Here is a 248,654-nt window from a genome sequence, read left to right as displayed (position 1 = left end):
CCCGCGTCACTTGGTGTAATAGCTGCTTAATTATACATACACCTGCATCCAGCATGGACTCTCGCTCTCAGACAGCATCAAGTATTGCAGAACTGTGCGACCAGTGCCAAACACCAGTTAAATAATTAAATCGTAATGCGGCACTTTACCCCCCCCCTGTGTAGGGCATCCTATCACAGACTTTGCAGTGCACAGATGAGCCATACCATAAGCTTTTGTAATTACTGATGCCATTCCATTCTAAGTTGAGTCCTAATTGATATGTCTTCTGCTCGCTGTATTTCTGAACTGCATCGACGCGCCAGGGTAGGCAGCCTGTTTATTCATTAGGAAGTGGTTAGCCTCATTGAGGCGTGAGGCACATTTCACCTCATGGCTCAGTGTTGCCGCAGGCTTCTAGGTAATGGACATTCGTTTCCATGAATATTGGCTGCTGTCACTTTGAGTGATGGGTACCATTTAAACTCCAACTTACTTTTAGTACATGGAGTATTCTTACGGCCCCATTGCATTAATTATCACATATTCAAGACTTTAGCCCTCCTCTGGGAGTCCCATATTACCGGTCCAGGTGACCTCTGTGTTCTGTATATATCTACAGGGCAAAATGTCATCTTATTGCCGAAGTCCTATGGCTGTACATGGGAGAGTGATAGACGTTTCTCTCCTAGTATGTCTGTCTGCATTTCCTCGCTGTACTCGCATGAGTATACTATAAGAAATATGGAAGTGCCCACCCTTATTGTGAATTTGACAAGGTACAAACTGTAATGAGGTAATGAAACATCACCTATTACAGGGCAGTCTGTGACTGGACGTGTGAGCTGAACTGCCCCTGAGATATGTCAGAGTGCAGTGAGCAATAGGACTGTTGCAGAGAACAGAACTGTTTGGGAATTATTGCCACTTGTATGACTATGATCAGCCTCTTCTGTGGACCTTGCAATACGCTACTTACACCCATACGCAGCCTGGCCAACAGGGCGTAAAGTAACATTTAGGGGTGATTGCCGAGTTACTGCTTGTAGGGTTACATTTTGGTCTCTGTCTCTCCGCAACGTGTGTGTGTGTATGTACATATATATATTATATTTGCTGTAATGCCCTTCATTATAATTTATTTCCAATCACCGGTCCCTGTAATTCATGCCCCCCCCCCCCCATTGCCGTTAATTTATCTGTAACCGCCCTAATATGACATTTAATAATTCCCCTGTAACTCATTACATTGTGTACTAATAAGATATTTGCAATATGTGAATTTATGCTAATGCTGTGGGGCGCTGTGACGATGGGGGGCAGATTGGGGTCTGGATCTCAATTTTCATTTATTAAAGCCCTCAGTGAATGCAGTGAGGGATATCTGGGTCTCTAGCTCTGTGGTGACTAATATCCCAGGAATTACAGAGGCCCAGCACACGGCCCACTGCTGGTGAGGGAGAGAACACTGGGAAACCAAACAGGCCTCTAGCAGTTCTAACTCAGCTGATGGGCACAGTTGTGTCTTGTGTTCCATAACTTACTTTCATTACACCTGATCCACCCACTCTCCAATCATAGGGCCTGATTCAGAGCCGGACGCAATTAGCGCTCGCTCGTCCAGAAAATAGGGCTGGCTATTCAAATGAACCGTTCGCTCTTTGCGGTCTGTTCACGCCTCTAGGTCTGAACGAGCGAACAAAACTTGTAGTCGTTTTTTGGATAAATACGCCCCCTGGCCGCTCGCATCCTACGTCATGTCCGCTATTTATTAGAGTAATCGAGTACATCGACCAGCGTATGAACTGCTCGCTATTCTTGTGGTTGGCTTTTCCTACCACAATCTTGCGAGCAGTTCTGGCTATAAAATAACCCAGGGACGTGGTCAATGGCGCTGCTGTTCTAATTATGCACACCCATAAAACGCCCGTTTTGACCTTTAAGCACGCCTGCGTTCGGATCTCCACTCCCCGTTTTCAAGCACCTTCTCCTGTTACCACCCACATACGCCTCCTTCTGTCACTCAAATTATCAGGCATTCGCTATTTTGCAAGCACATGAATTTCGACCGCACCGACTGGTTCGCGCATGCGTATTACGATCCGTATGCACGCGCAGTTGGGCAAACATCGCTCGGAGCGAACGAGCGGCCGCTTACGAGCGGCTCTGAATCAGGCCCATAGTCTCCATTTTCATTTATTAACACCCTCAGTGAGGGATATCTGGGACATGTCCTGGTAACCGGACCAGTCCTGTTTTGGAGGTGTGCTCCTCCCTGTGTGTTTGGTAATGGTCTGAGACAGGACTGAGAGGTCTATGTACTAAGCCGTGGATGAAGATAACGTACCAACCAATCGGCTCCTGTCATTTTTCAAACACTGCTTGTAACATGAGTCAGGAGCTGATTGGTTGGTACTTTATTTCTCTCCAAGATTTAGTACCCAGACCCCTAAGTTTTGTTTCTGCACCAACTATTGGATGAGCGATGCCCTTTTAGCAGATAGAGGGGTTGTTACTGTCAAAAAATTTAATTGGTTGAATTTTGGGGGAGGTGTACCAAGCCTTGGCGGGAGATAATATGGAGAAGTTCAACATGGCAATCAATCGGCTTCTAACATTTTTCTTGCAAAAGCCTGTAACATGACATCGACAAGCTGGTTGGTTGCTACGGGCAACCTCTCCACCCCATCTCTTTCCAAGACTCGATAAACAAAAAGTTTGTGTATAAGGGGAGCAGAGCTGAAAGTTGCAAATCTTACCCCTGTACAAATACACATAAACTGCGCAAGGTTTGTACGTATATACACTAGACGTTGTGGGTATCAGCCGATCTTGGCAGCGGCGGGGGTGCCGACATATGTAGGTACATCCACACTTGCCGATGCCGGCCACGACAAACGACGGCAGGGGGGAGGGGGCCATGCTGCATTCGTTAACGATATCCCCAGTCGGCTGTACAAGCAGCCAAGGATATCGTTAACGACCCACGGGAGCGCGCGTCGTTCGCCGGTGAGGGCATACACACTGGATGATATGAACGATATATCGTTGAACGTTATCGTTCATGGATATCATCTAGTGTGTACGCGGCTTTAGGGTGGAATCAAAGATGTTATTTCATTTCTGGGTTTGCTGTGGGTTAATCGGACCCAGGTGGGTGAGAGAAAAGAGGTCTGAGGTTCTGTTGGTCAAAGTTTGTGTAATTTTCCCCTCTGACAACAGAACAGGAGCCCTCTCTGGGGACCCAAAGATTAATTGATGAAATAATGAGTATTTGGGGTTTTCACGTGTACCCTTTAATCGGAAACCAGGGGAAGAGCTAGTAAATTTGTGGGTGTGAGAGCACCAGCTGCGGGCAGGCTGCTATTTTTTGTCTGGGGGTGAGGAGTGATGGTTTTCAGTCTGCTAATTCGCTGCCCTTTATACGCCTGGCCCCTTCCTCTCGTGGGATTGTGGCTGTGAAACAGATGTTGTATGTAGCCCAGTTCTTCTCTCTCTGTATGATTAGTGTGTTCCCTCCTGTCCACGCTGTACATATTGGTATGTAAAGTAAGGATTAGGCTGTAAAACAGGAATTACGACCTTTCCCGTGTAGGCTTGCTGGGCACATGCCTAAGGCACCACTGCTCAGGGGGGCAGCATGCAAAGGGTTTTGTATTTATATTCTAGACACTTGAAAAATAAACTGAGTCTACTTTTATAGGTTGGGCATACTCCTTAGGCTTGTCACCCATCTGCTACCGATTTCTGACCATCCCCCTTATTTATTTTTCAGTTCAAGGTTACGCTAATGTACTGGTTCACTGTGAGTTATGTTGTACCATAGACATTGCAGCCATGTCCTTGAATGATAAAATGCTGCCTACGTACACTGCCTTGCAAAAGTATGCAGACCCCTGACCACTTCTCTAATTTTACCTGAGCAGAAACCCTATACTGAAATTTTGTCCTGTTATACTTTTAATTCAACGCGCTGAGGACCTCATTCAGAGCCGCTCGCAAAATGCCAGCACTCGCTCTGAATGAGGGCGGCCGCATCTTAAAAATGATCAAGCCTCCTGGCCGCTCGCTAGGTTACCACCCACAGCCTTAACGAGCGACCAGGATGATGGTCGCGATAGTCAAGACCATCGGGGCTTGCGACGAGACCCTTGTGGTAGGGTCTTGGCTGCCGCAAGCCCCAGAGAGCTTTTGGCTCTAATGGAGCCGGAAGCTCTCCCACTGACATCGCTGGTGATGTCAGTGGGGCCGCCCACAAACGGCAAGCGTTCGCTTGGGAACGCCTCTGTTTGTGAAACCACCCCCACCCGCCACAACTACAAAACGGGGCGAGCTGTCGATCAACATAGACAGCCACCCCTTTTGTAGGGAGCCCCGGAGCGAGAGAATTTCTCTCTCGCTCCAGGGCTTGCCCACGCGCAGTGTGGCCGCTGCGCGTGCGCACAGCTAGACATCGATCCGCTTGCGAGCGGGTCTGAATGAGGTCCTGAAAGTTCAAATCACTAATCTTTTTAATGTGGCGTTTTATAGTACAAAAATAATCTGAAATCTGCTACAAGTATTTATTACGTGTTACGGGATCTGAGGTTACAGACCAGTCGGTTATTACAATATCTATCACATATTCTGGATAAAGCGCCACAGTCCAGGGACCATTATTCAGGGTGATAATCAGATGGACATCTGTGAAACTGAATTCTAAAGATGTTCCCAAAAGGGCTAGATATCAAGATTTAGGGAAGATGTACTAAGCTCTGGAAAGCGATATATTGGAAAGAGAGAAACTACCAGCCACTCAGCTCCTAACTGTCATGTTACCAGCTGTGTTTGAAAAATGACAGTAGCTGATTGGTTGGTACTTTATCACTCTCCAATCTATCACTTCTCAGAGCTTGGTACATCTGCCCCATAGTGTTCGAGTTGCATACATTTGGAAAAGGGGACAAAACCGTATCCAAGTGTCTGTATATGCCAGTGGGCGCTGTCAGGAGGTGGTAGCTACAAACAGCCCAAAATACTACCTACAAAATGGTGCCCCCCTCCAAAGCTCTGCCCAAACAAGATGGAGGCTTGTGGGACAAGTTTTGTGGTCCGATGAGACCAAGGTAGAATTTATGGCCAAAGTCCAAAACAAAAGTGGTACAAATCTCACACCGTGACGAGTGGCGCCCGGAACTGTGCCCAGGATAGCAGCAGCACTGTGCCCACAGTGACGAGGGCGGGGGTAATTGTCATCACAAGAGACGAGTCACTTTTTTAAAATCAAAGGGACAATGGATGGTGCAAAATACAGGGAGATACAGCGAGAGACCTTGAGCCAGTCTCCTAAATAACTGAATCTTGGGTGCCAGTCCATCTTTTTGCCGGGCAATGATGCCAAGGCCACACTAACTTTGCGGTGTATCAACTAGATAAATGTCATACAAAGGGACAGCCAGAGTCCTGCTCTCGGTCCAATTGAAAATCGGGGCACAAAAATCTGCCTGGAAGAATGTGCCAACATTACCCGTAGACAGTGCAAACACCCCTGGACATACGTACCCCATATACCGAGGTTATTCCTTCAAGAGGGGCCTCTACAAAATTACCAGTTTGTAGAGCTACCACACATATTATGGTGCCCATACATCTGTGACTGATCGCTGCGATGCAATCGGAAATTTCCGATCGCCCACCATCGATGTTCTGCGATCCGATCGCAGACATTTAATATGTTTAAGTGTCCCCGTTTTGACAATTGCAATCATTTCTTGATCGTCAATTCGCCGATATCCATGTTGGATTTCTGCGATACCGAGTTACGGGATCACGGCAATCCATCGCAGATCTATGGGCCCCATTAGATAGACATATTTATTGTGTCCCAAATCAATGTCACATTAACATACATTGTGTTGGAGCTTTGTAACAGACCTACACATAGGGCCGTATTCAATTAGCTGCGATAAGCCGTTTCCAGCGAAAAGTTCTCACCGGTGACGTCATTTCGCCAGGTGAAAACTTATCCCCGTATTCAATTCCAAAGACTCTTTCACCGGTGCGGAAAGTCAATGCATTCGAATAGGTGAAAAAGAATCGCCTATGAAAGCTGTCGGGGGGAAAAAAAGTGCAGAATTGGGGTTTTGGGGTGCACACTTCTGAAACCCCCCCCCCAAAGGTAATCTGCGTAAAAAAAAAATGCTTTAGAACATCTCAAAAAAATACTTTCATTTAGGGGGCGAAAAAACCCAACGTTGGGGGACAAAGTTAAAAACTAGCGAAATAGACTCCAGGGGGGTCCCCAAGTATGCCCCAGGTGTTTTTTGATTGCAGGTGCTTGCGGCAGGTGGACCTTTTACGTTTTAAAAAACTTTACTTTAGCAACTTTAAATTATGCTGTCCCCCATTTTCATGTACCCCAAATTTTTCAAGGACTACTTGTTTTCACTATAAAATAATGCAAAATGCTTTTCTTCACCACTTATGCAAAGACGCTAAATAGCAGCTATTGAGATCATTTAAGTACTCCAAATACCTTCAGTAGGGCTATTCGGGGGTATCTATAGTGATCCCCAATGTTCATCTTTTGGGGGGTGTCAGGCTGATTTTTTTCCCCAAAACTGACACCAATTTTCGCCTGTTTGAGTTTTGCCGGGCCCCGTTTTCGCGTCCTTTGGAATTGAATTGGGCAAAAAGCGGTCGCGCACTCCAAAACTTTTTGCCAAAAACACGCGATGTAGGTGGAAAGTCTGGGAGGTGAAACTTAGCGGACTTTTGGTTGAGCATGTTAGGGGATGATTGATGAGCCTGCACTGAACTACTGCTCGTTCAGTGCAGGCTCATCACAGGCTGTCAAACAATTGCATGATTACAATGTGGTAATCGTGCAGTCGTTTGGAGGTCTTCTTCTAGTGGATGTGCCTTTACAGCACATGGGGCTCTATTAAAGCAGCCTGTCTATATGCCACACTGTGCAGCGCTGACCCTGTGTCTAAATATACCCTTTATGTAGGTGGAAAATCCCTGTCTAAATCAGGAGCCTGTCTCTCTGGGTGCGGCCAGTTTTCCTTTTCCTCGAGCCCTCGTGCTGTGAGCTGTTTAAGTGGCACAAATGTCCTTTCCAATCTCACTGCTGTCTGATATATTTTTTATTTAAAGAGAAATAAAAAAAATAAAAACTTATGTGGTAGAAAAGGGTGCCCTCTGCTGACTGTCTTGCGTTTATTTGGGAGCCAGAATCTTTTTATCCTGAAGTTGCTTACTAAACGTTGCCATATTGCTGTGTTACTGGACCTTATTCCAAGCCTCTAGTGGTGACTGCCGTGCCAGATAATGCACTGACTGAAATGGATCACATGCAGATATCTGCCCACGTTCCTACCGTGTGCGTGATGCACTGCTGGCGCCTTACTGGCATATGTGAATTTGCCGCCATGGCCTAGCGTAGCGATTCTTTCAGACCGATTACTAACATCTTGGATTGGCGAGGATAGTTGTAGTCAAACTGCATGTGGTATCCAGTTGTAAGGTATTCCGGGTGCCTTTCACATGCCATCACTGCCCATTATATTTACTACTCATTTTATATTTTTTAAAATTTTTTACTATTCTTCACCACCAACATATTCTGCGGCGCTGAACTATTATAATCCGTCATGAGAAAAACTACTGTCACAATGACCCAAGATCTGAGATGCCGGCTTGTGTATGCCATTACTGACTCTGTGCCCACCACCATGCCATCAGTTTGTACACCCCCCCCCCCCCCACATGCCACCACGTGCCATCATTCACATTTCCCTTACATGCCATCAGCCCTTAGCATAATTCTGTCACTGCTGTACTCCCCAATCTGCTTTCACTACCACTCTGCTCATTGCCCTCCAAATGCCATCACTTAGGACGCACTCACTGGTACGATGCTGGTGATGTGCAGTAAGCATGCGCCCAGGTCTAGCCATGCCCACCCCCAGTCCCCTTGCAGCCGGATCTTGTACGAGAGCCCTGACCCGGCATCTTTCTAGAGGGTGGATGGATCATGTTGTTGGTTATGAATTGAGTCTCTTTGTGGGTGATTTTCTCCAGCTCTTGAATAGGACACAGTCGTAGTTTTCGGTGTAGGTTTGGTCAGCTAATCAGATGGTAATGGCAGGAAGATCCCTTTATCTCACGTTGGTGACGTTATTTATCACAAGCACACGAGGAAGTGAAGCAAATTGCAACTTCCCAGTCACCAGTTTATCTGCAGTAATATTGTGGCCAGCAGCTGCAGCCATGGCCGGTGGGGCCTCTAGGACTAACGGTGACGTTTGCTCTCTCTTTCAGCTGGGAAGGATCGTGGGGTACCCCTTCCTCCTCATCTTTGCGGTGTTCAGGCGGATCTTCGGGAAGTCTGCTCCGGCCATCACCTTGGAGAGCGCAGATATAAAATACCCCCTGAGGCTCATAGACAAAGAGGTGAGTCCCTGACGGCACGACTCGGTGGATGCTGAGCATTTTCCCTGCTGGTACAGTATCGGAGCAGATTATCGGGAGCTATTCTAATCGACACGCGGCAGGTGCAGGAACAATTGCATCTTTCAGGCAGCGTTTTGCTTGAGTTGTTTGCTGCTGGCCCATAATCTGCTCGTGTGACACCTCCTAAATACCCCCAACACACTCGGAATCCTTTCTTAGAACTCTGATGAATAGGAACATAGGACAAATTCATAGAAGTAGCAGATGTGTTGAGAGATCACTGAGGCATGAGGTACATGTGTAAGAGGCACTAAAGATTGTAAAGCATACATACCACCTGCATTCAACCTTTCGGACCCAAACCAATATTGAAGTGATCTGTATCTACGCAGCAGTGACCATGAATACATTATATCTTCCCCCAGGTCATCAGTCGTGACACACGAAGGTTCCGCTTCGCACTGCCGTCTCCGGAGCACATTCTGGGCCTCCCCATAGGTAAGTCGCCACTCTTGTACCGCGCTGTAGATCTATCGGTCTATTTATGTCATTGGGGATGCTTACAGCATGCGGCTTATATCTTCCAGAGCAGTGATTCCCAACCACGGTCCTCAAGGCACACTAACAGTCCTGGTTTTAGTGATATCCATGCTTAAGCACAGATGGTTAAATCAAAATACCTGAGGTACTAATTAAGTCACCTGTGCCCAGCTATGGCTAGCCTTAAAACCTGGACTGCTAGTGTGCCTTGAGGACCGTGGTTGGGAACCCCTGCTCCAGAGTTTGACTCTTAGACAAACCATCACTGATTAGATCCATGTAGCTATTACACGGGGTGACCATACGTGCGCTAATCTGGTTTTATGAGAACGCAGTCTGTTGAGTTAATAGCGAACCAGCGTCCTATGAACGTCACTCGCGGAGTATAAATATCGCAACCTCTTTTCCGTCACTTAAAGTTAAATTTCGACATTCCCGCAAAATAAACCTGCTTGCGCTGCGACTCCCAACGGTTGCACAAAGATCAGACCTATTGGCATCGTATAAAGCAGGAGAGCGTAATGCGGTTTATACGCAGTGGTGAAAATCCTCGCCAGGCGCGTTGTGGATATGAGCCGATTGTTTGGGTACACGGGGGAGATTTCTGTCACCTCAGGCTTTTCTTTCCTGATCCCTAGGACAACACATCTACCTGTCGGCCAGGATAGATGGCAATTTGGTGGTCAGACCCTACACTCCGGTCTCCAGTGACGATGATAAAGGATTTGTGGATCTAGTGGTGAAGGTGAGATCATAACCAGATTGGTGGGTGGTGGTGGTGGTGGGTTACCGCCTGTCCTGGTCTCTGGCACCTCTGCGGGCAGAGGAGGCCGTCGGCCAAGTCTCTCCAAAAGGAATATATACGTTATAACCCCAGGACCTGTATTACTCAAACCCCGGCTGTGATAAGACAATTGTACTCAACACGATGTCACCTTGACATGGCCATGAGCTGATTGCTGGTAATGACCAGGAACTGGGTGCTGTGTTGGGTGGGATTTCACCCTCTTGTTGCAATCTTTGTAATCTTGTAATCTTTTTGTTGGTGAGTGATTCTAATACTAATTTTTTTTTTTCCAGATATACTTTAAAGGCGTCCATCCCAAATTCCCAGATGGGGGTAAAATGTCCCAGTATTTAGAAGGGCTGAAGCTAGACGAGACCATTGATTTCAGGGGGCCCAGTGGATTACTGACCTACGAAGGAAAAGGTTAAAAAACAATTACCTCCAATATGGAAAAGTGTCTTTAATGTGCAGTATTTAGTGTAGTACTTCTCACAGGCCGGTTCTTGTGCTTAACACAAGTCTATCAGAGAGAAGTCTAGTCCCCCTAAAGAAGCCTCTGAGCATTAACTATACTCCTGGATCAGCTGTGAGGTGCTCGGGAACACGATCAATGGATTGGAGGACACAAAGGCCCTCATTCAGAGGCGGTCGCAAGAAGCGAGCGGTCGCTCTGAATGAGAGCGGTCGCTTGACTTTTCAAGTGCGGCCTCCTGGTCGCTAGCTAAGCTGTGGGTTAACACCCACAGCTTTAGCGACCGAACAGGTTGATGGTCGCGATGGTCAGGCGGCCATCGGGGCTTGTGACGAGATCCTAAGGTTGGGTCTCGGCAACCGCAAGCCCCAGGGAGCTTCCTGCTATGATCAAGCAGGAAGCTCCCCACTGACATCACTGCTGATGTCAGTGCGGCCGCCCACAAAACGGCAAGCGTTCCTTAAGGAACGCCTCAATTTGTGAAACCACCCCCCCGCCACGCCTACAAAACGGGTCGAGCTGTCGATCAACATAGACAGCCACCCCTTTCGTAGTGAGCTCCGGAGCGAGAGAATTTCTCTCTCGCTCCGGGGCTTACTCACACGCAGTGCGGGCGCTGCGCGTGCGCAGGGCCTAAACATCGACCCGCTTGCGAGCGGGTCTGAATGAGGTCCAAAGATACTGGGATTTCTTAGTAATGGTCGCTGAAATCATCGGCCAAAGGTGTGAGCTGGGCTTCCAGGAGCCCAAGTCACAGCTATGAGATCATCCTGACCCCTCCCTGCTTCAGTGTAATCTGTAACGGACACTCAGGTTCAGTGATTCCCAAATTATTGGCTTGCTAATAGTTTATGCTTTTTACAATCGTCTTAGAGGCAGATTGGTCTGTGAATATATACGTATAGTTTGTATGTATGACTTTTACTTTATTTTATGAAATTTTATTTAGAAGGTGTACCCAGAGTGCCGCCTTACAAATCTTGGGAGTATTCGATCTACCGGTAATTTTTTACTTTTTTTTTTTTTTTTTATAAAGGAGTTTTCAAAATTCGCCCAGACAAGAAGTCTCCAGCAGTTGACAAGAAGGTGAAGCAGTTGGGATTGATTGCTGGCGGGACAGGTAAGGGGACAAGGGACCCAGATTTGTCATTAACCCTTCCTTCTCTTATTGCCTAATAATGGTTGTTACACTTCCAAGTTTGTACACTAGACTATTCTATAGCTAATACCCTTCTGCCGTCTCTCACTCGCTCCCCTGCCCAGGAATTACCCCGATGCTCCAGCTCATCCGCGCCATCATGAAGGACAAAGACGACAAGACTGTCTGCTACCTGCTATTTGCTAACCAGGTCGGTGACTGACGCCAAATCTAGTCTCATTCGCCCTACTAACCGGTTACTGTGGCTGTACTGCTTGGTGTTACTGTGTTACTAGAGCGACAGGCAGGGCTGGGGTATATATGCATGGTATAGAAGTTATTTTGTAGGGCCAGTGTGTCCTATGAGGGTACCACTCTTACTATTGGTTTGTTATGCATCCTTACTCAGAGCCAGATAGGCAGCCAGGGCAGTTGCCCCGTGCCCCCCCTCACATGGCTACATCACCAGCGTGGGGGGACTGGGGCGTATGTGAACTGGGGGCACTACAGTGTGTAACACAATTGTGATGCTGGGAGTATTTACACCGTATACTTTTTAATACATCTCCATCTGTTTATATTGACCATTTTATTGGTAGAGGCACCCACACACCTTAATCCGGCCCCGTCCTTGCTGCACTCTGGGACAGTATTATCTGGCGTCTTTAATGAGGACGGGTCCTGTTGTTTTCTGAGCTTCATCATTGTACATCCACTTTTCTGTACGTCAGGGATGGGGAACCTCAGGCTCGGGGGGCCGTATAAGTCCCCCGGAATCATTTGGTAAGGCCCTCGGAGCTTTATTGTGCTAGCCTCATCTGGCTAGCAGGGTGCCAAGAATGTCACCCTGCAGCCAGAATCTATGCAGCATTGCCACCTGGAGCGTCCTTAGGGAGCTTCAGACGGTCACACTGCTGACCTTACAGCTCCCCGGAGCATCTTCAGGATGCTCCAGGCATTGCTGTAACTGCCGGCGATTGTGGCCCTGCCCCTGTGTGACATCACACGGAGGGGTTGTGGCCTGCACCGGCCCAGCAAATAATATTTTATAAATCAAAATGGCCCTCAGCAGAAAAAGGTTCCCCACCCCTGCTGTACGTAGACTGTGTGTGCTGTACCAGGTATGGACAGCAGGGGGAGCTAAAGGCCCACACATGGAAATCATTGGAAGCCCTGGTTAATGGGAAGCCACGCCCACTGTCATAGCATGTTCTATCATGTATGTGTACAAGGCACTTGAATGGACGGATCAGTATAGTGATGTGAAATGGATTTCTCACACGTCCGTCGTCTTTCTCCCTGTTCCTCACTAGACCGAGGAGGACATCCTGCTACGAAACGAGCTGGAGGAGGTGGAGGCCAATAATTCCAGGTTCAAGCTGTGGTACACACTGGACCGTGCTCCTGAGAGTAAGACGTTCCTTTTCTATACAGTCCTTTTATACGTGGGATAATGACCCCGTGTGTAGATCATAAGGTTTTTGGAGTATCCATATTGCTCTGGGCCTCTGTATGGTGCATGGCCCTTGTATCATGTTAGCTTCTCCAGACCAGGGGTAGGCAACGTGTGGAACTACACATCCCAGCATGCCCTGCCAGGCTATGCTAAAACGAAGGGATGACATGCTGGTATGTGTTGTTCCACAGCAGTTGGAGTAACGCACTCTGCTGACCCTTGCTCTAGACCAGGGGTAACCGACCCGGTCCTCGAGAGCTACTAACAGGTCATGTTTTCCAGGTCACCCAGCAGGTGCACGGGGTGTATTTATTGCTCACTGACTTCTTTGAAAAGATCCACAGGTGGAGATAATTATTTCACTTGTGATGTGAGGAGACCTGGAAAACATGCACTGTTGGTAGCTCTCGAGGACCAAGGTTGGCTACCCCTGCTGTAGGCAATGGACACAATAGGGAGAGACAAACCCCCTGCATTAGTGTATTTAGTTATTGCTTACAGTCACTTCTGGATTTACACCAGCAATACTAATGTACTACACCTATATATAATATGGGAGATTAAACTAGAGAAGGACCTTAAATATTAGTTTCATATGAGTAGTATGGACCCAACATACGCCGGGTCACCCCCGCCCCGCTATACTGGGCCGAGTTCTCGTCTCCTGGTAGGTCCCATCTTCGCTGCGGTGGGGGCTACTTCGCACGATGGAGACAGGACAAGGCCACCTTTATGGTATAGATAACGTAATGTTGCTATACCCAGTGGCGTCCCTCCCCACGGTGACACCTGGTGCGGGGAGGGATGCCTTGTGCTCGGCCTTGGGTAAGGGGCGTGGCCCGAACCTGGTGGCCGGTCAGTGTAGAATAGATTATGGAGATCGGTGTGGGGTGCGGGCTCCCTCACTGTGACAGGAGCTGAGTGCTGCACTTAATGATACAGTGCAGCCCCCGGCTCCTGTCACTGAGGGGAAGACTGCACCTTTGTGTCACACCTCGGTGGGTGACACCCAGGTGTGGCCCGCACCCCCTTGTGACACCACTGACATACCCGTCCACCCCCTATCTATGGTAGTGAATAAAATAGTGTTTTAGTAAACGCACCATAATTATTACGCATTGGTGTCTGGTTATGGCAGCGCTTCATATATTTAAAAGATCAATATAGGGGGGAGAAGGGGGAACAACTATAAATGACTATTTACTTGATAAACCAGAGACTGTAAAAATGAAAAAAGGCTAATTTATATCCTAAATAAAGCCTTATTAATAGTATGATGCCAGGTTAGTCAAAAACTTTTAGTATAAGGAATAATATTATATATAGTGTATGGTCCAATTTCATGCACTATATGACCTTGTATAACATAGGCCCTGATTCAGAGCCGGTCGCTCTGACAGAACGCTCGCTCTGAATCAGGGCCGGTGTTTTTTTATTTGTTTGGGGTTTTTTTTAGAACGGCCTCCTGGCCGCTCGCGTAGCTGTGGGTGACCACACACAGCTATAGCGAGCGGCCAGGAAGATGGTCGCGATAGTCAAGACCATCGGGCTTGCGACGAGACCCTTGTGGTAGGGTCTCTTTGCCGCAAGCCCCAGAGAGATTTCGGCTATAACAGAGCCGAAATCTCTCCCACTGACATCACTTGTGATGTCAGTGGGGCCGGCCCCAGACGGTAGGCGTTCTCATGGGAACGCCTCTGTTTGGGCAGCCACTGCCCCGGCCCGCCCACCAAAGGGGGCGTGCTGTCACTCAACATTGATAGCACGCCCCCTTTGGTACGAGACCCGGAGCGACGGATTGCCTGTCACTATCCGGGTGTCGCGCATGTGCACGACTGAGCCGGCTTTGTCGTGCGCATGCGCTCTGGGCCACCATCGACCCGGTTGCGAGCGCTCAGCGCTTGTGACCAGGTCTGAATCAGGCCCATAGTGCAAAGAGCAGCCATGTGCTGTAACCATAACAACCAAATATCTGCCTGTAACAGACAAATGAAAGCTGACATCTGATTGGTTGTTTTACGGCCTCAGCCTATGACGGGCTTGCAGAGTCAATATGAGCTTTTATGACCCAAAAGTTTAGTTCCTGTGACCGTTATATATGATGGTGCCTGACCTTTAATAACTCTCATATCCGCTTCCAGATTGGGATTACAGCCAGGGCTTCGTCAATGAGGATATGATAAAGTCCTTCATGCCGCCCCCCGGGGACGACGTCCTGATTCTGATGTGCGGCCCTCCACCCATGGTCCAGTATGCGATTAACCCCAGTCTGGACAAGCTGGGCTACCCCCAGGACAGGAGATTTGCCTACTAGACCCCCGCGGGCCCCGAGAGCTGCACTGGGCAATGCCGGGGGGGGCACGGCCATCTTTGCGCTAGGAGCAGAGGAGAGTGTTTCCTGAGGAGCCCTCTTCCAGACATCGCCCTGTAAGCACGCTCGTGTATTCTGCGTGCTGGCCGATTTTGTCTCCTTTTATAACGTTATCTTTCTTTTCAGTTAATAAAACACCGTAGTGACGGGTGTACGGACAATCGCTGCAACACTGACTTTAGATACTGTTAGCTGCTGCTGTCCCTATGGGTTATATGATGTTCTGGGATGGGAAGTAGTACTGTGCTACAGGGGGCAGAACCCAGAGGTGGTGACTGACCTCAAGGTTCGGGAAGTGGTATTCAGCTATGGGAGGTCCATTACATTGCTCTCCTACTCTAAGCCCTATTGGAATTCGGTGTTTGGGGGTGGTATTAATGCCAATTTCCATCTTTAGTTGGACTGCACGACCCTCGTTAAGACTCCGGTAGGGCACAGTGTCCGGCTTCTGGCTCCCCAGCTTACGGTAAGCTACCGCTGGGATCTGGGGAGCCACAAGTTGCCGAGGCCTGGATTAGGATGTCGCCTCGTGCATTGAATATCGCCAGTGGGGCTTCTAAATGTCACAATATCTTTAACACTAGTGATTGGTTACGTTATTTCTAGCTTAATCTGCGTTTGGACACTTATCTCTCTCTCTTATATGAATTTTGAGTATTCCTGGGATTCCCGTCACTGCTCTCGTCACACGATGTTGCGTTAAGTGTTTTATATCTCCCGCCCCCCCAACCTTCTAAAGAGAAAACACACAGAGAACGATGCCTCCATTTGCACTATACCTGCTCTGTCGCTCTTGTCCAGTCTGCGGCTGCCTTGTAACCGGCCGACCTCAGGCCTATGTACTAATGTATTATTGTTTCTTCATAAATAAAAGCACTTTTCAGACTGCGTCGGTGTCCTGCGATCTCTGTGAGTTGAGTATTATAAGATTTAGTCATGTCCTCTGCTGGCTATTTGTGCGATGGATGGATGTGTAAGAAAATACAGAATGACGTCCATTATTTTATTAGCACCCTGGGCAGTGCCCAAGAACATTCCTGGAGGATTTCTGATAATGGGACACATTTTAGACACTACAACAAAAACAAAAAAAACCCTATAAAATACTTCATCCTGGGCCAACAGTCGGATGCAGCTGACCTAGGGGATATTGCTGGGATTAGGTGTGTAAAATGGACGCCCTATACACAGGAATCCATCTTACTTTAGACAGAATACCCAGCACAATTAATATAAACAGCAAATCTGGAAATGGGACCCTCATAGCTGTAACTAAGAACCACTGGCGCACTCTGTATATATACAGGGCAATAAATGCCTGTAGTTATGGTACGCCGGTGTCTAAAAGGGTTGGCTATGGGGGGCCGGCAGTCAGGACACAGACAGCAACATCCCGATGCTTAGAATCCTAGCAGGGGCTCCGTAAGTATACAAACCCCCCCCCCCCCTTCCCTTTCGTGCCTAAACCTGACCCCTCCACCATAGTTTCTAACCCCACCCCCGCAGCCTAACCCTAACCTCCGGTGGTGGCTAAACCTAACACCCTCCACGCCGGGATTTCGACCGTCGCCTTCTAACTCCATCCCATCTAAAATAGGTCAACAGTTTTATTTTTTAAAGCAAGAGCCTAAGTAAATGGTACCTCCATCTTGTATCAGGTATGTCATTTTTTTTTTTTTTTTAATATAATGCTACAACTTAAATTGGATCTAGAATTCTCATTGTTTGTTTTATATTCTTATTCAAGTTGGCTTATACAGTCAGGTGCATAAATATTGGGACATTGACAGAATTTTCATATTTTGGCCTCTATTCACCACAATGGCTTTGAAATGAAACAAACAAGATGTGCTTTAACTGCAGACTTTCAGATTTAATTTGAGGGTAATTACATCCAAATCAGGTGAACGATGTAGGAATTACAACGGTTTCTATATGTGCCTCCCACTTTTTAAGGGGCCCAAAGTAATGGGACTATCAACTCAAAAGCTATTTCATGGACAGGTGTGGGCTATTCTCTCGTTATTTCATTATCAATTAAGCAGGTAAAAGGTCTGGAGTTGATTCTAGATGTGACATTTGCATTTGGAATCAGTTGCTGTCGACTCTCAATATGAGATCCAAAGAGCTGTCACTATCAGTGAAGCAAGCCATCATTAGGCTGAAAAATCAAAACAAACCCATCAGAGAGATAGCAAAAACATTAGGTGTGGCCAAATCAACTGTTTTTAACATTCTTAAAAAGAAAGAACGCATCGGAGAGCTCAGCAACACCAAAAGACCCGGAAGACCAATGAAAAAAACTGTGGTGGATGACAAGAATTATTTCCCTGATGAAGGAAAAACCCCTTCACAACAGTTGGCCAAATAAAGAACACTCTCCAGGAGGTAGGTGTATATGTGTCAAAGTCAACAATCAAGAGAAGACTTCACAAGAGTGAATATAGAGGGTTCACCACAAGATGTAAACCATTGGTGAACCTCAAAAACAGTAAGACCAGATTAGAGTTTGCCAAACAACATCTAAAAAAGCCATTACAGTTCTGGAACAACATCCTATGGACAGATGAGACAAAGATCAACTTGTACCAGAGTGATGGGAAGAGAAGACTATGGAGAAGGAAAGGAACTACTCATGATCCAAAACATCCCACCTCATCAGTGAAGCATGGTGGTGGTAGTGTCATGGCGTGGGCATGTATGGCTGCCAATGGAACTGGTTCCCTTGTATTTACTGATGATGTGACTGCTGACAAAAGCAGCAGAATGAATTCTGAAGTGTTTCGGGCAATATTATATGCTCATATTCAGTCAAATGCTTCAGAACTCATTGGATGGCGCTTCACAGTGCAGATGGACAATGACCTGAAGCATACTGCAAAAGCAACCAGAGTTTTTTTTTTTTTTAAGGCTAATAAGTGGAATGTTATGCAATGGCCAAGTCAATCCCCCGACCTGAATCCGATTTGAGCATGCATTTCACTTGATGAAGACAAAACAGAAGGGAAAATGCCCCAAGAACAAGCAGGAACTGAAGACATTAGCAGTAGAGGCCTGGCAGAGCATCACCAGGGATAAAACCCAGCGTCTGGTGATGTCTATGCATTCCAGACTTCAGGCTGTAATTGCCTGCAAAGGATTTGCAACAAAGTATTAAAAAGTGAAAGTTAGATTTAGGATTGTTTAGTTTGTCCCATTACTTTTGACCCCTTAAAAAGTGGGAGGCACATATACAAACCGTTGTAATTCCTACACCGTTCACCTGATTTGGATGTAATTACCCTCAAATTAAATCTGAAAGTCTGCAGTTAAAGCCCATCTTTGTTTCATTTCAAAGCCATTGTGGTGGTGAATAGAGGCCAAAATATGAAAATTCTGTCAATGTCCCAATATTTATGCACCTGCCTGTATTTGCGGGGGGGATTTAATTTGAATCATCACTGTGCATTGCGATTTTATTTATAGGCTATATGCCTCTTAATGTGACTGCTCATACTTGTTCTGCTTCAGCTACATACGTAACAGGCACTGATTGTCCAATCACACCACATCATGCGGCCGTTTCCCATCATGCACAAGAAGCCGCCAATCACTCAGAAGAATAAAATCAAATTCTCCCACAGGAGCTTTAATGGCGGAATAGGAGAAGTTTGCAATAATTCGGGAAGATTTTTTGAGTCCGGCGTGAGAGCGACATTTTGTGTGAACACACTGCAGCATTTGCGCAAGACTTATACGATAGCACGGAGTTGGGATATTACCCTATATGCACATAATATAATAATGATGTGTGATACAGAACAGAGCATCGTGGCCTGAGACTCTTATTAATGAGTGAGAAAGTTGCTTTTGCAGCGTTGTGAATGTGTTTTTTATAGGTACTATAGTATTTTCCACTCGTTATTGAAAGAGAATCTGCAGCAGAATTAGAGCCGCAGGATAACTTATGTAGAAAAATAAGCCTTCCTGTACATATTAACAATAGCAATCTTTCCTGGTCTCACATGGCACAATTTAGTCATTAATCTGAATAAAATTGTACAACTGGCAGAACAATAGTCATGTGACGTGACACCGATTACATCACCTCTGCTTCCCCCCCCCCCCCTGCTGAGCCTGGCTGCTTGCCTGAGATAGCAGGTCACATAACCTCAAAATCCATTTGCTCCTACAAGGGGAGATGGACCAAGCCTCTGAGAGAAAGATAGTGTGTAGAAGTTGTCCAAAGCAACCAATCGGCTTCTGACTGTCAATCCAAATAATGTGCTAGATAAATGACAGCAGCTGATTGGAGAAGTTTCCCAAAGCAACCACTTTCTCTCTAAGACTTGATACATCTCCCTCGCAGTAACCAGATTAGGCTGTGGCAATTGCACATATACCTTTAATATATCAGATGTTGCGTCTTTAATAAAGTGGTGCATGTAAGATGTACTGTAATCCAACCTATCTGCTTTTATTAGTCTGACCAGTAGTGCAGACTACGCTGTGCTAGGTGATCAGCGTTCATGAGCCTGATCAGTAGTGCAGACTGCGCGGTGCTAGGTGATTGGTTGCAGCACACAAGCTCTCTACACTCCATCTTAATTCGATAAAATGAACAAGGCGAAACGTGTGCATTTTACCATATGCTGAAATAAAGAGGCGGACCTGAACCAATTTGTTTCCTGATAATCCTGGCTGTACGGTAACACATTTCCAGTATAGTAATCTGATGGACATACCCTGACCATGGTATTATGACCACAACCCACAGGATACAGCATGCAATGAGACTGGGGGGCATATTTAATTAGGTGCGAAAAGTCAGTCTCTGCGGAAAAGTATTGCGGCTGACGTAATTTCGCCATGCGAAAACTTTCCCCCGTATTCAATACCGGAGACTTTTCGCCGGTGCGGAAAGTCTATGCATTGGAATCGGCGAAAAAGATTTGCCTATGAGTAGGTGTCAAAAAGTGCAGAATTGTTTTTTTTTGGTGCAAACATCCAGAAACCACCCAGCACCCTTGGGACAGTCCCCCAAAGGTAAACTCAAAAAAAGTTGGGGGACAAATTTAAAAACTAGTGAAATAGACTCCAGGGCGTCCCCAAGTATGCCCCCAGGTGTTTAAGTTTGCAGGTGCTTGCGGTAGGTGGATTTTTTTTTTTTTTACGATATTTAAAACTTCACTTTAGCAGCTTTAAAATATGCTAGCACCCATTTTCATGTACCCCAATTTTGCTGGGGCTACTTATTTTTACCAAAAAAACCCTCCTAAATGCTATTCTTCACCACTTGTGCAAAGACGCTAATTAGAAGCTATTGAGAGCATTTAAGTAGCCCAAATACCCTGAGCAGGGCTATTCGGGGGTATCTATAGTGATCGCCAATGTCAGTGCATCTTTTGGGGGGTATCAGACTGATTTCCCCAAATCTGACCACTTTTCGCCAGGGCCCGTTTTCGCCGATTTCTGATTGAATACGGGGGGGACAAGCGCAATACTTTTTCGCAAGGAAAACCAGCGATGCCGGCGAAAAGTACGGGACTTTCCTCCGCTAATTGAATATGCCCCTGAGTATTTATCTTCGTGATTGTAGATGCAAACATAATGGTTTTCAGGTTGCACACTACAAACATGTTACACACTGCTGCAGAACTCCTTGAGAGAAAATTCCCCTCCAACCACTTATCATGCATTAGGAATTCACAGTCCAGAATAAAAGCAATCATCTATGCAGCATTATATTAAATATATAAGTTATACAGAGCCTCCTTATGGGGCCCATGTATTAGTAATCACGTTTGGGTGTGTTATTAGCGCCCATGATTGCATTGCAGTAGTGCTGGGATGTAACAAAGGGCACCCGCAGGGACTGAGAAAGGAATCCGTGCTTGGAGTGAAGGGACCACATCAGCGGTCTCTTCACTCCAGTGCTGGTCATCCTGCGCATGCGGGGCGGCCATTGCCGGAGAGGCCTGCTCTGGAACCCTCTCCCGCCTAGTTTTGCAAAGAGTAGCCCAAGGTTCAGGGGCGTTTGTAGAGAGGAGCGGGCCCATGTGCAGTCTCCGACACGGGGCCCCTCCTCTCTGTCCGGCGGCCGGCGCTGGAGTTATAGACTCTGGGCACTAGAGTGAGCCCAGAGTCTATAGAATATGCACAGGTCACCGGGAAAATGGCCACGGCGGCCATTTTCCCTGTACTGTGCATGCACAAATGATGGGAAAATGGCCGTGGTGGCCATTTTTCCAGTAGTCTTTTCAGCGCCGGATCCCTGCATCGATGTGGGACTCCGGAGAGGTAAGCAATACTATAGGTGCGGGGCCCCCCCTGGACCCAGGAGCCCGTGTGCCCCGCCCACCCTGCACCCATTATAGATACGCCCCTGCCAAGGTTACAGCAGCACAACGCCTTCTTCAGGTGGTGTTAGATGTGGGGGCTGACAGCTTCGCATCTCCCATAGAAACCGAAGGGTGTTGTGGCTGCTGTCGGAAGTGGAGGGACAGCAGAAAATATCAGAGATACATCTGGGGAACACTAAATATTTGCGGATGTTTTGGGGAATATTCCACAAATATTAAATGATAAATAGGCCCCTATATCTTGTAGGACAATAAACACAATCTAAAGTATTTCCTAATTCAGTCACTAGGTGGCGCTGTAGTTACTCGATTCAAAAGTATTTAACATTACAGGGCTGTAAGGGAGAGGTCTGAAACCTTCCTATGCTGGGTACACACTGACAATGTACTGTATGTACAGCCGACAAATGCTATATTCTCTAGCGCATCTGCAGGTGTAAACGCACAATATATCTGAGAACGCCGTTCACAGATCTATCGCGACAGCCATGCAGCATAGCAGATTCGGTATATCGTGGGCATCTGCCGCTGTGAACACACGACCGACCCATATACCGGCTGCAGGAAGCAGTGACAATGGCGTCAACACCGCACATCGCTCGGCGGATTGGTAAGGGTGTATGCACAGCCGAATACTTATCAAAGTGGTTGGTTAGCCAATCTGTCGCTGCAGTGAGTTCCCCCACATAATGCTGTCTTTCTCAAACCCAGTCCTCATGGAACTTTTAACAGTGCATGTTTTCCAGATCATCTAGCTGGAACACAGGTGTATTAATATATATAGAACAGGGGTTCTCAAACTTGGTCCTCAGAACCCCACACAGGTCACATTTTCCAGGTCACCCAGCAGGTGCACAGATGTATTTATTACTCACTGACACATTGTAAAAGATCCACAGGTGGAGCTAATTATTTCACTTTTGTGAGGAGACATGGAAAACATGCACTATTTGGGGTCCTGAGGACAGAGTTAGAGAACCCGTGACATATTATTTATAATAATAGATATAAAGCTGGTACGAATTATGCCTGAGGATACCTTGAAAACAAGCACTGTTAGGTTACCATGAGGAACAAGCTTGAGAAACACTGTTCTAAAAAGTGGATTAGTATCCCATAGCCACCAATCAGCTTCTACCTATCATTTTATAGAATGTACTTGGTAAATGCTACATCAAAGCCGATTGGTTGCTTTGATCACTCTTTAAAAGATTTAATACATCTCCCCCCTCTTACAGTACATTTAAAAGTGAAACCCACTGAAAACTAAATAAGGATCCTCCAGTTGTCAATGATTTTGATATAAAATTGTGTTTAATTAGTCTGCCTTATGGTGTAAATAAATCAATTACTGATGCTGATTGTCTTTGTAAATGCATTTGCTGCAGGCTGGCCCATCCTCATGTATTACAGTGGACCTTTGCAGACACCCATCTGCTGTTATACACTGGCACACAGGTATAAACCGATATATATCATTAGTCCCTGGTGTAATTCTGAAGCTGCATACACACAACAATTTTGTTACCAACAATTTTATGAACGATTTTCTGTCAGATTTTTTTTAAAGTGTAATGAACGATTTTTTTGAACTACAAAAAATTTTTGCATATTCCCTTACTGAAAATCATTCAGTTGACAAGTCTGACTGAACTACAAACGTGAACAGGCATGAACGATAATCGTTCATTGTTTGACTCAGAAAGTGAATGATTTTGTTAAACAATAATCGTTCAAAAAATCGTGTGTGTATGCAGCTTTACACTGTGTCCCTCATGAACAACCAGTTCACAAAATGGCTGCCTCCAGCACCTGTAGACAACAGATGCACTTTAAGGGGCATATGTATCAAAGCTTGATGTGAGATATATATATAAACCAATCAGCTTCTAACTCCCATTTTGCAGGCTGTGTTTAAGAAATGATAGTTTGGAGCTGATTGGTTGTTGATCTATATTTCACAATTTTACCTCACATCAAGCTTTGCTACATATGCCCCTAAATCCTTTGTTTTGTGCGACCACATTACAAAAAGTTGATGTACACTTTTCCGATGTTGCGCTGGCCGTTCCTCTTGTACATACAGGTGTCCAGCAGCTCCTTGGTGGGGAGAAAGTTGTCTGTGTTGAGAATGAATTGTTGCAAAGCTTTTTCCCTGGGCAGAGAACTCTTCTTATTCTCCCTGCTGACGCTGTCCAGCAGGATTCCTCGAACGTCCTTCGGTTTCCCCGGCAAGCCGAACACCATAAATAAGCCCAGGCAGTCTGTCCCCATGAGGCGGCAAAACTCCTCCAGCTTCTCATACAGGCTCTTGTTTTGGTAAAAGACGTCGGTTAGTTGTATCTCCTTGCAGGGGCCATTGCCGGACGCGCACGGGTCGCTCCTCCCGTCACCGTCAAAGTCTGACATCTGTAAGGCCTGCACGGCTATCTGAAGCCTCACCGACTTGTCGGGAGCGAACAGTGTCCAAATCCAGTCCACGCCAAACAAGGCGGCCTGCTGCTTGGTCATTGTGCTGGTTGCGATTCTCTCTTCGATGCCCTTCTCAACGCAGAAGTTTATGAAGTTCACAAGGAAAATCTCCGTCAAGGTGTCGGTGCACGGACGCAGGGTGCCATGAGGGTCCTCAAATCCCAGGTAGTCCTTCAGTTTCTGGGAGGCGTGCACCACCCCCTGGCTGAATATCTCGCACACAATATCCGATTTGTCCGGCTGGGTGATTATCACCGGAGCTGAAGGGGTTTGGCCCATTGCGCAAAGCGATCAGATCCGAAGAGTTATCGCCACGAGGCCCCCATTGAGACGGGTCCTAAACTCCTGGTCCCTACGAAGCAGCTGTGAGGTAGCACTGAGCTGGGGAGTGTTACCAGGACGTGTTCAGGGCTAGGTCTGTGGGTGTGGCCCGTTATTGTATCTGCGATTGCTAGAACTAGCTGGACAGGTTTTCCCATGGAGAAGCTAAATTATGATCATACATAGCGGGGCAAAGTCTGCATGCGGAGGGTGATTCAGGAGACATGGTCCCCCCCAGCAGCACACGAAGGTCTGACCCCCTGAGATTTACACAAATAAATTATAATAAACCGTATAAATACAAAACATGTTCAAACTAGAGATGAGCGGTTCGGATTCTGTGGAATCCGAACCGCTCCGAACATTGGGGATCCGAGTCCACCCGAACCCTGTTCGGGTGTTCACCGCCTGACTCGGATCCCCGTTCGGGGCCGAACGGCGGCCGCCTGATGTCGGATTCTCACTAGAGAATCCGACATCAGGTCTCCTCGCGTGTAGGGCAGAGCGCAGTGATAGCGCTCTGCCCTACACAGACACAGACACACAGCCGCCAGCGGCAGCTGTGTGTTTGTTACAGCAGCCAATGAGAGTCACACAGACTCTCATTGGCTGCTGCACGGAGGGAGCCGGCTGGAGCTCACACATGAGCTCCGTCTTCCGGCTCCCTCCTCAGCGTGTGACAGAGCGGACGGCGCGGGAGCGAGGATACAGGTTTATTTTTTTTATTTTTTTACTTGTCAAAGGTCCGGGGGCGCTACTTGGGGGGGGGGTCTGCACTACTGGGGGGGTCTGCTACTGGGGGGGGGCTATACTACTGGGGGGGCCATACTACAGAGGGGCCTGCTACTGGGGGGGCTATACTACTGGGGGGGGGTCTGCACTACTGGGGGGGGGTCTGCTACTGGGGGAGGCAATACTACTGGGGGGGCCATACTACAGAGGGGCCTGCTACTGGGGGGGCTATACTACTGGGGGGGGGTCTGCTACTGGGGGGGCCATACTACTGGGGGGGATCTGCACTATTGGGGGGCCATACTACAGAGGGGCCTGCTACTGGGGGGGGCTATACTACTGGGGGGGGTCTGCTACTGGGGGGGCCATACTACTGAGGGGCCTGCTACTGGGGGGGCCTACTACAGGGGGGGCCATACTACAGGGGGGGCCCATACTACAGGGGGGGCTACTACTGGAGCAGCCTACTACTGGGGGGGCCTGCTACTGGGGCAGCCTACTACTGGGGGAGCCATACTACTGGGGGGGCATACTACTGGGTGGCATGCTAATGGGGGGCATACTACTGGGGGGGCCTGCTAATGGGGGACATACTACTCGGGGGGCCTGCTAATGGGGGGCATACTACTGGGGAGCATTCAACTGGGGGCACTGCATAGTGGACCGTACTACTAAGGGGACTGCATAGGGGGCACCACTGCTGGGGGACATTGTGTAAGGGACACCGCTACTGTGGGCATTGTGTAAAAGGGTCACTACTGTGGGCATTGTGTAAAAGGGGCACTACTGTGTGTCGTAACATAAATAAGAGACACTACTTTATGGTGTAATGTGAATCAGGCCCTATGTGCGGTGTAATGCTAATAAGATTGTGCACTGTGACTCCTAGGGCCGTAGCCCACTTTGTAAACAAGTACTGTGACTCTGCTGGCCGTACCCCACTGGGTGGGTGCACTACTTTTCATTTCTGCCACTGCTGTGTGGCAATGTGTCATAGATGTGCTTTATACTGTGGTGTCTGTGTCGTTGTGCCGCTGCTTTGTCGCTTAGTAACCAGTCAGCTCACTGCAACCTTTGGCCAATAATGTTGAAAACAATATTATAAGCTGTGATATGGTCTAAATTGACTGGAAATTAATGTTATTGAGGTTAATAATACTCTAGGAAGAAAAAAAAGACCAATTTATGTGATTTTAGCTTTTTTTGTCAATTTTTGTAAAAAAATCCAAATCCAAATCCAAATCCAAATCCAAAGCCAGTCACCGCAGTTTGGCAAATCCAAATCCAAATCCAAAGCCGGACGACGAATTAGAACCAAATCCAAATCCGGCAAAAATGGTCCGGCGCACATCCCTAGTTCAATCACAATAGTTTCCCTTTGCTGGGTGTAATAACGCACAGCAACTGCAACACTTGACATTTACACAGTGACAATAAACCAACAGCAGAGATGTCACATTGTCACCCTGAATAAAATAAAGTTTTGAGATTTTATTTATTTATATGGCGACACCAATTTCCGCAGCCCTGCACAGAGAATAATATGAGATATGGTAAGAACTTACCTTTGTTATCTCTATTTCTACGAAGTCCATAGGGTTCCACAGGATACCTTGGGGGTATAGGTGTGACGTCAGTCATCGGGCACCAAAGAGTTAAGCTTTCAGCCTCCCAGGATGCACTAGGTCCCCCTCCTTTACCCCGCCCCCGAGCCAAGGCACCTCAGTTAGTTACCAAGCCATAGGCCGGAGGAGGAGAAGGAAGAGAGAGAAAAAAGATCTGGACACACACAAGAATCACATTCTCACCAGAGGGAGACGGAAAAAAAACGGTGACCAGAGCAAAGCCCATCTGCAGCACAGGTGCGACAGGGCGGGAGTCCTGTGGAACCCTATGGACTTCGTAGAAATAGAGATAACAAGGGTAAGTTCTTACCATATCTCATATTTTCTACTTCAGGGTCCATAGGGTATCCACAGGATACCTTGGGGATGTCCCAAAGCAGTATCCTTTAAGGGTGGGGACGCTCCTGTGCAGAAAGGAGAATCCGCCGCCTGAAGGAAGCATCCTAAGAGGCGAAGGTGTCAAACCTGTAATACCTCACGAAGGTATGGACAGAGGACCACGTAGCAGCCTTGCAGATCTGGACTGCAGAGGCACCACGTCGAGCTGCCCACGAAGGACCCACAGACCTAGTGGAATGAGCCTTCAGAGAAGAAGGAACCGGTAGGCCTTCATGAAGATAAGCTTCAGAAATAGCCATACGGATCCAGGCTGCCAAAGTTTGCTTTGAGGCAGGCCAACCCTTTTTACGGAAGCCATAGAGGACAAACAAAGCGTCCGACTTCCTAAACGAAGAAGTGCGGTCAACATAAGTCCTTAGGGCCCGCACAACATCCAAAGAGGCCTCACCCACGGAAAGACCCGGTGAGTTAAAGGCCGGAACAACGATTTCCTCGTTAACATGAAACTGGGAAACAACTTTGGGAAGAAACTCGGGCCGAGTGCGGAGCACTGCCCTGTTCCCATGAAAAACCAAGAAAGGGGGTCTACAAGAAAGAGCCCCTAAATCAGAAACACGTCTGGCCGAAGCAATAGCCAGAAGGAAAACAGTCTTAGCTGTCAGCCATTTAAGATCCACTGAGCCCAGTGGTTCAAACAGCGGTCCTTGGAGAGCCCTCAGGACCACAGCCAAATCCCAAGGCGCCACAGGTGGAACAAAGGGCGGCTGAATGCGGAGAACACCTTGCATAAAGGTGCGCACATCCGGGATTGTAGCAATCCTACGGTGAAACCAGACAGGGACGAAACCTGTACCTTCAAAGAAGCAAGGCGAAGCCCATGATCTAGTCCCGCCTGTAGGAAGGCGAGAATCTGAGACAGACGAAACTCCCGCGGTGCATAACCTCTCGGTCGACACCACTGAAAGAACGTATGCCACACGCGATGGTATATCCTCGCGGAAGACGGTTTCCGAGCTCGCAACATGGTACGCACCACAGAGCTGGAAAACCCCCGGGACCTCAGCATGGCCGTCTCAACAGCCACGCCGTCAAAGACAGCCGAGTCAGGTCCGGGTGAAGGCAAGAACCCTGAGACAGAAGGTCCGGTCGTAGCGGCGACCGCAAAGGACTGTCCACGGACAGACCCCGAAGGTCTGAGAACCAGTGCCGTCTGGGCCACGCGGTAGCTATCAACAGGAGCGTCCCTCCTTCCTGTTTGAATTTCCGGATTACCCGTGGAAGAAGGGAGACCGGAGGGAACAGGTATGCGAACCGGAACGTCCACCGGACGGACAGAGCATCCACCAGAGACGCCCCTTCGTCTCTTGTGCGAGACCCGTACACCGGCAACTTGTTGTTGTGCCGGGTACGCCATGAGGTCGATCTCTGGAAGACCCAATCTGTCCACCAGCAGTTGAAAAACGTCCGGGTGCAGGGACCATTCCCCCGGATGAACGTCCTGGCGACTTAGAAAGTCCGCCTCCCAATTTAGCACTCCCGGGATGAAGACCACTGATATGGCCGGAAGATTGCGCTCCTCCCATACCAGGATCCAAGAGACCTCCACGAGAGCTGCCCGACTTCGGGTTCCTCCTTGCCTGTTTATGTAGGCCACGGTGGTAGCGTTGTCCGACTGGACCTGTACCGGGCGACCCTGGAGAACCCGATCTGCCTGCTGGAGAGCATTGAAGACCACACGGAGTTCCAAGATATTGATTGGAAGCTCCGCTTCTGTCGGGGTCCATCTGCCCTGGAACAAGTGTGGACCCGAAACTGCTCCCCAGCCCCGAAGACTGGCGTCCGTTGTTTAACAGGACCCAATTTTGAACCCAGAACGGACGTCCCCCGCTGAGATGGATCGTCTGTAACCACCAGGCAAGGGACAGGCGAACCTCCGCGGTGAGCACAATTGTCTGGGACTTCAGAGACTGCGGCAGCCCGTTCCACTTGGACAGAATCAGGTGCTGCAGAGGTCTGGAGTGAAACTGGGCATATTCCACCATGTCGAACACGACACCATGGAGCCCAGTAACCTCATCGCCGAGTGTAGAGACACCCGGCGACTGAGCAGACAACTGCGCACCCTCGACTGTAAAGCAGAGATCTTTTCCTCCGTCACGAAGATCCTCTGCTGTTCCGAGTCCAATAAGGCTCCGAGGTGCAGAATCCTCCGAGACGGGATTAGAGTGGACTTCTGCCAGTTGATTATCCAGCCGTGCCGTTGCAGTAGCGCAATGGTCAGGCAAAAGGGGCGTAGAAGGAGCTCTGGAGATCCTGCCACCAATAAAAGGTCGTCCAAGTACGGCAACATGTGGACTCTGCCGCAGAGAAGCCACCATGACCACCATCACCTTGGTGAACACACGTGGTGCTGTCGCCAGGCCAAAAGGTAACGCCCGAAACTGGAAGTGGTCGCTGCGGATTGCAAACCTGAGGAACTGTTGATGGCGCAAAAGAATAGGGACATGCAGGTAAGCGTCCTGTATGTCCAATGACACCATGTAGTCCCCAGGTTCCAGCGCCAGAATGATGGACCGTAGGGTCTCCATCCGAAAGACCTGTTGAGAGCTTTGAGGTTGAGAATCGGACGATACGACCCATTGGGTTTCTGTACCAAAAAAAGATTTGAATAGAAACCCTGGCCCCTCTGGGAGAATGGAACAGGCACTATAACTCCAGCCTGGAGCATAGTGTGCAATACCTTCCGCAGCTCCGTAGCCTTGTTCCGGTCTGATGGTAGACCCGTGGTGAAGAATCGAGCCGGGGGTCTGTGCCGGAAGGAGAGGGCGTACCCGTGGGAAACCACCTCGAGAACCCAAGTGTCTGTCGTAGTGACCGACCAACACTGGGCGAACTGCAGCAGGCGGCCTCCCACTTTGGGATCCCTCAAAGGGAGGCCCGGACCGTCAGGCCGCAGACTTGTCATCTGGCTTGGGGACCAGACGTCTGGTACTCCATGCCTGCTTCCGGGGCTTGGCCGATTTCTTAGGGCCAGCCTGTCGAGGAAAAGACTGTGGTTTGGGCCTGCCCTGGGCCCTAGATGACCGAAAGGACAATGGTCCAGAACCAGAAGGAGCAGCGGCCGACGGGAGACAAGCCGATTTGGCTGCCGCTAGCGTGGCCACAATCTTATCCAGATCCGGACCGAAGAGAACTTCTCCGGTAAATGGCAACGCCTCCAGACCCCTTTTGGAATCTGCGTCCGCCTTCCAGGATCGCAGCCACAAGGTGCGACGAGCAGCCACCGCTGCTGAAGAAATTCTAGACACCAGAGTACTAATGTCTAAGGCCGCCTCGTTGATATAAGTGGCCCGAATCACGGAGATTACCAATCAACTCCGCCTGTTGGGCCGGACAGTCGGAATCAAAAGATTCCTCTAATGAATCCGCCCAGCGCTCCATCGCTCTGGCAACCCAGCAAATGGCCATAGCCGGTCGTGCTGCCCCCCCCGCAAGGGAATAAGCGCACTTCAGGCAGATCTCCACCTTGCGGTCCGTAGCATTCTTAAGGGAGGAAATGGATGGCATTGGCAATGTGGCACTACGGACAAGACGGGTCACGTGAGAATCCACCTGTGGAGGGGATTCCCACTTTGCAAAATAATTATCCGCGAACGGATAAGCCACCGCCAGGCGCCTCTGCGGCTGGTATCTTTTGCCAGGCTGTTTCCACGCCTCCTCTAAATGGTCCACTAACTGACCTGAAAGAGGAAAGACTGTGGCATCGGCCTTCGCATCTTTAAAAAAGGCGTACTTAGATTTAGCCGCTGGGGGAACTTCGTCCTCAATCGCCAAGGCTGTGCGGACCGCCCGAATAAGTCCAGGAATATATACCTTGGACTTAGCGTCAGCGTCCTTAGTATGGAGAGGGTACTGATCGTAAGGATCCAGAATCTCCCCATCATCAGACGTCCCCTCGTCATCCTCATAAGGAGCCGACAGAGACGCCACCGGCCGTTTATGTGGCCGGATCACAGACTCCCCTTGCAACACATCCGACAAGTGCTGTACAGAACTTGTCAGGGAGTTAACCCACGCCAGCTCCTGAGAAACCGGGAGCGGGGAAATAGGGAGACTGTGGGGTACCACCAATTGTCGTGGGAAACCCTGCATGGGTGACGACACCACTGACTGCTGGGACAAACCCGTCGGTGTAAACGCGGGTTGCGGAGCTAACTTGCCCACCAAGGTTGTAAGCGCCTGAGCGAAACAAGCCCAGGGCGGCTCCTGTACCGGTGCTGTAACCGTAAGAGGCCGCGCCATGGACAAATACTCCCGGCAGAGGCCCTCCGCGCTACCCTCCTCCTCCGCTAACGTTACTTTACACGTAGTACACTGTAGCCGGAGAGGAAAATCACTTTCAGACATGATGGCACCAAGTATGTGACCCCTCTCACCAATTATATATCAAATAGGCGAGAGACCACCCTGCAGCACCGCACCGCAAGGGCTTAGCAGAAAGAACAGGGATAGTAATAAAGCTGACAGAAGAAAGTTTAGAAGAAAAGTTACAGGCAGCAGCGCTAGCACAGTCACATACAATGCAAAGAAATATCAATTCCTGCACTAACAGCGCTGATCAATCAACTACGCAGACACAGGGCCTGGTAGGACACAGCGCAGCATACACAGACCTGACCCAAATCGGAGGAGAGGTATGCGGGGGGACCCAGACCACGATGCTTCCGTCCAGGCTTCCAGCAGCGTTCAGAGGAAGATGGCCGCCGAGGAGCAGAGAGGAGGCTGGCCTGGGGGAGGAGCGCTGCCACAGGACCAGTCGGCAGCGTGCAGAGAGGGCTGTGTGCAGCGGGGGAGGTGCCGGCTGTGAGACAGGGAAGGCGCGCTCCCCTGACATGCATTTAACCCCTGGGACGCCGCAGCGCTACCGCTCTGCTGCGGTCCGCTGTCCCAGGGGGTAGTGGAAGCGCAGGTTGGTCGCCTGGCTCCACATTGCAGCCAGTCCCCAGGGAGCCCCCTGCCTGGGGACTCAGGACCATGTGATCAGCGGGGACCCACCGCGGGACCCCGCTGCTTACCTTTGTCCCCCTTGAATCCGGCCATGGTCCGGAACATCTGGGGTCAGCGCTAGCTGTGACCCCAGATGCTCACCAGCATCCCCGGATCAGTACCGGCGTTCTGGTACCGGCGGGGGTGTAGGGAAGACAGCATGGACGTCAGGACTGACTGTCCATGCTGTACATCCAGATGTGCAGCCACAGCTGCATAGAAGAAAGCTTCAGGGGCTCTTCTAGCCCCCACTCCGACAGATGCACCCGACTCCGGCCGGGCACCAAACTAAACTGAGGTGCCTTGGCTCGGGGGCGGAGTATAGGAGGGGGACCTAGTGCATCCTGGGAGGCTGAAAGCTTAACTCTTTGGTGCCCGATGACTGACGTCACACCTATACCCCCAAGGTATCCTGTGGATATCCTATGGACCCTGAAGTAGAAATATGGCTTTCATATCAGTCCCTGCCCCAAATGGAACTTGCAGCCTAAATTCCCTAAGGTACAAGCACACATGCATACACACACACGTACACACATAAAGTACATACTAGTGACAATTTGGTCAGGATCCAATTAACCTACCAGTATGTTTTGCCGTGTGGGAGGAAATGGAACGCCCGGAGGAAACTGATACACACGGGGAGAACATACAAACTCCACATATATTTTTAACCATATAACAAAGCTTTGCCTTAAAAAGAGATTTTGCTAGTTGCTAAGTAATTGTGCCATGGTTTTTTATGGGGGTGCAGTCATTATGTCGAAAGGTATGACGTAAACATGTGAAATGTAGACATTCTGCACGAGCCAGAGGGTTAGGCTGCGCCAGGGGAGGGTTAGGCGCTAAAGGGAAGGGAGGATTAGGCTGCGAAGGAAAGCCTTAAGCACTAGGGGGAAAGTTAAGCTGCGGCAGGAGAGGGTTAGGCACCAGAGGGAGGGTTAGATTGCGGCAGGAGAGGGTTAGGCACTAGGAGGACAGTTATGCTGCGGTTGGGAGGGTTAAGCATTAGAAGGAAAGTTAAGTTGTGGCAGGGGAAGGTTAGGCACTAGGGGGAGGGTACGGCTGTGGCAGGGGAGGGTTAGGCACTAAGAGGAAAGTTAAGCTGTGGCAGGAAAAGGGTTGGGCACTAGAGGGAGGGTTAGATTGCGGCAGGAGAGGGTTAGGCACTAAGAGGAAAGTTGGGCTGCGGCAGGAGATGGTTAGGCACCAGAGAGAGGGTTAGATTGCGGCAGCAGAGGGTTAGGCACTAGAGGGAGGGTTATATTGCGGAAGGAGAGGGTTAGGAACCAGAGGGAGGGTTAGATTGCGGCAGGAGAGGGTTAGGCACCAGAGGGAGAGTTATATTGCGGCAGGAGAGGGTTAGGCACCAGAGGGAGGGTTATATTGCGGCAGGAGAGGGTTAGGAACCAGAGGGAGGGTCAGATTGCGGCAGGAGAGGGTTAGGCACCAGAGGGAGGGTTAGATTGCGGCAGGAGAGGGTTAGGCACTAGAGGGAGGGTTAGATTGCGGCAGGAGAGGTTAGGCACTAGAGGGAGGGTTAGATTGCGGCAGGAGAGGGTTAGGCACTAGAGGGAGGGTTAGATTGCGGCAGGAGAGGGTTAGGCACTAGATGGTGGGTTATATTGCGGCAGGAGAGGGTTAGGCACTAGAGGGAGGGTTAGATTGCGGCAGGAGAGGGTTAGGCACCAGAGAGAGGGTTAGATTGCGGCAGGAGAGGGTTAGGCACTAGAGGGTGGGTTACATTGCGGCAGGAGAGGGTTAGGCACTAGAGAGAGGGTTATATTGCGGCAGGAGAGGGTTAGGCACTAGAGAGAGGGTTAGATTGCGGCAGGAGAGGGTTAGGCACTAGAGGGAGGGTTAGATTGCGGCACTAGAAGGAAAGTTAAGCTGTGGCAGGGGAAGGTTAGGCACTAGGAGGAAAGTTGGGCTGCGGCAGGAGATGGTTAGGCACCAGAGAGAGGGTTAGATTGCAGCAGCAGAGGGTTAGGCACTAGGGGGAGGGTTAGATTGCGGCAGGAGAGGGTTAGGCACTAGAGGGAGGGTTATATTGCGGAAGGAGAGGGTTAGGCACTAGAGGGAGGGTTAGATCGTGGCAAGAGAGGGTTAGGCACCAGAGAGAGGGTTAGATTGCGGCAGGAGAGGGTTAGGCACCAGAGAGAGGGTTAGATTGCGGCAGGAGAGGGTTAGGCACTAGAGGGTGGGTTAGATTGCGGCAGGAGAGGGTTAGGCACTAGAGAGAGGGTTAGATTGCGGCAGGAGAGGGTTAGGCACTAGAGAGAGGGTTAGATTGCGGCAGGAGAGGGTTAGGCACTAGAGGGAGGGTTAGATTGCGGCACTAGAAGGAAAGTTAAGCTGTGGCAGGGGAAGGTTAGGCACTAGGAGGAAAGTTGGGCTGCGGCAGGAGATGGTTAGGCACCAGAGAGAGGGTTAGATTGCGGCAGCAGAGGGTTAGGCACTAGAGGGAGGGTTATATTGCGGTAGGAGAGGGTTAGGCACTAGAGGGAGGGTTATATTGCGGCAGGAGAGGGTTAGGCACTAGAGGGAGGGTTATATTGCGGCAGGAGAGGGTTAGGCACTAGAGGGAGGGTTATATTGCGGCAGGAGAGGGTTAGGCACTAGAGGGAGGGTTAGATTGCGGAAAGGAGAGGGTTAGGCACTAGAGGGAGGGTTAGATTGCGGCAGGAGAGGGTTAGGCACCAGAGGGAGGGTTAGATTGCGGCAGGAGACGGTTAGGCACTAGAGTAAGTATTAGGCACTAGAAGAAAAGTTAAACTGTGGCAGGAGAGGGTTAGGCACTAGAGGGAGGGTTAGATTGCGGCAGGAGAGGGTTAGGCACTAGAGGGAGGGTTAGATTGCGGCAGGAGAGGGTTAGGCACTAGAGGGAGGGTTAGATTGCGGCAGGAGAGGGTTAGGTACTAGAGGGAGGGTTAGATCGCGGCAGCAGAGGGTTAGGCACTAGGGGGTGGGTTATATTGCGGCAGGAGAGGGTTGGGCACTAGAGGGAGGGTTAGATTGCGGCAGGAGAAGGTTAGGCACTATAGGGAGGGTTAGATTGCGGCAGGAGAAGGTTAGGCACCAGAGGGAGGGTTAGATTGCGGCAGGAGAGGGTTAGGCACCAGAGGGAGGTTTAGATTGCGGCAGGAGAGGGTTAGGCACTAGAGTAAGTATTAGGCACTAGGAGAAAAGTTAAACTGTGGCAGGGAAGGGTTGGGCACTAGGTGGAGGGATCATAGTAAAAATATGGGAATTATGTTATCGTGCCCCATTCTCCATAGCTGATATAAACTAAAATTAACCAAATTGGTTGTCTACAGTAGAAAAGCGACCTAAGTAACCAAATAATATTTGGCTACTTAATATAATAATAATATTACAATATATTGCGGCACTAACAGGATCATTGATGGGAAAAATACTAAGAGCATTAATATGGCGTCCTTTACCTCAGAGAGGTTACTAATTTGCAGGCAGGAAGATCTCTGGAGGTGAAACATCCGGATAGGACTGTTAGACACATCATCTCCCAGACAAGGGCGCAGGCAAATTCATTCAAAACAGTTAAGCAAATAAAGCTATCACCAGAAATAGAGCTGGGACCTGCGCTCAGTGCAGAGGGACGAATCGGCTGCGTTACACTCGCCTGCGCTCCCAGTGTGTCCAGGGCTCCGAACCTGACCTCTCCACAGGGAAGTGTGCGATCTGGGGGCCAATGACACAATTCACGGTAATGTGTGTTGTGGAGGCGCAGACTGCTGCGCAAGACCACAAATTGCAGCAATGTAAAGCAGGGGGGGGCACGATGATGCATATCACAGTACCACGCCCTCCCACTCCGGCAATTCCTGAGTATAGAGAATTACCAGTTACCTATACAGTGCACACACATATTACGCAGCACTTTAAAGAGATTATTTCAGTCATTCACATCAGTCCCTAATCCAGAGGAGGGAGGAAACCAACGCAAACATGTGGAGAACATACCAACTCCACACAGATAGGGCATTGGTGGCAATCAAACCCAAGACCTCAGTTTTGTGAGGTAGCAATGCTTACCACTACGACACCTGTGCTGCTCGTATATTTCTAACACAGTGTTTTTTAAGTGGCAATCATTTAAAATACTAAACCAGCTTGGTTGAGCCTTTAAAATGATTGGTGCTTTAAAAATACAGGGAGGCTCGCATGAATCCCTGCAGCGGCTGAAGATCGCAAGCTATCACATTTAAGCCCATATAGTCCAGGACTCAATTTCCCTTATTCCATGTTATTGGCTCTCCCCTCGTATACAGGGTCTTCCTCGACCCGAGATCAGGATCGCCTGGACGGGTCCCAGCTGTGGCCGGCCTGATACACCTGCAGGCTGTGAGAGACTTCAGGCAATAGACATTTTTGTAGTGAGGGGAAAGAGACCTGACAATGTTTCGTCCTGGCTTCTTACAGGAGTGTTGGACTCCATCGGACAACACACAAATAAAACAATGACTGATGGGAGAGAGTAAATCATCCAACTGCGCAGTACGGCGTGAACCACCCTGATTTCAGAATATTTTCCAAAGCCTTATTCCGATAACACAAATGCAAATCCAGGAACACCCGTTAGTTAAACATGAGCTTTTATTAGATCAATTACATAGATTGACACGTTAACATCTGTTGTATATTCTAGTGCACAAGTCACTTTTATAGTGTTATGTTAACTTCTGAATTTCCTTAAAGAAAGTCGTAACTTTTAAACGACAGGCCCGGAACACCCAGAAATCAGTGCTATCTGCTTATACAAAGTATACGTGACACAGCGTTGGATTTGCTCAATCGGCATACGTCCTATTGGTCACAAATACACGCTTTTATATAAAAAGTCCCGTAATACCCGCCAGCTGGACTAACCGCAGTGTTAAATGTAATAGTGCCAGTCCCCTCATAAACACATCAGTATCATAAATAAAGGTACAAAACAGGCATAAATATAAGCAAGGCGAAACGCGCAGAAAGGAAACAGTGATATGGGGGAAAGGGAATCAGCCGTTTTGGACATCTGCTCCCCCCCCCCCCCATTTATTTTAAAGTCTTTTTTTTTTTTTTTTTTATTATTTTTTTTTTAGCAACACTGAAAGTAAAAAGAACCGCCCATAGGCACAGCCTGCCCCTCTCCAGAATCCAGCTGGCACAAACTGGAAAAAAAACACTGTACAAAACTATAGCTGTTTTTTCTCAATAAAGATTTTTGTTTCTTTTAAATAGAAAACTTTATAAAAAAAAAAAAAAAAAAAAATGTAAATTGCACAAATGAAGAATAGATTTGGGCATAAAAGCAAAACGTCCGATGGCTGCACGGTTTGGACATTGAAAGTCAAATGACGTCGCAGAGCTTGAAAACTGGAAACGTTTAAGTGTGGCTCATTTTTGCTAAGCAGTGATTATTATCGAGATTCCTTATAGCACTACGGGGGGTTAGGCTGCGATCCAGTGATTTATGTAAAAAACCTTCTGCAAGTTTTGCTTAGAACATGACGTTATCTGAGGGTGGAGTTCAACTTTAACCTCATCCTCCATTCGATAGATGGGATTTTCACATTAGAGCAACAAAAAATTTAACATAGAACTTTAACTATGTAACAACTTCATGTAGCATATTTTTTTTTCTTTTTTAGAAAATACATTTTGATATTGGTGTTCCAACAATACATGGGCTTATACAGGTCCGCTGCCGTTACTAGTAATATCTAGGAAAACATTTAGTCGCTGACTACATTTGGTCGCTGACTACAATCTCTTCCGCTGCAGCAGCAGCATCCATTGGGGGCATGAAAGAGAACAATATAACCATTTATTTCTGGCAAATAACGAAATGACTACATTCAGTGATCAATGTTTTTGAACTACAGATATAAATATGATGTCGGCATCCTGGAGCGGATTATGTATGCAACACTTTAAGGGCTGACGCTGTGAAACGCGTGGTGCATTTGCAGTTGATGAAACTGTAAGGACTGCGCCTTAGTTGAATGGTTGCAGAGTTCCAGGCAGGCTGTTGTATTATGTACAGTTAGTTCACAGTTCCCAAATCTGAATGTCTCACTTTATGGATATTGGCCCTAGGCAACGCTCTTAACAGTGTGACATAAAACAGAATAAAATACTTAAATAGTTTATGTAATAAAAGTGTACCCCCTTTTTTCTACACCCAGTGGAGGCAGCCATCTTGCAGCCTGAAACAATGATCCTAAGAATAAGAGCTATCAAGTCAACAGGAACCAGTGACCTCACAGAGGCACGAGGCAAGGTGTCTCATGGCTCAGTGAAGTCATTGGTTCCTTGTGTATTGACAGGCTGCATACCTAGAAATCTTACTCCTGGCCACAAAAACATGGCTGCCACCACTGTGAGGAGACAATGGTTGCACTTCAAAACGTCCTCACTACGATTTATTGAGGTTCATTTATATTTCCACAGTTACAAGGCACATTCCCCGCCTTCCACCTCAACCATAGAACACTGAGCGTAAAAACGGTGACACAAAAAAATAATATCTATACATATATATATTTTTTTCTTTATAACACAGAAAAAAAAATAAAAAATTGAAGACTATGGCTTATTCGTCACACGTTGGAGTCTTCATCTGTAATACTGGTGCTCGGGGATCTCGCGGAATAATCTTTGAACATGTCGTCTTCTTTAAGCATGTGCTGTGGACAGAGGGGGGTTGTGGGGGAGACAACAATGAATTTAAAACAGAAAAACCAGCATGAAACCAAAATCACAATATAAGATCGGCAGCAGCGTCTAAAGCACTTTCACTGTTTAAACGGTTTTAAAATTCCCCCGTAAATAATGAGATACGAACATCTCTGCAAAGAACCCTCCCTCCCCATAAGCTCCGCCCTTCTGCCTCTATATCTTGACCCCGCCCATTGTGGGAGGTGCCAAAGAGATGAAAGTGATTTTAGGCAGGGTGGAGGTACAGACACGAATGGGCTCGGCTCTAGTGTCCGCCTGATCATGTGACACATATATAGGCACTAGAATAATGGATTCTTACCGGGGTACCAAAAAGAAACAAAAAACAACCCTCTGAAAACAAAGACCTGGGCAGGTCAACCCTGTCATTTATTAACGGTTACCCAGGCGGGTACACATTCACAGCGCTATCTACCAGTCATCGGGGAAGTAATTTTCAGTCCAGATTTCCTGTTAGGAGACAGACGCTTACCGTCAGGTTGTTGATGCCTTCAGAAAACGCCCCAATTTGCCTTACGGTTCCTTCCGAATCTTCCATCTAATTAGAGGAAGAAAATATAGAAAAGCAGAAAAAATATTCAGTGCCAATGGGAACCCGTTTTAATCAGTTATCCCACATTGTTAGTTGAAAACAATCTGTTCTAACATTGCCCATTGTCTTATGGCTGAAATACTGCACGTGCAAATGCTGTCTTTAACATTTCAACTTGTCTGAAAGAGATACAGGACCTTAATGAAGTCAAATAATTACTTAGGATTACATATCCCTAAAATCAGGGGTGGGGAACCTTTTCTCTGCAGAGGACCATTTTGGAAAAAATAACATTATTTGCGGGGCCTGGTGGCGACCACGCCCCCTCCAGGTAACGTCACTCGGGGCGGGGCCACAACCGCTGGTGATAACAGCAAAGATGCTCCGGGGAGCTGTAAGGGCAGCGGGTGTGACCATCTGAAGCGTCCTAAGGACCCTCCGGGCGGCACTGCTGCGTAGATTCTGGCTGCAGGGTGACATTCTAGGCACCCTGCTAGCCAGATGAGGCTAGCAGAAAAAAGCTCTGAGGACCAGACCAAATGATTCCGCGGCCTTATACGGCCCCCGGGCCTGAGGTTCCCCATCTCTGCCTTAAATGATGACTAAGGGGCATATTAAATTAGCCGCGAAAATTTTTCGCATGGCGGATTTTTCGCCATCTTCACTGGTTTTCCAAGCGCGCGTCACCGGTTATCCCCGTATTCAATTAGAAAGCGGCGAAAACGGCACCCGCCGAATTCGGAACCAGTGAAAAGTCCCGTCAAAAATAGGGAAAACAGTCTGTACCCCCTGAAAAGCTGCACTAACATAGGGGATGGCTATAGGGGTGTTCTAGTACCCCTAACAAAGCTAATCTGGGCTTTTCTTTTATCCTAAAGCTTGCTATTAGCATCTTTGCGTAAGTGGGGAGAATGGCATTCAGCAATATTTTTTCATCAAAATAACTAGTCCCAGCAAATTTGGGGTACATGAAAATGGGGGCTAGCATATTTGGAAGTTGCTTATGTGAAGTTTTAAAAAACTTAAAAAATCCACCTTCTGCAAGCACCTGCGATCTTAAAAAACACCTGGGGCATACTTGGGGAACCCGCTGGAGTCTATTTCGCTAGTTTATAAGTTTGCCCCCCAGCTGAAAGTACTTTTTTGGGGCTTAAGTTTTTTTTTTACTTTTTTTGACACAGTTTACCTTTGAGGGGCTGTCCCAAGGGTGCAAGGTGGTTCCCCCAAGTTTGCACCCCAAAACCCCAATTCTGCACTTTTTTTCGACAGCTTTCATAGGCGAATCCTTTTCGGCTATTCCAATGCATTGACTTTCCGCACCGGCGAAAAGTCTTTGGAATTGAATACGGGGATAAGTTTTGGCCAAGAAAATGACGTCACCGGTGAAACCTTTTCGCCGAAAAACGGCTTTTTGCACCTGATTGAATATGCCCGTAAATCTCAAAAAACGTGCAGGTCGGGGAAAGTTATTACTCTCCGTTAACAGCGATTTTCTGCAAAAGGTGCAGGGGCGTATTTTATGTGCGCAAAGTGTGTGGTGCTCACAGGCCCCTGGTTCCTGGGGGGCCCCCCCACACACACACCCTGCACCCAATTAAATATACTCACCTCTCCGTTGGGCCGGCGCTGGCTGTAGAAATCACCGGGAAAATGGCCACCATTTTCACGGTGATTGCCGCATGCGCAGTAGAAATGTCTCGGGAACGCGCATCACAATTTTGAACTGAAATACTTAATTTCATCCATATGGATGCAGAAAGACTAGTAATAGATAATTTGTGATCTCTTAATAGAAATCTGCGAGCACCACACGTCAGTACGCCGACTCACCTGTTCCAGTCTGTCTAAATCTTCATCGTCCAGCATCCGCAGGTCCAGGCCGGCTCGGAAGGGTTTGATTATACTGTTGGCAGACTGTCCGAGTTCCATGGGGCAGGCGTACTCCTCATTCTCCTCCTGTTTTTTCTTACGCAAAGTCCCAAAGTTGCTGAAAGTCAATTTCTTTGGCTTAAAAAAAAACAAAACATCAAATTAACATAACTACAGGAAAAAATGGTGATGCACCTTCTGGTGACTAAGTCATCTCCTTGTACATGCCACCCTGCGATATTCACTGAATAGGTTATTTTTCTGGCTTTGCTTCTGTGTTTCTCAGCCAAGTCTTGATGTAATCAGGCAGAGAGGATAACGGGCATTGCCCTCGGATACGTCACAGAGCTGTTCTCAGGTCATGACTGTATCCGACGCTGAGGGGACGGAAAGGCTGGCTCGCAAACCAGGGCAATGTAAATACACAATGCTGCCTGATGATGTGCAGGCAAGGCTGCAAAGCATGCAAGCAGCCATGAATGGGAATTTGCTGGCATGTATGAGCCAATAAATGAAAGTGATCTGATGGTGGAAATGACCTTTAATACAGCAAAGGAAGAAATCAGACCCCTAATTCCGTGAACTTGAATGCCGGGACTGTAAAATGTTTAATATGCTGCAGACTAAGCATCGGAGCGCCTCACTGCACATTCGGGGACCCCCTCACCTTAACCTTGGCTGTCGCCGTCAGGAGCATGTACTCCGGAGAGGACAGCGCTTCCTGTTTCTGGAGCTGCGCTTGCTGACCGACCAGGAGGTTGAAATGAGTCGCCAAGTGCCGCCGTAGGAGGGTCTTGTTCGGGGGAATATTCAGAAGCTGCGCCATCGTCTCCACGTTAAACCGAGGCTCAAGGACCTGTAGGAAAATTATGTTAAAGTTAATAAATTCCAGGTAATATTTATGTCTTTACGGGTTACTGTAAACTGAACAGGACTTGGACACGCCTAAAGGAGCGCACTGCACAAAGTAGTCACTTATTATGTGTACTAACTAAACAGAGCCAATACTGTATTTCCTGCTCCACCAGCAGCGAGACGGCTCATCGCCCCCAGGGGTATAGTGTTTATGTAGATACACAAATACATGTTTATGTTAATCCCAATGTCAGCACTGTGACGGGGGCTCCGATTCGCTTGGTGTACAGCAACCGGTTTCGTGTCAGCTGCGCACTGGCGAAATAAAATGGACAATTTCATGATGTTTAAATCAAAATAACTGAGGTATGAATTAAGTCACCTGTGCTCAAGTATGGCTATCCTTAAAACCTGGGCTGTTTGGATGCCTTGAGGACTGTGGTTGGGAAACATTGATATACCGGTAGACGCACACTTAAGTTTTAACCGGCACCAAATAAAACAAGTGAAGGACATGGCGTTTTCATTGGGTAATTTGGACGTCTTAGAGCCAACTGGAATCCAATTACCACCCACGGAGACAAATCAACCACACTGTGAACGCCCGGACTTCACTGGAAATGTGTCATTCAACTGGCCGATGGGAAAACTGCTGGTTAGTGCGCTGTCTGATTGTGCCCAATAAGGCTCCCATGGGATAAGGTTATCTGGTGCTGCCCAATGACGCTCCCTACGCTTGTGGCCATACTGCTCAATGACGCTCCCTACGCTTGTGGCCATACTGCCCAATGACGCTCCCTACGCTTGTGGCCATACTGCTCAATGACGCTCCCTACGCTTGTGGCCATACTGCCCAATGACGCTCCCTACGCTTGTGGCCATACTGCTCAATGACGCTCCCTACGCTTGTGGCCATACTGCTCAATGACGCTCCCTACGCTTGTGGCCATACTGCCCAATGACGCTCCCTACGCTTGTGGCCATACTGCCCAATGACGCTCCCTACGCTTGTGGCCATACTGCCCAATGACGCTCCCTACGCTTGTGGCCATACTGCCCAATGACGCTCCCTACGCTTGTGGCCATACTGCCCAATGACGCTCCCTACGCTTGTGGCCATACTGCTCAATGACGCTCCCTACGCTTGTGGCCATACTGCCCAATGACGCTCCCTACGCTTGTGGCCATACTGCTCAATGACGCTCCCTACGCTTGTGGCCATACTGCTCAATGACGCTCCCTACGCTTGTGGCCATACTGCTCAATGACGCTCCCTACGCTTGTGGCCATACTGCCCAATGACGCTCCCTACGCTTGTGGCCATACTGCCCAATGACGCTCCCTACGCTTGTGGCCATACTGCCCAATGACGCTCCCTACGCTTGTGGCCATACTGCCCAATGACGCTCCCTACGCTTGTGGCCATACTGCCCAATGACGCTCCCTACGCTTGTGGCCATACCGGGACTGATGTATTGGGGTATTTTTATTTTACCAGAAAACACAAGAACATTTTTAAAGACGAAACCCACATAAAACACACACCTTAGCGGTACTTACCATAAGACCCCCGTGTACACCGCTGCCCCTCAAGTTAGGAGCGTATTCCGCTAGGTCCACAGAGCGCAGCCATTCCATCACGCGGTGATTGGTCCACTGAGCGACCTCAGACGGGGTGATGTTACTCTACAGAGAAGACCAGTGCCCATTAATGCCGACGCCCGGCAAAACCGGATACTACAACACTCCTACGTGCCGCATCTGTGTACAGTGTGTCAGTATACACACGTGCGACACGACAATACAGGATATAATGACAGATCATTAAATAGACATATAAACAAGTCCCTAGATTTCTAAAGTAACATAAGGGGCCAAATTCATGAAAATGGCGTTAGAGTGCAACTAGCGTTACTTATGTTGTTTCTTAACCTGCAGCAGATTGTGGGGTTTTCTGTTCACAGAGAGACTGCGGGCGGTATCCAATTAATCCCCGAACATAGGGCCTGATTCAGAGCCGCTCGTAAGCGGCCGCTCGTTCGCTCCGAGCGATGTTTGCCCAACTGCGCATGAATACGTATTGTTATACGCATGCGCGAACCAGTCAGTGCAGTCGAAATTCTTGTGCTCGCAAAATAGCGAATGCTTGCTATTTTGAGTGACAAGAGGAGGCGTATGTGGGTGGTAACGGGGGAAGGTGCTTGAAAACGGGGAGTGGAGATCCGAACGCAGGCGTGCTTAAAGGTCAAAACGGGCGTTTTATGGGTGTGCATAATTAATACAGCAGCGTCATTGACCACGTCACTGGGTTATTTTATAGCCAGAACTGCTCGCAAAATTGTGGTAGCAAAAACCAACCACAAGAATAGCGAGCAGTTCATACCCTGGTCGATGTACTCGATTAATCTAATAAATAGCGGACATGATGTAGGATGCGAGCGGCCAGGGGGCGTATTTTTTCAAAAAACGACCGCAAGTTTTGTTCACTCGTTCAGACCTAGAGGCGTGAACAGACCGCAAAGAGCGAACGGTTCATTTGAATATCCACCCCTATTTTCTGGACGAGCGAGCACTAATTGCGTCCGGCTCTGAATCAGGCCCATAGTTCGGACGCTAATGGATAGCAGCTATCGGCAAAAAAAATGCAGATTATCCCAGTTTTTCACGGATGTTTTTTTTTTCCACCCTATCCTATTATTTTGGTCGAAATAATAGGATAATTCTCCCGAAAACACATAGCACCCGCGATAAGCTCACGGACCTATGTGTTTTCGCTATTTAGGTGGTGAAAAAACGGCACTTATCGTATATTACTTTTCGGGACACATCAGGTCCCGAAAAATATCCACGATAAGTGCCGGAGTCGGATGGCACTTTGGGGCTAATAGAATAGCCACGCCGCGAACAATTAGCAGCGATACTTCAGCGCTGCTGATTGGATACCCCTGTGTTGTAAAACTACACTATGTGTCTTTATAATGAGAACCCCTCTCCTCACACCAGGATCAGCCCCCATATGAGGCGGGCAGGCAGCGCATTTCTAGGCAAAACCGATATTCGCAACAGTACATCCCGCTACCTGTTCACAGGGAACCTTCGCCGTCTGAATAACGGTCATGAAGTGCGTCCGTGATGTCAATGGCTCCTAGTGAGGCCAGACAGTGGCAGCCATTACTGACATTGGAGCCAATCAATCCCCTAGGATCTAGTGACATCACTGAGGCATGAGGCACATCCCCGTGAGCTGCTCGACTCCAATCTCATGAGTATTACTGCCACTGCCTGTGTGTGTCTGCCCTAGGCTAACATTCGGGTACTATGCCGCAATGGCGAGGTTAGGAGGAGGGGGGAGGAATTGGTCACCTCTTCGGAGGGTCTCCTGCGGAGACAGTTGGACTCGAAGCTGTTGATCCGCAGGACTTGAATGGCTCGTTTTATACTGAGATGATGGAGGACGCTGGCGACCTTCAGAGACAGCAAATCGTCCTGGGAATAGGGAGAGACACAAATACATCATATAACTATCATCTCTGGTGTCCATGTGACTTGTGCACTGGAGGTCGCTTCATTCACCTCAATACAGAACTAATGTACAACGCAGGAAAGGGTCCCCGGTGGGTGTGAATAACGCCGCTTATGCAAGCACCGGGACGGTTATGTCACATGGCGGCTGTAAGAACAGATCAGTAGCCAATGTGGGCGCCCAGAAGGCAGAGCAAGCGTGCCCTAAGGACTGTACGGATTTACCTTCTGCCATCAGCTGTCATAAGGTCTAGTTTTGGGACAGTTACATGTAACCCCCTCCCCCCCCCCTGTGCGCAGTGGATGGGCAGGGACTAAAAAAAAATGGGTCAAAGAGGGCACAACACTATACAGCAGGTATCCTCTCTCCCTGCTGGGATTACCATCTAGACAGCGGAGCCTCTCCCGGGGTGGGCACCAGATCAGCACAGAGCCTGTATGTCACAGAGCCGTCCACGCTGACTACTGGTATTGTAAGGCGGGGGAGTGAATATAAATCAGGAGTCAGATTTACCATCGGTATCCAACATTTTTTTGTCTTTTTATTCTCATCTGTACTAAATTTTATGTTTAGTTACTTTTTGATCATTACGCTTAAGTAGGGAGCAGGCCGTGTTTTATTCCCCCACGCACTCACATGGCGCCTGTATCAGATATGACGTTTTGCTGCAGTCAATGTAATCCACGTCCCACTAATCTAATGGGCTCCTCGCGGGCGTCAGGGAGAACCTGTCACAGGGGAACCCACTCTTTTTTTTATTTTTACTAACAAACTTACATTAGCAAATTGGGAGACTCTGATTTAGTGACCACTACTAGTTTTCCTACTGATGGGTGAACACTGTACTTAATTTTTACTGAGATTAAATGTACTGATCCCCCCCAATAGGGAGAGAACAAGCGTCACACCACACCTATCCGTGTACATGGAAAGCACTGTACATAAGGGCACGGGCCATATTTGTCTTTGGACGTTTTGCTTGGTCCTATTTGAGCTGGAAATGCAGAAACTGCCTCTGGGTCTATTTAAACTGACTGTAACAATAGACCGATCAACACTACAGCAGTCCCATCGGCGGGAAAGGCAATCCGTTACACAAGGCTCCGGAATTCCATCACGCCGATGTATAGATAAATGAGGTGATCTACCCAATACACGTCATGAGGAGACCACTGACAAATAAGCGCACGTAAGGCAAATGACGCTGCGCAGTCAGGTGACTTACCACCGTCATGTAGTGAAGCATTCGCCCGTCGACCTTTGCTTCGTCAAACTGTGTCTTGTACTGAGGAAGGCCAATGTCATCCAGCCACCCTACAGGAGCAACACATAACAAGTCATACAGCAGCCAGACGCCACCCACCGCCCGACAGGCGCCACCCACCGCCCGACAGGCGCCACCCACCGCCAGACAGGCGCCACCCACCGCCAGACAGGCGCCACCCACCGCCAGACAGGCGCCACCCACCGCCAGACAGGCGCCACACACCGCCAGACAGGCGCCACACACCGCCAGACAGGTGTGATGGCCAAAGAGAAGATGGATGTACTAAGATGAGATGATTAAAATATTTGATGGCAATGGGGGAGGTCAACTTCTAACTTCTATGTGAATTCAGTGTTGGCCATTATATAAAATCCTGGGCATTAATGAGCTAAATAACAGAGGTATAATCGCTGTATGGTAACTAGGGCCGACCCCCCGGCTATCGCCCAATCCCTCTGCAGATACAGGACATAAAAGCTGCATTCTCTTGTATCTATCCCTGGTTGGTTCACGGCAGTTACAGAACAGAGGACACGTGTTACATATTTGGGGTCCTGTCCACTTATAGAACGGGAAACATGATATTAGGCCAGATGTAACTGGGGCCCCCTGGTAATGCTCCAGAGACTGCTGGGCTGATAAGGAGTCGCATGGATCTCACTTCATGGAGGCAAACAGCGAGTTATTGCATATAGCGAACGTGCAGAAGCGCATTTACGCATCTTTGAATATGTCCGTCCTATTCTGAGCTGGAGGCACCTTGGCCGGATCCTTCTTTCTGTGAAATAGGGCGCTTCGGGGTGAGAACTGGGCGGTGACCATGTGATCGCACGTGTGGGAGTGTTATGGGCGTGTATCTAATGTTTCGGAAGGGAAACCGGTGTCTGACGGACCTCTTGCGCCCAGCGTGGGCACGTGTCGATACGGATGGTGGCGGTCGCCATAAATCAATGAGCATCACGGGTTTCCGCTGGCAGACACATGGACATCCACCATTAGCCCATAAAGGGTCAGCATTAGCCCATAAGGGGTCAGCAGTGGGTTGTAAATCAGGTGACCGCGGCTGCCCGTTACTACAGACTGCGACTAAGAATCAGCCCCTGGTCGTCTTCTTCTGACCCCCGCCCGATCTCTCTTATCTAGTTCACTGTGTAAACCTCCGCTCCCTACATCTTCTTTATCTGTTACGGTCTATGATAGTCCATAAGATGATCGTCACAAGGCTTGTTACAGGACATGGTATCATCGGAATGAATGCACCATCACATAAGAAACCATAGAGTCCTACACTATATCATATATCACAGATGCGTAGGGCAGCTTCTGTTTCCAATAAGCAGCGATCCCTGGTCATGTCACTGCCCCTGTCACATACAGCCCTGTCCTCACTGACACATCACTCTTTCCTGATATACTCTGTGCTGCTGGGGACCCTGCTCCTCCCACTATATAACTCTCAATCTGTGATTTTCTGCTGCCTCCATTCCCCTCCTCACATCATGTCACTGCCCCTGTCACATGCAGCCCTGTCCTCACTAACACATACCTCATCTCCTGATATACTCTGTGCTGCTGGGGACCCTGCTCCTTCCATTATATAACTCTCAGCCTGTGGCCTCCTGATAAGACAGGTCACTGCCTCCCACATGATCATCACACTAATCTCCTGCTGCTGTGAACATCCCAGTAATATGATTGGCTACAGACTGTCCTATACCAGCTATAAGAGGACGTGTAGGATATAGAGTGATGATATAAATGTGCTAGAAAACTACTAACAAGCATCCTATAGTTGGGTAACAGAAAGTAACTTACGTGTAACCCACTTGTAGTCTAACTTCCCATAATTACTTTCATCTTCAGACCCCAACGACTGCAGCGCTAGCTGGAGCTTCTTACGGTGTAGCGGATGTTTAATGCCCAGCTCCTACAGAGATAAAGCCGAATTATAACCTCCAGATGGCTGATACCTTCACACACACGAAGGGCGTAAGAAACCAGAGCCGGCGGCGTTCTCCACGCGTTTCTCCATCACTATTTGTAGGTCAGCTCAAGCGATCGGTACAGGTCACTAAGCAATATTTTAAAAAAAGTTTTAAAAGTTGTTGCCTTTGCCCCTGTCGGAAGCGCCCACCTTCTCCAGGTCGTGCTGGGACGCGTGCAGTAAGGTCTGCCCGGAGACGATCCACTGCTTGCAGCTATTCACGTAGCTCCCCAGACCCTGGTCCCGAAGCCAGTTACACACCTGCTCCTTCGTCCACTTGGCAAAGGGAGTGTCCAGATCACTGGGGAGGATGACAGGAACATTACAGCTCACAGGAGAACAAGTGATGAAAAATAAACGTAACCCCCTCTGCCCTGATTTTTGGTGGCCAAATGCCGCAGTAAAAAGCTCCTAAATACATATGGTAAGGTGCTATTAGTTACCTGCGTCTGGCTCCCATAGAGAACAGAGGGGAGGGGTCGGGTTGGGAAGTTGGGAATTATAGGGTATGGGAGGTGCCAATGTCTTTGGTTCATCCAGTGACCCTGTAGTAGGAGGAGTCTTACCCACCCATCTGTGTCCCAATACTGCAGGAGGAGGCACTGGAGTATTACCTGTCTATACACACTGCCTTTCCTCATTATGCAGGAGCCCCGTGATCCCTAATTATCTGCTTATTGCTGCAGCCGTTCCTGCACCTGTTCTGCCCTCATCCATCCTGCTCTCTGGTTGCCTATGCGGGTGATGGGATATAGAAGAATAACGTCCTTAGTGTACAGATGTCCCAACGTAAGACATGACAGTACCTAGGAACCACCAGCTGTGTAATATGTCTTGTAAAACAGTTTGTTTTCTAACACTTCTAAATATATTGCAAAAGTTTAGCAAACAAAGACATTTACCATTGTATGAAGCTTATTACACCCTGCTAGCCGCAATGCTGACAGTTGTGATGTTGACATTGCTGAAATGTTGACATTAAACATGTCAGTCAGCATCTGCAGAATGTCGGCATAACAAATGTCCACTTTCTTCAGGGATTTGAGGTTAGGTTAGGCACTAGGGGGACGGTCAGGCTGCGGCAGGAGAGGGTTAGGCACTAGGGGGAGGGTTAGGCACTAGGGGGAGGGTTAGGCTGCGGCAGCAGAGGGTTAGGCACTAGGGGGAGGGTTAGGCACTAGGGGGAGGGTTAGGCACTAGGGGGAGGGTTAGGCTGCGGCAGCAGAGGGTTAGGCACTAGGGGGAGGGTCAGGCTGCGGCAGCAGAGGGTTAGGCACTAGGGGAAGTATTAGGCTGCGGCAGCAGAGGGTTAGGCACTAGGGGGAGGGTTAGGCTGTGGCAGCAGAGGGTTAGGCACTAGGGGGAGGGTTAGGCTGTGGCAGCAGAGGGTTAGGCACTAGGGGGAGGGTCAGGCTGCGGCAGCAGAGGGTTAGGCACTAGGGGGAGGGTTAGGCTGTGGCAGCAGAGGGTTAGGCACTAGGGGGAGGGTTAGGCTGTTTGGGGTTAGCTCTATTCACCACCTGAAGCAAAGCAGGATCCACTGGAAGACATCAGGACATCACTGCCTGAGCCAGAAAACGCCTCCGGACCCCACATTTTGTAAAAATGTAATCAGTGTTGACATTCCCAGCACTCAGACTATGATGCATGAAGACAAAATACACCACATCCTCCATAAGCACCACCGTATGTGAGAAGTACTTAGTGTGTACAAATAACTGAAAATGTCTCTCATATACAGTCAGGTCCATAAATATTGGGACATTGATAGAATTTTCAGATTTTGGCCTCTATTCACCACCACAATGGTTTTGAAATGAAACAAACAAGATGTGCTTTAACTGCAGACTTTCAGATTTAATTTGAGGGTAATTACATCCAAATCAGGTGAACGGTGTAGGAATTACAACGGTTTCTATATGTGCCTCCCACTTTTTAAGTGGCCAAAAGTAATGGGACTATCAACTCAAAAGCTATTTCATGGACAGGTGTGGGCTATTCCCTTGTTATTTCATTATCAATTAAGCAGGTAAAAGGTCTGGAGTTGATTCTAGGTGTGACATTTGCATTTGGAATCAGTTGCTGTCGACTCTCAATATGAGATCCAAAGAGCTGTCACTATCAGTGAAGCAAGCCATCATTAGGCTGAAAAATCAAAACAAACCCATCAGAGAGATAGCAAAAACATTAGGTGTGGCCAAATCAACTGTTTGGAACATTCTAAAAAAGAAAGAACGCACCAGAGAGCTCAGCAACACCAAAAGACCCGGAAGACCATGGAAAACAACTGTGGTGGATGACAGAAGAATTATTTCCCTGGTGAAGAAAAACCCCTTCACAACAGTTGGCCAAATCAAGAACACTCTCCAGGAGGTAGATGTATATGTGTCAAAGTCAACAATCAAGAGAAGACTTCACAAGAGTGAATATAGAGGGTTCACCACAAGATGTAAACCATTGGTGAGCCACAAAAACAGGAAGACCAGATTAGAGTTTGCTAAACAACATCTAAAAAATCCATTACAGTTCTGGAACAACATCCTATGGACAGATGAGACAAAGATCAACTTGTACCAGAGTGATGGGAGGAGGAGGAAAGGAACTGCTCATGATCCAAAACATACCACCTCATCAGTGAAGCATGGTGGTGGTAGTGTCATGGCGTGGGCATGTATGGCTGCCAATGGAACTGGTTCCCTTGTATTTATTGATGATGTAACTGCTGACAAAAGCAGCAGAATGAATTCTGAAGTGTTTCGGGCAATATTATATGCTCATACTCAGTCAAATGCTTCAGAACTCATTGGATTGCGTTTCACAGTGCAGATGGACAATGACCCGAAGCATACTGCAAAAGCAACCAAAGAGTTTTTTAAGGCTAAAAAGTGGAATGTTATGCAATGGCCAAGTCAATCCCCTGACCTGAATCCGACTGAGCATGCATTTCACTTGATGAAGACAAAACTGAAGGGAAAATGCCCCAAGAACAAGCAGGAACTGAAGACATTTGCAGTAGAGGCCTGGCAGAGCATCACCAGGGATAAAACCCAGCGTCTGGTGATGTCTATGCATTCCAGACTTCAGGCTGTAATTGCCTGCAAAGGATTTGCAACAAAGTATTAAAAAGTGAAAGTTAGATTTAGGATTGTTTAGTTTGTCCCATTACTTTTGGCCCCTTAAAAAGTGGGAGGCACATATAGAAACCGTTGTAATTCCTACACCGTTCACCTGATTTGGATGTAATTACCCTCAAATTAAATGTGAAATCTGCAGGTAAAGGACATCTTGTTTGTTTCATTTCAAAGCCATTGTGGTGGTGAAAAAAGGCCAAAATATTAAAATTCTGTCAATGTCCCAAAATTTATGGACCTGACTGTATATATATATATAATTTTTGTTTATAAATATTAGCCTCTCTTTATTTTAAAGGCAACGTTTAGATTTAGCAATCTGGAAAAAGGGGCAAAAAACCCAAAAAGTGTATAATATGGTCGGTAGTATACGGCGCTTCTTTTATTACACGCCTGTTGAGGGTGTTTGCATGGCTGTGGCTATGGTGGATTACTAGGAAGGATTATGGCCAGGCGTTGCCGAGTGCTGGGGCTCATACAAACCTTTGCGTCTGACCGAGATCTCGGGACCAGCCCAGCCTCGGCCCAGCGGTGGATCGGGTCCCTCCCCTCTGAAACTCCTCCTCCGGCAGCTCCTCATCCTGGTTTAAAGTAGTAGACTGACTCCTCCTCAGCCTGCAGGGGGAAACACGACATCACATATCACCTCCTGATACACAAGACCAGAACGCACTTCACAGGCTAGAGATATAAATCCAATGTCGGGGGAAACATCCGCTGCCGATGGGACGTGGACCAGCCCAATGCATAATTCAGAGTCACAGTACGTTATCTGAACACTGCACTGGCATACGGTGTTGGGTGATAGCGTTACACCACAGCAGTTTTATACAGTGGTTTGAATTATGTGGTGAGAGGACGACCACGTATGAGGTAACTATGCATTTGGGCAGCTTGTGTGCCCACTTCCATTGCAATCAATGGATGGGATTATTGTAATCCAATCCGATCTATGCAGATTGTCCAGGTTTGTGGCTGCATTATTGCTCATAGACCTGCTGGAATTGAGTTCCCCAATCCAGATCAGATTTCAGAATTGAATGTGGAATTACAAATTAAATCAAATGGAAATAAGACGCTCTGGAAACTCTGCGCCCATACAGATCCGCCAGATGTGGCAATACATGTACATACGTTATTCGGTAAGGCACCATTATCAGATGAGGTCATAGTCCAACCACACTTACCGGCAGATGCTAATGAGTCCGTGCACGCTGCATTATATGGCCGATTAGGGCTAGAACATCACAGTGTGGCGGCAAAGTCACATTATAGTAACGCCACGCCGCGCTCACTCACCTCCCAAACAGCTTCTTAATCCCCCTCGGCTTTTTCTTAGAGTCGGGAGAGGATGGCGACCCATGTGCGCTGCCCCCGCCCTGCGAGCGTGGTGAGGAGATGGCCAGGTCCAGGTGGTCTGCGGAACCCTTTTCCGTCTCTGCTGCAAGATTTTACCAATAAATGTAATACAATGACATTACAGCGTTTATACCTTCATATACATCCGACTACTCGTTCCAATAGTGACTTACTGATGAGTATTATTACTAATAGCGAATTACTGATGAGTATTATTACTATAGGGAATTACTGATGAGTATTATTACCAATAGCGAATTACTGATGAGTATTATTACTATAGGGAATTACTGATGAGTATTATTACCAATAGCGAATTACTGATGAGTATTATTACTAATAGGGAATTACTGATGAGTATTATTACCAATAGTGAATTACTGATGAGTATTATTACTAATAGGGAATTACTGATGAGTATTATTACCAATAGTGACTTACTGATGAGTATTATTACTAATAGCGAATTACTGATGAGTATTATTACTATAGGGAATTACTGATGAGTATTATTACCAATAGGGAATTACTGATGAGTATTATTACTAATAGGGAATTACTGATGAGTATTATTACTATAGGGAATTACTGATGAGTATTATTACCAATAGCGAATTACTGATGAGTATTATTACTAATAGTTAATTACTGATGAGTATTACTAATAGCGAATTACTAATGAGTATTATTACCAATAGCGAATTACTGATGAGTATTATTACTAATAGCGAATTACTGATGAGTATTATTACCAATAGTGAATTACTGATGAGTATTATTACCAATAGTGAATTACTGATGAGTATTATTACTAATAGCGAATTACTGATGAGTATTATTACTAATAACGTAATGCTATTCCTGTAACACGGCTGTTTGCCAGGTACCACACCCATAACAGGACGTCTACAAAGGAATTTATGGCAAATATAGCTGGCTCGTCAATCAGGTCACCCGGTCCCAGCCGACGCTGCGCGGAGATAGATGACGTCACTGTAACTAGGCCACATATTATAGACAACATGACACCAGGCAGAAATAGCGGTATACCATCCTCTGTGCCAGTGTGCCACTATGCTGGGACCCCAAGTGCCAGTGTGCCATTATTCTGGGACCCCAAGTTCCATTATTCTGGGACCCCGTGCCAGTGTGTCATCATTCTGGGACCCCAAAAGAAGTTGTTAGCAATGAATAGTAATCTGACACGAGAACAGCATCTGGAATTATCTGGCAGCGCGGTGTCATTCCACGTTGTCCAACATTTGGGCTTTACGAGACCATTTGTCAAGGCACAAAAGTACCATTATACAACCAGACTATCGCCCCTTTATACAACCAGACTATCTCCCTTTAATACAACCAAACTATCGCCCCTTTATACAGCCAGACTATCGCCCCTTTATACAGCCAGACTATCGCCCCTTTATACAGCCAGACTATCGCCCCTTTATACAGCCAGACTATCGCCCCTTTATACAGCCAGACTATCGCCCCTTTATACAGCCAGACTATCGCCCCTTTATACAGCCAGACTATCGCCCCTTCATACAACCAGACTATCGCCCCTTTATACATCCAGACTATCGCCCCTTTATACATCCAGACTATCGCCCCTTTATACAACCAAACTATCGCCCCTCTGGGTGACCAAACTTGCATTGTTAGGACAGTAATGATTGCGGTTTGATTACAAATGTTCTTACTACGTCATTATCATATTTTTATTTTGAGATAGAGCGTAACAGGGTTTAGCAACCAGAATACTTCGGAAAGCAGAGATAATAACCATTTATATACATGTAATATTGGTCATTTCTAGAACGGATGATTAATGGTTGTTAGTGATGTGGACTATTGCTGCACTTATACTAATGAAATACACAGTTAATTCATCAGTATACACGTTATTGTGAATGAAGGTTGTTACTGGAGTGATTTCAGTGGAACATATTCAGATTTATGAGTTTCTTCGCTTGTTTACAAGAATATACTGTCATTTGTTTGCTGTCATCTGATCTCCTGTCTCGTTTTAATACTTTTATCCCTATTTTTAGTGTTTCCAGCGATTTAAACAATGTCACAGCCGTCTTGGCACGGTTCATATGCTGCGACGTACAAGTATCCTCTGTACACAGACCCTTTACGTCACTTTTATCACTGTCTGGGAATAGAAAGGGGCGATATTTGGCTGACACTACTGTGCCTGGGTAACGGCGACTATAGCGCCCAGAGATGGAGAACTGCACAGGACTAACAAATGCCGCAAAATGTTGCCTGATGGCGTGACTACAGATCAGACACACGGGACACACAGGCTGCGGTTCGCCGTATTATACCGTAATAGGAGTCGTTCTAAAAAGCAAAACACTAACGGGCTGATGCAAGGCTTCTAAATATGCAACTTATACTAAATACATTGCTGGTTTCTTTCCAGCCTATTTCTGTGCTTTTCAGTCAACTCTTTATAGCATCAGGCCCAGCTATTTGCTTTCATTGTCCAAACAGAAAGCTGCTGTATGGATACAACTGTCACATCAACTCTTAAAATGTATATTAGTATTATCCTTAGAATTTAAGATAGATGCCATAAGAGAAGATATGTAATCTTTTAATAATAATAATTATAATAATAATAATAATAATAAAGACAATAATTACATATAATGTAGCACAATGTTGCTTTTTTACACTATAGTGGCTGTTTGAAATGTGTTGTTTACATAAAGAAACATTGTTTACTTAAAGAGAGAAACATTGTTTACTTAAAGAGAGAAACATTGTTTACTTAAAGAGAGAAACATTGTTTACTTAAAGAGAGAAACATTGTTTTACATTTTAAGCAGAGTTTTCATTAGCTGCTTTTGAATTGTGATAAACTTATATATAACGGTGTGTAAAAAAAGCAACATTGTGCTACATTATATGTAACTATTGTCTTTTTTATTATTATTAAAAGATTACATTTTTTATTACATATCTTCTCTTATGGCATCTATCTGAAATACTAAGGATAATACTAATTTATCTTTTAAGCGTTGATGTGATATTTATTCTTTATTTTTATTTCATTTTATTTTAATTGGGCATTTTTTTTTTTATAAGCGCTGTAATCTCTTCTCTTTCTTTGTATGTTACTGGTTAGCATTCATAATTACTGCAGCTAATAAAATCAGAAATATATATTAAAAAGTTTATTAGATTTTATTAAATTTGTCATCTGTTTTGAAGCGCCAAGGTTATATATTTTTATTTATGGATACAACTGTGTCCAACACAGAGCTAAAAAACAAAACAAAAAAAAACTGTGTGGTATTCTATATGACCAATATATAGTGGACACAACAGTAGAAAATGAATCTAGTACAAATCAAGTAAAAAATGTTGGTGGAAATTCCCCTTTGTGACTTATTTGACCTTTTCCTAACTCTACTCAGTTGACTACGGCTTACACCCATCCGTTACTGCCCAGATGGAGTTTAAAAAGTAGCATATATTTCAGTGACTTAGGGTCTCTCCATATGAATAATATTTTACTTGTTGAAACGCCCACAGAAATTTACACAGTATATAATATTTTCCCACCCACCTTATACTATATACCTGGCCCGTGACATATGGCATGTCTGTAAAGGGACACAAACGAGAAATAACGGGATTTTCACCCTCCCTCACCCCCCCCCCCCAAAAAAAATCTTAAAATGTAAAAAATAAAAATTATATCATTGCAGTCATACACACAAAAGGAGCAAAATTGTGAATTTCTCTTTGAACAGCTTTTAAAAGGAAATTCTGTCTTTTTACAAATGATTGTAAATGTGTTAGTTCTGTCGGTTAACACAAGATGGCGCTAAAGCTCTATAGCTACAAAATTAGAAGCACTGGGAATTAATGCTGGCACTGTATTAGATGAAGACTATATAACACACTTTAGTAATGGAGGAAGGGAATACGGATGAGTTATTGTCAATTTTACTGATGAGTCGATTTTGTACATTTTATTTTTTTTAGCTATGCCGCAAAACTGGACTGTTAAAACGGATGATGGTGAGAGCACAGCACGGGAGCCATTAGTTTCAACATGCAGAATTTACAGTACCTAAAGTGGGGGCGCTCGCACTTCGGCTGCGATCTTCAGATTTCCATAAAGTGCACAAAACCAAATGCAGCCCAGGGGGGAAAAGAATTTGTAGAAGAGAAATTAAATATACTGGAAGAAAACAGCAGGGGGAGCAAGAGACACAAGATGAACCCCAAAATATCGCAGTTGGAGGAGACTCAGAAAAGAGGACAGATCATGAAATACACTTTGTAAATCAAAACTACGATGGGTGTAAAATGTACATTTATAGCACTATTACATACCTATACAAAATATAATGCTTTGTCTACAGTAGAACACCTGTTTAGTTTCTAGAGTACAAAACCATAGGGATCGTGCAATCTGTAGTAGAGATTCAGGTATAACAAAACAATTTATCATTGACGTGTTATTTCTCAGTTCTAAATGAGACTATGGATTTGCACGCCTTATAAAATCATCTGGCATTTTCCTTTTCTGCTAAATAATCTAATTTCACTGCAGATAATTACATGATTGACCCATATCTGTCTGGCGGACGGCTACCAAGTCCACTTTGTACAGCAGGGCAACTCAAAACATTCACAAATATCTGCGCAGAAGTGGGACTGAAGACACAGTGTTTGCAATGGGGCTGTAAAGGTCGGGGGAAGCAGATTTTCTCTATGCAGATCAACGTTTTCCGTGTTTAAGATCACAGAAGGAAGGTGTAGGGGCCACAACGGCTGTTGTAAAGGACAGAAATCACTCAGTGGGACTGCAAATGTACTTCTATTGTGAAACACCTTCAGTATTGTGGGCCTGATTCAAAGGCGTTCGCTGTTTGCGAGCGCTCGCTCTGAATCAGGGCGTTTTTTTTTTGTTTGTTTCGGCCTCCAGGCCGCTCGCAAAGCTGTGGGTGACCACCCACAGCTAGTGCAAGCGGCCTGGCGACGGTCGCGATTATCGCGACCATCGGGCTTGCTTCGAGACCCTGCAGGAGGCTCTCGGCTCCCGCAAGCCCGAGTGGACTTCCTGCTCCAATAGAGCAAGAAGTCCACTACTGACATCACGAGTGAATAATAATAATAATGTCAGTAGGGCCGCCCACAAACGTCAGGCGTTCCTAAGGGAACACCTGCGTTTGTGCAGCCACCCCCCCTCTCCGCCTACAAAATGGGGCGAGCTGACAATCAACATCGACAGCCACCCCGTCTTGTAGTGAGCGACGGAGCTGCCGTCGCTCGCTGGGGCTCGCGCATGCCGGAGGTGGCGACGCGCAGTGGGTGAGCATCGACCCGCTTGCGAGCGAGTCTGAACCAGGCCCTGTGTCTGCAAACTTTCATGTATATATTGGAGAAAGGTATGAAATTCCCTTTCATGTCGGATTATCTCAAATTTTCAGCTTATTGGCCTTTTAAAAGCTGAAAGAGGTTTCTGTAGACTCATTCGGTCTATAATTAGAGGACAGTCTGAGAACACAAACATCCTGTCACATGATCGTCCATTCACATAGGACCTGGGATTCACAAAGCTGGTCTGACACCCAGGATGAAGCTGTCTTACTGACACACAGGATGAAGCCGTCTTACTGACACGCAGGATGAAGCTGTCTTACTGACACGTTCCCCAGCTGCAGGTCATGGGGCATCGTATAGGAAATATTTTGTAACAACTGGATGGATTTTAAAAAGCAACAAGGTAATCGGAGGTTCACATACCTAGATTTGGGGTGCTTGAGGTCTTCTTATTTGTATTCTTGATTTTGAAAAACCCTCGTCCAAATGATGACCTGGTTTTACGGGTCCCAAAACATTCCTCTTCCCCCGCCGCCGCTCCGTGCGCCGGGGGTCTTGGAGGAAGAGTTTCAAACTTGCCAGAGTCTGGGGGAGATGGTTTCTAATTGGCAGTAAATAAATTCTTATTAGATGAAATCCCAGAAGTCGTACAGGAATAGTACTAGGAAGCATGGGCAAGTATCAGATCGATCAACATAAAGAGAGGGCGTGACATCTAAAGAGGGGGGCGAGGACGTGACATCTAAAGAGGGGGGCGAGGGTGTGACATCTAAAGAGGGGGGCGAGGGCGTGACATCTAAAGAGGGGGGCGAGGGCGTGACATCTAAAGAGGGGGGCGAGGGCGTGACATCTAAAGAGGGGGGCGAGGGCGTGACTTCTAAAGAGGGGGCGAGGGCGTGACTTCTAAAGAGGGGGCGAGGGCGTGACTTCTAAAGAGGGGGCGAGGGCGTGACTTCTAAAGAGGGGGCGAGGGCGTGACTTCTAAAGAGGGGGCGAGGGCGTGACTTCTAAAGAGGGGGCGAGGGCGTGACTTCTAAAGAGGGGGCGAGGGCGTGACTTCTAAAGAGGGGGCGAGGGCGTGACTTCTAAAGAGGGGGCGAGGGCGTGACTTCTAAAGAGGGGGCGAGGGCGCGACATCTAAAGAAGGAGTGCCTGAGAGGAGCGAGCAAGGGAGGAGGGAACGCGCGAGGTGGGGAGCGCGAGATAAGGCAGGAACGCCTGAGCTAAAGCGGGAAACGCCTGAGCTAAAGCGGGAAACGCCTGAGCTAAAGCGGGAAACGCCTGAGAGAACGCCTGAGCTAAAGCGGGAAACGCCTGAGCTAAAGCGGGAAACGCCTGAGCTAAAGCGGGAAACGCCTGAGCTAAAGCGGGAAACGCCTGAGCTAAAGCGGGAAACGCCTGAGCTAAAGCGGGAAACGCCTGAGCTAAAGCGGGAAACGCCTGAGCTAAAGCGGGAAACGCCTGAGAGAACGCCTGAGCTAAAGCGGGAAACGCCTGAGCTAAAGCGGGAAACGCCTGAGCTAAAGCGGGAAACGCCTGAGCTAAAGCGGGAAACGCCTGAGCTAAAGCGGGAAACACGCCTGAGCTAAAGCGGGAAACACGCCTGAGCTAAAGCGAAAAACGCCTGAGCTAAAGAGAAAAACGCCTGAGCTAAAGCGGGAAACGCCTGAGCTAAAGCGGGAAACGCCTGAGCTAAAGCGGGAAACGCCTGAGCTAAAGCGGGAAACGCCTGAGCTAAAGCGGGAAACGCCTGAGCTAAAGCGGGAAACGCCTGAGCTAAAGCGGGAAACGCCTGAGCTAAAGAGAAAAACGCCTGAGCTAAAGAGAAAAACGCCTGAGCTAAAGAGGGAAACGCCTGAGCTAAAGAGGGAAACGCCTGAGCTAAAGCGGGAAACGCCTGAGCTAAAGCGGGAAACGCCTGAGCTAAAGCGGGAAACGCCTGAGCTAAAGCGGGAAACGCCTGAGCTAAAGAGGGAACGCCTGAGCTAAAGAGGGAACACCTGAGCTAAAGAGGGGAACGCCTGAGCTAAAGAGGGGAACGCCTGAGCTAAAGAGGGGAAAACGCCTGAGCTAAAGAGGGGAAAACGCCTGAGCTAAAGAGGGGAAACGCCTGAGCTAAAGAGGGGAAACGCCTGAGCTAAAGAGGGGAAACGCCTGAGCTAAAGAGGGGAAACGCCTGAGCTAAAGAGGGGAAACGCCTGAGCTAAAGAGGGAAACGCCTGAGCGGGAGTGTGAGAGTGGAGTGCGTGACATAAGGAGCGAGCAGGAAGCGTGCGTGAAAGTGAGTGAATGGAATAAGACAGAGGGAAAGCGAGACTGGTACATCTGCAAGCTGGCACATAATGATAGAGGACAGGGACACGCTGAGGGTATTTTTATCTTTCAGAGACGCTCGGGAAGCTGTAATTACCAGGAACACATCATTACTGCCTCATACACAGCGCACGTGAGAAGAGGATCCTACGTACTACAGAGCAATCTCCCCGGCACCACTCACCCGCTCTGGAGACTTCTTCAGGTTGTCTAAACTGCTGGATTTCTTCACGAGAGACCTAAAAACAGCAAAAAAGACTGGCGTCACGTCCTCAGCCGCAAACGCAGGGAGAACCCATATACATGTTCATTTCCCAAGCATATTGCTCTGTGTCTGCAGACACATTCTAGGCATGGACAGGTTACATGGACGCCAGCAGCTATGGTGAAGTATACACACCCCCGACTGCACATGCTTTTCCCATAGGGATCAATCAATCAGTTACCACCCAAACTCCAGAACACAGAATGGGAGGACTGACACCGCCTGTTGGCACTTACGGTCTTATAATTAACTGTATTGGTCCAAAATGCTGCCTACTATATCCTTCAGAGGGACCAATCAATGCACAAGAGGATGGCGAGTCTCTAGCCTGCATCATTCTGATTGGATACCCACCTGCACACAAAGGGCGCTGCCAGTGACGTCACCATCCCATCGGAAGCAGACCCTTAGTGGTATGTCATTGTGTTTATGCTTTATAATATAAGTAAGTGAACTCTTCAATTTGGGGATTTATTACCTTGTAATTTACATAAGTGTAGTTTCCAAAGTTAACTAACATTATTCATATTTATACCTATTAAGTAACTGTGCAATATAAATTTTAGTTGCACATACTAGTACACATAAATACATGCGCGCACAGTACATACGCATATTATAAATAACGTGCGACCACTCACAAAGGTTGTTCTTCCGATTTGGCCTCTGTAGATAAGCTGCTCGCCTTCCCCTCACTGTAGAACGAGAGCACAGCAGATTATTGCGCTATGTTACATGTGGGTAGAGGCCAGATTGCTACAGCCTCAAGACGAAGCCTCAAGTACGCACGAGACAAGATGTCCAATTTAAGTAGAACAATGAACTTGGGGCCTGATTCAGCTTGGAACGCAGTTGCTAAGACGCACGCAATCGGCCGATTGTTGCGCACTGCACATGCGTATACATCACAGTGCGCGAACTAGCCTCTGCGATTGGGACGGTGATCGCAGTGACTACGCAGACCCATCGCAGAGTGATTGGCAGGAAGTGCCGTTTGTGGGTGTTAACGGGGCGGGGGGGAGGAGGACGAATGCAAGCGCGCTGGTGCGTTTCAATGGCGTTGCAGGGGCGTGCGATGCCCTACGCAGCCTGAGGACTTGTAGCATGCGCTGGGGTTAGCAATTCCTGAGTAAGATCAGGGCTTGTGCAGGTGTGTGAGAGGCTGCGATGGTGTTCGATTGTACCGATGGTTTTGCAGTCTTGCTAAACATTATGCATGTGTGTAAGGTAAAGTGGGCGTCCTTATGTAGTGCTGCGGGATCTAGTTAATAGACCAGTGGACGCAATGTCGCTGGTCTAAATCTCGACTGGAACTGCCCGACAAGGGACTTAAGATAGGCGTCGAAATGCCGACGCCTATCTCAATCCCGACGCTGTAGGACCGACCCCAGCCATCCCGATTGTCCGTTGACATGTAAGTGTAACACTTAGCCCGGGATGGGGGGGGGTTAGGTATCCCCCCCGGGGAAAGTTAGGGTTAGGCTAGGGGAAGGGGGGGGGTTAGGGTTAGGCAGCCCCCCGGGAGGGTTAGGTTTAGGGTACGAGGAGGGGGGGGGGGTTAGGTTTAGGCACCCCTGGGGGAAGGTTAGGGTTAGGCACTAGGAAGGAATTTTAGCGACCCCTAAAGAAGGGTTGGGGGGGAGGGAACTTACCAACCCCTGTCGGGATCTCTCACTGTCGGGATATGAACCGGTGGCTGTTGAGCCGCCAGTATTTCAGTCCCATTCCAGTGTGGTGGCATTGCGATCGCAATGAGTTATCATACTATCGCAGTTGAACTGCGTTCGTAATCGCTGTTGCATTCGCAGTTGCGTTCCTTTGCTGAATCAGGCCCTTAGTTACAACAAAAGAAAACATCTAAAACAAATCTGCTCTATACAAATCTAATATTCTCGTGACATAAGAGGTTACTGAGCTGTAGGGGGGCTTTAATTACGAAGCAGTTTCCCGGTGGGTTGCAGGTGAAAACGTAAAACGGCCCTCGCAGTCAGCATACAACCCTGGCGTGCTTTACGGCGACTGCGGGTGCCGTTTTACATTTCCCTCTGCAAACCGCTGGGTAGCAGCAGCTTAGAAAAGCAGCTGCTCCATAAATAAACCCCATAATATGCAAATTAAAAAATACTTTTATATGTATAGAATTGCCCTTGGCGCTGAAAAAGAGAGAAACTAAAACAGAGCTAGGATTACCTAGCAGCTGCTAATAGATGGTTGCCACCATCAGAAACGGAAACGCACACACAGCAGAGCACAAGGTAAATGAAGGATTCAAAAGGAGAAGCCCCGGAGGTCACTGCAGCAGAGTGGGGTCCGGACATAGGGGGGAGATCTAAAACTTTCTACAGAGGACAACTGGATGTGATCCCAAGGCAACCAATCACATTCTAGCTGTCATTTATCTAGCACATTCCATAAAGGGTCAGCTAGAATCTGATTGGTTGCTATTGTCAACACCCCCACGTGTGCTAAGCGGGCAGATGGGTGCGATGAGGCACGTAACGTGCACTAAGGATGCAAGGAGGGCAGCTTTGTTCATTTAAGGGAAAATACAAGTTATAAAACTGGACTGTATTCACTTTATCTTTCTATAACACCGTGACAAATACTCAGAACATCATTTGTCTGCAACTGAGCAGCATGAATCCAAGCATGATATGTAAGATTACATATCAGCTATAGGTATATTATAATATTATAACAATAATATAAAAAAAATAATATAACAATAATAGTAACAATAATAAAACATAATAAAACAATAATAAAAATAATATTATAACAATAATAAAATATAATAATAATAAAATAAGAATATTATAACAATAATAATAAAATATAATATATAATAAAATAATAATATTATAACAATAATAATAAAATATAATAATAATATTATGGGCTAATCTGTGGACCAGAAAAAAATATAAAAGCTAAAAATACATTTTCGTGTATGCAAATGTGCCTGGCAGAGAGGAGGTAAACTGTGCATTGACCCTAGCGGCACAGGTCATTATGAGAGGCGCGAGGTTCCGGCAAAACAATCCTCCATTTCCGATATTGCCTCATCATTCCATAGAACGCCATTCCACACTGTATTTGCAAATGACAAATCTCAGAATATATAGTCTAAGAATAGAGCTGGGATGAGCCATGTGTCCTGTGGGGGTGGTGGTAGCGTGTTATTCGCGGGGAGATCTCTCTCAGCTGTAGCTTCTATTTTCCCGCTACACGCATAAATTAGAGTACTCCCTCCATTCTGCTCTTTTATTGTTTTCAGAAAATGACCATTATGCCCTGTTCCCTAGTTACTAAATATATCTGCAAACAATGGATGCTTTCTGCGTAGAATAGCTTACCTCTGTATGTATTACTGAACATGTCTAGGAAAATAAAACCATAAAATAAACTCCGGAATAATGTGTTATATTTCATTTCCTGGCAATTACCAAAACGGATCCATATTTACCTGGCACCTGGCGAAGAGGGTTCCTCTCGCGTGGAAGTTTTCGCCGTTTCTGTTTGTTTCTGGATCATCTGAGCCGATGAAAATGAGGGGATGGTAACCTGGAGGACACTTGTATGCACTTCCACTGTAGACTGAAGAGCAAATGTAAATAATTAACAATATTATTATTTTTTTTTTTAAATCCATGATGCGAGAGAAGTGTACTTTGCAAATTAGTGGAGCAACAAATAATTTTGCTGGATTATCAGAATTGAAGTTTCTTTGAAGGTATGGAAACGTTTACATATAGGATATGTTCATAGCAGCTATTCTATACGAGGCAATCTGTACTCTAGGGTTCGTGACCCGGAACGGTTACGCATTTGTTGAGAGTTAATTTGCAATTGTAATCGACACTAAGAAATCCCTCTAGTGAATGCTCCTTGCTGGGCGTCAAGAGATTTTACAAAAATTAATCTGATATATTTTAGAAAACTTTCTCAGCAGCCCAAGTTCTTTGGATCATAGCAACGTGATCTTTGATTTACATTCAGAGTAATATTCACGGGGAATTATTGCTCTACAAAGGTTTATTCAAATATAAATCACACAGCCGTGGTCTTACCTCTGTAGGAGAAACCTCTTCTGGGCTGGGGGAGAGCGAGAACGGTGGGGGGGAGGGAGATTTATCAGCATCGCTTAATACGTTGGCGTCGAACAGCAGAGAATTGGACCCTGATATGACAGAGTCGTCACTTTCCACATCTTTGCCTGAAGAGAAAGATCATTCGGGAGTATAATCAGCTTCATTTGATTAAAGAAGAATGTAAATACCTATGTTTTGGTTACAGTGACATTACAGCTGAAATTAGAAGGTGCAAAAATTTTTGTCTCGATTAGTTGGGAAACTCTTTGAGATCATTATCTATATGAATACAAAGCGGTTGTAGAGATTGATTCAGTGGTAATCCCAAAGTAACATAACAGATGCGTTTCGTTGTCAAATAACCCACAACTTCATCTGATGAATTTGTGGGGTATCACAACAAAATGCGTCAGATTTGAACTGATCCTGTTAACATTCATCTTAATGAGTTAATAAATTAAATAAGTCAATTAAGTGTTAGTAAAACACAAACATAAGTGGAGAAATCCAGTCATATAGAAAGCATAAGTCTTAAGAAACCACAGAGCTGCTTGGTTCTGTATACATATATTATATATAGCGGGGGAGGGTAATAAACATGCACTGGTCATTATTTCTGCTGTATAAACCAAGATACATTTCACTATACAAACTCCCAGAGGCGAGAGCCTGCTGATTACTGCAACTACAATATAATCTTCTACAAATCAAAACAGGGTCACAGGAATACAGAAGACTTCTCCCCAGAAATGGGCGTGATCATGCTTACGTTACTAAAAGACTGTGTAAAAAGTGACACGGTCCAAACCATCTCTGGTTTTTTTTTTAGTACCGGAAGGAAGACAAAATAAATGTGTACCTTTCTTACCGTGCGCCATTACGACCATATCCTGGACCTTCTTATACCTGTTCAGAGACTGTCTGAGCTCCTCGATCTTCCTGTCCTGTAAGTACAAGAGAGTTCGTGTCTTACTTTGAAAACAAAGGGTTTGATGTATCAAGCCGTGAAAAGAGTGAAGTGGACCAGTGGAAAGGTTACCCATAGCAGCCAATCAGCATTGAGGTGACATTTATATAGCACACTCTGTAAACTGATAGGCAGTAACCGATTGGTTGCGATGAGCCACTTCTTCACAAGCCCAATTCGCAACTGTTTTCACGGACTGATCCATAAACCCGTGAGCTCTCATTCCGCGGCTACGACAGCGAAGTTCCCCCATAGCTGAGAGTTCTACGGCTGCGCTACTCCTGTATACACATAACATAGGAGTTATGGCCGTCATCACAAATCTAAAGAAGTAGAGTTCACGAAAAATATGAATTGGGGGATAATAAACATATACAGACGGGAGGGAGAAAAGTTTGTTATGTCTCTGGCAACCAATCAGACTGCAGCGGTCATTATCTAGCGCATCTGATTCGCTGCCCCCATTCCCCTCCTATTATAGCTGCACATTGGCACTATGCAACTGTCACAGATTGCAAGCTCTTTGGCCCAGCTATCTCTTATCCTGATGCATTGGGCAAATGGATAGGGGCTGCATCCCGCAGACTGTAAGGGCAAGGCGCAGTTTATAGTAAAGCAAGAAAAACGCTGGTTATGAATGTGTACGATGAAAGTCCAGACGGGCTGGGTGAGACGTGGAATGCTATCAGATGTCCCATTCAGCTTGAATACATCCCACACCCCCACAAATATGCAGCTTGTGTCTATCACAGACCCCCCCCCCCCCCCCATCACTAGCAGGGAGGATACTGCAGAGACCGAACAAAGAGACTTTGTGGTTGGGAATGAATGCGAGAGGAATGTAACGGCAATAATTAATTCCCGAGCATCTCATATGATCCCCTGGGTGGACGAGTCGTGTTGTCACGATCAGAGACTGGTAACGCTACTACAAATAGCCTTCTGGGAAAACGTTTTATTCTATAAGACCATCTGCTGAAGGGTGCTGCAGGGAGCCACTGGAAGCCTATTATGGGAATGTACAGGGGGCAAAGACAATCCATGCGCCCGTTTAGGTATGACATTTGCCCCTAAAGACAATATCTGACAGCGCCTACATTCAGGACCATGCGGTCAGATCCTAGTTTACACGAGAAAACGATCGGCAGGATCATCTTACAGTGTTCCCCTGGGTAGCTGTACAGTAATTACTAACTACAGATGATCAATCATCCTCAGCACTATGATACACTCAATCTATATATTAGTGACGTGTCCTGACGCTCGAGGGATTTCTATACTGTATGGACATTATAAGATAACGCTCTAGATGGTAAGCTCCTGTGAGCAAGGCCTTTTCCATTCTGTTTTTTTTTTCTACATTATTATGTGAACTGTGTAATGTAATTATGTATTTATGTGAAGATGTAGAATTGCCGGTATCAGTTTGTACATGTACTACTGAACACTTGTGGCGCCTTTTAAATAAAAGGATAATTAGAAGAGGATTAATGAGTGTGTCATTAGATTGTGGTCTTAGCAGCAAATTAAATTAACCCAGTGAATCATTTGCCTACAAAAATCTTTAAATGAATGGCTTTGTAACTTTAAACAACATATCTTTACCATTCTGTGTCCTTCACTGAAGCCTTTATATTATCATCATTTATAGCTTTGCTCTTTGGATACAGCTGTATGCAAGGCACAGGTCAGAAAATAAATGTTGTACCCTAGGGTAATGACAAGTCTTTGAGAGAACATATGATGATGGTATAATGCAGTGATGGGCAACAGGTGAACCCCCCCCTCCCCAAGCCTTCACCTGGGGCCCCCAGTTCGTTCCTGCTTTACCGTCAGATTTGTTTGCTGTAGTTGCAACACCGGTTCAATTTGCATAGCAAAAATCTGGCGCTGTGTACCTAATAGTAAGTCCTCCAATCAGGGGTTATTACTAGGTTTGCAGCAAAGACCAAAAGCAAACTCTGTGTACGTTTGCAGAATACAATGACTATATACAAAAAAAAAATAAAAAATCTTGTCTGCGCTACCACTAGATAATATGCAATAATAGCCAGGAAAATAAATCCAACAGTAGGGGCAGACGGCGCTGTGTTAATTGAAATACCAAATTATGGAGAAATTAAAAATAGATGTGTCAACCTTAAATATATTTAATAGACCCACTGAAAGTCTTCCCATAGTACATATAAAATAGCACAATAGACATAACATACACAAATTCACAGACCGATTTGTACAGTGTAGCAAAAAGAAAAAAAATATATAATTTTATATATATATAAAATCTATATATATATATAAAATCTATATATATATATATATATATATATATATATATAAAATCTATATATATATATATATATATATATATATATATATATAATCTATATCTATATCCCCCAATCGGCAGCACTCACAAACCGTGTGTGTCTCCATTTATTTTCTAAGCGCCGCCGATTGGGACTTTATACATTGCCGCATGGGTCTTCTGTTTTGGCAGGGAAGGCACCGCACTGTAACTATGTTTGTTTAAAGACTTTTTTTTGCTATCCTTTTGGAGTGCCGCTTTCACGATACTATATATATTATATATATATATTTGAGGCTTTCAAGTTCAATCACTTTACTAACAGCCGCAGAGTGAGTGTGGTCGGCTCACTTCATGTCCCTGAAATCCCGCAGTACTTGTATTAATGACCGTTATCCGGTTAATGTACTAAGCCCGCTTCTTAATGATGCCAAACTTCCTGATGTATGCATACAAATGACGGCGTTTTAACGGACCAATAATCGTATAATACAGCTGTATTGTTACTTATAGGTCCTCATTCGATCCGGTGTAATTATATCCAGTTAGTTATACGCACGGACATTGGTTTTACATACGGCAGCAGGCAGTATTATAAGATATGTGTCCGTCCGATACTCCGATATGTACTTACGGAGAGCTGTCCGTACGGTATGGGGGCCCCGTTAATGAAAATGCCGTGGATCACCAGCAGGGATGTCAGACGCCTGGCTGGACGCACGAGGCCGGCGAACCTTATTAGCAGGAAACGTTGTAGATGAAACAGAGAGATCTATGCAACAATATTGCGAAGTTTCAAACCGGTGTAAGCGTCCCGACTAATGCGTTTCGTCACAGACCGTGTGACTTTTTCTAAGGTAATATATTTAAGGTTGACACATCTATTTTTAATTTCTCCGTAAGTTGGTATTTTAATTAGGACAGCACCGTCTGCCCTTACTGTTGGATTTATTTTACTAGCTATTATTGCGTTCAATACTCCTACGAGAGGTATATTATCTAGCGGTAGCGCAGACAAAGTTTTTTTTTGTAACACCGGTATGAAATGCCGCCTGCCGCGTCATTACACCGAGGTGTCTCTCTAGTTCATTAAATTGTTTAAACTTATTACTGAGATTAAGGGTGACGCGTGGCCCTTTGATGGTTAGAGGGCCCCTAGAGAGTATCAGGTTGTCGATCACCGATATAAAGAGAATTGATGAAAACATAAATCTAGATTAAGCAATGCAGATAAAGTTGCATGCAAACACAAAGTTGCCCAAAGGTGGAGGACTTAGATACTAATAAACACTAACGCCACGCTGTTATACACGTGGATTACGCTATACACGGTACAGAGTGAGAATAAATACAGGACACGCCCAAAGCGCCTACCTTCTCTTCATTGGCAACCATTAGTGACTCAACGGCTTTCTTCATCTTCTGCACCTCCGTATCTGCGGATAGACGGATACAACATATACTTATATATCTCAGAGCGCCAGAAAACCAATAACGGGACCATATGTTTATTCTCACAGTCTACAACACCCTATATTGTGCTAGAAGAGAATTATCCACCTTAAAAATCAGAGAAGAGACTTCCTAGTTCTACAATTCAGTAGTTAAACGTGATTGGTTAAAGTTGAAAGGAACTGTACCAAAAACTTCTGAAACAAAGGGGTTCCTACACAGATAAGTGTCACTTTACCGAAGTTCTGAGTGTTCGTGTGGCACCTGTCCCATCTACCCCCCTTATCATGTATCTGTCCATCACATGTAACTGGGCAGCACAGGAGCTGCATGCATAATTATAGTGGAGCATTGCTCACTTGTCCCAGCTGCTGAAAAACCTGGACCCCATCCAAGGTCTCCATCCTCACACAGACCAATTATTTCTCCGACACGGAAACCTTCTACTGGAAAATAAACTCTAGTCAGCAACTAAGAAGTCTAGTGAGTAAATAGGCTGCACTCCCAGTGATGTCACTGGTTCCTAGTGAATGGGTTGGCTGAACCCTCAGTGATGTCACTGGTTCCTAGTGAATGGGTTGGCTGAACCCTCAGTGATGTCACTGGTTCCTAGTGAATGAATAGTCTGCACTCCCAGTGAGGTTACTGGTTTCTAGTGAATGGATAGGCTGCACTCTGTGATGTCTGTTTTGCCTAGTCCATTAATAAGCTGCATGCTCAGTGATGTCACTGGCTCCAAGTGAATGGATAGGCCGCACTCTCAGTGATGTCACTGGGTCCTAGTGAGTGGATAGGCTGCATTATCAGTGATGTCACTGGATCCTAGTGAATTGATAGGCTGCATTCTCAGTGAGGTCACTGGGTCCTAGTGAATGGATAGGCTGCACTCTCAGTGATGTCACTGGGTCTTAGTGAATTGATAGGCTGCATTCTCAGTGAGGTCACTGGGTCCTAGTGAATGGATAGGCTGCACTCTCAGTGATGTCACTGGGTCTTAGTGAGTGGATAGGCTGCATTCTCAGTGATGTTACTGGTTCCTAGTGAGTGTATAGGCTGCAGTCTCAGTGATGTCACTGGGTCCTAGTGAATGGATAGGCTGCATTCTCAGTGATGTCACTGGGTCCTAGTGACTGGATAGGCTGCATTCTCAGTGATGTTACTGGTTCCTAGTGACTGGATAGGCTGCAGTCTCAGTGATGTCACTGGTTCCTAGTGACTGGATAGGCTGCAGTCTCAGTGATGTCACTGGGTCCTAGTGAATGGATAGGCTGCATTCTCAGTGATGTCACTGGGTCCTAGTGAATGGATAGGCTGCATTCTCAGTGATGTCACTGGGTCCTAGTGAGTGTATAGGCTGCATTCTCAGTGATGTCACTGGTTCCTAGTAACTGGATAGGCTGCATTCTCAGTGATGTCACTGGTTCCTAGTGACTGGATAGGCTGCATTCTCAGAGATGTCACTGGTTCCCAGTGAAACAACAAGCTGTGCATTATCCTAATGTTATTACGGCAAACAAAATGACAGCCTGTGTGTAGTAAATAAGTAGTCTTTAAATTCCAAAGTAACTTTTATTTAGTAAACCAACAAACAAACTTAATACGTTTTAGATGAATTAGAAGAGTCGGGTGATTCACAGAAAATGTTGTACAAATATTTCACACAGACACGTGCGGTGGATATGTGATAATGACTGACCCACAATAACGCAGAATAATTCAGTACCCTGCAGTATTTACACAATGTAGTGGAGCACCGCGACAAGTTTATTAATTCGCTTTATGATCAAGGTGCATCAAACGAACACAAAACAAAAAGATTAGGCCAAAACACCTGGATTTTGTAAGTGTGCGGACAGTGAGTATTAACCGGTTACTGACGCCAAGCCAGAATTTTTTTAGATCTAATATCCAATTTAAAAGAGATGAAGCTGAATTATAAAACCCCCAGCCCCCTTCACCAGACTGGCGTGCTGCTGGCTAACCCTGCTAAATATTCCTTGCTTACACTTTTTATTAATAAAATGACTGACATTATTAAGCAAACCTAAAATATGTCAGACCGCAAACCTAAAACATTAATAACCACAGAGTATAGAGGGGAAAAGCGGGTCTAGGAACTGATCATTTAATCAAATTCAAAACCAATGGTGCAGTGAATGGTAAATTTAGCATGGTCAGTGACATTTTTATCAATGATCTAAATATTTTATTTTTTTACTGACAGGCAAAAAAAAACCAAAACAACATTTTGGGGCAGATTTACTAAGCTCTGGAAAATGATAAATTGGAGAGTGATAAACTACCAGCCAATAACCTGTTATTTTTCATACGCAGCCTGTAACATGACAGTTAGGAGCTGAGTGGCTGGTAGTTTATCACTCTCCAGAGCTTAGTACATCTCCATTTAAAAAAAAAAAAAAAATGTGAAAAAAAATGACAGACCCCCGTCAGCAACAAAACCAGTATGAATTCCTGGGTAGCTGCATTTCACAGGCAAAGCCTATAGTTATGATTTAGGGCCATATTCAATTTGTTGGCGAAAAGTCAGAGATCGGACTTTTCGCCATCATCACAGGTTTTTCGGAGGTAAAGTATCGGGCGCGTGCCAGCTTTATACCCGTATTCAATTAGGATCGTGCGAAAACGGGAGCCGACGGAAAGGTAAGTATCGAAAAAAATCAGGGAATTTTCGGGAAATGTTCCTTGGACCCCCCTACAGACATGGGGGATCACTATGGGTACCCCCCGTTTTTGCCTGAAAGTAATCGGGGGTTTTAAAAAGCCGCAGCAGGTGCATAAATGCGCCTGTGAAAAAGGGGTGCAGAACAGCACTTTTTTTTTTTTTGCAAAAAAAAAAAAAACTACTTCCATCAAAGTTGGGGTACATGAAAATGGGTGTAAGCATATTTTTAAGTCCCTTAATTGATTTTTTAAAAAACTTCTTAAAAAATGCACCTGCCGCTACCTCCCGCAATGAAGAAAACACCTGCCGCATACTTGGGAACCCCTCTGGAATCTATTTCGCTACTTAAGATTTTGTCCCCCATATTTTATTTTATTTTAATCTCAAAGTTCAAGTAAATTTTTTGGGGTGTCCCGATTATTTAAAAAAAAAACTTTTTGACACACATTAATTTTAGTGGACATTCCCAGGGGTGCAGGCTATTATTTTTAAGCCTGCACCCCTAAACCCCAATTCTGCACTTTTTTTCGCCACCTATTGTGTGTAAAAAAAAAACATGGATAACTTTTCTCCAAAGACCTTTTGCACCGCCAAAAAAGTCTTTGAAATTGAATACGGGGATAATTAAAACAAGCGAAAATAACAGTTTTTCGCCTCAAATTTAATACGGGCCTTAGTCTCTGACATCATGCTGCCCCTGAACAGCAGTCACAACAGTGACACCTTCAGGCTAAAAGAAAGCACTGCACCTTTCCACATTTTGTTTAGAACTTGTGAACAAAGAGCTTATTTGCAGACTGGCCTATAAATAACGGTGGTCAAGCAATGCAAGCCAAGTCAGGGCAGACAGAAGCACACAAGCTGGGTAACACAGGGGCACGCTGGTGGGAAAAGTGAGCGAATATCTTACTTTTCTCCTTCAGAATCTTTCTAATAGAGTCACCTATGCAGGGAAAATGCAAATTTTTTACTATCAGAACAATGAAAGACATTTAGTTGCTCATAATAAACACAGATTTCCAATTTAACTTTCAGATACATTTGTTAAATATAAAATTAAGTGCAGCTCTCCCGTCTGCTCGGGCCAATGGCCGCCTCCCCTGTGACTAGGCAACGGGTACATCTTAAGTCCGGGTGCAACGTTGGATTACGGTGCTTCGCAACAACTTGCAGATGAACCCCATATTTTGTCCATCATACTCAATGCCACCCACATAAATTTCATCGGAGAACTGCCCTGAGATAGCGAGGTGCGTAGTGATAGCACTACTGCCCCTACCATGAAAAGTCTCATTACGCTTCTGCTCTTGACTAACAGAAGTCTGGGGGGCCCCATTACCGAGCTGCAGGCCCCCACAGTCTCCATGTCCCATGCAAATGAAGGATGTACTGATAACAATATATTTATAGTCACAAAGACAAGCTGTCCAAAGAATAGTTGTATATACGTAGTTATTATTTTAGGACATTTGTTTTGGTATTATTAGTCCTTTTGGAACGGTGATAACTTTGCCAAAGAAAATGTTGACTGTCCTACGCACACCGTAGGCCGCAATTCGCTGAGGACACAGAGACTCCAGCGTCGGGCACAAGTCAAAACAGCCCATTGTTCTCCGGAACATTTACATCCTTTTCTGCGATGCTTGGCCGGGATGACTAAAGGAACGTGTCCAGTACAAACAGGGGAACGTTTACTCCGAAAACTCCACAGGTATTTGTGACAGGCCAGAGCAGGTCATGTACACGGACAGACTACAGATTACTGGTGTCTGATTATTTAACTCCCGCTTCTTAAATGTGGTCATTCATCTTGTTACATTGCATCTAGCCTCCTTTTCTGTCAATATATACGCCTACTGGCATCTTAAGTTTGAACCTTTGCCATATGGCTCCGTCCCTGTGAAGTAATAATATTTCGATGGCACACAGTGTTTCGCAGTGAACAAAAACAGTGTCCCCTGCAGCGATGTGACTAGCTGTGCTTGGGCCACAACAAAATGGCAGCCTCTCTGGTGGAGGAACTGGGTGCACGTTATAGTGAGCGGTTTTTGTTGTTGTTGTGTTTTATTTTAGAGCACATTTAAAAGGTCTTTGACTCTTCAGATCTCCATCTGGGCGTAGCCTTAAAATGCGGTCGCAGGTCTCGCGCCTCGCAAGTATTAGCTGCACCAGCATCATAATTATAAAGGCATGTGACCAGCGCAATAATCACCAAATCTTTACCTCTATCAACCGTTCCTTTACTCTCCGTCCCCAATGGGGAGTCCACGTTCTCTTGCAACCTTCTGAGGTCAGTCTCTTTCAGCTCCAGTTCCTCTTTTAACATGTCCAGCTCGTCCTGCGTGTGAACAGAAGGACAATTACACACCCGTCAGGAGTGGGATCAAACCCTATGACTGTTCTCTGTCCCAGGGATGTGATGGGTGTTGGGGAAGATCACAGTATGTGCTAAATATTATCTCTTGGCTATTATTGGGATACAGTACAGAAGAGGGGTGAGATGGGGGGGGACGAGGGAGAGTCTGCCATGTTACTTTACAGCCACAAGGTGAGACACTTAAGAATTTGTGTTTGCCGAGGTCAGTTTTATTCTGACTTGAAACATTTTTTTAAATGTTCTTGGGTTTTAATTATTAGAATTTATTAAATGGGCGCCACAAAGCTCCCAGCACCGTACAAAGAAGAGATACAAACTGGCTGAGGTACATAAGAGGGGGGAAGGGGAGGAATAAAATGAGTGGAAGGAGGGACCTGCACGTCAGAGCTTACATTTTAAAGGGGAGAGGAGAGGTAGAAGAGATGGCACTGGGGAGGCACAAAGGGAGGGGGGGGGGTAGGGATCTAGCAGTGGTCTGGGCAGGTGTGAGTGACTAGGTGAATACTGAGGGGAGCAGTTCAAGTAATGGAGGCCGGGGGGGGAAAAACTGATGGAGAGAGTGAATTCCAGCGCGGTAGAAGTCTCAAAGGAATGGGGGGGAGAGAGAGACAGGGAGAGAGAGAGACGGAGAGAGAGAGACGGGGAGAGAGAGAGGGAGAGAGAGAGAGACGGCGAGAGAGAGAGACGGAGAGAGAGAGAGACGGAGAGAGAGAGAGGGAGAGAGAGAGAGACGGGGAGAGAGAGACAGAGACTGCGAGAGAGACCAGAGGGGAGATTTACAATCATAACAGGTATTAAAAAGTTTGACCAATGCAATGTTACGAATATATTCATCTACACGTCCACATGAATACACAAGGTCGGGTCACATAACATGCGTACATGCATCACTAGACACATTAATGCAGAATTACACAATCAAGGAAAACAGACTCTTGTTAAATAAAAGACAATTAACAGATGCAGCAACATTGTAACATGTTCAACTTGCAGATTTATCCACTCAGAAAACTATCCTTCCCCCCCATCGTATGCAAAGTCCCTCAGCCCACGCGTCTTTTCTCTCTCTGTTCCCCCACGTTCCCAGCCCACATTAACCCCAAAGTACAAGTTCCTCAGACTACACTCACATTTACCCAATTTCCTATGCTCTAGGGCTAACAACAGTCCCAGCGCCCCCATGTCAGTCCACAGCCATATCCCAATTAGCACCCTACTGCCTCAGCTCGTCCCCTCCTTAGACCCACAGTGGCTCTTGTAACCCTATTTCATTCCCACGTAGACACAATGGCCCCCACGTTACACTATAATCCCACATTCATCTCTCAAATATACTCTAGGATCCCAAAATAGCCCAAATTGTTATCTGACAATCCACAATAAACTCCCAAATAAAACTGGATGTACCCCACTATTAGCCCACCCCCTCCACAGCAATCCCACCGAGAATGGTTTTACTCTTAAAAGAAAAAAAACAAAGCATCATAAATATAAAATAACTGAGTCATCAAAAGAAAGAGGTGCTAGCCTATAAATTTTATATATATATATATATATATATATATATATATATACATACATACACACAGATTGATTTATACACACGCAAACACAACATACAGTATATACATACATGTACACACACACACACACACACACAAACACTCATGCATAGTAACAAGAGGGTATATTTACCAGCGTGTTTTGCCTTATATATCATTGGCATACTGGGCTTAAACACGTTGAGGAGCGGCAGATTACAAAAGTTGCTGCGTGGTAAATTCACGGGCAAGGTGTAAATCTGAACTAACCCGCAGCAGTCAGCTCGAGGCCACCTGCTGCAAGTTAGAACGCAATAATGCTGTGCAAACCTCCAACTACTCTCGGTTAACATATGCAATAATAATGATATTTAGTAACGGCTTATTATAAATCCCAAATATAGCACATGTCAACAAGTTGTTACAAATAAAAAGAATTCAAAAACAAAAACAAGCAAACAAACTAAAATGAACACAAGCGAGCATGCCTTCCATAACCGGACCATGACGTCACACAGCGATGGTGCTAGGAAGAGGTCATCTCTTCACTACAAGGGTTAAAAGCAGAGATCTCATAACCCCCTACAATTTGCTAAGTAATAGCCTTGAGTATATCTTAATTTTAAAACCAGTGAAAACATAATTATCCTGTAGGCTGTTTGGTTAAAAAAAAAAAAAAAAATTTTTTTTATCAATTGTGCATTTGAGTCAAACTTATTTAGAAGTTAACTACTGCACGCTGTCACATTTATCCACAAGCCTTCCACCAAAATCCAACTTTCCGAGTCACTGTTATGATGACACAGGAGATCTGACCTGCGCTGAGGATTTAGATTTATTTTTTATCCTTTAAATATATATCACATTTTAAAAAAATTTAATATTTTTTTGAAAACATTTTATTAGTGTCTCAAATAAATACAAAAAATAAATAAATAAAAAAAATAAATAAAATATTTAAAGTATTTATGTTACATATTCTCCTTTGCGCTCAGTATATACAGCTCAGACCCACCTACTTCCTGGGTAAGCCGCTCCGGCCAGCTAAAGCAGAGATTGTAAAATTAATATCAGTCACTATAAAAGTATTTCCCACGGCGGCATGAAGGAGCGAGCGCCTCATATATGCAGTTTATTTTCCACTTTAAATCCGTTTCCCCCAAATGTTCCTGTTTATGCTGATTGGTCTCACCTAGCACAACCTCTGGCTGTCAGAACACAAAGGATGATGAAGGCGGACAGGGAGGGGGGGTGGCACGGTCTGCCAGGGGCGGCACCTCGCCACCAGCAGAGAACAACAAGCAAACATGCCCAGATGTACAAACCGCAAGGCCGTAAAAATCATCGGACAGAGATCAGGCTTCAGGCAATGCCGGCTGTACTGCACCTTTAGAGTTTGGCATTTATATTCCTTCCGCTGCTTCTCATACTGCATCTGACCCACTTTGATTTTCATGCTAGAAAGCTTGGCCATTAAAGACTGGTGACAGAGAGAGCAATGAGAGAAAGCACGGCACAGGATGAGACCGCCAAGTAGACTCACACACATCTGTTTCTACAGAGAGAAGTTTGGTAGCTCCTCCAGATAATTTTATAAGACTACAGAGGATACACATGGTGGCTGGACAGGCTGCCTGTCAGTGATGTCACTGGTTCCTAGTGAGTAGATAGGTTGCATTCTCAGTGATATCACTGGATCATAGTGAATGGAAAGGGTGCACTCTCAGTGATGTCACTGGTTCCTAGCTAATGGATAGGCTGCACTCTCAGTGATGTCACTGGATCCTACTGAGTGGATAGGCTGCATTGTCAGTGATGTCACTGGATCATAGTGAATGGAAAGGGTGCACTCTCAGTGATGTCACTGGTTCCTAGCTAATGGATAGGCTGCACTCTCAGTGATGTCACTGGATCCTACTGAGTGGATAGGCTGCATTGTCAGTGATGTCACTGGATCCTACTGAGGGGATAGGCTGCTTTCTTAGTTATGTCACTGGTTCCTAGTGAATGGATAGGATGCATTCTCAGTGATGTCACTGGTTCCTAGTGAATAGATAGGTGGCATTCTCAGTGATGTCACTGGTTCCTAGTGACTGGATAGGCTGCACTCTGTGATGTCACTTGTTCCTAGTAAATGGATAGGCTGCACTATCAGTGATGTCACGGTTCCTAGTGAATGAATAAGGTGCATTCTCAGTGATGTCACTGGATCCTACTGAGGGGATAGGCTGCTTTCTTAGTGATGTCACTGATTCCTAAGTAAATGGATAGGCTGCACTCTCAGTGATGTCACCGATTCCTAGTGAATTGATAGGCTGCAACATCATGAATATTAATTTAACTCGCAACTGGCTACGCTCTATGGCATATTCGCAGCATGACAGAGAGAATTGTATTCATTTACCTTGGTGGATTTGAGTTTCTTCTCATACTGCGTGCGGTCATTCTCCATTTCCAACACTCGGAGTCGCAGTTCATTCATCTCCTGCACCAAACCCTGCGGAGACAGGAAATACAAAAAAACTTCAGTACCTAGGATAGGCCCCATGGTACCAGGTCACCTATTACATACAGATCTGGGAATAAACAATCATCTCATTACACTCCCATTGCTCGGCCCCTCCCCCCGCTTTCCCACAGTAGCTTAGAGTAAAGCCGCATCTCACTAAAGCCAAAGACTAAAACACCCGACTTGCAGTGACATCACCGGCCACGCCGCGCAAATTCAATCTATACAAAGTATTTCTGTTACCTAGGAGACTGTAAGTGATACACTCATATAGAGGATTCTGTGCAGCAAGGAGTTTGAGAGGAGTTAGAGATACCTAGCGCTATCCTATATAGCCCATCTTAGGGCCCCTTATATACACAATACATATCTGCACCCAGTATCTTTCCTGTAATCCATATCACCCAGTTGCTAGGAAGATAAAATATACATTGGTCAGCAAACAAACCAATAAAACATGTTGACGTTTGTATGTTTTGGAGCACGCTAACACTGTACGTCCTCGTCGTGGTAATGAAATCGTGTTATATTAAGCAGACAGAGGGGAGAAAGTGATAACATAATGAAGGGCCAGCCATGCACTTTGTATGGATCATCCTCAGCTACCCCTGGGCACAGAGTGTCACTGAGACACATAACCCTGGCCGGGCAGCGGGCTGTGCGCCACGGAGGGATCCCGGAGCCGTGGACTCGTCCCCAATAAATATGTACAGTAAAAGCTTTGAATGATTAACCGTACAGCACATATTCCTCCTGTACTAACGCCTAACGTGGTAGGCGTGCCACCCGGGGAGGAAACATGTCTGGGCGGAGCCATCCGTCTCATTCCGGCACTGTACGTAACACTTAGGACTAGATCTATTTTGGTGAAGTCCGCTGGCAGAGTTCACCTTTCAGTAGACTGCCATTCTTCTGGTCTCCGTATCATAATCCCCTTCTCTCCTCCCAGAGCCTCCGGCTATTTTATTCATGTGCGTTAATGCTCTCACAATGATTTCTATATAATGTTGTTATATACTATAACGGAACGTGGCCTTGGTGGGCACTGTAACACCGGGAGAGCAGGTTATGAAACCATTTGGACTAAGGCCAGATCACAAAGGAATGAGCAGAAACAGGAGGTGGCAGATATTTACGTTCCCCCTCCCCCCCGGTTAGTCACAACTAAGAGCAGAAAAATGGACAATTATTAATGTGTATTTATGTTAAATACAGGACAGAGGTACATGAACATGCTGTGAGTTTAAGGCTCGCTATAGTCTCCTGGCCCATGCCACGGCCGGAGAGACCCATGCCACGGCCGGAGCGAGCATCACGTCACCTCTTGATCGCCGTACTGTAACCTCTTGTCTTGAAACAGCGCCAGTTCCACCTCCAGTTTCTCCATCTGATGCCTTAACTCTGCTATAACCGTATGGAGAGACTGGAGCAGAGAAGAAACAGAGAAGGGAGGAAGAGAGAGGGAAAGATTGAAAGAGTCAGGACAGAGAGACAGAAGAGGCGCACGGCGTATCCGGAAAACCTGCTCTCTCTCCTTTACAGCCTCACTTCTCACCCCGGTAGCATACTAACACAAGAGAATAAAAGCTGAACCATATAAATGCTGACTGTACGTACAAGGCAAAGAGGGGGGCATTCAATTACTGGCAATCTGCCAATGGGCGTTCACCGCCATTTCCGGCTCCGCACAAGTAATGCCCGTCACGGTAGCCCCTACATCGCAAGTGTTCCTGACCACTTCTATGAGGTATGAGGATAAACTTGCGATGGAGATAGATGCGATTTGCGACCATTCCACCGAACTGAATTATCTACAAAGTATTTATTTTTTAAATAATGATGCTGAAAGTGGCACTTTTACCAAAATAAATAAAATGCGTTCAATTGGGTTCCAAAAAAATACCGTAAGACGCTACTCACAAAAACATTTGTTAAATAGGACACTTTAGACCACGCCCATTTTTCAGGCGCACTTGTCTAAACTCTCACATTGGAAATACAGTCTTGTTTGTTTAGGGAAAAAGCTTAACTGTACCAGCTGCTCATGTCCTGTAATGTCTATCGGCTGCTTACGTGGAGGAAGCCATACTATGGGCGGAGCCTATCAACGCACTGCGAACATGTGACATCACTCTGTGCCGTGTGTCCCAGCGAAGTCCCAAGTTCCCAATGAATAAATAGGTAGAGGCCTCATAACTATTACTTCGGCCTGTAATATGCCCAGCTCCACAATATGGGGGGAGATGGGTACACTGGCAGCAGGTGTGACGTATTACTCAATGATCAGCCCCTCGGTGTTCAAACCAATAAAGAATATCTCCTATGTTCCTCCTACCTCTGTGTCTTTGTATCGGTCTTCAAAGTCGCCCTGATCCTTCTCTACCGCCGTCAGCTTCAGTTTCAGAGTGGAGATCTCCGCCATTAGGTCTAGTTTCTGCGTTTCCAGAGACGTTCTACTTAATAACTCCTAGGATACGACAAGAAAAAAAAAAAAAAAAGAGGCAAAACAGAGTGAAATTTAGCAGCAGATAGTTTCGTCAGTCACCTCGGGGCACATGAACAGGCCAAGTATCTCTCTGTCCTCGACCACACGAGACCTTTATGCAGAACTCTAAGAGGACGCGCAGTCTCTCCGATACATTTCAATAGACGTAGATACATGAATATTTTTTATCTCTATCATGCTCTGCAGCGAGGAATAGACACAACACAAAAATAAGAAATAAAAATATCTTGCGTTGATTGGTGGATTTTTAAAATGGGGCAGGACTAGTGGATACCGCAGCAGCTCAAGTGACTGCAGTCTCAGGTTTTTCTCCCGTTTCCGCTGGACTTAGGGCTCTGTGCTGAAGATGTGATGGAGCTGGTGGAGTGGTCGCCACTATTGCATTCAGGATTCCCCCCCCCCCCTCGGGCTGCTCCTAACCTCAGGAATGCCCTCAGGAAGTTCAGGGAAAGTTTCCCCCCCCTAACCCTCCTTTAAGGTGCCTAACCCTAACCTCCCCCCCCCGTGCCTAACCCTAATCCCCCGTCCCCGCTGCCTAAACATAACCCCCCCTTCCCCGCCGCCTAAACCGAAGTCCCTCGGGGGGGGGGGGGGGGGGTGCCTAAACCTAACCTCTCGGGGGGGTGCCTAACCCTTACCTCCCCCCCGTACCTAACCCTAATCCCCCTCTAAGTGTCTAAACATAACCCCCCCTTCCCCGCACCCTAAACCTAAGACCCCCAGGGGGTGCCTAACCCTAACCTCCCATACGGGGGGTGCCTAACGCTAGCTCCCCTTCCCCTAGCCTAACCCTAACCCCCCCCGGGGGGGTGCCTAACGCTAGCTCCCCTTCCCCTAGCCTAACCCTAACCCCCCCCCCCCCGGGGGGTGCCTAACGCTAACGCCCCTTCCCCTAGCCTAAGCCTAACTCTAACCTCCCGGGGGGTGCCTATCCCTAAGTCCCCCCCTCGAGCCCTAAAGCTAAAACCTGCGGCTGACCGCGCCCGGCATCCCTTCGATCGGGATGCCGTGCGCCGGTCTCCCGGCGTCTGTAAAATGACAGACGTCTAGATGTAAACGCCTGTCTTTTAACCCTCGCCGGGATTTAGTAGTCTGGGAGCCAGCGGTCGGCATTGCGTCCGCCCGGCTTCCCGTATGTATACGCCTCTAGTAACTGTACGGCCAGCCACACACAAAGGAAACAGTAGTCGGAGCTGATCTAAATATTATACACTGTTTTATACATAGACAATTCTAGAAGAGTCATCTGAAATTACTGTATATTTATATATATATATATATATATATATATATATATATATATATATATATAGCGCTGATCATATTACACAATGCTGTACATAGATTATTTGTCATTCACATCAGTCTAAATTCCCTACAATCCACACAGATATAGAGTCCTGGTTAGAGCGGAACCACTGACCATGGAGCTGTGAGGGGACAATGCTGACCACTGTGCCCCCCACAGGAATGTGGTACCAGCAGGTTGTCTCTGGTAGTTACATTTTCCCAGCGGTGAAAACCAGACTTCTGAATTGTTTAGAACACAAACACCTGGGTATAAACCAGGCTTGGACAAGTTCTAGCAGTAAAGAGCTACCAAGGCATGCTGGGACTTGTAGTTTAACAACAACTGGAAAGCCACAGTAACAAGGGCATGGGAGACATAAGCCAGTACACAGCTAGTCTCTCAGCGTAATAATATAATAAGAACGCTCTCTCACCTGCTGTAACATTTCCTCGGTTGCATTTAGCTTCTCTCGGTGTTCCTCCAGGCAGAATTCAAGGTCCCGGATCTTCTCGCCCTGCGCTTCCACCTGGTCAGTCAGGACGCTCACCTGCACAGTAAAGCAACGTTCCCGAATTAACCGCCACCTATAGATCACGCACGTAAGAATCTTCTAGACAGGAACAGTCCCTTCGGGGGAAAAGATATTTGCGTAACCGTCCGTGTTGAACTGCGCGCACAATACCGGCCAAGTGGCGAGATAGAATCCAATCTGCAGGCAGACTGTTTCCTATTAATCGGGGCTCAACAGTGCAAGGATAGGGTGTTCGGCTTTAGTACGTGAATTGCTATACAGGCACTTTTCACTGACAGACATGAAAGAAGGGGAGAGCTTTAAACACCTGCAGAGTGAGATACAACTAAACACCTCCGAGTCAGGAGAAGTCACTTTCAGGTAAGGCCTCTCCCAATGGATATTCAGACCATGCAACAGGGCTTGCTGTGTATTGCAGTGATCCCTGGATGCATGGCTTGCATCGGGTGTCATAGAACACAGGGCCTGATTCAGAGCCGCTCGTAAGCGGCCGCTCGTTCGTTCAGAGCGATGTTTGCACAACTGCGCATGCGTACGGATCATAATACGCATGCGCGAACCAGTCAGTGCGGCCGAAAATCGTTTGTTCGCTAAACAGCGAATGCCTGCTATTTTGAGTGACAGGAGGAGGCGTATGTGGGTGGTAACAGCGGAAGGTGCTTGAAAACGGGGAGTGGAATTCAGAACGCAGGAGTGCTTAAAGGTCAAAACGGGCGTTTTATGGGTGTGCATAATTAATACAGCAGCGTCATTGACCACGTCACTGGGTTATTTTATAGTCAGAACTGCTCGCAAGATTGCGGTAGGAAAAACCAACCACAAGAATAGCGAGCAGTTCATACGCTGGTCGATGTACTCGATTAATCTAATAGCGGACATGACGTAAGATGCGAGCGGCAAGGGGGCGTATTCTTCCAAAAACTACCGCATGTTTTGTTCGCTCGTTCAGACCTAGAGGTGTGAACATACCGCAAAGAGCGAATGGTTCATTTGAATAGCCACCCCTTTTTTCTGCACGAGCGAGCGCAAATAGCGTCCGGCTCTGAATCAGGCCCACAGTACGAATTAGGCAGAGGAGCCACTCTTAAAATATAGCTTGTGCTATACACAACTCTCTCCACACACACACACACCTACCTGTAGTACTAACGACTCCTTGTCATTCTCCAGACGAGACAGCCTCTCCTGGTAGATGTCACCTGTCCCAGAGATGTGACCATTAACCTGCAAGACAGGAAGGGCAGCGAGTGTTTGGAACCGGAGTCTGCTCTGCAGTGACGTTACATGTGATATTGTCCCTGTTGGGGAATACTACGGGGCTCCCATACAGGAGGTATGCTCCCGATACACACTGCTACACCTCTACCAGAGCAACGCAACACAATATGACGGACATAAGTGCTTGTATTCAGCTACTGATGCAAAACCTGGTTACCTGCATTTAGCTGAGGCGTTCCATACATTTAATCAAGGGGGTCAAAAACGTTTTACACTTAAGAAACGTGAGGGAAAAAAAAAAATCTGAAAAGAATTATAGCAATAATTAAAATGATTAATAAGGGAAGGGCTCAAACTATATGATTCACAGATTTCGTCCAATCGGCTTACACCGACACATTCACCAACGCAGGATAGTGTAAATTAGAAACTTGCGGGGTGAGTCTCCCACACCCCTGAGTGTCCTGGAGACGTGACCCCCCCCCCCCTCCCCTTCTCTCCATGATTTTACTAGTAGGGAGGACGAGAGACTATTTAAAATATTTTTAACCCTTTAGTATTTCCTTTAACCATTACTGTTCTAATTTTGCAACGTGCAGGAGAATTTGAGTCGGCCCTGTCCAGGTCACCCTACTCCCCAGTTAAATAAACACCCATTAAGCAACGTCTTCGACCTAAGCAAACATCGCAAAGGTAGAGTAAATGGAAAGAGAGAGAGATTACACAGACACACGAGGATGTCATCTGCTGCACGGTGCAGACAATTCCCATAGGCAGATGGTCAATTAGTGACAGGCGCATCACCGGCGGAGCCATCCACTAACTAGACGGGTGTAATGTTTAACCACGTGCAACAGCTGTGAATCGCAAACATAGGCTCATTACATAGCGCTGCTACCTAGCACACAGAGAGCGTGAGAAGGATTATAACAAGCTATCCACACAGCATTAATACTCATAACACGGACACGGTGGAGGAAAAAAAAAAAGGGGTGGGGGGTCAAATTCCCCGGCATCTGGCGCGATGGGCTGTTGCAGGAAAGCAGATCACATCCACCGGCATCGCAAGTTTTTCCTTGCACCCCATAGAGGTGCAAGGAAAAACGCGTGAGTCGGCACTACCGTAACTTGTCAATATGCGCGCGGGATAAAATTGCGCCACTCTGCGCACAATCTAATTCCTCCTCCCCCAAAGAGCCTCGTTCTCAACCGCCTGTAGTTCGGTTGCAATGTGGCCTGCTTTCCGCGCAAACATCCGTCAGCATTCGGAGCCGGGCGCATCTATGTGTTCGTGACGCCCTCGGTTGCGAGAGAAGCCGCCATCGCTATTATCAGCATTTGCACCAACCCCATAGAAAATCAGACAAATGTCTGCATACGCGTACCTCGGAATAGCCCACCCTCAGTCTACACCCCCCAAGGGGCGCTTCTTGTAAGTGCAAACGCCTCGTTGCCATCCACTAGCGCCCAGACAGTCGTATTTCAGGAGCTGCTGACTCAGTTTCACTCAGAATTGCTCCAAGTTCTGTACGCAGGCTGCGACGCACGCTCAGTTTGCCAAGAGATCCGTCAGCATTCCGATTTGCCTGCAACGCAGAATCGGCCCAAACTGACCAATCCCCAAACTCCATTAGCGATCAATTGGTCAACTGATTCCAAACTGATGGAGGCAGCCACTGATTAGGGGGTCTAGCAGTCACCCATGGGTGTGGGGGGCATCTGAAAGCAAGGAGGGGGGCAGAATGTCACAAAAACCAAATCCATTTATTACCCTACAGGAAGCAAACTGAAGACGCACCACAGCTGTAGACTAAACGAGGCGTCACCAGGACACACAGCCAGTAAAACTGGTGGCGATGGCCTTTATTGGGGACAGATTAAAGACACGACACTAATCCTCCGCTTTAGAGGTCATGTTTCTGTTGATGACAGTGAAGATCACACATCTAGAAAAACACTAACACTGGGTAAGCGCTGAAGGAGCCAGTGCCGCGTTGGAACCTGAAACAGGCGCAGTAAGGTGAACGGACAGCCGAAGCCACCATTACCCTGCGGCAGTGGGGTGATTTGTATAATGAGTAATACAGGGGATGTTATGCTAAGTGTACCCCGCATTCTCAACACAAAAACGCACTGATCTAATACTTTCACCTCTGTCAAGAAAATAAATAACACTGGAATATACATTTTACCTATATAAGCTATTTGCACTCAGCAGTACAACCCTTTTAAAAACGTGTTAGCTGGAATTTAAAAGAGAATAAAATGTACCACACACACATACAATGGAAAAGAATCCGAGCTGGGACTAGGGAGCAGGAAGAGGCAGCAGCCTTGGGGACCAGCAGCTTTGGGGCAGAGATCGAATAATGGACACGGTGAGGGAGGGGTGGAGAGGGAACAGGGAACGGGGGTAGTGGTTTGGTGAACAGACATATTTATAAAAACTCGTTCAGGAGAAAGAAAAAAAGTGCTGAAAGCCAAGAGCAATATCCATTTTATGGCAAAGATGTTAAAATATGAGCAAAACCCTTACTGAGTGCAACGCTCTAATGTCCTTCCATCAATTTCTTAAATAGCCCATGTGTACTGTCGGCAAGGTTTCCCTAATGCAAAATGACCAAACAACAGATAGAATGGATAAATATCTCTAGTGTTGGTGTCTGGTTACAATTAATGCTAACAGTTTAATAACTAGGAAATTTTAGGTGAATTTCCGAGATTCTGTAGAAATGTTTATTGAAGCTGCGATAAAATCCAGAGCCCCCAACCAAAGCAGGCAGACCGTGCGGAGCCCGACCCCCAGCTTGCACAGATTTCTATTGTGAGTTCAGGACGCCAGCAGATAGATCGCAGGGCTGGCTGTGCCTTGTAATATAAACACCCTGTGCGGAGACAGAAGCTGCTGCATAGCAGGAGCAGCCTGACTTCAAGACGGGGATCATCCTGCCGTTCATTAGGGACTCTCATCATCCCTCACATCTGTCTGCCACCGTGAGCTTACGGACTCAAAAACCCACACTCACTATATTATATATAGCACCACGCTGTTGTATACGCTAAGGGGTGAATCCAATTGTGGGCGGGAAATTGTAAGCATCGTAAATACATGACAAAAAAATAAACCAACCAACCACTGGTTTTTTTTTTGCTAAAATCACTAAGACCAGAAACCAGTCATAATTCACTGTATATAATAGTTTTGCAAAGATGACGTTACCACAATTTTCCCGCAGTTACTGAGCCCGGCTGGGACTTGCAGATGAACCCATCCAGGTGACGAGCAGGAGAAGAAACCAAAATATCTCAGTATTCAGGAATTCCTCTGGCCACAGACAGGTGGGAAGCAGAGGGACCACCTCACAGGTTAGTAATAACATAGACACGTCTTGTCCAGACATTCATTCCTTAATAAGGTAGTTGCCATAGTAATATAAATCCTGGCGAGGAGCACAGACTGATCCCTGCTGTGTACAGGTGAGGTGCACAGACTGATCCCTGCTGTGTACAGGTGAGGTAGGTCAACCCAGAAGACAGGTAAGGAATGGAGGCATTGTAGAACGGTGCAGTGTATAGGTGAGGAGCACTGGTGAGGTTGATCGGTACAGAGCACAGTTGAGTAGCACAGGTGAAGTAGATCAGTGCAGCGTACAGGAGAGGAGCACAGTTGAGGTAAATCACAGCAGCGTACAGGTGAGGAGCACTGGTGAGTAGCACAGGTGAGGTAGATCGCAGCAGCATACAGGAGAGGAGCACAGTTGAGGTAGATCAGAGCAGTGCACAGGTGAGGAGCCCAGGTGAGGTAGATCACAGCAGCGTACAGGTGAGGAGCACAGGTGAAGTAAATTGGAGCAGAGCACAGGTGAGGTAGATCAGAGCAGTGCACAGGTGAGGAGCCCAGGTGAGGTAGATCACAGCAGCGTACAGGTGAGGAGCACAGGTGTAGTAAATTGGAGCAGAGCACAGGTGAGGTAGATCAGAGCAGTGCACAGGTGAAGTGACAGAAGAAAGTAAACTTATCATACCCTCCAATTCTGACTCTACCTCTTCCCCCTAACACCATCAATCAGGCCTGTCTTTGTGACTCACCTCCACAAAACACAAGCAGAGATCATAAAACACTCAGACGGCCCCTTCTCTGAAAGTGACACATAAACATCTCGAGTGCTTGTAGTTCCTTTTGTCTGAGTACAGCTTACTGCCCTATATACACACACACAGTATACTGCGACTCAGCATAGGCAGGTCCAATATATTCAGCAGTGGTAATTTACGTCTAATGTTCAGACAACTTGCCCCTAACAGAAATTACAACCCATTCATCACTGCATGATGGGACATTCAGCCTTAAAGGGACGGTCCACCTGTAGACTTTGCAGCTTGCCCCACACACCCACCTATATTGTAGAGGGATCTCCCTGTGATACCTAAATATCGGTCCTAGAGACCCCAAGGTCTCCCCATTACTCCAACCTGGAGGCCCTCTTGCCACAAAATTCCGCTGACGTCCCTGCGTCAGAGCGGGGTGCCCAGTATATCGATAATAAAGGGTTGCCCAGTCTGGTATCCCATCTCGTCCAGGACTTAATATGAAGCTGGACTTCTGTGTATGTATGGAGATTGCTGCATGTTAGAGTGGACTAAGTTATGTTCCTAAATGTCGCCTGGTGGGTTGTACAGGGAACTCTACAATCCCCTCTAAAAGTGCGATGTTCTCCATGGCACCCGGGGACACCCACAGAAGCAGTGCAGAAAATTCCTCCGCTAGTGGACGCCATAACAGGCCAGAAGTGCTGGCCATCTTCTTCTCTGCATGAGGCCTGTTGATACAGGAACTTGGGGAAGGTTCAAAATCCATCTTTTGTTAAGCAGGTACCCAACTCTAGAAGGAAATAGTATTCTAATGTCAGCCCCTGTTGAGGCCACACCACCGTGGGAACCGGGCTGAGCTTAAAAGAGGGTGCCCAGTCACCTAGTTCCCGTTCTACCTTCTACTCCGCTCAGGCTACTCTTGTTAGACTGGTCCAGGATCGTGCCCGCCGGAGAGGATACAGTGGCTATAGCCCATTTAGGTTAGGGTTGAGCAGTACGTTCCCTGCTCTTTTACAAACTGTATAATATTCCTGTGTAAGCTACAAAGAAGAATATATCTATTTTTGATATAAAATAAAAGGTATGGCGGCATCTTCCCAGTTATCAGCCCATGTGATTCAGAACTCATGGAAAGTACTATGTGTCCTCAAGGTGGGCATAAGGCATGTCCGGGTGACTAGCCAGCGCTGAGTGGGCAAAGAGGCCAATATCTAGTGTTCAAACTAGCACCCTGCATCTGTCACACCCCATGCAGTTCCTTTTTCCTGCCAGGGGTGTCCCTCTCTGCTCTGGTGCTTCTAGCACACACTGGTCTGTATCTCAGCAGTTTCTTGCATCAGCTGAGTGTGCTAGAAGCACCAGAGTAGAGAGCGGCACCACAGGCAGGAAAGAGGGTTGTGACAGGTGCAGGGTGCTAGAATAAATATCCTAATGGTCACCAGATGTTTTCCTGCTGGCTGAAAATATTCACCCTGTGATTTGTGAATCTTCTCTGGACGGATCTGTCAGGAGGACCAGGCTGCCACCACGGGTCCCTGAGGTTTTCAGAAGTCTTTTTAGCTTCCCAGAGCCGAAATGCTCTGATTACAGGGGCCCAGATTGCAAACAGGGTAAATGAGTTTTTGCAGTAAACAAATATACAGCAAATTTTACAATGAATTGAAGTCGAAGTTTTTTGTTGTTTTAACTTACAAAGTAGTCTTCTTCAGCGATTGCCCTCAAGCATTATTTTTTTACGCAATACTCAATCATGACAAAAATATTAGATTTGAGCACTTAAAAAAATTACCGATGTGAATTCTGCCATCTCAAGGCAAAAGCCGGCAATTACTGGCGGAGGACTTTAATTCCATTACTATGCACAATGCATATAGCGCCTTATTCAGTGGTGAGCGCAGAAACACGCGGCTGCATCTATCGGCCGTCGCTCGTCTGCGACTTTACGCAAATGCCGCTACAGGCCCTTTTCTTGTATACCTCTGTGTCCGAATGTGAAAGGACTGAGATGCCCACTGTCAGCGTCCGTACACGCTGTAATATCGATTGGTGCGTCCTTATACGCAACCATTGGTGACACCATCGTAACTTGCAATAGGCCTATGGCAGTTGCAGTTTCTGCATCCGTGTATTATGGCCTCCTATAGGTGAGCGGTCGAGCATCACCACCGACACCCCGGCAACACTCCCCATAAGACGGACCATCTTGGTGCGTTCGCGAAGACGCCCCTGTCATCGCCCACAACATCTGTAATACGCTTCTCCCTGCATGCGCCTGAGATTATAACTGCCACTCTGCATGGACACAATGGGGGGTACATCGGCAGCGCGTCCTCCACTGAATGTGTCCCGTAATGTCCCACTGCCCAAACCCCCACCTAGGAAGGACTATGACACAGGCTGCAGACCAGAAAACATCCGGAAGACAAGAACTAAGCGCAGACAGGACACTACATAACGCAAACTTTCATCGTAAAAAATATAAAACACACACTGCCACCAACAAAATGTTTATAAGAAGCAGCTGACTTGCCCTATTGAAACACACCTACATACATAAAGCTAGATTCTGCTACTCCTGACCTGGACACTCTCAGTGTGTAACCCTGAGCTAGAAAAACCTATAAATCTAAAAACAGGACATTATCTAGAGGATCACTTGTTTGCGTGTGCACACATGTGCACGCATCGCGCCATGCAAATTGCCGCGGCTGTGTGCGACACGGTACACCAAGCCGTGCGATGCAATGCTATGGATCGCAAGTGCGAACGCAGCACGTGTACCAGTCCGCGGGCGTGCGACTAGCGTCATATGTGGCGCGATTTGCCGCACAAATGGCAAAGATGCAAGTGGACATATCTGTAACTGTTCCGCCACGTGTCATCTCTTCGAATGCGCTGGATGGCGAATTCTCCAGCAACCACGTAAATATTAACAAAAGCTTTAATATGTACATGAGACGCCAGGCTGGGCTGTGATCAGAAGGAAGGAAATGCTGATCTTTTGTGCATAAACGAAGGTGAATTTAAAAAAAAATTAAAAATAGGCGTCTGTTAACGCGTTTAAAAAAAAAAAAAAAAAAAGTTATTTATAGAGAACAATTTACAGCATCAGAGATCGAGAGCCCGAACCTCCGCGCGAGTCGCAGCCCCGTCTCCCAGTGAAACTTGGCACGCTCAGCGGAATAAAAAAACAAATTCCCCGTTTGCCGAACGTGGTTCTGTGTCAGCACTAGGATGTGATAATTAAAATGCAGCGATCAGCAGTTCTGACGGTTATAAGATAATTGGTGCAAGACTCAGATGTGGAATTAGGAGGACTAGAAATAAATGAGGAGGGGGGAATAAAGTGCCAAGCTTTCAGTGTCTGCAATAAACAAGCCCCATAATTAATATTCCTTAAAAATCAGTCTGAGCCACAATCAAAAACGTGACTGGCTTGCTGCGGCTTGTCTCGCCCAGAAAACATGGAGAACACTCGATGTGGGGATAATCTCAGGACAAAATACACGTGGGGACTTGTACAGACAGACGCTTATTACATCAATAAGTCTGGTGATCTAAGTTGAAAGTTGCACCATTGGCTTTGCACAGCGGAAGCAGCCATATTGTGCACTAAGCCAACAGTCGTGAGAATGTCGCCTAGCCATTCGTTAGGAACCTGTGACCTCATGGAGATAAAAGACACCATGTGATGTCATAGCTACTTATCGGTGCGATCGGCTGCGATCTCATGGATATTGGTCCAGCCACAACGGGGTATAAAAACAACAGGGGCACTTTAAAAGTCGGCCGAGTTTGAGCTGATTGGCCCAGAGTAGAAAATTAGCCAGGATTTGTCTGTAATGCATATATACCTGTATATATACAGCGTCTGATTTACGCCGTACAGTCCTTAGTCCTCAGTAATTCCCACTTTATCCAAACCGCTTATCGCAGACCTCACAGAGGGGTATTTACATTTAAGTTTACGAAAATAAACAGGTGACCCCCCCCCCCTAGTTTGTTTGTTTATACAGTCGGAGTCAATGAACGTATTGTGCGACCGGACGTGACGCACTGATAGTTACCACAGGAGGCGTCTTTTACTTTTTAAATGTAATCTTTTTCTCATTACTAATATGTTGTGAGAAGACTCTGGGGTAATGATGATGACGTGACCCAATACTCGGTGCTTTGCGGATCTGTCCCAAACATGTCCCACTTCAACCCATCACAGATTCAGCATCTGCTGCAGCCAAGAATGAGAAACGCGTTGAGCAGTGAGCTCTCTTTCAAGAGCACTGCAACAAAATAGGCTTCAATTTACCGCTTGTTACAGCCTCACAGTGTCTGTATAAAGGCACCTTTTATATATCTACACAAAGTTATCTATCTTCCGGACCGTTGTAGATATTATAGCGCTAATAGGAGAATACCCCCCCCCCATATAATGGTAGTAGAGTGCTCACTGTGGGCCAGATTCACTAGCGATCGCAACTGCGATTACGCACGCAAACAGCTGATTGTTGCGTACTGCGCATGCATCGCAGTGTGCGAACCGGCCACTGCGATCGCAGTGACTATGCAAACCCATCGCAGATTGATTGACAGGAAGTACCGTTTGTGGGAGGGGACACGACTATTGAAGATCCCGGCCGAGGCTGGTAAGTACCTATATCCCTCACCTCCCCACCCCCCTAACCCCTCCCTTAGTGGTGCCTAACCCTAACCCCCCCTTCCCGTACCCTAAACATAACCCTCCCCGAGGGGCGCCTAACCTTTCCCCGGTGGTGCCTAACCTTAACCCTCTCCCCGGGGGTCCCTAAACCTAACACCCCCCCCATCCCCGGCTGACGTGCTGATACTTACCAGGAACCTTCATTCAGGATTCAGGCGGTCGCGATGCCGATATCCTGATCCCCTTTAGCATATCGGCGTCTGCACTTTGCCGGTTGGCAGGATTCCGATTGCCAGCATCCCGTCCGCCGGCATATAAACTACATCCCGTTTATACATATATTAATATCACTTTATTATTTTATAATCATCCAAAATCAAATTTAATTTGTCGGCACCCACTTCCTCGCTGTACTGCGGCAACAGTCTGTAACGATACCACAAGGGAGTGCGTCTGCTGACAGCCTACCAGAGGATGGAGACATGGTTAAAAGTCGAAGTGCGCAAGGACGAGAGAGCACAGAGAGTGGAGGAGGTGAGGGCAAAGTCTTATCTTATCGATGCATTTTATATTTTCTCTAAGTGTAAATCAGGAGAACTGTAGTATGTGTTTTGCTCCACAACTGTATGAAGGGGAGGGGCATCGACAACACCGCTGTCCAATCTCATCAGGCATCAGTAGCAGCACACAGAAGATCATTGCTGGACCCCTTTGAAAAGCCCGTCAGGTAAATAAGACGATCACAGATTATTGACCAACCAGAATAAAGTGGTGATTTTTGGGTGGGGCTATGACTGAAATCATTTTGGGTGGAGCTCTTTAAGTATCTCTTTTAAGGGTTTGTTTAAAGTATAGACTATTGTTCATTCAATAACATGTTTTGGCAACGGCTTGTTGGGGGCGTTGGAGGCGAAAGTACGAGCTGGCACAAACTTCACTGCATGCGGATCCCAGGGAACGTTTATATAGATGGTGTAATGGTTAGCATTACTGCCTCACAGCACTGAGGTCATTGGTTCGATACCCACTACGGCCCTAACTGTGTGGAGTTTGTATATTCTCCCTGTGCTTGCGTGGGTTTCCTCCGGGTGCTCCGGTTTCCTCCCACACTCCAAAAATATACTGGTAGGTTAATTGGCTCCTAACAAAATTACCCCTAGTGTGTATGTGTGTGAGCATGTGATAGGGAATATAGATTGTAAGCTCCACTGGGGCAGGGACAGATGTGAATGGATGAAAATTCTTTGTACAGCGCTGCGGAATATGTGTGTTCTATATAAATAACTGGTAATAAATAAAAATATACCATCCCTGACAGAGTCGACCTATTGTTTAAATAAAGTCGCACAGAGACTTCTGGAACCTAACACCCAGGGTCTGTGAGATGCCTGCCCCATCGTGCGCGGCTCGCTTAGGAGATATCTTACCACCATCTCATTCTGCAGCCACTCCACCAGGTCATGGGCGGTGGAATCCGGCACTTGGCACCTCAGGCCTTCTCTCTCGTCCGTGTCCATCATCTCCAGCATGCCTCGCAAGTCCTCGATGAGATGGAGGACGCGTAAGCTCCCCATGAAAGGCGAGGTCGGCGACTGACAATCGAATATGCCATTTGAATACTCCAGCGCCTTGGAGCCTGCAGAGAGACGATGGAGATTTAGGGCAGGCTGTATGACGACACAACAGGCAATGAAAGAACGTAATAAAACAAAATAAATCAAGAAATGTCCATGAATACAACTCGCAAAGCTTCTTTGCCTATAACTTAAACTATTGAAAATAAATTAACAGCACGAAGCAGAAGAAGTTCCTAAAACCATCATATACAGAGCGGATTTTATGGACTGACCAAACATCAGTTCACCTAGGTTTCTGGATTTGTCTTTTTATTCACTGATATTACCGGGAGATCCACCCACATCGAAAGTGCGATCTTACTGTATAAACGGCTCCAGTTGTAGAGATCGGACGCGTCGTAAACCCATTGTGTACACCAGTTGTTAAATGGAATATTAATTGAACCTGAAATCGCTGATCCCTACAGAAGATTAAAAATCCATGGTCGCTGCCTTTGTTACATAATAGGCCTTTGGATGCAAACTGTCCAGGGTCTCGGATTTGTTCTGCCACCAAACTAGGGAGCCCACAATGACTATTTTAAAAATAGAGATCAAAGCTCTATGAATGCACCAATTACCATAAAGAGAATGCACCTCGGTTTAGGAGAAGCAGTATTGGAGGTATCATGTGTTAAGTAACAGGAAGCATTCAGCTGCAGGTGGAATCAGCATAGTATAGACTGACCAAGCATCATGTACACGGTTTGGGTGCATTTGGGTTTGGCCTAATTTACCAATGCCGGGAGGTATAGGTATACTAAAGGCTTTTAGCAGGATTAGGATTCGGACAGATTTAGACCCTGCTCTGACATTTTCGTGCTCCGGATGCAGAACGCAATAACCTAATGATGGTCCGGCCTTGGATAGCTTTTATGCAGAATCATTAGTAAAAGTAGAGCACACTCAGGACATAATGCGTTTCAGAGATTTCCAAGCAAGAAAAACGTGGGTATCTGGGATGGTGAATGACGGGGAGCCCCAGCACTCTGCCAAGGAGGAGGAGGGTACCCTAGAAGCAATGATTTCCAAAAAGTATGACACCGTAATAAGCAAATGAATTGTCCGTAGGGCAAAAAGTTGCTCATTGTGAGCTTAGGGCTCCATTCAGACCCGCTCGCTAGATGCGTACGCTTGCACCCAGTGTATGCAAATTCAGCAAAGGCAGGCGATCGCACGGCAAGACATTAGCACGCCCACTATGTCTTGGTGTGCGATCGCGGTGTGTATGCAGACGTCCACCAGCCTGTCTTAAGACGCCCACTAATGCGCGTCATCGCCAGGAAGTGTACCATCGAGTACCATGGGATGCGATCGCAGCGCTTGTGGTTGACCATACCCTGCCGCAAGCACTGCGAGTGTTTCAGTGTGAAAACCAACCAAGTGACGTGTACTATGGCGCTCTATGTTAATTATGCACGCCTCTTAAACTGCGTTGAGACGCACAGACACGCCTGCGTTCGCACCTCCACTCCCCCGTTTCCATCGACCAACCTGTTACCACCCACAAACGGCTTGTCCTGTCACTCAGTCTAGCGAGAAGTCTATGCGCAGCGAGCGAATGCTTCCCGTTAGCCTGGAGTAGTTTGCGCACTGCGATGCGTAGAATGCGAACCATCGGCACCTACAAGCGAAAGCAGCCTAGCGAGCGGGTCTGAATCGGGCCCTTAGATAATATCTCTGTTCCTGCAATGCTGCAGCGATCTTCCTGCTTTGTATTCTCTCAATAGCTTCCGGCCCGCTCTTTCCATGTCAAAGTGTTAGTAAAGTTATGTATTATCTGCTCCCCTCGCAGAATTCCAGGCGCCACAATACCCCCCCTACACAGTTCCGGTGATCTGCCGCTCCCTATCAGAGGGGATTAGTGGGCCGCTACAATTACCAATGTGACACACCGTTTTGTTTCAAATAATGAAACATTTAATAATAAATCCTAATGTATTAACAGGTCAAGCGAAAGATGAATCATATAAGCAGCCACGGCCGTGCCAAGACTCACCAGCTATGATCCCGTCCATCTGCTCCAAGGCCGCGGCTAACATGTCACTTGCGTCGTTCATCATTCTGCAGCGTCCCGACGGTGGTACCTGCAAATAAATGTAACAAGTAATTAATAAAGCGACAGTTTGAATCAGTTTCCAACGGTCTTCATTTAGGAGTTTAAGTTGCCACAAGCAGGAAGCCCCAGTACTGAGTATTCTACGAAGCTAATAAACCATATCTACCCCCCACCAACCGTAAGGTGAAACTGAGTGGGGAGGTGGATTTTTGTTGCGCATGCTATAAATACATGGGCAAAAGGCACAGAACACTAGATATAAATCAATGCACGTAGTATATGTTGTGAAACACTGGCAAGTACAAAACAATACATTAAAGTTATCTGATGGTGGAAGCCCCAGGCAGTAGGACGCCTTTAGTGGCTGATGGCCAGCGTCTAACACTCGGCGGCGGCGGGCAGGCTGTGCTCACTGCTCAGATGACAGTTGTACGCGCCAGGCTTTATATTCAGCACCTTAAGCTCCTCGTAAAAACGTGTTTGGATTAGGTTAGCCGAGAAATATAAATACAGCCTTGTAGGGAGAGACATGGATCTAATCAGGATGGACCAGCGAGGAGGAGACTCCGCAGGAGAGATATGTGGAGCCCTGATTTGTTTTTGGGATAAGGGTGCCCTGATCTCAGGCACTATTGGGGGCGTGTAAACCCCCCGCCCCCCATTCTCATACACCAAACGTTCCATCAGATATTACACGAGGCAGAACAATACTTTAAGCTGGTCATAGGGACCATGATCAAAGTGTCACAGTACTTTTTGGTAATTGTGTACAAATTTTATAATACACACACACACATACACACACATATATTAGTGCCCCAAAGAGGCAATGGGTCCCACATTACGGAGAAATATCAATTGACCGCAGTGAATTCTATAGGAAAGTGGATTACGTTGATACTCTGTGGTTTGGTTACGCTGCGGTATCAAAGCCTCTAGGGGAAATTTCTATGGCCAGTAGGGTAGGAGGCTGGACTTGCTAGATAAAGACAGCATACGGCAGGTGACCTGCTTAGATGAGCCTTCCCACACACAAATCACAGTCAGTCACGTGTTGCACTCTAAACACCAACATACAGGTCAATGAAACTCCCCTCCATCTCCTTCCTCTGACCTCCCATAACAAGCTCATACGTCTGCCCTCCAGAGGGATTTTGAAAAGGAGATACTGACAAGTGTTCTCCACAGGCTGTTTTTGGCGGGTGCACCAACCGGCAAGAAACCGCCTACCGCCCGGCACTTTGGGAGCCTGAAAGTGGGGACAGTATCTGGGAGCTGTATAAAAAGGACCAGATCCTAAAAAACTTTGCAGCTTTTTCATAATCAGACGACTGGGCCCCTAACAAGAAGAGGAAAATTAATATATAAAATGTTATTTCAAGTTTAAAATCATAATGTCAGGGTTTAAAACATTTTTTTATTGCGAAGGCCCCCACCCGGCTGGAAAAAATTTCTGGGGAGAGCGCTGACTGATTTATAGGAGGATAGCGAAAGGATATGATGCATGCTTAGAACTAGGTTTAAATGCTGTTTAAAAAAGGAACAGTGAAAAGGACATTCAGAAGTGGTACTGCGCACTTACCAACACCTGATGAGCAACATGACAGAGTAATGAGCCCAGCTATCAGAATGTAAAGTTACATTGTGCAGTTATGCACAGACACATACTGAGGGCAGGGAATCAGGATATAAAGGCTAGAACAGTAAGAGGCGTGGTACTGTGTCACTTCCCATACAAATACTGAGAGCAGGGAATCAGGATATAAAAGGCTAGAACAAGAGGCATGGTACTGTGTAACTTCCCATACAGATACTGAGAGCAGGGAATCAGGATATAAAGGCTAGAACAGCAAGAGGCGTGGAACTGTGTCACTTCCCATACAGATACTGAGAGCAGGGAATCAGGATATAAAGGCTAGAACAGCAAGAGGCGTGGTACTGTGTAACTTCCCATACAGATACTGAGAGAAGGGAATCAGGATATAAAGGCTAGAACAATAAGAGGTGTGGTACTGTGTAACTTCCCATACAGATACTGAGAGCAGGGAATCAGGATATAAAGGCTAGAACAATAAGAGGTGTGGTACTGTGTAACTTCCCATACAGATACTGAGGGAAGGGAATCAGGATATAAAGACTAGAACAAGAGGTGTGGTACTGTGTAACTTCCCATACAGATACTGAGAGCAGAGAATCAGGATATAAAGACTAGAACAATAAGATATGTGATACTGTGTAACTTCCCATACAGATACTGAGAGCAGGGAATCAGGATATAAAGGCTAGAACAGCAAGAGGCGTGGTACTGTGTAACTTCCCATACAGATACTGAGAGCAGAGAATCAGGATATAAAGGCTAGAACAGCAAGAGGCGTGGTACTGTGTAACTTCCCATACAGATACTGAGAGCAGGGAATCAGGATATAAAGGCTAGAACAGCAAGAGGCGTGGTACTGTGTAACTTCCCATACAGATACTGAGAGCAGAGAATCAGGATATAAAGGCTAGAACAATAAGATATGTGATACTGTGTAACTTCCCATACAGATACTGAGAGCAGGGAATCAGGATATAAAGGTTAGAACAATAAGATATGTGATACTGTGTAACTTCCCATACAGATACTGAGAGCAGGGAATCAGGATATAAGGGCTAGAACCACAAGAGGCGTGGTACTGTGTAACTTCCCATACAGATGCTGAAAGCAGGAATCAGGATATACTGTAAAGGCTAGAACAACAAGAGGTGTGGTACTATGTAACTTCCCATACAGATACTGAGAGCAGGGAATCAGGATATAAAGGCTATAACAATAAGATATGTGATACTGTGTAACTTCCCATACAGATACTGAGAGCAGGGAATCAGGATATAAGAGCTAGAACAGCAGGAGACGTAGTACTGTGTAACTTCCCATACAGATACTGAGAGCAGGAAATCAGGATATAAAGGCTAGAACAGCAGGAGACGTAGTACTGTGTAACTTCCCATACAGATACTGAGAGCAGGAAATCAGGATATAAAGGCTAGAACAGCAAGAGGCATAGTACTGTGTAACTTCCCATACAGATACTGAGAGCAGGGAATCAGGATATAAGGGCTAGAACAACAAGAGGCGTAGTACTGTGTAACTTACCATACAGATACTGAGAGCAGGAAATCAAAATATAAAGTCTAGAACAAGACGCGTGGTACTGTGTAACTTCCCATACAGATACTGAGAGCAGGGAATCAGGATATAAAGGCTAGAACAATAAGAGGCGTGGTACTGTGTAACTTCCCATACAGATGCTGAGAGCAGGAATCAGGATATAAAGGCTAGAACAAGAAGAGGCGTGGTACTGTGTAACTTCTCATACACATACTTAGAGCAGGAAATCAGAATATAAGGACTAGAACAGCAAGAGGTGTGGTACTGTGTAACTTCCCATACAGATACTGAGAGCAGGGAATCAGGATATAAGGGCTAGAACCACAAGATGCGTAGTACTGTGTAACTTCCCATACAGATACTGAGAGCAGGGAATCAGGATATAAAGGCTAGAATAATAAGATATGTGATACTGTGCAACTTCCCATACAGATACTGAGAGCAGGGAATCAGGATATAAGGGCTAGAACCACAAGAAATGTAACTTCACATACAGATATTAAGAGAGCAGGGAATCACGATATAAAGGCTAGAACAAAAAGAGGTGTGGTACTGTGCAAATTCCCATACAGATACTGAGATCTAATGTATACTCCATACGCTAAACATAAGTGAAACATCCAAAGAATAGATGCTGAAAAAAAAGAACACACAATATACAAAACAAGGAAAGTTGCACCATGCATGATCCTTAGAACAAGTGAAGTTGTACTGTGCAGATGTCCTTGGAACAAGGGAAGTGGCACTGTGTAGGTGTCCATACAGAAGAAATGTATCTACCAGAGAGCAGTGGCACTGTGCGATTGTTCACACATAACACATGGAACAAAATAAGTTGTACTGTGCAGGTGTTCACACAGAATAAATTCAGCTACCAGATAGCTGTAGTACTGTGTAATTGGAGGAAGTGACAAAAGTTCCTCATCTTTGTGAGATGCAGAGTGCAGGACTTGCACAACACTCACCGACATCCCAGTGCTAGGAAACATATTCCCCAGCTTGCCGAAAGGACAATTAGCCGTGGGTCAGAACGCACAACAGTGTGTACGGCCGAGATACGCAGCCGCACTAATCATCCCTGGCAGGCTAATACCCCTCTCATTCTTTCTGTTTAGGATTGTCATAATGGTTTGCGATAAATCCCGTCATGGGAACACATCCAATGCTTAGAATTCCATCAGAAAAGACTGAAGGACATTTATACAAAACAGCACCCAATGCTCTGATAGTGGAAACTGTAAATTTCAGGCCGCCTTGGGGGCGTGTCGAAACAGTCCCAATTTTTTGTGCAAATTTATAGAGCAGGTCCAAATCTCAATATAAATCACACAATGCTGCATTTAATTCTGAATTAGGATTCACATTTAATGCGATGAATCTTATTCTAACGGTGCATACACACGGTCAGACCAGACAATGATAAAGATATCGTTGTCTGATCGTCCTGCATGTGTTGGATGATCGTTATCGAACATCCAGCACAGCACCAACCCCCAAACGACTAAACGACCCGCGATCATCGATCGCGGGTACCTATAGTTACCTGGTCGATTTCGACTAGGTTGGACTCCATGCACGGGCGATGGTCGTTATCATTTATATCGACCAGCTAAATCTGACCGTGTGTATGCACCATAACCAAGATTGTGTTTAATCATTCATTTAATGACAGACATCACACGATCTGGCAGCACTAGAGCCTCGATTATGTCACAATGGGGGGAGATGTATCAAACCTAAAGAATGGAGGCTGTTTGATACATCACCCCCTAGGCCTAGTGGACTGACTTTTCCTTCATACCATAACAATGGCAATGGGGTCACTGTCCATGAATGAGGCTTTAGCAGCATATTTACTAAAACTTCTAAATATGAAAAAAAGTGAAGCTATTGCCCATAGCAACCAATCAGATAGTAGCTATTATCTAGTATATTCTATAAAATGATAACTGAATTCTCATTGGTTGCTACAGACATCAACTTCACCTTTCTTTTCAAGAAGTTTTAGCAAATCTACCCCTTTGGCTGCAGAAGAACAACGCCCCCTAGTGTTAGGATTATCATGAAAGTTTGTAAAAAAAACCTACAAGCTGCTAAATGAAGCTGTTGGGAGTATCCTTGGTGGAATCAATTTCTCAACCTGCAATTAAAAATTATCTATGTACAGTAGTTGAAAATTAACTATGGACTATCAGTATATATATATATATATATACACACACACATTGTACAACTGCAGCGCTCGCTTCCCGTTACCCGTACAACGCTGCGCGCGATGGGCCATAGATGTCTAGTGTGTATCGACCTCGAAAGCGACGGGAAACGGCATCGGCAACTGCGTAAACACTTGTCGTTGCCGACAGCGACGAAGGAGGCCATGCTGCATTTACGAACGATGCCGCGGACTCCGTGCATCGTCAGCAACATAGCGGGTACACACTAGGCGGCATAACGTCTAGTGTGTGCCTGGTGGGCATAGAGCAAACACGTCAGAGATTTCATTTAGCAAGAAGAAACATGTGGTGAGCAGCTGACAGGGGTAGTAGCGCAGTACACACACAGATGTTAGAATGGGCGTTGGGGCCATAACACAGATTTATATCATCTCATTTCTCATCGTTACAGCAGTGGCTCACACAGGTGGCCTGAAGAGCTGACTCTCTACGCCAGGACTGTCGCTCTGCCGAGATCTGTACATTCCCCCCATTACTCTCTCTCAGCTATCTGTCACCCTGTCTGTCTGGACAATTACAGCGAGCTGCTGGCAGACTTTGCTTAGGTGGGAAAACACTATGAACAAATCTCCTCTCAGACACAGCAGACGGATCACACAATATTTTCCAAGGGATCGTTACCTAGCTGGGATGACGTAACCCGAAAAACCCAAAATGTAGAAAAGTTATACGCTAAGGGAAATTTCCAGAATAGAAAATATTATATATATCTCAGTGTTCTCCCCAGAAAAGTTTTCCAGCCGGTGGCATCAAGAAGTAGCCGGGTGGGGGCCTTCGCAATAATAAAATCTTTTAAAATCCTGTCCTTATAATGATTTAAACTTGAAATAACAATTTATATATTAATTCTCTTCTTCTTAGATGCCCAGATACTGTCCCCACTTGCAGGCTACACAGAATGTATTTTTTATACAGCTCTACAGATACTGGCCCCACTTTAATAAGTTCAGGTGACTGTTCCCACCTGAACTTTTATACAGGAGGAGAGATCTTTGTCCTCCAGCCTGAGACCGCCTCTGCACTGCGATGGACAACTACCCCCCGCCCCAATGCCACGTCCCCTGCTCGGCACTCTCCCCTGACCCAATGCCGCGTCCCCTGCCCGACACCTCCACCCCGCCCCAATGCCACATCCCCTGCCCGGCACCTCCCCCTGCCCCAATGCCGCGTCCCCTCCTCGGCACTCACCCCTGCCCCAATGCCGTGTTCCCTGCCCGGCACTCACCCCTGCCCCAATGCCGTGTCCCCTGCCCGGCACCACCCCCTGCCCCAATGCCAGGTCCCCTGCCCGACACCTCCCCCCGCCTCAATGCCACATCCCCTGCCCGGCACCTCCCCCTGCCCCAATGCCGCGTCCCCTCCTCGGCACTCACCCCTGCCCCAATGCCGTGTTCCCTGCCCGGCACTCACCCCTGCCCCAATGCCGTGTCCCCTGCCCGGCACCACCCCCTGCCCCAATGCCAGGTCCCCTGCCCGACACCTCCCCCCGCCTCAATGCCACATCCCCTGCCCGGCACCTCCCCCTGCCCCAATGCGCCGAGTCCCGGCACATGGAACCTTCACTAACATGCTTTTACAGATTAAGTGAATTTACCATATTTTTGGCCACATCTATTGTGGATTTATCAGTCTATAAAAATTGAGATTCACAAGAGACAAAAAAAAGTACAAACGACAACATCAAAAAAAGTAACAATATAAACAAAGCCAAATACAATTATTCTGATATCCAGTATATAAGACCACACGCCCATGGGATTTACTAATGGGTGTGACGCACTAGTAACACACAGCCACGGCGTGGACGGAAATATTTTTAGGCACCAAAGTAAGGCCCGACTCAGTGATCACACTTAAAGGATCTGTAAAACACCAGTATAACCAATTGACAAAAAAAAATAAAAAACAATCTTCCCATAAATGCTGTTAAAACAGATCCAACCGCGGCCAGCGCAGCGCACAGACATTCCGCCAACACATTAGAAACCATCGACATCACTGAGGCACAAACAGCAGTTTGACCCATTACTTAGTTTATATCGTTTTGCGTAGATTATGCGGCCAGTTTAATATGTTTTATGTGTATATCCTCATCTACAAGTTACCATCCTTCTGTTGTGAACCTGAGGGGACCTATAACAGGCCGACAGGAAGTTAACTGCGCACAGAGAAATGTCTTCCCTTCACATTTACAGTCTAGTCAGAGACATTTTCATTTCTGATAATGGTTTAAAACTCATATTTTGTGGATAAGTTATAAAGGCCTCTAAATATCAGAAAATAAAAAAAATTTCCACCGCGCTGCGTGACAGACGTCGTCGGCGGTCTACTGTGGCAAGCAATGGCCATACAGCTAATAAATCCTCCCTTTATCTAATATGTTCCCTTCATACTTTTGGAAAAGAGCCAACTCAATACACTTGCCTGAAGGGACGGGGGTTCTGCGAATCGCGATCACCAGGCTTCAGCATTAACGGTGAGCGCTTCATTACACAAATTGGAAAGTTCCCTCCCGAGAGGACACAGAGATCGTCCAAACGCTAAGAGCATGCCGGGCGGACGTTTGTATTACATTACTTCTCTCCGCCGCTGGACGAATTGTACATTAAGAAAAATGACAGTGCACAGAAACCAGAAAAACCAGTCACAAGAGCAGAGTAATTCAATTAAAAAGCCAACGAGAGACCTAACATCTGCTCAGGAGGCAGCGCGTTGCCGGAGGGCGGTCAGCGACTACTGGGGAGTGTTAGCGTCTCCCCGTCTCTGGCTACAGAGAGGCTAAAAACACAGACGTCTCAACGAGGGCTACTGTCTATGTTTTCCTACCACCGGCTTTAAATAACAGTGATGTAATATGTGACAAGACTGAGCATGACTGCACGCAGCTAGCAGGCAGGAATGCCACCCTTGGATATTTATACGGCTATTTATGAATTCCCAGTTGCTGCCTTCAGCAGAAGTGCGCGGTACAAAGGCAGATTTATCTGCACTTCCTTCATCCACATTATGCGGATTAGCTCCCCAGAAATGGGTGTAGCCTCACTACCTATTTAATTAAATATGGAGATCCAAAACCTTAACCCACAACAGTCCTGGTTGTTGAACTGGACATGCACGATGGGCGCTTGAAAATGGGCGGTTGCCGGTCAAAAAAAATAAAAAAACAAACATATATATATTTATTAGAACATAAAGAGCCATATTCAATTAGAGGCGAAGTTTTCGCCTGTCCGACTGTTCGCTTCATTCGCCTGTTTCAGAGGCAAATCTGTTCCGTGCTCGGCCCCACTTTTCGCCTAATTTAATTGCAAAACAGGCGAAAACGGAAATAGGTGAATGCGAATAGGGGAAAAGTACTGAAAGAATTTGGGAAATCAGTCTGTACCCCAGAAAAAGATGCTCTAACATAGGGAATCAATATAGATGTGTACTAATAGCCCTAATAAGACTATTTTGGGTACTTAAGTTGTGTAAATTGCTTGCTATTAGCGTTTAGGTAAAAGTGGTGAAGAATGGCATAAAGCTGTATTTTTTGGTGAAAGTAATAAAAAAGTATCCCTGTCAAATTTGGGGTGCTTGAAAATGGGTGCTAGCATGTTTTTATGTCTCTAAAGTGAACTTTAAAAAAAAAACGTGACAAACCCACCTGCTGCATGCACCTGCAATCCCCAAAACACCTGACCCATCCTTGGGGACCCCCAAGAAGTCTATTTTGATACTTTTAATGTTTATCCCCCCACTTTTTAAATTTTCACCCCAAAAATGTCATGTCTTTTTTGGGGTGTTCTTACATTTTGGTTTCTGTTTTTTTTTGTTGCAGATTTGTCTTTTGGGGGGCTGTCACAAGGGGTCTGAGTTGTTTCCCCACGTTTGCACCCCAAAATAAAGAGTTTGCATTTCTTTTCACCAGCTATTGGAGAATCATTTTTGGAGAATTGTTTCCACTGGGGCGAAATTGTCCTGGAATTGAATTTGGCGAATTTTTATTTGGCGAATTTTTAGCAAAAAAAAGCAGGCGAATATGGCTTTTCACCTCTAATTGAATTTCCCTCAAAGAATGCACTCACCAGGGCTTCTCTTCAGGTTTTGAAAAAAGTTTAAAAACCTACGTTAAATTTTTACAGCATAGTTAAAATGTCACGAGGTCGACGTTTCGACCGCACAAACGCGGTGTTCTTCAAGACACCGCAAGTGAGATACAGGACATATATATATATATATATATATATACACACACATATATATATTATATATAATGTGGTGCATTTGTAAAATCTGACGCACAGGACCCAAGCCCCTGAACAACGCGACACAGACAGTGACTATTACGTTACAAGACCACGTATGTCTGTATTGTGCTTATAGGAAACTATCACAGTTCCTGGGAAGGAGGAATCTCTCTCTCTCCTCCCTCCGTACTAACAGATAAACGCGACACTCCGGCTTATTAACCCCCGTGCTCCAGTATTTGGACCATCTCTCCAATTCTCTGTAACGGTGGGAGAAGTGGAGCTTAGAGCCGCTTTGGGAGCAGTGGAAGTAATTCCAGAGAAGAAGGAGGAAAATCAGTAAAGATACGTAACCTATGTATTTCCCAGCAGGACCCGCCGGCACTGCACTTCTACCATCAGAAACACACAGCCACAATATTCATATAAATCCATTTACATGAATTACAGCACTCAGGTCTTGGGTTCAATTCCCACCACGGCCATATATGTGTAGAGTTTGTATGTTCTCCCTGTGCTTACATGGTTTCCTTCCACACTCCAAAATATACTGGTATGTTAACTGGCTCCTGACCAAAACAATTGACCCTAGTGTCTAAGTGTGTACGGTAGGGAATATAGGCAGATCAAACGATTGTTTGCCATTGCGCACGCTTGTAAGTCACACTGGGCAGCGATTGTTTTGTGACTACGATCGCACAGAGGATTCAATCGCTAAGGGAGTGACAGGTAGTCAGGGTTTGGGGGGAGGCAACGGGGAGTGGCTAGGCAAACGCAGGCGTCGGACCATTTAAACACCATCTCATTGGCCACTGCGATCTCCTTCGCAGCACGAGAGCTCTCCGTCCGTGTCTGAGAAAGGTCAGACCTGCCGCATGTAACCAACAGATCAATGAATCGGAATAAAGTACACATGAAACACAATATATACTCAGGGCCTGATTCAGAGCCGCTCGCATAAAAGCGAGCGCTCGCACTGAGTCAGGGCGGGCGCTTGCTTTTTGAGTTGCGTCCTCCTGGCCGCTCGCACAGCTGTGGGTGACCACCCACAGCTTATGCGAGCGGCCAGGTGATGGTCGCGGTAGGGTCTCGTGGCCGCAAGCCCCAGTGGACTTCCTGCTCTAATAGAGCAGGAAGTCCACCTACTGACATCACGAGTGATGTTAGTAAGGCCGCCCACAAACGGCAGGCGTTCCTGAAGGAACGCCTCAGTTTGGCCAGCCACCCCCCCTCCCCGCCTACAAAACGAGGCGAGCTGTCGATCAACATCGACAGCCGCCCCGTTTGATGCGAGCACTGGAGCGAGTGCTTTTTGCGCTCGCTCCGGGGCTCGCGCAGTGCGCACTGGCCCACCATCGACCCGCTTGCGAGCGGGTCTGACTCAGGCCCTCAAATACATGTCTTCAAAATCCCTCCCCTGAACTAAACCGTTCACCTGAGCAGCTGGAATCTCTGCTAAATAACTGGATGTGAGCCGAGACGTTATCCACAAACCCTAGTGTCCCCAAATACCCCAAGTCTCCTAGTCCGACCCTCCAGGTCCCACATGGCTTACTGAAGCCCCGCAAAGCTGTGTCAGCAATGAACCCGGTGATCGTACGCCTGCAGGCGTAGCCTAAAGCTGCATACACACACAACGATTTTGTTACCAACGATTTTATGAATGCTTTTCTGTCAGATTATTTGTCAGATTTTTTAAAGTGTAATGAACAATTTTTTTGAACTACAAACAATCTTTGCATATTCCCTTACTGAAAATCGTTCAGTTGTTCAGTCTGACTGAACTACAAACGTGAACGCGCATGAACGATAATCTTTCATCGTTTCAACTCAGAAAGTGAACGATTTTTACAACGATTGAATGATAAACGATATCGTTAACGATAATCGTTCAAAAAATCGTTGTGTGTGTATGCAGCTTTAAAGTCCACATATTTATACTCCACACGCCCGCAGAAATAGCCACAGGCACTTTCGCCGGGCTTGAGACTGGACGGAAGGGAGGGGGGGGGGGGGGGGACTAACGCGGGGCAAGTACAGTAAGGTTGTATTTGCATCATTGTGAACAGATGCCTATAATACCCCTTTCTAAACTGCGCCAACTGCCGGTGCCAGGTGGCTTGTGCGCACAAGCTGATGACGTAGATAAGTGCCGACTTCATTGACAGTAGCCACATTACAGTATTTTGTGGTCGTACTTCCATTTGTACGGAAGAAGGAAAATTATATCTGCTGCATTATAGGTTTTTTTTAAAATAAAGAATAATGTAATCAAACATAATAGCAAAAAAAAAAAAATTTGTTTTCAAAAACAAATATCAAAAATTTTTTTTTTTTCGCGCTTATGACGTGGTGGAGTGTAAGTGTATCCGGGTTTAAGCACACCTAACATAAACGTGGTGCACACGGGGCAGGTGTATTCCCCAGCATAGGGGAGTAGGTAAGCTATGGGGTTTTTTTTTTTTTTACATGTAACTTTTTAGAACTTATTTGCCTATACTTTCCGATCAGACCATCTCTGAAGCGGACATCAAACAGGATCTCGTTATGGCAGCATATGAAGTTTGGGGCGAGGGTGTATTTACGGTCCTATCGTGCTTTGAACAAACACTATTAACCACAACTGTACTCGCCCGTAATTTTTAGCAGCTGGGTTCTGTGATTGAAAAGCTTTCATCTGCCAGATGATGCAAAAATAAAGACCCGCAGATTCTTTTAACTCTTTAATCCGTTCAGTAACCCGACATGAACCAAACACCGGCAAAATCCCATGTCAGCCGGGGAGAAAACTGCTGGAGTCCTTCTGTCGCCCTAGACAGCTGTGTCGGATAAGGATGGACCTTTCCTGGGCTTTGCAGGTGCCTAGAAAGTCGCAGGGAACGCATTTTCTAGCTGTTTTTTTCGTAATAAGCCATTTGAAGCCGTTGTGGTGTATATTGGGCATGGAATGCTATTACGTTAAGAAGCAGTGAGCTTTAGGGCAGGTTGTAAACAGAGCAGAGACGTAAAACGGACAAGTTCGCTTCCTACGATCCACCTGTTGAGCGAGACGGTGCCAAAGACTCCTGACGTGATTCGGAATGCTGATGCTGGGCCTCGGTGGGAGAAGTGGGGGCGGAACACTGGACTGGAGGGGGCAATGGGGCATTACGCACAGATATAGCATTATTGCATTATATGTAGTTTCATTTTTTTTTTGCACACCGTTACATTATAATACATTCATGGAAATTGAATTAAATACTGCACTGCAACGCAGAAAATTTTATTGCCGGCACCAAAACAGTAAGATCTAATATATGTAAACTAAAAAGTTAATTAAAAAAAAAATAATCTAATTTTTCCTCGTGATGTTTTGGTCTTTGCTATAAACCAGTTACACAGAAAGAAACTTCCTCTCTTCCTTCAGATTCATGGGACACAGCAAACAAACACAGGCTTATAGAGGAATGACACAAAGTAAAGCTTGCCCCCTAAGATAGCCCATCTTTGGGCTGGTGGGCCGGTGGGCAAGAGGGCTTCATCCCCACAGGACAGCTTCCCTTACCTCACAACTGGCAGTGGAAGAGTCCATGCCACTCTCCGTGCCCCGCAGTTACTGGAGTGTGCACGGGAAGCAGGACTTGATGGAAACGTGGCAGCGGGCCAATCAGGGGCCATTGCAGGCATACTCCCTGTTACATAAAAACACGAAGCTGAAGGCAGAAAAGAACGGACTGGTCCAGCAGCTAGATCATTTTTTTTAATTCATATTATTCAGGCTCCAGTTCCATACTGTCCTCTGATTCTAGTAACCCCCCTGCATTAAGAATGCCGGCTTCATGAACTCTATTAAGACCCCTAAGGGTAGATTTACTAAGACGTGGTTCGTCAAAGTCGCCAAAAGGAATAAATGCTAGTCCAGGCCCATTATTTCCTCTCCTATATGTTTGAGTACGGCAACAGGTATAGGCTAAGCACACTTGAGGTAGTACAATGGAGGGACAGCAGGTGGCGCTGTGTGTTAAGGTGTGACCATAATTTTTTACAAAACCTTGTTTGTTTGTTAATTCTCCACAAAGTTTTAGATTTACTTTAAGATTATATTTTTCAGAGTTAGGTTTATCCCACAATATAACCAGCGTGTTCATGCTTGAACTAAGTATCTTGTTGTCTAAAGCTGCATACACACACAACGAATTTGTTACCAACAATTTTCTGAACGATTTTCTGTCAGATTATCTGTCAGATTTTTTAAAGTGTAATGAACGATTATTTTGAACTACAAATGATTTTTGCATATTCCCTTAATGAAAATCGTTGAGTTGGTCAGTCTGACTGAACTACAAACGTGAACACGCATGAACGATAATCGTTCATCGTTTTAACTTAGAAAGTGATTGAACGATAAACTATATAGTTTAACGATAATCGTTCAAAAAATCATTGTGTGTATGCAGCTTAACACTGAACATGTTGCCCTAGGGATGGACACCGAATGGCTCACCATCGATGGTGTCATCGTTACCTTCCATCGATGGCAGGAAACGATTGGTGGGCAGCACTGGTGCGAACATGTAACCTTGGTGGGCCAGTGGAGGGTCGGGCTAAGGGACAGCCAATAGAAGGGCGGGGCTAAGCAACATGAAAAAAACATAACAGTCACACGTCCCCATCTGAACATCAATGGCGGAGAAATATTGGAAAGCTACCATCAATGACAAAACCTGAACCATCGGAAGCAAAGCATCAATATGTACTAAACATCAATGGTCGCCGACCACCACTATGTTGCCCTCTTTTCTTCTATCCGCCAGCATGGGGCTCATCAAATAGGGTATATCGGACTGCGTTGCTAGAATTAAGAATTACGCTATTCTTCAATGCCCAAACAATATTAACCTTGGTCAGCCAAGAAATTAACCAGCAACTAAAAACGCATATAAACTCAAATCAGCTGTGGATGACAAAAACATTTAATGGGGGCTTCCAGACTTTATGGTGCATTGCAAAAGTCTGCTACTGAACGGCCAAAATAAAAATTACATAGAAACAAAACTATTTCCTATGGTATCCTACATTGCTGCGTACAAAGCAGTTAAATTAGTGATCAAAGTCAGTGACTCAACTTGAAATGGGCTTAACACAACAATATGGCAGCAGGCACTAAACAACTTTTTAATGTTTTTTTCTCACTACATTGTTAGTGATTACAGAAAGGTACCTATAGGGGTTATTTCCAGTTATGGGACCTCATTTGAAGGACTTGTCCTTCCTAAATAATAATAACATGCCCACACTTCTAGCAATTCTGCCCACACCTCCGTGAATGGCCGTTGCCACTTGAATCTGAGAGCTAGATAGTTTTGCAGCCTACAAAGTCAACTCTAAGGCTTTACTCATGAGGTTTTCCAGGAATGAGACCCCCAGCATGGGGGACCCTCCTATGTGCTATACAGGAGGATGAAGCAATTATATTGAGGACATCTGCATGGGGCCCTTATAAATGGCCCCTTAAAGCAGCAATCAGAACATACAGCACACATTCCCCCAACAGGATGATTACACAGCACGACAGTCCCCGACATCACGTCTAGAATTTCTCCATGAAGTGACATTAGCTAACTTGGAGAAAACGGGGAGTCAGTGAAGCAGCATCATGCCAGCATCCTCTGCCATATGGTGCCAATCTGCCAACGTATGCCAGGGGCCAGCAGGGACGTGGGAGGAAACATAAATGCACCGCGCGTAAACATACAATTTAGGAAATGACAACGCACGTTTGACGCGGTTTTACATAAACACGGGTCACTTAAAGCTTGATTATACGTTTTCTGTTTGTTTAAAAACAGTCTTCTGCCAGACATAGCTCTACGTGAACTACAAGGCCCAGCACGCCATGCCAAGGTCACCTGCGTCTTAGGGACATTTTACTACGAAACAAAATAAAAAATTATTTAAAATCTAAAAAGGTGGCAATAGTCATATTCAAGGGGAGTCTTGTTCCAAACTTCCTGCAAAATGAAACAGGTTTGTGGTTGTATTTATGCATCTGGACATTGATCGCAAATGATATAGAGGGGCTTATTCAGAGGTGCACGCAGTCACTGCTATGTCTCTTTGCGGAGTTGCAGCGTGATAATATGCAAAGGCTAGATTCAGCCTTCCCCTGGTGTACTAGCGTGCGCTGGAATGTGCAAGCCCTGAGATGCCCACTTTCAGTGCCCGCTGTAACACCGGCGGTGGTTCTGGACGCCCCGCCGTCGGCAGATCACCTCATGCACATCAGCCTATGACAGACGCAGTGTCTCTTTCTGAAGTCCGGCTAAACATGGCCTCTGTGGCTGAGAATGCCGCCACTTTCATGGACACGCGACACTCCCATAACGCCCACGAGACAGATTTTATTTTTTTTATACATTCACTTCAGGCCACATCGCAGACACCACCCAGGAACGCCCGTGGTTTTGCCTCCGTATTTCTAATACCAGCGGTCCCGTACGCAAAAGTGCATTTGTGCGTACACACAGGGTAGCGAGTGCGACATAGGGGTTTTCAGTAATCGCTCAGCTGCAGCCTTGTGTCTATAACACGCCCACTGGTTCCGCAAATTCTCCTGGGTGCACACTAGGCGAGTTTGGGAGCGATTTGCCAGATCCCTACGGTTCAGAACGACAAACCATCAAAATCGTCTCGTGTGTACGCACTGTGTCGTGCGGTGCAAGATCCTGTGGGGTCCTCAGCCGCACACCGTCAGGTCAGCCCTACATGCAGGTCAACCTGGCGATGTTGCCGATGACCCCATGCATCGATATGCGGCAGGGGATGACATATCGGGCAGTCAGCCACCGGATTATCTACTATGTACCGAATGCCCGATATGTCGGCCCATCGACGGGAGGGTCGCATTGCTGGGTACACACATCGTTTAGAGTGTACAAAGCTTTAGGGGTATTTTTTTTTTTTAAGTGATGCTGCCCATAGTAATCCGATTCTATCGATCTGATTGGTTGCTACGGGCAACATCTCCACTTCTAAAAACTCGCACTTCAGTAAATATACCCCTTAAGGCGAGGGACGCCTTGAAATTAAGACAAGAGTCCAACAGGTTTTTCAGTCTTCCAACCTGGACGGCGGGAAGCGCAGAGGCAGCGTAGAGAGGAACGCGGCAATCCCGCCATCATCGTCCTGCTGCTGTCACAGAGTAGGAAAGAGGCAATTTTCACTCTGGGACAAATTGTTCATGTTTTCAGATCCAAAAGGATCACACAACGTTCATCCCTCCAGTTGGTAGGACCAGCGACAGCAGACATACAATCCCAGTTCCCCTGTCCCATCACTACCCCCGATTTCACCCGGTTAGAAAAGTGCGAGCAGACACAATGGGGCTCATTCTGAGTTGGGAGTACAGTAAAAAAAAAAAACACTTTACACCTGGAAAAACCATGTTGCCCTGCAAGGGGTGCAAGTACATTTATGATGTATTTGTGCATGCAGGGTAAATATCGGCTGCTTTTGCATGTAGGCCACAAATGCTGGACCGCTTTATTTTTACCCAGAAATTTAGATTGGAGTTAGGAAACGCCCCCCAAATCTAAATCTCTCTACACATTACAAACCTGCCCCACCTGCAGTGCAGCATGGTGTTACCAAGGTCACTTGTTTTGCTTCCAGCTCCGAACCGGCCCCAGTATCAGTAATGAAGCGGGTTCATGCCTCGATTTCAACCCACAGAAATTTTGCCCGTTCTCCACCCTAAGAAGACCCCCTATGGCATGGAAACAGGCACACGTCGCCATATTTGGCGGGGAAAGGCTGCCAGGGTGGGAGCTGTCCCCACTACTGCCTCTGGTTCTTCTGGGCGGAGGACCAGGTCAGAGGGCAACGTGTGAATACGGTGTTATCGTTACACAGGGTTATGCCCTAATGTTATAGGGACATCTGTAGAACAATGACGTGATATCGACTCTACGAAAGAGTACACCTCAAAATGTATCATGGGTTATAAGTAACAGAAGAAAAAAAACAAAAACAACATCTGTAAGGGCCGTGCAATGCACAATGTGACAGCAGTCGCCCGTCTGTCCTGACGGACAGATATTTTGGGGGAAAAAAAGCCGAAAAGAGAGAGGGAGAACTGGAAGGTGACTTACCAGACCATATCTCAGAGGTCTCCCTAAGCCCAGACAAGCAGCATCCACGAGGAGACGGACCTTTGTGCTACGCTGAACAGGGAAACGGGGGTCGGTCGGGAGGGAAGTGGCGGCTGGTCAGGGGGTGGACGGAAGGCTCTCCGCACTAACACAGGAAGAGCGGCTGCGAGCTCCTCTCGTTCTCTCCTGGACGAGGCTGGCAGCAGAATGCTAATGCGATGGAACTGCCAGCAGGAAGACAGCCCGCTCTCCCGTGTCAGAACAAGGCAACGATTATAGGAAGCAGCAAATGATAGGGCTCAGGTCCCACACATCGGCACAGGGAGACGGGCTAAATTTGGACGTAAGAGAGGATTCTATATATTTTTTTTTTTTTAAACATACGTTAGTGTCACTAGAACATGGCCAGATGCTTTAAAGGCACAGCAGGGGGAACAGTGCCGTGCAGAGTACAGCAAGACTACCCAGCTTACAGACATCATCATAATATATTCTATAATATATATATATAAATACAGAATATAATAATCAAGTTATTGATTGGAAAATACAGAAAAAGTATTCAAACATTTTCCAGGAATATGAGGGGACACTAATCCCAATACTTCACCCTAACCTGGCCGAGAGGAGGCGCCGCGCCTGCCGCACGTATGCTCAATTGATACGCTAAACGTTTCAAGAATAATCTTAAAGTGTAATCAGCGTACAAGTTTCCCTTTAATGGTCGGTCGCCCTTTTGCAGGACCATAAAGAGTAAAATGAAAAGAGGTTTTAGTAACCACAGGAAATAGGTTCCAAGGGCGCGATTCAGAGATGCACGCCAACGCAATCGAAAATACTCTAAATGTATGCAGCTGCCTGGAAACGTATTGAGACGACCACCGGCGGCTTAGCAGATCCCTGCAAGTGTGTACAAACACACAGCGGTAGTCGCAGATCCTCCGATAGTCGACCATCGGAGTAACCCTATGGTGGTGCAGAATGGGCGCACGGGAACCCAGACACTGGCGCCATGTTTTCGTGTACAGGATCACAGTAATTTGCCGAGACATGCCCCCCCCAAAAAACGACAGCCACATGCCTGCGATTTTGCTGCCACGTCCCGTAAGCACCCGCAATCGATCCCCGTTAACCACCTTGCAAAGAAATTCCCACTGCGAGCGGCAACACTAAGGTATCTTGTGGGCGTTCGCAACGCATGCGCAGCAGTTAAATATCGGCACTGCGTCCATTTCTGAATCAGGCCTAAAGTCCATTAGGTACGCACAGGCGCGTGTACAAAAAAAGTTAACTAGAAGTAGAGGCCAACAAAATTATTTTGCGACGATTGTTAAACAGATGCCGCCACAACACCCCCACGCGTTTTACAGGAGGAAGCTATGCGCAGTGGGACCAGCGAAGTCATTATTTGCAATCTACACTGATCATAATCTGCACCAAGAATACAGGCACCTAATTTAACCAAGGGGGAGGGGGTCGTCTAACATTGTCACTACACCCTAGGTAACTGAACGGCTGCGATTGTGGATCTGTAACGCAGACATACACAGCGGGGCCAGTGAAAGCTCAGAACATGTAGGGTCTCTGGCCACATCATATCTGAAGAATAATTCTCCCCCGGAAGGAGGAGAGCACACATCAGCCATGAAAGGAACACGCTGCATAAAAAGGTCACAAAAACCAAACAAAAACGGAAAAGAAAGCATCAGAAGAATGACTGTCCCGGGGCAATGTGACATCATCTGGGAAGTGACTGCTGATCGCAGTCACCGAGGGGTCAGGAAAAGTAAACGCGGAGAGGAAGAGGGGTCTGGGCAGTTCCCCCGAACCCCGCGCCATTTATAGCTTCCACGGCTTGAGAAAATTGTTAATTTCTGACCGACAGAAAGAACATACTGTATGTGGTTTTACAAAAAGAGAACGATACACACAAAGGTTTTCTTTCTATATAAAATATGAGATATGGTAAGAACTTACCCTTGTTATCTCTATTTCTACGAAGTCCATAGGGTTCCACAGGATACCTAGGGGGTATAGGTGTGACGTCAGTCGCAGGGCACCAAAGAGTTAAGCTTTCAGCCTCCCAGGATGCACTAGGTCCCCCTCCTATACCCCGCCCCCGGGCCAAGGCACCTCAGTTAGTTACCAAGCCATAGGCCGGAGGAGGAGAAGGAAGAGAGAGAACAAAGATCTGGACACATACAAGAATCACATTCTCACCAGAGGGAGACGGAAAACCGGTGACCAGAGCAAAGCCCATCTGCAGCACAGGTGCGACAGGGCGGGAGTCCTGTGGAACCCTATGGACTTCGTAGAAATAGAGATAACAAGGGTAAGTTCTTACCATATCAGCAGTATCCTTTAAGGGTGGGGACGCTCCTGTGCAGAAAGGAGAATCCGCCGCCCGAAGGAAGCATCTTGAGAGGCGAAGGTGTCAAACCTGTAATACCTCACGAAGGTATGGACAGAAGACCACGTAGCAGCCTTGCAGATCTGAACTGCCGAGGCACCACGTCGAGCTGCCCACGAAGGACCCACAGACCTAGTGGAATGAGCCTTCAGAGAAGGAGGGACCGGTAGGCCTTCATGAAGATAAGCTTCAGAAATAGCCATACGGATCCAGGCTGCCAAAGTTTGCTTTGAAGCAGGCCAACCCTTTTTACGGAAGCCAAAGAGGACAAACAAAGCGTCCGACTTCCTAAACGAAGAAGTGCGGTCAACATAAGTCCTTAAGGCCCGCACAACATCCAAAGAGGCCTCACCCACGGAAAGACCCGGTGAGTTAAAGGCCGGAACAACTATTTCCTCGTTAATATGAAACTGGGAAACAACTTTGGGAAGAAACTCGGGCCGAGTGCGGAGCACTGCCCTGTTCCCATAAAAAAACAAGAAAGGGGGTCTACAAGAAAGAGCCCCTAACTCAGAAACACGTCTGGCCGAAGCAATGGCCAGAAGGAAAACAGTCTTAGCTGTTAGCCATTTAAGATCCACTGAGCCCAGTGGTTCAAACGGCGGTCCTTGGAGAGCCCTCAGGACCACAGCCAAATCCCAAGGCGCCACAGGTGGAACAAAGGGCGGCTGAATGCGGAGAACACCCTGCATAAAGGTGCGCACATCCGGGATTGTAGCAATCCTACGGTGAAACCAGACAGATAGGGCCGAAACCTGTACCTTCAAAGAAGCAAGGCGAAGCCCATGATCTAGTCCCGCTTGCAGGAAGGCGAGAATCCGAGACAGACGAAACTCCCGCGGTGCATAACCTCTCGGTCGACACCACTGGAAGAACGTATGCCACACACGATGGTATATCCTCGCGGAAGACGGTTTCCGAGCTCGCAACATGGTACGCACCACAGAGCTGGAAAACCCCCGGGACCTCAGCATGGCCGTCTCAACAGCCACGCCGTCAAAGACAGCCGAGTCAGGTCCGGGTGAAGGCAAGGACCCTGAGACAGAAGGTCCGGTCGTAGCGGCAACCGCAGAGGAATGTCCACGGACAGACCCTGAAGGTCTGAGAACCAGTGCCGTCTGGGCCACGCGGGAGCTATCAACAGGAGCGTCCCTCCTTCCTGTTTGAATTTCCGGATTACCCGTGGAAGAAGGGAGACCGGAGGGAACAGGTATGCGAACCGGAACGTCCACCGGACGGACAGAGCATCCACCAGAGACGCCCCTTCGTCTCTTGTGCGAGACCCGTACACCGGCAACTTGTTGTTGTGCCGGGACGCCATGAGGTCGATTTCTGGAAGACCCCACCTGTCCACCAGTAGTTGAAAAACGTCGGGTGCAGGGACCATTCCCCCGGACTGTTTATGTAGGCCACGGTGGTAGCGTTGTCCGACTGGACCTGCACCGGGCGACCCTGGAGAAACCGCTGTGCCTGCTGGAGAGCATTGAAGACCGCACGGAGTTCCAAGATATTTATTGGAAGCTCCGCTTCTGTCGGCGTCCACCTGCCCTGGAACAAGTGTGGACCCGAAACTGCTCCCCAGCCCCGAAGACTGGCGTCCGTTGTCAACAGGACCCAATTTGGAACCCAGAACGGACGTCCCTTGTTGAGGTGGGTCGTCTGTAACCACCACGTAAGGGACAGGCGAACCTCCTGGGTGAGCACAATCGTCTGGGACTTCAGAGACTGAGTCAGCCCGTTCCACTTGGACAGGATCAGGTGCTGCAGAGGTCTGGAGTGAAACTGGGCGTATTCCACCATGTCGAACACCGACACCATGGAGCCCAGTAACCTCATCGCCGAGTGTAAGGACACCCGGCGGCTGTGCAGACAACTGCGCACCCTTGACTGTAAAGCAGAGATCTTGTCCTCCGTCACGAAGATCCTTTGCTGTCCCGAGTCCAATAAGGCTCCAAGATGCAGAATCCTCCGAGACGGGATTAGAGTGGACTTCTGCCAGTTGATTAGCCAGCCGTGCCGTTGCAGCAGTGCAATGGTCAGGTCCAAGTGGCGTAACAGGAGCTCTGGAGATCCTGCCACCAATAACAGGTCGTCCAAATACGGCAACATGCGGACTCCCTGCAGCCGCAGAGAAGCCGCCATGACCGCCATCACCTTGGTGAAAACACGTGGTGCTGTTGCCAGGCCAAAAGGTAACGCCCGAAACTGGAAGTGGTCGCTGCTGATTGCGAACCTGAGGAACTGTTGATGGCGCCAAAGAATAGGGACATGCAGGTAAGCGTCCTGTATGTCCAATGACACCAAGTAGTCCCCAGGTTCCAGCGCCAGAATGATGGACCGTAGGGTCTCCATCCGAAACTTCGGGACCCGCAAAGACTTGTTGAGTGCTTTGAGGTTGAGAATCGGACGATATGACCCATTGGGTTTCTGTACCAAAAATAGATTTGAATAGAAACCCTGGCCCCTCTGGGAGAATGGAACCGCCACTATAACTCCAGCCTGGAGCATAGTGTGCAATACCTTCCGCAGCTCCGTAGCCTTGTTCCGGTCTGATGGGAGACCCGTGGTGAAGAAGCGAGCCGGGGGTCTGTGCCGGAAGGAGAGGGCGTATCCGTGAGAAACCACCTCCAGAACCCAAGTGTCTGTCGTAGTGGTCGACCAACACTGGGCGAACTGTAGCAGGCGGCCTCCCACCCTGGGATCCCCCAAAGGGAGGCCCGGACCGTCAGGCCGCAGGCTTGTCATCTGGCTTGGGGGCCGGACGTCTGGTACTCCATGCCTGCTTCCGGGGCTTGACCGATTTCTTAGGGCCAGCCTGTCGAGGAAACGACTGTGGTTTGGGCCTGCCCTGGGCCCTAGATGACCGAAAGGACGATGGTCCCGAACCAGAAGGAGCAGCGGCCGACGGGAGACAGGCAGATTTGGCTGCCGCCAGCGTGGCCACAATCTTATCCAGATCCGGACCGAAGAGAACTTCTCCGGTAAACGGCAACGCTTCCAGACCTTTCTTGGAATCTGCGTCCGCCTTCCAGGATCGCAGCCACAAGGTGCGACGAGCAGCTACCGCTGCTGAAGAAATTCTAGACACCAGAGTACTAATGTCTAGAGCCGCCTCGTTGATGTAGGTGGCCGAATCACGGAGATTGCCAATCAACTCCGCCTGATCGGCCGGACAGTCGGATTCAAAAGAAGCCTCTAATGAATCCGCCCAGCGCTCCATCGCTCTGGCAACCCAGCAAATGGCCATAGCCGGCCGTGCTGCCCCCCCTGCAAGGGAATAAGCGGACTTCAGGCAGATTTCTACCTTGCGGTCCGTAGCATCCTTAAGGGAGGACATGGATGGCATCGGCAATGTGGCACTACGGACAAGACGGGTCACGTGAGAATCCACCTGTGGAGGGGATTCCCACTTCGCAAAATAATTATCCGCGAACGGATAATCCACCGCCAGGCGTCTCTGCGGCTGGTATCTTTTGCCAGGTTGTTTCCACGCCTCCTCTAAATGGTCCACCAACTGACCCGAAAGAGGAAAGACTGTGGCATCGCCCTTCACATCTTTGAAAAAGGCATACTTAGATTTAGCCGCTGGGGGAACTTCGTCCTCAATCACCAAGGCTGTGCGGACCGCCCGAATAAGTCCAGGAATATATACTTTGGACTTAGCATCAGCGTCCTTAGTATGGAGAGGTTCCTGATCGTAAGGATCTAGAATCTCCCCATCATCAGACGTCCCTTCGTCATCCTCATAAGGAGCGGACAGAGACGCCACCGGCCTTTTATGAGACCGCATCACAGACTCCCCTTGCAACACATCCGACAAGTGCTGTACAGAACTCGTCAGGGAGTTAACCCACGCTGGCTCCTGAGAACCCGGGAGCGGGGAAATAGGGAGACTGTGGGGTACCACCAATTGTCGTGGGAACCCCTGCATGGGTGACGACACCACAGACTGCTGGGACAAACCCATCGGAGTAAACGCGGGCTGCGGAGCTAACTGGCCCACTAAAGCTGTTAACGCCTGAGCGAAACAAGCCCAGGGCGGCTCCTGTACCGGTGCTGTAACCGTAATAGGCCGCGCCATGGACAAACACTGCCGGCAAAGGCCCTCCGCGCTACCCTCCCCCTCCGCTAACGGTACTTTGCACGTGGTACACTGTAGCCGGAGGGGAAAATCACTTTCAGACATGATGGCACCACGTATGTGACCTCTCTCACCAATTAAGTATTAAATAGGCGAGAGACCACCCTGCAGCACCGCACCGCAAAGGCTTTAGCAGAAAGAACAGGGACAGTAATAAAGCTGACAGTTTAGATGAAGAAAAGATTACAGGCAGCAGCGCTAGCACAGTCACATACAATGCAGAGAAATAACAATTCCTGCACTAACAGCGCTGATCACTCAACTACACAGACACAGGGCCTGGTAGGACACAGCGCTGCATACACAGACCTGACCACAGCGGAGGAGAGGTATGCGGGGGGACCCAGACCACGATGCTTCCGTCCAGCGCTTCCAGCAGCGTTCACCATGCGTTCTGGAGAAGATGGCCGCCGAGGAGCAGAGAGGAGGCTGGCCTGGGGGAGGAGCGCTGCCACAGGACCAGTCGGCAGCATGCAGAGAGGGCTGTGTGCAGCGGGGGAGGCGCCGGCTGTGAGACAGGGAAGGCGCGCTCCCCTGGCATGCATTTAACCCCTGGGACGCCGCAGCGCTACCGCTCTGCTGCGGTCCGCTGTCCCAGGGGGTAGTGGAAGCGCAGGTTGGTCGCCTGGCTCCACGCTGCAGCCAGTCCCCAGGGAGCCCCCTGCCTGGGGACTTAGGACCATGTGATCAGCGGGGACCCACCGCGGGACCCCGCTGCTTACCTCTGTCCCCCTTGAATCCGGCCATGGTCCGGAGCATCTGGGGTCACCGCTAGCTGTGACCCCAGACGCCCACCAGCATCCCCGGATCAGTACCGGCGTTCTGGTACCGGCGGGGTGTAGGGAAGACAGCATGGACGTCAGGACTGACTGTCCATGCTGTACATCCAGTTGTGCAGCCACAGCTGCATGAAGAATAAGCTTCAGGGGCTCTTCTAGCCCCCACTCCAACAGGTGCACCCGACTCCGGCCGGGCACCAAACTAAACTGGGGTGCCTTGGCCCGGGGGCGGGGTATAGGAGGGGGACCTAGTGCATCCTGGGAGGCTGAAAGCTTAACTCTTTGGTGCCCTGCGACTGACGTCACACCTATACCCCCTAGGTATCCTGTGGATACCCTATGGACCCTGAAGTAGAAATATACATTCAAGGGGAGGCAATCGGGAAGCCGACTGCCTAAATACCGACAGCCGGCTTCCCGACTGTCATTTCCAGCGCTGTCAGGCTTCCGCTGCGTCGCACTCTGCTCCTGTCGAGCTGCCGCTGACGGGAATCGACCCACCGACCATGCGGTCGGCGGTATTTCATACCAATTCCTCAAGGGGAGGCAATCGGGAAGCCGACTGCCTAAATACCGGCAGCCGGCTTCCTGACTGTCATTTCCCGGCAAGGGTGAAATGCCGGGCGTCTAGATGTAGACGCCCGCATTTCCCCGACGCCGGGCGCCGCGAGCGGACAGCCGTGGGGGGGAGGGTTAGGTTTAGGGCTCCCGGGGGGGAGTTAGGGTTAGGCACCCCCCGGGAGGGTTAGGCACCCCCAGGAGGGACTTAGGGTTAGGCACCCCCCGGGAGGGTTAGGCTAGGGGGAGGGAGGGTTAGGGTTAGGCACCCCCCGGGAGGGTTAGGCACCCCCAGGAGGGACTTAGGGTTAGGCACCCCCCGGGAGGGTTAGGCTAGGGGGAGGGAGGGTTAGGGTTAGGCACCCCCGGGGGGGACTTAGGGTTAGGCACCCCCCCGGGGGACTTAGGTTTAGGCAGCGGGGAAGGGGGTGGTTAGGGTTAGGCACTTAGAGGGGGGATTATGGTTAGGCACTTGGGGGGGGAAGTTAGGGTTAGGCAGCGGGGAAGGGGGTGGTTAGGGTTAGGCACTTAGAGGGGGGGATTATGGTTAGGCACTTGGGGGGGGAAGTTAGGGTTAGGCACCCCTAAGGAGGGTTAGGGTTAGGGGGGTTAGGTTAGTTACCTATCCATGATCGGGATTTCCAGTGCTGTCGGGCTTCCGCTGCGTCGCACTCTGCTCCTGTCGGGCTGCCGCTGACGGGAATCGAACCGTGCCATGCGGCCGGCGGTATTTCATACCAATTCCCATTCAAGAACAGGAGAAGGAAATCTAAGGACTTCCAAAGTGATTATAAATGACCAAGCAATAAAATACATTCAGAAATATACTAATGGCTTCAAATATTAAACCTACAAAGGAGCCGCTGGCAAAAATCAGATGCGTAAAACGGCGGCGTTTGCTTTTAATAAAATCAGACCTCTTCTTTCATGCAGTATAATAAATACCTTCTCATCAGCTAAATAAATCAAGAAATCAAATGTAATTCAACTCATTAAAAGGTGAGGAATACATTGCATATAATTAAAAATGAAATATATATTTTTTTATTTAAAACACATTGATGCCCTTTACGTTTTCCTATTTCAGAATAAAGCAGAGAGGCCAAATTGTTTCTTCACTAAATAACAGATGCGAATAAGCATTCATCGGATAGACACTTTTTTACAAATCATTATCTCCTTTTCAAAACCTCTCCGGCAATCTATGGGGGAAAATGCATTTGAACGCAAGTTTGTTTAGCGACGGGAATGAGTGCTCGGGCTGTTCAATTGTCCACATTGCGCCTGGCACATAAGGTGGGAGATGCAGTTTACAGTGACTAATGCCCGGTGCTTAGTCGCGGTACACTGCGTTTTCCGACTTGAGTACCGGGCGCAATGCTTTTAGCGCATGTGGTAAGCCTGCAACTAGTGTCGCAGCACTAGTTAAGTCGTAATTTTAATGGACAGTGGAAGGGGGAAGAAGTCAGGGGCAGGATGTCACAAGGCCTGATTCAGCTTGGATTGCAGTTGCTAATACGCACGCAATCGGGCGATTGTTGCTTTCTGCGCATGCAACACACCGTAAACCGGTCGCAGCGGCTACGCAAACCCATTGCAGAATGATTGACGGGGAGCGCCGTGTGTGGGTGGTGACGGGGGGTAATCGGCCGAACGCAGGCGTGCCAGTGCAGGGGCGTGCATAAACTATCCACTGCGATCCCATACGCAGTGTGAGGTATCATAGCGTGCGTGGAAGTTAGCAATTTCTGAGTAAGGTCAGACCTTGTGCAAGTGTGCATGAGGCTGCGATGGTACTCGATTGTAGCGATAGTTTCACTATTCTGCTAAGTATCACGGATGTGTGTATGGTAAAGTGGGCGTCATTATGTGGTGCAGAGCTTGCAATGCGATCGCAATGGATTAGTCGAACTGCGCGTGTACGCAATATTGCGACCTGTAGTGAATCAGACCCACAGTGCACACCGAGCTCAGAAGGGAATTCCAAAGCTTCTCCGCTCAATACATCAAGGGCCATTTAACTGTGGTTGCTATGGGAGTTTAGAGTCATAAATCATTAATAGAAGGCTATAGACGGGATTGCTGCTATAAAGAGGATTTAAATAATCACTTTTGTGGTATGGATGGATTTCACAGTGTATTAAGGTTCATTTCTCACCGATATATTAGGTAAGTGGTATTCTATTTATTATTTTGTCAGGAGGAAAACTAAAAACACTAGTGCACCGGGCAGACAAGCAAGGCAAAGCATTGTGCACTTTGGACGCCCTTCATTAATGACCTCTAGTGCCTGTTGAGAACGCAAATCTCTGAAATGCAAACTATGATGAACGGTAGTAATACTGGATTTATTTTTAAGTGCTATTCACCAGTAAATTGCACTTAATTTTTCGGTCTACATTAAAGAAATAATCCCAATCGCTGCATAATGTCATCTGTAGTTTATTACACTAGAAGTATGATCGGTCTCTGCGTGATTTTGCTGTGATGGCGCAGAATTTTGGCCTGCCCCTTGTATAACCCTACAGGAGTCACTGTAACTACTGGAGAGAGGTTTAGAAAGTTCAACTCAATCACACACACACACATTATTACTTAGCAGTGATTTATAGCAATAGCCTATTCCACTGCGCTTTACAATTGGATACATACTCGCGCTGTAACCATATATTATTGTTACCCCAGGGGTATTTTACAGGCGGCCCTTCAGCTGCTTTGGAACTACACATCCCAGCATGCCCTGCAACAGTTTTAACATGCTCTAATATCTAAACTGTGGTGGGGAATGCTGGGATGGGAATCTGCCTACCGTACACGGCAGAGAAATGAGCGGCACAAGCTCCGAATGGCAGTTCAAATTGCATTGGATCTGCCCCTTGGTATTATTCTGTTATTCACATGAGATGCCACGTGTGTGTAAAGTACTCCGGGTGGCCGCCGCTAAGTGCACCGAGGCAGCATAACTGGGTTCCGGACTATAGACAGACAGTAATTAGTTAGACAATGTCTAGATAGACACTAGATGTTAGGCAGTTAATAGTTAGACAAGGATAAAAAGTTCAACACAGACAAAAGTCAGACACAATAAAAGTTAGACATGTAAAAAGTTCGACAGGTACAAAAGATCGACAGGGTCAGAAGTTCCACATGAAAAAGATCGACACAAAAATGGTTGACACTTTTTGATTTTTAGGGTTAGGTTTAGGCACTTACCCAAACAGTTAGGGTTAGGCACCAAGGGGAGGGTTAGGGTGAAGATTAAAGCTGTCAAACTTTTTACATGTCTAACTTTAACGTGTCTGACTTTTGTTTGTGTCTAACTAACTTTTTTCCCTGTCTAACTATTGACTGTCTAACATCTGGTGTCTAAGTAGACATTGTCTAACTAATTACTGTCTCTCTCTTATACCACACCGTGCAGGCACAAATGTGCTTTGGCGACTGGTAACAAACCAAGCGTTCACATAGAGGGTAGGTGCAACGCAGGATACGTACAATGCCGCATACAGGCGAATCAGCACATCTATTATATGCGCAGCTCAGGAGCCACAAGTCCGATTTATTCCTAACTCTGCCTAAGGCTAATTAATAAATATATATATATATATATATATATATATATATATATAAAAAACTTTCCTTTACACGGCACAAGTAAACAAAGCATTCCACGGTTTAGAGTCCGTAGAGTCCCCTATGGGGCTGTGAACTAAACTGCGTGACTTAGGGGCGATGAAGGGTACAGTTGCAGCAGTTCCATTTGCCCATCACCTGCACATGGCTCCTGACTAAATAGACCCTATGCCACATGTATCTGTACTACCTCCAGCACATGCTGCCAGCTCACTTACACGGCTGTCCCGGTATTCTGGCGAGTGCTGGAGCAGCATGAGATCCTTACTTTTGGTTACAGTAGGAAAACTGTAAAAAATAAATAACTTCTTTTAGCATAATCCCCGGCCCCGACCCGTCTATTTAGTGGCTTTACAGAGCCACAAGCTTGAATCCTAGTAATATTACTGTACATAGCACTGGCAGCCCACCCCTGCCAACAGCAGAAGCTGAACGCTTTATAGAGGACAGAGAGGTTATCTGGCTTCGCAGCTAAATACGGACATAAAACGGGCCACAGTCACAAATCGGGGATGTGTTAAGGTCGGGATAATACAGCATAGGTTTCCTCTCAGCGGAATGAAATCCACCACTATAATTGTAACTGTGGCTTCATCCCGATGGACCGATGATCCGAGCCTGATCCCGCACGAGTCCTGCAGAGACCAGCCAGGGACACAGAGCAGTACAGTCAGCTCTTAGCACAGCCATCCCAGAGACTAATCTCCCACACAGATTCAGTTATGGAAAGTGCACTGCATTCATTATATATATACAGAGAGCAGTGTTATATGGGCCTGATTCAGCGAGGATCGCTATTCTGCTAATACGCACGCTACGCAGTTGCTTGTATCAGCGATATGAAAATGTTTGAAAGCGTATTGCGATCACAGCCTAACATAAGGACGCCCCCTTCCCCTTACACACATCCGTATACTTGGGCAACATAGCAAAATAATCGGTAACATCGGACCCATACGCACAGATAAGGCCGGTCAGACCTCACTCAGGAATTGCTAACTTCAGCGCACACTATGAGGCCTCAGGCTGCGTCTGGTAGTGCAGTGGCTAATTTTTGCGCCTCCCTGCAACAGCGTTGAGAAGCACTGGCGCGCCTGCGTTCGCCCGACCACCCCCCGTCACCACTCACAAAAGACACTTTCTGTCAATCACTGTGCGATGGGTCTGCGTAGCCTCTGCAGACACAGTTCTCATCGCAATGCAAATTAATCGTCCGATTGCGTGCATATTAGCAATTGCGCAGTGCGAATTAATCGGCCGATTGCGTGCGTATTAGCAACTGCGTTCCTTGCTGAATCAGGCCCTGTATATGTATAATTGTCCATGACACTGTGCATTTGTCCATCTTCAATAGAGGAGAGCGCCAGGCTGAGCGGCTGTGTGTTTGGGTGAGGCAAAAACTCTGACGACCATTCCAGGTTTTCAGGTGACCGAGCCAAAGATTAGCCCATCGCAGCCGGCAGACACTTTGCTTTCCGCCCCGGGAACAGAAGTCGCACTGACTGAAGAGCACAATACTGCCAAAGCGACAGAGTCACAGGAGCGATTATTCGGGAAGGTAACAGCGCGGTCATGACCTGTAGCTGTGAAACAAGGGGATATAAAACGCCATTACTGAGGCTTCACTGTAAATGCTGCCACCATCTCGTCCCTCGTTCACTGGGCTCCTCAGAAGGTAAAGGGTCTGTAAAGCTGAAGCGGACAAGGGAAGCCAAACAGGACTTTTAGACGCCATTACCCCCTATCTTAGTAACATAACGCAAAGGGATGCATCTTATGCAGGCGTCGGTGAGGTCTTGTCACAGGCCAGGGACGCAGAGGAGCATCCCACTGTCCATCTCTGTCACAGTTGAGAAGGAAACCTTTGCTATGTAATGGTCATCTGAAGCGGTCAGAGATCTCTCACAGAGTTGGCCATTTAGATGCGTCACCGATCAGGGTCTTACTTCACCGGATAAGCCGGAACAGAGAGGATAATAGGCAGGCGACCGACTTAATTTTTGCCCTTCAGAATTATACATTTACACTGGAACATAGGTCTGGATCCCAGCTGGGAAATGCAGACGCCCTGTCCGGGCTGTACTGTCCGATCGCTGTGTATTTGCTTAAATGGGGGAGGGGGATGGAGATGGGTAGAGATATGTTTGGGAAAAGATAGTAGTGGTGCACAGTCCTTCCACTGGGACAATGCCAGGCTTTGGGTCTAGCAGACCAGTTAGCAAACTGCAGCTGTCAGGAGACACGTTGCTATTGGGAACAGAAGTTATGCTGACCTGAGAGCGTCCGGGCACAACTGCTGAGAGTGAAAGGTGCGTTTGTTTGCACGGGGTTCTGTCCTGCGAGCGGAGCGCAAGGTCCTCTCGCTGGTAATAGGGGGGACTGCTAGCTTAGCGAGGGGCGGACAGGCGAGGATTTCGTGTCATGCTTTGTTTATCCCATGTGGGAGAATCTGCCCCCATTTCCTGCCATCACCTAATAACAAAACTATCCGCGTGGGTGTCGAACTGGAGCCGTGCAGTGTTTTCCTGTGCCAATGCAGGAGCTAATAAAATGACTGGTACAGGTTTACGCCAGTGCGCAGCAAGCGATCGCCAATCAGAAACGTGTCGCGGTTACGTTTGTGCCCGGCATCTATTTATGGCGGTATATATACACATTTGACTAAAGTGCTAGGGAGCAAAAGTCAATATATTTTTTTCCCTCTTTAATACAGGGAACTTTTATATTCGTTACTGCACAAATAACCCTCCCCCCATCCCCCCAACTATCTCATCTCTGCAGAATTAAACCACAGATTTCCCGTCATTAACTCACAAGACTCAGGACTGATAACAAGCCAAGTTGTGTTTGAACAAAACTTCCTTTCAGTCCTCGGACATATCTACACCGGCCGTTCTGCTCATGTGACCAAACGTTAATAAACCATATAGAACAAAGGCTTAAAGCCATACGGCAGCTTCCATGTCACTTACCCAAAAGACATTTGGAAGGAATTTAAAAGAGAACTTGTCCCAGGATAGGAGGAAGCGTCTTTCCCACCTATCGGTGTTCCAAACGTATTCGACGTGTGGTAGCTGAAAGGTAAGTATGCCTCTTGGGATTGCTATTAACTCTTTCATCGCCACAGTAAACTACTTTTTTTTTCGATTTGGATAGGATTCTTCAAACAATCTTAGCTTGGTAACTTGTCTTCAGCTGTTCGGAGGAACCAATCCCGTCACTGAAAGTTAGCTGCAGTCAGGAGCCATTTGTAATAGCCACAGGCCTTTATAGTACTACCAAACCCAAAAGCAGGAAGGTAAAATCCACTGTTCAGTGTTACCCTAACATTACGCCAACTTCCTACCCCATGACAGACAGCTGAAGCTCCTCCCACAACCACAGGTAAAGGCCCCCCCATACATCAGAGATTGATTGCAGCAATCGTGAAATTTGCAATCGATTGTGTATAAAAATCTTTCCCTTTTTCAATCGATTGCAGAATTGCCACAATCGATTGAAAAAGGGAAAGATCTTTATACACAATCGATTGTAAATTGCACGATTGCTGCAATCCATCTCTGATGTATGGGGGCCTTACGTAACCTCATACAGGTCAACGAGCTGGAACTGCATCACTCTGACACCGTTGGCTCCGCCCCCATGTATGAATCCACCAATCTAAACTGTGCATTCCCCCACAGCAGGTCTGCAAAACTGTCACTCACTCTCTGCCTGTTTCATGCAGGTTTATGTAGAATTCATGAGGTACCACACTTTAAAGCGCTCTCAACTAAAAAGGTGCGTCACGCAAGCTGTGCTAAGACGTAAGAAATTGCCGAAAATATGTATTTGTGAATGGCCTAGAAGTCAACCCAATCTCTGTATAATAGCAACAATACTCTAAAAGCAAAAAAAAAAAAGTGTAAAAAACTAATAATTTTCACCATCTAGTACTTTAAGGATACCGGAGCTTATTCAGACCCGGTCGTTAGCTCTACGAGCTCGCGACCGGGTCGATGTTGCTCCAGTGCGCATGCGCACGACGGAGCCGGCTCCGTCATGCGCATGCGCGAGACCCAGCTAACGACGGGTGATCCGTCGTTAGGGGTCTCGTTGCAGAGGGGGCGAGCTGTCGATGTTGAGTGACAGCTCGCCACGTTTGCTGGGCGGGCCGGGGGCGTGCCCGGCCAAACGGAGGCGTTCCTGTCGGAACGCATGCCGTTTGGGGGCGGCCCCACTGACATCATCAGTGATGTCAGTGGGGAGCTTCCTGCTCAAACAGAGCCAGAAGCTCCCTGGGGCTTAAGGTTGACGAGACCCTACCTTAGGGTCTCGTCGTAAGCCCCGACCATCACCCTTAGCGGTCGTTAGAGCTGTGGGTGTTAATCCACAGCCTAACGACCGACATGGAGGCGGCCGTTCAGGATGCAAGCGGCCGCCCTGTTTTAGAGCGATCGCTTGCATCCTACGACCGCCTCTGAATGAGGCCCACAATACTTTAAGCAGTTTTTTTTTTTTGCACTGTATATTTCTCGAAATTAGATAGAAGACACATGGGTAATGAGCGGATGTTTCCGTTTTGTGTTTTATTACGGTTACATGATATTTTAGGCACAGGTTTCAAGGGACCATTGCTTCCTGTGCCAAATGTTTAACGGATAGTGGGAAAAAAAAAATGTATTGATCAAGAAAATAACTACAAAACGCGCAGGGGTTTACTGATCAAGGATAAAGGTGTGTACACACTAGACGATATTTTACACGATTTGCCTGATTTTCGACGCATCGGAACGACAAATCGTGTAAAATATGTCCAATCGTCACGATTCCGATGCGCGTACCCGCTGGTCGTACATCGCATCTTCAGATCTTACCTGCTGCAGGTAACATTTGCCAATCTCATAAGCGATTTTGTGCAATAGATAGATTTTGTACACGATAGGTTTTTAGTACACTTTTTAGCACCATATCGTGTCCTGGAGCTGCCGGGGTGAGTTCAAGGGAAATTGCTCACGATATTGCGTCGTGAGCACATCGTCTTCTGAGTACGCACCTTTAAAAAACAGCAATTTCCATTTCTGAAAACAAAATACAATGACACAGGCTTGTAAATTACAGAGTAACAACTTATAAACAACTACTGAATGTATGACCCCCTATGTCTTCCCCATATCATCAATGAGAAGCTTTGCCTGCTGACCATACAGTATTAAGGGATCTATTTACTAAGCAGTGCTAGGAGACAGAGTGAAATGAGATAAGGTGGCAGCCAATCAGCTCCCAACTGTCATCTCACAGGCTGTGTTTGAAAATGACAGTTGGGAGCTGATTGGCTGCCACCTTATCACTTTTCACTCTGTCTCCTAACACTGCTTAGTAAATAGACCCCTGAGTCCTGAGGCAGAAAGGACTTGGAAATCGCTGCAATACCTCAGGAGAATCCCATTGTTCCGCACTTCCTGCCTCTTAGCAGCAGTTTCAACCACTTTAAATTCTTGGCCCGTTTTACGCTACTAGCGGCAGGTTAGGCCGCAGGCTGCTCCGCTCTCTATACTGCCGGACACATGGAGGACGGGAGAGGCGAGGCTGTTAGGTAGCAAATATCAGGACAACGGGAAGAGGTTTCTTTGCTCCGTGTAACCACTGTATCATACACTCTCCGTAGTCCGTGCATGGTTTTCCAACACACCATATAAGGAGGAATCCAACTGTCCATGATGAGCCCCGATGCCCGACTGTGCACCTATGCAGAGATTACAGTAGTGCCAAAGGCTCTTTTCCCTCACAGCTCTACAGGGGTGCGAGGGAAAACCTGCAATGCCGACGGACGTAATGAGAATTCCTCCATTAAAGTGGGCAAGGAATTCCCACTTGTGATATATAAACTAATTATGTACTAACTGAGCTGTCCCATGGAGTCTCCTGATGCCGCGCTCCTATCCCTAAAGCTGGGCACACACATGACGACGTGTCGGCCTAGCAACGGTCAGATACGATATAACGATATATTGTGCCCGGGTACACACAACATAATCTGCAGCATATTAGATGCAACAAGACAATATATTAAATGAGGAGTTGGGGGTACACACTAAATGGCGGACACTGCGATCCATCGCAGATCGCAAGTTTGGCCAATATATCGTATAGTGTGTACCACTACCAAGCCTAAAACCCTGTCACTACACCTCTCCACCATATCCCTGGGTTCCGTCCCCTGACTCCTCCCCTATCTCCCCTGGAATCTATCCCATGAATCCCACCCTTTCCACTACGAACATGTCCCCTTGCATCCCACCTTCACTGGCATTCTGTCCACTGACACCCGCCTCATCCCTGTCTCCCCTGGGAACCTGCCCCCATCTCTCTCTCCCCTGGGTTCCTGTCCCCTCTTCTGACTACACTGGGGTCATGTCCCCTGACACCCTGGCCTCAGTCCTCTCTCCCTTGGGATCTTCAACATGACGGGTCAGCCCCCTCCCTTCTCCCACCTGGCATCGTGTCCCTCCCGCACTCTGGGCCTCATTCAGACCCACTCGCAATTGCTTCATCGCTCACAAGCAGGTTGATGTTGGTCCCTGCACACGCGCAGCGGCCGCAGTGCGCGTGCGCAAGCCACGGAGCGAGAGAGAAATTCTCTCGCTGCGGGTCTCACTACAAAAGGGGCGGCTGTCGATGTTGATCGACAGCTCACCCCGTTTTGTAGGCGTGGCGGGGGGGGTGGCTTCACAAACGGAGGCGTTCCCGACGGAGCGCCTGCCGTTAGGGGGCGGCCCCACTGACATCAGCAGTGATGTCAGTGGTGAGCTTCCGGCTCTAATAGAGCTCACTGGGGCTTGCGGCAGACGAGACCCTACCACAAGGGTCTTGTCGCAAGCCCCGATGGTCGTGATGCTCTTGACCATCGCGACCATCATCCTGGCCGCTCGTTAAAGCCGTGGGTGGTAACCCACAGCCTAGCGAGCGGCCAGGAAGCCGCATCATTTTTTAGGTGCGGCCGCCCTCATTCAGAGCCTCTGAATGAGCTCCTCCTGTTTGCATGTATATAAAGAGAAAAAGAAAAAAACTGCAGTAATAATGATGAACTCCAAAACCCCTGCCCTAAAAACACACTGAAACAGGAAACCCTGTCTAAAAGCTATATTTAGAATTTTAGGTCTCTCATGTCCCTGACAACTCTCACACCGGCTTTGGTGCACCTAGAGACAAAGCGGCCATGTTGGATTTGATGATGGCCGGTCAGAGGACTATTTTATCATTATAAGCATGTCTACAGCAAAGCTGACCTATAGGAGCCATGCTGGGCAGCGGTACGTCTCCCCGGAGATCCCCACCAGTGTGGGGCGACATTGGCCAGACAGAGTATCATCCCTGGCCAGGAACATGAAGAGACGCCAAGTAGGGATTGGTGGAGTCTCATCTGCATGACATTTTGAGAAGGGCCCCGTGTGTTTATTATACCGGTAGAGCGCTGTGAAATATACCATGTGCCATTGTAGCGGCACATCGTCCGCAAATCATGTGCGCTGTGCATAATGTGCGCGACACACGTCAACTACACTGTAATCATCAAAAGAAGCTGCTCCGCGTGTACCGGACACATCTGTTTATTGTCCCCTGGTGTTTCACGTTAATCTCCATGTAATATCAACGCAGAACGATGGTAAAAAGCATTTCCGTCCTACATACAATAATTAACGACATCTGCAGGCAGGGACTGGAGAGAGCGAGATAAGGTTATCTTCCCACGCACCCCCGTGTGAAAATGACCAGATATCCCTGAAAACGCTGATTGTTTAATCCTGTCATCAGAATAAAGTATTAAATAAGAAGAATACAGTCTTAGCTTAAATATCAAGCATCAGAAAAAAATTATATATTTTTTTTAAATGTACAACTTAATTCTATGGGTATAAACGGTCAAACCTTTAGCATCGATGGCAAACACATGGAACATCAAACTCTGACCATCAATGTTTGCTACCCATTGCCCATCCCTTACAGAAAGCGAGGGCTGAATATTAGGCAGGTATGTTAAGGTAAAATCTTTATGTTCAGCTATTATATAGCGCACATATTATTAAGCGCTTTACAGAGAATATTCCATCCGCCTGATCTCATGAGAAAACAGCTTACGAGCACACTTTGGGTCCGATTCATAGATGTTACGGTGATACGATGGTCACTTGAGTGATCAGCGGCCATCTGCTCATGCGGCAAGGTACATTACCGTAGTCGCTGGCAGCGACTCTTCATTCGCGAAGTGATTGACAGTTAGAAGCCGATTGGGGGGAGGTACCGGGGAGTGGGGCAAAAAATGCAGGCGTGTAATGCCCGTTTCCGGGGAGTCACGTAGCCTAAATCTGCAATCCCGTACGCATATTAAAGTGGTTCCAACGTCTCCATTGAGGTTTTTTTTCGCACATCCACTGGGTACGAGTTCACAGCTGCGAAAGCATTAGTGTACATCCCTGAATCACGCCCCTTTGTGCCGCAGTAACATCGCAAACAACGCAATGTCAGGAGCATTGCCTCCGCTCACAAAATGGCAGCCTCCTACGCGTCAGTGACGAAAACGCAAAGTTAGGCAACAACGTAGGTCAACAGAAGTTTTTATGAACTTAACAACTTGACTGCGGTTGCTGCTTAATCCAAAGCTCTAAGGATTACAGTGAAGCACTAGCGCAGACCCAGCAAAGCACAGAACACATGTACGGTGACCACAGCGTGCTCGAATAAGGCGAGATGCCACAGAAAGCAAAACACACACCTCCAAAAACAGGATTCCAAGGCTGATGGCGACTGTAAAGATCAGTAGTTCACGTTAGCTAATGTCTAATTAACGGTTCCCCATCCAGTGCGGCGAGACCTCCAGAGACAGATATTCTGCCGGCTAGCCCCAAAATTCGCCTATTACATGAAAATTATAATTGCTGCTCACTGATGGGGAAATGTATATTTTTGAAGTAGACTAATGTTCCGTACGCTGTATTTAACGTACAAGTTCTCTCTGATGGAATGTGACAGAGCAGGAACAGGGGGCCCATTGATCATTGGCGGGGCAGTGGGTGCCTTCTGTATAGCTGCGTAGCGCAGTGATACCGAACGCAGTTTTCCCCCTAATTAGCAATCTGGGGCTCTTGGAGCTTCTAATTGATAGTATCCTCAGCCTTACCCTCAGGGCTACTCTGCTGGCGAGAGGTTACAGCAAGGGGCATGACCGGCCGGCTGCGGAGAGGGCGCATTAAAACTTGACCCGGAGGGTATCCAGTTAAGAGTCTCCAACACCGCTGGTCCCCATTGCTGGGTATGAGTAACGCCATCTTTAGAAGCTGGCGTTACCTAGCTGCGAAATGCTTCGATTTTCACTGCTTGATAAACTGAACATATATCGCAATGTATATAGGCGTGGAAAGCTGAAAACATGTAGAAATAAATATGAATATATAGAGAATGATGGATTTATCTGCACGATCACTCTTGTTAAATAGGACAAAGCAGTAAGAACTTCAGCGATTAACACGGATTGATAAATAGACCCCTAACAACCATGTTAACTACAGTTATACGGTCATAAAAGACGGGAGAAAAGACATGTGGGATTGTAGCAAAGGTGGGTTGAATTGGATTCCAAGGACCCTTTTGTGGTCATTTTACATATTCTGCCAGTAGCAAAACCAGTGCACAAAATGATCACAGCAGCACAGAGTATTTATGTAATTCATGGTCTGAGCTTATTTAACACTCCCCAGAGTTAAAATGTATAATCAGCATTTACGGCACACGGCAGGCAGAAACGCCCAAGTCCAATATCTACAGGTAACTTCTGTGGTTCTGTATATGCATCAGGGCCATGAATAAAACATAAATAAATAGGATATAGCAATTTTTAAAGGCATAAAGAATATGGCTGAGACGGTGATAAAACCAGAGTAGAACTGTTGCAATTTGCTGCTCATTCCTCTTCCCAAATCTACGGCTGCAGGGACTATATATTTATACTGCTAGGGCGCTGATTCTCTGTCTCCCCCGCCTCAGGTACACAGCTCACTAACGCCGTTATGGAGCGGACGTAGGCTTGTGGTAAATATTTCATTAGAAGAAAAAAAAATGCAAAATCTCTATTTTTGGCTAAAATGATAAATTACCGGAAAAAAAAAAATCTTAAGTTGCGTACTTTGTCGAAAAACGACAGAGCAAATTTTGAACAAAAATAAAACAAAATTGTTGAAAAAAAGATAGAAAGCTATTTTTTCCCCCCAGGAAATTACTGTTCCACGTAAATTAGGGGTACAAACGCAATTTTAAAAACCGTTAACCGCCTGCTGCGACCGCATGCGATGTTTAAACCACTTGACACATCCATACCGCCCCCGAAAAATCAGACCCAATATATTAAAACCATTTTCAACGATTTTTTTTATTTATTTTTCACCCAAAATTTGCGCGGTCGTTTTTCACCAAAGTACGCGCCTTACGATTTTTTTTCCAGAAATGTATCATTATTATTATCATTTATATAGCGCACACATATTCCGCAGCGCTTTTACAGAGAATATCTTACCATTCACATCTGTCCCTGCCCCAGTGGAGCTTACAATCTATATTCCCTACCACATGCTCACAAACATACACACTATGGTCAATTTTGTGGGGAGCCAATTAACCTACCAGTATATTTTCGGAGTGTGGGAGGAAACCGGAGTCCACGGAAGAAACCCACGCAAACACAGGGAGAATATACAAACTCCACACAGATAGGGCCGTAGTGGGAATCGAACCTATGACCTCAGTGCTGTTAGGCAGTAACGCTAACCATTACACTGTCTGTGCTGCTTATCATTAGGGGGGGGGGGTGATCAAAGGGTTCTGAAAGAAATCCCCACATTTTTAGCCAAAAATAGGGATTTTGCATTTTTTCTCTCCTGGTCTGGGATGGAGAAAACTTTTTTCCAGTTTCTTTTTTCGCCTGTTGCCGTTTTCGCCTGTTTTTTTGGCGACAACTTCGCCTTTTTTTGTAAAAAAAAACAAAAAACCTGCAGTTTTCACCGCTAATTGAATACGGCCCTAAGCCCTGGAACTTAGATAAGACCCCAGGTATCACGCTGCTGAAACCAATAGTTACAGAAACATAGGTGGCCAGGAAGACAAAGGTGGTGGAAATACACAGCTAGGAGCACACTAGGAGGGGGTTTATGTGTAGAGATTTGAGTGGACCCCCGTGTTTTAATTTTGTCAAAACCACCCTCAAATGTTTCTTTAAAAATCGATAAAAACAGCTAAAATCGTGCAACTTGGACCCATTTATACGCAATGCCAAACTGGAGATTCCATTCTGAAATCCCAGTTCTGAACTTACAGCAGACCTGAGTTGGGAATATTAATAAGAGAAGATAGGATTAGCGCAACATGTAGTTAGTCACGCCTGCTGACATGTCCCGATTAATAATTTACACAGTAATACAGTTTATGACAATAGGGGGTGAGGGGTGTTTTTCGTCAGAATAGCACACGTACGTCATATCACCCAAACCGCGCTCGCACTCTTTCCAAAGCTACAGACACGGATGAATCCTGCGCTGAGGCAGAGTCATCAATCAGTACAGAGAACGTCCTTACATCCTGCACTCTGCTGCTTTAAATTTAAATTCTATTGTGACTCTCATTCATATTAATGAATGCAAACAGCCATTGGAATATAAAAGGACACCCATCCGTCATACAGAACATATGAAGTGATAATAAAATACACCTATAATTGTGGTAGAAATTTGCAGTTCAAGGTGTTCTTAGTGTACATTATCCATTAGTCACTGAGTCATCCCAAACCTGACCTGACAACCCCAAAGGTGGTCAGGTGACGGTGGCCATCTTGTGGCCTGAACCAATATTCATGAGACCGCAGGCCAATCTTGTGCCTCATGCCTCAGTTACAATAGGCCAGTAATTACTGAGCTGAATAATGGTTCACTATATATTTAAACCCAGACTAACAGATCAGCAGAGGTCTTATCATTAGATATTCCACAGTAATTACATCACCAGTTTGTCAGGAAGTGGATTCAAAGAAACTCTGATTAATTCCGCTTAACAGGAAGTGTGTTACGCAATGTGTATGACGAGGCCTGGCCAAACTGTGGCTCTCCTGCTGTTGTGAGACTACAAGTCCCAGCATGCCCTGCCACTGATCAGCTGGAGCCTGTAGGGGAGGGGAGCAGCGTACAGTATTTTTCCTTCAATTTTGTGTATTCGTCGCCTCACAGACGGAGTGAGACACCGCTCACAGGGCCCGATTCAGACCAGTACGCTAGGCTGCGTTCGCACGTAGCCTGCCGATGTTTGTAATCTGCGCATGCGTACAAGAAGCAGTGCGCGAACAAGTCCATGCGATCGGGAAGCGTTCGCACCCTGTACACAGACGCCCCGCAAGCATGAGTGACAGGACATGCCGTTTGTGGGTGGTCGATGGTAACGGGGGTGTGGTGGTGGGAATGCAGGCGTGTCTGTGCTTTGGAACGCCATTTCAGGGGCGTGCATAATTTATACGTTGCGTCAGCGTACACGTCACATGGCTGAATTACACACAGCAGCACTCGCAGTGCTTGCGGTAGGGTATGGTCAGCCACAAGTGCTGCGTATGGGTCCAATGTTACCGATTGTTTAATACACTTCCTGGAGATGACGTATGTGACTAAGGGAAAGTGGGCGTCTTGTGTCAGGGCGGCGGGTTTCTAAATACACACCGCGATCGCACGGCAAGACATAGCGGGCGTGCTCAGGTCTTGCTTGCGAGCGCGGGATTTGCATACATTGGCTGCTGACGGCTGCGTTTTACACATGAGAAAAGGCCCAGACTACCTGCATAGAAGCCCTTCATACACAGATTTAGACGCAGTCACACACAGATGTGCAGATGTCACACATCACATTGATCAGTGTAAGTTAGCAAAGTAGTTTTGCTGCTCCCAGCTATTTTATGAATGTGATTAAGATGCACATTTTGTGCAAAAAAGTGACCCGGCACAGAAGAGTCGCATGGGACCTGACAAGCCGAGAGGCGCTATTTGGCGCAAATGAAGTAACAGTAAGAAAGGACACATCTGTAAGTAACTATTTCTCAATTATGACTATAGTCCTCTTAAAATGGTGTTAGACACTTTAATTCACAGCTAGATTCCATTATAAGCAAAGCTGCAACTGATTTTGTGAATAAGCCCCATGGCTTGACTTTATACGAAAATAGCAAAACGCGGGAGTTATTTACGAAAATGTCGCCTAGCCAGACCTTATAACAAAAGCAAACTCGTGTGTCTAGCATTAATCTTTGTCTGACTACGGTAAAATACGCTGACAGACTGCGCGCTCTGGTGAGAATACTGAACTGAATTCCTGGAGCTTCTCTTATTTTTTTCTGTGCAGTTATTCGGCCTCCTGCAGGAATGAAGAGTATTCTGCTGGAATGCAGAGACCCAAAACTGGGCCGTTAACTGTTTGAGGAACAAATGGTGGATGGGAGCCAGATATTGCTGGGCAGTCTCTGACCCCAGAGCCGACAGTATAACGCCAGATTAGCACCACCACCCCAGAGCGGTGTACATTGCGCTAGGCGCTTTCACCCAATAAGGCGACATGTTTTAGACCAAATCTGCGGAAACCCAAAACTTGTGAAACATTAAGGAAATTCCAGATTGCCAAACACAATTCTTAGAAAGCAGGACCCATAATAGCACAGGAGTAATGAGCATAACAAAAGCACAAAGCAACGTAGAACAAAAAGCAACAATACAGATCGTTAGCCCTAAATTAGCCCCCGTGCTACATACACTGTCTACTTCTAGGAGCTTTGTTTAGGCGAACGATGACTCGTCAGCCATTGTGGAACTACATGTAGCAGCAAGCCAAGGAAAAAGGTGGTCACTGGGGACGATGATAATTCTGTATCTACACAAAGTGATATCCTACTAAAAACCACGTCAGGGTGGGGGGCGGCGAATCTCCCGCCTGACGCACAGTGCGTGTGCAGCTGGCTCAGTCACCAGAGAAAACGGAACAGGAATCCCCCCCATCAAATAAAACGTATTTTCCCTCCAGTGACTCACTGAGCGTAGAAACAGATTTTATGTTAAATTTAGAAGTCATAACATTTTCTGGGACGATTATTGGAGACAAATACGAGCAGCTGTTCCCTACCTAGAGCTGTAAGAGAGAAAGCCGTAAAGGCCTCATTGTGAGGGGACGGAATCCACCCCCAGACTGCACCCTCTCTGCTCTGCACAGGACGACACTAATAAAACTCTGTGGCTCTAATTTACCAAAAGGGACTAGACTGCCATAAACGTTTATAGGAATCCGGACATTCCTGCAGTCCCAGCATAATATAATGCCAGCTTAGTGAATACAGCCAGGGCCGCTGCCTCCGACCAAACGTCCTGTAGTTGCTGGGGCATTGGTGAAGCACTGCTCTCCTTAAACGTCTCAAATCACCTTCCTAAGGGGTCTATTTACTAAGCAGTGTTAGGAGACAGTGAAAAGTGATAAGAAAGTGATAAGGTGTCAGCCAATCAGCTCCCAACTGTCATCTCACAGGCTGTGGTTGAAAAATGACAGTTTGGAGCTGATTGGCTCTCACCTTATCACTTTCTTATCACTTTTCACTCTGTCTCCTAACACTGCTTAGTAAATAGACCCCATAGGTTGTTAGAGACAAGCTTCTGTCCTCGCCTCCTGTCCCCGCTGGTCACCTGCCATGCTCTGCAGTAAGGGACTGTAGGAAGGTGACGGCATCCATGGGAACCATTCTCGCTCTCTTGCCACTCACTCGTGCAGTCACCGTGGTGCAAATGCTCAGATCGCAGGCAGCTCTTATTGCTGCGTTTTATGCAGCACAGCGGGTGACCAGAGCGCCGAAGGGGCGGATTGACCTTGCCAACCAGTGCCTACCATTCGTATGGTACAGGGCAAGGTTCGGTGAGTTACAACAAGTAGAGGGCTTAAAGGAAATCAAGTTAAAATTATACGGCAGGAATGAAACGCTACAGCAGCGGGTTTTTAACTCGGGTCCCCAAGTGACCACAAACATGTTTTATTTTATTTCTTTAATCATGCACAGAGTAGTTCATTTATTTTGCTGGGTCAGTAATTATCCCACCTGTTTCCATATACAGAAATCCTGAAAACATGGCCTGTTGGTGGCACTTCAGGATTGGAGTGAAAAACACCTGCACCACAATAGTGTAAAGGAAAATAAGAATTATATTGCCAAACGGAACCATAGTTTAGACTAATTAGTATAATTTTCTGTTTAATGCTATATATATATATATATATATATATATATATATATATATATATATAGCATTAGTGCGTCACAGCGCAAATAACAGCATGGCAGGGAGGTGTCTCACGGACTGAACCAGTTGGGAGCCACTTTGCTAGAAGGCGATTACCAGCCACCGTCAGGGAATGCGACAATAGGAACGTCTCACAAGTTCCAACTTTATTTCTTGTCTCAGTGTTTCCCAAACCCGTTCCTCACGACCCACTCACAGTCCAGGTAGTAAGGATATCGATGCACGAGCACGGGTGGCATAATTATTACCTCAGTCAGTTTGATTTACCCCCACTGTGTTGACGCAGGGCTTTCCCTAATTTCTGGCCTGCAAGTGGGCCATGAGGGCTGAGTTTCCGAAACCCTGTATTATCATCCCCCCCCCCATTCCAGAGCCAGGCTAGAAGCAGGAAGGCACCCGGGTCAGAAAACAAGCTCGTCGCCGACCTAAGTACCCTGCTGACCGCCAGCTGCTGTGGAACTAGAAGTCCCAGCACACACTGCCAGCCTGGTGTCTAGTGGAGAGAAGGCCGATGAGTAGGTGTAAATGGAGTCGAGAGTACATGTCCTGACAAGCAAAGACATAGACGTGTATAAACTAGTGGGTGGACTGGCAGGGAACGTGTTAATGCAGGACTGGGCAAATCCCGGTCCCCAGGCGAACTAAAAAAAATTATCCTGATGAGGAAGCATATCCCCCCCCCCCGCACACCCCCTACTCTATAAGCTCTGAACCACAGGGATCTATTCCAGCTTCCAGGAACTACGTTCTACAAACGTGCGCCATGACAACGATCAGAGGAGCAATGTAAAATGTACCCGGGACTACACAACCAGCGTTCCCGTTTACTGGGTCATTTTCCATGATTTAAGGGAAATTAAAATCACATCAGAACAAAATTTTACTTAAAATCAATTTTTTTTTTGCTGTACTTCGTTTTTCTAACATTTCTGTTAGGCGTGTACATTTTGTGCTAACATTTATGTTACGCGTGTAGTTTGTGCTAACATTTCTGTTGCGCGTGTACAGTTTGTGCTAACATTTCTGTTGCGCGTGTACAGTTTGTGCTAACATTTCTGTTGCGCGCGTACAGTTTGTGCTAACATTTCTGTTACGCGCGTACAGTTTGTGCTAACATTTCTGTTACGCGCGTACAGTTTGTGCTAACATTTCTGTTACGCGCGTACAGTTTGTGCTAACATTTCTGTTACGCGCGTACAGTTTGTGCTAACATTTCTGTTACGCGCGTACAGTTTGTGCTAACATTTCTGTTACGCGCGTACAGTTTGTGCTAACATTTCTGTTACGCGCGTACAGTTTGTGCTAACATTTCTGTTACGCGCGTACAGTTTGTGCTAACATTTCTGTTACGCGCGTACAGTTTGTGCTAACATTTCTGTTACGCGCGTACAGTTTGTGCTAACATTTCTGTTACGCGCGTACAGTTTGTGCTAACATTTCTGTTACGCGCGTACAGTTTGTGCTAACATTTCTGTTACGCGCGTACAGTTTGTGCTAACATTTCTGTTACGCGCGTACAGTTTGTGCTAACATTTCTGTTACGCGCGTACAGTTTGTGCTAACATTTCTGTTACGCGCGTACATTTTGTGCTAACATTTCTGTTACGCGCGTACATTTTGTGCTAACATTTCTGTTACGCGCGTACATTTTGTGCTAACATTTCTGTTGCGCGCGTACAGTTTGTGCTAACATTTCTGTTGCGCGCGTACAGTTTGTGCTAACATTTCTGTTACGCGCGTACATTTTGTGCTAACATTTCTGTTACGCGCGTACATTTTGTGCTAACATTTCTGTTACGCGCGTACATTTTGTGCTAACATTTCTGTTACGCGTGTACATTTTGTGCTAACATTTTTGTTACGCGTGTACAGTTTGTGCTAACATTTCTGTTACGCGCGTACATTTTGTGCTAACATTTCTGTTACGCGCGTACATTTTGTGCTAACATTTCTGTTACGCGCGTACATTTTGTGCTAACATTTCTGTTACGCGCGTACATTTTGTGCTAACATTTCTGTTACGCGCGTACAGTTTGTGCTAACATTTCTGTTACGCGCGTACAGTTTGTGCTAACATTTCTGTTACGCGCGTACAGTTTGTGCTAACACTTCTGTTACGCGTGTACATTTTGTGCTAACATTTTTGTTACGCGTGTACAGTTTGTGCTAACATTTCTGTTACGCGTGTACATTTTGTGCTAACATTTCTGTTACGCGTGTACATTTTGTGCTAACATTTCTGTTACGCGTGTACATTTTGTGCTAACATTTCTGTTGCGCGTGTACAGTTTGTGCTAACATTTCTGTTGCGCGCGTACATTTTGTGCTAACATTTCTGTTACGCGCGTACATTTTGTGCTAACATTTCTGTTACGCGCGTACATTTTGTGCTAACATTTCTGTCACGCGTGTACATTTTGTACTAACATTTGTTACACGTCTACATTTTAAGTAGAAATTCTGACAGGGAAAATTATAACCAGGAAAATCCAGGTAGAGACCAGGAATTCTGGAATTTAAAAACAATGTTCATAACTGGGGTCTCCATATAGGACATATACCTCTGTGTAACAACACAGCGCTATAGGGCTCTGTTCCTGGAGCAAATACACCTCAGGAACTGGATCTCGAAGTTGCTGACTGATGCAGAGTAAGCACAGACTGGTACGATATTATGAGTGGGTGGGGGGCTGACTGGAATAACTTGTGGGGCATATAGAGTATTGGGGCATCTAAGGCCGGTGCCAGGGAGGCGTCACTGGTAAATCTGTTATATATCCATAGGGACACAAAGATGGTATAATATAGATGTGCCCCCGCTATAAATACTGAGTATCAAAGACTATATGAAATGTAAGTGTGCCCTGCTAAATCCCAATGTCTGGCCCTGGCTCCTAACAATCCAAAGAATCTGTCTAGCTCTGGCTTTAAGGATCAAAATATCCAAAGTATAAAATTAATTTATTTGGGCTGAATTCTTCAGTTCTACATCTGTTCTGTAAGACACAGGGGAACACATTATTAATAACACCCACGAGCGTGGGCAGCCATTTTGGAATGAAACATCCATACACTGCAAATAAAACAGTTCCCCCTAATGGACAGATTACTATAAAATTATCATCATCTTTAAAACAAATCACAACCGTGCTGCAGTATATTGCTCTCTTATATACAACAATGCAGGTGGTCTACAGACAACGCTACAGATCGCATGTTTTCAGGCTCAGGGCCTGATTCAGACCCAGACGTTGAGCCGTGAATGCACGCTATGGCCGATAGTCGCCCGCATGCGTCGCAGTGACTTAAATCGGGAATCGAGCTCTTGTAGTACACAGACTGAGCGCTAATTTGAGTGACAGATAGTGCCGCTTGAGGGTGGTGTCAGGGTATGGTCTCTGAAAACGGGGGTGTGGATGTGTGAACGCAGGCGTGCCTGTGTGTTCTAACGGCGTTTCATGGGCGTGCATAATTAGCATGGAGGCGTCATTTTACACGTCACCTGGTTGTATTTCTGGCTGCAGTGATCGCAGTGCTTGCGGAGGGGCAGGGTCTACCTCAAGGGCTGCGAGCAGTTCCGATGGCTCTCGATGTTACTGATTAATCATACACTTCCTGGAGATGACGTGAGCTAAGAAAAAAAAGTGGGCGTCTTTAGACAGGCATGTGTTCGCTCTGCCGTCGATCTCTAAGACATAGAGGGCGTCCTTAAGCCTTGCCGTGCGATCGCAGAATTTGCATACCCGGCCCGACGGCTGCGAAAGTGCGCTAATTTGCATCCGGGTCTGAATCGCCCCCTTCAGATCTTACTCTGCGCATACAGCAACAGCCAGAGCGCCGTCTGCTGGCACAAGAAGGGAACGCGCGCACACACCATGAAAGAAAGTCAAGTACATGAGATTAGCTCAGAGTGTGTGAAGACGTAAACAGACATAAATAGTAACGTACTGAAATGCACGCAGCACATTTTATCTCTCAGCTGAAACTTTTCTAGCAACGGAAACCAAAAAAGGGCTTATTTAAAAACAATAATAAAATTTGCATGGTTGGCGTAGTGGTTAGCATTTACCACCTTCACAGCCATAAACTACATTCCTGACCCAGCCCCTAACTGCGTGGAGTTTGTATGTTCTCCTCATGTTTGGATGGGTTTCTTGCGAGCGCTCGGGTTTCCTCCTCCGCTCCAAAAACATATTTATAGGGTAACTGACTTGGACAAGAAATTAACTTTAGTGTGTGTGTCCATGTGCTAGGGAATATAGATTGTAAGCTCCACTGGGGCAGAAGCTGAAGGGAACGACCGTAATATTCTCTGTAAAGTGTTGCACAATATTTGAGCGCTATAACTTTATAAACCAATAAAAAAATATGCAGATTCTAGTAACCAATCAAACATTGGATTTGGTTTCGCAAAAGCAACCAGGACCAGATTTGTGGATTACTAACCAAGCGGCCAAGAGAAAAAAAATTCGGTGTCAGGAGCCTGCACAGAACATTTTTTCCAAGACCTAGGACTGCAACACGAACGTCTGAATACAGCGATGGATCCGACAGACCTATTCTTATGGTGCATACACACGATCAGATTTTTCCTTCAGATATGAACGATAAATCGTTCAGTCGTTCATATCTGAAGGAAAATCGTTCATATCTGACATGCCTGAACGATGGACGATCAACGATGCGCGTTCCCGTTTGTCAGATAACGATATCTGACATCTGATGTGTTTGCAGTCAGACTTGGACGATTCCATTCATTTTAATGCAGTCAAAAATCGTTCAATCGTTCAAAACTTTGGTCAAATCGTCCAAATCGTTCAAATCGTTTAATCGTTCAGTCGTTCATCTGACAAATCTGACAAGTCTGACAAATCTGACCGTGTGTACGCTCCATTACTGTATTATTCTGGAGTACAATTAAGAAAATCACCACCAATAAATCTTATATAGTATCTGTACTGCTGCTCAGTACAACTACAGCCTCCTCCCAAGGGACAGATACAGTCACTAAACACATAAGTGCTAAAGACTTCCTCATTCACCCAGGGGGGAAAATCATTGAATTACCTAGAAATACAAAGCAGAAAGACTAAATTTACCAGCGGCCGGGTAAAGCGTCACATAAGAATTCCGCCAAAGGGACCGTACAAAAGCCAATAACCTGACAAATATACAGAGGCTTTCAGCCCATAGGGAGACAGAGCTATAATAAGGCAGACAAGACAAATCAGTACTCAGAGCTTTAAATATACCCCCTCGCTCTCACCAACATGACAAATTATTCCGGCTTACAGACAGCAAGGTGTGATCCGACTTCCAGCAATAAATCAGAGCCTGTTTGAAAGGGAGATTCTCAAGTTCCCCAATGAGCGCTGGACTCCAGCGACAGAATTATTATTATGCTTTATTTATAGGGCGCCACAAGTTGTCCGCAGCGCCGTATAGAGGGGGGACAACAAGAAGACAGAGCATAACAGTACATAAAGTAATAGATATGTACTACAACACTTGACACAGCCACTGGTGCAAGGGTGGAATTTAAATATTCAGTCAAAGCTGAAACCTGTACCCGTAAACTTGGGTAAGTTGCAATCCCATTTCTGGCTCACCCAGCATGGCACAGGGATGTGCGCGCCATCTTATTTGTGTCCCAGAGCACATAATCTAGTACAGGAATCCATGCCCAGCCGGTCACCACTGCCAGGGGTATTCCTGCTGCTCTGTAACAGTGCCTCAGTATTACATGGACCAAACGGCAGTAGGCTGTGCCAGTGAGAGCCAGCCTGCCTTACTAATGTATCCATAAGTGCCAGCCTGTCTGAGCACCGTGACTGTCCTTAGCACCGTGAATACCCAATAGCCAGCTTGCCCAAGCAAGTTGACCCTAGAGGGCCAGCCTGCCTTAGACACGGGCCCAAGTGCCATTACTAAGTGCCAGCCTGCCTCAGCACTGTGGCTCTGGAGAGTGATTGTCCATAGCAGCAGAGAGCCAGCTCGCCCAAGCACTGTGCCCACAAGAGCCAGCTTGCCTTAGTTTAGTGCCAGATTGACTTACTAGCGTGTCCGTAAGTGCCAGCCTGCCCGAGCACCGTCACTCCAGAGAGGCACTGTCCTTGCCACAGTAATCCCTGATCGCCAGCGCACCATGACACCCCTACACAAACGCCCCGAGAGCCAGCTCGCCCAAGCACTGTGCCCCAAGAGCCAGCCTGCCTTAGATAAGCGCCAGATTGATTTACCGTGTCCGTTAGTGCCAGCCTGCCTGAGTGCCGTGACTCCAGAGAGCCATAGTCCTTGCCACTGTAATCCCTGATCGCCAGCGCACCATGAAACCCCTACACAAACACCCCGAGAGCCAGCTCACCCAAGCACTGTGACCCCCGGGGATCAGCATGTTTGGCACAGTGACCTGCCGATCTGTTAAGGCAATGTGCACCAGCCTGTAGAGGCTCCGTGCCCCCATTTGCCAGCCTGCCACTCTGTCGGCCCAGGTGTTTTCATTAGTTAGCACCAAACAAGGGATGAATTGTTCCCACGCAGCAGCGCTGGCAGCACAGGGAATACTCTGTTCCCTCATCTCCCTGCTGCTCACCCCTCACCCCTGTAGGATCCTGTCACCCTCTCAGCTGCACAGGCCCTGGAGGGGCATCACAGAGGCAGAGCAGGAGAGTCCCTGTGACTTTGCCCCCACTGTAACTACAGCACTTCCCCAGGCAGGGGGCAGAGGTAGTATAACGTGGCTGCTGCAGAGTACAGAGCCAGCAGCACAGGAGAAGTTTGCATGGGACACTCAGAGTGACCTGGGGGCTCTCCAGCTGCTGTGGAACTACAGGTCCCAGCATGCTCTGGCTGGCAGGGTCTGCTGGGACTTGTAGTTCTTCAGCAGATGGGGAAAGTTACAGCTCCCCTGATTTATAGCTTCCGTCAGATTTCAGTGACCGGAGAGCTCAGGGGAAAAGTTTGTCATTAACCCCGTCACTGCCAGGACCCCGCATGTCTTTCCTGTAGCACAGAGTGCCAGGAGGGCTGGGTGGCTCCTGGCACCCCCACAGCTGGGAGCACATGGCTGAGACTTGTAGGAGAACCCCCCCATGGCTTACCTGCCCGCTGGTGTCCTCCTGGCTCCCGGGTACAGAGCAGCTCGTTGTTTCCCACCGGCGACTCCTCCGCTTCCCCTCCCTGCCTGCTCCCCTCTCTCCCCCCGGCCCAGCACAGCCCGGACTCCCCGTGACGTCACCGGCACCGCCCCGCTACACTCACTGCACGGGAGGGGGCGGGGACACCGGGGCACGGGCCGAGGATTGGACGCCGGGCACGTCAGTCACGAAGTGAACATTCCAAATTTTCCAGGGCTGGGGAATGGGATGAGGCTGAGCTGGGTGGTGATGTGCTGATGTGAGGACGGAGCAGAGAGAGGGGGCATTGAGGGCAGGAGCAGAGAGTGGGGGCACTGAGGGCAGGGGGCAGAGAGAGGGGGCACTGAGGGCAGGAGCAGAGAGGGGGCACTGAGGGCAGGGGGTAGACAGAGGGCAGGAGCAGAGAGAGGGCACTGAGGGCAGGGGGTAGACAGAGGGCAGGAGCAGAGAGTGGGGGCACTGAGGGCAGGGGGCAGAGAGAGGGGGCACTGAGGGCAGGAGCAGAGAGGGGGCACTGAGGGTAGGGGGTAGACAGAGGGCAGGAGCAGAGAGGGGGCACTGAGGGCAGGAGCAGAGAGAGGGGGCACTGAGGGCAGGGGGTAGACAGAGGGCAGGAGCAGAGAGTGAGGGCAGGGGGCAGAGAGAGGGGGCACTGAGGGCAGGAGCAGAAAGGGGGCACTGAGGGTAGGGGGTAGACAGAGGGCAGGAGCAGAGAGGGGGCACTGAGGGCAGGAGCAGAGAGAGGGGGCACTGAGGGCAGGAGCAGAGAGGGGGCACTGAGGGCAGGAGCAGAGAGGGGGCACTGATTGCAGGAGCAGAGAGGGGGCACTGAGGGCAGGAGCAGAGAGGGGGCACTGAGGGCAGGAGCAGAGAGGGGGCACTGATTGCAGGAGCAGAGAGGGGGCACTGAGGGCAGGAGCAGAGAGGGGGCACTGAGGGCAGGAGCAGAGAGGGGGCACTGATTGCAGGAGCAGAGAGGGGGCACTGAGGGCTGGAGCAGAAAGAGGGGGCACTGAGGGCAGGAGCAGAGAGAGGGGGCACTGAGGGCAGAGCAGAGAGAGGGGGCACTGGGTACAGGTTCCAGTCAATAGATCTAGATATTGACAATCTTTTTAAAGTAGATCAGGGGTGGCCAACCAGTCGGAGGCAAAGAGCCAAAAAATATATGAAGTCAATCGAAAGAGCCGATAGCATGCGCGCGCCTGCGGCGCACGGGCAAAAGAAGGGGCATGGCCTATCTGTCACAAGGCCACGCCCCATTTTTGTGCGCACGCCTATGGTATTGCATTTGCAGGAGCATGACCTTGTGTCACACCCCCGTTTTTAGTCACGCTGGGGGTGAGCCCAGGACATTAAAAATAAACACTTTACATAATCTTCCCAATATACATTTTTCACTGTTGAAGTGAAAGAAAAAGCCAGAGCAACATAGAGAACATTGAAATAGCCACGTTCACATAAAATACATTGAGAATACCAGTGCCCATTCTGCTGTGCCCCCTGTAGTTGTGCCCCTTCTGCGATGCCCCCTGTAGTTGTGCCCATTAATCATTGCCCCCAGTAGTTGTGGCCCTTATGCAATGCCCCCTGTAGCTGTGTCCATTATGCAATGCCCCCAGTAGTTGAGCCCCTTCTGCAATGCCCCCTGTAGCTGTGCCCCTTCTGCAATGCCCCCTGTAGCTGTGCCCCTTCTGCAATGCCCCCTGTAGCTGCGCCCATTAAGCAATGCCCCCAGTAGTTGTGCCCCTTCTGCACTGTCCCCTGTAGCCGTGCCCATTATGCAATGCCCCCCGGTAGTTGCCCCTTCTGCAATGCCCCCTGTAGCTGTGCCCATTAAGCAATGCCCCCCAATAGTTGTGCCCCTTCTGCACTGTCCACTGTTGCTGTGCCCATTAAGCAATGCCCCCTTTAGCTGTTCCCCTCTTGCAATGCTCCTGTAGTCGTGCCCCCAGCACTAGCTCCCCCCCATGAAGAAACTTACCTTTGTGCTGGCACCGCTCCACGACGTCAGGGCTCCCAAGTCCTGCCGTGCCGTCACTGCTGCCTCAGGCCGCCTTCTGGATCTAACTGGATCCAGCAGACGCGCGGGCTCCTCACATTGCGGGTGACGTCACCCGCGCACTGCATTACTGGGAACGCTGGCCTCTGAAGCGATCAGAGACTTCTTTAGCCTCTGATGGCTTTAGAGACCAGCGTTCCCAGTAACAATGGGGGTCTGCCGAGCCGCGAGCCGCATTAGAAGCTCAGAAGAGCCTCATGCGACTCGAGAGCCGCGGGTTGGCCACCGCTGATCTAGATAGACAAAATATGTTAGAGGTCTAAAAGGCTGACACACAAAAGGTCGACATGGATGAAGGTTGACAGGTACAAAAGGTCGACACAAAAATGCTTGACACTTTTTTTTGTTACTTTTTTTTTTTAGGGTTAGGCAATTACCGGAGGGTTAGGGTTAAGGTGCCCATCCACTAGAAGATTAAATGGGCGCACCCTTAAATACACCTACTGTACCATCTAGGTGCATCAGTGCAAGCCTAAGGTCTTCTGTGGTGCACACCTAGGCAGTGGTGGGTCTCCCACTACGCTTGTGCCTAGGGGCGCCACTTGCTGGGGATGGCACAGCAGGTCCCCATGCGTCAGAGCCCCAGTAGGCCACTGGCCTGATAGAGCCTGCCAGAGGCCAGACGATAACTTTTTTGTCATTCTATCTTATTTTTTTTATATTGCAACTGGCAGCAAATTGTGGTATAGTAGATTAGGGGGTGAGGTTGGGGCTGCATTGCCTGTCCGGAGACTTTGGGAACATCCCCAACATAGGCCCGTATTCAATTTGAGCCAAGCCGCGTTAACCTAATGCGGCCTGGACTTAACGCTGCCGTCGCCTGTTTTCCAGGCGTTAAAGTATCGCACGCGTGCCCACGTATCCCCGTATTCAATTTGAAAGTAGGCGAAAACGGGACCCGGCGATACTTGGATCGGCGGTAAAAATGGGAATTTTCAGGAAATAATTCTAGGAACCCCCTAAAGATGTCCAGACCTCGGGGATCACTATGGGTACCCCCGTTTTTGCCTGCAGAAGAAAGTCGGGGGTTTTTAAATGGCCACGGCTGGTGTTTTTTTCCTGACATTGAAGAAGTGATGCAGAAGAGCATTTAGCTTTTTTGGGGGGGCAAAACAACTATGGGCATCAAATTTGGGGTACTTGAAAATGGGGATCAGCATATTTTAAAGTTGCTAAAGTGACTTTAAAAAATCGTGAAAAACCCTGCTGCCGCAAACACCTGCAATCAAAAAAACACTTGGGGCATACTTGGGGACCCCCCCCAGAGTAAAGTTCGCTATTTTTTAAGTTTGTACCCCAATTTTTTATTTTTTTACCCCCTTTTTCAAAGTCAATTTTTGGGGTGCCCTTAATTTATTTTAAAACATTTTTTTACACAGATTACCTTTGGGGGACTGTCTGAAGGCTGCACGGGGGTTCCCGAAATCTTGCACCCCAAAACCCCAATTCTGCACTTTTAACGCCTGCCATTCATAGGCGATACTTTACCGCCTATTTCATTGCATTGACTTAACGCCTAGGCGGAAGGTCTTTCAAATTGAATATGGAGGAAAACTAAAACAGGCGATAATGACGTAATCGGCGGTAAATTACTGCGAAACCGGACTTAACGCCTCAAATTGAATACGGCCCATAGATGGGTCGGAGCTGCCAGTGATGTGTCTGCAACAGATAGCTCGGTGCTCCTTGCTACTCCTGCCGAACTACCCGCGGAGCTCTGCAACTGAAACCTTTTCTGTGAGGCATCTGTAAGCACGGTGTCATATATATTTATTTACAGTATACATCATTCAGAGTATTTTCTATACATATTTTTCCAGTTTATCATAATCTTTTTTTCATTTCCAAATTACTTTTTTTTTATTTTCTGAAACTAAAGGTGTTTATTTAGTACATGACTAATGGTGATCGGATATTAAGTGCAATATAATAGAGGCACTCATTAAGGGCATGGGGCCTGATTCAGCGATGTATGCCAACCCAGACCATCGGATCAACATCGGTCCACCCTGTTGCGATGTTGATCCGATCATACGTCTTCGGCCACAGGCATCGGATCTGAGATGATGGCAGGAGGCATCTTTTCTCTTTAGACGCCTCCTGCAGGCATTAGAATGTTCTTGCACTTCTTTGGACTCAGCTGCTGTGCATAAGCATAGACCTCTGTGTCAGGCCCCAGTACACTATGCTATCGGGAGGGCGGGAGGCAATGATGTTGTGCCTAGACGTGGCCTGACCCCTTGCTACCACGTGCTAATGTGAGTGTGCCCCCACGTCATACTTGCCTACTGTTTTTTTCTCCTCCCCCGGGGAGGAAAAGCAGGTGGGTTGCGACAGGGGTGGGGCCTGACGGTTCGCATCATTAAGTCCCACCCACTTCACTGTAAATTGCTGCACATTTAAATAGGGGGCGGGGCTAAATGACACGATTCACGAAGAGTCACATCATTAAGCCCTGCCCCCTACACGGGGACCTGCGATCGCCACGGAAATTCTCCCCATTCCTAGTGAAGTGGGCAGAATGCGAGAGAAATGCCTACTCTACCAGGAGGGTGTGGGGGTTGCCCAAAAAATCAGGAGCCTCCTGCGACTTCCGGGAGAGTAGGCATGTTTGCCCCACGTCTGCATGCGGATGGCTAGCCCGCCCACTGATTTTATTATCCGCAGCCATGATTATTAGTATGAGGACTGCCCACTCCGTGGTGGGTGCAAAAGTTCCGTCAGAAACAGGTGTCCTATTCCCTTCCGCACGCGTCAGAAAAGCGATGAAGTGCCGTCCACCGCCCGCGACTCTCCAGTGACGCTCTCACCAGACGGGTATGTTCCACGCAACTGTTACAGCCCATATACTGTAGAATACAACAATATTCTTAAAATAAAACATTGCTGCTGAATCTATAACCTTGCTGGCATGCTGGGACATGCTTTGTTCAGTAAGGCATCATTGGTATCACTGCACATACCGTATTGTGAATGCTGAGTGCACGGTCAGAGTTTCTGGGTTACTGTAAAGATTTCCTGATGTTTTAAAAGATAAGGCACAAATATAGCATCAGAGCGCCATCTACTGGACAAATTATATATTGCCCCAATATTTATTGCGTGAGTTTTAGAGGAAGGTGTCCATAGTGATGAGTAACTCTTGACGCTCTGGATAGTTTCTTCTGTGGCAGAAATAGATGGAAATCCAAAAATAAAAAGAAAAAAATGCTTATTGTCAAGTGCTACATAATCAAGCTCCTACCTTTTCAGCTCACATCCAGGAAATAAGTTATCTCCCACATCTGGTCCGTAGAGAGGGGGTGGGGCTAAAATGAAGCAAATATAATCTCTTTAGCTCCGCCCTTACACACAAACACGCCATTCGTGGCATTTTACGTGATGGGGCAGGGCCTAAAGCCATCTGCTCGTCGGTCTTCTCCCGGAGAGGTCACATTAAGGGGCATATCCAATTGGGTGAGGTTTAGCGAGGTAAAAAAAACCTCATGCCCAATTTTGGATTACTGCGGGTATGTGCGCTCCCGATACCTGCGGTATTCAAATAAAAAAAAGTGGTTGCAGGGTTTCAGAGCTGGAAACCCAGCGCCCCGTAAAAGAAAATAATATGAAAAATTATACCTATGTATCCAGGGCTCTCCGGTTGTCTCCGTGGCTCCCAGTGTCCTCCCCTCCATCTTGTTACTGGGGAGGGGGCTGCTGGGAGTCCCAGGGGCTGCTGGGAGGCTCCGTGGGCTGGTGTGAGGAGCAAGGGCTGCTGGGAGATATAGTTCTCTCAGCATCCGTTACATGGAGGGGGGTACACACACCGGGGGTCACACACACACATGCACCTACTCATACACACTCACCCTGGAAGACAACACTGCGAAAGTGAGTAATTAAGGTCTAATTAAGCCAATTGGAAACTACCAATTGCTTAATTAGTCCTCGGGGAAGGGGGGGGGGGGGGGTGCTGCCGGGGTACCAGAGCAAGTTCCGCTGATTTTTCCTAATATTAACGATTTTAGGAAAAATCAGACTTGCTATGGAGGTGCGAGGTAAAAAAACCTCCTGACGCTCAAAATAGCAAAAATCTGCAGGTGCAGGATATTTGCTATTCTGGCACCTAATTGAATATGCCCCTATATGTTGGCAAGTATGAATAAGAATGACCCAACCACTCTTCCTTCCCCTTTTGTAAGTGTGACTCTGGGCTGTGACATCATAATCCAGCGCTGCCCTCCCAGTCCATTACCAACATAGAGGAACAGCAACAGGCATCTTCACAAGTAAGACACTGGGCCTGATTCAGACCCGGACGCTATGCTGCGCTCGCTCGCATTGAGCGATTTTTCGCAATCTGCGTCTGAGTTGTAATGCGTGTTCCAGTCATTACGATGGGAAAGTGCTCGCCCATAGCTCGCATTCGGGCCGCTATTTTGAGTGACAGACAGTGCCGTTTGTGGGTGGTAACAGGGGACGGTGCTTGTAAACGGGGGTGTGGATGTGCATACGCAGGCGTGCCCGACCGTCAGAACGGCGTTTAATGGGTGTGCATAATTTGCAAAGTAGCGTCATTACACATGTGACTAGGTTGTACTTTAGCCTGAACTGCTCACAATGTTGTGGTGGGAAAAGGCTACCACAAGCGCTGCGAGCAGCTCCGATGGCTCTCGATGTTCCCGATTAATCCTACAACTGCCGGAGATGACCTGTGTTGCGAGTGGCAAAGGGGCGTCTCTGTACAGGTGCGCATAGGACCTCATTCAGAGCCGGATGCTATTTGCGCTCGCTCGTTCAGAAAAAAGGGGTGGCTATTCAAATGAACCGTTCACTCTTTGCGGTCTGTTCACGCCTCTAGGTCTGAACGAGCGTACAAAACATGCGGTAGTTTTTTGGAAAACTACGTCCCCTGGCCGCTCGCATCCTACATCATGTCCGCTATTTATTAGATTAATCGAGTACATCGACCAGCGTATGAACTGCTCGCTATTCTTGTGGTTGGTTTTTCCTACCGCAATCTTGCGAGCAGTTCTGACTATAAAATAACCCAGTGACGTGGTCAATGACGCTGCTGAAATTAATTAATGCACACCCATAAAACGCCCGTTTTGACCTTTAAGCACGCCTGCGTTCGGATCTCCACTCCCCGTTTTCAAGCACCTTCCCCTGTTACCACCCACATACGCCTCCTCCTGTCACTCAAAATAGCAGGCATTCGCTATTTAGCGAACAAACGATTTTCGGTCGCACTGACTGGTTCGCGCATGCGTATTACGATCCGTACGCATGCGCAGTTGTGCAAACATCGCTCGGAACGAACGAGCGGCCGCTTACGAGCGGCTCTGAATCAGGCCCATAGTCCTGCCGCTCGCTATTACTTACTGGGCGACTTTACGCGACGCAGTGCGAGCGCATGATTTAAATAGCCAGCCCCTTTTAGCCAGCGAACGGCCGCAAATAGCGTCCAGGTCTGAATCAGGCCCACTGCCTGCTGCTCTTATGTGTCAGCTGCCAGTGCACAGGGAGGGGGTGCTGTAAAACTGCATACTAATATCCATGAGAGAGTAATAGCGAGGCAAATATGCTAAAAGCCATTAAGCTCATTGACCACTTCTAGCTTATTAAAAAAAATATTCTCTGCTCTATTTGAATTCTGTTAGATGTATGTGTCACTATATATCATTAAGACACATACCGTAGCAGACATACTATATACGGTCTGTATTTTTCTTCCAGCCACTTACACAGCCACTTGCTTCTGCTCTACATTCATAGAGTGCAAATAGATAATTGTGTAGGCTCAGATACACATAACACATCATAGGGACAATGGGGGTGATTCAGCAGTGGACGGAATTGCAAAGCTGCACGCAGACAACTTTGCAATTGTGATAATAGCTATTATGCAACTGCAGGAGGTTTATGACACCCCCCTGCTGCATTTGAAATGCCAGCACTGCGACCGAGGTTTCAGGCTGGGATCACCATCGCGATGGTCGACGGCGCCGTGCCGCCAGCCAGCTGATTAAACCACAGCTTAATCAGGCTGGCCGGCTTGCGAGGCCAGCAAACTGCGTCCATCGACGCAGTCCCTGGCCTTGCCACTCCTGGAAAACGGGGCGGACATGCACCCATTTCTGGGAACCCCAGCCTCCCCCACACCGCTGCTTAAATGCCTCTGCTGGTCATGAGCCAAACGCGGACCGGTGGACAACCATAGCTCTGCCTCCTCATGATGGTGTAAATTATCTGCTGCGAGCATGAGCGCAGCAGTGCATCAGCGTTAGAGGGGGCAGAGAGATGAGGAAGAAGGCAGACACTGGAAAGAAGAGAGAAGACAGCTGAGGAGAGACAAAGAGGCCGTGGTAACAGGACCTGAAGATGGCACTGCAAGGGGGCTCTTCCTAAAGAACTGCCCCCTGCTCCCTTGCCCATCAAGATGTTTCAGGATAAAGAGGGTCCAGCGCAGGTCAAGTTTAGGTTATTGAAAGAGGATCGCGGACCCCTGTTGAGAAGAGCCGACACCTGGGCTCCCCATGATAGAGAACTGTAAAGGGGTGCCTCTATGTGCCCACCAAGGTCAGCTGAAACGCTAAGGTCCCCATGGACTTCCAGGGTGTTGGCTCTTCTATTCTTGGGCGCTAAGCCTGTGGAGCAAAAATGTAATTTATATGTAGGTCCCGTGGTACAAGATGTAATCTAGAGTACTAGGCCCGTGCACACTGGTACCGGTACAGGAGTGTGAAGGGGTTTACCGGCCTCCTCACCATTCTCCCGCTTCCTGCCAAAATGGAGTTTCCCCCAAAATGCACAAGAACTGTAACCCGTGTAGTGCCGCATGGCGCCACAGGTTACTGTCAGCCCCATGTATGTATGTTTGAGTGTACATATGTGTGTGTTCCCACCACCCTGATAGGAGGTGACCCCTTAGTCCACATGCTGTGTACTAGGCACAGCACTTACCGGGGCCCTCGTATCACACTCTGATACCTCATCACTGTTTCTCCCAACAGTCAGGCCCCCATTAAAGGTAGGTTGTTTAGTTACATTGCACCTGCATAACGCTGTTATTGTATTGTGCTGCTTCATAATTAGCTTAGGGTGCATAATTAGGGATAATGCACTTATACAGCCATAGCTGTGTTCCACATTAGGGGGTCGTTGCTGTAGTTAGGCTACTATGGGTGGGATATATTATCCTGGTAGTGATACGGCACAGCGCAGCTGTGTGGGTGGGATATACTATCCTGGTAGTGATACAGCACAGCGCAGCTGTGTGAGTGGGGGGAGTGAGGAACAACAGACTCACTAACTGCTCTATAGCCAGCCCCTGCATTCAAACCAGCCAATACCAGGACTCAGGAAGTTTTACAATGCCAAACCCAGGGCTTTTTAGGAAACTGCCCCACATCAAACCAGAATGTTTTAATATAGGGGCACTGCCATAAACAGTGGTATAAACCAGCCATATGAGCCTTACATTTATCACCCTCTGACATACCCATAGAGAAACATCTTTTAGGAGATAAATATGTCCTATGATACAGATTATAAAACATTTCTGTATAAGGGGCGGGATGTACTAAGGTTGCAGTGTGCATACCGCCAGTCAACGCAACCTTACTAATCGCCTATGTACTAACATAGGTGATTAGTATCACAAAGGACAGCTCATACGATAAGAGCTGCCCATTGTGAAGCAGCCGACGCCGGGTGAGGAGGTCTCCATGGGACCCCCGCCGCCTCCGAGCCCCGGGAACTTCCAGCTGGTGGCCTGTGCAGGAAGTCCCGGGCTCCTCCTCCTCCTCCCTGCACCCGGAAGAAGATTAGTAGGAGGCGGAGGACCCAGCAGGAGCGCGGGCCGGTGACTAGGACACTAAGGTGAGTGGGGGCCAGTGTTAGGCGACTGTGGGGAGGCAAAGCGTTGGGTGCGGGATGCGGTAAGAAACCCATAGGCTTCTATAGGGTAACGCCAGGTTTTTCTGGCGTTAAAAGCCAAACAACCAAGCGCTAAACCTATTAGATAGATCTATCCAACTCATTACAATGCTTAATTAGCACCACCCCTCTGACAGCTTGCCCTCCACATATATATACACAAGTTGCTGTAGGAGGTGATTCCCTGCTTTATCTAAAAAAAACTGTGACCAGTGAATTACTACTGCCGGATCAAGAACACCGTTACCCTCTGCACCGATAAAAGGGCGACCGGGGCTTAGTACATGTGGAAATGCGGTAAACCCCCCCCCCCCCCCCCCGAAAATGGAGGTTTTACCACATTTTTCCTTTAATACATCACGCTTTAAGTATTTGCCGTTTCCGGTTTTATCCGAGATGATTTCACCAAAGATTTGAATAATGTTTCAATTGTGAAATTAGGAAAGTTATATAACCGTTTCATAATTCCCATAGATGTTTTAGAATAATCTAATGATGTATGTAACAAGTTGTAGTGAATGGAAATAACCTTTTGGATGGGGGGCGGCCTATGCAACACTTGATTCAAAGGGTTGGACAGGTCCACCGGTGTTAACCGACGTGCTATTGAGCTAACATACTGATGAGCCTGTAAAAATGACAAATCGTGTGTAATAAGGACTCTATAAAAGGAACTAGCCTGTGTAAAGGTAGCGGTTTGCCAGTGGACCTATCCAACAAATGACCAACGCTTCGGATCCCCTCCCGATAACACTGAATGAAAGGATTACCTGGTACTACGTTCTGAAAATCTGGGTTTTGGAATAACTGTTACTATTTCTAATACTGAAGGGCCCTTTGTTTAAGGGACATGGTAGGATCTTTAAAGTTTGGCTAATACTATTGGCAATTCTGTATATATTGTACAGAGGGCCTGATTCAGCAAGGATCGCAACTGTGAATATGCACGCAATCAGCCGATTGTTGCAATCTGTGTATGCATCGCAATGCGCGTGCGTGAACACTCCACTGCGATAGGGACTGTGATCTCAGTGACTGCGCAGACCCTTTGCAGAGTGATTGACAGGAAGCACCGTTTGGAGTGGTGACGGGAGGGTGGTTGGCGAAACGCACGTGTGCCAGTGCGTTTGAACACCGTTGCAGGGGTGTGCATAAATTATCCATTGCGATGCCTCACACAGCCTGGGCTCTCACTGCGTGCCAGAAGGTTAGCAAGGTCTGACCTTGTGCAAGTGTGTGTGAGGCAGGGGCGGATCTAGACTTTTCATTTAGGGGGGCGGCGGTTTAATGAAAAGAACCATGACTCCTCCTCTTTCCTATCCTGGCACCTCCCCTTTTAGGTCCGGGGGGAGCACACCTTAGTGCAATTGTGCACAGGTGCATGGACAGCACCTATGTATACAAACTCTTGGGGGTATATTTACAAAGGTTCGATTTTGATTTCATTGTGATTTCACATTCAATTTTCAATCGATTTTGCATTTGGAGGTTTAATAAAGGCAAAATCGAATGTAAAATCGAACATAAAACCGAATTTCACTCAAATCACACTCAAAATCGAATATTGGAAAAACATTGTTACTTTTACATAGACCAACACACAAATCCCTTATTTACTATTAAGTGATTTGAAATCGAACACAAAATCGAACTTCAAATGAATAGACCTGCTTTATGCTTTCGATTTCAGCATGAGCAGGTCGGATGGACACAGATACATGCATACATCTGTGAGATGCCTGCATGTATCTTACTGTAAAAAGCTTAGAAAGAATTATATATATTTTAAAACATGACGTGGTGGTCCCTCCTAAAACAGAACCAGCCCCGGACTTTTCATAGCCAGTCCTGGTTGTGTAAATACAGGGGAAAAATTGCGTAGGGTATCCCTGTACTTAGCACAACAAGGACTGGGCTCTGAGATGGTCCTGGTTCTGGAATTACAAATGTGTAGGGTTCTCCTGTAATTCCCACAAAGAGGATTGGACCCTTTCTAGCGGGGGAAGGGGTCATGTCACAGCCAGGGAAACCCTATCACCACGTTCCTGACCGCTAGTCAGCCCAGGCCAGGAATCCCTGAGGAGTTGGGGACCACCCCAATAAAGGAGTGCCCCTCTCCAGGGCACCCAAGCCCTAGGCTGATAGCCCAGGGCTAGCCCCGCCACCTATGGGTGGTGGGTTGATAGTGTAGTGTAAAAAAAGAATAGTGTAGACATTGTCTTTACAGTAGAACTGCAGGTCTCAGCAAGCCTCCCCCTGCATGCTGGTACTTGGAGAACCACAAGCACCAGCATGCAGAGCATAAAGGTCCTGCTGGTACCTGTAGTTCACCTGTAAAGAAATGTTTAGATGAACACAATACACACACACTGTGACCGTATAGCTTTAATACATACATACATACACACTCACCTACATTACCTGGACCGCTCCTCTTCTCCCTGTAGGCATCCATGATCTTCGTAAAATAAAAAAAACAAGAAACACGATCCACGAACTAGGTAACAACCACGATGGTTGTTACGTCCCGAATGAAGAGCTCAGACGCGGCTTCTCCCTTTGTAGAGCTGTATCTGAGCGTTCATTGGCTGAGAGAGGTCAGCCCCCGCCTCTCTCAGCCAATGAACGGCTCCCTCCATTGAAGTCAATGGTGGGAACCGCAGAATCAACTTTAGTAACCCTGCGGCTCTGTGATTTAACAGGGCGGGGGTTGCCGCCGGAAGCAGGCCCCCTCCTGCAGCCCAGGCCCGGGTAATTAGTACCTGCTCCCCCCCCCTCTTGGTGGCGGCACCCCTGGGGCGTAGGAAGGCCAGCTGGGCTCAGGTCAAGGAGGGCGTGGTCACACCCCCGTAGGATTAAATAAAAAAGATCTTTGCAGCTGGGGCTGCTGCTCAGCCCGGCACAAAGCCGAAGGGTGGGGCGGCATGATCAGTGTGAGTGCTCTCCCCCACAGGCATAGGAGACTGCTGCGGAGCACATAGCAGCGTGTGCTGGGTTGCTGTGATCAGAGCCGGCCCTAGGCATAGGCATTCTATAAGCAAATGCCTAGGGTGACTGGAATGCCCAGGGGCATTCAGGTCCGCAGCTTCCCCCAACCCCTCGGAGCTCAGCTGTTCCTGCTTTTCCAAACACAGCAGTCACGTGAACTGTTGGCAACCTTTGCAGCCAAAGGATGTTCCGCAGGTGCTGCTGGGAAATGTAGTCCCTTCTACCTCTTTGACCAATGTTACAGTGGTGGAAGGGACTACGTTTCCCAGCAGCCCCTGCAAAACATCCTGTGGCTGATGCAAAGGATACTGGGTGGCTGGTGTATACGGGGGCAGGAGCCAGCGGCATGAATACCTGCCCTGGGGGATCTGATTCTTTATCTGTCCTGGCCTGTCACTGTACAGCTCCATGCTCCAGCAGTGCATCGGGGCATACACTATACAATTATCTGTCAGATATCTGTCCAATCTGGCTGGTTGGAATGAAAACCTGGTAATGTATGGGAGTAAATGACAGTCGATCATATGGTTTTAAACACTGAAAAAAGGACAAAAAAATTGTTTAAATTTGTTAAATTTGTGTTTTATCCAATTTTTCTGAACGTCCATTTTTGCCTATTTTCCAGTGTTTATGAGCAAATGGATGATTGTCATGTGCTCCCATACATTACCAGGTTTTCATTCCAACCAGCCAGAAAATTGTACAGTGGATGCCCAGCTATAATATCTAATGATTATCTGTCCAACCAGCCAACTAGTTGATTGGTTGGAAATTAATGAAAATCTGGTAACGTATGGGAGTAATGGTGCATACACACGATCAGATTTTTCCTTCAGATATGAACGATAACGATTTAAAAATCGTTCAGTCGTTCATATCTGAAGGAAAATCGTTCATATCTGACATGCCTGAACGATGGACGATCAACGATGCGCGTTCCCGATGGTCAGATAACGATTTCTGATATCTGATGTGTTTGCAGTCAGACTTGGACGATTCCATTCATTTTAATGCAGTCAAAAATCGTTCAATCGTTCAAATCGTTCAAATCGTTCAAAACTTTGGTAAAATCGTTCAAATCGTTCAAATCGTTTAATCGTTCAATCGTTCATCTGACAAATCTGACAAGTCTGACAAATCTGACCGTGTGTACGCTCCATAACTGATGATCAGCAATTTGCTCCTAAATGCCAGAAAACAGATGAAAATGGTCGTTCAGACAAGCTTGTTAAATGTTTGATCTAAACCAGTGGTTCTCACACAGGTCATTTTTTCCAGGTCACCCAGCAGGTGCACAGGTGTATTTATAACTCACTTACACATTTTAAAAGTTCCACAGGTGGAGTTCATTATTTCACTTGTGATTATGTGAGGAGACCTGGAAAACATGCACTGTTTGGGGTCCTGAGGACCGAGTTTGAGAACCTGTGATCTAAACAATTTGTTCAAACAACAGTTTTTGTCCATATTCCAGCATTTGGGAGCAAATTGCTGATTGTCATTTGCTTTCATACCTTACCAGGTTTTCATTCCAACCAATCAACTACTTGGCTGGTTGGGCAGATAATCTTTAGGTGTGTGGCCAGCTTAACACACCGATTCCTCTCCAGTCGGTCATATGGTTGTGACATCACCAAGGCAGGGCCGCAACTAGGGGGGGGCTGGAGGTGCACGTGCACCGGGTGAGCCGCTGTACCTGGTGCCAGTGACCTCCAGCCCGGCGCTGCAGAAAGGCTCCAAGCCGGACGTCCGCTGGTAATATTTATTACCAGCGGGCGCCCGGCTCCTTCTCTGCAGCGACGCGGTGTAGCTGGAGGCTGGAGTTCTCTCCCGAACTCCAGCTTCCGGCTCTCCCCACGGGCACTATGGGGGAGACATCATGACATCTCCCCCATAGTTCCAAGGAGCAGCCGGCGGACCGGACGCGACGCTGGATGCAGGAGCGGGGTTCAAGGTAAGTATTTTTTTTTTTAAGAAGCTGCACTACAGGGGCATTATTATGGGGGCAGGGGCATTACCACAGGGGCATTACTATGGGGGCATAGGCAATAAGGGGCATTACTAATGGGGCATGAGCACTACAGGGGCATTACTATTGGGGCATGGGCACTACAGGGGCATTACCACAGGGGCATTACTGTGGGGGCATGAGCACTACAGGGGCATTACTGTAAGGGCACTACAGGGATATTACTATGGGGCATGGGCAATACAGGGGCATTACTATGAGAGCATGGGCACTACAGGGGCATTACTATGAAAGCATGAGCACTACAGGGGCATTAATATGGGAGCATGGGCACTACAGGGGCATTACTGTATGGTGGGCACTACAGGGGCATTACTATGGGGGTATTAACATATGGGCATTACTATGGGGGCATTACAATATGGGCACTACTGCAGGGGGAATTACATGGGGGGCGCCAAATTACTGTCTTGCCCCTGGTGACAAAAATCCTAGTTTCGGCCCTGACCAAGGCATACATGCCTACCCTCCCGGTTATTGCGGGAGGCTCCCGAATTTTTCGGGTAACCCCCCGCACCTCCGGAAGGATAGGCATTTCTCCCGCATTCTGCCCACTTCCTAGTGAAGTGGGCAGAATGAGGAGAATACCCGCGGCGATCGCGGGTCTCCGTGAAGGGGGGCGGGGCTTAAGATGTGATTCTGCATGAATCACACCATTTGGCCCCACCCCCTATGTAAATTTTACCCAATTGTGGCAGTTTTACCGCGAGGGGGCGGGACTTAATGACGTGAATCGTTAGGCCCCGCCCCCATCGACCCCCTGCTGCTTCTCTTACCCGGGCTTCTCCCGGGAAGAGATTATTAAAGGTAGGTAAGTATGCACCAAGGTTCTTTGCCCACTGGTTCTAGTCAGCTGTTCATCTACCCTGATGGTAAGTACTAACAACAGTAACTCCCCAGCAGCGCTGCTGATTCCCTCTGTTGATAAATTGTGTGTATGAGCATGTGCTGAGGCTACATGTGTGTGTTTCTATCTAATACCTCTTTTCCACCAAAAACCCAGGTCCGACCTGGGTTTTTGGACATGGTTCCAACCCTGGTCAGACCCAGGTCAGACCCATTTACATTGCACCTTTGATCTGGGTTACTCCCAGGTCAGCCCTGTTCACACTGAACTCAGGTCTGCCCTGCTAAACCTGTGATGTCATAAAAAGTGGGAGGTGAATGCCCCACAACCACCAATCAGCTCATTTTAGGCATGATCCAGGTCAGATAACCCGGGTTGCACCGTTTACACTGCACCATTACCTGGGACCCTTTTACACTGAGCTGCGACCCGGGTAGACCCAGCAAAAACCCAGGTTTTTGCTCTGGTGTAAAAGGGGTATATGTATGTATGTGAGCTGAGCCTACATATGTGTCTGTTTTTTTTTACTGAGACTACATAGTGTGTGCATGTGTGCTAATTGTGCTTATTATAAAGAGGAAAAGCTGTCACCATTCATATCTATTATTACCTTGATTCTAAAAGCCCCCATGCATCAGAGATGGATTGCAGCAATTGTGCAATTTGCAATCGATTTGTGTATAAAAATCTTTCCCTGTTACAATCGATTGTGGCAATTCTGCAATCGATTGTAAAAGGGAAAGATTTTTATACACAAATCGATTGCTTGATTGCTGCAATCCATCTCTCTTTAGACTGTATAATGAGTAGGGGACTGTGGGGGTGATTCAGACCCGGACGCTGAGCTGCGCTCTCTCGCAGCCAAAAGAGGCCGGGTATGCAAATTCTGCGATCGCACTGTCTGGTGTAAGGACGCCCTCTATGTCTTAGAGCAACGGCAGAGTGAGCGCACGCCGGTATAAAGACGCCCACTTTACTTTCTTAGCACAAGTCATCTACAGGAGGTGTATGATTAATCAGTAACATCGGGAACCATCGGAGCTGCTCGCAGCCCTTGAGTTAGACCCTACCTTGCCGCAAGCACTGCGATCAGTGCAGTGTAAAATATAACCAGGTGACGTGTACAATGACGCTTCCATGCTAATTATGCACACCCATAAAATGGCGTTTTGACGCCCAGCACGCCTGCGTTCGCAGCACCACTCCCCCGTTCACAAGCACCTTCCCCTGTTACCACCCACAAACGGCGCTGTCTGTCACTCATAGTAGCGCTCAGTCTTTATGCTACGAGCGCACGATTCCCGATTACAGTTACTGGCTCGTGTATGCGCACTGCGATGCATGCACAGACGGGCGACAATCGCCCATAGCGAGCGATCGCGGCTTAGCATCTGGGTCTGAATCAGGCCCTGTGTTACTTTGGGGTTATCAGCTCCCTGTACAATAGTGCGTTGTGCTTACCTGTACAGTGTGCCTGTATAAGTGTGGGCATGGGGTTATCTGTGCCCCTTTCTGTACGGACATGGGCTTACCTGTGCCCTTGTCTGTGTGGGCATGTGGTTACCTGTATGTGCCCCTGTCTGTGGCTGTTTTGTTACTCCTGTGTATTGTATTTTAGTGACCTATGGACAGATTTATATCACGGATTCCAGTAAGAGAACATTGTTTCATCTACACGAGACATGTAAAACCCCTGGGCCACATGCGGCTCCTATTGCATATTTTGCGGCCCGTCTTGGCTATACTAGTGAGAGTGCAATGAGTTCCGGCTGCCGCTGGACTGGAGGAGTAGACCATACAGTGATATATGAGGGGGAATAACACCGCTTCTATCTCTATCTCTATTTTATATTTTTTTTTAGTATATAGTTATATCGATATAGATGCGTGTGCAAGGTGGGGTGCGTACACATTTGCCGATTTCGACAGCCTGACGGCGGGGACCATGCTGCATTCGGCAGCATAGCCCTCGCTAACTATGCCGCCCGTCGGGAGTGCGCCTCGTCGGCAGCATAGCGGGTACACGCTAGACGATGTGCCCAATATGTCGTCCGATCTGGCCGGATTGGATGTCATATTGTCTAGTATGTACCTGGCATAAGATTGGTGGTGGTATCTGCTAGGGGGCACCAGACAAAATTTTGCCTAGGGCACCAAATTGTCCAGGGTCGGCTCTGGCTGTGATTTTACAGGGAGGGGGGCAGTGTCGGGCCCCTCCAGCAGCCCAGGCCAGGTAATCGGTACCCACTACATAACCCCCCCCCCCACCTTAGGATTTATTAAAAATAAAAAAAAAATTTGCTTCTGGGGAGGGGGCGCTGTGAGCCCCTCAGCCCAGTGCAAAGTTGTGGGGGGCACGTTCAGTGGGATAGACCTCCCTCACAGGCATAGGAGACTGCTGTGGCTGCTGTGATTTAACAGGGAAGGGGGGTGGCGCTGGACTCGGGGGGGGGTCCTCCCGCTGGGTCCCTCCAGCAGCCCAGGCCTGGGGTATTAGTACCCGCTCCCCCCCTCCTCGATGCCCCTGGTTGCGCTCTCCTAATTCCTGTAAACTAGACAGTGAGGATCAGGAGCAGAGCTTTGTGCCCGGAGTCTGACCCAGACAGGAGGGGGAGGAGCAGGGGGCGGGGCCATCAGCCAGCACTGCCACTGCACGACTCGCACCTGGATCATGAGGCTGTGCACTGTCTGGGGGAGTGATTGATGCCTGTGTTAGGGGGGGGGTTGGGGGCAGTCGCTGAATTTGCCCCCCTCTGGATCCACCACTGGCATGAGTCTGTGACTGTACTCTGTTACCGATGGTTTCTCAGACTTGCTAAGCATTACGGATGTGTGTAAGGTAAGGCGGGCATCTTTATGTTGTGCAGCGACGGCATAGCGATCGCAGAGGATCAGTATATGATCGCAGTGAGACTGTGTGCGTAATTGCTATTGTGATCGCAGTTGGGATCCTTGCTTAATCAGGCCCAAAGTTTGTAGTTAGCTTTTACATGACACTGGGCAGGATGCATGGCGCTTCACCTTCGGGATGCGATGCATACCGCCACTCTTCGTATGCATTACACCGGTATGCATGAAGTAAATCACAAAGGACGGCTCTCTCGGTAAGAGCTGTCCTTTGGGAGTGAGGGAGGACTCGTAGCGCTGGGCTGCTAGGTGGGATTCGCCCGGACCCCCCCCCCAGGGGGGAGGCTGCGAAGAGAAGCTTATAGGCTTCTATTGGGCAACAATATCTGAATATGACGTTGCCCATCGCATCAAAGCCCCGAAATATATCACATTCTGGGGCTTGATGCATATGAGAAATGCGGTAAACCCCCCCCCCCAAAAAAATGCATTTTCGGGGCTTTGACAGCATTAATGACCTTGCCGCATCCCCCTTATAAGTGTGCTGTGTAAAATAAAGGTAACATTGTACCTTTTTGCTATTGTGTCGCTCCTGTGCGATCCAAGGGAACCAGGGTACCGTGCGAGAGCTATAACCGCTGCCTTTTTCAAGATAGGCAAAATACATACATGCCAACTTTCTGGCAGCCCCTTTCGGGAGGGGGCTGCCAGGTTGGTGCAGCAGAGCGGGTGGAGGCGGCTGAAGTGGACAGAGGGGGGGCGTGGCCGCACGGTTCCATCATCACAGCCCCGCCCCTCTTTATAATGCTGATAATACCGGAATTACAAAGCAGGGGGTGGGGCTACAGTGACGTGATTCAGCACGAATCACGTCATCATCCCTACGAATCGATGTACGGCCATGGGGGGGGGGCGGTGGACAATGCGGGGGATTTACCTTCTCTTGCTGGGTGTTGGGAGCGGCACACAATTTTCGTGAGGCTCCCGACAGTCCCGGGAGAGTAGGCAAGTAAGCAAAAATAACGCACAAATAAGCCCAAGAATTAGGGGGGCGTGACCAACACAAATGGGCGTGTCTTTATGACACGTCCCCTTCTCGTGACTCTTGGGGGCATGCCCGGATCTTATGGACATGCCGGGCAGCCCCCAAGTGCTGCGCTCACTGTGAATGGATGCCAGACGCACGCGCCCAGCATCCATTCACCGGCGGTGACTGCTGCACCGCCATTTCCGCCACCCATGGGACACTGTGGCCCGCGGGATAGGACAGAACCCGCAGGCTGTTTCAGTGGGGCGCTGCACCAGAGGGCAGGGTGCTTTCTGCCCTTTAGAAATGGCGCACGGTGTGGCACCCCGCTGAAACAGCCTAGCGGGAAAGCTAGTTTTAGCAATTAGGGAGCTGAATGTGTATTCTGAATGAGATGGATGTATGGAGTGAGAAGGATGTTGGAATCCAGTGGGATTGTGTGGTGACCGAGAGGGATTTAGGAGCCACATAACTGCTCAGACCTCAGGGCCTGATTCAGACCCGCTCGCGAACGCTGAGAGCTCGCAAGCGGGTCGATGGTGCCCAAGTGCGCATGCGCACGACGGAGGGAGCTCCGTCGTGCGCATGCGCGAGACCCGAATAACGACGGGGTAGCTGTCGTTCTGGGTCTCGCACCAAAGGGGGCGTGCTGTCGATGTTGAGTGACAGCACGCCCCCTTTGGTGGGCGTGTCGGGGGCGTGGCTGCCAGACGGAGGCGTTCCCATGGGAACGCCTACCGTCTGGGTCCGGCCCCACTGACACTAGTGATGTCAGTGGGAGTGATTTTGGCTCTGATAGAGCCAAAATCACTCCAGGGCTTGCGGTCACCGAGACCCTACCGCAGGGTCTCGTCGCAAGCCCGATGGTCTTGACCATCGTGACCATCATCATGGATGCTCGCATAAGCTGTGGGTGGTAACCCACAGCTATGCGAGCGTCCAAAAGGCCGGACGGAAAAAAAAACACGCCCTGATTCAGAGCGGGTGCTCGTTCAGAACATCCAGCTCTGAATCAGGCCCTCAGTTGCATAGACTGCATGTGTGTATTCCAATGAGCACTCTGGGTCTCATTCAGACCCTCTCGCTCGATGTTCCCCACTGCGCATGCGCACGACGGAGGGAGCTCTGTCGTGCGCATGCGCGAGACCCGGCGAGCGATGAGAAATACGTCGCTCGGGGGCTCGCACCAAAGGGGGCGTGCTGTCGATGGTGACTGACAGCACGCCCCCCTTTGGTACCGTCTGGGTCCGGCCCCACTGACATCACTAGTGATATCAGTGGGAGTGATTTTGGCTCTGATAGAGCCAAAATCACTCCAGGGCTTGTGGCAGGGAGACCCTACCGCAGGGTCTCCGTCGCAAGTCCGATGGTCAAGACCATCACGACCATCTTTTTGGCCGCTCGTATATGCTGTGGGTGGTCACCCACAGCTATGCGAGCGGCCAGGAGGCCGCTCCATTTTCATGGAGGAGGGCCCTGATTCAGAGCGAGCGTTCTGCTCAGAGCGTTCAGCTCTGAATCAGGGCCTCAATTCTGTGAATTAGCAGCTCCACCATTTTGTGAGGGACAGCAATCTCACTCTGTGAGAGTGCTGAATCTGTAGTTAACCACAGGGTGTGATGGCATACTATATCTGTATTGCACAAGGAACACGTCCATTAAGGCGTTAGCCTTAATGATCCGAATTTCATTGTTTTTTTTTTTTAGGTTTGAGTGGCAGAAAATCAGTAGGTTTCGTGAAATTTCCGATCATGTCTAAGAAGCCTTAATGGGACATGTGAAACCGTAAGTTTTTTTTTTTTTCTATGGAATTTCATTACTTTTTTATAACTTATTAACCATCAGAGTTTGGAGGAGCAAACCGGGCCACCTCCATGAGAGAAGGGCAGCAAACTGGTACACTAGGGTGGGTGGAGGAGGGGACAGCACACAGGTGTTTTGGGGATGCAGAGGGAAAGAAAGCTGCAGGAGCGGGCTGCAGGTGTGTGGGACAGTGGCAAAAGCGGGGGTGTGGAGCAGTGGCATCAGTGGGTGACAGAGAGGCTCACTGGTGCTGGGCATGCATTTAAGAAAATAAAATGAATAAGACACAGATGCATGTACATATCAGTAAGATCCATCCATGCATCAGTATTAAAAACCAGCCTCGGGCTTTTCACTGCCGGTTCTGGTTGTGAAAATACAGGGGACAAAAACCATAGGGGTTACCTGTATTTAGCACAACCAATACCGGGCCTGGCTGTCAAAATACAGGGGACCAAAAATGTAGGGGGTCCTCTGTATTTAGCACAACCAGCACTGGGCTCAGCTGAGCTGGTCCTGGTTTTGGAAATACAGGAGACAAAAAGAGCAGGGGTCCCCTGTATTATCCATAGCCAGCACCAAGCTCTTTCTATCAGGGGAGTAATGCCACAGCCAGAAAAACCCTATCACCGGGTCCTCCGGCCAAAGCATTACCCCTGACTGCTAGTCAGCCCCAGCCGGGGATCCCTGGTGAGCTGAGGACCCCACCAAGACCCCAGGCCTAGGCTGATAGCCCGGGGCTATCCCCAGCACCCCTGGGCTGTAGGTGCCGGGTTGATTGTGTAGTGCAAATATAAAGAGTTAAAATATTTTGTCTTTTGCAGGTTAACTACAGGTCCCAGCAAGCCTGCCAGGCATGCTGGTACTTGGAGAACCAAAATTACAAGCAAGCGGGACATTAAGGGCCCCCTGGTACCTATAGTACACCTGTAAAAGAAATATTAAAATAAAAAAATACACAGAATGTTCTAATTTATTTTGCTGCACCTTCACCTTTAAGCTCTTTTACATGGCCGCCGCTCATCCAGGACTTCCCCGATGTCTTCCATCTTCAAGAGCTCTTCATTGCTCCTCCTCCGCTGCTGGACTGACACCTGCTGCCTACCGCTGGCTTATATAAACCAGCATAAAGGGGTGGAGTGATAACGTGGTGAGCAGTGAATGGCTCACTTCGGCCATCTTGAACTTCCAAAATGGCGCCAGAATGCCATTTTTGAAATGGGAAACTAGCCGCACCACCACCCGCTGCTGAACCCTGCAAGGTAATAGCCACGTCCCACCGCTGCTTCCCATGCCATGGCTGCCACCGTCGCACTGATGGTGAGGGGGGTGGATGGCTGGGTCCCCACCGCCGCCAACCCCCACTACCTCCATCAGGTCCTGTCGCCGCTAATGCCCACAAAGAACAGCCATCTTAGGGCACCCAAGTGAAGCCATTGTACACCCCCTGCAGGAGGCACCTACTGAGCATGCATAGCAAGTTGAAGCTCCCTATCTCTATAATGGGGCACTTGTGGGCTAATAGTTAAAAAACCTGTAAATTTCTCAATTACCTGAACCCCAAAAGTACCTACACTGGAACAAGAACTACTTAATAAAACAAACCCCAAGTCCTAATTCATCTTCTGCCCTGAGTTATCGCTATCCAAAAATCTCCCATAGACTAAAGCAGAAAAGTGGTCCTAACTGAAAGTGGCAGAAAATAATGACCGTTCAACCTTTAGATTGTTCCAATATTCCATTTTTTTTATTTTTAGGCATGCGGCAGTTCTACCCGTCCATGCTTAATTTACGCTCAGTACGTTCGATAGCGGCGTAGTCCCTTAAACACCAAGCCCCCCTCTCAGGAATTCTCTATGGGAAATTCAGTTTATTCGATTCAGCCTTAATATATGGGCATGATCATGTCCATGTAATAAGGGGGGTGATGGGCATACTATATATTAGGAGGGTGATAGGCATATAATATATAACAATTCATGGGCATAGAATATATAATGGGAGAGATGGGCATAATATCTAAAAAAAGAATAAATATATATATATATATATTATACACACACACACGACAGGCATAATCCACGGCACTCAACCATCTGGGGTGCCCTCGGCATGTGACCATACCATCTACATAAAAAATATCATACAAACTCGGCACTCACATGCTTTTCAAACTGCAACTCCTTTGAACATAGGGAATGTTGGTTCCAAAATATTTGGGGTTAGGCAACACCCCGGGAGGGTTAGGCTAGGGGAAGCGGGGATTAGGGTTAGGCACCCCCCTGGGAGATTTAGGTTTAGGCTGTGGGGACGGGGGGGTTAGTTTTATCCACTTAGGGGGGGGTTAGGGTTAGGCACTGGGGGGAGGTTAGGGTTAGGCACCCCTAAGGGAGGGTTAGAGGGGGGTAGGGTTAGTTATACTTACCTAATTCCCCTGTCAGGATTTTCACTGCTGTCGGTCTGCCGGCATCGGGATTTGAACCGCCGGCCATAGATCCGGTGGTCATTCATACTGATTCCGTGATATTGTGTACTTGATTATGGGCTTGAATTTAGAGATAAATGCTATAAGCATTGCTATGATTGTTGCAGCCATTGGCCATCTGAGCCTCAGCTTACTCAGAATGGCTGCCGGAGCTCCTCAGCCGGGCCAGAAAATCTGCGTCTGGAGATGCAGATCCTGCGAGTGATGTCACATGACCCATTCTGCTCATGCGCAATCCCCCCTGACAACGGACTTCTACGCAAACCGAAGCTCTTTATCGTCCTGAGTGCCAAAAATTTAAAATTATTACTCTGAATGTACAAGTAGTTACTGTGTGATAAAATAATAAGCCAATAGATTCAGTGGCGACATGCGGTGCGGATAGTAGACTTGTGAAAGGGAGCGTGGCCACACGGGTAGGGGACGTGGCCACGCAGCCCGAACCCCCTTGTTTTTGTCTCTCTGGGGAGTCCAGGAGGTGTGGACTGCCCCCGGGGACCAGTGTATTTGCAGTCCTGGCTCACTCACTGTCCAATCGGCGGGTGACACCCGGGTGCTGCCCACACACCCCTTGTGATGTCACTGAATAGATTTATATATACCTTTTGGTAATACATTTTAAATTACAGAATTGTACTAGGCTAAATAACTGTCATTTAAAGTTTAAATCCCTACAAAATGTACAGAAGTAATAATTTTCATCTTCTTAAAAGACCTTTACTGTTTCCAATATAAGTACATTTCCTGCATGATGTCCCTTTATGTTTTGGCTGTGCCCCTTATAACCTATAGTATAACTGAGCCTGTAGCTATAATCTGAGTGATTTTCTCATCCTCGCCCTGTGTGTCAGAGACTTTCACTTTCATTTCTCTCTCCTGCTGCCAGCGATGGCGTCTGCTGATATTAAACAGGAGCTGGACTGTTCCATCTGCCTGAGCATTTATACAGATCCTGTAACCCTGAGATGTGGCCACAACTTCTGCCAATTCTGTATTGATCGTGTGCTGGATACACAGGAGGGGTCTGGAGTTTATACCTGTCCTGAATGCAGAGCAGAGTGTCGGGAGCGTCCTGCACTGCAGAGGAACATAACTCTGTGTAACATTGTGGGGAGTTTCCTGTCTACTCGGCCAGATCAGGAGGAGACTGGGATCTTCTGCACTTACTGTGTGGACTCTCCTGTACCTGCTGCTAAATCCTGTCTGCTGTGTGAGGCTTCTCTGTGTGATAAACACCTGAGAGTACACAGCAAGTCAGCAGAACACGTCTTATCTGATCCAACCACTTCCCTGGGGAACAGGAAATGCTCCATCCATAAGAAGATCCTGGAGTATTATTGCACTGAGGACGATGTCTGTATTTGTGTGTCCTGCAGTTTGGCTGGAGAACATCGGGGACACCATGTGGAGATGCTGGATGAGGCCTCTGAGAAAAAGAAGAAGAAGCTGAGAAATGATCTGCAGAAACTGACCACAAAGAGAGAGGAGACTGAGAAAAGAGTCCAGAGTCTGCAGGAGCACAGGAAAGAAGTTCAGGGAAAAGCAGCTGGTGTAACAGAGACAGTCACTGCCCTGTTTAGAGACATCAGGAGACAGCTGGAAGACCTGGAGAAGAGAGTCCTGAGTGAGATCTCCAGGCAGGAACAGCGCGTTTTACTCTCAGTCTCTGATCTGATCCAGCAGCTGGAAATAAAGAAGGATGAGCTGTCCAGGAAGATGCGTCACATTGAGGAGCTGTGTAACATGTGTGACCCACTGACTGTCTTACAGGAACCAGACACAGGTGACTTGTGTGATACTGAGGACACAGAGAGACATGATAACCAGGTCCATGGTGCAGGAGATCTGGATGTGGGTCTCATCTCAGGGAAATTACTCACATTATCTGATATAATAAGAGGTATAAATACAGGGATCTATGTTCAGGAAGCTACAGACCTATTACTGGATGTAACCACAGCTGCTAATAATATACAGATATCAGGTGACAGGAAAACTGCATCATGGTCACGTATAAAGCAGAGAGGTCCAGTAACACCAGAGAGATATCAGTGTGGTCAGGTAATAAGCACCAGGGGATTCTCCTCAGGGCGACATTACTGGGAAGTGGATGTCAGTAAATCAGGGAGGTGGATGGTGGGGATGTGTTATCCCAGTATAGACAGGAGAGGAGATCAGTCATACATAGGATATAATAACAAGTCCTGGTGTGTGTATAGGAATAATAATCAGTACTTAGTGATACATGACAGGACAGAGATCCGGTTACCTGACAATATCCCCTGTGACAGAGTGAGGGTATACCTGGATTATGAGGCAGGACAGCTGTCCTTTTATTCTCTGTGTGACCCCATCAGACACTTACACACCTACATTGCCATCCTCACTGAGCCCCTTCATGCTGCACTATGTCTAGGGACGAGAGGTTCTATAACTATAACCGGGGCATTTAGGAGCTGGGAGAAATTACCATAACAAATCTGCCCAGAGACTGGTGACATCACAGTGAGGAGAATTTGATTGGGGGAACATTCAGCCAATAGAATAAAACAGGGTGGAGCTACAGCTGAGCCCCTCCCCCTGTATAACCAGGTGACCAGTGTGACTGGATCTTTTCCCATATTTGGTGTTATGCTGGGTACACACTAGACGATATGTCGTCTGATCCCACGGATCGGAGCGACACATCAGGTACATCGTCTAGTGTGTACCCATGATATGCCCTCCCCTGCGGGTCGCTAGCGCATGCTGGGTCCCGTCACCGGCTATGTCGTGCTGTGTACACATCATGTAGTCTGTACCCAGCATTAGATATTGTCTATAAATAAAGATTTCTGTGGGATTTTACCACCTCTGACACTAAGAGCTGTGATTGGCTGCAATATCTGTCCATCAGCTGGTGCGCACCCTATTACTGTAGTCAGTGCTACGCTTGATACTATTGGCTGTGATGTATATTGGGATGATATTTCCTCCTCCTGGGTACTGTAGTCCACAGCTATGTTTCCTAATAACACAACATGGGTTGACCTACAGTTCCCAGCATGCATTATTGCTTTACTTAATTCACTTGATATTTATCTGAATCCACAGTAATTATTGTTATTATTGAAGCTGATTTATAAGGTGCCCCCAGTGCTCTGCAGTGCAAGACAGCGGGGGAAACTGGGATTATATAAAGTAAAGACATACAATGAAGACAACATAGATACAGACATGAACAGAAAGGGTTTCTAGGCTCTATATACAGCCCCTTTATAACACCATTCTCCCTTTATTACCAGGCACATGCTCAGCATATCTGTGCTTTATAATGTAATATTATTATTATAATCCGCCCTTGTTATGACACCAGATATTGGCCTGTATGTAATTATAACAAGTGACCATTGTGAATATATCAGTAAGGGGACATCACTGTGTACACTGTGCTGGATGGTGTCAGTGTATAATATATATATAATTACATGTAAGCTTTACAATAAGATGTAGAAATGAATATGTGCATAGACTGGAATCGCAGATAGTGCGCAGCGCTGTAGGGAGAGTGACGCCGCTGAGTGTGGCCCCCGTATAATTTATACTGGTTTATGATGGGAGTCACAGGTCACTGAGGAGGTACCGGCAGCTGTTATATAGGCCTTACTAGAGAATGTAACCAAATATTAATGCCAAATATGCAATGTTTTATATTACTGATCCTTATGGTCTAAGCTTCTTACAGTATAAATATTTTATGTGGCATTAAAAGTGAAATAAGTATTTTATTATTTGGTTTGTTTATCATGTACCCCAATGTAATATAAAATGATTACCATGTACCCCCCTATATGTGTTTGTTTATCCTAAGTACCCCCTAATCTGAGGTCATGTATACTGAGCCTCTCCTGATTACTGTCATACATGTTGTATCACTAATAAATGTAATGTTCTATGTAACAGACTGATGTCCCCCTATCTGAGGTCATGTATACCCAGCCTCTCCTGATTACTGTCATACATGTTATATCACTAATAAATGTAATGTTCTATGTAACAGACTGATGTCCCCCTATCTGAGGTCATGTATACCGAGCCTGTCCTGATTACTGTCATACATGTTGTATCACTAATAAATGTAATGTTCTATGTAACAGACTGATGTCCCCCTATCTGAGATCATGTATACCGAGCCTCTCCTGATTACGGTCATACATGTTGTATCACTAATAAATGTAATGTTCTATGTAACAGACTGATGTCCCCCTATCTGAGGTCATGTATACCGAGCCTGTCATACATGTTGTATCACTAATAAATGTAATGTTCTATGTAACAGACTGATGTCCCCCTATCTGAGATCATGTATACCGAGCCTCTCCTGATTACTGTCATACATGTTATATCACTAATAAATGTAATGTTCTATGTAACAGACCGATGTCCCCCTATCTGAGGTCATGTATACTGAGCCTCTCCTGATTACTGTCATACATGTTATATTACTAATAAATGTAATGATCTATGTAACAGACTGATGTCCCCCTATCTGAGGTCATGTATACTGAGCCTCTCCTGATTACTGTCATACATGTTATATTACTAATAAATGTAATGTTCTATGTAACAGACTGATGTCTCCCTATCTGAGGTTCCCCATGCTGTACATGTATCACTGGCTGAGATGCTGGAGTCTAGCGCAGTTGGAGAACAGTGAATGAGTATGATATATAACTGGAACCTGTATTATAATAAGGCAGCTGTGTTCCCCGCCACCCCATTTTATCCTTTTGTAAGCGCTCTATCCCATTGCTCTCCCTAATTATAGCTGGGGAATCTTACACTTGGAGGGTAGCATGTGAGTGAAACCCTCCAGTATGATCCTGGCTCCTGATATTCCCAGAGATCTTTGGGGTCTATTCACTAAGCCTTGGAGAGAGATAAAATGGTGAAAGAGAAGTCCCAGCCACTCAGTTCCTAACTGTCATTTTTCGAACACAGCCTGTAACATGACAGTTAGGAGCTGATTGGCTGGGAGTTTTCTTTAACCATTTTCTCTCTCCAAGGACTTAGTAAATAGACCCCTATGTACTAATCCTTGAAGATGGTAATGGTGGGTACAATCTCATTAATGATCTCCCTTGAACCCTCCCAGGCAGCTCCAGTGCGCGATGTGCAGCAAAAGTTGCATGATGTACACCAGATATATTGTGCACGATCGAATGATTTGCATATTCATTAGATCGTGTGCGATAACAGACAGATGCATGCACGGATCAGGGAGATGCAGAATAGCATACCCCCCCCAAAAAAAGAAAAACCAGCACCGGGCTTTGGAGACCCAGTACTGATTGTGCTAAATACAGGGGACAAATGACAATAGGAGTCCTCTGTATTAAGCACAACCAGCACTGGGCTATTGGGAGCCAACCCTTGTTGCCAAAATACAGGGGACAAAAGACATAGGGGTCCCCTGTATTTAGCGCAACCAGCACTGGGCTCTGAGCCTGTCCTGGTTATGGAAATACAGGGGACAAAATGAATAGGTATTTTACATAACCAGCATCAAACTTTTTCTAGCGAGGGTGGGGGGGGGGGCGGTTATGCCATATCCAGGGGAACCCTTTCACAGCATTACCAGGGGAACCCAAAGCATTACCCCTGACCGCTGGTCAGCCCAGTCCATTAAAGGGGGTCCCCCTCTCCAGGGCACCCCAGGCCTAGGCTGATAGTCCAGGGCTATCGCTGGCACCCCTGGAGCAGTGGGTAACGGGTTGACTTATGTAAAGTGTGGTGCACTTGAAGAAAGCAAATATATTGGCTTTTGCAGTGGAACTAGAAGACCCAGCATACTGGTACTTGGGGAACCACAAATATACCAGAATGCGGGGCTTTACGGGCCCGCTGGTATCTAGTTTCACTGCAAAATAAATATTTAAAAAACCACAGAACACACACCGTGAAAGAAAAAGTTTATTAAAACATACATGCACACTCACACACGCTATCTCACCTATGTATCCCTGAAGCCAATTTGCGTCCTCTTCTCCAGTAGAAAATCCATAGGTACCTGTAAAATAAATTCTACACTTACCTCTCCCTATGTGTGGATCACGTCCTCTTCATTCCAAAGTAGGCATCGATATTGATGCCTACTTTGGAATTCGCCTAATTCGCAGACCACCGGACATTAGTACTGCCCTCTACGGACAGTTCTTATTACATTAGAAAGCACTACAGCCTTGTGGCTGTGGACTGAGCGCTAGACTAAAGCCTAAAAAAAAAAAAAATAGGTTTCTAAAAACGGGAGTGGGGAAAAGGGAAATCAAGTATAAAAAAATTTAAGTAACAACTGAGAATCTATTGTTAGGTTCTTTCTCAAGGATGGTGCTTGAGAAAGAATCTATTGATTTGAAATGTGTTGGATGCAGAAGAAGGGGCCATACAAGGTCATAAGGCAAGGCAACTGGACCCAGACACAACAACACTCCCGGCATCTGATGTCATCAGTACCCACCGTGGCAAAAGCATTACCGCTTCCTTGCGAGACATTGCCCTGCAGAGGAAAAAAAGCTGTCCTAGCCCAGTATAGGGTAAGTTAGGGACAGCACTTCCACAACACCGGATCATACCGGCAATTGACCTCCCCAACCAGTCCCCTAAGAGGCTATAACCATTGTGGTTATATGACCTATTGTTTTTAATTCTCTGGCTTTTCACTCTTTCTATGCTCATCCCCAGTCTTAACCCTTCCCCATCCTTATTTCTACCTTTTGTTACTTCAATTCTTTTTACTTGATTTCCCTTTTCCCCCACACCCGTGTTTAAAAAACTTTTTATTTATTTTTATTTAATTTTTTTTACTTTTTTATAAAAAAAAATCTTTTTTTTTTTTTGGTAGCTTTAGGCTAGCGCAACAGCCGCAAGGCTGTAGTGCCTTTTTAATTTAATTTATTACTGAGCTGCTGCATACAAATTTCAAGCGTGGCACGCTATCCTTATTTTTGCCAGTTCTTATTTCATGTTTGACAAAAGATGTTTGTCCACCTACCATGTCATGGTGAACCTCATCCTGTGGGTTCCTAACATCCCTAATACTGACACATTATATAAATTTATCTAGGACTTACCTTTAGCAGTGCCCATTATATGTTTGTACTGCAATGCAAAGGACATATATCACCTGGGGCAGGTAGGAGGAAAGCTAGCCCAGGAGAAGGGGGTTCTCACCTTCAAGTACCTTAAATACACACATATAGCGGCAAATTCTCTGGGAAGATTCCTGGTAGGCCAATATGTTTGTTTGTTTTTTTAATTAATTATTTTAAACCATTTTATTGACAGAGAAATCAAGACAATGGGGCCTATTCATTAAACATAAAAATTCTCTGGAGACAATTAGCTTTAGAACTCTCATGGAGTTCTAGCTAATTATAGGTGGAATTCATCATTCCTCCTCTCCATAAGTATCTATTCCGAAAAGCTGTCATTTTTGCGATGACAGCTTTTCGGGAAATAGATACTTTTCCCTGCCTACACTACCTTATCGCGTCTGGAAACAGTGCTGCGCATGCGCTGTTACATCTGTAAAACCAGTGCATGCGCAGCACTGCCTACAGATGCGTTAAGTTTGTCTACCCCCCCGACCCCCCCCCCCCCCCGACTTACCTGTCCGCGCAGCAGGCTCTGGCTCCGTCCTGCTGGTCTGTCATGTGGTTTCCCAGCAGACCACATGACAGATTAGAAAAAAAAAACTTTTCTTTTTTTGTCTAAACTTTCTTGTGCTCTGCTGGGGAGCACACATGACAGACCAGCCTCCGGAGCCTGAGGACGGAGCAGAGCGCCGGGGGGACTCGTCGGGGGACCTGCACACGCGGATACAGGTAAGTCGATTCTGCTATTCGCCACCTCACAGTGGCGAATAGTAACTGCATCAAATTCCGAAAATTGATAATTTTCGGAATTTGATGAATACCACAATTTCCACATCCCCATACTAATGTACTAATGTACTAATGTATGGGGAGTGTGGAAATTAACGCAGGGGAACTTAGCAAGGAGATATCTGTGATATCTCCTGTGCTAAGTGGCTACATGAATACCAAAATAACGTTATTTAAGGAAAATGCCCTTAAAAACGTTATTTTAGTGTTGATGAATAGGCCCCAATGTCTGGTACAACTATTTGTTACAGATATATCCAATAACGTGAACAGTGATATACAAAATACATACCGAAAATACATATAGGTGAAAATATAGCTCCCACATAGAAAATCTGGACACAAGACCAACCGCATCAATTAGAAAGGTATACCAGAACCTAATACTTCCAAATTATACCATTCCATTAATACAAAACATTTTCTTAAAGCTTCTTTTAATATATCCGAAATTGTGGACATAAGGAAGCCAGGTTTAAAAAAAAAAATGTGTCAAGTTTTCCTTATGTAAAGAGGTTTCTGTCCAATCCATAAAAAATATAAAAAGGAAAATTTGGTATAAAATACATTTTATAGGAATGGAGTCCATTGAAATCCACAATTTAATAAGTAAAATAAAAAAAACAAAAAAACCATTCTTTAGTCATTTTGAATTTTATGTTCAAAAGGTTAACAATATAAATACCTTAATTTGAGAACAATACCAAAAAACAATGTATAATATCTGCATCAGGGACTCCACATTTGTAACAGTTAGAGTTTACCGCGTCTCCTATAATATATTTTAGTTTTGAAGTGTAATATGTTCTCTGTAAAATTTTCTGGTGCATTTCGGTATATTAAGATGAAATCAAAAATGTATTATGTTTGGTATAGGCCTCCAGAATACTGTTCATGGAGAGATCAGTCTATTGTCCATTTTTGTAATCCCGTCGAACCAGTTTCTATATTAAGGATAGGGTATGAAGAATATAACGGAGGGCTCGTATGTGCCAGTAGTGACTTAAACCTGGAGGCTGGGCTTTGGCCAGGGGTGGTGATCATTGTGTTGGTCCCAACCTATGAAATCCTTAGTGGGAGGAGTAGGGACTGAGCTTATTTAAGGCCAGGCTTACAAGCCTGAGGCCTCTGTCCTGGGAACATTTGGGTCAGGTACTTTGTCCACAGTTAAACACATACATACTCTTACTATTATCTCTCCTATATTCTTTACTCTCTATCTCCTTTAACCCCCCTTTCGGTCTTCCTTGGCTGCCTATCTACCTTCCTTTTGTATCCTATTCTATTCCTGTCCTCCTCCTGCTTCCCTTGGCCAGGTCTGTTCCTGGGTAGTTCCCCTGTATGCATTCCCCGTGCATGATGGAGCGCGTTGAGGTTTGGCTCGATGTCACTCAGGGCCCCAAATTTTCCCCAGCCGTGGTTAACCTGCGTCGAAAAATGGGCGCTAGCCGTCCTGGCCCGTCCAACAGTAGTAAGGGTAAATGCTTGCATTTAATTTGGCCAGTGGTGTCGTTTTCGCCACCTCTGTAGCAAATGTGGCGATGCCCACCCAGCTTCCGGCTGCTCGAAACCTGTTGCGTCCACGGCTCCCGGAAAGCCTGCTGGCCCAGGGCCTATTAGTTAAAGCTTTCTCCCCTGTTACCCAGTTGCCATGGCTAAAGGGCTTGCATGCTACTCTGACACAGTTGCAGCTCAGTTTTTGAGTGACTGTTTTTAAGTTTGGTTTTCATTTGTTGATAGTTTCAGTCATGCCTAGGGGTTCTTCACGGAACCTTCGGTCCTCTATAGAGCTGCCACACATCGTTAGGGACAAAGGACCTAATTCAGAGTCGGTTGTTGCAGCCGTACGGTCGTACGCCACCGATGTTCGCTAAACTGCGCATGCGTAAAGTTCGCAATGCGCGTGCGCAAACTAGCCGCTACGATCAGAAATTTCTCTCTCCTTGAACACAGCCAGGTCGGTAGTTTGAGTGACAGAATGAGGCGTTTGTGGGTGGTAACAGGGGAAGGTGCTTGAAAACGGGGGAGTGGAGATCCGAACACAGGCGTGCCTAATTATGCGAACGGCGTTTTATGGGAGTGCATAATTTACAAAGTCGTGTCATGGCACACGTGACATGGGTGGTTTGTACACTAACCTGATCGTAGAGCTTAAGAGAGGGTATGGTCAACCTTAAGCTCTACGACCAGTTCCGATGGTTCCCTATGGTCTCGATTAATCCTTATATGCCCGGAGATGACATGTAATGCGTACGAGAAGGGGGCGTATTTTTTTGTCTTCCGACCGCTTCCTCCCCTTGGTCGGCCAGCCACCGATCCGATCTTAGGGACGCAACATGCGAGTGCATCATTTGCATATCCGGCCCCTTTTCCCGTACGACCGTGCGGCCGCAACGACCGACTCTGAATGAAGTCATAATTCTTACATAAATAGGGCTATTCATACTCTCATCAAGGTTTCTTTGGGACCTTAGATTATCCAAGCTCACAGGTGAATCATGGAATAAGACATAAAAAACTTCTCATGGTGCAGCATAATCACAAAAAGAAGTATTTATTAAACAAAGTAGTATAAAAAAAATAAAGGTTTTGCATCGTACCAGATAGTGTATTGCAGATCAAACAGAAACAAAAGCAGCTACAGACTTCCAAATCTGCAGAAGTCCTGGATCCACTGGTCTTTGATGAAATGGAAATCCCCTTAACATTTCTCCAACATGTTTCGACACAAGTGTGTGTCTTTTTCAAGGTGGAGTTACTAAATAAAATGAGTGCACCCCTTAGTTGTTTATGACGCACTTCTATATTCTCTCACCCAGGTGTCTTTTAAAGTGTTTGGATCAGTACAGCGCCAGTGCGTTTCCTGCAGGAAAACTATATTGGGTCGGTATTTTTTGAGATGACGCAGTACTTTCTTACGTTTAGTCGGGGTGTTCAACCCCTCAAATTCCAAGATAGTAGTGTGAGATCTTTTTTAGTTATTGTAGATCGGGCTACATGTGTCTGCAATCTAGTCATTAACCTATTCCGGCCTCAGGAAAATATGCAGATAGAAACCGTCTAGAAGAGTTCCCGAGCCCGTCCCAGTGAGCAAGCCAGGGAAGTCGCAAAAAAATATAAAAAAAAAAGTATCACTGTATAAAAGTAATAAGGACCCAACAATTGCAATAGCAGTAAATCTACAATAGGTATACAATCCGTCAATTTTTAAATATTTTAACTGTACCCAAATAGGTAATTGAAAAAAACTGCCTCAATAACCATTGAAACTCTGCAAGGTAAGAATTAATAAAAGAAAAAACAGGAAAAAAGTTGAGAGAGCTGTCAAAAGAGCCCCCCACCATACAGTAAGGATGAAATATCCCAAAAAGGAGAAACCAGGGTGAATAAAATACTACGAGCTTTAACATTACAAAATAGTCAAACACACACATCTATTGACTGCTTAAATAACTCCTTACTCACCTTGTCCAAGGAATCTTTTTTCTCTTCTGTTGATCTACAGTAGGTGGTGGAGGAGGCACATAGGCCCTGATTCAGAGCCGGACGCTCTGACAGAGCGCTCGCTCTGAATCAGGGCCGGGCTTTTGTTTTTTTAGAACGGCCTCCTGGCCGCTCGCATAGCTGTGGGTGACCACCCACAGCTATAGCAAGCGGCCATGATGATGGTCGCGATGGTCAAGACCATCGCGACCATCGTGCTTGCGACGAGACCCTTGTGGTAGGGTCTCGTGGCCGAAAGCCCCAGAGAGCTTTTGGCTCAAATTGATGTCAGTGGGGCCGCCCCCAAACGGTAGGCGTTCCTTCGGGAACGCCTCAGTTTGGCCGGCCACTTCCCCGGCCCGCCTACCAAAGGGGGCGAGCTGTCACTCACCATCGACAGCTCGCCCCCTTTGTTGCGAGACCCGGAGCGACGGAGTGCCCGTCACTATCCGGGTCTCGCGCATGCGCACGACGGAGCCGGCTCCGTCGTGCGCATGCCCAGTGGGCCACCATCAACCCGGTTGTGAGCGCTCGCGACCGGGTCTGAATCAGGCCCATAATCCTTATCTCTATCATCACTAAAGGTGCGTACACACTGGGCGATAAAGTGGACGACTGAACGATAACGATATCGTTATCGTTCAGTCGTCCACTTTATCGTCCATTTTTAACCCCAAAACGATGAGCGATAACGACGACGCGCGTTCCCGCGGGTCGTTCGTCATCATCGTTCATCGGGCTGACATGCAGGCCAACCTGACGATCTCGTCAGGTTGCTGCATGTTGGGGAATGGGGGAGAGACCCCGGCGCTGAACGATATCGTTAATGATATCGTTCAGCGGCTGTGCTCAATGTCATGAACGACATTGAGCACAGCCTGCCGGGGACACACTACACGATATCGCTCAGGGAGCATATCGTGTAGTGTGTACGCACCTTAAGAGAAGTTGACGACACATCACCTTCAGCCATTATAACAAATGCAGCTTCCTACAAGTCTTGTTCTAACAAATGACTGCACTTGTTTACCAGACATGCCTATATATGCGAAGTGTGGCACAAATGTTTCCCGGGCTAGCGAAAAGATACATTTCCCGCCGCTCGCAATTAGCCATGCAAATCTCGTGGAGTAGGCGCCAACTCTCCTGTAATTGGATTGCACGAGTTTTCTTTTACAACTCGCTGCGAAAGGAGCAAATTCGTGTGCGATGCTAGCAAGCATGCAAATTTGTATCGCATTCTTCGCCATTCGCTCCTAATTGGATTGAGCCCTATATGTTCAACGGTGTGTGTATACTGTGTTTTTTTGTTTTTGTTTTTTTACAGTGGGGGTATGGGTGCCACAAGTAACAAAGGGCCTGTACGTTGGCACCTGTAGTTCCACTGTAAAAAAACAATAATTGAATTATATTTTCAACACTATTACCCCTGCACCCACTGGGGAACAGCCTTGGGCTTCAGCTTAAGCCTGGGGTGCTCGGGAGAGGGGGGATCCCTTTATTGGGGGGGTCCCCACCTCCCCTGAGATCCCCGGCTTGGGCTGACTGGCTTGGGGTGATAATGCTTTGGCCAAGGGAGACCCAGTGAAAGGGTCCCCTGGTTGTGGCATCACACCCCGGCTGGATTTCAGCCCGCTGCTGGTTTTAAAAATAGGGGGAACCCTACACAATTTTTTTTTCTACTTCTTTTTAAAACCAGGACTGGCTCAGTAGCCCAGTGCTGGTTCCTAAAATATGGGGGAACAGCAAAGATACTAGTAGGATATGTGCCACTGGATATATATAACAAGTCAATTAGAACATATAGGCCCTCATTCAGAGCCGCACGTTACCAACAGTACGCTCGTTGCGTTCCGATGTTGACTAACCGCGCATGCGTCGGTGTTACACTGCGCATGTGCGTACGGCAGATTGCGAGCTTTTTTTCTTTCGTTCCTAAAATAGCGTACAGGAAGTGACATGTCAAATGTGATTGACAGAACAGGGCGTTTTTGGGTGTTGACGGGGGTGGAGATGGAAAAACGCAGGCGTGGCGAGGCGTTTTTGGGGCGTACATACATTAACAGATGCGAACGTCAAATGTGTTCGGACCGTCACATACGTCACTGGAACATCCTCTTTCCCTTCAAAATGCTCGCACAGTTTAGGGTCTGGATTACTCGACCACATTGGCGATGGCCTTCTCCTCCGTCCCGGGACTCCATGATGTTGCAGCGATTAATCGCGGGTGGTCACAAAAGCAATTAGTGTTGTATTGAAAACCGGCTTGGTATGTGTTTGGAAAGCAGTTTATTGGGATAGCACAAAACCGTACGCAGGTGGAAATCATACCTGCTAATGTCAGGATTACACAATCAATTGGCGTACATTTTTGGGGGTTTTTTTTGGCCTCAATTTGTTGTTTATGGCCTATTGTGACAATAATGTCATCATGTTTTAATTAGCTCCCCTTTTTTTTTTTAATGTGGAATTTGCATCGTTATGTGATTTTTTAAACGTTCCTTCAAGAGGCCTTTTTTTTGCCTTTAGGGCCAGGATTAAATGTAACCCATTTGTACAATAATGTCACAATACAATGTCAGATTTTTAACATAAATTTATTGTTTAAACACAAACCAATTGGCATAATATTTTGTTTTCTTTTTTTCTGGCAAAGATACTTTTTATCAAAAATAAATAATCAATAACTGCTAACATAAGCGTACAAAAATAAATTAAAAACATTTCACAAGAAAGGAGAGGGAAGTTTTGACCAGAAAGGAATATGAGCCAAGCACAGAAGGAGTGTGGGAAAAGTCGCCATTGCTGTCACCGTTTTTTCGCCCGTTTGGATGGGGGAGGGTGGGCGCCAGACCGGGTCCGGGATGCCATCGGGCTGGCTTGTCCAGAGGCAGATGTTGTGGCCTCTGGACTAGGCACAGGGCTAGGCACATTTGGAGGATTGGCTGATGTTGTGCCAGAGGTAGAGGATCCTGATGTTCCGGCAGGAAGGGAGGTCGGCTCCACCATGTGCTGGCGAACGAGCTGCTCCAGGGCATCGGCGATGCGGATGTTGGCCCTGGTATTTTCCGCCAGGGCCTGACCAATGGTCACGTTGGCCGCAGCATTTTGCTCCAGGGCCTCAGCCACCCGTATCAGACTGGCGTCCATCCTCTGCAGAATCTCCGTATGGAAATCCGATTTTAAATTGAGTTCTGTGAGGAGGCCCACTGCCTGCGAGGGGGCACGCCCTGGACTGGCTTCTGCAGGGTCCTCAGTCGGATGTACTGGTTCCTCCCCTGCAGAGCCAGCAGAAATTCTGCGGCCAAGGCTTCCCTCTGGAGCAGACTCATCCGCCTGTGTCTCTGTTGGAAAAATGAGAAAAGAGTCACATTAGAATCTACATATTGGCACAATAGCATTTCAGAGTTGGTGACATCACAATACTTACCTGGGCCAACATGAGGAGCCGCAAAGTCTGGCATGTCCGTATCCATGTTGGACACGCCAAACACCTCCACAGGCTGCACACACCCCTGTGCCAGCTCTTCTAAATCCGTCAACTCCAATGACACAGGGGTGGGACCCCCACCTGTCCCCCTTGCATGCCTAGCCCTGTCCGCGAGTTTTTGCTTTAGGCGATATTTGAAGTCGCCCCATCTGTGGGGAAAAATGGAAGCCATTATCCTTTGGTTTAAAATGGGGTTTGTTTTTAGGGGGGGCAATGGTTTACTTACCGCCGTTTGACATCCCGGGCTAGACGGACATAATCACCCACTCTATTGACAGCAACGGCTACCTCTTCCCACATTCTCCACTTCTGGCTTAGACTCATATTCCTGTCTGCCTGTGGCAGGATGTCCACACACTTCTGGATCAAAACCTCCATCTCCTTTCTTGTGAAATGTGGCTGCCTTTTTTTTTTGCCCGCTTTGGCCGGAATACTGGGCCCAGCAGCCTCTTCCATGTCATCCTCCTCACCTATTTGTGTAAATTTACAGAATTCTCAAAATCACAACTTGCCTAATCTTATGTTTCAAATTAATCGTTGATAGAAAATGCATGAAAGACTTACCGCCTGACTCTTGGGCATTTTTTCCCTGGTCTGTCGCCATGTCTGAGGTCCAAACAAGAAATACACCAGAATTTGAATGTGTTTTCGTGACGTATTTATACATGCGTCCTTATTTTGCGGCCGCATCATTGATTGTGCGGCCCTATGATCCCTCCTTAATTTGTGCGGGAAACGAAACACTATTTATGGCTTGGTGTGTCTCAAGTCGAGGTGGCGTTTTTGGATTGTTGGAGGTTATCTTGGCTGGAGTTTATTGATTGCGTAGAAAGGAGTTGGCGGTTGGAGATTCGTTTGTTGGTTAGATTTGCGTTTTTTTTTCCGTTATCTTTGTTGGTTTATATTTTTGGGACCTCGTTTCTTGATTTGGTAAGTTTTGTGAAGTCTAACTTTTGTTCAGTTGTTGTTTCATTGTGTTTCGTATATTTTGTAATTTTTGGATCCCTAATTTCTTCTATTTTATATTTTGTTTATTTTCGACCCCAAAGACCTTTTGATTTTGCATCTTAGATATTTGCTCTTGGTAAGTCCATTTTTTATCTTGTATTAGCGAACTAATTAGCGCATTTTTAGTAGTTACTCTTGTGACTTGTATTAGCGAACTAATTAGCGCATTTTTAGTAGTTACTCTTGTGACTTGTATTAGCGAACTAATTAGCGCATTTTTAGTAGTTACTCTTGTGACTTGTATTAGCGAACTAATTAGCGCATTTTTAGTAGTTACTCTTGTGACTTGTATTAGCGAACTAATTAGCGCATTTTAAACAGCTTAATAATCATTCTAACTTTTTGGTGGTTTATCTTTCGCTTTTTGAGCCAACATTTCGACCCGTTTTGATGTACTGTGTTAAATGTCGCTTTGCGGTTTTGCTAAATGGGTGTTTGGCATATTTTAACTTTGGTCTAGCACAAAATTTATAAACAAAAATGCACAGAGTGAAATGTGTCAAGTAAATTTGGTGTTTATTTTCAGTTTGGACGTATCATGACAATACCCCGGCATGTAAGCAGCAATGGATGGTATCATCAAGCTAAGTTGTTTTAATATAGTTTTGGGGTGGGTCAAAAGCCTTACTTTGAAATCTTTGAATTTCAGGTTGATCTGGGGCGGATTGTTCTGGGCATGCTCCCGGAAGCCGACCAACCTCAATCTCATCCCAGGCGTAGGCATCGTAGGCATGCAAGGCCCCAGATATTTCGAACACGTGTCACCCTTTTTGGAATGCCCGATGATGAGGTTTTAAGACGCTACCGTCTACCTCCCAAAATCATCATAGACACTCTCTCATTAATAGAAAGTGATCTTGAGCGGCAAATTGACAGTCCAACAGCAATACCACCACTGACGCAATTTATGGCGGTGTTACATTTCTGTGCCTCAGGATCGTTTCAAACAACGGTGGGAATAGTGGCGGGCATCTCCCAATCCTCCTTTTCCCGGATCCTGAGGGCAGTGATGGAGGCACTTTTCAAGCACCTCCATCATTTTATTCAAATGCCTTTGGATATGGGTGCCCTTAGTGTGGCCAAGGCCAATTTTTACCAAATAGCTGGCTTCCCACACATCATAGGGGTTGTGGATGGTACTCACATACCACTTCAGCCTCCAGCACGGCTGGAGGCAATATTTAGAAACAGGAAACACTATCACTCCCTGAATGTAATGGTGGTATGTGATGCCTCCCTCCAGATCCTGTCCCTGAATGCTAAATTACCAGGAAGTGCACATGACTCCTTCGTCATCCGGCAATCAGGGATATGGCAGAAATTAACCAACCTACAAGCTGGTGATGCGTGGCTTCTGGGTAAGTGGAGACCTTTAGTACATAACAATGTTAAGCTTGATACACAGTGTTCCTGATGTTGTCTCTTATTTTTCACAGGAGACAGTGGATACCCTTGCATGTCCTGGCTGCTCACTCCTTATTTGGCTCCCACACCAGGCCCACAAAGTGAGTATAATTCCGCACTTACAGCCACCAGGCAAGTGGTGGAGCGCTGTATCGGCCTTTTAAAAGGCCGATTCAGATGCCTCCACCGCTCTGGTGGCGAGCTCATGTATTTGCCGGATATGGTGTCGAAAATTGTGATCCTGTGTGGGATATTTCACAACATCGCCATAAGGAGTGGTGTCCCAATGCAGCCAGAGGATGCCTTACCTGAGGATGGCCCCCCCGAGGTTGGTCGGAGGTCAGTATGTGGGGGGGCCATACGCGATGATGTGGTGGCCAGATTTTTTAGGTAAGTTTGACCAAAACTACAGTGTTTATACCTAATGTGTTTGTGTTTGTTTGCGAACATCTAATTTATTTTTATTTTTTTCACCATCTTCTGTTTGTTCACATAATCTTTGCCACTCCAACGCTCACTACTTCCTGCTACCCTTACCAAACCTGGATCTGGTGATTTTGGGCATATATTCTGGAACCCATATCGCAACGCCATGTTTGTGGAATCATGTTGGCATGGTCCTTCGTCAACCAGTTCTTGTTTTTTTTATTTAAATATTTTATTTGTATGTGTTGTATTTGAGATTATTTTGTTTTGGAAAAAAAGAATGAGCCAGAACGTATATTAGAACTAAAAAATTTATTTAGAAAACGAAAATAAACAAAAAAAACTACTGGCGAAGGATGCCAGACAGCCGGTCAAGGCCCACAAGAATGCCAATGACATGTTGGCGCATCTGGCCAACACATTCGTCCACCTCTTGTCGACGCCTCTGTTCCTCTGTGGGTGAGAAAAGTGTGTGGATTAATAAAACAATAGGGAATCCACATTAAAAAAACAAAAACACAACGAAATCACTCCTAAACCTAAAAAAAAGAAACCAAAACAAAAAGGGGGTGCTGCCAAAAATACAAGGCCTATGTACAAATTCCCACAGGTGTGATATGTGTATGTTGAAATCAGCAGGAAGAGGTAAAGGCAAACTGCTAAATCACCAAAAGTAAACCAAACAAGCACGAATAAAGGCACGACACATGATTGCATACAAACAGTTTGTGGTTAAAAAAAATGAGAAAGAAAAACATACCGGGAGCCAAAACGGGAGCTCCGGAAGTCCCTCCATGTTCTTCCTCGGAGGAGCCTGTATTCCCCAAAGAATGGGGAGGGGTAATGACGGACTCCGGGGAGGGGGTAATTGGAAGAGGGGTGGGTGGAGGAGAGGGGGAAGTGGGACGGAGGGGAAGGAGGCCCGACAGTTCCGGGAGAGGGTCTTGGAAGGCTGGGGAGGAGTGGGGTATAGGGGAAATATTTGGGGTGGAGTGTTGGCTGGGGGTTGGGGATAGTGGCCGGGCCGGTGACGGCGTAGTCTTGGCTGTCCACCTAAAATATGTCAAACAAATTGAGGTTAGTTTCTGGGCAAATTCGGGGCCCAAATAAAAAAAAAAAAAACACCAACAAAAAACATGCAAATAGGAGTAGAATGAAAAAAACAGAAATAGAGGGAAAACATGCACACGCAGATATGAGGACAAATAATAAATAGGACAGACAGGAAAACATGCACACGCAGATATGAGGACAAATAATAAATAGGACAGACAGGAAAACATGCACACGCAGATATGAGGAAAAATAATAAATAGGACAGACAGGAAAACATGCACACGCAGTTTGCCCCACAAACACAAACATGAAAACCACAATACATAACACTTACTTTCCAGGATCTGCATGCGAAAGGATGCCAGCAAGCGGGGCGTTCACCGTTGCAGGTCTGACCACCTGCGCTCCAGCTGCCCGATGTTGCGGCGTGAACCTAAGGACCGCAGGCGGGACCGTGCCTCCGCATACGCGGATCGCTTCTGCCAGTTGGTGATGGGTGGAGGCTGGCTGGTGATACGGCGATCCATCACCTCCGTAAGCACCAGCAGCTCGCGCCTGGTGAATGCGGAGGCTCTCATGATGGCAATGGAGTTTTTCATACAAAACATTTTTGATAAAGTGTGCAATAAATTTCTGATTGGCTAATGTATTTTGGAAATTAACAGGAGCAATTTTATTGGTTAGTGTATGAGTCATGTGTTCAACAGGGCCAGAAATCTCTGGAGAGTTATGATAGGCTTGATGCAGTGACATGCGTTTGCAAATTTAAATAAAGAAATGAACCCCGGAAAATATGCGAGGATCCACAGCAATAGAACAATTGTTTAATTGTGGTTCACATGTTTTTTGAACAATAAAAGCGAATGTTCCATCCGTATGTATTCTGCGGGTAAACACAAACACGGACAAGAGTAAAGTTTCTTGCATTGTGTTGAAAAAAAAAAACAATTAAGCTAATTGATACATTGATTGGCATGATACGATTGACGGAGGTAGGCAGAATAAAGGAGCAGGTAATCGACATCTGACAAGGCCACTTCCGGTTTCACTTGTGCGTGCGTTCCCTTCAAGCCATTTCGGGGATGTACGCTCGCTATTTCGCACGCTCGTTAGTTAGAGGAGGGGTCGCCTGAGTTTAGGGAGGAATTTTAGATGCGAAAGAAAATACGAGTGAGCCATTGAATTTAAATAATTTTGTACGTACTCCTAACGTACGTGCGCCCGCTTGCGAGTGGGTCTGAATGAGGGCCATAGTAAGTTAAGAGTTTTATTTTTAGATTGAATTATATGTCCCATTGCATTAAGTAATGCCGCGTATCCACTACACGATATTAATGGACGACTGAATGATATCGTTATTGTTCAGTCGTCCATTAATCTTTCACAGATCGGGCAGCAAAATGTTGTCAACATCCAGCGATGCGCGTTCATGCTGGTCGTTGCCAACATCGCCCGTACATGCTGGTCAACCTGACGATATCGTCAGGTTGGCCATGTTCGGGGATGAGGGTGGGTGCCTGCACTGAATGATATATCCTTCAGTGTGGGCACTATGCAGTTAGTAAATGACTGAATGATAACAATATCGCTATCGTTCAGTCTTTACACTGTTGCGCAGTGGATACGCGGCTTAAAGTGATTTCATAAAAGCAATCATTGTAGTTTGTTTGTAAACACCTCAATGTGACAGATATGAGTGTAAAAATTTAATATTTCTTATCTTAACTGAACTAAACAATTGGATGGATAAACTTATTTATCCAAATAGATACGGTATATTGGGCTAAATGTAATAGGGTCCGAGTTTGTCAAATGTGCGAGTATAGCGCAATACTCGTACATTATTAGAACTCTCTCTATGTCATAGGATGTGTTTCTCTCCTCCCTGCAAATCGAAATGGCAAAACTCACATATTTCTCATCCCCCTTCCCCCGTGACTCGCAATGACAAAACTCACAGCCAGATGTTTTGCCATTTTGAGGATACAACTCTGCCAATGTAATAGAGTGCAAGTTTTGAACTTGCACACTATGGCCCTCATTCAGAGCCGTTCGCTATTTGCGGTCGTTCGTTTTCTAAAAAGGGGTGGCTATTCAAATGAACCGTTCGCACTTTGCGGACTGTTCACGCCTCTAAGTCTGAACGAGCGAGCAAAACATGCGAACGTAAATTTGAAAAATACGCCCCCTGGCCGCTCGCACCATACGTCATGTCCGCTATTTATTAGATTAATCGAGTACATCGACCAGAGTATGAACTGCTCGCTATTCTTGGGGCTGGTTTTTTCAACCACTATTTTGCGAGCAGTTCTGAGTTAAAAAAAACCAAGTGACGTGGTCAATGACGCTGCAGGATTAATTATGCACTCCCTTAAAACGCCCGTTTTGACCTTTAAGCACGCCTGCGATCGGATTTCCACTCCCCGTTTTCAAGCACCTTCCCCTGTTACCACCCACATACGCCTCATTCTGTCACTCAAAATAGCAGGCATTCACTATTTTGCGAATACATGAATTTCGGCCGCACTGACTGGTTCGCGCATGCGTATTACGATCCGTACGCATGCGCAGTTGGGCAAACATCGCTCGGAGCGAACGAGCTGCCGCTTACGAGTGGCTCTGAATCAGGCCCTATGACAGTACTTACCTAAAACTTGCTAAATAATACGGCCCAAACTTGCTAAATAATAGACCTGCTTCAGGCTAGCGAGTACAGCCTGAGCAGGTGAGAGTTACACAGAGGTATGCACAGATTTGTGAGATCTGTGCATACTTCTGTGTGTAAAAACTCAAAAAAATGTAAAGATAAAAAAAATTTATGAATTGAGGTCCCCCCCTAAAAGCACAACCACCACCAGGCTTTTCTAACCCCGGTCCTGATTGTGAAAATACGGGGGGAAAAAGACGTAGGGTTTCCTTGTATTTTCATCAACCAGCACCAGGCTCAGTGAGCCAGTCCTGGTTGTAGAAATACAGGTGATAAAAAGAGTAGGAGTCCCTCATATTTTCCACAACCAGCACAGGACTCTTTTTAGTGGGGGTGTAATGCCACAGCCAGGGGAACCCTTTCACCGGGTTTCCCGGCCAAAGCATTATCACCCCGTGCTAGTCAGCCCAGGCCAAGGATCCCTGGGGATGTCTGGAAAAAAAGATCCCCCTCTCCAGGGCACCCCAGACTTGATAGCCCGGGACTATCCCTGGCATCCCTGGGCGGTGGGTGCCGGGTTGATTGTGTCAAAAATAGATGAAATAATATTGTCTTCCACAGGAGAACTAAAGGTCCCAGCTCCCCACATGCTGGTACTTGGAGAACCACAAGTACCAGCATGTGGGGCACTAAGGACCCGCTGGTCCCTCTAGTTCACCTGAAAAATAAATATTAAAGTAAACACAGGACACAACGGGATTTTTCAAAATTCTACCCCTTAAGGGGGTGAAAAATGGTAAAATGTTACCTCTCGATCAAGGTGATTGGGTGGCAAAGCAACATGGCCCAGGTGCTGTGGGACTGTAAGCTCACCAGAGGCATAAAGTAAACTAAGCATATAAGGTAATAGTGTTCACTCTAGCTCCGGTGGCAGGCAGGGCACCGGAGCTAGAGAGGGCAACCTTGTGCGCGCGGGAGCCCGAAAAGGGGGCGTGGTCATGAAAAGAGGGCATGTCTATAAGACGCGTCCCCTTTTCGTCATACTTGGGGGCGTGCCCGGCGCTTACGGACATGCCGGGCAGCCCCCAAGCGCTGCAGAAAGGGAGAATAGATGCCGGGCGCATGCGCCCGGCATCTATTCTCCGGCGGTGACCGGGTCACTGCATGTTTCTCCACCCGCGGGACACTGCGTCCCGCGGGTGAGAACGGCACCCGTAGGCTGTGAGGGCAAGGCGTTTTTTGCCCTCCTCCTGGAGGGCAGGGTGCTTTTTGCCCTCCAGAAGGAGGGCAGGGCGCCGTGCCCCGCTAAAACAGCCTAGCGGGAACGCTAAGGTAAGATGATATAAAGGAAATGAAAATATCTAAAGCTGGGTACACAGCGACAGCAGATACGGCCCAACGATATATCGGGGGGTGGTCCATACACACTGCACGATCTGGTGTAAGACCGACCAGTATGTAATTCCTCCGCTGCATCTACAAGCATGGTGTCATTCCTTGAATCTTCATATTGGCCAACATAGCGACAAATGACGCGCGGGAGCATTAAGGTGTAAGGTAGTAAATCTTGATGACCATTAATGATGCGTTTAGTGAGTACCAGAATGAAGAAGAGTTCGATTATTTTTGGGACATCAGAGGCTTATTTAGTTATGAGAGTTTTCTTCTTCTTATTATTATAAGGATTTGCTGTTTTAAACCATGCCAATTTTATGACGCTTTTAGGGGTCTAGTATTTATCCCTTAATTTCTACAAAAGTGGGTGAGAATTAACGTTTTCCCCTACTTTTGTAAAAATTAAAGTTCAGGGCCATTCATTAACAGTGTTTCGCATGAGATATCACTGATATCTCCTGGTTACAATTCTGCCACGATAATCAGTATGGGGATGTAGACATTATGCCATTCATGAAGTTCCGAAAAAGCGTTCTTTTCAGAACTCGTAAGTAATACAGTACGCCATCCTGAGATGGCATACAGCACCCAAATGTGTTCTGGTATAGATGGCGGTGGCTGAGAAGAGGTGGTTACAGGGGGCTGTGACAGAGACCGGACCGGCCGCAGCAGGAGCGGGAGCTGGTTACAGATAGCAGCAGGGGGCTGTGACAGAGACCGGACCGGCCGCAGCAGGAGCGGGAGCTGGTTACAGATAGCAGCAGGGGGCTGTGACAGACACCGGACCGGCCGCAGCAGGAGCGGGAGCTGGTTACAGATAGCAGCAGGGGGCTGTGACAGAGACCGGACCGGCCGCAGCAGGAGCGGGAGCTGGTTACAGATAGCAGCAGGGGGCTGTGACAGAGACCGGACCAGTGGCAGAAGGAAGAGGAAAGAAGTGGTTGTTACAGGCAGCGGCGGGGTTAGAGGGGGACTAGCACCGAAGGCGGCAGGGGGGCTGCAATTCTGTGGGGGGAGTGTAGGGGAGGCGGGGATGTTAGAAGGGGGGGGCTTGCACAGTAAGGAAATCCTTATGGATACATCAACTATAGGGACAAAAGTATCACAATTCCAAAAATCTGACTCTGCAAAAAGAGCAGCTTTTTAGATGTGATACTTTTGTTAAGGAGGCATGGTGAATGAGGCATGGTGTAAAACATAATTATCACTAGTATCACCCATAGCCTCACACACACGCTGCCCCATGGCCTCACACACACGCTGCCCCATGGCCTCACACACATGCTTCCCCATGGCCTCACACACACGCTGCCTCATAGTCTCACACACACGGTGCCCCATAGCCTCACACACACGCTGCTCCATGGCCTCACACACACGCTGGCCCATGGCCTCACACACACGCTGGCCCATGCCCTCACACACACATGGCTCATGGCCTCACACACATGCTGCTCCATGGCCTCACACACACGCTGGCCCATGGCCTCACACACACGCTGGCCCATGGCCTCACACACACATGGCCCATGGCCTCACACACACGCTGCTCCATGGCCTCACACACACGCTGGCCCATGGCCTCACACACACGCTGGCCCATGGCCTCACACACATGCTGGCCCATGGCCTCACACACACGCTGGCCCATGGCCTCACACACATGCTGCCCTATGGCCTCACACACACACTGCTCCATAGCCTCACACACACGCACACGCTGGCCCATGGCCTCACACACACGCTGCCCCATAGCCTCACACACACGCTGCCCCATAGCCTCACACACACGCTGCCCCATAGCCTCACACACACGCTGCCCCATAGCCTCACACACACGCTGCCCCATAGCCTCACACACACGCTCCTCCATAGCCTCACACACACGCTGCTCCATGGCCTCACACACACGCTGGCCCATGGCCTCACACACACGCTGGCCCATGGCCTCACACACACGCTGGCCCATGGCCTCACACACACGCTGCTCCATGGCCTCACACACACGCTGGCCCATGGCCTCACACACACGCTGGCCCATGGCCTCACACACATGCTGCCCTATGGCCTCACACACACGCTGCTCCGTAGCCTCACACACACGCACACGCTGGCCTATGGCCTCACACACACATGCTGGCCCATGGCCTCACACAAACACGCTGGCCCATGGCCTCACGCACACACTGCCCCATGGCCTCACGCACACACTGCCCTATGGCCTCACGCACACGCTGCTCCATAGCCTCACACACACGCTGTCCCATGGCCACACACACACGCTGGCCCATGGCCTCACACACACGCTGGCCCATAGCCTCACACACACACTGCTCCATGGCGTCACACACACGCTGGCCCATGGCCTCACACACACGCTGGCCCATGGCCTCACACACACGCTGGCCCATGGCCTCACACACACATGGCCCATGGCCTCACACACACGCTGCTCCATGGCCTCACACACACGCAGGCCCATGGCCTCACACACACGCTGCTCCGTAGCCTCACACACACGCACACGCTGGCCCATGGCCTCACACACACGCTGGCCCATGGCCTCACACACACGCACACGCTGGCCCATGGCCTCACATACACGCTGGCCCATGGCCTCACACTCATGCTGCCCTATGGCCTCACACACACTGCTCCATAGCCTCACACACACGCACACGCTGGCCCATGGCCTCACACACACATGCTGGCCCATGGCCTCACACACACACGCTGGCCCATGGCCTCACGCACACGCTGCCCCATGGCCTCACGCACACGCTGCTCCATGGCCTCACGCACACGCTGTCCCATGGCCTCACGCACACGCTGGCCCATGGCCTCACGCACACGGTGCCCCATGGCCTCACGCACACACTGCTCCATGGCGTCACACACACGCTGGCTCATGGCCTCACACACACGCTGGCCCATGGCCTCACACACACGCTGACCCATGGCCTCACACACACGCTTCCCCATGGCCTCACACACACGCTGCCCCATGGCCTCACACACACGCTGCCTCATAGCCTCACACACACGCTGCCCCATAGCCTCACACACACGCTGCCCATAGCCTCACACACACGCTGCCCCATACCCTCACACACGCTGCCCCATAGCCTCACACACACGCTGCCCCATAGCCTCACACACACGCTGCCCCATAGCCTCACACACCCGTTGCCCCATGGCCTCACACACACGCTGCCCCATGGTCTCACACACGCTGCCCCATGGCCGGACACACACGCTGCCCCATGGCCTCACACACACATGGCCCATGGCCTCACACACACGTTGCTCCATACACGCTGTCCCCATAGCCTCACACACACGCTGCTCCATAGCCTCACACACACGCTGCTCCATAGCCTCACACACACGGTGCCCCATAGCCTCACACACACACTGCCCCATAGCCTCACACACACGCTGCCCCATAGCCTCACACACACGCTGCCCCATAGCCTCACACACACGCTGCTCCATGGCCTCACACACACGCTCGCCCATGGCTTCACACACACGCTGCTCCATGGCCTCACACACACGCTGTCCCATGGCCTCACACACACGCTGGCCCATGGCCTCACACACACACTGCTCCATGGCGTCACACACACGCTGGCCCATGGCCTCACACACACGCTGGCCCATGGCCTCACACACACGCTGGCCCATGGCCTCACACACACGCTGCTCCATGGCCTCACACACACGCTGGCCCATGGCCTCACACACACGCTGGCCCATGGCCTCACACACACGCTGCTCCGTAGCCTCACACACACGCTGGCCCATGGCCTCACACACACGCTGGCCCATGGCCTCACTGCCCCATGGCCTCAAACACACGCTGCTCCGTAGCCTCACACACACGCACACGCTGGCCCATGGCCTCACACACACGCTGGCCCATGGTCTCACACACATGATGCCCTATGGCCTCACACACACACTGCTCCATAGCCTCACACACACGCTGGCCCATGGCCTCACACACACACGCTGTCCCATGGCCTCACACACACGCTGGCCCATGGCCTCACACACACGGTGCCCCATAGCCTCACACACACACTGCTCCATGGCGTCACACACACGCTGGCCCATGGCCTCACACACACGCTGGCCCATGGCCTCACACACACGCTGGCCCATGGCCTCACACACACGCTGCTCCATGGCCTCACACACACGCTGGCCCATGGCCTCACACACACGCTGGCCCATGGCCTCACACACACGCTGGCCCATGGCCTCACACACATGCTTCCCCATGGCCTCACACACACGCTGCTCTGTAGCCTCACACACACGCTGGCCCATGGCCTCACACACACGCTGGCCCATGGCCTCACACACATGCTGCCCTATGGCCTCACACACACACTGCTCCATAGCCTCACACACATGCACACGCTGGCCCATGGCCTCACACACACGCTGCTCCATGGCCTCACACACACGCTGCCCCATGGCCTCACACACACGCTGCCCCATAGCCTCACACACACGCTGCTCCATAGCCTCACACACACGCTGCTCCATGGCCTCACACACACGCTGGCCCATGGCCTCACACACACGCTGGCCCATGGCCTCACACACACGCTGGCCCATGGCCTCACACACACGCTGGCCCATGGCCTCACACACACGCTGGCCCATGGCCTCACACACATGCTGCCCCATGGCCTCACACACACGCTGCTCCGTAGCCTCACACACACGCACACGCTGGCCCATGGCCTCACACACACGCTGGCCCATGGCCTCACACACACGCACACGCTGGCCCATGGCCTCACATACACGCTGGCCCATGGCCTCACACACATGCTGCCCTATGGTCTCACACACACACTGCTCCATGGCCTCACACACACGCACACGCTGGCCCATGGCCTCACACACACGCTGGCCCATGGCCTCACACACACACGCTGGCCCATGGCCTCACGCACACGCTGCCCCATGGCCTCACGCACACGCTGCTCCATAGCCTCACACACACGCTGTCCCATGGCCTCACACACACGCTGGCCCATGGCCTCACACACACGGTGCCCCATGGCCTCACACACACACTGCTCCATGGCGTCACACACACGCTGGCCCATGGCCTCACAGACACGCTGGCCCATGGCCTCACACACACGCTGGCCCATGGCCTCACACACACATGGCCCATGGCCTCACACACACGCTGCTCCATGGCCTAACACACACGCTGGCCCATGCCCTCACACACACGCTGGCCCATGGACTCACACACATGCTTCCCCATGGCCTCACACACACGCTGCTCTGTAGCCTCACACACACGCTGGCCCATGGCCTCACACACACGCTGGCCCATGGCCTCACACACATGCTGCCCTATAGCCTCACACACACACTGCTCCATAGCCTCACACACACGCAGGCCCATGGCCTCACACACACGCTGCCCCATAGCCTCACACACACGCTGCCCCATAGCCTCACACACACGCTGCCCCATAGCCTCACACACACGCTGCTCCATGGCCTCACACACACGCTGGCCCATGGCCTCACACACACGCTGGCCCATGGCCTCACACACACGCTGGCCCATGGCCTCACACACACGCTGGCCCATGGCCTCACACACACGCTGGCCCATGGCCTCACACACACGCTGGCCCATGGCCTCACACACACGCTGGCCCATGGCCTCACACACATGCTGCCCCATGGCCTCACACACACGCTGCTCCGTAGCCTCACACACACGCACACGCTGGCCCATGGCCTCACACACACGCTGGCCCATGGCCTCACACACACGCACACGCTGGCCCATGGCCTCACATACACGCTGGCCCATGGCCTCACACACATGCTGCCCTATGGTCTCACACACACACTGCTCCATGGCCTCACACACACGCACACGCTGGCCCATGGCCTCACACACACGCTGGCCCATGGCCTCACACACACACGCTGGCCCATGGCCTCACGCACACGCTGCCCCATGGCCTCACGCACACGCTGCTCCATAGCCTCACACACACGCTGTCCCATGGCCTCACACACACGCTGGCCCATGGCCTCACACACACGGTGCCCCATGGCCTCACACACACACTGCTCCATGGCGTCACACACACGCTGGCCCATGGCCTCACAGACACGCTGGCCCATGGCCTCACACACACGCTGGCCCATGGCCTCACACACACATGGCCCATGGCCTCACACACACGCTGCTCCATGGCCTAACACACACGCTGGCCCATGCCCTCACACACACGCTGGCCCATGGACTCACACACATGCTTCCCCATGGCCTCACACACACGCTGCTCTGTAGCCTCACACACACGCTGGCCCATGGCCTCACACACACGCTGGCCCATGGCCTCACACACATGCTGCCCTATAGCCTCACACACACACTGCTCCATAGCCTCACACACACGCAGGCCCATGGCCTCACACACACGCTGCCCCATAGCCTCACACACACGCTGCCCCATAGCCTCACACACACGCTGCCCCATAGCCTCACACACACGCTGCTCCATGGCCTCACACACACGCTGGCCCATGGCCTCACACACACGCTGGCCCATGGCCTCACACACACGCTGCTCCATGGCCTCACACACACGCTGGCCCATGGCCTCACACACACATGGCCCATGGCCTCACACACACGTTGCTCCATACACGCTGTCCCCATAGCCTCACACACACGCTGCTCCATAGCCTCACACACACGCTGCTCCATAGCCTCACACACACGGTGCCCCATAGCCTCACACACACACTGCCCCATAGCCTCACACACACGCTGCCCCATAGCCTCACACACACGCTGCCCCATAGCCTCACACACACGCTGCTCCATGGCCTCACACACACGCTCGCCCATGGCTTCACACACACGCTGCTCCATGGCCTCACACACACGCTGTCCCATGGCCTCACACACACGCTGGCCCATGGCCTCACACACACGGTGCCCCATGGCCTCACACACACACTGCTCCATGGCGTCACACACACGCTGGCCCATGGCCTCACACACACGCTGGCCCATGGCCTCACACACACGCTGGCCCATGGCCTCACACACACGCTGCTCCATGGCCTCACACACACGCTGGCCCATGGCCTCACACACACGCTGGCCCATGGCCTCACACACACGCTGCTCCGTAGCCTCACACACACGCTGGCCCATGGCCTCACACACACGCTGGCCCATGGCCTCACTGCCCCATGGCCTCAAACACACGCTGCTCCGTAGCCTCACACACACGCACACGCTGGCCCATGGCCTCACACACACGCTGGCCCATGGTCTCACACACATGATGCCCTATGGCCTCACACACACACTGCTCCATAGCCTCACACACACGCACACGCTGGCCCATGGCCTCACACACACACGCTGTCCCATGGCCTCACACACACGCTGGCCCATGGCCTCACACACACGGTGCCCCATAGCCTCACACACACACTGCTCCATGGCGTCACACACACGCTGGCCCATGGCCTCACACACACGCTGGCCCATGGCCTCACACACACGCTGGCCCATGGCCTCACACACACGCTGCTCCATGGCCTCACACACACGCTGGCCCATGGCCTCACACACACGCTGGCCCATGGCCTCACACACACGCTGGCCCATGGCCTCACACACATGCTTCCCCATGGCCTCACACACACGCTGCTCTGTAGCCTCACACACACGCTGGCCCATGGCCTCACACACACGCTGGCCCATGGCCTCACACACATGCTGCCCTATGGCCTCACACACACACTGCTCCATAGCCTCACACACATGCACACGCTGGCCCATGGCCTCACATACACGCTGCTCCATGGCCTCACACACACGCTGCCCCATGGCCTCACACACACGCTGCCCCATAGCCTCACACACACGCTGCTCCATAGCCTCACACACACGCTGCTCCATGGCCTCACACACACGCTGGCCCATGGCCTCACACACACGCTGGCCCATGGCCTCACACACACGCTGGCCCATGGCCTCACACACACGCTGGCCCATGGCCTCACACACATGCTGCCCCATGGCCTCACACACACGCTGCTCCGTAGCCTCACACACACGCACACGCTGGCCCATGGCCTCACACACACGCTGGCCCATGGCCTCACACACACGCACACGCTGGCCCATGGCCTCACATACACGCTGGCCCATGGCCTCACACACATGCTGCCCTATGGTCTCACACACACACTGCTCCATGGCCTCACACACACGCACACGCTGGCCCATGGCCTCACACACACGCTGGCCCATGGCCTCACACACACACGCTGGCCCATGGCCTCACGCACACGCTGCCCCATGGCCTCACGCACACGCTGCTCCATAGCCTCACACACACGCTGTCCCATGGCCTCACACACACGCTGGCCCATGGCCTCACACACACGGTGCCCCATGGCCTCACACACACACTGCTCCATGGCGTCACACACACGCTGGCCCATGGCCTCACAGACACGCTGGCCCATGGCCTCACACACACGCTGGCCCATGGCCTCACACACACATGGCCCATGGCCTCACACACACGCTGCTCCATGGCCTAACACACACGCTGGCCCATGCCCTCACACACACGCTGGCCCATGGACTCACACACATGCTTCCCCATGGCCTCACACACACGCTGCTCTGTAGCCTCACACACACGCTGGCCCATGGCCTCACACACACGCTGGCCCATGGCCTCACACACATGCTGCCCTATAGCCTCACACACACACTGCTCCATAGCCTCACACACACGCAGGCCCATGGCCTCACACACACGCTGCCCCATAGCCTCACACACACGCTGCCCCATAGCCTCACACACACGCTGCCCCATAGCCTCACACACACGCTGCTCCATGGCCTCACACACACGCTGGCCCATGGCCTCACACACACGCTGGCCCATGGCCTCACACACACGCTGGCCCATGGCCTCACACACACGCTGGCCCATGGCCTCACACACACGCTGGCCCATGGCCTCACACACACGCTGGCCCATGGCCTCACACACATGCTGCCCCATGGCCTCACACACACGCTGCTCCGTAGCCTCACACACACGCACACGCTGGCCCATGGCCTCACACACACGCTGGCCCATGGCCTCACACACACGCACACGCTGGCCCATGGCCTCACATACACGCTGGCCCATGGCCTCACACACATGCTGCCCTATGGTCTCACACACACACTGCTCCATGGCCTCACACACACGCACACGCTGGCCCATGGCCTCACACACACGCTGGCCCATGGCCTCACACACACACGCTGGCCCATGGCCTCACGCACACGCTGCCCCATGGCCTCACGCACACGCTGCTCCATAGCCTCACACACACGCTGTCCCATGGCCTCACACACACGCTGGCCCATGGCCTCACACACACGGTGCCCCATGGCCTCACACACACACTGCTCCATGGCGTCACACACACGCTGGCCCATGGCCTCACAGACACGCTGGCCCATGGCCTCACACACACGCTGGCCCATGGCCTCACACACACATGGCCCATGGCCTCACACACACGCTGCTCCATGGCCTAACACACACGCTGGCCCATGCCCTCACACACACGCTGGCCCATGGACTCACACACATGCTTCCCCATGGCCTCACACACACGCTGCTCTGTAGCCTCACACACACGCTGGCCCATGGCCTCACACACACGCTGGCCCATGGCCTCACACACATGCTGCCCTATAGCCTCACACACACACTGCTCCATAGCCTCACACACACGCAGGCCCATGGCCTCACACACACGCTGCCCCATAGCCTCACACACACGCTGCCCCATAGCCTCACACACACGCTGCCCCATAGCCTCACACACACGCTGCTCCATGGCCTCACACACACGCTGGCCCATGGCCTCACACACACGCTGGCCCATGGCCTCACACACATGCTGGCCCATGGCCTCACACACACGCTGGCCCATGGCCTCACACACACGCTGGCCCATGGCCTCACACACACGCTGCTCCATGGCCTCACACACACGCTGGCCCATGGCCTCACACACACGCTGGCCCATGGCCTCACACACACGCTGCCCCATGGCCTCACACACACGCTGCCCCATGGCCTCACACACACGCTGCTCCGTAGCCTCACACACACGCACACGCTGGCCCATGGCCTCACATACACGCTGACCCATGGCCTCACACACATGCTGCCCTATGGCCTCACACACACACTGCTCCATAGCCTCACACACACGCACACGCTGGCCCATGGCCTCACACACACATGCTGGCCCATGGCCTCACACACACACGCTGGCCCATGGCCTCACGCACACGCTGCTCCATGGCCTCACGCACACGCTGCTCCATGGCCTCACGCACACGCTGCCCCATGGCCTCACACACACGCTGGCCCATGGCCTCACACACACACGCCTGGCCCATGGCCTCACACACACGCTGGCCCATGGCCTCACACACACGCTGCTCCATAGCCTCACACACACTGTGCCCCATAGCCTCACACACACACTGCTCCATAGCCTCACACACATGGTGCCCCATAGCCTCACACACACTCTGCTCCATAGCCTCACACACACGGTGCCCCATGGCCTCACACACACGCTGGCCCATAGCATCACACACACGCACATTCATACACACATACATACACACACACTTACCTTGCAGCATCTGCAGACTGCATGTTGTGGATGGGTTGGGGACGAGACCTGGCAGGCTGGCACCATGTTATTAAGCTCGACCCCCTTGTGGCAAAATGATGCGATTCGCGGGTCATTCAGAAAAAGGCAGGGCCAAATGCATCATATTGGCTCCATCTCCAACCGACTGACCCGCGAATCGTGGCACTTTGTGATGAGGTGGGCGGGGCTTAATAAAATAGTGCCTGCTTTGTTTGGCTGCTGTGTGGGGGGCCCCTAGGCAGGGCTGCCATCAGAAATCATGGGGCCCAGTACAAATGAAAAAGACAGGGTCCCCCCACCTCCTTGGTTCCTCCCCTCAAAGGCCTGGTGGACGCAGAGGTGCAGCATTGAGGTCGGGTACCTGAAGCAAGTGCATGCAATGAGCTCCCACCATGGTACTGACATGCCCCTCGGACAGTGGCGGAACTCCCGGAGTTAATGAAGTAATTTGCCGCCAGGTGCCAGCCCTGAAGGGGGCACCTGGCTCCATTGTCACCCGGCCGTTCCGGGCACTGCTGAGGAGCTGCATGGAGGAGGAGCACCGATGATTGGCGCTCCACCTCCATGACCTGCTGCTGCCGGAGTGCTCTATGGTCACAGATGTCATGTAGCATGTGACCGCCGTGACACTGCATAGGGGGGACCCCACTACTGGAGGCTCTACATAACGGGGCACTGCATAGAGTGGGACCCACTACTGGGAACACTACATAACGGGGCACTGCATAGGGGGGGACCCACTGATGGGAGCACTACATAACGGGGCACTGCATCCACACACTACTGGGGGCATTACATAACGGGGCACTGCATAGGGGGGACCAACTACTGGGGGCACTACATAACGGGGCACTGCATCCAGTGGCTGGCTGGGCCGGGGGGCAGTGTGCCATCTGCCTCCCGGGCCGGTGCAATTGTGCAGCACAAGGGCCACCACTGTGCTCTATGAGCATATACCAGTGACAACCGGGGAGGTTACTGTGCCTGCCTCCCGGCTGTCACTGTCAGGCTGCGCTGCAGCAGTGCAACTAGACCGAGAAGAGGCCAGCCCAGCAGACATAGACAGGCACTAGGGAAACTAAAAGGGTGGTCCCCGGAGGTATGTGCTGACCACATACACTAATAGCTCCCAATCTGCAGGAAGAATGGAGGGCACGGGAGAGTGGGCGGAGCCTTAGGGGACCACCTGCTAAGCCTGAAACATGAGAGATCAGTGCTTTCAGACAGGGGGCGTGGTGCGGGCGTTGCATGACTCGCTACTCCTGCCACGCCTACACCACACCCCCAGTATGGAGGCACTGATGATCTCTCAATGTAATGCAGGCTCAGCAGGTGACCTCTCCCCCCTGTGTGTTCTGTGTTATGGGAGGGGGGGATCTATGTGTGGGTGAAGCATTGTGTCAGCATGTTGGGGGGAAAGCTGTGTGGGGGGTCCAGAGTGAGTTGGGAGAGTGTTTGTGTAAGGGGGGTTCTAGGTAAGGGGGAGGGATCTGAGTGAGGGGGATCTGTATGGGTGCAGCGCTGTATGTATGTGAGGAGGTGATCTCAGTGATTGGGGAGAGGTGTGTGGGGTGGTCCCTAGTCCCGATAATTATAATTTCTTGTCGCCAATATTGCACGTATATAAATGGATATAATATGCACCATGCCAAACTCTAACTTGTCTCCGGGTGAATGGGATGAACTTACGCCGCTGGGTGCGGTGGTTGGATGTTGTATGATGCAATCGCAGTTTGTCAGTGTGAAGAGGAGCTGGTAAAGAAGCTGAGGAGCTGCAACCAGCGACACACAGCGCAGCAGCCAGATGCTGGCAGTAATACTGTTGGCAGGACAGCTGGAAGAGGCAAGTGTGTTGTTGCTGGATTATATAGGGGCGGGCTGCGCATGTCGTGCGCATGCGCACTGGGCCAACATCGACCCGCTTGTGAGCGCTCAGCGCTCGCGAGCGGGTCTGAATTAGGCCCACAGTTACAAAGACGCACGCAACCGGTCGATTGTTGCGTTCTGTGCATGCGTATGCATGAACTAGCAATTGTGATGGAAACTGCATTTGCAGGGGCTATGCAGACCCAGAGCAGAGTGATTGACAGGAAGTGCCATTTGTGGGTGGTGACAGGGTAGGGTGTTCAGGCGAACGCAGGCGTGCTAGTGCGTTTCAACACTGTTAACATGGGCGTGCATAAATTAGCTACTGCGATACCTGACGCCTCCTGAGGTCTCGTAGCGTGTGCAGTCTGGAGATGGCATTACCCTATCAGGACCAAGCTCCTAAATGCTTCACAATATGCTAGTAGAAAAGCCGGGGCCACTTGCTTGTGTTTGCCCCCCAGGCTGAAAGTTGCCAGCCAGCCCCTGACTGCATCCACCCACTACTGGGAGCACTACATAACGGGGCACTGCATGGGGGGACCCACTACTGGGAGCACTACATAACTGTGCACTGCATAGGGGGGGACCCACTACTGGGAGCACTACATAACTGTGCACTGCATAGGGGGGGACCCACTACTGGGAGCACTACATAACTGTGCACTGCATAGGGGAGACCCCCTACTGGGAGCACTACATAACGGGGCACTACATAGGGTGGACCCAGTACTGGGGGCATTACATAATGGGGCACTGCATAGGAAGGGTCACTACTGAGGGCACTGTATAAAGGGCATTACTGGGGGCACTGCATAGGGGGACCACTACTGGGGGGCACTACAGGAGGCACTGCCCTCAGACTTACACATACACGTGCAAAACAAGAGTTCATCCACAAATGTAGAACAGGCAGCACTATTCGACATGGATGTCACACAGCTTACAGATGGGTATGAACTTTACTAATAAATGTATCTGATTGCATAGAAGAGAGTGCTGCTTATTCTAGGTGTATGAATGGGCTCTTTGCTATATGGATTATATATAAATAAACAAATTAAGATAGGGGGGGCAGAGGCAGGATTTAGGATTTGTAAAGGAGGCAGGGGGGCAGAGTCACCGCAGTCGCTCTCTCACATTTTCTTCTTCGGTCAGTCAGTCAGTGCGGTGCACGCAGTTTCTGTCCAATGAGAGCAGGGGGAGGAGAGTAGGAGAGCTGAGGGTGGAGCAACTATGGAGGCAGCAGAGGTGAAGAAGAAACTTATTTGGTTGGGTCCTGTCTAATTTTATTATAATCTTGTCCTCCTGCAGGCGCTTCTGATTCTCAGGGGTCTATTTACTAAGCTTTGTTAGGAGACAAAGTGAAAGGAGGTAAGGTACCAGCCAATGAGCTCCCAACTGTCATTTTTCAAACACAGCCTGTGACATGGCAGTTAGGAGCTGATTGGCTGGTACCTTATCTCCTTTCTCTTTGTCTCCTCTTAAGGTGCGTACACACTGGGCGATAAAGTGGACGACTGAACGATAACGATATCGTTATCGTTCAGTCGTCCACTTTATCGTCCATTTTTAAGCCCAAAAAGATGAACGGTGACGACGACGCGCGTTCCCGCGGGTCGTTCGTCATCATCGTTCATCGGGCTGACATGCAGGCCAACCTGACGATCTCGTCAGGTTGCTGCATGTCAGGGAATGGGGGAGAGAGCCCGGCGCTGAACGATATCGTTAATGATATCGTTCAGCGGCTGTGCTCAATGTCATGAACGACATTAAGCACACCCTGCCGGGGACAACACTACACGATATCGCTCAGGGAGCATATCGTCTAGTGTGTACGCACCTTTAGTAAATAGACCTCTCAGTATCAGAAGTAGCCAGACATTGGTGCCGGGTAGGTGTGTGCTTAAGCAGTGCTGGCTGGAGAGTTAATAAATGACTCCTCACATCACACAGCGGAGCTGACTCATTCATATCCAGACAGCACTAGCAGCTCAGCCTGTGTGAGGGTGAATAATAAACAATTAATTAACTCTGCCAGCTGCCGGGCCCCTCAGCTGTCTGGGCCCGGTACAGGAGTACTGGCTGTCCCCCCAATGATGGCGGCCATGCCCCTAGGTGTAGGGGCCCAGGGACGACCGCTACTGTCGCCCCCCCACTTTAATCCGGCCCCACTCTTACCTTTATGTCTGTCTGTTACTACGCAGTTTTGTTATATTAATGTTGTTTACGATTGTAAAGCACAACGGAAATAAGCTACGCTATATAAGAAACAGTTAATAAAAATAATACTAAACTAGGACAGAAGAATGTGAAAAATTAAATTAATAAAATTAGTGTATAGCACAATGAATGTAGATGGACGGGAGGAACCGGTAATGAAAGGCTAGAACCTTGGCGTGTAGGAGACTGGTTCCATATTCCATAGATGCCACATACGAGGTATGTCTATAAAATAACAAGACTGTGATTCCATCTAGTACACAAAGCAGCCAGGACCGGTTCTAACTGTGGGTCTCAGTCAGACCCGCTCGCGAGCGCTGAGCGCTCGCAAGCCGGTCGATGTTTCCCAAATGTGCATGCGCACGACGGAGGCTCATGCGCGATACCCGGCGAGCGACGGGGAAACCGTTGCTCAGGGTCTCGCACCAAAGGGAGCGTGCTGTCGATGGTGATTGACAGCACGGCCCCTTTGGTGGGCGTGACGGGGGCGTGGCTGCCCAGACGGAGGCGTTCCCATGGGAACGCTCCTGATAGAGCCAAAAGCACTCCGGGCTTGCGGCAGACGAGACCCTACCACAAGGGTCTCGTCGCAAGCCCGATGGTCGCGATGGTCTTGACCATTGCGACCATCTTTTTGGCCACTCGCATAAGCTGTGGGTGGTCACCCACAGCTATGCGAGCAGCCAGGAGGCCGCTCCAATTTGAGCTAGGACGGCCCAGATTCAGAGCGAGCGCTCTTGTCAGAGCGTCCGGCTCTGAATCAGGCCCAGTATACGTAGTAACCTTGACCTTGTCTGAACCTGCATGACAAGCAGCGATACTCTATGACGTTCAGTTGTGAGTCGCCATTTAATTTGGTTGTGTTTTCTGTAGAGTGCCGAAAAAATGCTAAGTTTAAAAGTTGAACAAAATGTCAATTTGAAATTTTTTGTCAAATTTTTTTCGATATCAATGGTGTAATTTTGCAAGAATGGGTTCCAGAAGGCACAACAGTAACCAGCATTATTATAAGGAAGTTTTTGAAAAAGCTGAGAGAAAGAGTCAGAAAGAAACAGCCGCAACGGTGGAAAAATGGTTTAATTCATCACCAGGGCGATGCGCCCGATCACACAGCACTTTCTGTGACCGACAATCACATTACTACACTTATACATCCTCCATACTCGCCCGATTTAGCACCTTGCGACTTTTATCTTTTCCCAAAAGTTAAATCAGTGCATAAAGGGCCACATTCTGAATCAGTTGATGCTGTAAAGAAAAAAACGGCAGATAGGTTGAAACCACTAACAGAAATTGATTTGCTCCATGCCTCCGACCAGTGGAAAACAAGACTACAGCGATGTATTAGTGCAAATGGGGAGTATATTGAAGGGGACAAACATTAAATTTGTAATAGCAATAAATAAAGATGAGTTATTTAATCAGTCTCGTTATTTAATAGACATACCTCGTACCTTATTGTATTAGTGGGAGCTAACATGAAGGGTGAGGGCTGTTTCCTCCAATCCATCATGTAGATCAGGGCACCCACCCGACCACACAGCCCCGGGTACATTATTTTCATTATCCGCTGACACATAACACTCAGGATCAGGCATTAAGGGGTAAATGTACTAAGAATTGAGATTGTCCCGATTTGCAATGAGATTAATCTCGCTGTACCTCGCCTGAACTCGGGTGATTAATTCACTTTTTAGTTTGCAAATTTACCAACAAGCGATTTGAGGCAAATGGAGTTGGCCGATGGTGAAGCAGAACGAGATATCTCCCCAGAGTATCTCGTTTTGCAGGAGATTACTCACCCGAGATAACTCTCACGAGCAAGCAGCCCGCACATATCAGTGAGATATGTGTAAGCTGCTTGTGTCTTGTACCTGTAAAAAACGGGTTAAAATATAAAAAAGAAAGGACATAGGGTCCCCCCCAAAAGCCTAACCAGCCCCGGATTTGTCAGCCAGTCTTGATTCCAAAACTCCAGGCAACAAAACGAGTAGGGCTCTACCGTAATTAAGGAACCAGCACCAGGCTGCAGGGTCAGTCCTGGTTTTAAATATAGGGGTGAAAAAATTGTGTAGGGGTCCCCCTAAATTTAAAACCAGCACCGGACCCAAAATGACTGGGTGTAATGCCACAGCCAGGAGACCCTATTACCGGGTCTCCAGAGCCAAAGCATTCTCACCCCAAGCCGGTCAGGCCAAGCCGGGGATCTCAGGAGGTGGGGACCTCCCAAGAAGGGGTCCTACTTTCCCGAGCACCCCAGGCTTGGTCTGAAGCCCCGGGGCTCTTCCCCGCACCCCTGTAGCGTTGTGTACGGGGGTAATAAAGTGTTAAATAGAAGTAAACTATTGTATTTTACAGTGGAACTACAGTTACCAGCATGTCTGCCCATTGGCACTTGTGGAACTACAAGTGCCAGCAGGCAGCCAGCACCCGTACCCCCACTGTAAAATAAATAGTTAAAAAAAGACACAACACACACACCGTATATAGTACAAGTTTATTACACACATACCTCACTCACACATACTTACCTGTACCAGCTGGTCTGTCCTCTTCAATGTAGATATCCATGTGGAATGACCTGCAAAAAAGATCCATACTCACCTCCATCCTGGTGCTGCTCTCTTTTTCTTTCCGTGTTTGAGGCTGTCCATATTTTGTCCTCACAGCGTAAGCCCATCAGCTCCCACATCTCTCAGGCCTTTAGTCCAGCACAGAAGCCCTGTGGCCTCATCCCCTTATTATTCATCATGAATTGGGAACTTGTGCTGCTCATGCCATCTACATAATATACAGCACACAGTGATCAGTAACCAAAGGCACAGAGACCAGGATCTGCTCTGCCAACCCTGATGCCTTCTGCATTCTCAGATGGATGTGTGCTCCCGTCTGCTGTCAGGGTGTAAGCTCTTGTGTACAGCAAGTCCTGCAGTGTCTCTCTGTGCCCATGCTATTGAGGATTAGTTGCATCTGGAGGGGTCACATTAATCCTTCTGCAGAAGCCACACAGATAGACGCTGTTATATCACAGCTATTATTGTCATACCCAGAGAAACCAGAAATAAGTGTGACAGTCGCCTGTACACAGTGAGATCGCCCTGATAGGGGCTGTGCCAATAGTCATGTGATTGCAGTCCACGGGAAACCAGATGTCACTGAGGCATCACTGTAGGCTTACCATATCATTCCTTTAAACCGGGACACTCATAGATTATACAGGTTCTGTGGCTCATTAAAACCAGGTGAAATCCAGGCTTGAAGTCAACCAGCCACAGAACCTGTATAATTCATGACATGAGTCCCGGTTTAAAGGAAAAGTATGGTAAGCCTACATCGCTGGAATGTCCCATTATATATGGCATACTTGCCTACCCTCCCAATTCGTCCGGAAGCCTCCTGAAAATTGGGTGCTGCTCCCAGAGCCGTAACTAGACTTTTGGTGCCCCTCATTTTTCAAAGGGACATAATGCACACAAAAAAGGGCCATGGCCTCATTGGGAAGGGCCAGGGAAGAGATAGGGGAGCCCAGGAGATCCTGGGGATGAAATTAGAGGAAGCTACAAGCAAGAATGATAATAAACAGAAATTTGACAGGCCCAAACAGCGCCCCCTGACCTGTAGTGCCCTGTGCGATGGCACCGGCCGCACTACCCTAGCTATGGCCCTGGCTGCTCCCGCCCCCCCTGGAAAGGCAGGCAAGCCTCCCAGCGACCACCGCCCCCCCTGCGGTTGCAAGGGAAACCCCTGCATGGGGGTGACCGATGACGCAATTCACACTGAATCACGTCATTTTGGCCCTGACTCCTGCTTCACAATGCAATAATAATAATAATCTCGGCATTATGTAGTGGGGGTGGGGCCAAAATGACACGTTTGTCCGCGCTCCGCCCACAAATGCCGGCTAAGATGTCCGGCCGCTCCCCCTATGCCGGCCATGCCGCCCTGCTATGTCGACCTGGCTGCTCCCTCCTGGAAGGGTCAGCCATAATTTCGGCAAGCATGATATATGGGTTATACATGTACATATGTTGCAGGCCAAACAGCCAAGGCAAGTAAAAAAGTATGTTTACATTTACAATAGAAAATGCAGAAATATAAAATCACAGCACCATCTAGTGGACAAGTTCCATATTATACTGACAGCTAATCTCTGGGATACATGGGAAGGCCTATTAAAGGGTGATTTGTTCAGGAGTACAAAAATCCATTTACTTTAAATTCTGGTGATTTTGGGTGATCAGTGTTTTCCCATTTATTCATTTTCCATTCATATTAAAACTAAACCTTTCATCACTCAGCCATTCACAGCAGTGTTTCTTTAATCAAGTTATTTTTATTGATTTTTTTTGTTAGAAGCTTTTCTTCTTAGTAAGACACATAACACATCATTAGAATTCAAACCGTGTAAACAAAACAGATTTCAGGCATGAGGAATAGCACAAGAGATAACGGAGGTTTGGGCTAGAACCGAGGGCACATAAACTTCTAGTCAGGCATAGAGGGGTTAATAAAGTTAGGAGTATTTTTGTGGGGGTTTGTCAGCAATGATAGGCTGAGGGGTTTAGGGGGCGTGTTATGTGAGAGGGTGTGGGGAATCTATGTATGGAATCCTGCATCTTTGTTTGATCTCCCACCCACTATTCCATATTGTGTCTTGTGTTGGCTTTATTTCATAGCAGGGAAACACCGGCAATATTAAAGCATCCATCTTGCGGCAGTATGAGCGGTGCGCACCCCTTCAATGCACTGGTTAGGCTGATTTCACCCTATTGGGGTCAGCAGCACCTCTCAACCGAGCGGGCCTGAATAGTGCATTGGCATGGGTGTAGGAGGATGCATCACTTGCTTTGAAAGGGAGAGTTGGCCCTTGCAAGTTTTATATAACACTTGCCCTTGATATTGGGATAGATGGCCCTCATGAGTTGTGAAATCCTTTGCCTAAGATAAGTGGGCGCTGGTGTTTGCCATATCCCCAGGGGTGCCGGGGATAGCCCCGGGCTATCAGCCCAGGCCTGGGGTGCCCTGGAGAGGTGGAACTACCTTATTGGGGGGTCCCCACCTCCTTAAGAATCCTGGGCTGGGCTGACTAGCGGTCAAGTAATAATGCTGTGGCCGGGGGACCCGGTGAAAGGGTCCCATGGCCATAGTCATAGAGAGCCGACCTGGGCCTGGAGGAAGGGGACATGGCCTAATCGTGGGAGGTGTGGCCACACCCCCTAGGAAAAAAATCTATTTGCAGAGGGGTGAAGTGGCGCTGCGTGCTGGGGAGGGGGGCATTGTGAAACCCTCAGCTCGGAGCAAATCCATGCAGGGCACGAAGAGTGCGATTGCTCACCCCTACAGAGAAGATTGCTTCTGCTGACCATGAGCAGTCTCCCACTGCAGCCCACCACACAGCAGCATGTGCTGGGATGCTGACATGTAAGGGGGAAGAGGGGGGCAGTGTCGGACCCCAGCAAGCCCGGGCCTGGGTAATTAGTATCTGCTTCTCTGCACCCCTGCTCCCCTCTCATGGCTGAAGCATTACACCACTGCTAGAAAGAGTCCGGCGCTGGCTTAGGAAAATACAGGGGACCCTTACTCATTTTGTTCTCCATTTTTCCAAAACCAGGACTGAGCCTAGTGCTGGTTGATGAAAATACAGGGGAACCCTATGTCTTTTCCCCACTTATATGCAATCACTTTACTTCTTTTTAGATACCGCGATGGACTCTGATTGGATCCCTTGTCCCAGCAATGAAAGATTCATCATTAAGTGTAATTTTTCTTTTTTTGTCATATTACGGTCACATTAACAAGGGGTCTTTCCTTTTGTTTCTTTGTAGACTCTCTCTGTACACTATTGATATAAGCAAAGAGGGGAGGTAGATTGAGGTTTTTGAAGGCAAGTACTAGTCAGTCACCCCCCACAGCACAGGCCACACTCCCTGTGCAGACCACACACCCCATATAACTAATCACACTTCTGTGGTGTTAGCTGATCTGGGAGACCTGCCCTCTCTTCTGGGCAACCAGGAGCACCACCCGATTTTCAGGAGCGACCATAACTCTTGAGGTCACAATGTAATAAATCACTAGTGGTGGGGTGTCGGTGGGTGAGTCGTACCTGTTTCCCTGCAGAAGTCGTCAATCCCGGCCTTTCAAATAGTCTTTGACCTGCTGCTGCTCTTGGATTCTGTAGTGGTTAGGCAGAGAGATGGGAACCCCCCCAAAACCCCTGACAAGTCACTACACGTGTGGACAGTGACAAAATGTTTTATTTTGCCTGAATGGTAAATCACTGTAATGTTAATTCAATATAAATACACAGTTTAGCAATATGACTTTGTTAACAGTAAACTCAGTTTCACACACAGTATAAGTTTAACCTTTCAGAATAAGTTATAGCAATTTTACAAAGAACAATACAATGATGATCAACGCTCTAATATCTCACAAATAATCTAACAATCTGGCATTACAATTAGGAAATAACAGGAAATTCTGCAACAGATAGTTTTCCCTTAATGTAGTTTCCCTAAATAACGCATATTGCACCAAAGTCTTAATGGCTACAGGCAGAAAGCAAATGAGTTATCTCCACACTTTGGACTGGGAATGTCAATGTAATATTACTATTATCCACAAGGTGGTGGCACTGAGCTGATATCTTAAATGGATTCAGGCTAATAGTCACGTTACTTTCAATGACTTTCGGATGGTAGGGCATCCGGAAAGTATTCACAGCCCATCACTTTTCCACATTTTGTTATGTTAGAGCCTTATTCCAAAATGGAATAAATTCATTTTTCTCCTCAAAATTCTACACACAATACCCCATAATGACAACATGTAAAAAGTTTTTTTTAGAGATTTTTACAAATTTAATAAAAAAAAACAACTAAGAAATCACATGTGCATAAGTATTCACAACCTTTGTTCAGTACTTTGTTGTTGCACCTTTGGCAGCAATTACAGCCTCAAGTCTTTTTGAATGCCACAAGCTTGGCATACCTATCTTTGGCCAGTTTCACCCATTCCTCTTTGCAGCACCTCTCAAGCTCCATCAGCTTGGATGGGAAGCATTGGTGCACAGCCATTTTCAGATCTCTCCAGAGATGTTCAATCGGATTCAAGTCTGGGCTCTGGCTGGGCCACTCAAGGACAGTCACAGAGTTGTCCTGAAGCCACTCCCTTGATATCTTGGCTGTATGCTTAGGGTAGTTGTCCTGCTAAAAGATGAACTGTCGCCCCAGTCTGAGGTCAAGAGCGCTCTGGAGCAGGTTTTCATCCAGGATGTCTCTGTACATTGCTGCATTCATCTTTCCCTCTATCCTGACTAGTCTCCCAGTTCCTGTCGCTGAAAAACATGCCCACAGCATGATGCTGCCACCACCATGCTTCACTGTGGGGATGGTATTGGCCTGGTGATGAGTGGTGCCTGGTTTCCTCCAAACATAACGCCTGGCATTCACACCAAAGAGTTCAATCTTTGTCTCTCATGGTCTGAGAGTCCTTCAGGTGCATTTTGGCAAACTCCAGGCAGGCTGCCAAGTGCTTTTTACTAAGGAGTGGCTTCCGTCTGGCCACTCTCCCATACAGGCCTGATTGGTGGACTGCTGCAGAGATGGTTGTTCTTCTGGAAGATTCTCCTCTCTCCACGGGAATGCTGTAGCTATGACAGAGTGACCATCGGGTTCTTGGTCACCTCCGTGACTATGACCCTTCTTCCCCGCTCGCTCAGTTTAGACCGCCGGCCAACTCTAGGAAGAGTCCTGTTGGTTCCGAACTTCTTCCATTTACGGATGATGGAGGCCACTGTGCTCATGGGACCTTCAAAGCAGCAGATATTTTTCTGTACCCTTCCCCAGATTTGTGCCTCGAGACAATGCTGTCTCGAAGGTCTACAGACAATTCCTTGGACTTCATGTTTGGTTTGTGCTCTGACATGCACTGTCAAGTGTGGAACCTTATATAGACAGGTGTATGCCTTTCAAAATCATGTCCAATCAACTGAATTTACCACAGGTGGCCTCCAATGAAGCTGTAGGAACATCTCAAGGATGATCAGTGGAAACAGGATGCACCTGAGCTCAATTTTGAGCTTCATGGCAAAGGCTGTGAATACTTATGTACATGTGATTTCTAAGTTTTTTTTTTTTCATTAAATTTGCAAAAATCTCAAAAAAACTTTTTACATGTTGTCATTATGGGGTATTGTGTGTAGAGTTTTGAGGCCAAAAAATGAATGTATTCCATTTGGAATAAGGCTGTAACATAATAAAATGTGGAAAAAGTGAAGCGTTGTGAATACTTTCCGGATGCAATGTACATAGGCATAGGAACCTACTTTTCAAAAATTTTGCTAAATTAAATCACCTCCTCACTATGCCCTACCAGTCTGTGGTGGAACAATGCAATCCCTAATACATATATTTGGGAAAGGACCTTGTGGGACCTATGCACCCTAGACAAAAATACAAAAATTAAAGTGTAAACCCCTCCCTTTACAAGCACCTTTGAAAAAGTATTATGTTGAACATGAGCAACCACTATTTATATTGCTGATATGAGCGGCATGGATGGGACCAGCATTGGGAAGGTGTGCTGGTTCCTGTAGTGTTATTTGGAGGTCTCTGGGGTACCTTCAGATGAAGTGGCTCTCAATTTAAACATATCTATGTGCTGTTATCATGTGGCAACCACCCACCTATGCACCCTGTCTCAAGGCCTCCATACGGCTCTCCTGAGCATACTACAGGCTTGCCTACCCTCCCGATTTGGTCGGGAGCCTCCCGAAAATCGTGTGCCGCTCCTGACACCCTGGAAAGGCAGGCAAGCCTCCCGGCTGCCGCCTCACCCCCTCCAACTACTACACGAACCCCCGCAGTGGGGGGCCCGATGACGCGATTCGCGCTGAATCGCGCCATTGTGGCTCCGCCCCCTGCTGCACAATGCCAATATTTTTGACATTGTGAAGAGGGGGAGGAGCCGCGATGACGCGATCGTGTGGCTCCGCCCCTGTCCCACCCTTAAACCCGCGTCATCGCCGGCCATGCCCCCCGCTGTGCACAGACATTCAGCTCCCTCCCGGAAGCAGGGAACTGAATGTCGGCATGTATGGCATACTAGGGGCTGGTGAATGCATTGTAAAAACCCGGATTGTGCCCAAATGGTGGTCTGACATCGCAGGGCCCCCCTTACCCTGGACCCTGCAATCAGTTGCCATATGTTTTTTAAAAACACATTTATTCTATATAGGCTAAATCCATTTTGCTAATGTGTACTGCATATCTATTGATTTTTATATAAGTTCTAAGACCTCGGAGGTTGTATTGGAGGTGTGTCTGAGAATGCACGATTCTATACTGCTGAGTCTTATAGGGGTCATTTAAACTTAATACAAATAGATATCGACCATCTAGGTTTAGGGGTCTATTTACTAATCAGTGTTAGGAGACAGAGTGAAAAGTGATAAGGTGCCAGCCAATCAGCTCCCAACTGTCATTTTTCAAACACAGCCTGTCAGATGTGAGTTAGGAGCGGATTGGCTGGCACCTTATCACTTTTCACTCTGTCTCCTAACACTGCTTAGTAAATAGACCCCATAGCCTTATTTAAAGACAATAGGATGCGGTTAATAAGGGTAAATTGCCACAAAACTTCGATGTGCATCAGTTTGCAAACCTGTACACCACTTACAGATTACCACAAAACAGCCATTTCGTTTGCGCTCTGTTGCCATTTTATGTAATCATTCACTTCTGGTCCTGCCCCATTGGAGCTTACAGTCTGACCTCCCTGACAAACACATGTGGGAGGTAACTGCACCTGAAGGAAACTCACACAACCATGAGGAGAACATACAGACTGTGGGGCCTATTCATCATACCTAAAAAATTCTCTGGAGGTAATTAGGTTTAGAACTGGCATGGAGTTCTACCTAATTACCGGAGGATTCCCTCATTCCTCCTCTCCATAAGTATCTATTTGAAAAAGCTGTCATTTTTGCGATGACAGCTTTTCGAGAAATAGATAGTTATCCCTCTCTACTCTAACTTACCGCAGCTGTAATCCGTGCTGCGCATGCGCTGTTACATTCGTAAAACCAGCGCATGCGCAGCACTGCCTACAGCTGCGGTAATCTCCTGTCCCCCCCCTACCTCTCTCCCTCCTGAGCATTCCTCCCCCCCTGTCCCCGCACTTACCTGCCCGTTGCAGCACCTCCGGCTCCGTCCTGCTGGTCTGACACGTGTTCTCCCAGCAGACCACAGTACAGTTTAGAAAAAAAAACAAAAAAACTTTTTTTTTCTAAACTTTATTGTGTTCTGCTAGGAGAACACGTGTCAGAGCAGCCACCGGAGCCAGAGGACGGACCAGAGCACCGGAGGGAGACGCCGGGGGACCTGCCCACGCTGACACAGGTAAGTTATACCTGCTATTCGCCACCTCACAGTGGCGGATAGTAACTCCATCAAATTCCGAAAATACATAATTTTCGGAATTTGATGAACACCATAATTTCCACATCCCCATACTAATGTACTAATGTACTAATGTATGGGGAGAGTGGAAATTAACGCAGAGGGACAGGACTTAACCAGGAGATACAGTGGTGTAAGTTCATCCCAGACGCCCGGAGGCAAGTTATAATTTGGTGCCCCCCTGTTACAGCCGCTGACACTGTAATGTAACAATTCGCATGCAGACAGGCTATAGATAGACGAAGGCAGCAGCTGATGGTCTGACATGGAGCTCTCCACTAGTGTATGGTGGCTTCTCAGGTGCCAGGAAGAGGTGCCATGTATTGGGCGGCCGTGACATAACACTCCGGGTATATAGTTACAGCCCTAAGTGGGGTGAATATGTTGTGGACAATGGAGGAGGTGCCCCTTCAGAGCTGGAGCCTGGCGGCAGGCGCCTCCATTGTCTCCCATAGTTCTGCCCTGAGGAGATATCAGTGTTAATTGTCATCATGAATGTACTAAAATAACGGTAATTAAGAAAAATGTCCTCAAAAACGTTATTTTAGTGTTGATGAATAGGCCCCTGAGGGCCAAATTTATCAAAGGTTTTATCATTCACAACGAGTGATAAATATTGCTCCAGCCAGTCAGCTCCCAATTGCAAACTTGCCTACCCTCCCAGCCACCCTGAAAAGTGGACAAGTCTCCCGGCCAGCCGCCTACCTTGGACCGCCCGCACTATAACTCAACACTCCAGCAGTGGGGGGGAGAGGCGATGACTCGATTCGTGGCTCCGCCCTCTGCTCCACAATGTCGGTAAACTCGGCATTAAATAGGGGGCATGGCCATGATGACGCAATCATGCGGTCACGCCCCTAATAAAACATGTTGTCCCCACCATCCCACCTTATGGAGCACCACACCCCCTCACTATGCCAATCTGGCCGCCCCCTCCCCCCCCTGTAATTTGGGACACCCTAAATCAGATGTCACACATTTTTACCACTCAAAACATTTTGTTTTGGAATCTTGCTAAATATTTTATACAACACATTTCCTTTTCCAGCTGTAAATAGGTGGCAATCATCACCATCATATACCCTGAAAAAAAGACCAAAAAGAACTCTTGGTTTACTTTGCAGCAGAGTTATGCATAACCCTAAACAATATAAATTGCAGGTAGTAACACATATATATTTTTTAATTAAATGTAATATTATATTTATTATTTGTTTATTAAACATATTTTTAATAATGATATTTAATAAAAAAAAAATGGGGCTTGCAATGCCCATCAAGCACCCACTCCAGATGCAACAAAACCAAGAACCAGCACTATCGTTTGCATAACGCGACATGAGACTTCAGGCCAAATCTCCTAACAACTCGTGAACCAGGTAGGGCCCAATATAAAAAAAAATATATATATTTATATTTTTCAGCCTCAAGAAAATGAAAAACCTTTGTAACAATGGAGAACTGACAAACAGGAATTTCCTGGTAACAGCTAAAGGCACACATCCACATGCCACAGGGCCGGACTATAGACAGGGCAACAGGGGCGGTCGACCCGGGGCCCCCACACCCTGTCCCCTGCCATTACTACTTAGACCTGCCTGCCACCGGCCGGAGCAGCGCTGCGCTCAGAGCCCACGTGCTCAGCGCTGCCCGGCTGACTGCCTCCCGAGAAACACTGAGCACGTGGGCTCCGGCCGATGGCAGACAGGCTAAGTGGAGCCTGTGATGGGCTGTACGGCAGTGCGGGCGTGACATCAGAGGTCACGCCGCGCAGCCCTACTCCAGCCCACCCGGCCTCAACCGCATCTGAACGAACCCTGCCTGAAGCCCACGGAGGTGAGCACGCAGGAGGGTGACAAGTAGGGTGAGTGAAAATTTTTTTATTTTGTTTTTATTTAAGTGTGGTGCTGCTGGGCTGGTTGTGGGGGGCACACTATTAAATCTTTTATATATATATATATATATATATATACACATGCACACACAGTATATATGTATATATATATCTTTGATCACTGATAGGGGTCCCCACAAATTTGTTGCCCAGGGGCCCCCACAGACTTTAATCCGGCCCTGACATGCCAACTAGGGATAGACAGTATAACGACATCGTAATCGTACCGTCTTTCCCCATCCCCTGCAGTGCCTACACTGAACGATTAGTCGTTCAGTGTAGGCACCCTCCCTCATCCCCGAACATGGCCAATCTGTCGTTATGGGCAGATTGACCGGCATGTTCAGCCGATGATTGATGTCGGAAACGACCAGCGGGAGCGCGCATCGCTGGTCGTCTCCGACATTCTAGTGCACGATTTATGCATGATTAATGAGCGATTGCACGATTACGCGGCATAATACTTAGATCTGGCAAAAGCGGTGCCAATGCTTCTGTGCACGCTGAGCAACCTGCTGCTGGCGAGATATTCTTTGCTCCTGACCAGGGATGGGATCAGCCTTTCCAGGGCTTGTGGACCTTTCACGTGAAGTAGAGGACTCTGGGACAGATCTCGTTGCTGCTAGTGGGCCAGGCTATGACCTCCTGGCTGCAATATCCCTCAAGCCTTGGACTAGAAGAGCAGAGATCTTCCAAATGATGCTAATGATGGCTTTGTTCTGCCTCTCTAGGAGCTCATTCTGACACACCTGGACATCCGCAGTCTCGCAGTCAACAGGGTTATTGGTGGAGCTGAGTGGTGCTGATGGTGGTTGTGGTGTGGGAAGAGATAATGCAGCTTCCTCCTCAGAATGAGCCCCAGTTGAGTCGGCCTCCTTGTCTGAAAAAATAAATAAAAATAAGAGTAAAGGTGCATACACACGTAACGATTTTTTTAATGATTTAACTATAACGACTTCATTATCGTTCAATCGATTCATGCGCAGTCCCGATTGTAGTTAATTCTGACTGACCAACTGAACGATTTTCATTAAGGGAAGTTACAAAAATTGTTTATAGTTCAAAAAAATCGTTCGTTACGCTTTAAAAAATCTGATAGATAATCTGACAGAAAATCGTTCAGTTTCTGAGTTATAACGATGAACGATTATCGTTCCTGCCCGTTCCCGTTTGTAGTTCATTCTGACTGACCAACTGAAAAAAATCTGACAGAGAATCGCTCATAAAATCGATGGTAACAAAATCGTTGTGTGTGTGTATGCAGCTTTAGTAATTATTTTTTACTTTTCAACCACAAAAAAACAGCATGCAGGGCTTGTATAGATGTGTCACATACATCCAGCCTCCTTGCACATTAAACAGCCCTTCTAGTTGCACCATGCCCTGCCTCGGTAGTGCTGAGCGTCTTTTCATGCAACTTTTTACCTCCAAAGCATCTTATTCCCAAAGCGATGCAAATATGAAGAACAAGCAGCTTCTACTGATTCAAATGATATGCGGCATGCCTATGTTCTGTGTGTGACTGCGGCTGTATCTGCATGCAAAGCGCTAACGTTACAGTGTCACAGCCGCTGTGTGAATAAGATGCACTGGAAGGTAAAAGGTCACACGAGAAGATGCTCAGCACTACCGAGTCACAGGGTGCTCACACTCTATGTGTAACGTGACTTGTAGCGCATGGAGGATAGATGTATGTTGGCACATCTGCAGGGCCAAAACTAGGATATCTGTCACCCGGTGCAAGGCAGCAATTCAGCGCCCCCCTCCCTTCCCGTACCAGGATTTTGTCCTTGCTCCTCCATAAGGCAGTGCACTAGTCAGACGTCCCTGGTATAGTGACTTATATTATTCCACACACAATAATGCCCATTACACATTATGCCACACACTGTAATGCCTATTACCAAAGTGGCACTTACATATTTGCCCAACACCATTTTATGCCCTACAGTAAGGCTTCTAATTACTTTAAAATTACCTGCTCGTTGCCAGGGGGTTTTATACTCGTTGCCAGTAGGTTTCATGCTTGTTGCCAGGGGGTTTCATGCTCATTGCCAGGGGGTTACATGCTCGTTGCCAGGGGGTTTATTGCTCGTTGCCAGGGGGTTTCACGGGAGAAGATGCAGCTTTCAGCATCTTCTCCCGGCACTTGCGCTGGCCTACAGACACTAGAGGTCCAGTAGGACCTCTAGTGTCTGTCTCCTCCTTGGCGCCGGCCATTTTTGGATGGATGTTTTCAGCAGAGTCCAGGCGGACAGCTAGTCTGCATGGAATCTGCTGAAAATTGCCATCCCAAAATGCCCGCGCCAAGTGGGAGACTAGAGGTCAAGTAAGGACCTCTAGCATCTGTCTCCTCCTTGGCAGCGGACATTTTTGGATGGACGTTTTCTGAATCTGCAGCCCCCAAGCCACCGTGAGTCAGCCCTTTTTCACCCCCTGCATTCCAGAACCCGGTGCACGTGCACCTCTAGCATCTGACATCTGTAGGTGCATCAATATCTATGTGACCCATGCCTACTGTAGGTGTGTGCTGTATGTGGATAGTGCAGGTTGCATCATTGCTATCCACTTGTCATGCAGGAAGTAGTTGTTATACAGGAGGTGTCTCTGCAGCCATTGTTCAGCATGACTGTAGGTAGTAAAGACACGCTTCTGCTGCTCTCCAGAATCATGTGGTGAATTGCACACAGACCACTTTACACCTGTAGTGCCCCAGCGCTTGATATATGTGTATGGGTCCCTTTAAAAGATCATACAAGTTCAGGAAGCACTTAACACAAGAGTTTTCCTGCCCCTGCTGCGCACTGGTTCATGTAGCTGTCACAAAGGAGGGATAGGCTGAGAGAGACTTGTCAGTTGTCATTTATTGAAGTGTCCAGGTACCTGTATGTTGAAATGTATATTTCCTTGTCCATTGAAGTATTTTATTTGCCAACAAACAAGTTATTGAATTGTCCAAAGAAATTTCGTGGTCCATAAATGTGTCATTGAACGTGTTATTTCCAGGTTGTCTTTAGCCATCTTAACCTCTACTGATCCAGGAAATAAAGGGTTAAAGGATCTCGATGTTGGTTATTGAGTTGGGAGTAAGTAAGCTTTGCCAGTACCATTGCCTCTCTGTCATTCATATTCATTCTCATAGGAGCTGAATCTGCTGTACATTGCGAGGAAGGAGGAAGAACCGCGTTGAAGAACTTCAGTAAGTCTTGGCATTGTAGTCACTCCCTTCCTCCAGGGTGTTACACACCTACCACCTTCTGCTCTTCTATATACCCCAGTGTGATTTCTTCCAAAGGGGTATAGGGGCGTTTTAAGAGAGGAGGGGGCCCCTGTACAGACTCAGGGGCCTGTTCATCATACCTAAAATATCGAGGGAGGTAATTAGGTTTAGAACTTGCATGGAGTTCTACCTAATTACCGGTGGAATCCATCATTCCTCTTCTCCATAACTATCTATTCCGAATAGCTGTCATTTTTGCGATGACAGCTTTTCAGGAAATAGATATTTATCCTTCTCTACACTAACTTACCGCATCTGTAGGCAGTGCTGCGCATGCGCTGTTACATTTGTGTTACATTTGTAAACCCAGTGCATGCGCAGCACTACTTACAGCTACGGTAAGTTTGTGTGCGCCCCCCAACCCCCCTTCCCCCCTCCGCTAACCTCCCCCCGTCCCGCACTTACCTGCCCGTTGCAGCGCCTCCAGCTCCGTCCTGCTGCTCTGTCATGTGGTCTCCCGGCAGAGCACAGTACTGTTTAGAGAAAAAAAAGTTTTTTTTTTCTTTCTAAACTTTATTGTGTTCTGCTGGTAGAACACATGACCGCATTGCACACGGAGCCAGAGGACGCACCAGAGCGCTGGAGGAAGACTCCGGGGGACCTGCACAGCTGGAAGCAGGTAAGTCTGTCCTGCTATTCACCACCTCACTGTGGCGTATAGTAGCTCCATCTAATTCCGAAAATACATAATTTTCAAATTTGATGAATACCATAATTTCCACATCCACATACTAATGTACTAATGTATGGGGAGTGTGGAAATTAATGCAGGGGAGCATAGCAAGGAGATATCTGTGATATCTCCTGTGCTAAGTGGCTTCATGAATACTAAAATAACGTTATTTAAGAAACATTTCCTTAAAAATGTTGTTTTAGTCAGGGCCGCAACTGGGGGGGGGCTAGAGGTGCACGTGCACTGGGTGGGGATTGCGGAGGGGTGAAAAAGCTGACTCGGCCATCCGAAAATGGCCGCCGCCAAAGAGGAGACTAATGCTAGAGGTCCAGTAGGACCTCTAGCATCTGTTTCTTCCTTGGCGGCGGCCATTTTTGGATGGCCGTTTTCAGCAGATTCCATGCGGACCAGCCGTCCGCATGGACTCTGCTGAAAACGGCCATCCAAAAATGGCCACCGCCAAGGAAGAAACAGATGCTAGAGGTCCTACTGGACCTCTAGTGTCTGTTAGTAGAGCGCAATGCACACAGCGTTCCCGGAAGTGCCGGGAACGCTGTCGCTGCAGGGAGAAGATGCTGAGCTGCATCTTCTCCCTTCAAATCCCCAGGCAATGAGCATAAACCCCCCTGGAAACGAGCATAGACCCCATGGCAACGAGCATGTAACTCCTGGCAACGAGCATGAACCCCTAGCAATGAGCATGGAACCCCTGGTAACAAGCATAAATCCCCTGACAACAAGCATGAAAACCCCTGGCAATGAGCATGTAACCCCTGGCAACGAGCATAAACCCCATGGCAACGAGCAGGTAATTTTAAAGTAGGGGTGTGCACCGGCCACTTTTCGTGTTTTGTGTTTTGGTTTTGGATCTGGATCTTTCTTCGTGTTTTGGATCTGGATTGGTTTTGCCAAAACCACCCTTCCGTGTTTTGGGTTCTGGGTTTTGTGTTTTGGATCTGTATTTTTTTTTAAAAAAGCATAAAAACAGCTAAAATCACAGAATTTGTTGGTTTCTCTACTCCTATGCTATTATTAACCTCAATAACCTTAATTTCCACTCATTTCCAGTCTATTCTGAACACCTCACACCTCACAATAGTGTTTTCATGTCCAAAAGGTTGCACCGAGGTAGCTGGATGACTATGCTAAGCGACACGAGTGGGCGGCACAAACACGTGACCCATCTAGGAGTGACACTGCAGTGGCAGACAGGATGGCAGTTAGAAAAACTAGGCCCCAAACTGTACATAATGCAAAGAAAAAAAAGAAGTGCAAGATGGAATTGTCCTTGGGCCCTCCCACCCACCCTTATGTTGTATAAACAGGACATGCACACTTTAACAAATCAATCATTTCAGCGCCAGTGTCTGCCACACAACTGTGGCTGAAATGATTGGTTCGTTTGGGCCCCCACAAAACAAGCTGGCAATTAATGTGTCCCTGCACAAACTGGCTCTACGGAGGCAAGATGTCATCCTCATCCTCCTCATCCACCGATTCCTCACCCTCTTCAGTGTGTACATCCTCATCCTCACAGAGTATTAATTCGTCCCTGCTGGAACCACAGGTCCCTCTGTACGTTCTGGAGGCTGGTCTCCCTGGAAGAGTTGATAATTCATTTTATGAACATCATCTTCTCCACATTTTGTGGAAGCAACCTCCTACGCCTTTCGCTGACAAGGTTCCCGGCTGCACTAAACACTCTTTCGGAGTACACACTGGAGGGGGGGCAACTCAGGTAAAATAGAGCCAGTTTGTACAGGGACCTCCAAATTGCTTCTTTTTCCTGCCAGTACAGGTACGGACTGTCTGACATGCCTATTTGGATGCTGTCACCGATGTAATCCTTTAACAGACAGACGCACGCTTGTCGCTGCTGCTTTGAGGATTCAAGTGCGGCTACAGCCCACACAATTCACAAAGACAGAAAAAAAAAAGAATATTTTTATTGTTTGTGGAGCACACTTTGAGGGTTACACCACCCTTTAACAGACAGACGCACGCTTGTCGCTGCTGCTTTGAGGATGCAAGTGCGGCTACAGCCCACACAATTCACAAAGACAGAAAAAAGAAGAAGAATATTTTAATTGTTTGTGTAGAACACTTTGAGGTGTCACCACCCTTTAACAGACAGACGCACGCTTGTCGCTGCTGCTTTAAGGATGCAGGTGCGGCTACAGCCCACACATTTCACAAAGACCGAAAAAAAAAAGAACAATATTTTAATTGTTTGTGTAGAACACTTTGAGGTGTCATCACCCTTTAACAGACAGACGCACGCTTGTCGCTGCTGCTTTAAGGATGCAGGTGCGGCTACAGCCCACACAATTCACATAGACAGAAAAAAAAAGAACAATATTTTAATTGTTTCTGTAGCACACTTTGAGGGTGTCACCACCCTTTAACAGACAGACGCACGCTTGTCGCTGCTGCTTTGAGGATGCAAGTGTGGCTACATCGCACACAAGTCACAAACACATTAAAAAAATAGTTTTTTATTTTTTGGAACACTTTGAGAGTTACACCACCCTTTAACAGACAGACGCACGCTTGTCGCTGCTGCTTTAAGGATGCAGGTGCGGCTACAGCCCACACATTTCACAAAGACCGAAAAAAAAAGAACAATATTTTAATTGTTTGTGTAGAACACTTTGAGGGTGTCACCACCCTTTAACAGACAGACGCACGCTTGTCGCTGCTGCTTTAAGGATGCAGGTGCGGCTACAGCCCACACATTTCACAAAGACCAAAAAAAAAAGAACAATATTTTAATTGTTTGTGTAGCACACTTTGAGGGTGTCACCACCCTTTAACAGACAGACGCACGCTTGTCGCTGCTGCTTTGAGGATGCAAGTGTGGCTACATCGCACACAAGTCACAAACACATTAAAAAAATAGTTTTTTATTTTTTGGAACACTTTGAGAGTTACACCACCCTTTAACAGACAGACGCACGCTTGTCGCTGCTGCTTTAAGGATGCAGGTGCGGCTACAGCCCACACATTTCACAAAGACCGAAAAAAAAAGAACAATATTTTAATTGTTTGTGTAGAACACTTTGAGGGTGTCACCACCCTTTAACAGACAGACGCACGCTTGTCGCTGCTGCTTTAAGGATGCAGGTGCGGCTACAGCCCACACATTTCACAAAGACCAAAAATAAAAGAACAATATTTTAATTGTTTGTGTAGCACACTTTGAGGGTGTCACCACCCTTTAACAGACAGACGCACGCTTGTCGCTGCTGCTTTAAGGATGCAGGTGCGGCTACAGCCCACACAATTCACAAAGACAGAAAAAAGAACAATATTTTAATTGTTTGTGTAGCACACTTTGAGGGTGTCACCACCCTTTAACAGACAGACGCACGCTTGTCGCTGCTGCTTTAAGGATGCAGGTGCGGCTACAGCCCACACAATTCACAAAGACAGAAAAAAGAACAATATTTTAATTGTTTGTGTAGCACACTTTGAGGGTGTCACCACCCTTTAACAGACAGACGCACGCTTGTCGCTGCTGCTTTAAGGATGCAGGTGCGGCTACAGCCCACACAATTCACAAAGACAGAAAAAAAAAGAACAATATTTTAATTGTTTGTGTAGCACACTTTGAGGGTGTCACCACCCTTTAACAGACAGATGCACGCTTGTCGCTGCTGCTTTGAGGATGCAGGTGGAATCTAGACGGGATTTGGAACCGAGGACACACTAACTCCATCAATTGTCTAAATCCCACTGCACTAATGTCGGATACCGGATGCACGTCTAACACCAACATAGCAGTCAAGGCCTCAGTTATACGTTTTGCTTCAGGATGACTGCTGTCGTACTTCATCCTCATTGCTAGGGACTGTTGGAGGGTCAATTGTTTAGTAAAAGTAGTGATGTTCCTACTTCCTCTCTGGGATGATGAACAACTCCCAGCAGCAGCAACAGCACTAGGAGGAAGAGGTTCTTGATCTTTCCCTATTTTATTTTTATCGGAGAAAGTTTGGTCCTCCATTTATGTTATATTGATATATATACGTGCGGCTAAAGCGCACACAAACACAGAAAATATTATTTTATTTTTGCTGGAGAGTAGTGCACTTTGTGGGTTACACCACCCTTTAAGAAATGAGCCAGCCGGCTCTTTACTTATGGGACACAGGCGCACGCTTGGCGCTGCTCCTTTGTTGATGCACGTGCAGCCACAGTGCACACAATTCACAAACACAGAAAATAATTTTTTTTTGGTTTGGACTGGAGTGTACTTTCGGGGGTTACAGCACCCTTAACGGTCAAGCCAGCCGGCCCTTTACTTATGAAACAGGCGCACGCTTGGCACTACTTTGTTGATGCACGTGCGGCTACTGCGCACACAATTCACAAACACAGAAAATAATTTTTTTTTTGGTTTGGACTGGAGTGTACTTTCGGGGGTTACAGCACCCTTAACGGTCAAGCCAGCCGGCCCTTTACTTATGACACAGGCGCACGCTTGGCACTACTTTGTTGATGCACGTGCGGCTACTGCGCACACAATTCACAAACACAGAAAATAATTTTTTTTTTGGTTTGGACTGGAGTGTACTTTCGGGGGTTACAGCACCCTTAACGGTCAAGCCAGCCGGCCCTTTACTTATGACACAGGCGCACGCTTGGCACTACTTTGTTGATGCACGTGCGGCTACTGCGCACACAATTCACAAACACAGAAAATAATTTTTTTTTTGGTTTGGACTGGAGTGTACTTTCGGGGGTTACAGCACCCTTAACGGTCAAGCCAGCCGGCCCTTTACTTATGACACAGGCGCACGCTTGGCACTACTTTGTTGATGCACGTGCGGCTACTGCGCACACAATTCACAAACACAGAAAATAATTTTTTTTTTGGTTTGGACTGGAGTGTACTTTCGGGGGTTACAGCACCCTTAACGGTCAAGCCAGCCGGCCCTTTACTTATGACACAGGCGCACGCTTGGCACTACTTTGTTGATGCACGTGCGGCTACTGCGCACACAATTCACAAACACAGAAAATATTTTTTTTTTAGGTTTGGACTGGAGTGTACTTTCGGGGGTTACAGCACCCTTTAACGGTCAAGCCAGCCGGCCCTTTACTTATGACACAGGCGCACGCTTGGCACTACTTTGTTGATGCACGTGCGGCTACTGCGCACACAATTCACAAACACAGAAAATAATTTTTTTTTTGGTTTGGACTGGAGTGTACTTTCGGGGGTTACAGCACCCTTAACGGTCAAGCCAGCCGGCCCTTTACTTATGACACAGGCGCACGCTTGGCACTACTTTGTTGATGCACGTGCGGCTACTGCGCACACAATTCACAAACACAGAAAATAATTTTTTTTTTGGTTTGGACTGGAGTGTACTTTCGGGGGTTACAGCACCCTTAACGGTCAAGCCAGCCGGCCCTTTACTTATGACACAGGCGCACGCTTGGCACTACTTTGTTGATGCACGTGCGGCTACTGCGCACACAATTCACAAACACAGAAAATAATTTTTTTTTTGGTTTGGACTGGAGTGTACTTTCGGGGGTTACAGCACCCTTAACGGTCAAGCCAGCCGGCCCTTTACTTATGACACAGGCGCACGCTTGGCACTACTTTGTTGATGCACGTGCGGCTACTGCGCACACAATTCACAAACACAGAAAATAATTTTTTTTTTGGTTTGGACTGGAGTGTACTTTCGGGGGTTACAGCACCCTTAACGGTCAAGCCAGCCGGCCCTTTACTTATGACACAGGCGCACGCTTGGCACTACTTTGTTGATGCACGTGCGGCTACTGCGCACACAATTCACAAACACAGAAAATAATTTTTTTTTTTGGACTGGAGTGTACTTTCGGGGGTTACAGCACCCTTAACGGTCAAGCCAGCCGGCCCTTTACTTATGACACAGGCGCACGCTTGGCACTACTTTGTTGATGCACGTGCGGCTACTGCGCACACAATTCACAAACACAGAAAATATATTATTTTTTTAGCACTTGGGGGGAGCACCCCTGATGGACAGAGCACCCCCTGGACAACACTGCAGCACTCCTTTAGGACTGGGACACTGCACAGGACTTTGGAGTGGACACAGCCCCTATGGAGAACTGACTGCACAACACAGTCCAGCCAGCCCCTATGGACTTTGAAGTAGTGGACACAGCCCCTATTAACAACAGCAGCACAGCACAACACAGCCAGCCCCTATGGACTTTGAAGTAGTGGACAACAGCAGCACTACACTACACTACACTACACAGCCCTTACTCCCACCCTCCCTCTTCACTGTCCACAGCCGAGTGAGAAAATGGCGCCGACGTGGGTACCTTATATAGGATCCAAAACCCGCGAGACTCGGAAGGCGGGATGATGACGTTTTGCCTCGATTTCAGATCCGAGTCAGGCGGGAAAAGTCGAGCCTGATTCGGATCGGACTCGGATCGGGGGGGCTCGGGGGGGTTCGGATTTCAGAAATCCGAACCCGCTCACCCCTAATGTATACACATATAATTGGTTACTGTGATCACTGGTCCTGTATATGCTGGAATTATGACACACAATACACTATGTATGACACATATAATGGGTTACTATGATCGCTGGTCCTGTATATGCTGGAATTATGACACATAATACACTATGTATGACACATATAATGGGTTACTATGATCGCTGGTCCTATGTAGGCTGGAATTATGACACACAATACACTATGTAGGACACATATAATGGGTTACTATGATCGCTGGTCCTTTATATGCTTGAATTATGACACATAATACACTATGTATGACACATATATTGGGTTACTGTGATCGCTGGTCCGGTGTAGGCTGGAATTATGACACATAATACACTATGTATACACATATAATGGGTTACTGTGATCACTGGTCCTGTATATGCTGGAATTATGACATATAATACACTATGTATGACATATAATGGGTTACTGTGATTGCTGGTCCTGTATATGCTGGAATTATGACACACAATACACTATGTATGACACATATAATGGGTTACTGTGATCGCTGGTCCTGTATATGCTGGAATTATGACACACAATACACTATGTATGACACATATAATGGGTTACTATGATCGCTGGTCCTGTATATGCTGGAATTATGACACATAATACACTATGTATGACACATATAATGGGTTACTATGATCGCTGGTCCTGTATATGCTGGAATTATGAAACATAATACACTATGTATGACACATATAATGGGTTACTATGATCGCTGGTCCTATGTAGGCTGGAATTATGACACACAATACACTATGTATGACACATATAATGGCTTGCTATGATCGCTGGTCCTGTATATGCTGGAATTATGACACATAATACACTGTGTATGACACATATATTGGGTTACTTTGATCGCTGGTCCGGTGTAGGCTGGAAGTATGACACATAATACACCATGTATACACATATAATGGGTTACTGTTATCAGTGGTCCTGTATATGCTGGAATTATGACACATAATACACTATGTATACACATATAATGGGTTACTGTGATCACTGGTCCTGTATATGCTGGAATTATGACACATAATACACTATGTATGACACATATAATAGGTTACTATGATCGCTGGTCCTATGTAGGCTGGAATTATGACACACAATACACTATGTATGACACATATAATGGCTTGCTATGATCGCTGGTCCTGTAAATGCTGGAATTATGACACATAATACACTATGTATTACACATATAATTTTGGTTACTGTGATCGCTGGTCCGGTGTAGGCTGGAATTATGACACATAATACACTATGTATACACATATAATGGGTTACTGTGATCGCTGGTCCTGTATATGCTGGAATTATGACACATAATACACTATGTATGACACATATAACGGGTTACTGTGATCGCTGGACCTCTATATGCTGGAATTATGACACACAATACACTATGTTTGACACATATAATGGGTTACTATGATCGCTGGTCCTGTATATGCTGGAATTATGACACATAATACACTATGTATGACACATATAATGGGTTACTGTGATCGCTGGTCCTGTATATGCTGGAATTATGACACACAATACACTATGTTTGACACATATAATGGGTTACTATGATCGCTGGTCCTGTATATGCTGGAATTATGACACATAATACACTATGTATGACACATATAATGGGTTACTGTGATCACTGGTCCTGTATATGCTGGAATTATGACACACAATACACTATGTATGACACATATAATGGGTTACTGTGATCGCTGGTCCTGTATATGCTGGAATTATGACACACAATACACTATGTATGACACATATAATGGGTTACTGTGATAACTGGTCCTGTATATGCTGGAATTATGACACACAATACACTGTATGACACATATAATGGGTTACTGTGATCACTGGTCCTGTATATGCTGGAATTATGACACACAATACACTGTATGACACATATAATGGGTTACTGTGATCACTGGTCCTGTATATGCTGGAATTATGACACACAATACACTATGTATGACACATATAATGGCTTGCTATGATCGCTGGTCCTGTATATGCTAGAATTATGACACATAATACACTATGTATGACAAAATATATATTTTTGGTTACTGTGATCGCTGGTCCGGTGTAGGCTGGAATTATGACACATAGTACACTATGTATACACATATAATGGGTTACTGTGATCGCTGGTCCTGTATATACTGGAATTATGACACATAATACACTATGTATGACACATATAATGGGTTACTGTGATCGCTGGTCCTGTATATGCTGGAATTATGACACACAATACACTATGTATGACACATATAATGGGTTACTGTGATCGCTGGTCCTGTATATGCTGGAATTATGACACATAATACACTATGTATGACACATATAATGGGTTACTGTGATCGCTGGTCCTGTATATGCTGGAATTATGACACACAATACACTATGTTTGACACATATAATGGGTTACTATGATCGCTGGTCCTGTATATGCTGGAATTATGACACATAATACACTATGTATGACACATATAATGGGTTACTATGATCGCTGGTCCTATGTAGGCTGGAATTATGACACACAATACACTATGTATGACACATATAATGGGTTACTATGATCGCTGGTCCTGTATATGCTGGAATTATGACACATAATACACTATGTATGACACATGTATTGGGTTACTGTGATTGCTGGTCCTGTGTAGGCTGGAATTATGACACATAATACACTATGTATACACATATAATGGGTTGCTGTGATCACTGGTCCTGTATATGCTGGAATTATGACACATAATACACTATGTATGACACATATAATGGGTTACTGTGATCACTGGTCCTGTATATGTTGGAATTATGACACACAATACACTATGTATGACACATATAATGGGTTACTGTGATCGCTGGTCCTGTATATGCTGGAATTATGACACATAATACACTATGTATGACACATATAATGGGTTACTATGATCGCTGGTCCTATGTAGGCTGGAATTATGACACACAATACACTATGTATGACACATATAATGGGTTACTGTGATCGCTGGTCCTGTATATGCTGGAATTATGACACACAATACACTTTGTTTGACACATATAATGGGTTACTATGATCGCTGGTCCTGTATATGCTGGAATTCTGTCACATAATACACTATGTATGACACATATAATGGCTTGCTATGATCGCTGGTCCTGTATATGCTGGAATTATGACACATAATACACTATGTATGACACATATATTTTTGGTTACTGTGATCACTGGTCCGGTGTAGGCTGGAATTATGACACATAATACACTATGTATTACACATATAATTGCTTACTATGATCGCTGGTCCTTTATATGCTTGAATTATGACACATAATACACTATGTATGACACATATATTGGGTTACTGTGATCGCTGGTCCGGTGTAGGCTGGAATTATGACACATAATACATTATGTATACACATATAATGGGTTACTGTTATCAGTGGTCCTGTATATGCTGAAATTATGACACACAATACACTATGTATACACATATAATTGGTTACTGTGATCGCTGGTCCTGTATATGCTGGAATTATGACACACAATACACTATGTATGACACATATAATGGGTTACTATGATCGCTGGTCCTGTATATGCTGGAATTATGACACATAATACACTATGTATGACACATATAATGGGTTACTATGATCGCTGGTCCTATGTAGGCTGGAATTATGACACACAATACTCTATGTATGACACATATAATGGCTTTCTATGATCGCTGGTCCTGTATATGCTGGAATTATGACACATAATACACTATGTATGACACATATATTTTTGGTTACTGTGATCGCTGGTCCGGTGTAGGCTGGAATTATGACACATAATACACTATGTATATACATATAATGGGTTACTGTGATCGGTGGTCCTGTATATGCTGGAATTATGACACATAATACACTATGTATGACACATATAATGGGTTACTGTGATCGCTGGTCCTGTATATGCTGGAATTATGACACACAATACACTATGTTTGACACATATAATGGGTTACTATGATCGCTGGTCCTGTATAAGCTGTAATTATGACACATAATACACTATGTATGACACATATAATGGGTTACTATGATCGCTGGTCCTATGTAGGTTGGAATTATGACACACAATACACTATGTAGGACACATATAATGGGTTACTATGATCGCTGGTCCTTTATATGCTTGAATTATGACACATAATACACTATGTATGACACATATATTGGGTTACTGTGATCGCTGGTCCGGTGTAGGCTGGAATTATGACACATAATACACTATGTATACACATATAATGGGTTACTGTGATCACTGGTCCTGTATATGCTGGAATTATGACACATAATACACTATGTATGACATATAATGGGTTACTGTGATCGCTGGTCCTGTCTATGCTGGAATTATGACACACAATACACTATGTATGACACATATAATGGGTTACTGTGATCGCTGGTCCTGTATATGCTGGAATTATGACACATAATACACTATGTATGACACATATAATGGGTTACTATGATCGCTGGTCCTGTATATGCTGGAATTATGACACATAATACACTATGTATGACACATATAATGGGTTACTATGATCGCTGGTCCTATGTAGGATGGAATTATGACACACAATACACTATGTATACACATATAATGGGTTACTGTTATCAGTGGTCCTGTATATGCTAGAATTATGACACATAATACACTATGTATACACATATAATGGGTTACTATGATCGCTGGTCCTGTATATGCTGGAATTATGACACATAATACACTATGTATGACACATATAATGGGTTACTATGATCGTTGGTCCTATGTAGGCTGGAATTATGACACACAAAACACTATGTATGACACATATAATGGCTTGCTATGATCGCTGGTCCTGTATATGCTGGAATTATGACACATAATACACTATGTATGACACATATAATTTTGGTTACTGTGATCGCTGGTCCGGTGTAGGCTGGAATTATGACACATAATACACTATGTATACACATATAATGGGTTACTGTGATCGCTGGTCCTGTATATGCTGGAATTATGACAAATAATACACTATGTATGACACATATAAAGGTTTACTGTGATCGCTGGCCCTGTATATGCTGGAATTATGACACACAATACACTATGTTTGACACATATAATGGGTTACTATGATCGCTGGTCCTGTATATGCTGGAATTATGACACATAATACACTATGTATGACACATATAATGGGTTACTATGATCACTGGTCCTGTATATGCTGGAATTATGACACACAATACACTATGTATGACACATATAATGGGTTGCTATGTTCACTGGTCCAGTATATGCTGGAATTATGACACATAATACACTATGTATGACATATATAATGGGTTACTATGATCACTGGTCCTGTATATGCTGGAATTATGACACACAATACACTATGTATGACACATATAATGGGTTACTGTGATCACTGGTCCTGTATATGCTGGAATTATGACACATAATACACTATGTATGACACGTATAGTGGGTTACTATGATCGCTGGTCCTATGTAGGCTGGAATTATGACACACAATACTCTATGTAGGACACATATAATGGGTTACTATGATCGCTGGTCCTTTATATGCTTGAATTATGACACATAATACACTATGTATGACACATATATTGGGTTACTGTGATCGCTGGTCCGGTGTAGGCTGGAATTATGACACATAATACACTATGTATGACATATAATGGGTTACTGTGATCGCTGGTCCTGTATATGCTGGAATTATGACACACAATACACTATGTATGACACATATAATGGGTTACTGTGATCGCTGGTCCTGTATATGCTGGAATTATGACACATAATACACTATGTATTACACATTTAATGGCTTACTATGATCGCTGGTCCTTTATATGCTTGAATTATGACACATAATACACTATGTATGACACATATATTGGGTTACTGTGATCGCTGGTCCGGTGTAGGCTGGAATTATGACACATAATACATTATGTATACACATATAATGGGTTACTGTTATCAGTGGCCTGTATATGCTGGAATTATGACACACAATACACTATGTATACACATATAATTGGTTACTGTGATCCCTGGTCCTGTATATGCTGGAATTATGACACACAATACACTATGTATGACACATATAATGGGTTACTATGATCGCTGGTCCTGTATATGCTGGAATTATGACACATAATACACTATGTATGACACATATAATGGGTTACTATGATCGCTGGTCCTATGTAGGTTGGAATTATGACACACAATACACTATGTAGGACACATATAATGGGTTACTATGATCGCTGGTCCTTTATATGCTTGAATTATGACACATAATACACTATGTATGACACATATATTGGGTTACTGTGATCGCTGGTCCGGTGTAGGCTGGAATTATGACACATAATACACTATGTATACACATATAATGGGTTACTGTGATCACTGGTCCTGTATATGCTGGAATTATGACACATAATACACTATGTATGACATATAATGGGTTACTGTGATCGCTGGTCCTGTATATGCTGGAATTATGACACATAATACACTATGTATGACACATATAATGGGTTACTATGATCGCTGGTCCTGTATATGCTGGAATTATGACACATAATACACTATGTATGACACATATAAGGGGTTACTATGATCGCTGGTCCTATGTAGGATGGAATTATGACACACAATACACTATGTATACACATATAATGGGTTACTGTTATCAGTGGTCCTGTATATGCTGGAATTATGACACATAATACACTATGTATACACATATAATGGGTTACTATGATCGCTGGTCCTGTATATGCTGGAATTATGACACATAATACACTATGTATGACACATATAATGGGTTACTATGATCGCTGGTCCTATGTAGGCTGGAATTATGACACACAAAACACTATGTATGACACATATAATGGCTTGCTATGATCGCTGGTCCTGTATATGCTGGAATTATGACACATAATACACTATGTATGACACATATAATTTTGGTTACTGTGATCGCTGGTCCGGTGTAGGCTGGAATTATGACACATAATACACTATGTATACACATATAATGGGTTACTGTGATCGCTGGTCCTGTATATGCTGGAATTATGACAAATAATACACTATGTATGACACATATAATGGGTTACTGTGATCGCTGGCCCTGTATATGCTGGAATTATGACACACAATACACTATGTTTGACACATATAATGGGTTACTATGATCGCTGGTCCTGTATATGCTGGAATTATGACACATAATACACTATGTATGACACATATAATGGGTTACTATGATCACTGGTCCTGTATATGCTGGAATTATGACACACAATACACTATGTATGACACATATAATGGGTTGCTATGTTCACTGGTCCAGTATATGCTGGAATTATGACACATAATACACTATGTATGACATATATAATAGGTTACTATGATCACTGGTCCTGTATATGCTGGAATTATGACACACAATACACTATGTATGACACATATAATGGGTTACTGTGATCACTGGTCCTGTATATGCTGGAATTATGACACACAATACACTGTATGACACATATAATGGGTTACTGTGATCACTGGTCCTGTATATGCTGGAATTATGACACATAATACACTATGTATGACACGTATAGTGGGTTACTATGATCGCTGGTCCTATGTAGGCTGGAATTATGACACACAATACTCTATGTAGGACACATATAATGGGTTACTATGATCGCTGGTCCTTTATATGCTTGAATTATGACACATAATACACTATGTATGACACATATATTGGGTTACTGTGATCGCTGGTCCGGTGTAGGCTGGAATTATGACACATAATACACTATGTATACACATATAAAGGGTTACTGTGATCACTGGTCCTGTATATGCTGGAATTATGACACATAATACACTATATATGACACATATAATGGGTTACTGTGATCGCTGGTCCTGTATATGCTGGAATTATGACACACAATACACTATGTATGACACATATAATGGGTTACTGTGATCGCTGGTCCTGTATTTTCTGGAATTATGACACATAATACACTATGTATGACACATATAATGGGTTACTGTGATCGCTGGTCCTGTATATGCTGGAATTATGACACACAATACACTATGTATGACACATATAATGGTTTACTATGATCGCTGGTCCTATGTTGGCTGGAATTATGACACACAACACTCTATGTAGGACACATATAATGGGTTACTATGATCGCTGGTCCTGTAAATGCTGGAATTATGATACATAATACACTATGTATGACACATGTATTGGGTTACTGTGATTGCTGGTCCTGTGTAGGCTTGAATTATGACACATAATACACTATGTATACACATATAATGGTTTACTTTGATCGCTGGTCCTGTATATGCTGGAATTATGACATATAATACACTATGTATGACACATATAATGGGTTACTATGATCGCTGGTCCTGTATATGCTGGAATTATGACACACAATACACTATGTATGACACATATAATGGCTTGCTATGATCGCTGGTCCTGTATATGCTGGAATTATGACACATAATACACTATGTATGACACATATAATGGGTTACTGTGATCTCTAGTCCTGTATATGCTGGAATTATGACACATAATACACTATGAATGACACATATAATGGGTTACTGTGATCTCTGGTCCTGTATATGCTGGAATTATGACACATAATACACTATGAATGACACATATAATGAGTTACTGTGATCGCTGGTCCTGTATATGCTGGAATTATGACACATAATACACTATGTATGACACATGTAATGGGTTACTATGATCGCTGGTCCTATGTAGGCTGGAATTATGACACACAATACACTTTGTATGACACATATAATGGGTTACTATGATCGCTGGTCCTGTATATGCTGGAATTATGACACATAATACACTATGTATGACACATATAATGGGTTACTGTGATCACTGGTCCTGTATATGCTGGAATTATGACACATAATACACTATGTATACACATATAATGGTTTACTTTGATCGCTGGTCCTGTATATGCTGGAATTATGACACATAATACACTATGTATGACACATGTATTGGGTTACTGTGATCGCTGGTCCTGTGTAGGCTGGAATTATGACACACAATACACTATGTATGACACATATAATGGGTTGCTATGTTCACTGGTCCTGGATATTCTGGAATTATGACACATAATACACAATGTATGACATATATAATGGGTTACTGTGATCGCTGGTCCGGTGTAGGCTGGAATTATGACACATAATACACTATGTATACACATATAAAGGGTTACTGTTATCAGTGGTCCTGTATATGTTGGAATTATGACACACAATACACTATGTATGACACATATAATGCATTACTATGATCGCTGGTCCTGTATATGCTGGAATTATGACACATAATACACTATGTTTGACACATAAAATGGGTTACTATGATCGCTGGTCCTATGTAGGCTGGAATTATGACACACAATACACTATGAAGGACACATATAATGGGTTACTATGATCGCTGGTCCTTTATATGCTTGAATTATGACACATAATACAGTATGTATGACACATATATTGGGTTACTGTGATCGCTGGTCCGGTGTAGGCTGGAATTATGACACTTAATACACTATGTATACACATACAATGGGTTACTGTGATCACTGGTCCTGTATATGCTGGAATTATGACACATAATACACTATGTATGACATATAATGGGTTACTGTGATCGCTGGTCCTGTATATGCTGGAATTATGACACACAATACACTATGTATGACACATATAATGGGTTACTGTGATCGCTGGTCCTGTATATGCTGGAATTATGACACACAATACACTATGTATGACACATATAATGGGTTACTATGATCGCTGGTCCTGTATATGCTGGAATTATGACACATAATACACTATGTATGACACATATAATGGGTTACTATGATCGCTGGTCCTGTATATGCTGGAATTATGACACATAATACACTATGTATGACACATATAATGGGTTACTATGATCGCTGGTCCTATGTAGGCTGGAATTATGACACACAATACACTATGTATGACACATATAATGGGTTACTATGATCGCTGGTCCTGTATATGCTGGAATTATGACACATAATACACTATGTATGACACATATAATAGGTTACTATGATCGCTGGTCCTATGTAGGCTGGAATTATGACACACAATACACTATGTATGACACATATAAAGGCTTGCTATGATCGCTGGTCCTGTAAATGCTGGAATTATGAAACATAATACACTATGTATGACACATATAATTTTGGTTACTGTGATCGCTGGTCCGGTGTAGGCTGGAATTATGACACATAATACACTATGTATGACACATATAATGGGTTACTGTGATAACTGGTCCTGTATATGCTGGAATTATGACACACAATACACTGTATGACACATATAATGGGTTACTGTGATCACTGGTCCTGTATATGCTGGAATTATGACACACAATACACTGTATGACACATATAATGGGTTACTGTGATCACTGGTCCTGTATATGCTGGAATTATGACACACAATACACTATGTATGACACATATAATGGCTTGCTATGATCGCTGGTCCTGTATATGCTAGAATTATGACACATAATACACTATGTATGACAAAATATATATTTTTGGTTACTGTGATCGCTGGTCCGGTGTAGGCTGGAATTATGACACATAGTACACTATGTATACACATATAATGGGTTACTGTGATCGCTGGTCCTGTATATACTGGAATTATGACACATAATACACTATGTATGACACATATAATGGGTTACTGTGATCGCTGGTCCTGTATATGCTGGAATTATGACACACAATACACTATGTATGACACATATAATGGGTTACTGTGATCGCTGGTCCTGTATATGCTGGAATTATGACACATAATACACTATGTATGACACATATAATGGGTTACTGTGATCGCTGGTCCTGTATATGCTGGAATTATGACACACAATACACTATGTTTGACACATATAATGGGTTACTATTATCGCTGGTCCTGTATATGCTGGAATTATGACACATAATACACTATGTATGACACATATAATGGGTTACTATGATCGCTGGTCCTATGTAGGCTGGAATTATGACACACAATACACTATGTATGACACATATAATGGGTTACTATGATCGCTGGTCCTGTATATGCTGGAATTATGACACATAATACACTATGTATGACACATGTATTGGGTTACTGTGATTGCTGGTCCTGTGTAGGCTGGAATTATGACACATAATACACTATGTATACACATATAATGGGTTGCTGTGATCACTGGTCCTGTATATGCTGGAATTATGACACATAATACACTATGTATGACACATATAATGGGTTACTGTGATCACTGGTCCTGTATATGTTGGAATTATGACACACAATACACTATGTATGACACATATAATGGGTTACTGTGATCGCTGGTCCTGTATATGCTGGAATTATGACACATAATACACTATGTATGACACATATAATGGGTTACTATGATCGCTGGTCCTATGTAGGCTGGAATTATGACACACAATACACTATGTATGACACATATAATGGGTTACTGTGATCGCTGGTCCTGTATATGCTGGAATTATGACACACAATACACTTTGTTTGACACATATAATGGGTTACTATGATCGCTGGTCCTGTATATGCTGGAATTCTGTCACATAATACACTATGTATGACACATATAATGGCTTGCTATGATCGCTGGTCCTGTATATGCTGGAATTATGACACATAATACACTATGTATGACACATATATTTTTGGTTACTGTGATCACTGGTCCGGTGTAGGCTGGAATTATGACACATAATACACTATGTATTACACATATAATTGCTTACTATGATCGCTGGTCCTTTATATGCTTGAATTATGACACATAATACACTATGTATGACACATATATTGGGTTACTGTGATCGCTGGTCCGGTGTAGGCTGGAATTATGACACATAATACATTATGTATACACATATAATGGGTTACTGTTATCAGTGGCCCTGTATATGCTGAAATTATGACACACAATACACTATGTATACACATATAATTGGTTACTGTGATCGCTGGTCCTGTATATGCTGGAATTATGACACACAATACACTATGTATGACACATATAATGGGTTACTATGATCGCTGGTCCTGTATATGCTGGAATTATGACACATAATACACTATGTATGACACATATAATGGGTTACTATGATCGCTGGTCCTATGTAGGCTGGAATTATGACACACAATACTCTATGTATGACACATATAATGGCTTTCTATGATCGCTGGTCCTGTATATGCTGGAATTATGACACATAATACACTATGTATGACACATATATTTTTGGTTACTGTGATCGCTGGTCCGGTGTAGGCTGGAATTATGACACATAATACACTATGTATATACATATAATGGGTTACTGTGATCGGTGGTCCTGTATATGCTGGAATTATGACACATAATACACTATGTATGACACATATAATGGGTTACTGTGATCGCTGGTCCTGTATATGCTGGAATTATGACACACAATACACTATGTTTGACACATATAATGGGTTACTATGATCGCTGGTCCTGTATAAGCTGTAATTATGACACATAATACACTATGTATGACACATATAATGGGTTACTATGATCGCTGGTCCTATGTAGGTTGGAATTATGACACACAATACACTATGTAGGACACATATAATGGGTTACTATGATCGCTGGTCCTTTATATGCTTGAATTATGACACATAATACACTATGTATGACACATATATTGGGTTACTGTGATCGCTGGTCCGGTGTAGGCTGGAATTATGACACATAATACACTATGTATACACATATAATGGGTTACTGTGATCACTGGTCCTGTATATGCTGGAATTATGACACATAATACACTATGTATGACATATAATGGGTTACTGTGATCGCTGGTCCTGTCTATGCTGGAATTATGACACACAATACACTATGTATGACACATATAATGGGTTACTGTGATCGCTGGTCCTGTATATGCTGGAATTATGACACATAATACACTATGTATGACACATATAATGGGTTACTATGATCGCTGGTCCTGTATATGCTGGAATTATGACACATAATACACTATGTATGACACATATAATGGGTTACTATGATCGCTGGTCCTATGTAGGATGGAATTATGACACACAATACACTATGTATACACATATAATGGGTTACTGTTATCAGTGGTCCTGTATATGCTAGAATTATGACACATAATACACTATGTATACACATATAATGGGTTACTATGATCGCTGGTCCTGTATATGCTGGAATTATGACACATAATACACTATGTATGACACATATAATGGGTTACTATGATCGTTGGTCCTATGTAGGCTGGAATTATGACACACAAAACACTATGTATGACACATATAATGGCTTGCTATGATCGCTGGTCCTGTATATGCTGGAATTATGACACATAATACACTATGTATGACACATATAATTTTGGTTACTGTGATCGCTGGTCCGGTGTAGGCTGGAATTATGACACATAATACACTATGTATACACATATAATGGGTTACTGTGATCGCTGGTCCTGTATATGCTGGAATTATGACAAATAATACACTATGTATGACACATATAAAGGTTTACTGTGATCGCTGGCCCTGTATATGCTGGAATTATGACACACAATACACTATGTTTGACACATATAATGGGTTACTATGATCGCTGGTCCTGTATATGCTGGAATTATGACACATAATACACTATGTATGACACATATAATGGGTTACTATGATCACTGGTCCTGTATATGCTGGAATTATGACACACAATACACTATGTATGACACATATAATGGGTTGCTATGTTCACTGGTCCAGTATATGCTGGAATTATGACACATAATACACTATGTATGACATATATAATGGGTTACTATGATCACTGGTCCTGTATATGCTGGAATTATGACACACAATACACTATGTATGACACATATAATGGGTTACTGTGATCACTGGTCCTGTATATGCTGGAATTATGACACACAATACACTGTATGACACATATAATGGGTTACTGTGATCACTGGTCCTGTATATGCTGGAATTATGACACATAATACACTATGTATGACACGTATAGTGGGTTACTATGATCGCTGGTCCTATGTAGGCTGGAATTATGACACACAATACTCTATGTAGGACACATATAATGGGTTACTATGATCGCTGGTCCTTTATATGCTTGAATTATGACACATAATACACTATGTATGACACATATATTGGGTTACTGTGATCGCTGGTCCGGTGTAGGCTGGAATTATGACACATAATACACTATGTATGACATATAATGGGTTACTGTGATCGCTGGTCCTGTATATGCTGGAATTATGACACACAATACACTATGTATGACACATATAATGGGTTACTGTGATCGCTGGTCCTGTATATGCTGGAATTATGACACATAATACACTATGTATTACACATTTAATGGCTTACTATGATCGCTGGTCCTTTATATGCTTGAATTATGACACATAATACACTATGTATGACACATATATTGGGTTACTGTGATCGCTGGTCCGGTGTAGGCTGGAATTATGACACATAATACATTATGTATACACATATAATGGGTTACTGTTATCAGTGGCCTGTATATGCTGGAATTATGACACACAATACACTATGTATACACATATAATTGGTTACTGTGATCCCTGGTCCTGTATATGCTGGAATTATGACACACAATACACTATGTATGACACATATAATGGGTTACTATGATCGCTGGTCCTGTATATGCTGGAATTATGACACATAATACACTATGTATGACACATATAATGGGTTACTATGATCGCTGGTCCTATGTAGGTTGGAATTATGACACACAATACACTATGTAGGACACATATAATGGGTTACTATGATCGCTGGTCCTTTA

The 248,654-nt window shown here is 47.2% G+C and overlaps 3 protein-coding genes and 1 pseudogene across 19 annotated transcripts; 2 read left to right on the top strand and 2 right to left on the bottom strand.

Moving 5' to 3' along the window:
* The first annotated feature begins 8,217 nt into the window (after positions 1-8,217).
* On the top strand, positions 8,218-16,067 carry LOC148479196 (NADH-cytochrome b5 reductase 3-like). Its single transcript, XM_088454863.1, has 8 exons — positions 8,218-8,415; positions 8,841-8,913; positions 9,594-9,700; positions 10,036-10,165; positions 11,251-11,334; positions 11,478-11,563; positions 12,666-12,762; positions 14,950-16,067. Exons 1-8 carry the CDS (start codon positions 8,233-8,235, stop codon positions 15,120-15,122), a joined length of 933 nt encoding a protein of 310 aa, XP_088310989.1. The 5' UTR covers positions 8,218-8,232; the 3' UTR covers positions 15,123-16,067.
* A 6,780-nt stretch (positions 16,068-22,847) lies between these two features.
* REP15 (RAB15 effector protein) lies at positions 22,848-24,350 on the bottom strand. The gene has a single exon (XM_088454867.1). It carries the CDS (start codon positions 24,269-24,271, stop codon positions 23,546-23,548), a length of 726 nt encoding a protein of 241 aa, XP_088310993.1. The 5' UTR covers positions 24,272-24,350; the 3' UTR covers positions 22,848-23,545.
* Positions 24,351-37,455: 13,105 nt separating this feature from the next.
* PPFIBP1 (PPFIB scaffold protein 1) lies at positions 37,456-148,950 on the bottom strand. Of its 17 annotated transcripts, none has more exons than XM_088454826.1 (30): positions 148,851-148,950; positions 97,092-97,179; positions 94,904-95,112; positions 84,647-84,733; positions 83,411-83,524; positions 81,516-81,647; positions 80,502-80,603; positions 79,076-79,168; positions 78,059-78,151; positions 74,977-75,091; positions 73,664-73,696; positions 69,993-70,054; positions 66,203-66,287; positions 65,323-65,468; positions 64,719-64,849; positions 61,894-61,947; positions 61,172-61,226; positions 59,098-59,275; positions 57,416-57,448; positions 53,260-53,401; positions 52,444-52,575; positions 48,980-49,130; positions 48,661-48,772; positions 46,804-46,892; positions 45,419-45,541; positions 43,616-43,741; positions 41,868-42,056; positions 41,162-41,338; positions 39,272-39,337; positions 37,456-38,747 (listed from the first exon to the last, which is right to left on the bottom strand). In XM_088454826.1, exons 2-30 carry the CDS (start codon positions 97,153-97,155, stop codon positions 38,661-38,663), a joined length of 3,180 nt encoding a protein of 1,059 aa, XP_088310952.1. In that variant the 5' UTR covers positions 97,156-97,179; positions 148,851-148,950; the 3' UTR covers positions 37,456-38,660. The 17 variants fall into 17 exon arrangements, with proteins under 17 accessions (XP_088310952.1, XP_088310954.1, XP_088310955.1 ...); XM_088454828.1 differs by having other exon boundaries at positions 53,260-53,398; XM_088454829.1 differs by having other exon boundaries at positions 66,212-66,287.
* Positions 148,951-173,779: 24,829 nt separating this feature from the next.
* LOC148479193 (E3 ubiquitin-protein ligase TRIM39-like) lies at positions 173,780-177,064 on the top strand (annotated as a pseudogene).
* Positions 177,065-248,654: the final 71,590 nt, after the last annotated feature.

This window comes from Taudactylus pleione, unplaced genomic scaffold, assembly GCF_031769625.1.
Source record: "Taudactylus pleione unplaced genomic scaffold, aTauple2 ptg000634l, whole genome shotgun sequence".
In the NCBI taxonomy this organism is placed as follows: Eukaryota; Metazoa; Chordata; class Amphibia; order Anura; family Myobatrachidae; genus Taudactylus; species Taudactylus pleione.
Note: the sequence above shows the minus strand (reverse complement) of the source record. Positions and strands in the feature narration are given on the sequence as shown.

Coding starts and splice junctions, on each gene's coding strand:
- LOC148479196 (XM_088454863.1), top strand. CDS start 8,233: ATGGCCGGTGGGGCCTCTAGGACTAACGGTGACGTTTGCTCTCTCTTT. Junction 8,416..8,840: donor TGAGGCTCATAGACAAAGAG/GTGAGTCCCTGA, acceptor ATCTTCCCCCAG/GTCATCAGTCGTGACACACG. Junction 9,701..10,035: donor TTGTGGATCTAGTGGTGAAG/GTGAGATCATAA, acceptor TTTTTTTTCCAG/ATATACTTTAAAGGCGTCCA.
- REP15 (XM_088454867.1), bottom strand. CDS start 24,271: ATGGGCCAAACCCCTTCAGCTCCGGTGATAATCACCCAGCCGGACAAA.
- PPFIBP1 (XM_088454826.1), bottom strand. CDS start 97,155: ATGATGAACGACGCAAGTGACATGTTAGCCGCGGCCTTGGAGCAGATG. Junction 64,850..65,322: donor AAGAGGTTTCTCCTACAGAG/GTAAGACCACGG, acceptor TTTGCTCTTCAG/TCTACAGTGGAAGTGCATAC. Junction 52,576..53,259: donor ATTAAGAAGCTGTTTGGGAG/GTGAGTGAGCGC, acceptor TTCCCCCTGCAG/GCTGAGGAGGAGTCAGTCTA.